A 288,358-nucleotide genomic window follows, 5' to 3' on the forward strand; every position below is an offset into this window, starting at 1 on the left:
CTAATGCATAATGGGAATCCATAAACGATGCCACACTATTTCCTTTAGCTAAATGCTCTTGTTAAACACAGCAACCAGGGGGAAAACACATCAGGATTGTATTCACTTAAAAACGTATGTGCAATGCATACCCAGATTTCAAAACCACTTTGCATTTGTCAAACAGGACCTTCCACCCACATAATATTCCACTTTGGGACCCGGCAATGGATTTCAAACAGATCTTTTTCTGATTGTGTAACAGCAGCAGTCACTGGAATGAAATAGTGGGGTTAGCACTGAACCAGTTAAATCTGCAGCAGTCAACAAAACAGATTCTCTATTTTGTAAGATGTGAAGCAGAGAGATGCGTTTTTGTTTTCAACAATGCTGTTACTGCATGGGCACTACTACAATCGGGGTGATCCAAACACCACATTTTCCGACGACTGTACAGTGTGATGAATCAGTGATGATTCCCAGAAAACCTGGCCTGGGACCCTTCTAATGTGGCCAGGGAAGGGTAGACGCTTTCTGATCCCCGACCCTGAGGGTGGTGTTCTGTGGGAGGATCACATGAAGGGGTGGCTTGGGGGGGGGCAACAGGTCAGGTAGAATGGGAAACACCTTGTTCAACTTCTCCTGGGTCCACAACCCTCTAATGGCAAAACAGAAGTTAGGAAACCAAATATTTTCATTAGCAACTTCAAATCCCATAATCCCTGAAGTACTGGGATGAAGAGGGCTAAAGAGGAACACAAATGCAAACTGCAGCTTGTTAATGGGAATGTCCCACACCAGAGGGAGACTGGGAGGCTTAAAAGGGCCATTAGTGAGCAGGGAGGGCAGTGTGAGCAGCAGTGGCAGAAACTATTGGGAGAAGACGCTGGGACCACTGATGAGCTGAGAGCAGTAGCCAATCCTGATAGGGCCTTTGCCTCCTGAAGCCTTAATTGCAGAGGTTGCGCTGCGGGGAAGCGGGAGAGAAGGAAGCTTGCCCTCTGAAGACCCATTTTGCAGAGGCTGGGCAGCAGGAAGCGAAAGTGTGGAAAGCTTTCTTCCCCCACAAGGCTGTCTCGGGTGGCTGGCGAGCACCAGAGAGCCTCCGGAGTAAAGGCAGCTCTGTGTACAAGTGGCGCAGCCTGCGGCAGACCAAAATGAGCAGATTTCCGGGTTGCGAGGAGCCACTGAAGCAAAGTACTTGCGGGCAGTGAGGGAATCGGACACGCATGCATTACCCAGTGAATTCTCCAGCGGATAGTGACACCGGAGCACTCAAAGACCGCTCGCATGCTCAAAACAGGTGTTTTCAAAATAGAAAACTATTGCGTGTGCATGAAAATACTGAAGGCAGTTTTGAATACCAAACTATCAGAAACCAGAGAAAGCATTATTTTGCACAACCAAATAACTGTTTAAGCAAGAGAGTTTATTTAGAACCCAGCAACAAGATGGGGCAATACTATTAGAACCTAACACAGACAACCATTAACCAAGCCAAAAGAAAGCCACAGCAATTTAAAGCCAACAGATATTGCCAAAGTCAAGAGGGGACTAATGAAAGTTTCAAAAGGTTGTAAAGCTTATTGCCCGTATTTGAAGCAGATAACAAAAGCTGGTATAAACCCACATTGCCAAATCCACAGAATAAGCAGAATGAAACCATATCCTTGTCAGTGTTTGGGTGATAATGCAGTGGGGAAACAAGAGCGGCAAATGGTTGTTCCAAAGGAGAGGAGCATAACTTGCAGAGGTTTTGGAAAATACAAAAGTGTACTAAAGAGCACCAATGTGAATCTTGCCTTCCCTGAAGAATTGCTTAAAGTCTGATGCTATAGAATAACAAACACGGCAAAGCTGTTAGCTGATCTTAACCACAGAAGCCTGATTTTTAAATTACTTGAAGTAGTAGGCCACGCATGGGAGTAAACCAGGTGTGATTGAAGTAGTAAGCTTGGAAGTAAGCCAGGTAAATGTTGATGAAGTGCTGTGAAGTAGTGTTAAAAAATTATCCTGACAAACTTACATTGCTGAGGAAAGAACCATATAAAACCGCTGCAGAAGTGTTATATTTGTATTTATATGCATTTATTATGTTTATATAGCGCTTTACTCCAAAACGCTGTACATTTTAACAACTGGATACATATAACAGTAGAAGCAATTTACAATTATGAATCAAACCAATAAAACAGTAAGTAGAGCAATTAAACTGAGAGGGAAGAGGGAGAGTAGAGCAATTAAACAGAGGGAAGAGGGAGGGGTGAGGAGGGGACAGAGGAGGGAAAACAGAAGGGGGTATTAGGGCGAGAATGGGGTGGGTGGGGGCAAAGGGGAGGGAGAGGATCATGGGGAATAGACAAAGGAAGGAGGGAGAGCAAGAAGCGGGGAGGGTTTCATTGCGGGGGATGGAGAAGGAGAGATTTTAGGGAAGTGTGGAAGGAGGAGGAGGTAGGTATAGAGCGGATTGAGAGAGGTAAGGAGTTCCAGTGCAGGGGGGCTAGGAGCTGGAAGGAGCGGAAACGGGAGGGGGCACACAGGGATGGAGGAACAGTAAGAAGGAAGTGATCAGCTGAACGAAGGGAGCGGGAGGGAGTGTAGAAAGAGAGGAGGGAGGAGAGATAAGGGGGAGCAAGACCATGGAGAGATTTAAAGACTAAACAGAGGAAATGAAATTTTAAGTTGGGAGTGAAAGGGAAGCCAGCCAAGGGATGAGAGGGAAGCAGAAATGGAGTCCCGGGAGGTAAGGAGACAGAGGGTATGGACGCCAAATGGTAGATAGATTTGAGGGGGGCGAGATGAGAAGTAGGTAGTCCAAAGAGTAAGGAGGAGCAGTAGAAGAGGCGAGAGAAGATAAGGGAGGAGATTAAAAGTTTAGTAGCATGGAAAGTGAGAGGGGCGGACTTTGCGAATATTAAAGAGGTGATAGCGACAGGCACGAAAGGTGAGAGAAATATGATGGGAAAAGGAGAGGGAGGATTCAAAGTGAATGCCTAAGTTGCGAGCATGGGCAGAGATAGGGAGATTAGAAGAAGGAAAGTGAATGAAGGGTGGAGGAGAGGGAGGGGGAAGAGTTGGAGGGGAAGAATAAGACTTCAGTCTCATCAGTATTGAGGGAAAGAAAGTGGGATGACATCCAGTTTTTAAATGGCAGTAAGACAGGAAGAGAGTTTAAGGTGGAGGTCGGTATAGAAGGAAAGGAAGAGCCGAGTGTCATTGGCATAGAAATGGTGAGAAATACCGAATGAGGAGCTAACAGGGGCAAGGAGGGAGGTGTAGAGTGAGAATAGGAAAGGGCCAACAACCGAGACTTGGGGTATGCCGTATTCCAAAGGCTGGGTTGGTGAGGAACGGCTGCCCCAGGATACAGTGAATGAGCGGGAGGAGAGGTAAGAGGATAGCCAGTTAAGTACAGAGCCTTTGAATCCAAAGGAAGAAAGTGTTGAGAAGAAGGGGGTGATAAACAGTGTTGAAAGCAGCCGAGAGGTCAAGAAGAATAAGGACAGAGGATTGCTTAGAGTGTCGAGCGCAGAGGAGGGAGTTAAGGATGTAGGCGAGGGCCGTTTCAGGAGTGTGTTTAGGTCAGAAGCCAGATTGAGAGGGGGATAGGAGAGATAGATTGGTGACAAAGGTTGAGGAGTAGGCAAGGAGTTCGAGTAATTTAGAGAGGAATGGGAGACGAGAGATCAGACGGAAGTTAGAGGTAAGAAGGGGATCAGCCGAAGTATTCTTCAGAATCGGTATGATAGTGGCATGCTTGAATGCAGAGGGAAAGGTAGCTGTGGAAAGGCAGGTGTTGAAGGAACTTAAGTAGGGAATAAGAAGAGGTTAGATCTTAGGGATAAGAAGGGTAAGAAATATATAGAAGATATGTATATCTTCAGAAATAATAAGTTGTTGCAAGGCATCCTGACAAAGACTATTGATAAACTAAGGGAATATTCTTTGTTTATGTGAAGATTTTTAGTCTTACTACCACAAGAGGAAGACAAAGCACCACTAGAGTGTTGGAACTTTTGTTGTCAAGGGGGAATCACAAAGAACTGGAACTTTTGTTACAAACCAGGATTTCCTTAGTTGTTTTTGGAACTGTGGAGCAGAATCCTGCTTGAATCTGGGGAAGGGGGAACTCACACAGATTATAAGGAGAGACGGTTATATTGTGAACTAAACTGTTATATTTGTTACCTTTGAACTGCCATGCATTACCATGTTGAGTTTATGTATGTATAAGCGTGAGGGACAGATATCCTTTGTTAGAGTGTTTCCTTTAGTTTATTTTAGGCAAGGAAATCCTCGTCAGGGTAGGGATAGTGAGGCATTTATTAAACATATTGAGTGAATGAAGGAACAAGTTACTTACCTGTAACTGTTCTCCAGCATGGGTCTGGCAGATATGGTTCCCGGACCTTCTGGACTTGTCAGCGTCCCCGTCAATCAAACTGCCAGTGGACGCGGATCTTCTCTCCAGGGAAGGAGGCGCCATCCTCCATCACGACCCGAAGTCGCTGGACTTGCAGGCCTGGCTCCTGCAGCGTTAGAGTTTGGAGGTTACGACATACCGGTCGACTGCAGAGAGGTTCTTGCAAAGGCCAGGGCGTCCTCGACTCGTAAATGCTACAGACACAAATGGAAGAGTTTCTCTGTCTGGTGCCACGCACAGAAGATTAACCCTCTACGGATTACGGCTCCTCAAGTACTGCCGTACCTACTGACGCTGGCCAAGGCTGGACTGGCGCACGCTTCCATCAAGATTCATCTTGCTGCGATCTCCCGATACACCAGAACCACGGGACGGACGTCTTTGTGGTCTCATCGTCTGGTGAAAGAATTCATGAAGGGACTGTTCAGATCGTTCCTGCCGGTGAAGGCCCTGGCCCCGGCGTGGGAGCTCAACGTGGTGCTGACCAAGCTCATGGGACCTCCGTTCGAGCCTCTGCACTCAGCTCCGTTGAAGTTCTTGTCGTGGAAAACAGCGTGTCTTGTGGCCATCACCTCCGCACGACGGGTGGGAGAGATCCAGGCCCTTTCCTGCAAGCCCCCGTACTTGACTTTTCACGACATGAGGGTAGTGCTCAGGACGCACCCCTCCTTCATGCCCAAGGTGCCGTCGGACTTCCACCTCAACGAACCCTTGGTGTTGCCCGTTTTCTTCCCGTCGCCTTCGTCGCCGGCTGAAAGGACTTTGCACTCGCTGGATGTGTCTAGAGCGCTGAAGTTCTACGTGGACCGCACGAAGAGTTTTCGGAAGACGTCACAACAGGCTCTCTCGAAGGCTTCCATTTCCAGATGGCTCTCCGGCTGTATCATGTACTGTCATCGGTTGGCAAACCGATCGCTGCCTGGCCGTCCGAGAGCCCATTCCACCAGAGCGATCGCAGCTACCACGGCGTTCCTATCTGGTGTGCCCTTGCTGGACATCTGCAGGGCTGCTGCGTCGATCGGGATTCCAGGGAGGAGTCCAGGGTCGGCCAAGCAGTGCTGCGCAACCTGTTCGCCTAAGGTGAGCTTGGTGAGGAGGTAAGATTTGCTTAATGTTGAGTTTTGGATGTAATGCTTAATGTTGAGCCTTTGCCACCTCCCGTGGTTGTGCATGTGTGTGCATGTGTGTACTGCTATGTATTCTTTTATTCATGAGCATGTGAATCCATGCCAGACCCCATGCCGGAGAAGGAACAAGTTACTTACCTGTAACTGTTGTTCTCCAGCATGGGTCTGGCATGGATTCACATGCGAACCCTCCCGCCTACCCCTCTGCGGGTCTTCACTTGGTCATACTGCCACTTCACGTGCTACCAAATCTGAAGATGGCTGCCAGAGGCGGGGCTTGGGGAGATGGCAGTCATTGGCTGTGGTCAGTATGACGCAGAGATCAGTGATTGGTTACTACTACGAAAGACAGATCAGAAACGAAACTGATACTGATTTTTCTTTACCGAGGATTCCCAGCCTGACGACGGGGAATATTCATGAGCATGTGAATCCATGCCAGACCCCATGCTGGAGAAATAGCATCTTTTGAAAACGTTCTCAAAGTTGTCCACCTCACATTTCTGACCCCCTCACAAAAGCTAAGGGAAACGCCAATACCAACCACAAGCAAGGCAGTAGTCCTGCTGTCTCCAATGCAAAGCTATAATAGGCAGCAGCACAATGCTTGTCACAGTGTTTCTATGTTAACACCACTTGGGCGTAAGCCCTTCTAGTTAAAATGTAAAACCAAATTGTCTTTTTGTAATAGAGCAAATCAAGGGTTTGGGCTCCCGCCAAGTGCCTGTTTTACCACTCACAATGTTTCCTCTGCCACTGGTGTCCATTCCAAGTGCTCGGGTGTATGCAAACACATCATTAGTTTCAGGTTTTAAAACAGAATGTGCAACATGGCCAAGGGATTTACTCCTAGATCTAAAAGTACAACCTTTCCATCTTTCAAACTCAAAGGGTTTCATTCATCTACCAGTGTTAATGTTTTAATAAAGTTGCTTTTCCCCTTGGTATCCCGACCATCGGGATTTTACCAGATGTTCAAAATTCTGTGTTCACACATTTGGAAAGGCAAGGGCAGTGGGGGCTACAGCAGCTTGAAGCTGCAATTTATTGGGGCACTCGACCTTCCAAAGCCCCTCGTGCTTCCAGTAACAGAATGCTGTGGTGCTCATCACAAACCTCATTTTGTGAGCCCTGTGCACAAGTGTTGGGGGGGTAGTATGTTTTAGTCTGGGTATTTCGGGATACCTAGATGTGAAACACAAGAGGGCACAATATACATCAATGCACTTTAATGTTAACGATGCCCATTTGTGCACACACAAGAGAATATGTAGTACAGATGCTGCATGTTCTCCCAGCTGTGGCAGAGAGGAGTGTAAAGCAATGCAAAGCCTTGTGTTAGGGGTAACTAGTTGTGGGCAGGAAGGAGCACAGAGTGTGGCGAGATCCTCTCACAATAGTAAACATAACGGAAAACCCCAATGCGCACCTACAGGATACCTAGAAGCAAGTACAATGTAACGCGTTGTCACAACACCCCCCAGATATGAAACACCATAGTATACAAAAGGAATTAAATGCACCTCCCCATAGTGCAATGTGCTTTGTTAGTGAGGCCTATTTGTGAGCGCAACAATAAAGATTTAGGAACAATGCAATGCACGTTTAGGAATAGTTAGATGTGAGCCGGTATGTAAGAGAATGTAAAGCTTTAGTTAAGGATATCTAGGAGCGAGAAACATTAAGCATAAAAGTGGCAATGCATGTTCACAATGCCCAGGTGCGAGTACAATGCAATTCACTTTCACAGAACCACAAATATGACATGTAATCGCGTATAGAAGAGTCAATTCAATGCATTGCGTAAGGGATACCTAGTAGAGTGCAGTGCAATGCCCTTTCACAAGAATACCAAGATATGAGAGACAATATGTTGAATAAAGCAAATCAGTGCGTTATCCAAGGGATACCTGGATGTGAGTACAATACATTGTCAGGGAGACGTACATATAAATCACAGAGGCATAAAAAAGTATAACTCACTGCACCATCCTAATGACGGGCCAGGTATGAAACAGAATTGTCAATTTTATATGCGCATTGATTAGTAATCTCAGGGACACCCAGATGTGGGACACAACATATAGCTATGCTAAGGGTAGAAAGTTGCAAGCTACTAGCCAACAATAGAAAAGTCACTTGCCACTTCAATTGTATACATGCACAACACAATTCTTTACTCAACAAGAGTAAATGATCACTAGCCAATGGCTGGGGGCAAGTGCAAATTTTGCTCCGTAGCTATGCAATGTGATTTTTAAGGGATGCCTATATGAGAGTGTAAGGAAGTACACATTTAGAATGCTTTCTTTGACTAGTTCAAAGACGATCGCAGGAAGCAGAAAGTGTGGAATATTCGGTTGAGGTCAGAAGGAGGGGGTGGATGACCAAGAGATAAGCAGGAGGGAGGAAAGAGCAGCGTAGCGTGGAAGCGATTTCTGAATGTGGCAAGGTATTGGCTAGTAAGTGAAAGTGGTACTGCAGTGTGCACGTTAGTGTGTCGAGTGTGGTTAGGCGACTTAGTGTAAAGAGTAATTGTGAAGTGTATGGCTCTGAAAATAGCGTGTCTGAGCAGTAGTTGGAGGGAGTAGAAGCAACAGGTGGGAGGAGCGAGTAGTAGTGCAGAGGAGGGAGCAGTGGCGTACAGATGGGGGTATAACAAAGTGGTGGAGAGACCTAGAAAAAGTGAGACTGGAGGGAATAGAAGATTGGAGGGAGGAATGAGGAGAAGTGGGAGTAGTAGAAAGCGTGAGCATGGTAGAAGGAGAAATGAATCAAACAGTGTCTGTAAGGCACAATTCCCAAATCTCTGTAGAACACAAAGAGTAGGGAAAGTTAGGAAGTCCTTCAGGGAGTTTGGTGAAAAAAACATTCCGCCTTTAGGTCCTGTGACTAATCTGGCCCATTCGTCCTTCTCCCCAGAGGGAAGCCACCACCTGTGGGCTATGGAGACAAGCCTGCTCCAAGTCCCTCCCTAGTGGTCTGGGCAAGTGGAACCTCGCTGGGAGTGACTCCTTTGCAGGGACAAGGACACCTAGCCAGAGTGGGACCTCCCTGACCGGACTACAACTGGAAAGACTACGATTATTTCAGTTTTAAAACCACCGGACATTGACAGTATTTCTACTTCTTTTGGTTCAGAACCGCAAGAAAACCTTCATGATATCACTTTGGTATTTCCTCAAACCCCTTGGCCTTGGGTAATGATGGGTTCCCAACTGAGCACCACAGTCAAAGAGGAAGGTCACACCACTTTTGATCGTGATAACGTATATACACCTAGGAAGAACTGTGCATGGAGGGGAATCTCCTATGCAGGGAGAACCTCTGTGGAGGAGATGTCCTAGAGAGGCGGAGCCACGCTAGATCATGGAGCCAGCAGGGGCGTAGAGAGCAAGCCTAATGCTAGCCACAAGCTGAAAGGCTGCCATTCTGTTCGACTGAGAAGCCAGGGTCGGTGGGAGAGAGAGACTGGGAAGTAGACATTTCCTCTGTTGGTGCGACTACAAAGAAGCTGTGGTAGACCTGGAGCCTGGCAACCGACACCAAGACTAGATCGCTGGAGAGAACCCGAATCCCAGAGCTCCATGCCCAAAGGACATTAGCTGCTGACAGGAGCAGCACCAGGGAAGCGAATGCTCCCACCAACAGAGTACTGCTAAGAAGTACAGACACTGTAGACAAAGGCTGAAAGAGCCTACAAGGTTTCCAGAACCTGGAGAAACACGAGAGGGTAAGAGGGCCGTGCGAGTCAGAACAAGAGAAGTACGAACCCTTTGTGCCAAGGCTGAAGAGCCTACAAGATTACGGGAGCCCGAGAAACAGGCAAGTGCACTTGTGAATCTGATCGAAAGAGTTATGAACTCTTGTATCCAAGCTGGGAAAGTCAACAAGGTTACAGGAACCTGAGAAAGTGGGCCAACGCCCTATGTGACGTATGAGATTGAGAATGAACAAGTATGCTAGGGAGCCGAGGGCCCTTGGGGAGTCCAAGAGCCACGGATTTGATGTTGAGACTTGTTTTAAGAGAAACATATTGAAGACCTTTTTCTTTTGAACATCAACATCAACAAGGAGGATCTGAACTGTTGTACGCTGCTTTTGAACTCTTTTGACACTATCCAAGTTTTGGGCCAGGTAGAAGTCCAAGGCAGAAGCCTGGTCCTGGACCTTTTGTCTAAAGTGGTAGGGCCAGTTAGTTGCTTAGAATTCGGACCGAGAACGTTTTACTTTTGGACTTTTGACAATCACCCTTAAGTTTTAGTTTTGATAGGTAGGAAACTACCCGAATAGAAAAAGGGCAAGTTAGGAGTTTCCTTTTATTTTGAATGACACACTTTGAACATGGCCATAAGTCATTCAAGGACTCCTGGCTCACCAGAGTCCTCCTAACTAGATGAAGGCAGAATTAGACAGGGTGTCAACCTTCTGTATCTACTAACTTGGCGTCAGGGACACCTGGGTTAGGGTGGAGGTGCAAACCAAGCTGAGAGAGAGAGGGGGGGGGTGGTGGGGGGAGATGAGCCATTGGCCCACAAATACTTAAATAAAACCCTTGAATTGACTCAGATTTGGAGCGATTCTTGTGCAATTTTTGTACAAGATCGGAGGTTAGAATGTGCCAATGAACCTTCGAAGAAACGCCCATATGTGAAACAGTACAATGCAATGTCCCTTCATGGAACAACCAGAAATGAAACGCATGAATGTGGTATTAGGAAATCCAATGTGTTAACTTATGATATCTGGATGTGTGCTCTGCAAAGCCCTTTCACAAGTATATTTGGAACGAAATAGAATGGTGTACAATGTAAAACAGCCAACTCAGTGGGCCATCCGAGCGATGTCTCGTGCAAGTACAATGCAATCCATTTTCCAGGTATACCCAGAATACGAGAACAGAATATAAAATGCATCGCTCTATGTACCTTCCTAAAGGCACCCAGACGAGGTGCACTACAGAACACAATCTGCAGCAACGCAAAGTGCCTTTTTTGGGGGTGGAGGGGCAGGGGGTTATATTTAAACGTGAAATATTTGAAAGAATGTCAAATGCTTTCTAGGGACAGTTGGATGTAATAGTATAAAACAGTGCAAGGTTTTTGTTAGGGATACCTAGGTGTTAGCAATATGGGGTACGAAACGTGGCAGAGAACTCACATAGGGCACACATTGGCGAGAATTCTCAGAAATTTGCTATTTCCCTTCTACCTTAGAGACCCCCAGCACTTTTGCTGGACTTTAGGACTTTTCATTTTTAACCTGGAGAGAGTGAGGCCTTCTTCCCACTCATGTGTTTTTCTGTGATTTGGACTCTTTCTTTTGACTTTGGAGTCTGAAACTCCATAGGCATCATCCTTACATTGTGGCACACCACCTTCAGTGCAGTGTCACAGGAAAGTCTTCCAGATTTCCCAAAAGGTTTAAATACCTTCTCCCGGATAACTACTGTTTCTAAGAGCAGTGAAGTGAAATTGACTTTACTTACATTTGTAACTTTCTAGACCCAGTACACACACTATCTTACAATAGGGTGCTGGAGGGGTTACTTAGTATCCCCTATGTCTAGTTTCTCATGTTCCATTTTTATGTTACCCTTTCTACAATTAATGGCTGGTGGCAGTGGTTTAATTTTTACTATCGTGTGTTTTTACTTCGGGCTGTGTTCGCAGCTGTAGTATTGCACCCATGGGTGCCCATTTTGTCAAAATTGCCCTGGTCTTTTTTCACCATTTCTTGATGGAAAGGTCCTTCTTGAGATTTACTCTGCGTGCCAAACCAGGTCCTTTTGTTAGTTTGGTCTGTGGCAGGATTCACTGGTGAAGCCCGCCTCTGGCTCCAGCATGTCTGGCAGGGGCAGGAAGTGAGGGAGGTGCCTGAAACTCCCTGTGCTTAATCCCCTTGGTTACAGGAATGCAACCAAAGGCGATTGGCCGGCTGGCTGTCCTTGGACGACAGCCACCCTGCTGTGTGATTGACAGCTAGGCTGCAAATGAATGGGAGAGACCGGCATAAAGAGGGAGGTATTTTGGCTTGGAAGGCTGAGACGACCACTGGACGAAGGAATCTGAAAAACAACTTGGAAGAGACGCCTGCTGCAGCTCCTGGACCATTGGTTTGCCCGGTGAAGTCCTGCTGCAGTGTTGAAGCTCCGAATTCGCCTCGACTAGAGAAGCCCTGAAAAGGATGACTTCTCCCCTTGGGTTGGTGGGACCAAATTGACCCCAAGACAAGCTCATCTGGACATCCTCTCGGAGCTGGCTGTACTTCCATTGCTGCTGCAGGAACCGATTGCCACGGAGAGGAACACCAGAATCAAGTGAGTGTCTTTAAGTGGGACCCAAGCTCCAGGAAGATCCAGGAAGCAGGACTGACCGAGACTTCAACAGAGTGCTGGACCCCAGATGCGAACAAAGTCTAGAGTGGTATCCGAGAGACCGCAGTGGTGCTATTTGCAATAGGCACGAGAAGCTGAAACCGCGAAGTGCTGCTGATCTAAAGTTTTCCCATTGCTGCTGCTGACCTTCAATTCATAGTGCAGGAGTCCACAGACGTCCTCCCTCTTATCCCCACGACTGAGGCCCAGGAACACAGGATCTGCAGACCTACAACTGAAACACACATGCTGCTGGAACCAATTTCTTCTAACCAAAGGTACTGTCAAACTAAGGGGACTTGCCTCTTCTTGTTGTAACCTTGCTAGCTCTCAGTTGAGACTTAACTTGGTTGCTTTGCAAAGTTGGTTGCAGTTTTGCCCCTCACAAGCCTCCCAGCTTGTGGCCCTACAGTGATTTTATTTTTCTACAAAGACTTTCAAAACATTGTGCAAGAATTTTCATCTACCGGCAAGAAGTGCTACAGCTCACCTAGACTTGTGTTAACATTGGCTGTCCTGGCACCCTGAGAGACTCTTCTTACCTCTGACTTTGTGTTTTACCTTTTCCCCCCCAGGAAAGGGTTAATTTACTTTGCATTGGAGGGTTCAAAAGTACTTACCTGCTTAAGAATATTTGTTAACCTTTGTTTTATTCCCTTTTGACACCAAACTCAGTATTGTTCTAAATGTACCAGTAATATATCAATGGCCACAGTGTCCTAGTTATTTAAGTCACCCGAGGGTTTAGGAAGTGTCTGTGTGCCATCCCCAATGGGTATCGACTGATTTACTGAAACGGAGTGTGTATTTTGAAGTGTATTCTGGGGTTACATATATTTACTCCCTTCCGAAGAAGGCTTATTCAACTGACTTAACTTAATAAATAATTGATTAAGAAATCTTGTGTAACAGTTTATTTGGATAATTGTCACTGTACATCTCTACGTTATAACCATACAGCTCACATTGACCCATCTTGGGATAAACTTGGCTGCTCACCCAAACTACCAATCTGTGTAGTACAGACTTGTACCAAAGGTTAACTTCCTATTGCCAGGAGGACAAGGCTGGTGCAGTCTCCCACAGGGTACTGCATACAATCTTGCCTAACACACAATAATATGAAAAATAACTCAATGTGTGATTTTAGGGATACCCAGATGGGTGCCAATCTAGTGCATTTTTCGCATAGTGTCCAAATGGGAGATGATCATAGAGTACAAATCACATCAGAAGTATGGATGCCTAGGTGGGAGGTAACAATCAAGAGGATGACATTCAGCGAGACTTTACGGTGTACTATTCTATAGGTTCACCCACCTTATTCCCCATGCATTCATGGACATGAGGTTTCTTGGTCTCCAGCATTCTCAATGTGGTCAAGTGAATGCACATAATGGGGATTCAAGCTGCATTTTAAACTGGCATTAGTGAACTCATTTGCAAGTATCGTTTCCCTGGTTTGTACGAGTAATACGAGAGGGATCACACACAAGGAAGACCAACATATCAGCAATGTTTGATGGGTCTTTTCATGTTCCCTCCACTTCAATTTTGCTACCAGACTATTGGTCAACATTGTGAAGCGGACCTCATCTCACATATATTTCTCGTTAAACCTTGAGACGAAGGAGAACTGCTCCCTGCATCCCGCTGCTATGCACTAGATGTTAATGTAAAATCAGTGGTTATTCAAACTAGCAGAGACATAGCCTGGATTTTTCACGTCCAAACTCCCCTTAAGGTAGGACAAAGCACTTGCTATACCACCATAAATCACATTATTGCCATAGGTGAAAAGGAGCCAGAAAATATCTTGTCACCTAGAGATTGGGGTACACTATGCTATCAAACAGAGGTGTTAGCAGTCCAAATAATTGAGACAGAAGAAATGGCGATGAAAACTACCTATAGTTCTCTTTTTCCCCTCTCCTGTTGCATGCACTGGCTTGGGAGGCAGCGAAGTAGGAAGGAAGCCATTTGGAAGAGGAGTGTAAATCTCCTTTCGACACACTTCAGCCCTCCGTCTCGACTCTAGTCACTCTTTCTGGCTTCTTTCCATCCAAATATGGAGTGGGAGCGGGCAGAAGCAGAGTCCACGCCTACGACCACCCCCACAGCACATCAAAATGACAGCCACTGAGTGTGCACTGTGCATCATTTGCTGGCAGGTTTAGGAGTCAGAGGCCCTCCCTACTTCTGTTGGGTAGTAAGGAACGTATCTGCGCCACCATTTTCGCCCATGGGGCACTACGCAATGATGATTTGTAACATGAAGTTGGCAAACAAATGAAAACTATGGGCCATTCAGCACATGATACGGCTAGTCCCCACTGAGATGAGGGATCACAAACTGAATGTAATGTACGCAGCCCCACCCTATGAAGGCTGCACTGATCTCCCCATATTCCTCTTCCTGCTCTTCTCACTGACTCCATGTCGCTGCACCCTTCTCGGCTAATTAGATCAAAACAATTGGTAATTAACATATTTCCTACCACATCCTGCCCCCCAAAGTTGAGCAATACATTCAAGTAATTTCTTCCTCCCTCATCCTGTGCCTTATACATAAACTAGGTCTATAAAAAAGGTTATACCTAATACTGTTGAAGTTTGGAGCCTGATGTTCGATAAAGGTGTTCGTTATTCCATCAATGATCAACCTTAAGATTGTAGGGTATGCCACATTGTAGTGGATTTTCTTTGCTCTTGCCTTTTATTTAGCTTCATTAACTTCCCTCGTTTGTTAAACTGCTTTCCAATGAAGGACAATCTCAGGATTATCGCCCCCATATGGCATTTTGAATTTCTTTTAGTGGGAATCACAAAAGAATCTTTACTTAACAAGCATTGGCAAAGCCAACAGTTTGGGCTTTTGTGTGGGCATTGGAAATACACTTTCCATGAAATAGGACTTCAGTGATGAACAAAGAGTGCTTATGAAGCAGGTGGTGAAGTCGGACCTGGTTAAGACATTATTACACCAGTAGCCGGTTTACAGCTCCAATTAAGTAATTAACTCTCAAAAGACTGCTTTGAAAAAACACTGGTAGGCACTTCGAGTGGAAAGATCGATGGCAAGGCTTAGTTAAAGAAAGCTCAAGAGTTCCCAGGGGAGGCGTTTTTGGGCAGGAATTGGATGGGAATGGCCATAGGGATTAGCATGGCCATAGACAGTCCATTGGTGGGCAAATAACCAAAGCACTATTGCTAAACTACATCTGTCCCTTGAGAAGAACTCTCCTGTCTCTTGGCCCAGCTTTCCCTAGGTATCATTAGTGGGCCACCTATCTAATAGGGATAGCAAGAAGAGACTTCCCTACTCCTAAACTCAACATTACAAGAAGTAAAAACTATATCATATGCTTGATTATACTACAAGAGGTCTTCCTGATGTCTCTTATCACTAAAATGACATAACAGGTCTCCTCTCATAAAACCGGATGTCTCCAGAAGGGTTATATTATTACTTTATTCTGCCCCTATTCTCAAAGCCATATCCCACATCTACTAATAAAAACACCACCCAGGTATGTCCAGTGAACAAACTGGTGGTCTGCCAATTCTTAGTGATGCATCCCTAATTATTCAAAAGTATATCACTGGTCATGGTCGGGCGGCCGGTTTCGGTGTGCCACCCTACTTAGGCCACCTTCTTCAGGACCTAGAAAAAGGAAATCTTCTGTCCGTCGTCCCCGTTGACAGCCGACAAATACAGCGAGCACACCAACTCAGTTGTTTGGTAATGGCGTGGATTTCCACGGTATGAAAAATACAGAGACATGATGCATCCTGAAAAAAAGATGAAAGGTCCATGAATCAATTCCGAGGGGCAGTGAGACATACATCTGCAGCACTCCAAAAGAACATAGGGACAATGGACAGTCGATCTCCTTTTTCTAGGTCCTGAAGAAGGTGGCACAAGTAAGGTGCCACACCGAAACCGAAAGTGCTGTGGTTTTGATGAAGATTTTGTTTGTCCACCCCTTTTTGTGATAAACGGATACCCCGCAAGTGGAGGAACCTCAAATTGAAGTGGGGCCAATATAACAATCATTGACCTTTTGTATTATAGCAGTGGGCAAATAACCAAACACCTACACGCTTTGGGTCCCCCATCATATGCCATTACTCACTATCTGTAACCTAACGCAATAGTTTTGGCTTAAAGGTGGCACAAACGACACCTAATAGTCCAAACAACAAAAAAGAAATTGGCCTGTGGCTGATTTGGCAGCTAGAGTATAACGGGCTTGCTCAATTTCTAATGTTTTTTAAGTCAGGATATCAAGTAATCTATGCAGTGCTTTTTGCAAGAACTCCATTGGTCGCCCCTTGTCCACATCTTCTGGAAAGCCTGTCTTAATATTAGATCTCCTCGAGTAGTCGTCTTGTCCAGCAATCCTCTTGTATTGTATTTTTATTTGTTAGCCACTATTACATTTTATGGTTATGGCCAATATCTTCCTCTTTAATACCCTGTCATCAGAACTAGACCTCCAGATTAGACCGTTCTACAGCCCTAGAGTTAAGGAAAAGGTTCAGTGTTGCCCCAGAGCCTTTCTCCTCCTTAACCCTTTTAAAAAGGTTGTGCCTCACCAGTGGGGTCTTCCACAGTCTTCGGCTCTTCATTTGGGCTCTCCCTTGTCCTTCCTGCAGGATGCCCCCTCCCATAAGCCCCACACCATCCGATTTGTCCAAATATTTTACAAAGGGGATGGTTGTTCACCAAGGCTTGGTGGGTCTTCGAAAGCAATGAAACCTTACCAAGGGCTGCAGTAAGGGCTGATTAAATGTGCCCGTTCCCAATAGTTTGCAACGCCAATCAAACAGTTTACAAAAATAAAAAAAGCCTTTCCCCTTTTCGCAAAGCAGTCTTTATTGATAAATAAAACCTATTTGAATGTATCCATTCAGTACATTAATAGAATTGCTATGTGCAAGTTCTTTTTGAGTGTTTGTCTTAGTGATGTCCATGGTCCTCTTCTTTCATTGGTGGAATTTCTTCTCCCGTTTCAAGCACTACATCACCCTAGAGAAACAAAAAATACGCATTAGAGCAATGGAGCAGCACATAAACAGATACTGTTTAAAATTCTACATTATGCTACAAATCACACGTTTTATCAAATCCACTGACCAGCAGAAAAAACATCTTTTTGACATGTCACACTGACAGTTTTTGTGCATGCCCAATAGTGTGGCAATTATTTAGCTCTCCGGAGGAATCAGGCAAAATGGTATCCATGCGTCGGATAAAACATTTGCTCATGCATAGCAAGAGAATGACCAACACCAGCTCACACCAAATTGTACAAGAACATAGGTCGTCCAGACCAGAAGTGCTTTTCGTGATAGTCTGTAAAAGTTGACCATTTGGGAAAAGTGGTTTGAAAGCGATGTATCTGAAGTAAAGGATTGTGTTTGGGTTATTTCAACTCTGCAAAATGTCTGCTTTGTCATGGTGCGGGGTTCAGAAGGGGAACCTGCTTCATTTCAAAGTTATTAAAACACCAAATACACAGCGTTTGATACTAAAATTGAAAAATGTATTTTCATTGCGTCATTTGAGCTTATGTTAATATGCTTTAATCAATACATTTTTAATCTTTCAGTCCATTCTCGATAAATGGACACTTTACATTAGAGGTCGCCACAGACGTCAGTGAACATTGCAATGAAATCCTAGGGCCCTTTTGTTTGATCAAGTAAATAAAGATAAATAAATTAAAGATCGATGCTAATTACATAACATCTTTGTTTTACATTAATTACAGTCTGCATCCTACTCCATCTGGAATTTAATTAAACAGTACAAGTTAAGCCAGCATGAAAATAAAACAATCCGAATCAAAATCAAGATAAAAACGTAGACTTCCCACCATATCTTCTGCAAAACATCCTCTGAATAATTACACACCCAACAGCTTCTGAAATCTTCACAATCCGGCTCCGCTATGGAGGATGCCTTTCTCTGGATAGAATTTGGCTAACAACTCCTGGTGCCAGAGTGCATTTTGCCAGATTAGCTCTCAACCCCACATTCCATGTCAACAGGGACAAATGTCTCATATGTTAATGAGGTGTTATATTTAATTTACATGCAATATCACCCAACCAGAGTTGGTACTCATTTATTGACATCGGAAGGATGAAAGGCTGAGCCGGCCTTGCCAGGCATCAAACCTACACTCTGCAGATCACACAGATTGCGCTCAACATGCTGAGCTATCTTACCGGCTTTCATCTTTACTTAAGGTGTTGCTATTGACCAGTGCATACAGGTAGGCCCCAGCAAAGGCCCAATGTCGGTTGTCAGCTTTGAACGATTAACCGTTGGAAAGCATCTTGTGTGTCGTGTAAGCCAAAATACTGTAAATTGGAGATACCCGCCTGGGTGAAAAAGGATCTTCCAGAGCCAGGGAAATTTGCAGCACTCCCCTCGGGAGTTCAGGGTTACTATTTAGGTAGAGGCACCTGATGTTTCAATCGTTGCAGCAATCTGGGATCTTCGACATGCGTTGGATTGTGAAATCTCATTAAACTTTTGAAAGGCAATGCAGCAGCACCAGCATCTGCTGTCTCGCTATCCAACATGAAGAAACCCCAGTAACATCAGGAGGGCTCTATAGCTTTTTGTTTCAACTTCTTTTAGATCTCTTCTTTGGCCATCTGTTATCATGCCCGCGAAGAAGATAGGCTGGAGCGAAATCAATTTTACAGCTGGGATTTATATGTGGTGGAAGAAATCTTTCACTCGTCTTTTCCAATAAGCACAGACATCCCAAGAATGGTTCACAAAATCTGAAAGTTGACATGTTTGGGAGACATGCAGCCATTATGGTCATTAATTTGAACAGGGAACAGAACGGTCCCACACCCACAAGACCTTCACATTTGGCGATGGCAACCAAAGTTGTGTTGCAGGTCTTTGCACTCCTCCAACCAGCTCAAATTGTATACTGACAAAGCCTTCAGTTTGATGACTTTAGTGATGAGACAAGGTCTCTGCTGTTCCCCAGCTCCCTCGAGGGGTTCTTCAAGCTTTAATTGAAAGTTAACGTTAATGTTACGCTCACCTGATTTCCCCGGGGGTGTCTGGAAGGCTCAGATCTGGAACCCTGGATGCGTAGTTGCCCAGTGCTGAATAATGATTTGTAGTGTGAGCTCTCCGTCCTACGTTTCTTGTGCAGGGGCGCTTGACATTTGTTGGCGAGCTGCCAGAGTTGCTTCACTGGTGCAGTACGCCTTCCTTGGGCCCAGGCCTGCTCTGACCCCGAATCTGCTCGTAGGCAGGTAGGTTTGTTAATTGTAAGTCTTTGTTCTGTTCTGTTTATGGTGGGAATTCGTTAATGTCTTTATTTCCTTTTCGGGTGCGAAGGTCTTGATGCTGGCGTGCCGGATGGAGAAGCACGTTTCTAGTTAAGAGAAAGCACGAAGCGCAGCGCCTTCATTGTCTTTTGAAGCTAACCTGCGTTGTTTTCTTCTCCTCACAGGCCGCTGTGGTGCTGCGAGTGGATGAGAGCGCGATGAAAAACAGGCCCCCGGAATCAGTTAAGGCAGTACAGCGCTGTGCGGTTGTTTAATACTGAAAGCGAACCTGAATATGTCTCTTTTTCTTTGCAGATGTTGCTGTGGTGCTCCGGATTGAAGCGTGGCGTAGCACGATGGAATTCAGGTTAAGACTGATTAATTTGATGTTTTGGAAGCGTGCATTCTAATATTGTTTTTCCCTTTCTCATTATTGCATGGCGCAATGCGGTTCGCCGGAAGTCCTTAAGCTAGAATGTTTCTTCTTCTCTCGGTTTCCACAGATTGCAGCCCAGTTGAGATGCCGAGTGCTGGATGGTGTTCTCAGGTAAAACAGAATAATCTTGTTCTTGCAGGATTACAGGAAAATGCTGAAGACCAGGAGCTGGACACGGTGAGCGTCACGCTGTTGGTTGCAGAATAACACGAAACATGTTCTGCAGTCAGGGTGTGGTTTATATAGCCCAGGTAAAGTAGTACCAGGGAAAGTAGTTCCAGGCCTGCCACACCCAAAACACTAGACTGCATGTCTTGGTTCTTAGAACTAGACTGTGTGGGTGCTTCCATGTTGGATTTAAAGGCCCATGTACATAAATGGGACCTATTTTGAACAGCCCTTCCTTCCTACATATGAGCCTGGAGCACTTTTGCAGTGGGTTTAAGGCCCTCAGGTTCTGGTGAGAGCCTGCTTGTGGCACAACTTGTGCCCCCTCACAGTAGTCATGACAGTTAAAGGATATTTGTACCGCGCATGATTCCCCTGGCGGCTCTGAAAAGAAAAAGGGAATGGGGGTGAGTTAGTGGGAATGAGCTGGAAAAGTGCAAGAGAGCAGTAATGTGCTGTTGGCGGCCTCAGCCCGGTGGGTCAGTTGGCTGGGCTTGAGGCGTTTTATGGTTGGTAGTCCTGTGCTGCTGTGCAAGTCTATGTGTGGTTTGCTTTGTTGTTGCAGTGTAGTGAAGTTTGTGCGGATTGTTGTGTTGTAGGCATCTGGTTGTGTTTGGATAGAGTTTGAGAGGTGTATGCAGAAGGGTGAAATTGTTAGTGGATTGGTTAATTGGCACTGCTGTTCGGAAGTGGGGCGCTGAATTTCCGTATTCTCTCCAGGTGGGGTCGGGGGTATTTCTGCGTCTCTGTCCTGATCTGGGCCGTCCGATACTCGCAGCCCCTTTCACACATGGCATCCACTCACATTCATAACCTTACCTGATTTCGGCCTCGGCCACCTATGTGACACCGGTCTGTATGAGGGGCAGGCAGGCGTTTGTGCGTCCCTTCAAATCTGGCCCAGAGAGCAATCCCAAAACCAGCCAATGCTACTCCATCCTTATGTGGCAGGTGGTGGCATTCATCATCTTATCCAGTTTATGCAGTCTATCGCTCCCAGACCCTTCGAAACGCGGAACATGCCAACGCTTGCAATTACATACAGGGGCGGCACCTTCATTCACAACTCCATATGGTCAATGCCAATGTCATTGTCCACAATTTAGTTCAAGTGTGTGAAGTGCTAACATTGACACAACTCTATACAAGTATGATACCTGGTAGCAATTATGGGGCGGGTGAGGATGTTGGCTGGAGTTCGCTCGGGTTGCTGGATGTCGCTTGTGTCCTTTTTTACTTAGCATCGTCTCTTTTATTGTAGAAAGAGTCTCTCTGGTCAGTTCTGGGTGTTGTCAGTGTCATCTTAAATTTAGTCATCCTTTTCTTTTCGTTTCCCGTTTGGTTGTTTTGGTTTTTCAGTTTGAATCTGTGGTGTTGAAGAGCCAGGTTTTTTGTAATTTTCTGAATTGTAGGTGGTCTCTGGTGTTTCTTATTTCTTTTGGGAAGTTGTTCCAGGCTTTTGTGACTAAGTGGGAGAAGGAGGAGCCCCCAAATTTTTTCTTAAGGAATGGTTTTTGTTCCAGGCGGATTTTGTTGCTTCATCTGAGGAGTCTCGTTGGCTTGTAGATTATTATTTTCTTTTATAGGAATTCAGCTCCTTGTCCACCGATTGCTCTGTGTGTTATGCACATTGCTTTGAAGGTGATGCAATGTTTGACTGGGAGCCAGTGCAGTGTTTAGGGCTGGAGTGATGTGGTCTCTTCTGGATAGTTTGTGGAGCAGTCTGGTTGCTGTATTTTGTATCGTTGTAGTTTCTTCAGGAGGTATTCTGGTATCCCAAGATAGAGGCTGTTTGCATTGTCGATTCTTGACATGAGGGTGACTATTGTGAGTGTTTTGTGGGTGAAGGAGAGGAAAGGTAGGATTCTTGCCGTGTGGAGGAGGAAGAAGCATTTCTTGATGATTGCATTTATTTGTGGTTCTAAGGTTAGGGTGTTGTCCATCAGGACTCCCAGATCTTTTACGACCTTAGATGGTGTTGGTGCGGTTCCCATTTTCGTTGGCCATGGAATGTAGGTGGTGTTCTCTTGGTTTTTGGCTATAATCATGAGTGTCTTCAATTTTGTAGATGATTCGAGTGTCATCTGCGTAGTTGTAGCATGTAACTTTGTATTTTTGGAAGATTCCGATTACTGGAGTCTGGTAGAGGTTGAAGTACAGTGGTGATAGTGAGGACCCTTGTGGTACTCCACAGTCGTTAACTCGTGGGGTGGATTTGAAGAGTTTTATCCAGACAGTTTCTGTTCGGTCTGCTAGGAATGATTTAATCCAGAATAGTTCCATGTCTGTTATGCCTAGGTCTTTTAGTCTTTTGGATAGGGTGTCATGGCTAACTGTGTCGAAGGCTGCAGGGAGGTCGAGCAGAATCAGGGCTGAGATTGTGTTGGGAACCGCGTTAGTTTTTAGGTCGTCCCAGATGGATAATAGTGCTGTTTGTTCCTCTTGCGGGTCTGAAACCGACTTGAGCTTGGTCTAGCAGGTGGTGTTTTTCTACGTGTTCTTGGGTTAGTTTGTATATGTAGGTTTCAGGGAGTTTTGCTGGGTAGGGAACGTTTGATATCGGCCTGTAGTTGGAGGTCTTCTACGTCGCCACTTGCGTTTTTTATAAGCGGTTTGATATATGCAGATTTGAAGGCTCTTGGTACAGTTCCTGTTGCTAGTGAGATTTAGGAGGTTTCTGTAATATTCTGATGGCGTTCCTTGTGCGAGGATTGATTTGTAGATGTCAGGGATCCATTGGTGATCCTGCTTTCTTGCTGTGTTTTACAAACAAGACAAATGCCTATGCCGATATTTCAGGAAAGTTTGGAGTTTGTGATGTGGCTCTGTGTTAGGTCCGGTTGGTTGAATGTTGTGGTTGGCTAGTCTGTTTTGTATGATTTGTCAGATGTTAATTTTGTTCTTGAAGCGGTCTGCCAGGTCATTACAAAGTTTCTCTGAGGGGGTTGGGGTGATGTTGCAGCCTGGTGGGTTTCTCATTTCTTTAATGATGTTGAACATTTCTTTGTGTGTATTGGCGATTCTGTCATTGTAATGCCTTCCCTTCGTCTTTTGCATTTCCTTCTTGTATGCACGGATTTGTTTCTGGAACAGCATTTGTCTTGGTTGTATTCTTTCCTCCATTCTAGTTCCATCTTCTTGTTGTCCTTTTTCATGGGGCTTAGTAATGGGGTGAACCATTTTGCCATTGCTCTTTTTTTGATGGGGTGAATGGTTTTTCCGGGGCTGATCTTATCAATTGTATCAGCAATCCATTTGTGTAGTAGCTCTGCTTTCCAGTCTAGGTCACCCAGCTCTAGTTCTATAGTTGAGGGTTTGGCCATCTCCAGTTGTTCGAATTGGTTGCTTGCTTTTACGCTTTTCCAGTTTCTTTTTGTGGTGGTTGTGAGTTTGGGGGGGGGTTGGATGCAGACTTGAGTTGGTAGTCTGATCATGAATGGGATGATGAGATGGTCGCTCCATAGTATTTGTATGGGCGGTGCCGTTTTCCTTGGTGAAGATTGCTTTGAGGGTTTGTCCTGCCGAGTGTGTTGCCCATTTGACAAGCGGTCGTAGTTTCATGGTTGCAAGTTGTCCAATCACTGAGTTTTGGGAGTTGGTGTAACTTTCTTCAAACCAGATGTTGAAGTCCCCCAGGATGATTAGATGTTCATGCTTGATGGCTAGGTTGGTGATGGCTTCTATGAAGTTATCGGCGAAGGTTGCATCATATGTCGGTCTGTACACCAGGATGAATGTGATGTTGGTTTTTGGGCTTGCTGGTAGGTGTATGACCATGGTTTCACAGTTGATGTTGAGAGGTTTGTCTGTTTTTATTTTCAGGTGTCCTTTGAATGCTATTGCAATGTCTCCTTTATTTTTCCTGTTTACTTGAATGCATTTCAAGTTGAAGGTGGTTGGGAGGCAGCTTTGGAGTGTGATTTTGTAGTTGTCGTCCAGCCATTCTTTGTGATGAATAGGATGTCAATGCTGTTGTCATTGAGTAGGTCAAAGGTCTCTGTTGAGTGTTTTGACATGGATCTTGAGTTTATTAGATTGCAGTTGAGTGAAGTGTAGTTTGGTTTGGGGTTTATTGTTGGGGTGGTCTTCTGATCAGTGTTGAGGTTTCCTTTCTGTTCCGATCTCTAGTTGAGGTGTTGGGTCCAGGTTTAAGTTGTCGAAAAGTTCTTCCAGCTTCTGTCTTCGGTTTTTGTTTTCATCAGGTTCTTCCTCCAAGAAATCTGGGTGTCGAGTGAAGTTCCTCTTGATTTGGTGATGTAAGGTGTTATTGCATGGATTATGTTAACGTTGTTTCTAGTGTTGTCCATCCTTCTGTGTGGTTGTGTTTGGTTGTTTGCTGTTGCCAATTCTAGTGATGGGTTGGTTCCTTCTGGTGACCAGTTGTTTGTGAGGGATGGAGTTAAGTAGAGGGATTTGTCTCTTCTTTCAGCGTTGGCTCGGATTTCGTTCCTATCTGTGGGAGTGTGTTCTGCAGTTGTGAGTTTTTGTTGCTGTGCTGGTGTGTTTGTTATTCCTTTCCTTCGGTATAGGTCGTTTGCGCAGAATTCTAAGCTTGAGTGCTTTTTTGGTCTTTGTTTGTTGATGCCGAGTTTATTGTAATGCTCACCTGATTCCCGCAGAGGCGCCGGTCTTGACTGGGTGAATGCCGTATCTTCAAAGGTGATGTGTAACACACGGTTGGCTCTTTGGGCTGGACCTCTGTGCACTGTATGTCTGACTCGAAGAGTAAGATGTCTGCAGATAGAAAATATGGGATTAATGAACTGGGTTTATTGGGTGCCTCTCTCCTCTTCCCTTTCTCTTCTCCTGTAGAACCCCAAAGGTTAACGCCCTCACCTTAGGTAAGTGAACGCCGAGCTCTCCATCTGCCTCGGGGCAGGGTGCCGTAACCAGTTTCTTCACTGGATAAGGGTGCAGGCCTCTTGAGCTCAGAGGACTGCTGTCCGTCGTTAACTGCACGAACGGTAAGTTCTGGGCACTTCAAATGTCTTAAAAGTCTTTTGTAATGATATCTCTTGTTTTGCAGGGTTCCGGCGATGGCGGATGGCGGGCTGATGCGAGTTGAGGATCGAACCCGCGTGAGGAATAGAAGCGCCTGGAAGCACGTAAGTAAGCGCTTGTAGCCTGCTTCACGATGCGCACTAACTGTCCCTTTTATCTTGCAGGTACAAGTTCGGAGCTTTAGAGAAGCTGAAGGGTGCTGGAATACCCACTGGATTCGGCGTGGGAAGGAGTAATGGCACGTGAGTAATAAAGTTGCCCAATGTCTTTAAACGCACCTTCTTTTGTCTTTCAGATGCGGGATGCAGCGCCGAAGGCCTCCGGAGCGTGCGAAGAGCTGGTAAGCTTTTGTCTTTCAGATGCCGGAATGCAGTGCGAAGACCTCCGGAGCATGCGAAGAGTAGGTAAGCCTTTGTCTTTCAGATGCCGGAATGCAGCGCGAGGCGTTGGTGACAGCCGATGAACCAGGTAAGAGATGCGCTGCCACTGAAGACCGTAGTGCTAACCTGTTCTTTCTTTGTCTTTACAGGTGCTGCTGAAGACTGGATTCCAGGATGGTAAGCCTTTGTTCCCTTAGGCCCAGGATCAGAAGCAGAAGACACGATGAGCGTTCTGCTGCAGAGAATGCAGAATAACGCAAAGCAAGATTCATCCATTGGGTGTGGTTTAAATAGCCTCCTGTAGTGCTTAGGTGTCTCCTTCCACAGCCACGCCTAGGTAAGAAAAGAGTTCCTGCTTTCCAGAAGAGTTCCAGTGTTCTGAACCTAGGGAGTGGCTCCTGCCCCACCCAACAGGAAAAGTAGTCCCAAACAGAAGAGGATCAGGGGTTCAACTGGCAGGTAAGTAAGCAGCATGGTCTGCTGCAGGTAAGTCCACCCAAGCATTATGAGCCCGGCGCTTCCAGCGCTGGGACTGGGCATCTTTATGAGCCTGGTGCCACTGGCGCCAGGACAGGGTCCAAAAGGTCCCAATTGGGACTGGCTGGCACCCGGAACCGGGGTTATGGGTCTGCTTCCAAGGGAGTCGGGCAAGTCCTGATTTTTTGGAAGCAGAGATCATGACATTTATTTTTTTGCTTTCGTCTGGCTGTCTTGTGGTGTAGTACTGGGTGTAGAGAGTTGTATGCTACAGTTTGGGCTCTGTCTGTAGGTGGTCTTGTCAGCTGATGTTGCCAACTTTTTCAGTCGCTGTCTTGAGTGAGGTAGGGGAGGTAGTTAGGGGTTATATCGTTGGGGTCATCGGTGGCTGTCCTTAATGTCTGTCTCCCTGGACGAGGTTCACTACGGTGAGCTAGCTAGGTGGGTGGGTTTAAGAAAGATAGCTACCAACTACAGACTTGTCCTGACGGGCATAACTAAGACTCACTGTGTAATCTTATGAGGCGTGAGCACCTAATCACAGTTCACTCCACAGTAATCAGCCAGCGATTGCTGTCTCACTCTACAGTAAGGCTCTCTAGGTGAGAGTTGGTCAGTCACATATGAGCATCCTCTATAGTGGGACAGAGGCCCACAAGCAACAATGCAATCTGAAGTAGGGCACCGCCAGATTTGAGCGTCCCGTATAGTGGGGGGAAGAGGCTTATACCTGACCGATCAAATGGGTGCAGTGCTAAACACATTTAGGTTTGAGAAACGGGTGATCTAAAGATTACAATACTAAACACAGCAATATTTGAGAGAGTCCTGTATAGTGTGAGCGAGGCCTACGCCCAACAGGTCAGATGGGTGTTGTATTAAACAGCCATGTTTGAGATACAGGAGAACAAAAGATTACTATACGAAACACAGCGATGTTTGAGACACAGGTGACCAAAAGATTGCAATACTAAACACAGCAAGATTTGAGAGTTCTGTATACTGGGAGAGAGGCCTACGCCTAACATGTCAAATAGGTTGTACTAAGTACTTGAAGTGTTGTACTAAACCTTATGGGTGAGGGCGATAGACAGCAGTGCCAAGGGTGTGAATACGCAGGCGCTTCTGTTTGGACCGCTTTTGGAAAACACATCCATGTCAAATTGCTCTTTAGCAGTAAAGCAGCAGGATATAGAGTGGTGAAATGGATAAGAATCAGTATGTAACAGTTCCTAGCCTTGGAAGGGGATAAGGGACTCAGGATATCCCACCCAAAGAAAAATGGACAATCATCAGGGGCTGGAGAGTGGCTCAACCCAGATATACTGAAGAGGTTTTTGCCATATCCTCAAGGGGTTACAAAAGCTTTTTAACATTTGGAAAATCTCTGGTTAGAAAAACTAGTGTGGACATGCTCTTGAGACTTGGCTATACCTTGATGGCCATCCATCAGATGGTAATGTGCTAGTTCTAATGTAGCCTGACGAAAAGGGGTGGGAACTAAACTGGTAATGGTTCCCGTCACCACTGCATTATTTTCTCCACTGAAAAGTAGCACTTCTCTCAACAAAAAGAGGCCCCAGTTTCCAGACCCCTAATTCCAGGGGCATTACTTTATCAAAGTCATTCCATAAGGAGCAGTCGCTCCATTTGGCTGCAGCAAAGTTAGGGGAAAGGGAGTGGTCAGTCTCAGATGTGTTGACAGGTGGGTGATCAAAAGCATTTTCCACCCGTCTTGGTCTAGGAGAGCCCCTCCACTTAAACGCTGGGATAAAAAGGACCTTGCATACCAGTTGGGCTATGGTAGGAGGTCAAAAGCCTTTCTTTTTTTTAAAACCAGAAAAAAAAGGGAAAAAACAAGTTAGAAAGACTGCTCTGACTGCACAGAGCAGTCTTTCTAAATTGAACGGTCAGCCCCTACGACACACACGAGTGCACGCAGGGGTGATGGGCACGCCAGACCTGGAAGCGGCCATGAGGGAGACTGGTAAATTCATGTTTGCGTGTGTGCGGTGCACCAGATAAGATTTTGAGATGCAAGTATGTTCCTCCCTATTTTTAAACTTTGAGAGTAAATGTGATTTTAAGAGAGTAAAATGTATTTGACATCCAGCCGATGTGTGCAAAAACTGTATGGAAATCATTACTATGCGGCAGCTTTCTGCATTGTGACAGAATACACATTTCATTATTTCTCTAAGGTCTGGCCATTGTACATCTCCTGTATATATTTAAATGTTGAAATCACAAAAACCTAGCCAATTACATAGTAAAGCAAAAATTAATTGTATTGTGCGTTTTGAGGCTCAATAGCAGAATTGTCTTTATGTTTAGTGAAAGTCCTCATTTCCTGGAGCTATTACTACCGAATGGTATGCCAATGTTATGATACAACAGTGCAGGGAGGAAAGGACTCCATGCTAAATTCTATATCTAATCTAATGGTCAAATGGTTATTTATTTAGTGCTTTTGGCAAAGCGCTGTACATACAACATATTTCTCACAATTATCACCAAACCAAAGTCGGTACTCCTTTATCGACCTCAAAAGGATGAAAGGCTGAGTTGGCATTGCCTGGATTCCAACCTACAGATCACGCACAGATTGCAGCAACGAGTGTTCAACCGGATGAGCTTTTTTTTTTTTAATTGGCTAACATCCTTCAGAGGTTGGTTATCCGAGTATCGACTGAGGTATAATAATCAGAGTACCTAGATGTTGGACGAACCATTATGTAGCGTTACATAAAGTTAAATACCTATCCGGATTATAACAGGGACACATTTTGCTGCGTTTCAATTTAAATTACCAATGTAACTTTCATTTGTTTGTTTTTGAACAGCTCTTGCACTTCCTGGAGAGTCAGGTTTTGGATGTTTTAATTGTAGGCTTGAAGATTTGAGAGGCTATAACACCTGTGATTGCTATAATGACAATCACTGTCTTGAGCAAAGACTCTGCTGCCACTGACCATTTGTAGCAATGTACCCCATTGACTGCAAGGTTGAAAGGATGTAAACTAGACTGCATACTCATCATTTTAATTAGAGTGTAAATTAAATGTAAAAATGATGTGCGTCCGCATGATTATATGCACACAGCACCGGAACTCAGAAATACAATTGTGCAATACTGGTTTGCTTTCACTGGAAAAAAAAAAACTGAATTTGTTACTAAATATTAAAATTGCAACTAAGTTTTCCATCTTATTAATTATGCAATCCTAAAATTCTAGGAAAATAAAATATGCACAGTGGTTCAGTTTGATCCAAGTAGCAGGGCCTTGCTGAGGGCTCCGGTCAGTTACCGGCCCTGTATACCCACCTAAACAGGGGTGAGGACTATTCACACCCCGGAGTTAGACTTACTGGAGACTGGTTCTGTGCACATTTTGGGAGCCCAGTCTCCAAAGTCCCATGTCTATTTCTAGGCCATCCCGTGAAGGAGCGGCGATCCCGGAAGGGCAAGAAGGTAAGTGGGGGAGGGTGTGGTGGCAGGGACCCGGGTGTTTGGCAGAGGGGGCATGAGTAAGAAAAAAATACCAGGCACCCTGGGATGAGTCTCTCAATGCTGGAGAAACACGGGCAATGTTTTTTCACCTGCCTTTCCAACCACCCGATTGACTCAGTGATCTTCCCCGAAAGCAAATGAGGTTTCATCAACATTCATTTTCTACTACATGATTCATATTCCCAAAACCACTCAATTAAAGACAAGCAAACATTATATATAAAAATATGTATTAGAATGGTTCAGGTTACGGAGGACTCAAAGATGGCCGCCGGGTGAGGCCACAGTGTTCAAACGTGCTTGTGCTCCGTATCCCCACTGCCTAAGATAATAGGACTAAATCCCACTTCCCAGGCAAGATTTAGCATAGAAGAAGGTTGTGGTGGAAAACCCGAAGTGGTGCGGCACCCTCAGACGAAGAGGTGCTGGAAGCGGCGTCCAAAGACACGCAGTCCCAGAGCAGGGAGGCCGCTGCAAAGAGTCGTGTGTGGACGGGCAGCAGCCTTAGGACATCCAGAGCAGAGGGGAGAGGCTCTTTGAGAAAGGAGACTGTCTTGACTACTGAACAGCCTGCGCAGAGAAGAGGAGAGGACCCGGAGTGAGGTTGGTGTGAGAATCAGGTGAAGAGTGGCCCCCAGCTGTTGGGCACAGGCACAAGTGGCCTATCACTCAGAGGAAGATCGGAGCCCGCCGAGAACCGGACAGCGAAAATCAGCGAAATTCAAGGGAGACGGCAGACCAGGAAAAGAATCAGCATGTCGGGGAGAAGACGGCGAGGAGACCTGGAGGAAGAGACGGGGGCCATACATGCGGCAAGGGGAGAGGCAGGAGCCCGAATCTGGCTCCCTCATCAGGCTCTGGTAAGCATCCAGGGGGCGGGGATACAAGCTCACAAGACCCCCAAACCCAGTCCGAGTGGGGCAGAAGAAGGCACTGCAGACCCAAGAGCCCCCGACCCCAGGTATAAAGGGCAAGAAAGAGCATGGGGGGGGTAGCATCAAAGTAACATAAGTGGAGGATAATGATGAGGCATACGCCCTCCCCAAAGCGTCTTGGCCAACAGAGAAGTCTGGACCTCTCCAGAACCCAAGGCCTCAACGGATCATTCTTCAAGAGGCAGCAGAAGCCCCAGGGGGTCAAGTGTGGGCACCCACGTAAGTGGGAATCAGTAGGCTGGGGTCCTGGCCTGAGCCTAGAGGGCAGGTGAGACGCTGATAAGAGCTCGACCAAGGGAAAGGCAACAGATCGGCAAACCCCCCCGTTTAGACATGCCAACACCATTTATGATGTCGAAAACCAGGGGGAAAGGGTCCCAGACCCCGGCAAAAGGACACAAACTGAAGAGGCAATTTAGAAATTGGAGGAAAAAGGGGGAAGCAACCCCGGACAGTGAAATAGGAGCAGACAGGAATGAGGAAGAATACCCACACGAAGAACCCCAGGAAGAAAAGAGGGGTAACACAGATTCATGGAACAATGTTTCCAAAATTTTGGAGATAGAATGGCAAGCATGATGCAAACGCAACTGGACAAAATGAAGGAGGACCTGACTGGGGCAATAAAGGAGATCAAGAGTGAACTTCACTCACTTGAGGCTAGAGTGGATACCAACGAAAGAGCCCTGCAAGAGCTGGTGGATGAAAACCATAAAGTGGATGAAATGGAGCACCTTGCTAGGGTCTCACACACACAATCTGGAGATCCACACAGAGGAGCTCGAAAACAGGTCTAGAAGAGCAAATAGTTCTGAGACAGTGGGGGACGCCAACCTGCAACAAACAGCGAAACAACCATTTGCGTCACTGATGGACTCTGTTAGGCAAGATTGTATGCAGCACCCTGTGGGAGACTGCACCAGCCTTGTCCACCTGGCAATATGAACCCAACCTTTGGAATAAGTCTGTACAACACAGGTTGTTAGTGTAACTGAGCAGCCAGGCTTATCCCAAGAGGGGTCAATGTGAGCTGTAGGGTTATGACAGATTCACAGTGACAGTGATTTTTTTTTTTTTTTAAAAAGAAAATGTATTTGCTGGCCCAAAATGGTTTGCAAGACCGAAAACCTTTAGCCCGTTCTTTCTCATACAATAAAACCAGATTACATTTTCATAAAAGCAAAAACTGGGACGGTTCACATCCTACTAGGTTCCACAGTACGAGCCCGAGGCCATCATCAGACCCTAGACAATTCACTTGCTCATCTGCCACCTTTTCAGACTGGGGTAATTTGTCAATTTTCTTGAAGATTGCTATTACAAGTATTACGAGAGTTAAATTAATGTTAATTTTATCCCCTTCAATCAGGATTCGCCACCAGTCGGCGTCTCTAGCATGAGTTTTCCTCAAGCTGTCACCCAGTGTTCTTGTTCTTTTCTCGTTCCCAAGCACATTAGAATCAAATGTTTCAAAGATTCCATTGAATCCGGCTCTCGAGACAATCTGCAGTTGGAGGCTCCATGTTGCTTCTTTCTCCTGTGTGTTATTTCCCTTGTGGGTAAAATGTTCAAGTGAAACCGCATATATAGTGATCGGAAATACCAGTTTGGAATCAATCTCAGGTAGCTTGGCAGTTTGCTCAATTTTTGAGACCCTGACCAGAAATTGGCAGTTTTTATGCTTCCAGATTTCATCCTGTGTCTTTATCCAATTTCTTGTATATAGTTTTTTTGTTTTGCCTGGGTTAAAAGTCCTCTTTTGTCTCATTTAGATCCTCTAGAACGGCTTGACAGATTGCCATTCCCTTAATGTTTGGTCTGACTGATCTTCCATCGCTTTAGTAACGACACAGAACCCTGCGGTAGGATTCTCCTCCAAGCATTTACAATACAATCTTTTCTAACTGCTTCTCCATTGACTATCCTGCTCTCCTCACTAAATCTGGTAGGAAACAGTTTAAAAAGGACACCCTGGTCTCCAACCCAGGCCTCCCTATCGCTGACACCTACACTAGTGCCTCCTCCAAGGAAACTCTCACTGACATCCTCTTTTTCGTGCCTTCTCCTGACCTATGGACCCTTCATATGATCTCTGTGCTCTCTCCTTTCTCCTCTTCTCCCATTAATGGTGGCACCCGTTGGGATGTCCTCTTGGCTTCCTTCCACTCCTCTAAGGCCATCATTAATGTCTATGCTAATGGGACCGTCTTGGTCCAAGGCCCTCAGGCCAACCTTCACCTCTTCGATAGACGCTTCCCACGCCTCATCAACTTCCTTTCCTCTCCTGCTGTGCCCCCTCCTCTGTCCTCGACTAACTTGCCTCTTCCCTCCCTCCCCACTCCTTCTCGTGCTCCTTCTTCACCTCTGCAGGGCGTACCTCTGATCTGTACCCCTCCCCGGAAGTCCTTCAAAGATGGCAAACTTCTCCACATTGCCACTCTTAACTCTCGCTCTGCCGTCAAACATTCCTCTGATATCTGCCGCCTTCTTGAGGAACTTGACCTTGACGTACTCGGTCTCACTGAGACATGGTTCACGGCCAGCTCTGTCACCAGCTTTGACACACTCCTACCCGACGGTTACAAGATCCTCTCTGTGCCCAGGCCCAACCGTGCGGGGGGAGGTGTGGCCCTTATCTTCCCGGAGTGGATTCCTGCCACCGTTACTCCCATGCAGACCTACTCTTTTGAATGTCTTGTCTGCCGACTCTCTCTCTCTCTCTCCTAGCCATTCCCTTACCGTGGCTACTATCTATCGGCCACCTGGTCAAATGTCCTCCTTCCTCTCCGAGTGGGCGGACCTCTCCTCCTCACTCCTTTCCTCAACCACTCAACTCCTCTTTCTTGGAGACTTCAACATCCACCTGGATGCCTCCTGTCCCCCATCTGGACTCTTTCGCAACCTCTGCGACTCTCTCTCACTCTCTATTCTCCCGTCTGGGCCGACTCATTCTGCAGGGCACACTCTTGATGCCCTGATCTCCTCTGACCTTCCCCTCTCTGTCCCTCTCTTCACTCCTCTCTCCTGGAGTGATCACTTTCTCCTCTCCTCCCACCTCACCCTCCCTACCCCACAGGCAAAGCCACCCCCATCACTGCCACCTTCCTTCTCGGTCATCCGGCCCATGAAGCGCGTGTCAGTTGAGGCTTTCGCTGCCACCTTCTTGCCCCCTCCTCCCCCTTCGGCTGACTCCCACCCTGACACAGCCCTCTCCACTCTGCTATATCTGATACTCTTGATATCCTTGCCCCTGTCATGAGAATCCGCCTGAAGCCCAAAGCCAAATGTAACTCCTGGTTTGACTCGGATCTCGTCACCCTTTAACGCAAGTGCAGGGTGGCAGAGAGGAAATGGCGTGCTTCATGTTCATCCTCTGACAAACTGGCCTGTCGCCTGCTCCAAAGGCAATACCGGCTCTCCGTTCTCACCAAGAAGAGAGCCCTTATCCAAGCCCGCATCTCTGCGGCATCTAACAATTCGGCCGAACTCTTTAAAATCTGCAAGGAGCTGGCCAACCCTGCTGCAGTCTCTACCTCTCCTGTCCCCTCCCAGGCCCTCTGCAGGGCACTGGCCTCTCACTTCATTTCAAAAACTCAGGACATCCTGTCCTCACTCTCCTCCTATAACCTCCCCCCCTCTATTTCCTGCCCTTCCTCTGGCTCTTCTGCAGCCACCCCTCCTCTCTCCTTCTCTTCCTTTCCCCTTTTTTCTGCTGACGAGGTTTCAAGACAAGTCCGATCTATGAAAGTCTCGTCAAAACAGGTCCACCCCTGTTCCTCCAAAACTATCAAGGACCACATTGACTCCTTGGCTCCTGCCCTTGCTGACTTCTGCAATCACTCCTTCGCCTCTGGAGTCTTCCCATCCCCTCTCAAGCACTCCCTTGTGCACCCCCTTCTTAAGAAACCCTCTTCCGACCCTTCGTGCCCAGCTAACTATCGCCCAATCTCTATCACTCCCTTCCTGGGCAAGCTCCTGGAGAAACTGGCCATCTCCCAGCTTAATCTTTATGCTGAATGTGTTGGTAGTCTTCATGACCATCAGTCAGGCTTCAGAGCTGCCAGAAGCACAGAAACTGCTCTCCTGAACATCCGTGAGGACCTGCTCTCGAACCTTTACTCTAACATTCCATGTGTTCTCATTTTGCTTGATCTCTCTTCTGCCTTTGATACTCCTGGTAAGGCTCTGACGTGGCTGACCTCTTTCCTCTCAAATCGACCCTCCCAGGTCCAACTGGGGTCTTTCCTCTCCGACATCTTCTCTACCTGTGGTGTCCCCCAGGGATCTAACCTCTCTCCCTGGCTGTTCAACCAGTATCTGGCACTTCTCGCCCACCACATCGCCGCTCTCTGCCCCTACTTTCAGTGCTATGCGGATGATACCCAACTCATTTTCAGGCTACCCTCGGCCTCCTCTTCTCCTTCCCTCATCTCTGATGTCTTTCTGCTATCCAGGAATGGTGTGCCGCCAACAACCTCTGCCTTAATGCCAGTAAGACCGAGATTCTACTCATCGGCACTCCCACTTCCTCCTTCCCTGCTGCTCTCTGGCCGGCCTCTCTGGGCCCTCTTCCTGCTCCTACCTGCAAGGCAAAAAACCTTGGGGTCATCTTCGACTCCACACTCTCCTTCTCTCCTCACATATCCGACGTATCTAAGAAGTCACACTACCAGCTACACCTCCTCAGAGGTATCCTTCCTTTCCTCTCCTTCCCCCAGAAGCTCACCGTCTCTAGAGCCCTGGTTCTCTCTAAGCTGGACTACTGTAACAGCCTCTATCTTAATCTGCCCGCTTCTACTCTCCGCCCTTTGCAACTCATCCAGAACAGGACTGCAAGACTTGTCCTTGGCCTCAAGCCCAGGGACCGTATCTCTCCAGGACTGAAATCACTACACTGGCTCCCAGTGACTACGAGGATCAAGTTCAAAACCCTCTGCATTGTCCACAAGGCCGTCTGGGGCCTTGGGCCAAAATACCTTCAACTCTCTCTTCCTAAATATCTTCCTTCTCGAGCTCTTCGCTCATCCGCCTCCAACTCCCTCAGGGTCAGCCGCATCTCCAAACAACGAGTTGGGGGCAGATCTCTTTCCACTGCAGGGGCCTCCCTCTGGAACAGCCTTCCTACCTCCCTGAAACTTGAGGAGAACCACCTCCGGTTCCGGAAAAACCTCAAAACCTTCCTCTTTGCCTCTGCTTTCTCTCCCCCTCTCCCCTGCTAATACTACTGAAACTGCACTGAATCTGCAACTGGGCCATTCACCGTTCTCGGCCCAGCCACTCTCCCCTGCACTGCCCCCACGGCAACCCCTGCACTACGGGACTGTGTCTGTATCCATACAGCCCCCCTTCACAGCACTTGTCTGCACTCACCTCGCACTTGCCACCAGCTGCCCCTTGTTATTTATCCTGTATGCTGTATGCTAATAACCCTGTACTGCACTTTCCCCTCTCCCTTTCCCCTTCCCCTCTACCCCTGCACTTGCGGGATCTGAATGACACCTGGCCTAGTAAGATCGTTGTCTGTCTCCCTTTGTTCCCCCCCCTGCCTCGTCGCGCCTTGAAACACTTAGGCGCGTTACAAATGCCTTATCATATCTTATCATATCATACAATAGGATCACTTTCCATTCAGCTATTAAAGAAGTCAAAGCCAGTTCTCTCATTATCTGGACTGGTAGAAATTTCGGTAGCTGTAGCACGGACCACCAGAATAGCCCATCTAAAATGGGCCATATTTGTGTTGGTAAGAAAAATTATTTTTCGGCTCATTAGAAAAAAATAAAATAAAAAAATAATTAAATAAATGAAAAATCGGAACCACTTCATCCTGCAGAAAGTCACCAGCGGAATAAGAGTGAATCTAGAATACCTTTGTAGTAAGATCTTTCCTCGCGACGGCAGATTGATTGCCTTTCTTCTCAACACATCTATTCTTGGAGCTTCACACTTACTGTTGTTGATACAGACTCTGATATAGTTAAAGGATTTGACCTCATTTGTTTCCCTTTTAGGAATTACCCAAACCTGTTTTTTTCGACTTATTTGTTGCGCTCAGCCTTGAAATTTGCAATTTGTCTAGATTGATTGTTAAGTTGTTGGTACCTACATATTCCTGGAGGGCAACCAGCTGCAGCTGTAATTTAATTGGGGTGTGATCCATCAACACTATATCGTCAGTGTATAGCAGCCTCCCAATCAATATCCCTGCCACTTTTGGCGGGTGCAGGGGGAATGAGTGCATTTGCTGAAATGCTTCACCTACATCGGAAACAAAAAGATAAAACGATTCAGGTGGCAAAGTGCAACCTTGTTTCAGGTCCGTCTTGATGGGTATTTGATCCGACAGCAAACCAGTTTTGTCCAACCTTACCCTGATGACGTATAGATTGATGTTTTCCACAATCACTTGAGGGCAATTCCATCTTTCCAATTTGTTACACAATGTTGCTCTTCTGACAGTGTCAAACGCCTTTGACAAAATCGATTGACGGCTACGAATATTTTCTGGGCCTCATTTCTAACCGTTCTGGCTTTTAGTAAGTTAATCAGGAAAAAATCCTGATAACCAGGGGTCTCTATGTCCTGAAGATATACTCCATGGAGTTAGGGCTTTCGGCAGTGTTGCTGCAAAATCCTTGCCTGCCACGTCCAGTAGGGCTATACGAGGATAATTAACCATGTTTGTCCTTAGCCCTTTTTTAAATATTGGCACGACCACTGCCGCCTTCCATTTATTTATTTGCATTTGTGAAGCGCACTTGCAGCCAAAAGGCATCGAGGCGCTGTTATAGAATGCGAGAGGAACTTGTGATTAGAAAAGCGGGTGACCATAGGTCTCATAGTTACACATAGATATACAGTGGTATGCAGGTACAGAATAATGCATAAGGAGAATCACATTGGGAGGCCTTTTTAGACAAAGAGCCTAGTTTTGATAGCCTTACGAAAGGCTAGGTGTGACTCAAATCAGTCTGGACTGAGGTGGCAGTGCGTGCCAGTGCGTGGCTGCTTGGGTGGGAAAGCTGGAGCCACCAGCGCGTACCTTTCGCGTGGTGGGCGTAACAATTGTGTTGACATAGCAGGACCTTAAGGGTCTTGAGGCAGTGTGCTTGGTGATTCTGTGTGTTAGGTGGGGGCGGGGGGGCAAGTTCATGCAGGCATTTGTGGGTGATGGTGAGGGTCTTAAAGATAATGCTCTGTTTGACTGGGAGTCAGTGCGCCTGCCTCCTGATTTCAGAGTATGGTCTCTTCTGGCGGTACCTGTGGCTGCCCTCAGAACATTATTCTGGACTAGCTGCAATTTGGCAATGTTTTTGTTGGAGGTCCCAACGAGGAGGGCATTACAATAGTCTAGCCTTGTCCCGATAATTGCCCTGGCAATGGTGAGGCAGTTATGGGGGGACAGGAAGGGCCTAGCAGCGTTGAGGACTTGAATAGTAGTCTGAGGAGGCGGCAATAGCATTTACCTGCCTGTCCATGGATAGGTTGGAATCCAGGTAGACTGAGCGTCTTCACATAGTTGGAGACCTTAATGGGGATGTTATCGATGGTGAAAAAGGTGTATTGATCTGCGAGGTTGCTCAGCGTGAATGGGGAGCCTATGAGGAGGAGTTCAGTTTTATCACTGTTAAGGCAGAGCCAGTTCTCTGCCATCCAGGATTGGATGGTGGAGTAGATGGAGGTGAGGGTTTTGGTGTCAGCTAGGTAATCCCCAGTAAGTGGAATAAGGACCTGTGTGTCATCCGCGTAGTTGGTATATGAGATGCCAAGGGAGTCGAGGATGTTAAACAGGGGCCTTGTGAAGAGGTTGTAAAGCGTGGGTGCGATACAAGAGCCCCGAGGGACACTGCATGTGATAAGGCTGGGAGAGGCGGATGCTGAGTCAGAGAAGACCTTCATGGTTCTTTCTTGGAGAAAGGTGGTGATCCATTGACACGCCTTGGTGGAGAAATTGGCTTGGGTGGCTAGATGATGGCACAGGGTGTTGTGGTCCACCAAATCAAAGGCAGCGGAGAGATCCAGGAGCAATAAGAGAGCAGGTTTGCTTTTGTCTCGGAGATCGTCCATTTGGTTCTTTAGGTCAAGGAGGGCCGTCTCGGTGCCATGGCGTGGGCGGAACCCGGATTGCCGCAGGCCGAGGAGACTGTTGTCTTCCAGGAATTTTTGGACTTGCAGATAGGCTGCTTTGTCCAGTATTTTGAGCAGGAACAGAACAGTGGTGATGGGCCTGTAGTTCCCAGGGACCATTGGGTCGAGTGAGGGTTCTTTAAGGAGTGGGTGTACCCAGGCTTCCTTAAGTCCAGACGGGACATAGCCTGACTGGAAGGAGGAGTTGATAAAAGCAGTAAGGAATGGGGCTAGGGTGCGTGCTGAGTATTTGATGAGACTAGCTGGGCAGGCATTGCCCTTACAGTTGGAGGGTTTAATGGAGTTGAGCAGGGCAATGACTTCTAGCTCAGAGACATCTTTGAAGTCAAATAGCGGGAAGGGGGTGGTTTCGTGTGGTGGTTTAGCGTGCAGAGTGGCTATAAGGTTAGAGAGGGCTTTTTGGTGTCCGCAAATTTTGGTTTGGAGAGTGTTGAGCTTCTCTAACATGGCAGATTGGATACTATTACACAACCGGATGTCCTTAAGGACCGAAGACGGGGGAGCAGGTGGTTTTTCCAATTTCCTGAAGATGGTGAATAGCTCTTTAGATCCCGACTTGGCATCAGTGATCCTGGCGTTGAAGGAGGCAGCTTTGGCTGTGGTGATGTTTGTTTTATAGGATTTGGAGAGGTCTTTGAACTTTTGTTTGGTGGCTTCGGAGGGGTTGGCTTTCCAAGCGGAGAGGGCAGTCCTCTTTAGGGCACGTTGGTCAAGGAGTTCTTTAGTGAACCATGCATTGGCATGTTTGGCCTTTTTTGCTTTTTTGAGGGTCAGTGGGGCGATGGCGTCCACGGCTGACGTGATGACTTCCCTGAAAGTGTTGGCTAAGGTTTTGGGGTTATTGGAGGACGGGGCCTGAAGGCCAGAGTGGAGAAGGTGTTGAAACTTTTTCGGACGATACCGTCAGAGCCTGGGGCAATAGAGTTTTAAATGTTTATGATGTTCGATTGTCTCCATTTCTATGTCCAGTTCTTCTTCATCATTTAAAGTGAGCGCCATTCGCTATGTCAGAGTGTCTTGCATCCGAGTGTAAAACTCACACCACGCCAACGCAGTAATTGGGTTTGCCATCAGTGCCTCGCGTGGGGCGCCTATTTCGTTGATTGAGGGCCACATTTTTCTGTGCAAATAGCCAGTTATGATGTTTTTGTTTAAGTTTGTGAATCTCCTTTGAATATCCTGCCAAGGAGTTCTTTTTCAGCCGGGTAATACTCATCTTTAATATTTTCTTCTTCTTCTCAACTATCAATGAGTTGTAAGCATGACGGCGAGTCATTTTCGGTTTATTACCTCCTGTTTTGCAGTCTGCCCTATATTCCTTTAATAAGGGAACATAGTCAATACCAGGACTATCCGCTTGGGTTTGGAGATGCAATATCAAGTTTGCGTTAAGTACTGGGATTTTGTGCGGTCGTATTCTCAATTTATTTCTTTACGGGTTTATCATCACCGTTTTCCCGTATATGGCTCTAACCTTGTTACCGATTCTCTTACACGTTAATTTCAGTATGTTGTGTCCACTAGCCGCTGTAGTTAACACTTCCAGAGTTTGAATAATACAAGTTGGATGAGGTACATATATAGTCCCAATATTTCTGCTGAGTGGGCCCTGTTCCAGGTTGGTTTACCCGGGATATCGCCTTGAGTTATTCCATTCAATATTATGCAGTCTCTCGATGGAAACATTTTTCTCCACGTTTACCTTGTTTTTGTTTTTCGTAGCAGATGCTAGATCAGGTTCAATAGCCTGATTACCAGAATCCAGGCATGTACAATTTAGGTCACCAACGATTTTCAAGAATGCATCTTGCCATCTCTCCCTCTGTTCATCTAGTAAGTCGCGTATATAGTCTGGTAAAGAGTTGTTCGTAGAAGATGCAGCGTTCCAGTAGACGTTTAGCAGTATCAGAACTCTGTTTACCAACTGGAGGTTTTTCTAGCCTTAAGACCACCATCTGTATATATGCGATGGGTTCAAGTCATTTTTGATGGCAAGCAACAGCCCCCACATGGGTCTCCCTTTCAGAGTCGGATTTAGCAGAACCCAATATCCTAGTATGGGGGTTTCCGTTAGCCACGTTTCTTGCAGGCAAATGACTTTGAATTCATCCTTTTGTATTTCACTTTTTATTTATTTATTTATTTATTTATTTTTAACACGTGTCCAAATCCTGTAGTATTCCAGCTAGCCAAGGACCATGTCCCTCCTGGGTCTGCCTTTAGGCATTATTGATTTTGCATTCTTTCTGCCAGCAAGTTAGCCAGACCATTTCCACTTTGGAGTTGTCACCATCTTTTTCTTTGGTTCGATTTTCTCACGTCAGCTGTAGTTCTGTGTCTCATGGTGTTTCCCCTGGTGTTTCCCCTTGAGGGTGTCACGTTTTTAGTCTGTTTGTGTTCCTCTTGCTTACGGGCACCAATTGACAGTCTCCCATGTTTTTCATCCTTCTATTTCAGTATCTCATAACTTTTTGCACATAAATCAAAGCCCACCGGCCTTGGATGATGTGCATCTAGTAAAAGTAGTTTTCCTACATACGGTCTCGAGACTAGTAAAACAATCTGTGCGGGCCCCCTCAGGGAACTCAACTATGGCAAGGTCTTTTGAAGTGATCAATCTCAACACTGGAATGTGATGTAGCAATCTCACCACAATAGACCTATTTAGGGGCCATCGTCAAAATGAAGCATCCTTTCCAGACTAAGTCCTTGTTGATGGGCGGGTGACTCTCACTCATCATTTGTGGACTGTCTTCCCTTGTTCCCCTTTTCAGAGGACCGAGGGCTTTCCTCTGTTCCCTGATGAGTCTTAAAAGATCTCTTCTTCCTTTGTCCTTTCATGTGCTCTCCTGCGTCGGTTTTCTTCCCTCAAATATGTCTCTAGTCAAGGACTCAGTATTTAGCTTATCCATGTTCAGCATTGTCATGGGATTCTCTCTGTTTGCTTATTTGTGCACTTGCGCTTTAGTATTTGTTGATTTTAAGATTCGGCCCAGATCTTCTTTGTTGAGATTGAAAACAGTTTTCCTTGTTACGTTCTACTGGGGAGTCAGCCGTATCCGTGTTAGACATGCTTGTTTTACTCTCCTCAAGGTGTACCACTTCCTCTTGGTTGTTTTCTGTATCATTTTCAGATTGTTCACCCTATGACTCCCTCTCTTCCTCTTCTGATATAGGATAGGTCGAAAGGTGCATTAGGTCCGGTTCTGACATCTCATCGCCAGTTACCGCCAATATCTTTTTTTTGGGACAATGTCCTTTCTTTCCTTACCCATTGTATCCAAAGGCAAGTTTTTTTTTATATTGTTATGATCTTTTGGAAGGGTCAGATTTTTAATGGAGATATGCTTTTATTAGATTTTTGTTTAGATGGTATGGTTCGATTCTTCGATTTCTTGGGTACTCTGCTCTTGATTGTATCTCCTTTTTTTGCCTTTTCCTCCGGCTCATTACCTTTCGTTGGGATCTCCGACTGTTTTCTCACTCCTTTTTTGTAAAGATTTCGCAGAGGTGTATGCCCGACTCATTTTTAAAAATGTTAATCGACTTCTTTTTGGGTTTCTATGTCCGTGTTGTCTGAGTGAATCCTATCTGACAATGCTTCTTTTTGCTTAGCTGCTTGTCTCGTTTATTTTCCTCTCCGGATTTAGGGGCAGACTTATTGATCAATCTGGACTCTATGACCAACTGGGTACTACTCGGGACAATCAATTGATTGTTCTTTTTGCAGGGTCCTTTCTTCATGTACTTGAATGATGTGTGGTTTTGTTTTTCTCCACTCACTAGAACTGCGAACTGGGGTTGGTTGACCCTCAGTTTCTCAATGTTGTTCCAGTTAGATATGGTGTCCCAGGGTAGTAACAGAGAGCGAACAATTGGTTGTGGCCCACATCCTTTGTCCATATCACCGTTTGTTCCATTTCCTTGGTTTATTTCATCATTCAGGCCATTTGTTATTCCAACTGAAGGTGAAATGTCCAAATTGCCACTTTGTGCACCCGCTGTCCACTCTCCCATTGCTACTTGTCTTTCTCTTCTTTCCTTTCATGATGGGCTCGACTATGTGGCCGGTCAAGTGGCACAGCGTGTAGATCGCTTGCTTTGACATCCGTGCAGAGCTTGCTAACGCAGGTTCGAATCCCGGCAGGGCCAATCTCAGCCTTTTATCCTTCCGAGGTCGATAAATGAGCACCACACACCGTGGGTAATAATAAGCGGCGCTCAGATACCTGAGGGTTCGTAGCGCTATATAAATTCCAAATTATTATTATTATTATTGTCGTGTAAAAGTTGTGACACCCTTACAGTACTATTATCCATGCTATTCTATAGGGACGATATGAAGCCTTCTACAAAGATCATTTTGGCATGCACCATCGCGAGTAAGGTTGAGTGATCTTTAAGGGTCTCTGTAATGTCTTCATATAACTTCATAAACAGCGCTGCAATCGCCGTCATTGTTGATACCAGAAGAAAATCATTGTCCTGTTGGCCCCTGTTCTAAGCAATTCATCTATGCTTGCTCTCTGGTCATTACAACCCACTGTTATCATTGTTGAAGTGTCCTTCAACGTCCTTGGCCTTCTCGTTTTCTCTGACTTCTTTTCTCGAGTTTGTTGTCTGGGTGGTTTGCTCCCTTAATATCACTTTTACGTGGTTTGCTGTATTTTGGATATGAGGGCCAAAACCATACGACTGCCCCGAGTCGAAATTCGCATTGGATCTTTCAATGTCCCTCGAGGTTTCTCGAAGGATCTCATCCAATATTTCTTGGTCCATCCCCCACCACCTAGCCCCCCCCCCCCTCAACTTTGGTTGCACTTTCTTCGAGCCATTCACCATTTGCCTATCTATGGTTCCTAACGGACATGTTCCATTGAAAATAAATCGGTGTGATGTCATAGTTTCAGTCAGTGCCTGGGGTTTCCATATGTTTTTTCCCCTGCAGAGGGCATGCATAAATCCGACCTTTCTATTTTACCGGTGGCCCCCTCTTGCATGGAAGCCACATTCCTATTTGTTGACCACCTCCACCCATGTCATAACTTTGTTTGCGTTTGACGATGTATCTTGTTGGTGGGCTTGCCAAAGGATCTATCACCTCTTTTAGTTGCAGTTCATTAGCTGATGGGGTCTCTGCTGACCTTCCTGCCAATATCCTGGGAATCTTTCCTTTTCGTGGAGAGGCTTGCATTTTTTGCCGGCTCGTTTAGTCCCTCTGGAGTTATTTTCCGTGCAAGGGTCACTCGTTTTATACTTGTCGAGGCCTTGTATCTCGCATCTACCTCGACGTTTTCCCAGATGGACTTCAGAGTCCCTGGCTCCAGCAGTTTGCTTAAATCGTCATTGTTGCTTTCTACCTCGGACACTAGTACTTGCAAACTTGGCGCCCGCAGTAATTCATTTCCTGTTGAGGGGGCGTGCCCAGTCAAAGGCTCTACTGATTTCATCCAGTCTCTTTGAATCTCTGAATATAGTCAGAGCAAAATTATCGATATATTGGGCAGTGCTCGCACTAATATTTACTTCAAATGGTAAACGGGCAAGCAATCGTAGGATCTTTGGCTGTTTGCTCTTCTAGGTACCCGAGCGGGTCTGTGCTTCTGCCACCCATGCTGGCATTGAGCATTGTTCCCCCCGCCCACCTTCTCGTAACAGTTCATCTCAGTCCTCCGTATCTATTTTGGTGGGCTTGGACTGTTATATTAATCTTTCTGGGCTGGTTAGCCAGGAGATGGTAATGAAGACGTAAACATGTTCGTAACTGCCATGGGGCGCCTCTCCCTCTTCCCACTTACCTTCACTTTCAGTGGACTAAGTTCCTCTGACCTCTGCCACTGGACACTCAGCAGACACTCCCGCTATGCTTCGATCAAAGCCCAGGTTTTGTGTGAAGGCGAGCGTATGCAGAGGCAGAGCGTTCCGTTGCCACTAGTAGAGTAAAGAGACACTGATTCTCTCAATGTCGTTAGAATTCTTGGTTTCCAGGAGCTCGTAAATGTTCACAAGAAAATCCACTGGTTAATCCAAACAAAAGCTAGAGTCTGCGGCACACTGGACAATCAGCAGACCTCTAGTCAGTGAGTTATCCAAATAAACTCTTACAATCAAGGTTTCTTGATGAAACAATGTTTTAATGAAATAGTCAGTTGAATAAGCCTTCTTCAGAAGGGAGAAAATATTTCTAACACAAAAATACACTTCAAAATACACACCGAGTTTCAGTAAATCAGTAGATACCCATTGGGGATGGCACACAGACAATTCCTACACCCTCATGTGACTTAAATAACTAGGACACTGGACATTAATCTATCACTGGTACATTTAGAGCAATACCGAGTTTGGTGTAAAAGAAGGTTTTAGGGAATAAAACCGAGGTTAACAAATATTCTTAAGCAGGTAAGTACTTTTTGAACCCTCCAATGCAAAGTAAATCAACCCTTTCCTGGGGGAAAGGTAAGCCACAAAGTCAGAGGTAAGAAGAGTCTTCCAGGGAGCAAGGACAGCCAATGTTAAGTTAGCAAAAGACTGTGAGCTGAATCACTTCTTGCAGGTAGGTAAAAAGTCACGCACAATGTTTTAGAAGTCTTTGTAGAAAATAGAAATCACTGTAGGGCTGGGAGGCTTGTGAGGGGCAAAGCTGCAAACAACTCTGCAAAGCAACCAAGTCAAGTCTCACCCGAGAGCTAGCAAGGTTACACCAATAAGAGGTAAGTCCCCTTAGTTTTACAGTACCTTTGGTTAGAAGAAATTGGTTCCATCTGAACTTCTGTTCCAGTTGTAGGTCTGCAGATCCTGTTTTCTTGGGCCTCAGTCGTGGGGACAAGAAGGAAGACGTCTGGGGACTCCTGCACTACGAATTGAAGGTCGGCGGCAGCAAAGGGCAAACTTCAGACGAGCAGCACTTCACGGTATCAGCTTCTCATGCCTCTTGCAAATCGCACCTCTGCGGTCTCCCTGATATCACTCTAGACTTTCCTCGCATCTGGGGGTCCAGCACTCTGTTCAGTTGGCTCAGGCTCAGTCAGCCCTGCTTCCTGGGAGTCTGGAGGATCTTCGTGGAGCTCAGGTCAGACTTGCACTCACTCAATTCTTGTGTTCCTCTCCCTGGCAATTGGTTCCTGCAGCAGCAATGGAAATACAGCCAGCTCCTAGAGGATGTCCAGATGAGCTTGTCTTTGGGTCGATTAGTCCCACCAACCTAACGTGAGAAGTCGTCCTTTGCAGGGCTTCTCTAGTAGAGACTAATTCGGAGCTTCAGCACTGCAGCAGGGCATCACCGGGCAAATCAACGATCCAGGAGTTGCAGCAGGCGTCTCTTCCAAGTTCTTCTTCGGATTCCTTCGTCCAGTGGTCCGACTCTGCCTTCCAAGCCAAAAGACCCCGCCTTTTATGCAGATTTCTCCCATTCATTTGCAACCTAGCTGTCAATCGCACAGCAGGGTGGCTGTCCTTCAAGGACAGCCGGTCGGCCAAATCACCTTTTGGTGCATTCCTGTAACCAAGGGGATTAAGCTCAGGGAGTTTTGGGAACCTCCTTCACTTCCTGCCCCTGCTAGACATGCTGGAGCCAGAGGCGGGCTTTGTTAGGAAAGATTTCCAGTAGTGTAACCCCCCCCAACTTTTTGCTGATGTAAACACCATAGTCTGACGTTACCAGAGGAGCCCAATCTTCTGCTGCACGCCACTGGGCTTCTCGCTCACTTTTTATGGGGAAACTGACATGCCCTTAAAACAGTCAGTACTGGGAGACTGTTTCCCTTAGTCCTTTCCAATGTTGCAACTTTTCTGCAACATGTAACAAGTGTACAATGCACCTTCCAGTACAGTGCACTTGGGTCTATTAGTCATTTCCTAAGGCCCTAGATACTCTTGAAGGATTTTTCTTAGGAGAAGTGCAAATGTGCCTCGGACAGGGCTGGTGGCAGTTTATCATTTCGCATATTTGTAACCCTTTCCTGCAGGTAAACCGCGATTACTGCGTTTGGCACGAACAGGTGGCCTGGCTCCAAAATGGCCATGCCACGAGGTTTTTCGTCCTGTCCTTTGGCCATCTTGTCCCTTCACCTTCCCGAGGTCGAGCCGACCCGGGTCAGTCCTTATTTGGGCATGCATTTTCCCGTGAAGCGCCAAGCTTTCGCGGGCTTCTGCATGCCTTGTGTGTGCCTCCAGGATGTGGGCTGGAACATCTGGTTCTAATATACATCCTGGGTGCCAGAGAGTCTGGAGTGCTGTGAATGCCTGGGACCACCGTGGTCTGCGATTGGTCCATGTATGGTATGCCTGTATGTGAACAGATCTCCCATTGGGTCCTCTTCGTTTTGGCACGAAGGAGAGTCTGGATAAGATTAGGCACCAAACACCCATACCATGTCGATCTCTGGAGTGCTCACTGAACTAAGGATAGGATCCAAGTATCCTGAAACTAAGAAGCCAAGTGGAGGAATCGCTGGTGACCCGCTGGAAGGTTTGGCACCCTGAGCCCACTGTCGTCCCGTGGGATCCATCTGCATCTGGTCGTCCTAGAAGGTCTGGGACGACGCTTTGACCCTTTGGAATAGTGGGACCAACTATTCTCGGCACCTTCATCAAACCCTACACGTAAGCACTCTCGGAAGTGCCCCTGGGCCAACCATTGGGCTGACCAGTTTACGCAGAATCTTTGGCCTGAAGTGGACTCGACTGCCGAAGTTTGGTCCATAGTGCGCTGGGGGGGGGTGTCATGGAGTAATCGCAACCCTAACCAGTGGCCACTAGCGCCTGCATCCATTTTTACGCACGAGTGGCCCCTGAGGGCCCCTCTCTTTTCCATTGCTAGTGCAAACTAGCAAACTATTCCCAACTCTTGTAATCGACTCTGCCCTCAAGTGGAGGCCCTCCTCAAATAGTGGGAACCTATTCTTCATCACCTCACCCACCTTCCTGGGCTCCTACAGACCCTTGAAGACACCCTGTTTTGCCCATTTGAACTACCGTGTGCACCAGCAGTACAAGTACATTTGAGCAATAGGCTCCACTCTTTTTAGGGATTGGACTGCCTTTTAGTTAGGAGTGTGTTGGATGCAGAAGGGACTAAAGTCTATTTGCACTGCACATTTCGTTCCCCTTTTAGTTTGTGGACCCATTTCGTGCATTAACCCTTTAGACCCCATTGGTCTTGTATATATGTATTTAGATAGGATTGTGTTGGCTTAAAAGTATTACTGTAATTTGATTTGTGTGTTGAAACCCAAAGGCCTTGAAATAAATGTATTTGTAAATTATATACACCTGACAGAGTGATTTGTAAGTGTCTTTTGCTCTGTGTGCTCATTTAGGTCTTTGTAACCCTCACCCCTCCTGAGACCTAGTCTTCACCGCCGCCAAGCTACCTTGATTGGTCTGGCTTGTCCAGAAGGTTACCCTGTTCCAAGAAACTAGGCTGGCCTCCTGAACCACTGCCCACCAGGTCAGAGTTCAGAAATCCATCTTAACAGGTTTCACCAGTGAATCCCACGAAAGACAAAATGAACAAAGGGACCAAACGTGGTTTGGCGCAAATCTCAAGAAGGACCTTTCCGACAAGAAAGTGAAAAAAAAAAAAAAGACCGGGGCCATTTTTACAGAATGGGCACCCATGGGTGCCTTACTGCAGCTGCAAACGCAGCCCGCAGTAAAAACACACAATGGTAGTAAAAACTAAAACACTGCCAACAGCCATTAATTGTAGAAAGGCTAACAAAAACGTTACATGAGAAACTAGACGAAGGGGATACTAAGTAACCCCTCCAGCACCAGATTGTAAGATGGTGTGTGCGGGGTCTAGAAAGTTACAAATATAAGTAAAGTCAATTTCATTTCACTGCTCTTGGAAACAGTAGTGCTCCAAGAGAAGGTATTTAAACATTTTGGGAAATGTAAAAAGACTTCCCTGTGCCACTACACTGAAGGTGTGTGTCACAATGTAAAGATGCCGCCTATGGAGTTTGTCAGACTCCAAAGTCAAAAGAAAGTCCAAATCACAGACAAACAGATGAGTGGGAAAAAGGTCTCACGTTCGCCAGGTTAAAAATTAAAAGTCCTGAAGTCCAGCACAAATGCTGGGGGTACCTAAGGTAGAAGGGAATTTGCACATTTCTGAGAATTGTACCCAACAGACTCAAACCCAGAGGAAATACTAAGACTACACAGGGTAGGGCTGAAGAGGAATGAACCGGAGCCTAGGGATGTCCTAGTATCAATGCATGAATTCACACAGATAGAAAATCATAGTGGCAGCTAGAAGATTGGATGACATCAAAGTCAATGGAGCTACAGTTCAGACCCATCTCAGACCACACTCACCAAAAGTGTGGTCTGAGATACTAGAGACCTACATTGCATCAGGGAGGGCAGGAGCCCTTCCCATCCAGCCCGCACGCCTGTGACGAGGCCTGACGGGATCCACAAATCCCTTCTACTAGGGTAAGCAGATCTGTATCTGCATTTCACCTCAAATCCGATCGTCATCCCCCAGTCACCCCTTTGCCTTCTCAACTCAATTTTGCCTCATCAACCTCCAGGGCAAACACGAGGAGCCTGGAAATGGCGGCCACCCCCAACGTTTACCAGGTTGCCCATCAACTCTCCCAGTTGGTGCTCGCCCCTCATTGTCTGGGCCTTCCTTATCCTGCCGCACTCAGTACCCGGAAGGCGAGAGCCGCACTTCCTCAAAGGCACATACTACAAGGCACCCATCTGTCTGTCCTGTCCGTGGCTGGACGTCGGCCGTCACCTGGACTCGCGGCCTACATCTGTAAGTACTTTTCACCACCTACAAGCTTTGCCTCCCTGCTACTTCCTGACAATTCATTCACCGGAGCAGCTGCCTATTACAATGAGACTAATACCGCCACCTTTTGAACCCAGCTTCCTATGCACATGTGCCCTTAGCTCCAGCACACACGTCCTTTAGATTTATGTGCTGTTACCTTAGCTAACCCAGATTCAGCCAAATGCTATTTCTTATCTCTTGTGCCTGCAACCACCAAGCATACCTTGATTCTCTGAAACTACATCCTATACCATATATGCCTAGACTGAACTGGTCACTATAATAACGACTAGCCCCGTATGGTGTAGCCTACCATTTCATTGTGCCCCAATCTTAATAGGACCACCGTATTTCGCTGATTTTACCTGACTGCTTATTACTTAGCCCAGTACTGGTCTACTATGCCTCTGTTGGACTAGCATATTCCATTGATTGTACCTGCCTACGCTAATGTCGGACTAGCCTACTCTGTTGTCTATCACTAGCCCAGGCCCATTCCACTGATTGTACCGGTCTATGCTAATGTCGGACTAGCCTATCCCGCCGATTCAGCACATGACTATTCCACTGAGCGAAACAGACTATTTCCAGTCCATTTAGATCATCAAACTGTTTCTGCTGTATCAGCCCACATTGCGACTAGTCTACTAGCTTGATTACACCTGCTCTCCTGCCTCACTAAAAAAGCTGCCCTTGTCAACCAGCTAACTACACAGTCTCCACAGCTGCCAGTGCTGAATTATGTACACCTGAAAGACGCAGTTGAACCCTCTACTGCTGATCCTATCTTGTATCTACATAACAATGCCCCAAATTAAGCCCTCACCCTGTCCCCTTCCAGACAAACAGACTCCGAGCCACACTACCCCGTCTCTACGAGCCTAGAAACAACAGTAACATGAATCTAAATCCCCACCTTAACTACAATACCATTGCCCCAGGTCATGAATCGAGATCAGACCAGGAGGCCTTGCCTAAAATACTGAACCTTGCCCACCCTCCTTTGAAATACCACACCAGAACTAATCAATCCAGATCGGGTACCACCAGACCGCAAGAGCCCAAAAACACGACCACTATCACTGGAGCTCTTATCAATGCAAGATGTCTTGTGGCACATGCCACTAAAAATAGCAGACCTCTTATCCTCCGATAACTCGGACATCCTAGTGGTCACTGAATCATGGCTGCATGATGCAGCAGGCCCTGCCCTTATGCTAGCAATACCAGACAACTATCAGATACTCAGAGTGGACAGACCCAATGCCAGAGGGGGCGGTTTGGCTATTATAGCAAAAAAACAACCTTGCCACAAGACTCCCGACTCCACCACCACTTAAGTCCTGTGAAATGCTCACAGCCAAACTACCCATATCTAGCAGCCGCATGTTAACTTTCCACCTGCTATATAGACCTCCAGGACCTATCGGCACCTTTGAGGAGGACCTATCCAATCTCCTGGCCAACAATACTAAAGATTCCTCGCAGATATTAATGCTGGGCGACTTCAACCTGGGATTTAATGACCCAGAGGACAAACATGCTCAGACAATAGCGACTAGCCTTTCAGATCACAGACTCACCCAAAAGGTCCTCGCCACAACACATGTCAAAAGAAGATAGATTTTTCCTTAGCAATAGACAAATCACTAAAGTCATAGTTATGGCACCACCCCTTCCTACCAGTTGCAAAAAAAAACATCATGCCAGACAAACTACTACCTCATCTCCACCCATCCCTTAACTCCATACCAAGCAATTCTGACCCAAACCACCTCGTGGGGGTCTTCAACAACACTATGACCAAGGCTCTAGATATCATTGCACCAGTTAAACTTCGCAAAAATAAACAGAAGGCTCACCTTAATGTCTGGTTCACACCCCACCTCAAAGAACTAAGACTTCAAAAAAGAAAATTACAATCCCTTTGCCGACACACCCCTTTGGATGAAAACAAACTATAACTAACTCACTTCGCAAACAATTACAAAAAATAAATAATTTGCACCAAAAAAGACCTATTCAATGAAAGAAAATCCAAGGCCAGCTCCAACATCAATGAGCTTTTTGTGATTCTCCGGGAATTGGAATCTTCCCCCCCCCCCCCATTTCCCCTCTAGACAATGCACCGAAGGTCAAACAATGGTGCACTAGCATTCAGAATGCCCTGACCAGAAAAATAACATCACTCCAAACCAGAATTGCCAATAAAAAAGCCTCCTTGCTCTCCTCTGAAACTCAACCCACCACCCATACTGAAGCCACCAGCACTTCAGCACCATTCAGATTCACTAAAGTCTCCACCCAGGAAACTGAGAAAAGATCTTATTGCTAAAGCCATCGAACTGTCAGGGCGACAATTGCCCTGCCCAAATAATCAAAAATGCCGCGAGAGACCTAGCGCCTTTCATCTCAAAACAAATAAATGCCTCCTTCAAGACCAACTCTGTCCCAAGCAACCTAAAAGAGTCCTGGGTTCTACCTCTGCTCAAGAAACAGACCGTAGACCCGTCCATCCCTACAAATTACAGACCCATCACCACAGTACCTTTTCTCCTTAAAATAATTGACAGTAGCGTATTTGCAAATTCAGAAATACCTTGAAGCAAACAACCTTCTAGGCTCCCGCCAATCCGGATTCAGGCCAACATGGCATGGAAATGACATTAATTGAACTAAAAACACAAATTGATGAGCTTAAGGACAAAGGCAAAATGGCCATGCTACTCCTACTCGACCCGTCGGCGGCCATCGACTTGGTGGACCACGCAGTCTTGTGTAAACACTTAGCGTCGGCAGCCCATCTCGAGTGATGCAATAGCCTGGGCCCAGTCCTTCTTAGAAAACAGAACTATGAGTCTATTCACCTTCGGCAGACCCGATCCAGACTACTTGTGGTGCTCCAAAAGGATCATGTGTCTCCCCCACTATGTATAACATTTACCAAGCCCCTATTCGACAAATTGGACAGACTGGGTGTCACCTACACTCATTATGCGGATGACACCCAGATCCTCATTCCCCTTTCGGGCAATTCTGACAAAGACACAGCTTTGGTAAATAAAATAAACATCCGCATTCAGGTATGGATGGCATCCCATGGCCTCTGCCTGAATGACTATAAAACAGATCTTGATCCTCAGCTCGGATGCCAACCTAAAAAATAAAAAAAATTGAGCAACTATGCCGCATTCAACATAGACGGCAACACAATCAAAGTAGTGAATGAGGTAAAAATGCTAGGTTTCTACCTCGATTCCACCCGAACGTAAGGAAGCAGGTTAACTCTATGGCTTCTTCTACCGCCTACACCTGCAAACTCATCCGGGCCTGCAGACCATGTTTAACTAAAACCAGCAGCATCACCCTCGCCAATGCCTTAATAGTGTAAAAACTGGACTACTGTTACGCCCTATACCTACGAGCTAACAAATTATCTTCGACAAAATACAAATGTTACGCCTTTAGAACTACCCTAAACATACCAAACAGAGCACATCTCCAACATTAGAAGAGATGACCACTGGCTAAAGATAAGCAACAGAACCCTACTCAAAACAGTCTCACTCACCTTTAAATAGCTTAATGCAGCACCCCATACCTTACAGAGAATGGTTAGGAGAACCTCGACCTGCCCCTCCAGAGCAGCCAACTCCCACTGCCTAGAGATACCCAGATTTAAATTAACAAAATCGGGAGGAAGTCGTTTCCTGGTGAAAGCCGCGCAATCTTGGAACGCATTACCTCCAGCCCTCAGATCTGACAAGTCCTATTTTAGCTTCAGAGGCAATACTAAATGGCTGCGCTCCAGTGACATATGATCCCTTGGATACTCAGCTATATATACCTATGCACCCGCTTTATGTATGTAACGCACATCATCATCTCACTGCACTTTTGCTGTATTCACTGTATTTCTTCCATGTTGTAACTAAGCTTTAAGTACCGTTGTATCTGTTGCGCTCAGCTTCATAAGGGTTCGGTGTGCATTACCAAATTAACAAACAAAGGATGATGCACCCGGTAGTTCAAGAACTGGTGAGGCGAAACATAAGCTATAAATGGACCTTCCGGTTTGGGCTGGTGTTTGAATTGGACAACCGACAAATCGCCACAAGGGAGTAGGGCACAGACATGCTGGGAATAGAGGTGGGCCAGGCATATGGCAAACCTCAAGATCCAGAAAGGGACCTGCCGAAAAGGAAGGCCTGGGAATGGTCAACCCAGGAATCTAAGAAGAAAGCAAAGAAAAAAAAAAGGATCCCACAAGGTCCTAGCCCTCTAGCGAACGAAGCAACACACGAGCTGGGGCACCACTGAAAGGGGTCAAATAGTAAAGTTCTTCACAACTTTAAGGTACAAAACAGAAGGCCTGGCGAGGGGCAAAGATGCTGGTTGTATACGAATTGTTCGTTTTACAACTGTTCGAATTACAATTGACCTTTTCACAATTGACCGAATTGTGAAGGTCAATTGTAACATATATGTGGGGGGAAACCCCCCACCTAACGCCAAACCCCCCCAAACACACATATATATATATATATATATATATATATATACACACACATTGACCTTGTCACAATTGACATATATATATATATATATATATATATATTAGTCAATTGTGAAAAGGTCAATTGTGACCCTTTAAATTCGGTCAATTGTTCATTCGAACAATTGTAAACAAACAATTTGGGTAATACCAAGATGCTATGAGCGGCGGGTGGCGAGGGGAAGGGGGTCATCTTGGTAGAGCCACATGGGTCAGGGTAGACCCGTCAGGGGGAGTGCTGGGGAAATGGGCTCAACACCCGAGAAGGAGTCTCGGGGGGGCTAGAGGCCTGTCGAAGGGAGGGAACCCGGTCCGGAAGATACAAATAATTCAAACGAAGAAGGGGAGGGTGCAGAAAATTCATAAGCAATGGCTAAGGAAAGGGTAATAAAAGCAATCTCTCTGAATATAAGGGGGCTTAACTCGCCAATCAAGAGGAAAAACACTGGACCACTTCCTGGCTAGAAACTCACATACAAGAGAAAGACAAACTCAGAATTCGAGTACGAGATTATGAAGGGAAGAAAGGGGGCACTCTTATAGCACTGAACAACATTATGGAACTCAATATAAAGGGAGGGAGTAAGGACATAAATGGGCGGTTCATAGCAATAGCAATAACCCTTCAGGGAGGGAGGGTGACACTCACTATAGCCTCACTGTAAGCCCCAAACACGGGACAGGACCACTTTATACAGACAATGGCGCTTAAGCTAGAAAGGTTAGCTAAGGGAAATGTAATACTGGTAGAAGACTTCAATATTGCGTACGACCCAGCGAGGGATAGGAGCACGAGAATTTTCCACAACAAAATCAAGCCCTCGAGGGAGCTGCAGGAGAAAATACAGTGCCTGTCGCTAGTGGACACCTGGAGGGAAATGAAAGGACTCCAGGGGGGGTACACGTTCTATTCTCATACCCACAGATCTGCATCAAGAATAGACTATATATGGGTCTCACGCCTACTGTTGGGGAGAGTGAAGAAGACAGAAGTGGGAGCCATCGCCCTGTTGGATTATACCTCCATTGCATGGTCACTCGCAATTTCAATACAGTCAGCGGGGCTCTGGAAATGGAGGTATCCGGCCCACATGTTTAAAGATGAAATCCTGAGGAAGTAACTGAGGGAGGGAATAGACCAGTACTCTCAAATAAATGGGAACCAGGAATTAGATCCCTGGGTGGTCTGGGATGCGTTCAATGCTAATATCAGAGGGAACATAATAGTGATTAAAGCAAGACGAGAGAGGGATTAGGCAGATAGAATTGGTCCTGGGGGACAAACTGAAGGCACCCACCCTTAAAATGGCAGCCAAACCCTCAGGGAAAGTAAGGAAGGAATTCAGGCTGAGAGGCCAATTAGAAACACTGCAACAAGCAGGGCAGAGGTCTCTAATGCACCTCAGACGTATTATATCAAAAGCAAATAAAACGGACAGACTGCTGGCTAGAATGCTCCGAAAGGAGGAAAAAGAGAACCATACTGAAAATTAAGACAGCAGAGCTGGACGAATGTACCGACATTAGGACCATACCGAGGGAATGTACGCACTTCCATGGGAAAGTCTATAAATCGGATTCCAAATGTGGGGTGCCAGCGGGAATAATTGGAGAAGTGTAATCTATCAAAGATAACGCCCCAGGAAAGGGAGGATTTAGAGAAGGAGATAACGAGAGAAGGTGATTCGAGCAAACGCTGCTCCCACCTCCCCCAATAATGCTCCGGGACGGGACAGCTTTACGGCTGAATTTTATAAAACATACAAAGAGGTACTGGCCCCACGGCTGACCAAGTTCTTCAATAGATTAATGGGAGTTAGGGGGGGAAAAAAAAAAAACCACTCTCAATGGAGGAGGCAAAAGTGATATTGTTGCCAAAACCGGGGAAAGATCATACAATGTGTGGATCATATAGGCCAATTGCGCTCATTGATTTGGACGCCAAAATATACATTAAGATCCTGGCATCCTGAATAGACCCCCTTCTCCCCAGCCTGATAGACCCCGATCAATTGGGCTTCATAAGCGGGAAACGCATGATAACAAGAATAACTGCCAATACCAGAGATGGTCAATAAATCACATACCCCGGCCCTAATGATAGCGTTGGACGCAGAAAAACCTTTTGATAGGGTGGAGTGGGGGTTTCTATTTCTCACCATGTGCAAAATGGGGTTCGGGGAGTCTTTATAGCAAAGGTAGCAGCCAACTACCAAAACTCATTTCTGCGTCTACTTATACATGGGGAACTCTCAGAACTGGTGGCGGTAACTAGGGGAATGAAGCAGGGCTGCCCCAGCCCACACTATTATATGCGATAAACCTAGAACCTCTCCCGAGTACGATTAGAGACACCCAAGAAATAGAAGGGGTATCATTTGGGGGGAGAATGCTTAAAATCACAGCTGTCGCAGACGATATGCTGCTGACAACCAACCCAGATGATTCCCAAGGGCGGTGGATGGTGTACTCGCCCACTTCGGGAAGGTAGCAGGGCTGAAAACAAACAAGGGAAAATCAGACGTATTGAGTTTGCAGTTGTCACAAGAAAGCGAAAGGGAGATGAGATCTGGAATACCCTACAATTGGGCCTCTAACAAGCTAATATTTAGGAATATAGATTACAAAAACTACATGAAGCGAACTAACCAGCCATATTGGAAACTATTAAACACATGCTGCAAAGATGGGGTGCCCTATCCATATACTGGCTGGGTAGGATAAATGCCATAAAAATGGCAGTGCTGCCGAAAATGCTATCTATTTTCATGGCAATCCCAGCAAGGGTCCCAATGGCATTCTTCCGAGCTATAGGCAAAAACACATAAGCATTTAGGGACACAGTAGAACTGGAACTGTCACTTTTGACCTTCAACCTTGTGATGACCCAGAGCAGCGTCTACCTATAGTCAGAAAACTGTGAAAGATACTAGATTGCAAAGTTCTTTGATCCGGATTGCTTTTGGAAAAACAAAACTACCACATAGACCAGTCGCCAAGGGAAAAATCCAGTCGGCAGAGAACACGTAGGGGGGCGGCGATAAAAGCAGTGACTAACTCCAATTCAATAATCACACTATAGAAGTAATTTATATTCAAATGTTTAATCTGGTGAGCATTCATTCGACCTTGTATAAAAAATATTATCTAAATCTAAAAACCTTGATAAAGAGAAAGGTACAAAAAGTGAAAAAAGACTTACACAGCTGCTTGGGCACGAGACACGCCAATTAACAGCTAACAAATAAAATAAGTTAATCATGCTCGAATTAATCAGTAGAGCTTGAGAAACACAACATTACAAATACACAACAAAAATACAATCACACAATTTAACATTTAAACAGGTGCAAAGAGCAGTTTAAGAAGTGCAGTATCACTAGTGCTCTTTTATAACCTAACATGTTTCTTTCCTGTGTTACAGAAGGATTACAAGTTGTTCGGGAGAAATTCTTCAGGGGTGTTGGTACTGGATGGCAGTGTCTCTGCAATACATACTCCGCACAAAATAATTATTGTCAGTTGTTCCAACTTACGTGAAGCTCAGTAGTATATAATCTAACTCAGGCAATGTGGTTGTAGGGGTCTCAATCCACTGTGCCAGCTGTACCGTGAAAAAGACGGTATCTTGTAAGATAGAAAGCCGTCAGCCAGGCGGGGGAATGCGGTCAGTCCCAGTACTCGCGTTTGGTAGATGCTATTTGCAGATTAAGACTTGTAAATAATTCTTAATCCTTCAACGGCTGCCTGGGCATGGATCAATCAGTGCTGCAGAATTCATCTAGCATGGATAAAGGGTCGCTGTAGAACATTCCTTACGCAAATCTTAACTAAGCCCTCCATCAAGCGCTGCCCTTCATCAGGGAACCCAGCGTTGTGTACTTGTAAACAGTCCGCAATCACATTCTTCCTGGTACACCGTCTTTGGAAAAACACCTGACTGTTCCAAAGTCTGGCCCCATCTTTATCACTGGATCCTATATGTGAAGTGGGTGGTGGGTGGGCACTGCAGCATCACGACTTGTATCCCACTGGGCCAATCAAAAGCCAGTCTCTTTTACTCTTGATTCATACGACAGGCTGACCTTTGGCTAAATGAATACAGGTTCCAAGGGTCACCGTTGAAGTACAGCTTGACCCACCATCCCGAGTGGCAGCAACCATTAAAACCAGCTAACAGTCCCACACATTTTGGGAACGTTTCAACCTCCTTTAACATGCAAGCATGGGGGCGCTCGAGAGCCGGCAACCAGGATGGCTGCCATCTGACCTCAGTAGACAAACCGGATGAAGGCCAGGCTGTGAAGTGGCCAGGCTGTGAAGCTCCTGATTTTTTTTTAAACTTTGTTTTATTGGCATTTTCATAATATAACAAAAAGGCGCAAGACATTTTCACGAATTATGCAAATAACTGGCCCAAACCCCCCCCCCCTCAAACGAACCCACCCCCCCAAAAAACTTAGTCCCCATAGAAACATCTTGCTGGGGAGCCGCTATGAAAGCTCTGAAGGTCTGGAGCTCGATAAAGAGCGAGAGCATGGACTATGTGAATGGCTGATTAACTACCATCGTCCCCTGGGCCGTGGGCCCTGTCCACTCCTTGTTCCCCCCCTGAGGATCAATGCACATCCCAACCCCATGTCTGCTGTACCCCGTACCAGTTTGCTTGGAAAGAGCCCAAGTCATTGTTCATCATTGCCGTCAATTTATCCATCAGGAACATGTTTACCTTTTTTAGCCAGTCCTCCTTCAAAGGGTCTCCGGGCTCTTCCATTTCTGGGCCAGTGCAACCCTTCCCGCCCTCAACATTGTTTCCCACATTCTAGGGTATCGGGGTATGTCCGTGTCCTCCGGGGGGAGGCCCAGCAGCATTGTCGGGGGGGTTCTGGGGAAGAAGCTCTTCAGAAACTTCAGCGATCCAGCCCCTCACCTTCTCCAAGTATGCCTGAGCTTTCGGACAGTGCCACCACATGTGCCCTCTCGTACCGACCTGGTCACATCCCCTTGGGCATGCGGGGGACACTCCCGTGTACATTTTAGACAACTTCACAGGGTCTCTGTGCCACCCCTGTAGGATCTTGAAGTTGTGTTCCATGTCCGCTGTGAATAAGTTCCCATGGAAAGCTATTTTAAATATCCTCGACCAGGCATCCTCCGAGATATCATCCCCTGCTAAGTCATTCCAGAAAGTGCGTAACCCCCTTCTCTCCCCCAGGTTAACCATGTTCAGTAGCCTATACATCCCTGATACCGCACCCTTCCTGGAGGTTGGCGAGTCCAGGAGTTTCTCGAAGGGGGTCAGCTGTCTTTTCAGGTTCTGGCCCCAGGCCTGGTCACATAGGATTCCCTTCAAGCGGATGTATTCAAATTTGGAGAGGGACCCCTGACCGAGGGCGTATCTCAGTTCCTCATATGGTCGGAATTCCCCCTCCCTAAACATTTGCCCCGCCCACTGCGGAACCCCCTGCTTCCCAGTTTGAGGGGGGTGACCCCAGAGCGATGACATCGGTGACGGCCATGATGTTAGGTGTGCCGTCTAGGGGCTTTCCCTCCAGATTGTCCAGAGAACTCCCAAGGTTGGATGAGATTTAAGTCTGTTCGGGATGAACTTGCTAGGGGCCCACAGGAGGTCCCGAATCTTTAGTGGGTGAGCGTCCATGTCCTCCAAATAGGACCAGTAAGTGTCCATCCCCTCTTTTATGTGTTCCAGGAGGACGCGCAGCTGGGCGGCCCGGAAGTAAAGTTGAAAGTCTGGCAACCCGAACCCTCCCTCCTCCCTCGGTAAGGTCAAGACCTTATTTGCGGTCCTCGGGGTCTTGCCCTGCCATATGAACTCCCGCACCGCATTCTGGAGGACCCTGAAGGTCCGGTCGGGGACTACAGTTGAGAGGGCGGTGAAAAGATATAATAATCGCGGGAGAATGTTCATCTTCACTGCCGTCATGCGGCCGTACCAGGACAGGATCATTGACCTCCACCTCCTTAAATCTGCAGTAACTCCTGACACAACGGGGTCGTAGTTGGCAGGGGCAAGATTGGATAAGTCCCGGGTGAGGACTCCCCCCAGGTATCGAATGGAGGCCTTCCCCACTGTTATTCCTTCCAGGCTGGCAAGAGGGTTCAAGCCCGGGTCCCGGGTTCTCATGGGGAGCAGGACTGATTTGGACGCATTGATCTTGAGACCTGAGAAGCGCCCAAAAGCAGTCATCAGGGACAGGAGTGGGGGGAGCGAGGATCTCGGGTCAACCAAATAAGCCAGAATATCGTCTGCGAACAGGGAGAGCTTAAATTCCACCTCCCCCTCCTAATCCCCTTAATCTTTGAGTGAGCTCTGACTGCTATGGCCAGGGGTTCCATGGAGAGGACATAGATTAAAGGGGAGAGTGGGCATCCCTGCCTTGTCCCCCGTGAAAGGGGGAAGGGCTCCGACAACCCGCCATTCACTTGGACTCTGGCCTTAGGGGCCCTGTATAAAGCCCCCACCCAATCCCTGATGTGTGGCCCAAAGCCCATTTTCTGGAGGGTAAGTTCCATGAATCTCCACTCCACCCTGTCGAACGCCTTTTCCGAATCTAGGGACAGGACGCTCGTGTCCAAATCCGACCCCTGGGCATAGTGCAACAAGTTTATAGTTTTCCGGATGTTGTCTGAGCCCTGTCTTCCCCTAATGAACCCCACCTGGTCTCCGTGGACCAGCTTCAGCAAGACCCCCTCCAAACGCCCCCCAAGCCCCTTGGCCAGAATCTTTACATCGACATTCAATAGGGAGATGGGTCGGTAGGAGGAGCATTCCCTGGGGTCCCTGCCGTCCTTGGGGAGCACCACAATAATTGCCTCCATCATGGAGTCCGGGAGGGACCCCCCCCTTCCAGCACCGCGTTAAACACTTTTACCAGGTAGGGGGAAAGGGTCGAGCGAAACCTTTTGTAGAAGTAGACCGAATAACCGTCTTCGCCCGGGGAAGTGCCCACCTTCATCCCACTAATCGCGCGCTCCACCTCGTCCTCGGTCACAGGGCCCTCCAACCCCTCCGCCATCTCCCTGGTCAGGGCCGGGATCTGGATCGAGTTCAGGAACCCCTCCATCTCCGTCTCCTCCCCATTATATTCCGATGAATATAGTTTCTCATAATTTCGGCGGAAGGCCTCGCCAATGTGGGGTGTGTCGTAGCCTACCTTTCCCGCCTCGTTCTTTACCGCTTTCACTAATCGGTTTCTCTGCACCTCCCTCAGTTTCCAAGCCAGAATCCTATCCGCCCTGTCCCCTTTTTCGTAGTACTTCCGTTTGACCAGTTGAAGACTCCTCTCTGTCTTGTGGAGGAGGAGATCCTTCAATTGGAGTCTATAATCATCCAGGACGGTCACCTGATCGCGGTCTAGGGGAACGGTGGGAAGACCCCCAGGTTGGAGTGGGGCGATTTTCTCCCTAAGATACCTTTCCTGGGCCTCGCTTTCCCTTTTTTTCTGGGCTCCCATTTTGATCAAGATTGCCCGTAGGGTCGCCTTAAAGGCGTCCCACAGGGTATGTAAACCCACCTCCCCGTTGTCATTGAGTTCAACGAATTCCGTGATGGCCTCGAGGACCTCCTGGGCTAGGGCTTCGTCCTTTAACAGGGAGTCGTTGCACTTCCATCTCCCTCTGCGTTCGCATAGTCCTCCCCTTGCTATAGTGACTCGGACCAAATCGTGGTCAGACCAGGGGACAGGGTCGACCCTGTGGCCTGAAATAAATGGGTGTAGGGTCTCGTCCACCAAGATGTAGTCTATCCTGGAGAACGACGTGTGGATGGCTGAGTAATATGTAAAAGAGGGGGGGGTCTGTTCTGGGGACGGGGATCGTGTCCAGCAGACCCAGTTCTAAGTTGACTCTTTGGAAATTGCGCGCCATGATCTCGTCTGCTGCCCTAGAGGACTGCGGATCTGCACGTTTCCTGTCCAGGGCGGGGTCCAGAACCATGTTGAAGTCCCCCCCCCCCACAACCACTGTGCCATGGACGAAGTACTTGAGTTTGTACCCCACCTCCTCCCAGAATTGGCCTTGGCCTTCGTTTGGGCCATAAATGACGGCTAGGGTCAGTGGGGCCCCCTGCAGGGACCCCCACACCAGCAGGTAGCGGCCCCCTGGGTCTTTCAGCGTGGCTTCATTCTCGAAGCCCACATGCTTCGCTACTAGGATGGCAACCCCTCTCTTTTTGCACGTGAGATGCACTGTAAACCTCGCCAATTCCCCCTCCCCGCAGTTTGGGCTCCTTCCCCCGAGGTCAGTGAGTCTCTTGCACGAAGAGAAAATCCAGGTGTGCCCTACAGACCAGGGACCTCTTAGTGGGGGTATTTAAGCCACGTACATTAAGTGAGCCCACACCCAGGGCGGGCAGACTGTCAGCCATGGTCTCTATGTTCCTCTCTCTCGGTCAACGTCTTCCCAGAGCTCTTCCCCGCATGCTCCGTTATTTCAGCTCTGTGTTCCCCTTCTCCTCCCAACCCCTCCCCCCGGGTGGGCCTGAAACAAAACCCCAACTGCCCCCCTCCCTCTCCCCGAACCGTAACTGAACTTCCCCAACTCCTGTGTCCCCCCCCACGCCCCTGTGTCCAGCCAAGTAGTTCTGCCATCGCTGGCTTTTGGCCGAACCACCAGCCTGCCCACCTCGGCCAGGCAATCTGCATAAGAAGCTCATCTCCTTGAGCCCCCTAAGATCCCCCCGCGGCTGTGACCCCTCTGTAGACTCCACAGTGAGTCCTCCGAGTCTGCGTCCCTCCGACCAGGGCACACCAGGGTGCCCCCGTGCTCAGTTCTCAGTCGTTACGTTCTCTGCCCTTTGATGGTTAAGGGGGGGGGGGGTGTTCATTTTCCTGAATTTCCTCGCACCGGTGCGCTTTCTCCTCTCACCGGACGGACCAGAGCCACTGGGTCTGCCATGCTCTGGCCCCGACGGGCCCCTCCGGGGGTTCATATCCACTGTATACTCTTGTATGGTTCCCCTTATTGTCCTCTTCCGTGATCAGGGTCGATCTTTGGCCCATGTATTCAAAAGTCAGGGAGAAAGGGTAGCCCCATCTGTAGCGCACTCCCTTTTCCTTAAGCACCTGTGTAAGAGGGCGGCACATCCTACGCCTAGCCAGCGTATAGGCGGAGAGGTCTTGGTATATGGAGACCTGGGCGTTGTTATAGGTGATTTCCCTAGCCTTTCTGGCCTCCTCAGAATAGTGGAACCGGACCAGAATCGACCGGGGGGCCCCGGCCCTGCCCCCCGCCCTGTGCACCCTGTCGAATGTTAGCTCAGTTGTCATCTCCTCCGCGAACAGGAGGGTGATGAGGTCTCGTACTGCTCGGGTGACGTCCCTCTCCGTTTCCCCTTCCGTTTCGGGCACCCCAAAGATTCTGAGGTTGTTCCTCCTCTCCCTGTTTTCGAAATCATCCATCTGCCGGGCCCTTTCCTCGTCCCTCTTCTCCAGGGCCTCCAGCCTCATGCTGTATTGTACATCTTGTACTGCTGTAGAGGATTGGTTGGATTCGACCTGTAGCAGTCTGTCCTCAATCTTATCCACCCTTTGGTCCATTTTCTCAAATTTCCGGGCAATGTTGGAGCGAGTGTCCCTGATTTCCTGTAAGATCGAGGCGAAGGAGGAGGGGGCTGCGTCCCCGGATTGGGCCATGGTCCCTTCGCGGTTTAAGCCTTTGTCACTTCTTACAACCTCCTGGAAGCGGTATCTCTGTAAGGCTTCCCTCCAGCTCATGTGGTTCTTTCCTGTGTCCTGTCGTCCGGATCCCCGTGTCCTGTCGTCCGGATCCCCGCGGCCCCGGCGGGGGGTCCCCTGCTGGCCAGTCCCTCCTTGCTTGGGTTGTACGCTCCTCAGATGCCCCGAATGGGGTGTCAAAGTCTGGAGGGGCGGGCACACACCCCACCTGTTCCCAGGCGGGGCCTCACACCCTTTTCAAACGCCTCGTGGTAGTCTGGGGCCTCCTCTGGTCTCCCTGAGGAGGGGAGGTGGTGATTCAAGGGGGGGCCCCACCTTCCAAGCCAAAAGGGCCCTCCCCGCAGAGCTAGGGGGGGGGAAGGGGCGCCGTGGCTCACGCCGCAGGTCTTGGGGGGGGGCACCTCTGGGCAGGCACACGCCCCACCAGCGGCTGGCGGGGGCCTCGCACCCGGGTCACCCCTGCTTCAGGCTGTGCTGTCTCTGTGTCCCAAGGGGGGGGGGTCCCCACCCCGTTGTCCGCTCACCCGTGGGGGGCGAATCCCAGGCCCTCCGGGGCTCCGCCAACTCTGCTTCTACAGGCTCCAGCGGGCCGCGAACACCCGCGATGATGCCTCCCGGGGCGGGAGGGGGGGGGCGTTGGGGAGACCGCCCGCTCCTTCCTCTCACTCCCAGGGGGGTGGGTGCCGAGTCCAGACCCCCGGATGCCGCCTCCTGGCCGCGCGGGTGATCCCGGCGCGGTATGCTCTGGCTCGGGTTGTGGGGGGGAGGGGCGGAGGGAGACCCGACCGGGTCGCTCCCCGCACCCTGAGAGGGGGGTGGCAGTCATAGGGGGAGTGAGGGCTGGTCGGGCGGGGAGGCCGTGCGTGCCCGGGGAGGGACCGCCTCACTTGCGGCACCGAGGCCGTTCTGGTCCTGCTGCGTCACCCGGCCAGGCCAGGCGCCGCGGGTTACGAACTCCGGCTCCCCGGGGAGCTCAAGCTCCGCTCTTTCGCTCGTTGGGGGCTCAATCCCCTCGGATTCCCGGGCTTTGGCGGGAGCTGTGCACTCAGGCAGCCATTGCATGTGCGCCCCCTGGTGGCCTCCTGAAGTTCCTGATTAGCTGTGGTGGTTCCTGGGGCGCTGATGACCCCTGCAGCTCTTTTGCTGATCTGAAAAATAGTGGCGCAGCTCAAAAGCGCCAGGCATAGAGCCCTCGCCCCCACCCCCTCCACATCCACATCTACGGGCGTGCAAAGCCCAGATTGAAGGACAGAGTGTGTGATGCTGGTGGCCGATGGAGCTGTGGAAGGCTGGGCGATCCCTCTGAGCTAAGGGAGAGGGGCCGACTAAGGAGAGAGCGTGTTGATAAGCCCAACAGCACTGAGTCAAGGCATCGAGCCAGGTGGCGTATTCCATAATTCTATGCGTTCTACACTGCCAAGTGTGAGGAGCAGGCACTAGTTTCCTACGGAGCTGAGAATCTAGCACCCGGCTGCTTGAAGGGACCGGGCCTTGCTTTCTGCTACAGCCCAGGGACTAACTCCTTTACAGACCAAATATGCAGGTGTAGCCTGCTGGAGGAGGGCCCCTGATAAAGACTGGAAATTCCTGTACTCCCAGCTGAGGGACTAATGCAGAGCTACCAAGAAAGGGACAGGAGAGCGGAGTTGGCAAGGTTTAGCCACACACACTGGAACGGGCAAGAACCAGTGCACAGGTGGGTGAGAGGGGGTGTGTGACGGGGTGTACACGGACACTCCCCAGTGTGACTGTAGGCACATATGAAAAGCTTGCTGCAACTCCTGCAGGGTAAGCGACTAATGTGACCGTAGGTAGCTGTCCAGTCTGGATCCGTCCTGGACTGGGTTGCTTCTTTCTTGAGAATCGAAGTCAGTTACTCTCATTGCCTCCCTTTCGGCCCTTTCCTCACACGTTGTTTTGTGGTGTTCCTCAGGGGTCGACCTTGTCCCCGATGCTTTTTAACATCTACTTTCAGCTGCTAATTCACGGCATTCGTACCCATGACACTCATATCCTGGTCTGTTTCGATCAGGACCAGGGATACGTTTCTGCTCAGCTACAGGAGTGTCTGTCAGCAGTGGGTAACTGGATGAGTGCAAATTGGCTGAAGCTGAACGGGGACCAGACCAAAATTCTGGTGGTGGGTTCTTCTTTCATGTCTGCAGCATGGTCAGATTCCTTTTGGCCTCCCACACTAGGTGAACTTCCAACTCCGGTGAAGGGGGTCAAGAATTTGGGGATCCTGCGATTTCTCCATGTTGTCTCAAATCAGCACAGTGTGTAAGACTAGTCACTTTTTGCTGAGTGCGCTGTGTAAAATCTTGCCCTTCCTGCCGAAGTCTGTGACCTCGGGTGGTGACCTTTGTGACCAGTCTGATTGACTATTGGAATGCTCTTTATCTGGCACAGCCCCTTGGCCTGATACACTGGCTGCAGCTGCTGCAAAATATGGCAGCTAGGAAGGCTACCACACTTTGCATTGGCTCCCTGTGGCACAGAGGGTTAAGTTCAAGGCTCTGTGCCTGGTGCATCATGCTCTCTCTAGGCAGGGTCCAGAATTCTTACAGGACAAATTTGCACCTTTCATTCCGGACAGGACTCTTCGCTCCTATGAGGCCAACTTAGTGGTCATCCGCAAAATTCGCCTGGCCCGCGTTGGTGGGCACGCCTTTTCTTATGCAGCGAGTAGACTTTGGAATGGGCCCCCCACATCTCTCAGACGTTTGGATAATCACCTACAATTTAGAAGGGTGCCAAGACCTTCCTGTTTCAGGGTCATGGCCAGGGTCTGTACGTCTTTTCTTCCTCACGCCAAGATGCCTTTGGGCGATAGTGGGTGCTATAAGTTTGCATAACATAACGCAGCTGGCTCATTGTTGATTCACATTGCGTGCTGTGGCTGGAGGATGAATACATAGGGGCCTTCCCCATCGCAGTTTTGTGTTGTTTAGGCACTAGGGTTTGAGGATCGCAACTCAAACTACCCTCAGCAGTCCCTCTGTGGGGGATACAATGCGTTTTGCGGTCTGTGGAGCGAAGCTGGTGGACGAGTGACTAGCTGGGACCCCGTTATGGTGTGTCAGCTTCCTGAGGCGGTACGCTGCAAGTTGAAGTGAGAGCCTAAGTTGAGACAAAAATAGGACTGTAAATAGTGCCCATGAGTGGTGCTACTGCCGGATGGCAAAGGGAGGTAACAAGCAGGATTGCCTGCAATTTACTCAAAAAGAGGGTCTTGCGCTACTAAGGGCACAACGTCCTCGCCCAGGATGGCTGTGACTGAAGCTGAAACAGCCCCCAACTCACATAAAGCCTGGCCGAGCATGTGGCATACCGCCCCTCGGAGCACAGTCTGGTACCAGCCGAAATGAAGAATGGATTTTCAGCGGTCAACACCAAATTAGACGGTACGGAATACAAGATGGACCGAATGCAGGAGAGAATAGAAAAGGAAAGCGGCCGCCTCAGGGAGGCCAAGCATAGGGTCAGCGTGCTGGAGGATACAAGTGGCAAGGTCACGGCTGCGATTCGAAGTCTGCAGAAGGAGGTGAAGGAAATAAAGTAAAATTAGAGACGAGATCCAAAACGTAATAATGTTCAGGTTACGGGGATCCCGGAAATTCCATCATGCAGCAGTTTATGGAAACCTTTTTTAAACAGATGCTTCAAGACCCTGTGCGGTCTCCCCAGTTCTGTCCTTCTTGGCAGCAAAGATACTACTAAGGGATAAACAAATACAGTATGCAATGCTATATCCTTCTGAATTGAGTCGTACATGGCAATAAGACCCTTTTCTTTACTGACCCAGTTGAGGTTGCAGCTTTTGTGGAGACATTGCCCAAGCCTTGAGAGACTTTGTTACTCCACGGTGGTTGATTATTGTATGGTATGCCTGTATTTGTCCTATGAGATGGCTTGTATTTCTATCCAGATGAATTGGGAATACCTGACCCTGCAGCAGGGCGTAATACTATAAAGTAACGAATAAGGCCATTGGTTGCATATCTTTATGAAGGTCCTCCTCCTCCCTGAAAGGGGGGGGGGTTGATGTGGGTGGAGTGGATGAGGTTGCTGTGTCCAGCGCCCCCGGGTAGGCGCACTGGTTGAAACTGTCCAGTGGGGTAGTTGGGGGAGGCGGTCACTGCCTGTTGGGGTTCGGCAGGGGGGGGGGTCCGCTGCAGGGAGGGAGCTGATTAGAGCTATGGGAGTTATGGGGAGGTTTAATAAGGTTCATGGAAAAAAGGTTAATTCGTTTGGCGTTGTAAACATTGAGTGCACCAGAGGTTTATGTCGATGTGGGTTATTTGTGAAGGAAGGAGAACCAACTTGTCAGCAATACGAATGGCGAGGAACATGGGCTCCGATTGCTGTACCCTCCTTAGCTGGAAAGTCAGGGGCCTTAATAAACACGTCAAAATGTGCAAAGTGCAGGTTTATAGCGAGCAACATGGTGCTAAAATATTGTTCCTCCAGGACACTGGCTAAGCAGCCTGAAGACATCAGATACTACACATCTTTTTCAATAATTATCCATAAATCATTGGGTTAAAACCTCTAGAGCAAGACTGTGACCCTGAGGGGAGGCATGTGATAATTTCTGGGGAACTAATGGGGTGTCCGATCACACTGGTGAATGTGTATGGACCGAATGGAAGATCCTCGATTCTATACAGCCTTGTGTAAAATGTAGGAGGTATGCGCACACACTGAATTGTGGCTGGGGACCCAAATGCAGTGTTGCAGGCAAGGCTGGATAGATCCTGCGGGGGTGCGCAGCCAGACTCTTCAGTCGCTAAAGCTATTGAAGGGGTAATGTCGGAGCTGGGCTTGGTTGCCGTATTGAGGGCCTTACATCCGGATTAGAGGGGCTATACTTACCTACTCTTCTGTGCACGACACACGCTTGCGCGTTGATTAGGTCTTGGCCAGATCACAGCCGATTCGAGGCAGTATATCTTGTAGAATGCTGTCGGATCACTCACCTTTGGTACGGCAGTTTGGGCTAGCTGGACTGATCGATCAACCACACTGGTGTTTCAAGGATCATGCTCTACTGTATGTGGTTTATCGTAGTGAAGTACAAGAAATGCGGAGGCAGACAGGGAATTGAAGTTCTTAGCCACGCCATAGCTGGTACATAGATAAGGGGAAGAAGGCAGACCGGGCAGGTACTTCGCAAGAATGCCGAGTGGTGCCAGAGGTCAGACTGACATACCTGCTATACATGGCCTGGACGGATCACTGGTAACGGACCCGGGCGGCATACTGGTGGAATTCCATGTTTTTTACAAAAATGTATATGCCGTAAGTGCTAGAGGGCACCCGGCCAATTTACGAAATTTTGCAGGGGACGCCACCCTGAAGTCACTTAGTGAGCAGGCGGTGGAGCTCTGAGCGTGGAAATTACGGTGGAGGATATCCTTCAAGCAATTAGAGATCTGTTCACTAAGGAGCTGGGATCGGATGGGCTGACCCCTGAATTTAAGGAATTTGGGGCTGGGGTTGCACAATACCTATAAGAAGTATGGGGTGAAGGATTAGAGTTGGGTCTCTTGCCACCTACGATGCAAGAAGGGATAATATATGATATGGCATTTATAACGCGCCTATACACAAGTGTTTCAAGGCGCAACAAGGAAGGGGAGGGGGAACAAAGGGAAGACAGACAACGATCATACTAGGCCGGGTGTCATTCAGATCGCTCAAGTGCATGGGAAGGGGGGAAAAGAAAAAGTGCATGGGGGAAGGGAGAGGTGAAAGTGCAGTACATACGATATTAGAATAAATAAGAAATAAAAACGGCCAGTTGGTGGCAAGTGCAAGGTAAGTGCAAACATAAGTGCTGGTAGGGGGAATGTAGGGATCCAGAAAACAGTCCCCATGTGCCGGGGTTGCCAGGGAGGCAGTGCGGGTGTGCAGCTGACGCGGCCTGGGCACAAGATCAGAAAGGGTGGCCAGGTAACCAGTGCAGTTTCAGCCAGGAATTCAGCAGGGGAGAGGGGGAGAGAAAGCAGAAGCAAAGAGAAAGGTTTTGAGGTGCTTCCGGAACCGGAGATGGTTCTTCTCAATCACTCCGCTACTGAAACCAGACAAGGACCCCCCTGGACTGCGCATCTTATAGACCAATTTCCATCATTAATGAAGATACACAAATGTTTTCCAAAATCTTAGCGGACAGACTGTTGCCGTTCCTTCCTGCAATAATACACGTAGATCAGGCGGGTTTCATCCTGGGGAGAGCACGGCCCTTAATTTAAGAAGGCTCTTTGGGGTGCTGGCTCAGGTGAACCCTTCAGTTCAAGCCAATAGGTGCACTTCTGGATATGGAAAAAGCTTTTGATTCGGTTGCATTGGATTACCTGTTTGCAGAGCTTGAAAAGATTGGGCCCCCACCTTATTTCAGGTCTTGTGGTAAGCTAATGTATTCACGGGCAACAGCAAGAATTGAGTTATTTGGGAGACATTCTGGAGGTTTTTGACCTAGGGCAGGGGACGTGACAGGGGTGCCCGCTATCCCACTTTTATTTGCTATAGCGATGGAGTCTTTGGCTGAGAGAGTGAGGAGATTCCATGTGCAAAGGGGGGTTGGTGCTGGGGGGGGGCTGTACGCTGATGATCTTTTGTATATTAGGAACCCCAGTAGTAATCTGAACCACCCCTCTCTCAGGAAATTGAAGTGTTTGGGGACATATCAGGGCTAAGAGTGAACTGGTCCAAGTCAATCTTTTTTCCGCTAAATGAAAATACAAAGCACCCTGTGGGGGTGGGGGGGGGCAGGAAATGGGAGCAAGTGTCTGCAAAATACTTGGGAATATGTATCTGCAGGTCTAGGTCGCAGTTCTATCAGGATAACTATGGGGCCAATACGGAGGAGCTCAGAAGCCAGGTTGATCGCTGGGCATCGCTCCCGACCCATCTCCCTATTTGGGAAAGTAGCGATTATCCTACCGAAATTGCTGCATCCATTTCTAAAATCCCAATATGGCCGGCCTCCCAATTATTTGCTGAATTAAAGTCATTAATGGTGAAGTTGGTGTGGAGCACAAAATCACCTAGAATAAGGTGCGAGTATCTGATCAGACCTTGAGAAAAAGGGTGGAATTGGCTTGCCAGATTTTGAGTTGTACTATTTAGCGGCGCAGGTGTCTCGTCTCCTACTGGATGCTGAACTCCGGGCAGTTTCCACATGTTAAACGTGAAAGGAGGTCAGAGCTTCCGTACTCAAGTTCCCTACTTTCATTAAAGATGAACAGATGCCCTGTTGATCCAGCGGTGTGCTCAGTGCATGCATGGGAGTGGCTATGTGGTAGGTTACAGGTCTCCCTTCCATTTACTCCATAACTTAATGTCTGGAACATTCAAACTCTGGCCCAAACGTGTGATGAGAAACCAAGAGGAGAATTGTCATGGTATGGAGTACAAATTCAAGCGGATGTTTGCACAGGGTGGATCATTTGTTTCTTGGGAGCGAGTGGAGGTCAAGCTTGGGAATTCATTTGGGCTAGCGTTTCAATTTCACAGGCTGAAGGAAGCATTTAGGGTGTGGTCACCGTCATTCCCGGAAGAGACTTGCCCGGTTCTACCAGCCCTACAGATTAGGTGTTTATCGGCCACTTTGACTCTCTAAAAATAGGCAAAAACTCCCCAAAAATAAAATTAGGGAGTACAAAAATGGGAAATTAGCATATCCCCAGGCTTTCATCCACACAGCCACATGGATATGTTTGGACCATCTGTAACAGGAAGAAGCTCTATTATTATTACTCCCTAATCTGAAGTAGAGGTAAACATGTACCTTTTCATGCGCATGAATAACCTGATGCAAAAAAGAAATGTCTTACAAATTTGTTTTACAGGTAATACATTTTTACTTGCTTATTAAATACTCCCACTGCCAATTAACTTACTTTTTTACTCCCTAAAAAATAATTTTACTCTCAACTTTAAAAAATAGGGGGTAAAATACTCCAACGGGCGCACTGGATCCCACTTTTGAAATGTTTAGTCAACTATGTGAACTGGAGACGAATAGTAGCTACAATCTATGACATGGCCCTGAATAACATCCCCAGGGAAGAAACGCAGATCAAAATGGGAGACTGATATAGGCGAGGAGCTGGGGGATGCAAGTTGGAAATCCATGTGTGTAGATTCTAAGAAAGTGGCAATTAACTCTCGCTTTAAACTGATCCAGCTCGGGCATCTAGCACCAGTGGTCCAGGCAAAGTTTCACAGTAAGTGTGATGGAAAATGTCCTAGGTGCAAGAGTAATAATACTAATTTCATACATGTTCTGTGGAGCTGTCCGCATTTGATCACTTTCTGGACACAGGTTGTAGAATCGCTGGAGTATGATAGACTGCGGGGTTCATTTGATTATTTTATGTTGCATGTTTGGGTGGGTACTGGGTATCTCTAAGAGCAGGAAGAAGCTGTCGTCTATTTGTATGTGGTTGGCAAAACGTTGTACATTAATGCTTTGGACAAGCCCCACAGCCCCAATGTTGTCTAAATAGTTAAGAGACCTGGCATGATGCTGCGATATGGAGCAGGTGTATTGTAGGACAATACCTTTGGGTTTTTGACCCCCAGAACCTGGTGCGTGCTATGCTTTTTAGCATAGACAATGCTGTCTGAAACGGAAGGTTCAAGATGGGGGTGCAATGTTCAGAGACGTAAATTAAATTAATGTTGTCATCCTGGTGCTGCAGGGGAAGCGTTTTGTTATTCGTTGGGGAGGGCGGGGGGCAGGAGAGCCTTCATTTTTTTGTCTAAAAGCGATATGATTTGTTAGGTTATGTTACATTTATATAGCGCCTTATATACCATTGGTATGGTCTGAAGGCACTGGTAGGTTGAACGCCCTTGGGAACCGAAGTTCAGATCAGTAGAGAGTGTCAAAGGTGCGTGTGAGCACCGGGTATGTGTGCAGCTGGTGCGGTATTCGTGTAATAGCTGCTTCTTAGCGGTAGGTGCGGTGGTTGAGAGATCAGGAGTATGTGTTAGTTCTGGCAGGATTTATCCAGACCGAGTGTGGCTGCGTTAGGCCCGAGGAAAACGCCTGGCTGGGGGGTGTGTTACCAGCAGTGTTTTACTCAGAATGATGTGGAGTATGCGGCGGATGTTGGTATGAGAACAGTTATACCGAATGGTGTCATAGTATCTCTTTGTTCTAGTTGAGTGGTGGTGTAGAGGGGAGAGTAAGCGTGGTGGTGTGATATGGTGGGTTATATGCTCTTTCAAAACGTTCTCTGCATTCCAAACCATACTATATACGTCACGCAATTCTATGTGCTCCAGTCCCTTCCATGCACTCCTATCGACTCCATGCATCCCAATCTGCTCCACACACTCCGGTTCGCTCGACGCACTCATGCGCTCCAGTCTGCTCTGCGTGCTCCAGTCTGCCCCACGCATGTATTCTTGACTGCCCCACGCGCTCCACTTCACTCGTTCCATCCGCTTTGCGAATTCAGCATCTCTACGCAACTCGTCTGCTCTACCCGATATGTCAGTTCCACTCTAGGCACTCGTTCGCTCCAGACACTCGGCCTCTTTATGCTCTCACACGCACTATGCATTCACCCGTTTTGCTCACTCATCGGCTCTATGCACTCGCCCCCTCTACGCACCCCTTTTTTCATATGCACACTTCGCTCATATGCTCTATATACTTGTCGGCCCTACACACTAGTCTGTTCTATGCAGCCCTCCACTTTATACGTTCTTCTGCCCAATTCATCCATCACGCTTTGCTCATCCATCAGTTCCCCGCACTCATCCGTTCTACGCACTCATCAGCTCTACATGCATTCCGCACTCATCCGTTCTACATGCTCATCTGTTCTGCGCACTCACCCGGTCTATGTAACTCCTCAACTCTAGGCATTTGTCTGCTTTATCCCCTCGTATGCACCATACCTTCAACTGCTCTACGCATTCATGTGCTCCCCAAACTCACCACCTCCGCCCTCATCGCTCATCCGGTCCCCGCACATTCAACAGCAATATGCACCCATCAGCCTTATAAAGTCATTCGCTAATACGCAGTAAGCCTGTTCTATCTATTCGTCTGCTCTATACACCCAGACGCTCAACCTGATCATCCATTCTATACACTCATCCAATTTACAAATTAATTCGATTTATACACTCATTCAAATTATATAGTCATCTGTTCTTCCACTCGTGCATTCTTCCACTCAGCGCATTCATCTGGTCCACAAGCTTCATCTATTCTAACTATTTCACCCACGCCATTCATTTCGTTCACTCCTCATGCATTATGTCCATTTCAGGAGTTTAAGTCCCTTTACTGTTTCCGTATGATTTATTCTTATTAACCACTTCATTGCTTTGATCTATTTATTCGGTTAATTCGGATTGTCCTTTTAGTTTATATTAGGGGTTTACCAGCTGTCAATTTCTTGCATCGGGTAGTTTGTTGGATTGGTGTCATTGATTTTAGGGGAAGAGCCAGGTTTTCAGCAGTTTGCGGAAAGATGTTAAATCCTCAGTTAGGCGGATGTGGGGTGGGAGTGAGTTCCATAGCGTGGGGGCCAAGGCTGAGAATGATGATCCGCCTAACCTGTCTGAGTTTGTCTTGGGTATGACTAGGAGGCCAGCTGAGCTTGATCAGGGTGCGGGGGGGAGGGGTAGGGTTTTAGCTTCTCTGGAAGATATTGAGGTCCGGTTTTATGCAGTGCTCGATGGGAGATGCATAAGGTTTTGAAAGTCACCCTTCGTGCTACAGGAAGCCAGTGCAGCGTCTTAAGGGCTGGGGAGATGTGCCAAGCGCAAGTAGCATTTTGTCTGCCGCGTTTTGTGCCCTTTGGAGTTTATTCAGTTGGTAGGCGTGGATTCCGAGGTATAGGGGGTTTGCGTAGTCCAGTTAAGATATAATGATTGATTGGACCGCGGAGAGTCTGTTGGGAAAGGAGAGATATGGAAAGATGCGCCTAAGGGTTTTAAGGTGGTAGTGGCAGGACTTTGAGACGTTGAGTTGGCGCGAGAGTGTTAGGTCAGAGTCAAGGGTGCATCCAAGATTTTTCACTGAGTTGGAGGGGGTCGGTGAGTTGCCCATGGCGGGTGGTCAGGGTAGTGGGTGCGGAAGAAGATCGGAGTTGCCACAAACCATGATTTCCGTTTTGGAGGGGTTTAACAAGAGGTGGCTTTGGGTCATCCAGAGTTCTATGTCAAGGAGGCCGGAGGTCAGGTCAGGTAGGGAGTTGGGTTTTGAGTTCAGGAGTTTTAGAATTCGTTGAGTGTCGTCGGCGTAGTTGTAACACAGGATGTTGTGTGAACGAATTATTGGTGGGAAGGTGATCAAGTAGAGATTGAACAGGAGGGCGGATAGGCATGCTCCTTGTGGGACTCCCGTGTTGACCGGTCGGGCTTGGGAGGTATAGGTGGAGTGTATCGTTATTTGGTACCTGTCTTTGAGGAATAAAGCTATCCATTTAAGAGCGGTTCCACGAATTCCGAGGGAGTGGATGCGGCCTAGGAGGATTGAGTGATTGTGTCACAGGCGGCGGATATGTCAAGAAGGATTAGTGCGGCGCATCCCGCGGAGTCTGCTGTCATTTTAAGGTCATCCCAGATTGAGGTTAGGGTAGTTTCAGTTCCGTGACAGGCTCTGAAACATGATTGTGCGGGGTCTAGGAGATTGTTGGCTTCGACAAAGGCATTTAGTTGGGAGTAGGCGGTTCGGTCAATGATTTTGGCAAGGAACCTGGTGTTTGAGATGGGGCGGTAGTTTTTGGGCTCAAGAGGGTCGAGGGAAGGTTTTTTTAATCAGAGGTTTGACATGGACTGTTTTGAATGCGTCGGGAAAGATACCAGAGGAAAGGGAGGCATTTATGATGGATCTTGCGTGTTCTCCTGCGCAGGTGGAAGCGAACATTTCTTTAAGGGTTGTTGCTGGGCAAGGGTCTAGCGGAGAGCCAGATGGTTTGCCGGCAGATAGAAGTTTGAGAAATTGCTCTGGTGATATTGGACTAAAGGATTTGAACGTTGGTTGCGTAGTGGTTGCAGCTGGTGGGCAGGTCGGTATAGGGGGTAGGGGGTGGGGGTGGGGTGGGGAGTATTGCCTGGTGGATGTAAGAGTGCCAGTTTGGTGGCTAGAGTATTTGTTCTTTCGAGAGCTGTGGTGTAAAAGTTGAGGGAGAGCGAGTCGCACAGCAAATGTGAGGGGGTCGGGACGGTCGTGGTGCAAGCCGGTTTGGTGAATTCAGAGATGATTTTGTAGAGTTCTTTGCTCAGATTTTTGCAGTTTAGGATTCGGGAGTTGTAGTGGGCTTTTTTTGCTATCCGGATTTCGGCCTTATACTGATAAAGGCGTCGGGCCAAGGGGGCCCTGCTCTCCTGGGTTTTGTCTTTCTGCCATTTGCGTTCTAGGTATTTATATAGTTGTTTAGTGGTCTTCAACTCAGGAGTGAACCATTTGGGGAAGAGGCCACGGTGGGCTGATGGTTTGCAAGGGGGTGTGAGCTGCATCAGAGATGCGTTGAGCCATGTGTCAAAGGAGTCAGGGGTTAGTTGTTCACTGAGTTGGCAAGTAGGTGGTGGAGACTGGAGGAGCGCGTTAGCTAGGTCCAGGACGATAATTAGTTTTTTCCAGCATTTGCATAGATTCAGAGGTTCAGATTCGAGTACAGGTAGGGGGAGGGCGGGGGGGGGAGGGAGGAAGGTCGGGTGAGCAAATGGCGAACAAGAGAATGAAGTGATCAGACCAGATGATAGGGGTGGGGGCGTGGGGGGGGTTTAGATGTATCCGGGTGTTGGAGCTAAAGATGGCATCAAGAGTGTGTCCTTTATAGTGAGTTGGGCCATTTATGTGGTGTTGGAGGTTAATTGCGTCTAAACCGTCAACCAGAGAATGTGTCATAGGGTTGGTGGGGATGTCGAGCCATATATTGTAGTCTCCAAGAAGGGTGAGGTTGGGATGGTATAGTTGAAGGGTGGCAATAGAGTCGCAGAGGTTGTTTGCAAATTGTCTATCGTAGCCAGGGGGCCTGTAGATTATTAGGAAGCTGTGCGAGAGCGAGGCAGAGAGGGATAGTTTAACGAGGAGAGATTCGCAGGAAGGAATGGAAGGTTGGTTGTCGATGATTGAGGCATGGAAGAGAGACTTGAAGACGAATGCTACTCCCGCTCCTCTGGAGGGACGGTTCAGTGGGATGAGGGAGTAGTCAGGGGGGGAAGGCTTCATTAGCGATAGGGGCGAAGTCGTCAGAGAACCAAGTTTCGGTGATGAAAACCAGGTCTGGTTTGTCAGAGGTGAGGAGGTCAAAGATGCAATGTCTGTTTTTTGCTACGGATCGGGCATCAAATAGGATGCAGTTCACATCGGCAGGCGAGGTTGGTCTCGGAGCTGGAGCGGAAGGGGGTGGTGGCGGAGAGAGTGGAAGCTGGAGCGGGGTAGGGTGGGTGATGATGATTGTTGGGAATAGTGGGCGAGTAGAAGTATTGGCGGGCTTCGGGCGGGATTGGGTGGCTGCGTGTGTTAGGATGATCCGGTCTGGCTCGGGGGATTTGAAGGTGGGGTGTGGGCGGTTAGGAGTTTCAGTTGCAGTTGATGAGAAATCGAGGGAGAGGGGTTTCAGGAAGGGTGAAGCCACGGGGGGGGTGGGTGTTAAGGAGGTGAGTGGGGGGGAAATGAGGTGGTGGGTCGAGACAGAGGAGGCGAAGAGTGCTGAGAGATTGTGGGGGACCAGGTAAGTTTCCTCTTTAGTTTCTTTGTTGCGATTGGAGTGTGAGAGAAGGTAGGGAGGCCAGAGGGGGAGAGGGATGCGGCTTCGGTTCTTGCTAGGGCTAGGTGTGCAGTTTTTAGGGAGGGGAAAGGGTGCGGTCGTGGGGGGAAGGTGGCGGGGGTTTGAGGGCAAGGCGGCGGGTGGATGCTTGCAGGGCAGGGTGTGCCAGGTATGATAGTGAGGGGAGCAGGCATGGTTAACGTTGGCTGGTCGGTGGTGGGATTCAGGGGAGGAGTGGTCTTAGGGTGGTTGGCTCGCCATCGTGCCCCTCTGGCTTGGTGTTTGGAGAGAGGAATGGCAGGGAGTGCGAAGGAGGGTGGGGTGATTTGGGAAGGGGGGGGGGACGGGAGGAAAGGCAGATCAGGGAGTGGGGGCGGTCCATGGTGGTCATTTCTGACAAACTGTGGGTTTGTGGGTGCACTCATGCTTGGTACGAGCTTTTAGGTGGATTTAGGAGGGCTTTCTAATTGTATTTCTAAGTTCAGGCACACTTCCAAGTTCAATTTGCACAAAGATGATATTAGGCTATTAGGTACTAAAAGTACACTTCTAGGTTCAACTGTACACAGAGATGATATTAGGTCCATCTCTAGATAGAATTTTGTATAGAGGGGATATTAGATTATTAGGCACAGTTCTAGATTCTACATGACACAGATATACTATTAGGTATACTAATAGGATTAATTAGGATATTTAGGCACGCTTCTTAACCTCAATGGCGTCGTGTACACTTCTAAATTGAACTAAGCGCAGAGAGACTATTCTCGACACTAGTCAGTTTAATTAAGGCACGCTAATAGGCACACTTCTCTCAATTCAACTTTATACAGGGAGGGTATTAGGCATGAATCCAACTCAACTTTGCACTGAGAGGTTATTAGGGAGATTAGTCGGTTCAACCCGGCACGGTATTGGACTATTAGGATATTGGGCCTACTTCTAAATTCCACTTTCGCAGAGAGGCTATTGGGCACCTTCTACATTTAACTTTCCCTCAGAAGTTATTGGGCACACTTCTAAATTCAACTTTCACAGAGAGTCTATTGGGCACACATTTAAATTAAATGTTCACACAGAGGCTATTGGGTACACTTCTAAGTTCAGCTTTCACAGAGATGCTATTGGGTACACTTCTAAATTCGACTTTCGATGAGCGACTATTGGGCACACTCCTAGGTCCAACTTTGACACGGAGCCTGTTAGGCACGTTTCTAAATACAACTTCTAAATTCAACTTTTCACAACGTGTCTATTGGGCATACTTCTACATTCAGCTTTCCACAGAGAGGCTATTGTGCCCTTTACTAGAATTAACTTTTCACAGAGAGGCTATTGCGCACACTTCTAAATTCAACCTTTAAATGTACTTCTAAATTCAACTTTCAGTGAGCGGCTATTGGGCACACTTCTAAATTCAACTCTCACATGTATAGAACAGAGTTTCCAAATGCAAATATATTACAGATATAACGAGTTTAGAGTGGCGATGCTTTGTTAGATGAGTGGTTGGGTAGTATGGCATGAAGTGATTGCTTCTGGCCCTGCCCTTCCCACACTTACTTATTGTTGCCTTCTTGCTTCTCCTGCGGATACCTGCAGATACGATCTGGAGCCGTCTCTGTAGGAGCCGTCCTTTGCCTCGGGTCCTTAGCCGATGGGCTGCCGGGCAGAGGGCTGCCCTGGGAGGACTGGCAATGAGTGCAGATCTTCTTGTCGGGACCAATCAGGGTGAGAGGCGGGAGGGCGAGGGAAGACCCGGAAGGGGAGGCCAGGGAGTAGGTGCAACACGGGGCCTAGAGGCACTTTGCTTACCAAAAATACACAGAAAGGGGGGGGCGGTTGCCTACGGGTGGCACAACTCACCTGCTCCTCGGATGGGAAAGGGGAGCAGGTGCAACGAGCTGGGTCACTAGACCCAGGCACACAATTGGGAACAGCCAATCAGGGGTGGGCTGGGAGAGCGAGGGAAGACCAAAAAAGATCTGGGAATTCCTTTCATCCAATCCGTTGAGTGAAGAGCTTAATCATGCAGGCGTAGCAGGTAATATTGACGAAACAAAGAAAGTATCATCTATGTACGCTGCCAGCAGTTTACATGGAGGAAAGGGTGGGTGCCTGCCAGTCAGGGGAGGCTCCTTTACAAGATTCCTCATCAAACACCCCAGAACTTGTTGATACCCCAATTGGGCCAATTGATTCTGGTGCAAAGCCCTCTTAATCCTTGTTCTATAGAATATTCCAATCCCCAGAGAACAGAGTTGGGGCTGCACACACTAAATTAATTGAATTTTGTTTTATCCTTGTTGGTAAAGGTGTTTTAAAAACGGAAGTGAGGAGAAACTGAGCAATTGCACAATATAGGATCCCAGTTGAAAATAGATTCCCAAAAAGGAGGTAAAATGTTTTTTTTTTTTTTTTAAAGTTAGGTACTGGTATTGTAGCCAAGCTAGTCAATATCCAACAAGAATTAATATCTTTAAAGTTTCATGAAAAAGTCCTTGATTCTGTAGATAAAATAGAATTTATTCAGAGTCAAATAAATGTAATGACAAAATTAAGAGAAATCAGGTTGAATTCTTTTGAACAAAGGAACTTCTCCTGCACCTGTAATTAACTTGGACAATTCAGTAAAAAGTACTTTGGAAGAACGGAACACAACGGCCTAAAAAGGGGGGGTTCCTATTCTCCCGTGGCAGGTTGGTCATGTCCTCTTTCCTGGATAAGGAGAAATAGACAAATTCCACAGGCGGGGAGGTGTTGAGGAGGGCTTCGACCAGTCTGATTTTGTGGGTCCCTTTGGCGGCTTGAGTTAGAGTTGGAAGTGTTACAAAAGATAACAGACTGAACAAGAAACAATTTAAGCAGAGTGCAGGGAAACAAGAACAAAAAAACTAAAAATCTAACGTGCAAGAAAGCAAATAGTAATGCGACTCAGGTTTTTTTTTTAAAATCGTTAAAATCTCACTTGCCGCAGGATCTAATTGACAAGTCTTTAGTAGTAAATAAGGCCAAGAAGATTGCCCCAAAATGTGTACAACAAGGTGGCGGATTGAAATCCACGGGTAGGACGGAAACAGCATCTTAATACTCCCTGATGGACATTGAAAAGCAGAAACGTTTTTTTAACGATGGGGAAGAAACATCAGAGAGTAGCAAGAATTCTGTGTGTGTTCCCCTGTTCCCTTTTACTGCCAGGGCTCCTGATCAGATTGAAGACCTGGGAATAGATACAGACTGTGAAATAGAGAACGTTTCAGAGAAAAATGGGGGATGGGGTGTTGGGCAGCTCGTGATACTGTCTACTCCGATCTTCCAAGTGAAACATGCAGACCAATTGATCAGGGAGTTTCACCTCTAACGGGGATGCATACTTGTTTGTTGAAGGGGTTGGCTGTACAAGCACAGCGGGTTGATGCTGGTTGTGGTACAGCCAGAGTGCCTAATGGTTGAAAGTGCCACTGGGGTGCAGAAGGCTGTCCAGTTGTGTCCTAGAGGTCCATATAACATTTCACTGAGCAGTAATAAGAAAGTTTGGCAGACTTAATAGCTGCATCCGCGTTTGATAAAGTCTTTGCTAATGAGCCAGTCCAATTGGAATACCATCTCATTTAGCGGAAATGTCTTTAAAGTATAAAGACTCTGCTGAAACCCAGGAGGGTTCTTCAGAAAGTTTTATTTTGGAAGCCATCTTACCATACGTTTCTAAACAGATCTATAATTTTGGCAATCCTACATGAAATGCCCGATTTAAAAAGGATTGGATCTAGGGACATTGACAGAATAGAGTTCTGTGACTGGGAAAGGTGGGATGTTGCAAGAGTACAGTAACTTCTTGCATTATAAGGGAATTGATATCATCAACGGTTGACAAGATTCGCCAGAGGGGCTTTGACATGCATAGTACATTGGAAGCATTTGGCGAAACCCCTCAAGAAAGGTACCACATGGAAGACAATGAAGCTTTTTATCAGAAGGATGGAAGGAATACAGGCTTTGAACACAGGGAGGTCCGGAGGAATGGGACACTGGAGACCTATACAAGCATGAACAGTGGTTTTGCCCAAGATTGGCTTTGGTTAGCCAAGCCCTAGGAAATTCATCTGAGGGAGGATAAGGGTGATAGGCAATGTTTTTAGCCTTTGTTCGTGGAATACTCAGGGCTTCCAGCATTTGTTTAACTCTGTAGACCCTTGTGTAAATTTAAGTAGGTATTCACTTGTGATGTTACAGGAAACATTTCTAACCACGAGGCTAATAATGGATGGTTATTCTGTTGCTCATCAAGTAGCAATTAAGGGTGGCCCGGGGGGGGGGGGGGGTCAGGTCACCCAAAAGTTGGCCTCCTGACGGGGATCAGAAATGAGGTCATTTTAAGTTCAAATATACTAAATGACTCAATGTATGGTGTTTTAACAAAGAAGGGAGCTCCGACCAACATGCTCATTATAAATGTATATTGTACTTACGCTGACGTGTCAGAAAAAGTGCTCATAGATCACATATATGGTATATTGATGAGCTGGAGGGAAAAGCAACCATCTGGCTGGATTGTTGTTGCTGGCGACTTGAATGTAAATGGTCTTAAGCCATCTAAGGACAATGATTTTTGGCCCATCAGTAAAAAAATACTTCAGGATGCAAAAGATGGCCGATAGCCTACTGCCTACAATGCCTGCCTTCGAATCCATGCCCTTGCTGTGAGCCGATTGGTCCCCGGGCCCATATCCTTTCCCATTGGTCACCGGCAGGCGAAGCCGGCCCACTCCCTCCAAGGCCCACGGAGGCAAGGCTAGCTCCTGTTTTGAGCCGGTTTTGCTGTGGTTGCCGTTTGCAATCCCCCCTGGCTCCTGCACAGCTGATCACCAAGGTAACACCACATCCTTCTATGTAAGGCACTCATGTTTACCTACCATTCACTGCTGCCATGATCTGCACCTAGGTGCAAGCATTTTCGCAAAAACCTGTGACTACTTCAGTTAAGTTAACTGTCTTTGCCATATTAACTGTATGCGAGCCCCCTGCCACAGTGCACACTGTGCTTCTGCCTCATCTTGTCGGCACCTGGCTTAAAGAACATCACAATGAAGTCAGCCGCAGGCACGTTCCCTTCCACCCCACAATTCTGACACCAACTGCCATAATTACTCACCTTTGTTTGATTAATATGTCATAGCACCTCTCGAGGTATCTCTACTGCCATATGGGGGAAGATAACTGCCTAACTGGTCATATTGTAACGCTTGTCTATATTGTACTCCTTTCTATTCTGTTATGCTTATCATGCAATGCTATTTTGACTGCACTGCTTTCTTTACATTTAAAACCTGCCATTGAATGGCCTCATCGTAACCCTTGATTTAAGGTCGCTGCTGCCTTGCTAGTACTCGTTGGTGAGCCTGTAACTCTCAAATTCTGCCCATTGTTGCATTTTACCTAGCTTCGCCTATCTAGATTGTGTTACATTACCAGCAAAATTGAATTTACCCATTGTTGCATTTTACCTAGCTTTGCCTATCTAGATTGTGTTACATTATCAGCAAAATTGAATTTACCCATTGTTGCATTTTACCTAGCTTTGCCCATCTAGATTGTGTTACATTACCAGCTAAATTGAATTTACCCATTGTTGCATTTTACCTAGCTTCGCCCATCTACCCAGGCAGATTAGCCGAATTTGCATCTGCGTTAACGATTGCATCTTGCACATGTACCTACCCAGTCAGATTAGCTGAATCTGCGTCTGAGTTATTGACTGCACTCTGCACATGTACCCACCCAGCAAACCATACCCGGACTGCCACTTCCTGGCCGATCCCCACCTGTGCCCAGGGCAGAACTCCTTTACGTACCTGCCAGTGCACGCCCACCTCAGCGCATACACGGTTAGGACACCTGGATCACGCTATGCGGCCATTGCCACCTGCTAGCCACCTCATTCTTGCTACCTTCGTAGGATTCTTCGTGGGCACATTGCCTTATCCCCCCACTCCCAGTACCACCAAGACCGTCACTCTACCCTACACTCTCCCATAATGCCCACTAGTAACCCATACCTCAATGACCCTGCCCTATGGCTCCAACATTTCGCTACCAAACCTACACCCAATCAACCGTGCACGCTCCAAGTCAGGAATCTTAGACTTCGATCCAGAATGCCCCGACATTTCCGACCTCATCACCACTCAAAACCTCGATTTCATAGCCATTACTGAAACCTGGTTACACGCAGCCTCTGGCCCACTCCTTGCCCTTGCCATCCCTAATGGCTACTCTATCATTAGAGCGGACCGTCAACTTCCAAAGGAGGTGGAGTCGCATTCATACACAGAAATAACATTACACTCAGAATCATCCCCAACACTGAGCTCTGCTCCGCAGAATCCCTCTCGGTGAAACTCACCCTATCCCCAACAAACACTGCTACTCTCCACCTTATCTATAGACCTCCTGGACCACTAGGCTCCTTCGTAGACGACATCACGGCCATCTTGACTGCCAATACCAAACCCAACTCTCAGGTATTGCTTCTAGGTGACCTTAACTTGGGCCTGTTCGACACCAAGGATCACTTGGCCTCTGAGGTCGCTACCACATTAGTTAACTTAGGCTTCCAACAACGCATTGACAAACCTACCCATACTAAGGGCAGGATGCTCGATTGGATCACTGACCTTAATTGCAACACATCCATAACTTCTAACTATGCTTGTGCCTGGTCTGACCATCACATCATCATATTCCACCTACCAGCGACCAACCCTCTCACTACTCCCACGATAGCTCCAGCCATTCCCACAAGGAATAAAAAAGACATCACCAAGGATAAACTTCTCCCACTCATCCTTCCCATCTTGAATAAATGCGTGTCCCGACATAATAACCCCACAGTCTTAGTAGATATCTTCAACCAAACACTGCTTAAAGCCATTGACAAAATAGCACCACTAAAACTAGGGAAAGCCAAACAGCAAACCCACTTGAACTCTTGGTTCACCCTGCAGTTAAGAACTTTACGCAAAGAAAAACGTAAGGCTGAATCACTCTGGAAGAGCCACCCTTGTCACTAACAAAGATCGCCTTATCATCACTACCCACAATTATAAAGAAGCGATTCTACAAGCTAAAAAGGAGACATACAACCAACGTATTTTACAAGCGGAATCTAATACTAAGGAATTATTTAAAATCCTTAAAGAATTGGAATCCCCATCCCCTGCAGCTGACACCTGCATTAAAGACAGTAAATGGTGTAACAACATCCAAAACGCTCTCAACAAAATCACTACCCTGCAATTGAAAATTAACGCCAAACAAACTACCTTACTCACCAACCCCACCACTAAACCCTCTAATAGTCCGACGGCCTCTTTCACTCACACCCCCTTTAGCTTCACCACACTCACCATCCTTGAGGTCGAAAACATCATTCGCAACTTAAAACCCTCCAACTGCCAAGGTGACTCTTGCCCAGCATCTGTCATTAAGGAAGCAGCACATGACCTCGCTCCTTTTATAACCACCTTCATTAACTCTTCATTCCTAACTGGAACGGTACCCAACAACTTAAAGGACGCTTGGGTTATCCCCCTCCTAAAAGAAAACGACTCTAGACCCTGAAATACCAACTAACTACAGAGCGATTACCACCGTACCGTTCCTACTCAAAATACTGGATAGAGCAGCCTACCTGCAGATTCAGAACTACTTAGAGACCAATAACCTCCTCGGCTCAAGACAATCTGGCTTCAGAGCTAAGCACGGGACTGAGACAGCATTACTTGATCTCAAAACCCAAATTGAGGACCTTAAAGACAACGGTAAACTAGCCCTTCTACTACTTCTGGACCTATCAGCTGCTTTTGATTTGGTCAATCACCAAATACTTTGTCGGCACTTGAAGTCAGCGGCCCATTTCTCCGACAACGCTTCCAACTGGATTAGGTCATTCCTTGACAACAGGCACATGAGAGTTTTCTCCCCTACTGCATCGGCCGATCCCACATCAGTCCCGTGTGGAGTCCCGCAAGGATCTTGTGTCTCCCCAACCCTCTACAATGTCTTCACCAAACCTCTATTTGATGTGCTTGACTATCTGGGTTGCACCTACACGAACTACGCTGATGACACCCAGATACTCATAGCCATCACTGGTGACTATATTGCTGACTCTAAAGCCCTTAATGACATTTACCTTGTTATACAAGCCTGGATGGCCCAGCACGAATTGTGCCTCAACAATGACAAGACTGAGCTTCTCATCTTAGGCACGCAACAGAGACTTAACAAACTGAGTCCCCTGTTCGGCTCCTTTAACATTGACGGTAATCTGATTAAAGTATCTAAAGACACCAAAACTTTGGGTATATACCTCGACGCCTCCTTGACACTCACCAGACAAACTAATGCAGTTGCTGCTGCGTCTGCATACACCTGCAAACTGATCTCGGCCTGCCGCCCTTTCCTTACTGCCCAGAATTGCATCACCCTGGCTAGGACCCTGGTTACGTCCAAACTGGACTACTGCAATGCACTGTACCAAGGCACTAACCAGGGTAATCTCAACAAACTGCAGACGACCCAAAACAATGCCATTAGAGCAGCCCTTAACATCCCCCGATCAGCCCACATCTCAGATACCAGGAAGAACCTTAACTGGCTCTCAGTTACTCAAAGGATCTCTCTGAAAACACTGGCTCTCACATACAAATGTGTTAACCACCAGGCCCCCTCCTACCTAGCCTCGCGATTCACTCAATATACTCCAGCACGTGCACTCAGATCTGCACAAAACCAAGGTCTTGCGATCCCTAGATTCAAGCTTCATTCTGCTGGGGGCTCTAGCTTCCCTGTCCTGGCAACCAAGCTTTGGAACACCGTACCACTCTTGATTAGAATGCTACCTTCCTTTAACCAATTCAAACACAAAGACAAGCTTTGGTTAGCAACATCCCATTAACAACCGCTCTCCTATCTGGACGGGCCTTCTGAATATTGCCTTGATTCGTAACGTCATCTGTAGACTCTGTGTACCTGTTGTGACTTTTATGATGATATGACTACTATTGTAATGTAATGTTCCACTACCTGCAATGTAATGTTCTACTAAGATATGCGCCCGGTTGCCCTTGGGCCTGGTCTGCGCTATACAAATAAAACGGGAAGGGATGGTAGGACTTCCTGGACAGTTGGTATCCATGTGTATTGACTGGTAAGCAGGAGATCGGGAATTACCACTGACACTTTGAATAGTGTAACTAAATCATCCATGATTGACAGACTTCATTTTTGTATCCGAGGATTTATGTAGGGTTGAAAATCTCCTTACGATAAATAAAAATGGCTTTCCATGTGACCATTTTAAATTAACAGTGGAATAGGTTTCCCTTAATTACCCGAGACCAAAAGAGAAAATGCAGGATGATGTTGTAAAAGTAGGAGCAAATACAGACTAATACGTTAAGACCAAGGAAAGCAAAAGAATATTCAAGGACAAATTATTACCTTGCTGTTCAGTCCATTAAAAGGGAATATAGGAGAGAGGTTAAGAATATATCCCGGTTAGGACTAATTCACCCTTGTATGTTGGCGAGCTGAGAAAACTAAAGCAAGGCTAAAGGACTGAAAGCATAGGCTTATCAAGGGATGGGGGTACAAATGTTGGCTTGTATAATTGCGAAGGGTGATTATTGTAAATTAATTAAATTCAAAGAGGTTCTTAGGAGTATAGCCCTAGCAAGTCCTATCCCTGAACATAAATGGACATCCCACTTTCTGAAATTATATAATCAACCTGTAGATTGTTTAACAAATTGGGAGAGTTTGAAAGCAGAAAATTGGACCCTAGAATTCTCAATCGTTCAAATTGAATCCACCATACAACATAGTCATTTCAGGGCTCCTGGTCCTAATGGGCGCTGTAATCATGTTCTCAAAGCTGATCTGATATTGTAGTCTAGGATCCTGATCAACCTCTTCCAATCGGTTGCTCATCTAAAATAAACTCTGAAGACCTGGAACGAGGCCCATATTGTTCCTATTTTTAAGAAAAGGAGTGCGAGGTGCTCCCGAAAATTATAGTAAGATTGCGCTACTTGACGCAGATTCTAAAATATTTGCATCAGTTTTGCTCTCTTCCCTTAAGGAATGGGCTAGTCTGCATGGTTTCCTTAAGTAAAATCAATTGGGTTCAGGGCATGTATGGGTACTAATGTGGCAGGTTGGGTCCTTAATTATGTTGAACGTTTAGCTTGGGAAGGAGTACATACAGAGGTGTAGGTCGTATCAGTAAGACTTATCCCTGGCCTTTGATGGTGTAAATAGGAACAAATTGTGTACGTAATTAATAGCCTGGGGTCTTCCGGCACCTATTCACCTGCATGAACACACTCAGTTAAAGATTAGTTAGAATTTAGAGGGATTTTTTTTTTTAGCATTCCGACAAATAGTGGTCTCCGCCAAGGATGTATATTGGCGTCATTTCTATTTAATGCATATATGGCGGATTTGGGGAGCATCTTAAATCTGCATCCTTCATTGCCACAAATGTTTTAGGAACTCCAATTTGCTGGATATTGTATGCAGATGATATCCTTTTGCAAGGACTTAACTCTCTATGTTAATATTACTGTGCACCCGTTTTCTGTTTTAAACATGAACCTATCTAAAGGATTTTTCTTTAAAAAAAAACGTACAAAAATATTACTTAACTTTTACAAAATAAAAAGTGCATTTCCTTAATCTCTACCTGAACATCACTTAATTCAACATAATACTGTGTAGTGGTTGCACCGCAGAGTCCACTAATTAATCAGCTACATGAAGCAGGTGGTCTAAAATAGATTATTTTAAAAAAATCCTGCACAAAAGCAACTGTGGTTAAAAATCAATTTTCTATTCCCAAAATGCAAAACTGAAACTACCAGTTGGGATGCACAGTCTCCACTATGCACAGCAACACCATACATACATGTTTTTGGGTACTTCTGGGACGACCCACTTACATTCAGTGGAGTTTTGTGGGCAATTTCAGCAGTGGCAAAAAAGAAGAAAAAAAAAAACGGTTCCACATTGAGGATGACCTACTATGAGAATGATCATTTGTAGCGTACTCACTTTAAGATCTGCATTTTCAAGGAGCCTTGGCATGTTAAAAATCATTATTCGTTTTCCAAGAGAAGCAACAGGGCCGATTACAATTTGCTATGGTTAATGCCAGGGAACCATTTATAATTTTAAAGTGATAGTATTTGATTTCGTATTTTTGGAATCAAATGATTTATTACAAAAAAGGTAGTAAAAAAGTATACTTATTCCCAATTTAACAGCTCTTTTAGTAATCCATGCATCTTTGCGCTCATTAATTCACGCAAATTAAATCGATGAATATTTACCTCAGGCAGACAATAAGTGTCAGCTGTTTCTTATTTTTTGTTGGGAGCATTCCTAGTCTCCTTTTGATTGGTTGACAGCATTAGCCCAGCTTTCGGGAAATAAATGTGGTTGGTATGCCACTTCTCTGTAGAGAGGTTTATTTCCAACCCCGAGAAGAATCCAGCTTGGTACACAAGCCTGTCAATTTTAAAATCAAGAGATATTGGGGTCAGTTTATTTCTACGACCATCCTTACTTCTCAAAAATAACTGATAATGTGTAAATGTATTTCAAAAGGTGAAAGATGTTAGCCAACCAAATAAGGAAGATTGTTGAAAGGTTTTTTTAAAAAATTTTTTAAGTCAGACGTTGCATGAACAGAAAAATAGTAGCCCTTAAACAACTAAAGAGTGGGCTTTACGGATGCTGGATTTTGCCATTTGAACATCCAATGTACTGTAGGAAATCCATTACATTTGGAAAGATGTGTATTTGTGTTATTAGTACCCGGCGAGAGGGTTGCGTCGGCCTCCCAGTCAATGAGCGTAAACAGGGACATTACCACATGGTAATCCTGCCACCCGAGCCTCCTCATAGCAGAAGGCCGCCGTCTTCCCCCGGTGGGTGCTCCGGTAAATGCTACCCACGTCACCCCCCAAGCCCCTCTGACCCCACCCGGATACCAATAGCAATATAATACTCGCAGGTGGGGAGGGGGCATTGGCAATGCCCGGCCTAAAGGTAAAACTATTGCTTTGCTCGGGCAGCTACCTGGCCCGTTAATGCACCCTCTGCTCAGACAATCAGATAATATTGCTTAATTGCCATTTCCCTGTAAGGTGGTTAGGGAAGTTTACAATTTCCCCTCACTTTCCCTTCTGTTGCCTACATTTTACCACCCTCTACCCTTTACTGATTTTTAAGAGTTTTACAGGCATTTGATATTTAGGCTCAACAGATTGCACAAAAATGTCACTACACAAGAAAAAGATATACACTATTAGAATACAAATGACAAGCAACATGATGTTAAAGTAGGCACCAGGCAAAACGTAAGAAATACCTTCAAAAGAGTAAAGCCAGCATCAGAGAAATAACCTGCTGGCACAACACTCTTTGCTTTAGAATGCTAAAGGAAAGGAAAAAGGGATTCCTAGATATATTTCACACATACATGAAACCATAGTGAAAAACATTAGATGAACAACGTTCTTTTCCTGACCCAAACCTATCAGAACAATCTTAATAAGGAAGTATTACCACTCAAAATCGTAGACCTGAGAGGAAAGAGGGACAAACACTTAAATGGACAATAATTGGTCAGCGAGTTTATTAGAAAAACAGTAACAGATCTATGACAAAACGGGTCCCAGTGTACTCAGAAACCCATAAAGAAAATAAGGTATACTGAAGTGGAAGATCTGAATGTGGCCCTCCTAAACCCCACCGACTTGCAGTCAAAAAAGGCATAGAATTGAGATCTGGACATCACTCCGGGGCTCTTCATCGCCAACAGTGATATATCGCAGCTGTGAGAGACGTTATTTGCTCAGACAACCATTCAAACCACACCCGAATGACAATATGCGAGAGATACAGTTGCCATCGATCAAACAAGTTGACTAACTAGAAACTCGAAAAACCGAGGACTTCACTACTGACATCACGACGTAGCTACAAAGACATTCTAGTCTATTGCTCCCACACACAAACAAATGCATATGATTCATAGTAGTAAGAGGACCAACTATTGCACCAGTAAATCCTTAACTAAGCAGAAACAGCAGATGCCAAAGAATACGTACAATCAGCTTGCACACGCTTAATTGTTAATGTTAAAGGATCTTTGTACAGCACACTACCACCACCGGAATGGTCCCCTGCCACTCTAGCGGCTCTGAAAAAGAGAGGTGGTAGGGGGGGCGAGTTAGTGGGAATGAGCTGGAAAAGTGCAAGATTGCAGTAGTCATTGTGTGCTGTTGTGCAAGACTATGTGCGGTTTGTTTTGTTGTTGCAGTGTAGTGAGGTTTGCTGCATTTAAGGCTTGTGGTTGTGTTTGGTTCGAGTTTGAGGGGTGTATGCAGAGGAGTGAAGTTGTTAGTGGGTTGGTTATTGATTCATGATTGGCAGGAGAGTCGTATATCGATCATTGAATTACATTTCTACCTAGATGCGACGCAGGCTAGGTTGAGGAATCCATCTAAGTGTGGCACATGCTAAGATTTACAATTCTATCTACATGCGACACAGGCTAAACTTGAGGATGCCATCTAAGTGTGGCATATACCGACAATCACCTTTCTATCTAGATGCAACACGGGCTAGTCTTCATAGTTCTCTCTAGGTATGGTACTAGTTAACATTGTAACACAGGCAATATTTGCTGTCCAGCCATGAATAGGTTTAGGCTGGTGCAAACATATCTTTCTAAGAATGCATGGTGTAAGTGTAAGTCTATGGCAGTCTAGAGTGGCAGCGGATTTCTGGAGTAGAGCAGTTGCTCTACAACCCACCCATGCCACACACAGTTTTGTCGGTGTCTGTCGACTGCTGGCTTCATTGGCTTCCCCTGCAGACACATCTTGGAGCAGTCAAAGTAGGAGCCGCTTTTGCCTTGGGGCACTTCACCGAAGGGGCTGCCGGGCAGGAGGGCTGCCCAGGTCTGGTCCAAGATAAGACAGGAACTGGCCAATAAGGGCCTGGGGGAGGGTTCGGGAGGCGGGACAAGAAAGCAGGAAGCCTCGCTGCTTCCAGGGAGCCCATGAGGGTCCCCTCGCTGATAAACAGCGCCATGACGGAAATGGTGGGGGGGGGGGGGGGAATAATCGGGGGGCATGCACACATGCTCACCTGCCTGCCTGGATGGGTGGGAAATGGCACAGGGAGCGTGCAAGCTGGGGGATGAGTCTGGCAAAGGCAGACTAGTTCAAATGACCAATAAGGGCCTGGGGGAGGGCTCGGGATGCGGGACAAGACCAGGAAGCCTCGCTGCTTCGAGGGAGCCCATGAGGGTCCCCACGCTGATAAATGGCGCCATGATGGAAATGGGGGCTGGGGGGCCATGCACACACGCTCACCTGCCTGCCTGGGTGGGAAAATCTTTTTGTTGACTTTTTTGTTGAATTGTGACTAACAAAGATGGAAGCCATAGGTGCATTGAAGTGAATGGGGAAAGCAAGACGGGCTTTGAATAAATGGAGATGCCGACAGCCTGATTCACCTAAAGGCAGACAGACCGAGCTTCCAGCACAGACAGGGTGCACATCCTAGCCAAGGACAAACGGACGGAAAGTTTCCAGTTTACAGAGGCAATAAGACGCAAGGAACATAGCTTAAAATCCTCATAATTACAAGCAGGAGAGCTTCATTTTGTGGTCCACACACACTCACACGACCTGGAAGACTAGGACAGTACCTATTCATTCAAGGCAGGTGGAGAAAGCTGTTCTCATTGAACCAAAGGCAGAAAGGTAGTACACAGGTTCAAAGCTTGATGTACGCTCTCAGTGCTTAAGCGATCAGAGATGGCAACTTATTGGAACAAACAGCAACTTCGTAATCGTTCCTATTGCCTTGAACAGTTTCCCCCAGCCTGGTAGCTGTCCAAGGTCTCAAGACTGAGAAGACACGTTCTGTCTAATCCTTAGCTACCTTTCACGTTAAGCACACTGTTGAAGTGGCCAATAAATTCCTGGTTAATCTGCAACTTTGTAATTTTAACATTTAGAGGTGGACATAGGTGGAGCCAACAGGTATGGCGATCCAGAGTAACCTCCATGTATTACATAATATAGTTTTCCTAAACTGACCAACTCCCTGCCCCGGTAGGTTTTTTTGGGGCGTCATTTGTTTTATGAGGTCACTAGCCTTTAAAACAGTCTAACCCACATTTGGAGGACGAGAGCTTCTGGAACGAGATGCTGTTCTAGTGCGATTCCTATCATTTTGACTGATAATAAAGACAGTAAACTTTGCCCTATGGTTGAGTCTTCCGTTCTTGCAGCAGGGATTTTGTTTGGGCCCAAGTACCCTCTTGCTGGTAATCGGGGTAGCTGCTAAGAGTGCCCCTGCAGCTCCTTCACAATACAAAGGTTATAATATCCATAAGGTTACTCAATGGAAAAAAGGTGGGCTTTAGAGATTTAATATTCAGAAATTAACATACAATCAATGCGAGATCTAAAAATCCAAAACAGGCATGCCGCGGTTATGGAGAAAAATAAGACATCCTCCTCTTACTCCACAGGTGCATTGGGCGAGGGAGGGGCAAGAAGAATTCAATCCCATGTTTGAGAATAAGCAAGACAGAAAGAGCTGACCGAAGTGGGCTTTTGCACTCCCTATACAATAAACAGAAATCCACTGTGGAAAGCTCAAAACCCTGCTACACCTGGAATTAAGTGACCGCCTGCCGAAGCAACAGAGGACTTTAATAGGACTCCAAGATTCAGGACAAGTACTTGGGAGCTGGACGTAGTATATTCAGCCCAACAAATGTTGGAAAACAGCGAGTATGGAAGTCAAATTCAGGTTTGGCTAGTCACAGATGCAACCTCTGAAATAAAGGAACTGAACAAATGACTCAGCAAGGGATCCAGACGACCTCAAGGAGCAACAGACTGTACACATTACCGCATGGCCAACAAGCAGAAGTACTAGCACCGACAGACGGTGACAGCAATACAGAGAACTTGACCATGGCTCAAGGACAGCAAATGGGAGTAGAAAAGGGCAGCCAAACAGTAGATTAACAGTCCTATAAAGGGGCAGCTTGCAGAAATCTCCTCTCCCATTCACATAATCAAGGAGATTTTATGAATGCTGAGTACCATTTGTATGGTATGCGACCTTCCTGTCGAATATAGGGATGTTTGAACTTTTATTTGCTATTTACTGCAAACAAATCTAGTGTGCAGTAAATAGCAAATAAGTGTCACTGAGTGGCTTGCAGCAATGCACCAAATATGAAGCAGGCTTATGGTCAAGTATCATTTTACAGAAAGCACTATATTAGGAACAATGTTCTTTTTGCCACTTTCCTCGCATAGACCTCCAAGGGACACCCTTTCTTTTTGTTCTGTTTTGCTTGCTGTCCTGACATGGAGTGCACATATCACTTGTGTGAAAAAAGTTGAGCTGCATTGTGGAATAATCCCATGAATATTTTCTATAACATTTTTGGAAGAAAGTAAAAGTTTCAAGGAACTTAAAAGTTTGGGAGAGGGCAGGACGGACTGCCAGCGTACATGAAAAAGTCAAACTCAGTAACTACGTCTACGCTCTAACCATAGTCTAGTCACTCAACTATCTCCATTTAACCTTTTGAAATGCATCCAGTGTACAAATTGAACACGATTTACAGGAAGGAAGCAGCATTGTCTAATACAAATAACCAGGCTTTGCAGGTAATCAAATGATGCAAGGAGGGTGTTGGGGGGGTGGAGGGGAGGTTGGCAAACTAGCGGCCATCAAGTAGAAGCATCAGGATTCTCTTTAGTGGCAAATAATGAAGCATTGGCAATAGGTCTGACTTACGTACAGGGTAAATCATTTTATCCTGTTGGGACAGTTTTCTTTGTACATACAAACACATACATATATTAGCTTTGAAAAGTTTTCCTCTTCCTTATTATATTTTGTTGGTAGGGGAATGTGGCAGTTTTAGGGAATAAAAAAAAGTGGCTTGTATTGTGCTTCTTGTAGGGCTGATGGTGGCTTCTTAGCCAGAAATTGTAGTCAATCATCTACCCATGAATGGCAATGATATATTGTGAAAAATATAGTTTACAAAAATAATTTGAAAAATATTCACCGATCCACACAAGCCAGTCGAAATGTGGGTCATGTGATGTTGGAATGCTAAGTGCACTCCAAAAGGAGAGACAAGTTGCCCTATGCGGTTTGAGGGCAGATCACTCAATGGCCATCACTGAAAGAATCTCCCCTTGCATTGCCTTATTCCAGGCCCACTCAACAGGCTGTCACGGAAGATGGCATTACTTTGGCTTAAAAAGGAACATTGAAAACTATACAAAAGATTCTACAACATACATGCTTTTAAAACTTCAATAGAAATTCTAGTTCCTACCACGGTGTAATCCTGCATTTCCACACAAGACCTTCAAAACCTCTGTTCAAAACCAAAGCTAGATATGTTTGCATTCAATTATCAAAGGCAGGTGAATGCAGCAGGCAGTAAAAGCAACATTATGTTTGGTGCTTGTTATTGTTTAGTATCTTGCAGTACAGCTAACGTGGAGGAAGAAAAATGATGTGCACTCAGTGAACCGAAAACACAAGGTTAATTAGCTTTTTTCTCTCCAAATTTAAGAACAAACTCATAATGTAACACTTTGGCAAATAAATGTTTTTCACTTACTGGGTATAGTCTGGGCTTCAGGCTAACAATGCCATACGGTTTATCCTAAAATAAAGTGATAAATATATCAGAATAAAATATCTGGATTATCAGTTACAGACAATAAGCAAGGATAACAATCGCACGCGCCATCACGACGACGAAGTAAAGCAAACAGAAAACAGAGCTACACATTTTTCAATTCTATGGAGCTCTTCTTGGACATTAATTATCTGTACGAGCACACTTAACCTCTGGGCATCAATGCGCTAGTTGCATGCAATGCTAGTTACAGGCATTCTGTGCACTAGTCCTTTAACGTGTAAAAGCCACTATCAATCAAATCTGAAAATCATCACCCAATGCAAATGAAATGGCAACCCCACACCTTGCCCAGTTAGCATTGAAAATCCCCTACCCAAAAAGGGTTTTTGGGAAGCTTTGCAAAATAAACATGCTGAATAGAAGAACATTTATTTATTTCAGGCACGAAGACCCTTAAGAAATGATAACCAATCAAATACAAATGTTACATACAAAACATTACAGTGTAAAATACAAATACAGAAACATTGAAACATCCACAAATTCACAGTGAATACATATTGTTACCCAGTTAATAATTAGATTCTAAGTTCCAGCGGCCGTTCAATAAAGATAAATCTTTATGCACAATTTACACAAGGAAGGGATAAAATCATGATAAAAGCTAAGTGCCTAATCTCCAAATTTCTATGCAGTGGCCGAAGATACTTGCGTCTCAAACTAGCATTTATGGGGCTCAGGTCATCTACATCATGCCAGCCACGAAAACCCGGAATAGGTTCTTTGCTGCTTTTGCTCACAGAGAGGAAAGTACCCTTTGTAAAGAGCGTGTTCATTCTCAGAAGTAACAAAATTGCCCTCTTTCTGGGATCGGTGAACCAGAAAATATAGTTGGGTTAACCCATAATAGGCCCGATTGCAAAAGAACCCTGAATACTAGATTTATGGGACTCTAAAACCTCTGTTTGGTTATCCTTAAAGGCTAAAAAGGACTTCACCACTGACATGGACTCTTCTTTACTCCTGCCAGTTCTAATGCTGAAGCACTCGGGTAAGTCAAGAAGATAAATGGGACATGCACAAAATGGAGCCAAAGTGGAGTACAAATGTACGTCTGAAACCAGGATATCGTTGACAATCAACCTGGTTCAAGTTAGATTAGGATTGCCCCATAAAAGTAACCAATAGATCAGAGGCTGTAATTGAATACGATCTGAAATATGCAGAAAGCTGCATTCTTGATGTACCAAGTAGCCCAGAAAGCCCCAATTCACTCACGATTGTTCAGAGAAAACAATTCTCTTTTCTTTCAAGAAGAACGGAATGCAGGTGCCCCCAAATTGCTGGACCATACGTGGCCAGCAGCGATATTGTTCTATACATTTATGCAATATGATCCATAGTGAAGCACCCCACTTTATTACCATACCAAATTATAGTCCCATTTATGTGAGCGAATTTAGTCGCTTGGGTGTGAATGTGGTGATGCCATTTTAGTCCTTTTGTCAATTTGACCACCAAATACGAGAATGAATCAACCCATTCCAATCTACAACTGTCAATACCTAAGTTTTATTAGTGGGACCAAAACAGATCACTTTGGATTTATTTGGTTGATTTTTAGGACTCTTATCAGCATGAACTCCTGAAACGATAAAACCAGTGTTTGGTGAGCCCATTTGGTTCTAGCAATAAGGACTGTCATCTGCATACATTAGAACCGCGATGCACCTGCAACCTATTTTAGGGACGTCTCTGGTTGAACCAGACAACATGGAGGATAAAGAGTTTATATATAAATTAAAAAGTAAAGGAGCTAGCACACAGCCTTGTCTCACAACCCATGTTGCAGTGATTGGATCTGAAATTTGCCCTGGTGTTAAGACACATTCTAACTGATAAATTACTAAACATTCCAATCAAGCACTCCTGCGGATGGCATGTTAAGAGCCCGCAATTAGGCCCACAGTTTTTCATGGTTAGCGCAATCAAATGCAGTGCTTAGGTCCATAAAAACGACAAAGAGTTAAACCATACCTCTGCACATATTTCTCTAAAATTAGAGACATTTTAAATTTGGTCTACGGCTCCCCTGCCCTTTTAAAACCATATTGAATGTTAACCAGAATGGCATTACTCTAAGCCCACTCCATAATTTTACCATATACAGCTTTGCCAAAGCTCTTCGGCGTAGTGTTAATCAATGAAATCTGGCGGTAACAGGACGAATCCGCTAAGTTACCTTTCTTAAAAATGGGAAGGATAACAGCCTGCTTCCAACTATGAGGAATTAATTTGTGGGATGGTAAAATATTTAAAACTCTCGTAAAAATTGGCAACCACAATGCGCTCTCATGCTTGAAATACTCCATCAGGAACATGCCAAATAGTCCTAACAACTATAGGAACAATTCTGCCTGGAAACTAGCTTGTTGTAATGAAAATGTAAATAAAGGCAGCACAGCATAAGAAAGGCACCTTACAGGTTACTAATACTTTTGTTATTGATACAGCGCGTTCATCAAGGCACTAAGATTTTACTACAACAAGGGAACATCAATCACAAAGCCAATACAAAGCAAAAGTGGCGAATCACAACACAAGAAACAGCATGTAGAAAAGAAGAAAGAAAAGAAAAAAAACCCTCCATCCCTGCAAAATATCCATTCCATTTGCCAATACAGGGTTACATACAGTTATTTCATCAATCCAGCCATCTGCAGTTGGCGGAAACCGGGATTTCCAGCTTCTCAAAATTAGCTTCTTGGACACCGACGCTCCTCTGAACAAACATTTTTTCTTAGACACAGAACGATCTTCAAGCAACTCACCAGAGCCCAGAATCATCGTTTTAAAATCCAAATCAATGTTGCAGTCCAGGACCCGCAAACACACATTGCAAACCTCATTCCAAAAGCCCCATACCCTGACACAATCCCAGAGCATATGTTCAAGAGTTCCAACATTCAAACCACAACACCAACACATCTGAATCAGACAAGCCCCTCCTTCTGAGCCTCTCCGGACACCAAAACACTGTTAAGAACCTTAATTTGCTTAGATCGCTCACACAAATTAACCGAACAAAGTTGCACATTCGCACAGATCTCATTCCACACATCAATGGTGATCTCACTACCCGATCTCCTACTCCACTCATCCACCAATCCAGTATCATCTTTGTAGCTTGCAACCATCCGGCGATAAATCTTGCTTGCCACAGACTGACAATCCACGGCCATATTTTCCAAGACCTCAAAGTCACTCACCACAATTTCACCAATGCATCTTTTCAATTTCCTGTAGTCCACAACAGACACATTCTCAATATTAAACTCTGTACGTAGCATATCAAAATCAATCCATTTCCCACCTCTAAAAATATCCTTAATCCAGTGGACACCGCCAATAAACCACTCCGGCCAAAAAACAGGCTTGCCAGCCTCAGTAATTGATTTATTAAACCAAATCGAAGCAGAAGGTGACGTCTGAGCAAATGAACCACACATGTCATGAACGCCCTTCCATACTTCCTGCAGAAAACCAGACAAAGGAGGTGTCCCACCGCGTCTGCTAACTGACGTAAGTATCGCACGAGGTGCAAGAGGACCCAAAGTACTCGCTTCCGCCACAGCCCAAGCACCCGGAGACACATCCAAAAAAGGAAGCAAAAACTGACACGAGAAGGCAAGATGATATGCCCTGAAATTAGGGACCCCAAGTCCTCCTCTGTCAGCAGGAAGCTGCAACTTCCACAACTTAAGCACAGGAGGTTTCCCATCCCAAAGGAAGGTTTGCATAGATACATCAATCCTTGCCCCACAATGACAAACGTAAAACCGACCATCTCAGCGTAGATGATTTCAGTTCACGACAGGCCTCCCCCAAATTCGCTTCCACCATATCATTCACTATCTGAGTCAACCAAATTCCCAGATATTTCATTTTGTGAGCGCACCATTGAAAGCCAAATCCAGTCACCACGGATTTAATACAACTCCTAGTGATAGGCAAAGCCTCTGACTTCGACCAGTTAATCAGATAGCCAGACGAGACATGGAACCTGTCCAAAACAGCCATCAATGAAGGTAAAGAGATTTCCAAATTCCTTAAAATCAATAGAAGGTCATCCGCATAAAACCAAGTTTTTTGTTCAACTCCATTAAAAAGGTACACCCTCAACATTCAAACATTTTATAATCAATTCTTATTACCCAAATGATGTTGGTACTCCTTGACCTTGCTTGCATGAATAATAAAAGGCTAAATTGGCCTCATATCGAACTTGAGACCTGCAGATCACAAACAGACCTCAAGGATTGCTAAACTCGGTCAACAAGCTTACTGGCCATTTACTGTTCTTAGATGCGAACATCAATGGAGTAGCTATGTAGCCCAAATGTTCAAGGTGGTAAAACAATGGTCAAAATTCCAAAGTGGGTTTCTGGCAGAACCACACAAATCTTCACCTGCCTGCAGTATGGTACATCCCCCATCTCACCTTTACAATTCCCTCTTCTCAAAAGGTTTGAGGGAATGGAAACATGGGTAACTGTGGCTGGAGAATGGTCTGAACATGCCAAGATTAAGGGTATCTTGCTGAAATACACAGACAGGAGGTTATTGGCTGTGAATGGATTGGAGCCCCGGGAACATAAAGGGCAATAAACTGTTAGCTAAAAGTGATGAGGCAGTAGGTTAGATATTACCAAGTAAGACAAGGTCTTTTTTCCTTTGTTTTTTTGTAATCGTTAAAAAATAACCTTTATATATTTTACTGTGAACTCTTGCGTTCCACAGTTTGTAAAATGTTATATACTCACACTGTACAGGTGAGCCTTCTCTTATTGGTAAGGCACAATCTGCTGCAGCGGCATCAGTAGTTAAAACGTGTATTTTAACGGTATATTTATAATGTGTAAAGGTTTTATTTTGTAAACCATATGCATAATTTAAAAAAAAGTAAAAATTGCTCGAAGCAGGGAACTATGTTGTCCTCAAAGCTTGCAAAATAACAGTTTTATACAACCATCTTCTATTTAAGATAGTTTCAATAATAAAGCAATAGCAAACTGCACTGTTGGATAAATGAGATTTAAGAACTGCCTATTCACCAGCACTGTGTCCGTTGATGCAAACACGCCAGTGTTTTGAAGAAGCAAGACAGTTGACGAATCAACGACTGTTTTAACAGTCCCCAGCACCAACAATCGTTAATGTGCTTGGAATTTAGCATTAAGGACCATTTCAAAAGGCTAGTGCCACTGAGAAATCAGTCTGAGCTCACTGAACTTTTTGGCATGTTTAACAGTAAAATTGTAAAAAGGACTCTTTAGGGGAGAGTTCACTTGAAAGTGATTACATCTCTTTTGTCCAGGAGGTATCCACCCGTTTCCCACCTCAGTCGCTAATGCCCTTTCATTAATCCAATTGTAGAGGTGGGCCCAAATAGCTGCACTAGCAGAACAAACAATACTCCATAATAGAGTACTAAATGTGCATGGTAAAACCCAGCTTTATTCAAAACCCAGTAATGGCGGGATAGCATACAGGTAGTTCTAAAAATTAAAGACTAAGAGCGGTTTCTGTACTCAAAATACGTAGACCGTGATGTCATAATACAATATCAGTTACAACACTCATGAGTAATTAGTATCCGGCGAGGGTGTAATCAGAATGAAACAACCATTCCGATTGGCCCTCGCCGAGGAATTACCTGGCCGGCGTTTCATGGCCATTGTACCAGGTGGGGGGCGTTGAAGCGGGGCCATCCCCACTCCGAGCCTCTGCACAGCTGAGAGGCTGCCTTCACGCCCCACTGGGGACTCAGGTAAGGCACCCCCGTTCCCTCCCCACTCCACTTACCTTACCTTCTTGCTCCTTTGTCCCCGGTGGGGGACGATGGAAGCCTCCAGCCATGTGGAGGCTTCCACCGTCCCCTGCCGGGGACACAGGTACGTTTTTTTGTTCTGTTTTTTTTCCTTGCCCTCCCTCCCAAATCCCTCCCTCCCTTCCTCCCAACCCCACGTACCTTCTCCTCAAGAGCGGACGCGCTTGGAACAGAATTGTTCCCAGCGCGTCCGCTCCCGATGGCCAACATGGAAAGGGAAAACGGACTCAGTTTTCCCTTTCCCGGCAGCCATTTTCTTGGTCTTTTTTTTCTCCCGAAATGTTTCGGGACAGTAATAAAAATGCTTTTAGTGCCCCGGTCACGCAAATCTTGCAGGCCGGAGTACTAAAAGCAATATGACCCGAGCGGCAGGGGAATTACTGACTCAGGTAATGCCCGGGGCCTTCGTTAAGGCCCTCGCTTCGTTCGGGCCTATAACTATGGGTACCAGGGCATTACCCAAGTCAGTAATGCCCCCGACGCTTGGGTCATATTGCTTAATTATGCATGTGTTAGTGTACTCATTGGTCCATAACTATCTGAGCCCATCCCAACCTAAATGTCTCACTACATTACTATTTTAGCCATTAATTGGCGTGCTATCCATCATAGGCAGTACGACAAGAGGTATTGTATTGGCTGGTACATTACTCACCAACCTTGGATGTTATGATGAAATGTCTAAATGCGAAAGACACATTGGGTAGGGGGAGACAGAAGCACCAATTCCAATTTAAAAAAGTACTAATTCCCAGGCCATGGAGTCCATCTATTCCTTTGTATTTGCCCTTGTGTATAGTCTTGTGTCTGCGTGCATACTAGGGATTCAACAGGTGTCTTATCTGTACTTGGCTTATAATAGCTAGTGTTCTTCATGTCTTGCATGTTAGGGGACCGTGATGGAGAATGAATTTCTTCCCATTTACTGGGAATTTAGCTAATTCTAATGTGCATGTTGTGCTCTTCATGGCCACTGAAGACACACTTCAGCTATCCGTGACAAAGCCTTTTGACATTCTGATATCATGCACCTGGACATCAATGGCTGGTTATTTCTTTACAAATCTTAATTAGCCTGGAAGTCTACTGCTGCTCGTCCTGGGAACTATTATCTTGTTTTTTTTAGTTCCGCATGTCCACTACTCCCTTTTGTGCATCTGGCCTTGGCGCTTGCTGCAAACTACTGTCTGGGCGAGCTTCAAGGCTTCTAAAATAGCTGTTTTTATGAATTCAGCACCTTGTCTTGAGGCCTTGCTAACTTATAGGCCCTGCTGCGCCCTCTGAGCTAGGAAAATGGCTGTACTTCTGCGCTTCTCGCATTAATGTTGGCAACCTATATTCGCGTTTGTTCACGTTACATTCATCTTGTGCATTTGCCATACGTTGGTTTCCCTGCCAGCGTATGCTGCATCTACCTCTGACCATTATTCCATCTGGCCCATCAGTGTAGGAGTCCCTCTCTTGGTATCCTGGAATCCTCCTCCCTTCCATGTTCTACACAGTATGTTACATGTGCATTTTACTTCTTTAACTATAATCCCTACTAGTGTCGCACAGCCTAACTCACTCTTTATGGCAGAAGCGTTTAAATTGACTTATTTGAAATATTGTTTCTTAGTACCAGTCTTCGTCAAACCTGTCTTCGCTTGTCTTGTCTCTAACCCTTAGACTCATGAGGCAGCAGGGCTGCCTCGGCTAATATTGTTTCTCATCTGTACAGTACTGGTGAAGGGTCAGGGCAGCAATTGGTACTTGCAGATTTATCTGAGATGGGACAGTTGGTGGTACCTGCCTATTTATCGGCCCCATTACACAATTTTATAAGCAGATTTTTCTTTGGAGTTGATACGTCGAGGATAGGCACCGAAAATGTTGGTGTTGCAAAGAGTTAGGAAGAAGGAATTTGGGTGGAGGGGTGAGTAGTTGGGACACCTTCCTAGACACGTTATATTTGCCTGTTCAGATTTGAGAACATTCACCAGGACATAAGATTAGTGTTTGATAGGTGATCTGCTGCTGCTTCTCGGGGAGAGATGGTGTCGAAGCATTGAAAGTATAGCTGGATCATGGAACTCTCCTGACTGTAGGAAATACTACTATGCCAATGTGTGTGTTGGGAAGAAACCAGGGTCCTTCCGCAGCCCCAAGAGCTTTAGAATAGGCAAAACCTCTTTTAGGTGCTATAAGGGACCAGGGAGGAGGCGGGGCCCTGGGAAAGCCCTCATGCAGATATAAAATCAATACAGACATGGGCAGGCACTGAAGAAGGCAGTTATAGTTTAAATAAGGTGCAATTGACTATTAGCTGAATAGATTTGTTAAGTCAGAGCCTATGTAAACATTTTGGTACTGTCGAACTCTCCCCCTCCATCCCAGAAGGAATGTGGCCTGCGCTAAAAATGGATCACAGGGCTCATGCAGAGTTGCGTAACTAAGGCTAGCACTGGCAGAGTACACAAAGTGACTCACCAGCTGACTACTGTCGGTCAAGAGCCCATGCAAGCTAAGAATAGGGATTTGCATGCTCGGTGCAACAAAATGCAGAAATAAGGACACATTAAGTTTAGGGTGTAAAGGAGATTACAGGACCAGCTAAAAACATGAGTAGAATGAGTGAAATACGGAGAGAATGACTGGAAAATGTTTATCTATAAAATGATCACAGGTAGCAAAATGAAGAAAAGCATGAACTACAGTGTATTCATGCATTAGCTGTAGAGCAGCATGTTCCGACAGAAACTGCTGACTATGAAGAAAGGAAGGCTCTGGAGCATCCCTTGTATGGAAGCAGGACGGTTTAGGATGAAGCCATAGCCCTATCCAGTGACGCTACTACAGCAAGACCGGACTATATAAATTCCTGCCTGTGACAACTGCGGCAGGAGAAAGGAATGGATGAGGGACAGGGGAAGACCATTCAGGCAGCAGAGTCCTTTGCTACCATCCACATTTTTGTAAGATTAAACGTGTTATCCTTACAAGATAGACTTTTGGCCTATTTCCCTAGTGGGGTGTTTTCTTATTCTGATGTGAGCGTAATTGGGGACACCCTTACAAGTGTTGGATCTCAAACATGTGCATTGTGCTATTCTTCACCATGAAGTGTTTGATTTGCATGGTTAAAAGAAAACATTTGACATTTAAATGTCAAAAATATATTTGTATTGTAGCTGTGTGTTCTTTTTAAACGCAGCACAACATCCTTGTGCTTCTGAAAAGACTGCTTGAGGTCAATGGGAGTGAAAAGAAATATTGCTTCCCTGCATCAAACTACTAAGTTATACAAAAATAAAAGTGCTCTGCACACACAGCAAGGGGCAACATGGATGGGAAACAAAACTTGCTATGATATGATAGGTTATTTATAACACGCTTAATACCCAGAGGTTTCTAAGTGCGGACCTGGGGATTGAACCTGTGTTGGTTTGTGTGGTCTTGCTTCCAAGGTGAGCATGTTACCCCTGAGCTATCCTCCTGAGACTGACAGAACTGCTCAAATAGACACTCACAAAAAAAGAGAAGAATCTGAATGTTCAATAAAACTGAAAAAATTATATATATATATATATATATTTTTAAGAACATCTATATATATATGGATGTTCTTAAACCAATGCTTCGTGCTTTTTGAGCATGCTAGCAACATACTCGCAAAGCAAAACACGATTTGCTGTCGCTATTAAGAAACCACCTTGCCCAAAACAGTAGCTGGCACAGGCAACTATCCAAAACAGTAACAAATCACACATGAGCAAAATGATAAAAGTTTGGCTATCAAGATATAATTGGCCTTGGCCTTTGCCCGCAGTTCTGAAGCTCCGAACAACCAAGACCTTCAGATGTAATTGCACAGGCGAGATATCAACTTTACATTCGGATTTTTATTTTAATTGGCACAAGTTATTTTAACGTCGTTGCCAAAAATCTATAAAAAAATGACTCCTCACAAGCCAAACCCCAAAGAACACAGCCTTACTTACATTAATATGGTACTTCACGCAGTAGTGCACAACCCAGGCAGGTATCAGAAATCGGGTTAGAGTAAACACGCCAGCACTGTAGACCTTAAACATCTGAAAATAAAAATATATATGGATTACATAGAATTTGATAAAACCATTAAGAGAAATGATCCAATAAAAAGTATGCTGGATCAATGAAACTGACAGCGAGTATGTTCTTTCAATTTACATAGGAATGCAGAATAGCTCAGCAGTTAAAGGGTTCCTAGCACGAGACAAAATCTATCTTGTGTGTAAAGTAAAATTGTGTTGCTAAATGCAATTTACTTTTTGACGTAGCCTTTGGCTGCGTATAAGGTTACAAATGCAAAGTAGAACAAAGCAAAAGGGACAGTACATCCTATGTCAGTTTTCATCTTGGGAATACATGCCACAATATATTTGCTTGAAAGAATGCTGTAATGTTATGGTTTGGGACACAGAACAGGTTCTTCGAGCTTTACAACACTTCAGGTAACGCATCTAGTCTCTCCCTCTACTCACATTAACTTCCACTTTCTTACTGAACTTTGCGCCAAGTGACCACGAAAATTACAAATGTTGGGCTATGCAAGACCACCTTACATATCCCACCGTATCAATATAACCATGGAGGGCCTTTGTCCTCAACTTTTCGGCTGATCATGCGTCCAATCTTAAGAGTGTACACGTGTGTTCAGTATGTCTAAAATGGTACCTGTGATACTCAAATAAAACGGTGCTGCCTGGAAGCAGATACGGACGAGAAAATGCCTGCAGCGTGGCAACGCGTAGTACAGTGGAAAGGACTACAGATACTGCAAATGATAATGCTTCATCTCGAGCTATGCCCGTATCATCTTTATCACACCACTAACTCCTAGATTACCATTAGATTACCATTTTTGCGGCAAGCAAGAGTGCTGCGACCAGCTCCTTCCTCCTTGACAGACATGTAGCAGTACTTTCCCACTTGACCGAGTCATCTCTGTCCCCCATATTTTTTCCAAGGACCTACATGGAACAGCACCCTACAACATCTATTAGAACCTGTCTTGGTATGTACCAACACGCACTGTGCTCTGAAAACCTTCACTGCATGCCCGTCTCTAATCCAACCAGTTCATATCCTCAGTTGTGGTTAATGCAATCACTTGTGCTTGGGAGCGCACTGCTCGGGGCTCTTAAAACTTCCACCGAGGTCAAATCTAATTGATGCACGTCTGTTACAACGAACAGTATTTCTAGCAGAACATTTTCATCTTTAAATAAAAGAAGAAAGCTACCCATCAGTCTTCACTCCCCAAAGTGGCTAGACATAGTGGTAGCTAGTAAAATGTTCTAAATGTCTGTCACCTGTGAAAGGCCAGGGTGAACTAGGTAAGATATTTACCTTGGTGGGCGAGAATTTGCCTCCTCTATGGAGTTTCAGTGTCTGCCAGCGAGACATCTCACAGGGAGAATGGCCTGCGTTGGGAGGGGTCACATGGGAGACAGCCAGTGCCTAGGTATATAATAGCAGGCCTGGAAAATGCCTATTCAAGTGTAAACTGTTGGCTTTGCCAATGCTTGGCTGTGAAGCACACACATGCTGCTTTTATACAAGTTTATTCACAGCTTCAATTAAGCCATACGTCTCAGAAGACTGCTTTTAAATAACACTGATAGGCACACAAAAAAAGGTTTATGTTCCTTCTGTTGGTAAAGCTAGCTCAAAGAGATCCGAGGAGAATTAGTTTTGGGAGAGAAGGGGCAGAACATTGGTGCCAATGGGTATAGGTATTGGCATGCCCATGGGCAGTCAGTGGGCGGGTACAAAACTAAACCAACAAAGTGTGTCCCTCCTCATATATCATCTCCTGCCTAGTTGTGCGTGAATGTCATAATTCAGCTTATATGTGGCACGCCACACAATAGCCCAAACTAAAAAACATGTTGACTGTGCATCAAGTTAGGGGGACGGCACAATGACTTCTGCATTGGTTTAGAAATGTGAAAGGGAGGTGGGCACCTGCTTAGTAGAAAAATATGCTGTATGTATCAGTGATGATCAGTTGCCACAAGCTGCTAGGCGAAGGCCATAGGAAAAGGCCTGGATCCCGCTCTGCAGCTCCGCTGCGAGGGACACTGCTGCTGGAAGAATCTGCACAGCACGGAGAAAAGAAGGTTCTCCTGCAATGCCCCCGTCCGCCCAATCCACATTGCTTCCCGTCTCCGCTGGAGTTGCCATGCCTACCCGACACAGCAACCCAGAGAGCGGGAAAATGCCAGCGAAATCATCCGCACTTCCAAAGTGCGCTCATTGGCCCCTGCACTCTGCCAGCCCGTCCCCACCTGGCATAAATGGAGGTGGAGGAGACCGGCAGACAAAGCCGCTAGGGGAAGGCCGTAGGAAAAGGCCTGGATCCCTCTCTGCAGCTCTCCGCTGCTAGACGGCGTGGGAGGCGCCGGCAAACACACTGTCAGAAGGTAAGACACCTAGCCGCCGCACGAAAGCTACAGTGTCAGATATGTACGTCCAACTAGGGAGACACACCCAACAAGCCCAACCCCCCCCCGTATGCATCAGAAAAGCACTGTTGCGGTCGGGCACCCACCCCCATATGCCCGCCCACTTCATCCCCAGCATGACCCATCGTAACCTAAGGCTAGGTCTCAGATGCACCCTGTTCTCACCACGCCCACTTAAACAATATCGCAGCGAGGCTCGGCTTGTCACACCGCATTACTCAGAGACCCAAGCACACGGGAACACGAGGAACAAAAACACTGGGACATCTATGCAGACACCTGAGCCCTCTGTGGCCCCTATGCCCATTAGTTATAATGTATTGCATACTATGCCCAAACCCTTTGTGGCCCCTATGCCTGTTGAAGTGTTGCCTAATAGTGATGTTGCGCTGTTTACTATGCCCAAGCCCTCTGTGGCCCCTATGCCTGATGAAGTGATGCCTGATGATAATTATGTGATGCCTAATAGTGATGATGCACTGTTTACTATGCCCAAGCCCTCTGCTGCCCCTATGCCTGATGCATCTGCACTCAATGACTAACAGGACCCTCAGGTGCGCTTTAGTCAATGCCCGCTCAGTACCTGCCCATGCCCTAGACATTAATGACAACCTCGACCTCCTAATAATTACAGAAACCCGGCTTAGTGAAAGCTAAGGCCAGCACTATCTCTCGCCCTTCCGGCAGGGTACACCACTTTCAGAAAAGATTGTGCCCTCCAGAGAGGCGGGGGTGTGGCCCTCATTGCCCAGGAAACTTTGGCCATCAGAAAAGTGGAAGGGAAACTGGTCCACAACTCGGACTACCTCCCATTAAAAATCAAGTCTCCCACAATTGCACCATTAACATGCATAGTGTTTACAGACCTCCTGGTCCAATCATAGACTTTCAGGACACCCTCATCCACTCACTCTCCGACAATATTAAAAAGACATCCCAAGTCATCCTCCTGGGTGATCTAAACCTAAGGCTCAACGACCCAAAGGACTCCCACGCCAGATCCCTCAAGAAAGCCCTCTCTACCCTGGGCTTCACACAATCTATCGCAGACCCTACACATGTCCAAGGACGTACTCCCGACTGGATTAGCCAACATAACTGCTCCATCCAAATCATTGCTAATAGCCCAATTCCCTGGTCTGACCACCACTATCTTCAATTCAACATCAATACAAAAAAAAGGGCCCCCTGGACCCATCACCCCCTTCCCTGCAGCACTCGCAAGGAGCTCCTGCCAACTTACTGCCGAAAACCTAGCACCATTCTTACAGGTGCCAGACTTTCAAGCCCCATTCTCCAAAGATCAAGAAACCCTAGCCAAAACCTTTAAAGAAATCGTCACCCAAGCAGTCAACGCAATAGTGCCACTCACCCCAAAAAAAAGTAAAGAAAGTTAACATTCTAATACATGGTTCTCAAAAGACCTGCTTTACCAACGCTCACGGAAGAGAGCTGCACTCTACGCCTGGAAAGCGAACCCCTCTGAAGTCACAAGAAACGCCTTCAAAGCCATCTCCATTTCCTACAAAGCCAACATCACTCTAACCAAATCCTCATCATTCAACTCTAGGATAAATGACGCCAAATCAGGGCCCAGAGAATTATTCACTATCTTTAGGAAACTGGAAAAGCCCTCCACGCCACCTCCCTCTCCTTAGAGATGAGAAATGGTGCAACAGCATTCAGACAGCCATGCTAGATAAACTTGACTCACTCCAAACCAAAATCTGCAGCCACCAAAAAGCCCTTAACAGCCTCATAGCTAACTTACATAAGGACACGCCTAAATCCTCCATGACCAAATCCTCCCCACCCTTCCATTTTAGAGATATGACCGAGTTGGAAGTGATCACTCTGCTCAAATCTATCAAACCCTCAAACTGAAAAGGAGACGCCTGTCCTGCCCAATTCATCAAAGACTCGGCACAAATCCTAGCACCCTTCCTTACTGCATTCATTAATTCATCCTTCCAGTCTGGACTTGTTCCATCTGGTCTCAAGGAAGCATGGGTTCGCCCACTCCTCAAGAAACCATCCCTTGACCCAACGGTTCCAGAGAACTATAGGCCCATTGCTACCATCCCATTTTTACTTAAAATTCTCGACAAAGCAGCCTACCTGCAAGTCCAAGAATTTCTGGAAGAGTATCGTCTCCTTGGCCTACGGCAATCTGGTTTCAGCCCACGTCATGGCACCGAGACTGCCCTCTTGGACTTAAAGAACCAAATGGATGATATCAGCGACACAGGCAAACCTGCGCTCCTTCGGCTCTTAGACCCGTCAGCAGCCTTTGATTTGGTCGATCACAACACTCTGTCGCCATTTAGCTACTGAGGCCAACTTCTCCCCAAAGACATGTGACAGGATCACCTCTTTTCTTCAGCAGAGAGTCATGAAAGTATTCTCCGACTCTGCCTGTGCCACCCCTAGCCACATTAAATGTGGTGTTCCACTGGGATTGTGCATCGTACCTACCCTCTACAACCTTTTTACAAGGCCTTTGTTCAGCATCCTTGACGCCATGCACATCTCATACTAATTATGCGGACGGCACGCAGGTGCTCATCCCGCTCACAGGGGACTATGATGCAGATATGAACACACTCACCACCATTTACTCCACTATCCAATCCTGGGTGGCAGACAATTGGCTCTGCCTCAATAGTGAAAAAACTGAGCTCCTGCTCATAGGGTCACCCACCACCCTGGGCAACCTTTTACCATTGATAACATTCCTATCAAGGTTTCTAACAATGTCAAGACACTAGGAGTCTACTTGGACACCGACTTGACAATGGATAGACCGGTCAATGCCATTGCCTTATCATCCGAGTACTACTCTAAAGTGCTTAACGCAGCCAAACCTTTACTTGCCAGGGCTATAATCGGCTCAAGGCTCGATTATTGCAATGCTCTCCTCATAGGAACGTCTCAAAAAAATCTCACAAACTTCAGCTGGTGCAAAACAACGCACTCAGGGCAGCCACAGGAACTTCTAGAAGAGACCACATCTCTGAAGTGAGAAGACAGGTTCATTGGCTCCCAGTCAAAGAAAGAATTGTCTTTAAAACCCTTGCCCTCACCCACAAATGTCTCCAGGAGCTCGCACCCCCATACCTATCCCAGAGAATCACGAGGCACAAGGCCTCTTAGGGAAGGCTACTCCAACACGATTCTCACACCAAAATTTGAAAAGCCCGAGCAGGCCGCTCCAGCTTTGCTACACTGGCCGCCACTCACTGGAACGCACTCCCATCTCACCTAAGACAGATTGAATCACACCAATTATTCCGCAAAGCCATCAAAACTAAGCTCTTTAAATGAAAGCTTAATACCTAGTACATCCAACCCTTCACAGATATAATTGCCATACTGTCACTCTCTCTATGCCTGCAACATTGATCATTTTGCATTTCATCTAATTTGTAACCATAAGGAAGAAGCCCAAGGGCGCATGAACCTGTATTTCAAAACTTCTTACATATTCTTGTAACAGCGCCTCGATGCCTCCGGGCTGCAATTTGCGCGATAGAAATGCAAATAAATAAAATAAAAAAATAAAAACTCTGGGAAACTAATACAGGAGTTAAGCTGAGAACACTGCCTCGGAACCAAATGCACACTGAAGCGCAAAGAAGTTGCTGAAATACACTCCTATTGTAAAAAGGACAATGCACAATAATTTCCTTTACACTATACATTTTATAAACACCATATATTTAAAAAAGGTCCTTCTTGGAAAGGCACTCCGAGACAGATGAATAGGTGGTCAAAGCTTTTTGAACCAAGGGTCCTTCCATCAGGGCGGACTCTAAATATGTAATCAATAACATGTGTGAACATGCTACACAACTACTAAATGGAGGACCATTGCCTTAATCATGTAATGTATCAGTTTCTACCCAAGCTACTATTGCATCCTGGCGCCTGTACAGGAGGTGGCAAAAATCGCTGACAGGAAGTCTTAATTTTTAAAAAGACAATACGAGTTTTTCATTTTCAACAACTTCTATGTGCTCTGCATTGGTTTAGTCATCCGGCAGAAGGAAGCAATGGACATGGCACTTCTGCCACTGAGACATTTGTGTGCACGCCAGACACCAGACATTGTAATGCAATTGGACTTCCCAAATTGCTATGGCAGATATCACACACTTAATCACTATGGTGGTGCGATTGCAAAGTTTGCTCGGACTATGGCAATCGGGTGGTAAAAGTATCCTTGGCAGCATATGCTTCCAGGCTAGATAAGCAGCACTTTACGGGGCAGAGTTATGGGTAGGAACGAATTGCAGTAGACTTACCATACGTGAAAATAAATGTATAAAAAAACTTGCTAGGGCACCCTAGTAGTACTCCTAATTAGGGATGTAACGGTATAACAGTATACCATAAAGATACCGTGAACAACTTAATTGAACAATAATAACCGCCAAGTTGTTTATAACGGTATCCCGTTGTGTGCTTTTCAATCTGATTTGAAAAGGCTGCAGTAAGCAACTGCTGCATAGTCTTGGTCTTGCACTGCAGCCTTTTCAAACCACTCAGCCAGCAGGAGCAGAAATGTATCAATTCAACCTGGCCCGGCATCATGTGCCATTAGTTCAGTAAGTTAAGGTCCTACAGCACTAAGCAAACACACATTGGAGCAGTTCTTGCTCTGGCTGTGCAAATTGTAAAACAAAAATGGACGGCCAGTGAAGTCATGCATATCTAATTACTCTCCCCAAGGTTTAGATTCAAGGTACTTAAGTTTCTCATGGTAATGGATCGGATAGCCATCCAGTTCTGTTTTAGCTTAGAATTCTGGGATTTGTAGTTTTCCCACCAATTTCATGGATGGGGAACTACACATCCCAGAAATTCAAAGGTGGAAATTAACTGGATGTCCTGATGCATGTCCACAAACAACTTTAGCTCTGTAGACCCAGGCATTGACTGGCCTTTAGGGCAATATGCCCATGGCCGAACCAAATAAGCAAAATGCTTGTGTGGGCCCGTTTTTTGGGTCAAAGTGGGGCACTTTTTAGGCCAAAGTGGGCCAGTTTGATGAGTGACTTCACTATGTGGCTAATAGTTTTGACCACTGTTGCTTTATAAATATTCTTTTAAATGTACAATTTGCATCACATTTTATCAAAAAATCTCCCCCTTGGTTACTATTCAAACAGTGTTCAAAAGGAATGAATTCCCATTTGCAACTGTGTGCCACTTTTATGTTTGTGCCAGAGACAATTTTATGCCCCAGTCCGACCCTGCTGTAGACTGTGTGAACAGTGGGCCTATCAGTGCTTTCTGCTAGTAAATAAACTGCCCCCTCACTGTCCTCTGAAGATTTGCACATTGGCACTAGAGTTGTTGCTTTGCTTGATCCTTCAGCTACCTGCCTTCTGCATATGGCACTGGACTCAAGCAGGCAGGACAGATTCTACATTCAATTTGAAGTATCTAGAGCAATGGGGGTGAAATATTCTTTAGGTCTATTCTCAATTTGTGACACCACCCATGAAAGCATTCCTCCCTCTGAACTCGCATTACAAGGGTCCTGATGCATTCAGACCTTGGGAAAACAGTAATGATGGGGCTGTGGTGAGGTGGTGGTCTAGGCCATATTTGTGCCGATATGCATTTGAACTTTGTCATTTTCAAAGTTTGTTGTTTTTTTGCCACTATCTCTAAGAAGGTAAATGAACATGTATTGCAAGAATCATGAAAGAAATCAACAGCGCCCACTGAACACTGTCCCTTTAGGATTACCTGGCGAGTGGTGACTCCGACATCAGACCTTCATAATACACCGGGCAGATGGTAAACAAGCTATAGTGATTAGATCACTATGCAACCTTTCGTTGTGTCTGTGTTGGCTTTGACATTTTAACAAAAGAAACACAATGACATGGGCTTTCAGACCGCATACGAGCCCCTTTAATGGGATAAAGGTTGCCAAAACAAACTTTGTCGCAGCGAGGGGCATGATGGTCATGCCATGTGGTTCCAAAAAAAAAATGCAAGTCAATGCCAATTTTCAAACTGATGACCTGTGACTGAGCAGCAAGCTCAATGCTCAATATGTGCATTATAACACTTCCACTAGTCGCTCTTTCATTCAAGGCAATCAACGAGTGAGCGCCATGAAAGACCAATTCTGCAGCCGCCTTAGATTCCTGGAGGATCAGCTAAATATGTGCAGAGACAAGTTTCAAAATGCTACCTTGCTACAGCTGGCAAATCCTGCCTGCGTATTCGTAAGTTAACTAAAAAAGCATTAACTTAAATTAAAGAACTTCAAATGCAAAAAAGCAATATAAAAAAGGTTTTTTTTGGTACAAGTAGTTTCAGTTGGAGTAGTTTTTAATGCCATTCCGTAACCACACGTGCCCGACACAAAATCATTGTTAGCAATAGGAAGAATAAATACAGTGCCAAGAAGTAAAAGGATTTACTTTGGGTTGGGCGGCTTTTGGGTTTATAAATTTATAATGGATAATGCTTTCTAAACATGACAATGGGGGAATTTCGCTGGTTCTATCATTGAATTTACATATAATAAGTCACACCATGAAATTCACTCATCTCTGCGTGTATTCCCTGCTGCCATACCAAAGGGTAAAATGTCCGTGATTACTGAACACCTTTTGGCCCGCAAGTAAACTAAAGGCTGTAACGTAAATAGAGCGAGTGAGTGTGAGTGTGCACAAGCGCATACTACCATCAGCCTCCATTGACCTGTGGCATGCAAATTATCAAGATGGCAACATGTTCATCTTCACCAGTAGCCAGTGGGGGAACTAAAAGCCTAAATGACCACTTAAGAAAAGCTATTAAGTTTGCTTTGCCAGTTGCAGCAGCCCCCCCCCCTCCTCCTCCTCCTCTCCACACATGTTTGTGTCTGGTGGAAGCAAAGGGTGGCATTTCAGTGGAAAGTATGTTGCAAAAATCCCAATTCTGGCCCTGGGTGCCTGGTTTTTTGTGATGATAAATCCGACAATTTATGACCTTTTAAGGAAATATTTGTTAAGATTAGTTAACTCCACCTGCTACAATGCGATAACCATGATATACCGTCATTTGGCAACAAGGTTATCGTACCGCCATAAAACGAATACTGTGACACCCCTACTCCTAATATACCTGTCTTTATATAGGTTGATGTGTGGAGAATTAGCTCCTTATGCAAGTGATTTATTGGGCCAGGCTATGGTCTTCTCCAGTGCTCGCTGCATATAGATTGGCATTTGAAGACATTTCATCTTGGGAGGAAAGGCACCCTCGGCATGAATGAGTTATCCTAGGGATGTTTTAATTCAATAGGTTTTAGTGAGTTGGCAAGCACCCCAACTGAAAAAAAAGCCACGGCATAAAATGTAAAATGAAGGAAGCGGACCCTTGGCCGTTAACTTGAGTAGTGAAAGAGGAAGGAAATACTGGGACTTAATTATCTGGACACTGTGTACCCAAAATGTTCAAGGGCACTCTATCTTAAGTTGCGGTTGGGTGCGTTACCCCCTAGCCGAACTGCGGAACAGATGGAACTGTGAACACTCAAAAAAAAAAAGAAAAAGTTTCCTGTTTGCGTCAATGAAAGAATTTTACGCACTTTTTAATTCTGTCCCTTAAATTATTATTCTAGGAAGAAATACCTTGTGCCAGTATTCAGGCGTAGATCAGTTCGAACCGTGAAAGAAGCCCCAGCATTGTGTGTTAATTGAAAAGATGATTTTGCTGTGCATTCAGTGGTAAGTGTATGGAGGACAAGGTCACGTTGCACTGCTTAAATCACGTGATCCCGTTAGGAAATATTTGGTGTTTTGAATTCGCTAGTTCTTCTATAGATAAGAGTCCATAAGTATATGTGTTGGGTACACCGATCTAATAATAATAATAATAATAATAATAGTACCTATTTTTAAAATGTGTGTTTCAGAGGGTTTATAGGAATTCAATGGAATATTAAGGTGTTCTTAATGTTGCTTTGAAAATTGTAAATTTGTGAAATGTATTCTGTAAACTGCCTCTGATAATCTATTATGAATTTTGTTTGTCTAGTATTTGCATTTAATACTTATATGGTCTGTTGACCGAAATAAACTGGCTGTATGCACATTGCAAGTACTGGCAATGAAATACTGCTAAATTCATTTTACCATGAAAATTGTTAGCTATGGGTTTTGTTTGTATTCATTGGTTTTATATTGTTTTGTTATTTTCTGAATTAACTCGTTAAACCCTGCAAAAGCAAACAAGCACAACTTTACAGAATAACCATGCAATAACATTCAGATCTCACATATAGAAGCACATTCTAGTGACCATCTACTAGCGTGTAAATATGCAAGTACAAGGTGTGCGCAAGTTCAAGATAAACTCTTTTAGGACAGGCATCAGACCCTTGGTAGTGACATAGGTGTCTCCTAGGACAATCCTGGGAGCTTGGCTGGCACCAACATGGGGTCCTTCAACTCCAATGAACGGGATCATGGATCCAACGTAGCCAGAAGAGAAGCACTGGTCCTCAGGGTTCACCGTTACTGTGCTATCAAGATGGCTGGAGGACAGAGCTTGACTCTGCCTTGGTCGCCTCCTATATTCAACTCATTGGCAGAGGACACCAGAGTAGAGTTTACCCTCAACAGAGGTCCAGTGACTCCTTGTAAGAGTCCAATGATGAATCAAAGAATAAGGGGGTGGCCTCCTTATTAAGGCAAAATGTGACAGGGGGTTGGTCCAAAGAAAGCCTTCTGTAAGGGGTCCAATCCATTTAGTTATCACAAGTGCCCTTCAGCTAGTGACATCACACCTAGAGTGCCTTGCCTCCATGAAGTGGGGGAGGGGACAGGAAGTGATATAGAGGCCCAAAAGAAACCAAGAGGGTAGGAGCACCCCACAGTGATCGAGTACTACTGTGTTCCTTTGACAGTGGAAAGTTTGGAGTGGAAGCAGAGCACTACCATGCCCCAGTGCAGACACCAACACTAAAGGAGGTTCTTTCGAAGCATCAGCATAGAGGCAGTTCCACTCAAACTGCATGGGCCTCCTGTTACACCTTGCAGCCTGTCGGTTGCTCTGCAGCAGTGCACTCTGCTCTGGAGCCACTGTGGCTTATTTCCTGCTTCTACTGGTGCTGGAATATTTTGAGTCAGTGCTTGCCGGTGTGTCGTCCAGTTCAGCCCCTCTGAGGGAAAGTCCATCCTGGATTTTATATTGTATTGGATTGACTGTAATGCTCAAGAAAGTAAGCCTTTTATACTCTGGGTTCGCTGGTAAGATAGACAACCGTTGGATATCAACCAGAATATTGTCAGAGTTTACTTTGGAGTGAATCTCTTTTTCTGAAACTGTGTGCATCAACTAGCGAACAGGTCGGCAGGCAAGTAGTGTATACTTACACACTCTTTGTTGAAGATAAAGTGATTTAATTAGCTGGCCCCAACTATTGCAGGCAGAATGAATGAAAGGGCCAAAAGATGGTGTAACTTAGACAGCAAAGAGGTGAAGTCTCCAGAAAAAGCAATTTGGACTCAGTCTGGAGAATTTCCAATGATAAAGAGCATGTTAGCTGAGGCCCAAGCTAAAATAACTTCATTCTTTCCCCCCCAAAGAGGTCCTGCTGTATAGTCAAGTGGTGGTGGGAGCCAGCTAAGGTTTGGATTTGGTAGTTGGGGAAATGTTGTGAAGGGCTGCAAACAGCATTAGGTCTCCACAATGGGACTATAGGTGTCTTGCAAAATACCTCCTTGCTTGAAGCCTGACAAAGTCTGGAAGATGAAATTTCAGCAATGGAAGTTCCAGCTACCAACTTAAGTGCATCTGTTGGTTATTCATACCGGTGACTTTTTGGGGCATATGGAGACTAAGCTTAGAACTAATTCTCTGGCACATTCCAACATTTATTTTGATAACTCAGTTTCCTGAACTTTTAGATGCCTCAACATTGGGGGGCTAGCTCAATCTCAGTCCTAAATCGGGTTCTTAAATACATAGTACAGACATACAATTACATAAGAGATTTTGAGAACCCTTAATTGTCCAAGACAGTCCAAGCCCCCTTTATTATTGGGGGTTGGGGAGCTACCTTCCACCCATAATTAAGAGACCATCTGGGTGGCATGACAATCTCAATGATTGCTTTTCACCATTTAAGAATTTGGATATGCACGGGCCAGCGGTTGTAGTCGAAGGGGATGGTGAAAATAGAGTTTATCATGATATACAGGAGTTGGAAACGAAAAAAGCCGAAGAATTTAAAAAGCAATAGCAGATCCAGACAAGTTGGCTCGAGGAAATTCTTCAGGAAAATATCCATGGCATCTCAGCCTTCTTCTAACTTAGTCTCAGGTAGCACTGTCCCTGGAAATGCAGAGACAAAAAAGCAACAACAAGAAAATAAATAAATATTCAATAAAAAAAAAATATCAAAACTACCGGAAGGCATAACAATTTTTGTCTCCACCACCTTTCAGGCTGAAGGTTTGAAGGGGGCGGTGGATGGCCCAGATATTTGTGCTCAGGACGGTTCCAGGAGTAAAGCAACTGACTGGAATAAGTGAGTCAGAGGGTCATGAATGTATGTCGAATGCAACACCGTTCAGTTGCGATTCCCCCAACTCAGCGACGGGTCTAGGAAAGCCGGGTGGTTATACTCACACCGAGCATAATAGTTTGGATACCTTGCAGGAGGTGGGTAGCGAGCTTAATTTGAACATAAAGCTAGAATCTAATTTTAAAGGTGGATTTTGAAAATACTACTGAAGAATCCAGTTAATTTTCAGAGGTATTACGACGGTCTGTTCTTTCATCCACTGATGATATGCTTGTGGAGTTCCATGAAGGTCAGATGCTCAATAAGGTAACACTTTTATTCTAAAATTGAATTTATTCTAATGAGGGATTCTCAAGCAGTCTTACTATAACAGGGCTATGACTCATTCATACCACTATTAAAATGTTTTCTTAGAATCATAAAATAATTTAAACTGCATGGCACCAAGTGGAAGATCTGCCAGTGACTAAGGATTTGAATATAAAATGCCAAATTGATAAGTCTGGTCGCAGGCAGGTCTTCAGCGACTTTGAATGGTCCGTTAAAGAGACTGGCCGTGGCTACCCTCGGTTTTGGATGCTCAAACAGGCCTTTGGCCTGGCTGCGTAGAATGAAATGTTAACGTTGTTAAGCTGGAACAATAGAAGTTTCAATAGTTTTGTGAACGAGTAGCAAGAAGTACCAGTACCCCACACAGGTTCTGTAGACAGACATGATAACGCTCATCAATTGTTCAAAATCAATGATACTGTAGGTCGCTGTTCCGAGTCGGTTATCGCTTGATGTGCTTTGCACTCTGAAGTAAACTGCACTGAGAATGGGCATGTGTGGATGGCTGACATACCCTGGAGCAGGTGTGGAGGGGACAGTTGGCGTGCTGCAGTGTACTGGGACCTTTTTTGCGTTTGCCCCACCCGTCACTTCACCCTGGCGCATTGCGGTGCAAATATCTCAGAAACGGTGCGTCCCAGGGCCTTGAAACGTGGTTGTTGAGCCTTTGAATTCTGTTCTTTGTGTCGAGACGCTTAAAATTAGCTTTGTCCGTCCTCTGACCACATTGACTTTTTGCTGATTTCAGGCAACTGTCTCCTGTGTGAAGGGGCTGAAATCCGGGGAAGTGGGTAGGGTGTCCAAATGTCATGTAGCCAGTAATGTCTGGTGAGTTCTCGAGGTTAACTATGCAAAATATGGTGCAGATTGGTGGAACTCTGTGGAGTTGTAAACGGAATAAATTAACAGATTTTATGAAAGAGGGATGGCAGGGGGTGCTACTCTGGGTCCCAGCTGCAGTGAGCTCAAACAGTCCAAAGATGTTCTCCTCGGTTTATAGCGATTTTTTTCGAATGGCATTTTTTCGAATGCCATTATGTCGAAAACATTTCAGCGAAAAAAATTCAAATGTTTTTTTTATAAAATGGGGGGCGTTCCCCCCTACCCCTCCCCATTTTTTTAACACTTTTTTTTACTTTCAAAACCAAAAATAAAACCTATTAAATAAAAAAATACATCTGAAAAAAAACATTGACAAAATGTTTGAGATAATTGCATTTCGAAAAAATGCATTCGAAAAAAAGACCGGATACCGTTCTCCTCCTATAACGCTTTCATGCCTCTGCAATCTTCAGGGAGGCTGGTTGAATGAATGAAGGTGTACAAGGTTGAATCCCTCTGGTATGTACCAGGCAGTGGCAGCAGGGAATTCTGGTAAGTAGTGTAGAGCCAGCCAGGATCTAACTATCCCCCATTTTCAATGTTAGCCATCAGTGGGGAGAGTGGCGGAAGTTACAATTAGTATCTCAAGTGTAGCTCAGGGGCAGCCCCTCTGGAGCCCCAATCTCCACTTAGATGTGCAAACAAAACAAGAGGGGTGGCAGGGGCCTAATGTGTAACTATACAAAATGTGGTGCAGATTGTTGGAACGGTGTGGAATTGTAAGTGAAATAAACTAACAGATTATATAACATTTTTTTTGTTTGTAAGAAATTTGGTTATCAGGAGGTACAAGTAATGGATGGGTTTAAACCTATTTGATGTACTTTTCTCAGTTCACATTGTTGTAAATCATCATGTTCTTATTTAAAATGAAAACAAATTATTAAACAAAAACAAACAAAAAAACGATTTTAAAGAAAGCTAAAAAGGGGAAGAGGTGCAGGGCTGTTCTGTAAGTGACTTCAATCCAGCATTCCAACTAAGTCAATGCCTAGTATGGGATGCCCAATGGAAACCCTTATTTATATATTTTTATGCCAAAGGTTCTTTAAATCTGGATGATGAACCCTTATATAACGCCCCTCTCTTTGGATCTCCAAGAAGTAGGTTTGTTGTGCAAATTAAAAGGTTTATTTGAAGAATTGAACTATATATATCATATATAATCACACTTTCATGAATAGAATAATATCTGAATAGCACACTTATGAATATGAACAATGATCAGCAATGGGTAATATTACACTATCAACAATCTCTTTAATCACTTAGGAGTAGGAAGGATAGGGTAGCAGAGAATACTTTGTATGGTTCAAGGAAATGCAAGATAGGAAAGACGCAACACATAAATAAACGTGATATGACTTCAATCAAAATACAATGTAATCACTTGTTCCCCCTGTTACTACTCACTCCCCCCACTGTGCAATATGAAGAGATGGAAATGAGGGCACACAGGTTTCAGGAATATTAATCAACAATGCAGTTCAATCCTAGTTCCCCCAGCAAGCTTAGAGAGAATAGGTACGATTTTAAAAACAGGCCAAAATGCTTTTAAATGTGATTGCAATGAATGGAAAAATATGCTAACATGATTTTAATTCACTAAAGGAGACTCAGGATAAGTGCGAGTTACTTTGGATTGGTTCAGGTCAACACTAGCAATGATTCATAAATGATTGTCAGATTGAAAACGAAATTCAGCAGTTGAAAACAAGAAACAGCTATTTTGACATGTGGTGAAATTAAGCTAAACTGCAATTCGCGGCTACTTTTCCACGTGCGGGAAACGCGATTACAGCAAAACTATAAGGAATTGGAATGTCTTTAGGTTTGTTAGAAAGCTTACGATCTTAGCTTCAAAATGACAGTTAAAAAAATTGCGGTTCAAAAGTTAGAGGTTTTAAACAAGGTAGATTTTTCAGAAACAAAGTCAAGATTTCAAAAATGACAGACGCGCTTTAAATATTTACCAACAAGGATAGGCTTATACTAAGGAGCTATGAAGAAGCAAGACACTCAACGTCCAGCCACCAGAACAGCGGCGCCTCCGCTTTGACTTCTGTCCGTCAAAACACTTGTCCCTCTTCTGAAAAATATCAGCGCAAAGATGATCATTGCTATAATTATCACAGACAATATAATGAGAAGAATTCAGGATGGACACAAGATTCTATAATGTAGTTCTGGATAGGTTAGAGTGGTTGGATTAGGTTACTTTAAATTAAGAGGTGACTATGGACAGTTCTAGACTAGATACTCACTCCTATGGCTTTGGAATGGAGTGGGCCCCGTCAAAGATCTGGTCAAGGGTTTGGCTGGGAGTCTCTCGCCACCGGACAGATCTAAGGCACGGGGTCTCAGCACGGCAATGCGGTCTGCGCGGCCTCTTGGACTGGATCTGATGGGTTCTGGATACAGCTCTGCTCTCTGGGTTCTAGCACAGGGTTCTTAGCTAGAACAGCAAAACAGCTCAGTCAGGCTGTTGGATTTTGAGATGCCCCTTGGAAGTTTAGGGGTTAGGATCAGGTTGCAAAAGGTTCTGAAGGCCAGCTGAAAAAGGTTCAGCTTGTGGGTTAGGCCTCTCTGCTTCAAGGTTCTAGAGTTTGGTTCTGGAGTCTGGATCAATGTCTGGATCTTCCTGCAAGTGCTTCGCCAAGAAATCAGTTGAGAAGTGGAAAGTGTGTGCCTTGCCTGTCCTCAGCAGTCTCTATTTATGTATTTCCAAAGTGGGTGGGGAGGCTGATTCTCTATGCCCAACCCTCTAAGGATCCGATAGGACAGAGGATTCTGATTTGAGAAAGGAGCAGTGTGTCATTCTGTGTCATCTTTATGGCTTAGGGGAAAACCCCTCCCCCTTTCTCTGTAAAGTATATCTTATTTTTCATAAAAAACATTTACAATAGGCACAAATTGTTAATACTACATGACAGATTGCCTAAGGTACATTTCTGTTCAACTCTCATCTTCCTAAGAGCTTTGGTTCAGAAATGACAACGTTTTCGCGCTTTTGGTGGGTTTCTCAATATTAGTTCTGCACCAATTTTTATATATGCATGCACACCCCATCTGGGCACATTTCTGTAATTTTTCACGTTCCTAGCATAAACACAGTAGCTACAATATGAATAAATTCCAGGGTTTAGTCTCAGAGCAGCATACGGATTCCAGCTTAGTCTTAAACTGTGAGTGACTTTTTCATTTTAACAATCTCACATTTTTGTCAGTTCAGTGCAATTTGTTATAAGCATTTTTCTAAAACATATTTAACCCAATGTTAAATCCACATTTCAGTCTGGGCCGCCTCCAGAGCTGGGGTGACTCAGAGGTCACATATCCTCCTTCCTGCCAGCAGTTTGTTGTCAGTCACACCTGAATTAGCATTTCTATTCATCTCAAGGGCTCCATTGTTTTCACTCAGAGCAGCAGGCCAGGGTGCCACTCCCAGTACCTTTTGACACCAGCCTCTCAATCTCTTAGCCAAGGGCAGGGGGAAGTTTCCTTTGTTCAGGGAGAGATGTGGAATTTGTTTGAAGCACAGTGTGGGAAACTTAACTCCGAAACCCAATGTCTAAAAACTGTCTTATCTTATAATATACTCACATTTTTCACAAATACATCAAACCATTTCTTACTTCAAGCCTTTTCAGAATATAGTTTTGAATTGTATCCACCTCTTAGGCTTCTGATAGCAAGTCTTTCTTTGGCATAGTTGGGGTTCAACTTTACACAAAATGGTTTTAAATCGCCGGCTTCTGATAGAGCCGAGTAACGGTATTACACCCATTTTTGACCGATTTCTTCCAGCAAGTAATCCTTAAAAGTGGACTTTGTTCAGATAACATACTTCTGTGGACCTTATAATTATGTAGATTCTTGAGGGAGAATGATGTTGACCCAACAAGAAGGTTGGATCTTTTTGGGTGGTTTTTGAGCCATGATTTTTGCAAATTTGACACCAAATAAAAACGGATTTTCGAAACAGCTCTGTTTCTTTTGTAATGATTTTGCTCTGTGGGCAGCCAAATGATGGGTTTTGTCAGTGGTCTCCTGTGTTACCACTGACATAGGCAAAAGTAGATGGTGGCCTATTTTTCAGATTTTCGCTTCACACTTTCTGGTGATTTCTAGCGAGCAGCATGTTTTCCAGTGGCCATTTCTGAGGTTTCTGCTGCCAGCAATGCACAGTGATGTTGCAGGGCTTGGATTAGTGGGTTGAGACATCCCACAGATATTGAAATGCTCGCCATTGAACTTTAATGATACGGGAGGTTATATTACTCTCCTCAATTAAGAGTGTGGAATCAATAACCTATTGGAGAAACACAAGCACCCTTTTGACATTGTAAGAATTGTAAAAAAAAAAGAGAAGACATGCAAAACTTGAATTAGGCCATAACCACAAGTGTATTATTCTCACCAGTAAGCACATTAAATAAAAACACAAAGTGGCTGAAAAGTGCAAGTACATCAATATACAAACTCTAGCGAGCAAATGATTACATCATTTTTTCAGAAGGATGATGGACGACTTGGGGCATCTTTAACAATAAAGATGAATCACAGCTCTTTTTGCAAGAAAATTGTATTCCAAATGTTTTTGGGGTATTTATTTTCAGAATCTTTATTCTTGTTCTACAGAGGAAATCCCCCCTTATCACCAGATATTGTTCAACTTTGGGCCCTAAATTTTGATAGTGGAGACATACAGACTGCACTCAGAAGTCGGAAAACCTCATGGGCTTGCGATCGGATGGCATACCCAGCACAGTGCTATAAAAGGACATTAAACTTTTGAGTGACGCGTTCCCATCTACTAAAAATAGGAAAAGCACTGTTGAATTACAGACCCAACTCTTTAAATCATACAACTAGTAAGTTAATTGCATCAACAGATTTGACACTACGGGCTGAAAACACAGAAAGGCTAGCCTTGATAGGACTACAACTTTTGGCAAGAGTGACAGAAATGAAGGTGTCCCAGTGGGCCGGTTAAATATGCCAATATTATTCCATACTAAAAAGAGTTTACACATTTGATTAGATGTTGAAGGTTCACTATCTGAAGAAATCATTGTCTATTCAGGGACGAGAGAGGGGTGCACTATAGCCCCGTCTATTAAATCTGTACATGTCAGATATTCAGGAAGTCTTTATATAGTCAAACTTGTGCCCTCTGAGAATAGGTTCCGGGTGCATAGGCTGGTTAGCCTATGCAGATGACGCATGCTATTAGATGAATCTAATAGGTCTGCAATGAAGTGTAGACTATTTTGGTGAGTTCAAACAATTTGGAGATAAATTCCCTAAAAGCTAAGACCATCAATATTTAAAAGAGATGGCATGCTAATAAAGATTGAGGCGGTGGATCACCTCTCATATTTAGTGTTTGTATTGTGTAATAGGAATCAATTGGGCTTTGTTAGGAAAGATTTCGTAATTGTAGGTAATTTTCCTTCCATGTGGCAACCCCTAAACTTTTTGCTGTTGTTTTTCACCTTGTTCTCGACTTTGCCAGAGAAGTGCAGCCTTCTGCCGCACTCCTCTGGGCTTTTGCTCCTTTCTTACGGGGAAACTGACATGCCCTTAAGACAGTCAGTACCGGGAAACGCCGTTTTCCGTAGTTTCTTTTATCATGTTGCTGCTTTCGTGCAACATGACACAAGAGGGCACTGTAAGCTAAGTTACTGCTCTCTTGGGTCTCTAGCCTTCTACAGGCCCTAGATACTCTTTTAGGATTGTAACTGATCGGTGCAAGTGATTCACGGACGGGAATGGTGGCAGCGATCGTTTGTGTTTTGAGCTCCTTTTGGCGTTTTAAGCGCGTTTCTCGCGCTTAACCCAAAATGGTGGCCGGGCTCCCAAAATGGCCAGACCACAAGGCTCCTTTGTCCTGTCCGCTGACTGTCTTGCTCCCTTCACCTTCCCCAGGTCGAGCCGACCCGGGGCCTTCCTTATTTGGGCATGTACTTTCCCGCGAAACACGGATGCTTTCGCGGGCTTCTATATGCCTGGTGTGTGCCTCCAGGATGTGGGCTGGGATGTCTGGTCCCAATACACATCCTGGGTGCCAGAGAGTCTAGGGTGGTGTGAATGCCTGGGACCACCGTGGTCCGTGATAGGTCCACGTATGGTGTGAGTGTTGATGAGCGAATCTCCCATTGGGTCCCCTCTGTTTTGGCGCGAAGGGAACCGTGGATAAGAGGGGGCTGGAAACACCACTACCATGTCGATCTCCTGAGTTCTCACGAACGAAGGAATACAGGAGCCAAGTATCCTGCAACCAAGAGGCTGAACTGAGGAATCGCTGGTGACCCGCTGAAGGACTGCTCCTCTGCACTGCTGTCGCCTTGTGAAACCCTTTTCACCTTTGATCGAACCAGAAGGCCTGTACTGGTACTTCGACCCTTGGAATAGCGGGAACAGCTATTCTCGGCATCTTCACCATCTCCTGCTAGTAAGCCTTCGGAAGCGTCTCTGGACCATCCAGCAGACTGACCAGCCTACACAGGAGTCTTGCTCTGTAACCGCCGCCAGGTTGTGTAGTATTTCGAGTCCTTGTCACTCTCACACGATTCGTACACTTGGCGTTCCCAGGTCTGAAGTGAGTAGTGTACATTTGGCTCAGATACACACGGCCGCTCCTCCGTTGCCCTGCTGTGGTAACAAACTGTGCGGGTTCCTTCGTTTGGGACATCTTTTACTCAACTCTGCTGCTGCAGACTCAACACGACGACGAGACGTCCCCTGCTCTTCTGAACCTGCCAGCGACTGAAACTGACGCGGAGAAGCCTGGGTCTGCTTGCATCGGGGACCGGTGAGTAGCATAGCTAGGAACTGGTTGCCCTCCTGCAGGAGCCCATAGCTTTTCCCCGCTGTGTCAAAACAGCACGCCTTTCCGTACTCGCGCTCTGCTTCTGCCCACAGTGGAGGCTGCGCTTGAGTCGCGGAACACTGTTCTTCATTTGTGCACTAAACTGAACGGCCTGATTTCCCTCGAAGAGACTCCCCTTTTGCCCGTTGGCACCAGCGTGTGCAGGTACTTTTGAGCACAAGGCTCCACTCTTCGTAGGGCTCGGACTTCCTTTTAGTTAGGTGCCCCTGAAGGCGAACTGGGTCTAAGCATTATTTTGCACTGCCTGTTTTCCTTCCCTTTTATGTGGACTACACATTTCGTGCATCTAACGCTTGAGACTTGTTTGTATTTGTATATATATTGTATTGGTATGGTATGTGTTGGTTTACTAGAGTTGTATTGTGATTTCTCGCTACGGTCATTGTTTTAAAGGCCTTGGAATAAATGTGTATATATTTTTAATATAACACCTGTTTGGAGTAGTTTGTAAGTGTCCTTGCTTTGTGTGCTCATTGCGGGCTTTCAGTCACCCTCACCCCTCTTGAGACCTAGCCTCGACCGCCGCGATCGCTACCTTGATTGGTCTGGCTCGTCCAGGGGTTACCCTGTTCCAAGTAATTAGGTTGGCCTTCTGAACTTCTAGGCTTCATTAAAGTTAAACCATCTGTAAAAATGAGCACATGTACAGTACACATAAAAATTCTATTAGGTAAATATCCCTCCAACCTTTGCTCAAATTTTATGAAAAACAAAAGTTTTGCCAAGTATTTACAGGTTGGAATTATTAGATTAGAATTTAATAACTGGAACGGGTTAACCATACTGAAAGGGAAGATCTGGCACTCAGTATCTGTATTCCACTTGTGATCACTATGGTAAAACTAGAGATAGGGTTAAGATCCTGGTCGTCGATGGTAAAATGGAAGAAGGTGAACGTGTAGTGCAACCTGTGTGAGGGAGAAGGAAATAATCTGTTTACAGCCTTGGGTTTGTTAGCACATCACGGTTTAGACCAATCACTGCAAAAAAAGTTTATATTAAGATGTGAAGGATACCTTGCAGAAGGCAACACAAAGTTAAGTCTCGCAAGAGATAACCTGGCCCCAGTTAAAAAGAAATGTATGACAATATAAAAATACTGAACCATTATCAAAGCAGAAATTATATATAGAGTATGCAACTTGCCTTCCAGTATTAAGGTCACTTGTGGCCTTTATTCAGAAATGTCCATCTTCTTAAACGTCATGGTTTTTAAGGTTCAGATTTATTATCCTACACACACGAAATTATTGGCCCAAGTCTAAAATTCCCTCTGGAATTATACATCTGTCGGATTTTAAATAAAAATTATCAGGAGATCTCGTGCAATCTGGTACTGGACATTATTGGTCTAACCCAGAGAGGAATGTTTCTCTTGAGAGATTCATTCACTTTGGAGATAAGTGTCCCATCGGATGCCCTCTGGTTCAGATTAATGAATGGAAGGTTACTTTTCCTTAAGGATACCATTAGTATCTTTTTTTGAAAGAAATATTTCTTCCATTGGGTGAAGAGCCAACGGTTACGAGTCTAGAAAAACAGGGTTGTTCGGTCTGTTAGGAAAGAACTGTTAGATGCATAATTAATTTACACTACTTTGAAAAAGTCTGAACATTTTGCCTTGTATAACAATTTTTAGTCCAAATATTCCTGCAGAATTTAACATTTTGTGAAGACAGCCTCTTCAAACTTTCTAAGTCACTTTAAAGGGTTGTTACCCAGATTTAAGGGGTCAGAGTTAGTGTGTTGTGAATTTATGAAATGGTTAGCCACAGATTTAAGAGTAAATTTTACCCTACTCATTTTAAGTATGGAGGAGTGTTCAAATGTCCTCCCCCCATTTTTTAAGAGCTTTAATCATTGCACTTGCAACTTTGAATCTTTGTAAAATTGAGTTAATCTGTTATGTTTTAAATGAAATAAGTGAAAGCTTTACTTTGTAAAACCATATTACAAGTAAATAGAAAATTGTGAAACCCTCTGCTCAGCTCCCTCCCTCCCGTCTGGTTACACTAACCCCACCCCTTCCCATGCCCGATAACTTCAAAGGGACTCCAGTGGTCAAAACCTTGGTGTGAGACATGCTTTGTTATACAAGTGCTGCCTTTGTTGCAGCAGTTCCCAGGAAATCTCCCGGGGAGGATCCCTGTTCCCTGAGAGGAAGGTGTTGCACTTCCTGCAGGAGGATCAAAAGGCAGCATCCTGGCAATTGTTTCACCTGGAAGCTTTGAAGATAGCCAGACCTGATGCCAATATAAATCAGTCCTGTCATAGCTGGGCCATGCGCACAAAGTTGACACTAGTTTTTTTAACATACCCCAACCAGGCATGGCTTATATTTAAAGATTTACTTTCCACCAGACTGACTTCAGAATGCAATTTTTAAGCTTGGAAATAGGGATGCCGAAAGATTAAAAAGCCACCTCTGCCTGCAGTAACTGTGTTTCAGCAGCTGTCGAGAATGCATATGTGACCTTTAAACATGTGCAGTGCAGAGCTCTCAAGCTATCCTTGGCCATTGGTGAAAAAGTCATCCAGACCCATTTTTGCTGGGAATTCTGGGACTTGTCATTTTGCTATATTTCAAATGTGAAAGAAAAAACAAAAAAGTCCCAGAATCCACATGGAAAAAACAAGACTGGATGGCCTTCTCATGCATGGCCACAGTAAGCTTAAGAGCTCTGCATATGCAAGCCTGGTGGCGAGGTCTCCGAAAATACTGGTACGCAATAATTATAGTATAGCGCATGTATAAAGAGGGGTTCTGATACAAAAGAAATTAAAAAAAAGGCTATAACCTTTATATTTTTGCACATGGCAATCTGTCACAGCGAGTTAAAATCAACATGTGTGCTTCTGCAAGTACCTGCCATTTCAACTGTACAAGGCCAGCCCACTTCCCTACTGGCTGCAACATAGCACAGAAAAGCACACCCAACAGGTAGTCAGCCACTAAATTAAGGTGGGGGGTGCGGGTCTTGTGTCATCACGCAGCAGTAAAGTCATTGGGAGCCCACCACCACACTAACAACCCTTGATACTATTTGAAGAAGCAGCCCCCATTGACCATGTTCTTCTCAGCGCTAATTTGCTATTAACATCCCCACTCAGTATGCTCCACACTCCCCCTCTTCTGATCCTCATCACTCATTTAGCTCTACCACTTATCGGTCATTATCCCACAATCCACGAATTGACTTTGTATGGCTTTCTCGTGCATGGCAAGGGATAACTTGCGAGCTCTGCAGCGATCACTCGCATTTCCTGCAAATACATTTTGCGTAGGCTGTTTAGATGTGACAGTGTGTTTAAATGGAACCTCGTAAAACGACTGCCATGATGTACAATGTAATACGCTGCGAAAATTCGACATTACTTACAGAAAGCCTCCAAAGGCTTCGGGGTTCAAGGAAACGTTTCCAGAATCCATCAACAGGACCGAGCTTCTCAGGGGGCAGCACTGGTTCCCGAGGGCTAAGCTCCTGGTCCTTGAGCCAGCGGCGCCGCAGCACTCGCAGCTGCTCTTGCCGCAGCCTCTCATCTGGGGTGTACAGCGGCATGTTGCCTGCCGTGCTAACACAATCTTCCCGTAGGTGAGTATGATTTGACGGTCGCCCCTTAGGACAGTGGACGGCAACAGCGAAAACGTCCGCATTATTCACAGCACAAAGCCACCCCCATCTTGGAAGGGATACAGTGTATTTCACTGAACGCGGTGTTCCATCTCCAACGTCAGTGCTCACAGCAAGGTTTTAAATATAATAATTTCGTTTGACGAGAATAACAGCTAATAAGTAGCACACTCTAATTATTATTTGAATATAGTATTTATATTATAAAAATAATAACTAACCTACTGTATTTATAATACATTTTGATATGGCATGATTTGTTTTAAATGAGAAAATTGGTTAAACCGACGTCTCAGATTTAAAAATGTTAAATCTACCTTAAAAGTATTACAAGGGAAATGGTTTGAAGATGGCTATTTCAGTTAGTTCTTAAATGCATTCTGAAACGATGGTTTCTAAAATAGTCCCTCTTCTAGGTCTATACAAATAGTTGGTTGTTTCACCTTACAGTCGGCCCATCGAGGCGTGCGACCTTGTGTGTTAGCGTTTGACATAAAAGAAGGACTATGCTAAAAGTTAGTAGAAGTCTAAGCTTGAGGCATATTTTAAAAGTGCACGCCTTTTTTTCTCAATCTATTTAGCATGTTTATAGAGTCTGTGAGGCATAGAAGATGCCAAGTGCTTTGGTTCTGTTCAACGTTTCCATACATCCGACATATTTATTATAAATCCAAATAAATAAAATATTCTTTGACCAATAAGGGCTTGGATTATTTAGGAGTTTTTAAGTTTCAAAAATAGGAATTCACATAATGACATTAGGAAGACATCTGTCTGGTGACCTTTTTGATCCAATGAAATGCCATTTTTATAGCTCTCAACCTTTTGTGTCGCCAAGGCGGGTGAACACAACAGTTTTTGTTTTGTTGGCCGTTGATAGGTGTATAAGGGAGCTTGGCGCCAAAAGCATGTGAGTTGAGAACTATGCATTTTGTTCAGAGAAAATGCTTTCTATCTTGACTGTTCATGCAGGATAGTTTGCTATAGCTCCCAACCTTTTTTGTCACCAAGGTGAATGAAAACACCGATTTTCTTTTTGGCGGGTGAGAGGCCCATAGAAGTGAATGGGCGTATGAGGGACTTGGCGGGTGATTCACCTGCTTTCAAGGCGGGTGAGTCGAGAGCTATGGTTTGCATACATGCCAACCCTCCCGATTTAGGCGGGAGACTCACGATTTTTATGTGAAAAATGTTGCTATTTTTCACGTTCTCCCGCCAAAAATAATTCCAGCCCCAATTCATTCCAATGGGAAACTTTATGTCTCCCGATTTCGCGGACGAAATCTCCCTCCCAGGTGCCTCAGAATGTTGACATGTATGGGTTTGCTGCTCTGCAGGAGCATAAGATGAGTAGTGGCATCTTGTAGTGGCTGCCTTCTCCACACCTCTTTACCTTTCAATTCCTCAGGGGGGGTGAAAAAAGAATTTAGTTTTGGGCGTGTCAGGGCCTATTGAAATGAATGGAGGGGTAGAAGGACTGGAAGGTAAATTCATTAATTCCAAGGCGGGTGACACCTGCATAGCTCTCAACCGTCTGTGCCCCCTCAGCAGGTGAAAACACTTGATTTTTATTTTTGGTCGGAACGAGCCAATTTAATTGTATGGGTGTGTAAGGAGCTTGGCCGGTGAGTAAACTGATAACAGAGCGGGTGACACATGCCAAAAGCGTGTGAGTTGAGAGATATCGTGCTCAGACCCACACTACTTCTACATAGCTCTCAACCATTTCTGTCGCAAAGGTGGGTGAAAACACCTGATTTTGTTTTTGGCGGGTGAGAGCCCATTGAAATGAATGGGCGTGCAGGGGGCTTGGCGGGCGAGTCAGCTCTTTACAAGGTGGGTGACACCCGCCAAAAGCGTGTGAGTTGAGAGCTATGCTACTAATACAGCAGTGATCCCAATCATACAGGTCAAACAGGCAAAGCCAGACAGGTATACTCCATGAGCCTCTTTTAGTAGCACAGGGTTACGGCAGGCTATCTACAGGAGGGGTGTGAGCAGATCCAGTTGCAACACAACAACAAATAACAATGGTATGATTTTACTAAAATAAAAGGCGGTCCAATCAAATTTCTGTAAAAATTGTGACTTCAATAAAAACAAATCAATTCAAACAATTAGAAAACACTAAAAAGTCATCCCTGTATTAGAAAAACAGAGAATGCTGACTCCAACTTTTCAACTCACACGCTTATTTATTTTTATTTATTATTTGTTTGTTAGGTGCTTATACAGGAAGTAAATACCCCATTTAAAGCACCCACAGGGCAACAGGGAGGGGACAGGGGATGAGAAACAATGAAAAGCATAACAAATATTTAATACAGTGGGGGGGTGATGCTCCTACTCTGCCTTGTGAGTGTTCAGAACGTGCAGGAGGGAGGGGGAATGGAGTAGGTGCTGTGGTGCTCATGGGCGAGCAACATGTAAGTGCAATGAAGGTTAGTGCGAGCCTCCAGGGTGGAGGGTGAGTCGAGGCAAGTGCGTAGGATAGACAAGAGCTAGGGGCGATTTGGTGTGGGAGATCAGGGCCCTGAGGATGCATAAGGGCCCTGAACACCAAACAAGCAACTGTGGGGACGTGGCCAGCAGCCAGAGCGTGAGCACGTAGCTCTCTGTAGTTCCCAGGCCACCCGTCAAGATCCAGACTGAAATCTTGCTTACGACTTGGTGAAACGGTCCCCCGGACCAATTCTTGGCTGGGGGAATTGTGGAGGCACAATCAGTGAAACTCTGGGGGTGAAACACGTGAATCAATGCCCGGATGCAAGAGGAGTACGGCCAAGGTGATCCGAAAACCAAGATGGCCGCCGGTGCCGATGGTAGGCACCCAATCTGAAAGTGACAGATCCCTGGCAGGGGAATCAAGGCAGATTACAGGAGCGGAGAGCCCCGACTGCAAAGAGGAGCGTCAACAAGAGCCCGGCGGACGGTGAACAGTAGGGAGGTGCACCGGAGGGGTGTGAAGGCACCGCCTGGCCCGAAGTTGCCGGAGAGGAAAGGCGCCACTGGACTGAGAACGGAGAAGCACCCTGGCAATGTAAATCTCGGACCCTCCGGACGAAAGGTGTGGAGTGCCAATAAGAGCTGCGAAGGATAGTGAACAGCAGAGGTGAGCACCGGTGGGGGTGAAGATACACTGCTGAAGATAGTGGATGAGAGAGGCGCTGCCAGACAGCGAAAGGAGAAACAGACACCCAGAGCACCCTGGCAAAGTGAGTCTCCAAACCCCTGGTGAACCGCGATTAACATCGGTACGGGGCAAACCACAGGATGGCACAGCGTCGCAGGGGAGAATGGAGGAGATCCACACAATGACATCAACTTGAACAAGCAGCGGAGTGCAGGACTAATGGTGAGTCCTCTCCTCCCCTGTTTTCTTTTTGCACTATAGTGAACATCGAGGAGCAGGAGCTCTCCCCTCACATGTAATCAAGAGACTATGAGCCCATGGAGGTGGATATTTGGCACCACATCAGTGCCAAGTCCTGGTCATAGAGGTACCCAGCTTTTGACCCGGGCAGTTACTCACTAACACGACAGGGACAAGAGGTTACCACGGAAGGCGGCGCAGAGGCACGACAACCAGATACCCAGTGGCCCGACCAGCAGAGTGAATTCTTCTCCAAGTCATATACTACAGTGGCTGGCGGTTGAGTGGTGGTAGAGAGCACAGCGGGATCATTGGGGGTGGAGCATCCTGGACCCCCCCACTCAAGATCATAATTGAGGATCAGAGAGATCTCCATGACTACAAAGGGTGTTAATCCCTGACCGGCAAGCTCCAGGTGGAAGCTGAGCAGCAAGGACTCATCAGAACTTGATCTACATCTGGTCGGACACAGGGGGGAGAGGCGGAATAACTGAGGGGGCAAATTCAGAAAGCCCCAGTGTAGGAGTGACCCCGCACCCCCAGGTCAGGTGCTTCAAGAGAGGGGAACGCAAAGGACACAAAGACGTGTGCTCAGGGCTGAGCTGCATGAGAACAGAGACAATGGTAAAGGGTCAACAAAAGATGGACAAGTATATTATTATTATTATTATTATTATTATTATTATTATTATTATTATTATACAGACCCAAAAAACAAACATCAGAAGAATGAGGAGGCAGGCCAGGAAGCAGAAGGTACCGGTGGAGGTGGATCTGGAGGGATGCCTTGGTCCAAGCCACAAGAACCTCCCTTGAGGGAGCATTAAGGAAGTAGGGGTAGATGTGTCACTAGTGTTATGTGTCTCCCCTTTAACTGGGGGCGTGTTATCCCTTTATGGAAACGAGTCATGACTTTGTCAGGCTTCATGTTAATAAAAGAGGCCTCTGCAGGCACGTGGGGACACTGCAGTGGAGATCCTGTTAGTGGCAACTCCTGTCTACGTGTCGTTCTTGGTGTGCCTGTCTGCCGTGTGACCACGGCCTGTGTTTCAGCCCTGGCCTGTGTGCCCACAGGGCCGAGGCTGAGGTCTGCTGGGTGCCCCCAGCACTTGCGTGCAGCCTGGTGCAGCCTGGTGAGCCAGACTCTGCATGGTTCCCCTTATGGCCCGCTTTACTTCGTGATCACGGTTTGGTACCTTGACTGGGCAATATACTGGTAACTGTGTCCCATTCCGGTGATCCGGGAGTGGGACATTACAACTAGTGAGGGCGGTCCTCCGGAAGATGTGTGAGAGGTTCACGGTAGTAGAGCAGAGCGAGACCATCTGCAACTTCTCAAGAATCAGGTGGTAGGTTTGGTAGGAGCGACCAGGACATTGGAATCCAGAGCGGAGAATGCAGAGGAGCGATAACGACTGTGCAACATCCGGTTGGTGGGGGTCCAGGAGAGAGAGGAGACCGAGTGCGGAATTCTTCATGGAGCATCTCACCTTGAATACCCTGGGAGTGAAGGGATTGTCAAAACATTTCACGGTGGAGTGTGCACATAGTGTGCTGGGCAGAGCCCCACCCCATGGAGGACTGCAGAGATTCATAGTGGTGAAAATCTTAAACTTCAGAGACAGAGATGCCATCCTGCAGGAGTCCTGGAGGATGAGCTATTATGAAGTAGGAAACACAAAGTTACGTATTTTCCCGGATTTCACATTGGAAGTGCAACGCCAACATAAGACTTATGATGCAGTGAGGCAGTGCCTCAGAGAACTAAACATTAAATACATCATGTTTTTCCAGACTTATTTGAAGGTTATTGCGGGTGGGAAATCAAGGTTTTTTGGATCGCCGTAGGAGGTATGGACCTGGCAGGACACGCAGTTGCAGGGGTTGAGTGTTCAGGGAGAGGGGATGAATGAGGCACAACAGTCGGGTGACTGAGGGGGACAAGGGAGGGCTGGAAACTGAGAATGGTAAGAGAGGGCCTGCAAGGAGGTGAGGCACCAGCTTAAAGAATAAGGGTGAGAAAGTGAGACATGCTTTCAATGACGGGTGGAACGGAGGCGACAGGGGGGAACCCCTAGACTGGCAATCATTCATCCACTGGGGAAAGGGGAGGGTGGGGGGAACGGTTCAAGGTCAAGAGTTATGGGGGAAGATGATAAGGACCACAGTTGGGGGAGGTCCGTGGGAGGGAAGGGGGAACTGAGGGGGTAGCATTTGAGGGATCAGAGGGGAGAGGGGATGGGTTGGGGGGCTAGTTGGGGAAGATAAGGGGTTTAAATGGGAGATTAAAGAGGGGGGATGGCAATGGGAGTGGAAAGGGGATTGGGGGAGAGAGGGGGCAACAAGTTGGACATGGGGGAGGGAAGTTGGGGGTGCAAACATGTTGGACACGGTTGCCTAGTTGGTTGAAGTTTGAAGTTTGAAGCGAGGCTGATGGAACGGATTGGAGCAACACAAACACGACGGGGGGACAAGGCGGTGTGGAAAGTATGGGAGGGTACAGACAACTGCATCCAGAACAGGGGGTGGTTGCTTGAAAATCGGGACCTGGAATGTCTGAGGTCTAGGTAAAAAGTTGAAATGTCAACAGGTAGGGGGCTTTTTGAAATAACAAGGGATGCAGTTATCTCTGATACAAGAAACCCATATTGTACACAAAAATTTGGATCTACTTTGGAGATGGTGGGGGGACAGTAGTGGGAACATCTTATTCTAAATATGCAAGAGGGTTGTTGATTTGGTTAGCGGCCGGGATGCCCTGCAGGTCGGTAGGGTGGTAACTGATGAGATTGGGAGAACGGTAGTGCTTCAGGGTGTGTTGGAAGGTAGAGACATTTGTGGAGTTAACTCTTACCTTCCTAATGTGGATGACAAGGAATACTTCCCCCAGTGGTGCAACTGGTGGGAGGGTATCATGAGGGGGTGTTTATATGGGGAGGGGACTTTAATTGCCTTTTATACCCTGACTTGGACAGTACGGGGAGCTCAGGCTTACTGAAACAGCATGCAGCGTTTTCACTGCGGAAGATAGTAGGGGACTGAGACCTGGTAGAGTTGTAGAGGGGATTTCATGGGCAAGATCAGGGTTACTCCTACTTCTCTGGGGTGCATGGAACTTACTCACGACTGGACTACATGTTTGTCGGGGCAGAACATTTCTGCAGATTTAGTGGTACGGAGTACCTAGGACGGATCCTTTTGGATCACTCTCCCTTGGTAACAAACATGGGGGGATATGGCGGAGGTCAACACTGTATACCAGGAGACTCTCAGTCACGGCTCTGGAAGATGGGGCATTTAAAGAATCGCTGAGAGAAGAGATGACAGTCTTCTTTGCGTTCAAGGTCACGGTTAGGGGGATTTGTATAGCTAAGACAATTGGGGTCAGAAAAACTCTACAGGAGAAGCTATAGAAATTGGAAGGGGAGTTAGTCATCTTGGAACAGGGAACAGCGGCAGGGCAGGACAAGGGCAAGGAATTAACTATCACCTTGGCATTCCATCAGGAGACACAGTATTCACTTTCAAAATTTGACGGGCGTCAGAGGGACATACAAATGAACAGGAAGGGACATAAGGCAGGGCGTCTACTGTCCTGGTTGATCTGGCGGGAGCAGCCCCGGCACACCATAACTCAGATTAGACGAGACTCTGGGGACTTAACCGTCACCCAGGCAGGAATCAATGAAGCCTTTCAAGACTTCTATTAATCTTTGTATGCGAGCGAAGAGCCTTATTCAGACGTGTATGCACAGGAACTCCTAAATATGGCGGAATTGCCGGTCCTCACGGGTGATATCTGGGAGAAGCTAGATGGACCAATTGAAGAATCTGAAATATGTGTGGTGTTGCGGCTAATGGGAAATGGGAAATCTCTGGGAGGGGATGGAGTCCCGGTGGAGTTCTACTGTAGGTTTGAGAAGCTATTGGTCCCCTGACTTAAGAAAGTCTATGATGAGGCCTTCGAGACAGGGATTCTCCCAGAATCAATATAGGAAGCAATAATAACAGTCCTATTAAAGGAACGTAACGACCCCCTTGAATACTCATCCCATCGCCCGATTTCCTTATTGAATCTCGATGTGAAAATTCTGGGAAAGGTATTTGCTGCCAGATTGTCCATTGTGGCCTCAGGTCTGGTGCACCCAGACCTGTGTGGGTTTGTCGGGGGGCGGAGCACCACAATGAATTTCCATCTGTTGCACCATGTGATGGACCAGGTTAGGGACTCTCGGGAGGACATGGCGGTGGCCTCTTTCAATGCCATGAAGGCCTTCAACTCTGTGGAATGTGAATGGCTGTTTCGAGTGCTGGGCGCATATGGGTTTGGAGACAACATATGTCGGTGGTTGCAACTTCTATACAATAAACCAATGGCTCAAGTGAAAACTAATAACTGGGTGTCACAGCGATGGACGCTAAGTAGAGGGACGAGACAAGGGTGCCTGGTCCCCCCAATACTGTTTGCAATGGTGTTGGAACCATTGGCGAGGTACCTCAGGAAAGAAATGGGAGATTCAGGCATTCTGGTGGGAGGGGTACACGCATGTGATCTCTCTTTACGCCAATGACTTGTTGCTATACGTGGGGAACCCGCTAAACAACCTTCCAATCCTACTAGAAGTGCTAGTCAGCTTTCGGAAATTATCAGGGTATCGCATCAATATTGAAAAATCCTAATTGCTTCCGTTAGGGGTCTCCGCAGTCGTGACCTGACGACCCTCCCAGACTGGGGAGTCATGTGGGTGGGGGAATCGTTTCGGTATCTAGACATCTGGATTTTTCACAGTATCGAAGAGATATACGTATACAATACAGGCAGAGCACTCTCAGGGATAGGGGACTCAGTCTATTTCTGGAAGAAGTTGCCGTTATCGTTGATGGGTAGAGTAGCTTTGTGCAAACTGGTTATTCTCCAGAGGCTCATTTACTACTTCACCAACATCCCATATGCAATCAAAAAAGGTCTTCTTTCAGATGCTAGATGAATAAGTGGGGGAACTATTGTGGAATTCAGGGAGGACAAGGGTCTCGCTGGCAACGCTACAACGTCCATGTCAGGTAGGGGGTCTCAATTTACCAAATTACGAGCTGTATGTTATGGCAGCCCGGCTACAAACAGTGTTAATGTGGACAGATCCTGGAGAGGAGCTGCTGAAGGGTCTATTGGGGAGTCTACTGACTCATTGAAGTGGAGTGGAATTACTGTGGGAAGCTGTCAGGGGGAAGGGGACCACAAATGTTTTCCAGGTGGTATGGGAGATCTGGAAGAAATGTTTGAAAAGTAAACAGGTACTGTGACTCTATAGTGTAAACTTACCGTGGAGTGCGGATCTGGGGCTTTGGTCGGCAGTACGGAGAATGGGGTTCTCGGGGTTGATGGAGAAGGGGTGCGCCTAAGTAAGGGCCCTGTTTTAAGGAGGTAAGGTGATGCCATTTGAGGAATGGAGGCAACGATATAGGATCCCTAGAGGGCAGTTTCTAGCCTATGGGACAATGGTTAAACACTTAGCAAGAATGTGGGTGGACATCTCGGAGTAACCAGCTACGAATCCATGAATGCAAGTGCTGCTGACACAGCGAGAGGGTAGAGCCAGGATTTCTCGTATTTATCAGTCAACGATTGCCCAGGGAGGAACTAGCAATTAAGGCCAAGTGGGAAAGAGATGTGGGGGAACAGATCCCGGAAGCGGACTGGGAGAGGATGTGGGAGCAGATCCAGAAGACCTTGAGAAATGCTAGACTTCAATTGATACAATTTAATGTCCTACATAGGGTATATGTAACACCCGTGAAACTACACGCGATGAACAACACCTTAAGTGCAGACTGTCTGAGATGTGGGAGTAGGCAGGCAGGAATTTGACACATTATGTGGGGATGCTCAGTGATCATGGACTACTGGTAAGCAGTAGTAGCAAATGTCAATGGGCTACTTGGTTCCAGTTTTGAGTGTGTGCCAAGAGTATGCTTATGGGGATTATTGGCAAGTGGGAAACACCATAAAACCCAGAGAAGGCTTGCCCAATTTAAGCTAGTACTGGCTGAAAGGAGAGTGGCCATAGCATGGAAAAAAATCAGAGGGTCTGTCCGTGAAGCAGTGGATGGAGGATATCCGCAGGTGGGGGATGGCGGAAATTGGAGGTCCTGAAGAAGACAGAGAACCAATGTTGGAAGACGGGGTGGAGGTGGATTGGAGTCAGCTGTTAAATGAGCTGTACTCCTCAGCACACTTGAAGCCCCCATGAAGATGGAAGGGTATGTTTGCTGAATTGGAGAGGGGAAATATCTGATGGGAGGGAGATAGAAGACACAGGAGTAGTCAAAAGAGATGAATGGGAAGGTGAAGGAATCAGGAATGGAATACGCATGGTTGTGCCCCCGCTGGACTTGTGCACCCTTGAACACACACAACAATGTTATGTAACTGTCAACCTCAAACTATGATCTATCTCAGACTTTACCTGGTAATTATATGCATGCTGCTCTGCTAGGAGAAGGGTACGGAAATAATAAGGAAGTATTGCTTTCTATGTTATGTGATGTAATTGCTCAGATCCATGCTACGCTAGTTTGCTTCATGTTATAAAAAACATTTTTTTGATTAAAAGATTTACAATAAAACAAAATAAGCAACTGTGAGATTAGCAGAGGAGAGAGGTGGGGAAGGAGGAGGTAAAGATGAAAGTCTTGAGGAGCTTTTGGAGTTTATGAAAGTCCTGCTCAAGACGAAGAGGGATGGGGAGGCTGTTCCAAAGAAGGGAGCCAGCTGAGGAAAGCAAACAGCCTCCTGCCCTCTGTTTGGAGAAACACTTTACACCCAAAGAGTTGGTGCCAGAGGAGCACAGAGGTCTAGAGGGGCGAATATTTAGTAAGAGAGAGTTGCGGAGCATGTGGTCCCCGGCCGCAGACAGCCTTGTGGATGATACAGATGGATTTGAATTTAATCCGTGAAGCAACCAGGAACCAGTGAAGACTTTTTAGGGCAGGAGAGATGCGGTCTCTGTTCTTGAGTCCAAGGATTAGCCTTGCTGCCCTATTCTGGATTAGCTGGAGGGGACGCAAAGTGTAATAGTCAAGCCTGGAGAGAACCAGGACTTGGGTAACATTGAGCTTCTGGGGGAAGGTGAGAAAAGGTAGAATTCCTTTGAGAAGGAAGAGCTAAAAGTGGGACTTCTTGGCAATGCCCTGGGTGTGAGCAAGGAAGGAGAGATAGGAGTCGAAGCGGCAGATGTCACCTGCCCTGTAATCAGTTTATTCACCAGTCAAGTCCCTTACACGGCCATACATTTCAACAGGCTCTTACTGCCAAAAACAAAATCTGATGTTGTTTTACTGCACCGAGTACACAAAAGGTTGAGAGCTATGGCAGATTTTGATGGGAAAGGGTACCCTGGTTTGATAGGTAGGAGTGTTCAGGCAAAATATTTCACCAACAATTTATCATGGAGCGCCATCTACAGTTCCCAAAGATTAAGTGCAATTCTGCAGCGGTTTCGGCATGCTGGTCAAAGACAATGGGAATGGCAGGCGGTGCCACAGTGGTGGCGCATGGCAGACTTGGTGAACTCAGGGACAGAGAAGCAGCAATTTGCCTTTGGCGGCGAGTGAGCTCTGCTGCCTTAGGACAGCGTGTGGACATTGCAGCGGCTTATGCTTGGAGCTTGAAGAAGCTGGTGACTAAGAGTCAAGTTGAGGACTCTAGAAGTCTTAATGGATCTCAGATCCGAAGACGGTGGAGCTTCACCTCTGAGTGTAACAAATCTGACAATATTACCCCTTTTGCAAACTTTAGAGACTCTTCCTATATGGTGAAAATGGGGTGTTGTCATAAAGCTCTCACAACTTCTACCCATTCAATTTGAGATTAATTAATAATACACTGGGGTCAACTTGAGCCTGTTACCCATATTTGCAAGACTGCGATGAGAAAGAACAAGCACAGTCTTACAGGGAGTAATGATAGAAGAACTGAGATGAGGAGGCCCCGTGAGGATGTTAGGAATAATCATGAAAACCACCTTCCACGTTCTAGTTCTCTAGTTTTTTAAAGCAGTCGAGGGATTAAAAGGGAAAGAGGACAAAGGAAAAAAAAATTAGAAGTAGTAGCAGCAGCCGTAGTAGTGGATTCAACTGGAGAAGCAGTAGAGGCAGATCAAAGGAAAGAGATTGTGGGCAAGTGAATTTTCTAAAACGAACAAGAAATCCTCATGCCTGTTCGAGAACAGACGAGCAGAAAGCAGGTGTACAGACGAATGCCGAAAACGTACTCGGCGAACAGTTGGTCAGTGCATCTTCCCAAACACAAGTAGGAGTATGGAGGAGTCCCACAGAGAAAGCTGGACTGAAAAACGCCAGAGACCCAGCTGGGAAACAGGTGTTCAGTCTGCATCCTCTGAGTCGAGCAGGAGGACAGAGGAGGAATTCTGTTGACACACGTTTTCTTCAGTAGTTTCGCAGTTGAGGCAGGAGAAGCACGGCAGAGTCCTAGCAGACCCGCGCCAGCGAATCCAAGCCACACACCGACGCGTCCTTCTTTCAAACCAAGTCACAGGTACAGAGTGAGGAAAATGTGCTGTGTCTGATATCTAGTAAAGGGGGATATCAGGCACACAGGAGAACGGGTTTTGCTAACCATGAAGCTTCCCGTCAAAATAACCAACTTACTAGCAAAGCTTAACTGGGAAACCAACAAGCATAAAAAGAACAAAAGAAAACAACGTGTCAAATACTCATAGCATTCTTCCTCATCCCAGTGTTTTGGGAAAATACTGCATATACTTGGCAGATAAGTATATTTGACAGACAAATACGATACACAGACCTTGGCAGGGGAGTAAACCATGGCTGTTAGATGGTCTAGGGTTAGAAAAAGGAACTGGTGTCAATATAAAGATTGAACACTTGATTGGACACCATAATAGTAAGAAAAGGAAAAAAGAAGTGAAGCCACCCTTTTGAATTGTTAGAACTTTATTTATTTTGAACACCTTGATGGAACTTTATCATTTAGATGAGCAAAGCAAGGATGCAAGTGACCAGCCAAAAGGACATTTTCCCTCTTTTTCATATCATTTTGATTTTAGAGTGTGAGGGTCAGATTAGGGGTTGGACACAGGACAGTGTATCTTATTTTGGACATTCTGACTCAGACAGTTTCTTAAATTAGTTTTGCTGAGGCAGGGAAGCCCCTCTTAGTATTAGGGAAAGACAGCATTTTTCCAACCCCAATTTTCCATAAATATAAATGTATGATGACAATTACAAGGCCGCTGTGTCTGAGTCTCATCTCCGCACCCTTATAACTCTAAGATGCGGTGGCGGTAGAGCGAAGAAGTCAAGGATGAATCTGGGTGTTCCGTTGAAGCAGGTTGGATGTCAGTGAAGGTGCATAAGCCAGCGTTGAGGCAGTTGGGATGCAGGGCTATCCAGGGGACTTCTCTTTGTTTGCTAGGAGACCCAAGTCCAGGATTTCCAGGGACAAAATGAGTCCTTAGTTCTACACATCAACTCTAGGGCATTGTCTGGCACCTGCAGGGGGCTCTTCACCTCTAATAAGAAAGATCCTGGTTCAAGTGCACATGCAGCAGAGAGGCCTTGGTCCACTGCAGTGTCGCCCCCACTTTTCTCTGGCAATGATTAGGGAGCAGAACTATCCTCTGCCTTGGAAGACTTCTGTCTTCAGCTCTCTGTGAGAGGACCTTGGAATCAGTGTATTTCCAACAGAGGTCCAGTGAATCCTTCTTGTCTTGAGAGTCCAAAGATGACTCATATAAGGAAACGATTTCCTCTCCTTATAACAGCAAATTCCTACAGTGGATTGAACCAAAGCAAGCTTGCTGCTGGGGGTCTAATCGAGACTGCTGTAACCAGTCCCCTTCTCCTTCTGACATATTTCCCAGAATGCTTTGGTCTACAAGAAGTGGTAAAAGGATAGAAAGGACAGAGACCCTAGCAGAGCCCAAGATGGTGGAATCCCTCGACTGGCCTACCCTTTTATCTGGGCTACTCTAACTCTGGCCCCTATTCACGTCTTCTGACTTCAAAGGAACTCCAGTGGTCAGCATGCTGATGTGAGAGTGTCTTTGTTATGTCAGTGCTGTCTTTAAAGGACAGACCCCCATGAGACATCTTAGGGGAGGGTTTTTATTCCCCAGGAGCAAGGTGTTGCCTTTCTCCACGATGATCAAAAGACTGTTTTCTGGCCACTGATCCACATTGCTCTATTGGTGACACTCTGCTCTGACAGCTAATACACATCAACCATGTCATAGCAGAGCACTGCTCACTAAACTGACACTAGTATGATACAACATTGCTGTGGTGATATAATTATGTGACCCTCGCAGCCACCATGCCTCTACCTGGGATAGCTTATATTTACAGTTCAATGGGCCCTGTGAGATTGGCATGGTGTTAAAGGGTATACCCAGACACAAGGATAACAGTTTTCAAAACCTTTATTATGTAAATGTAAGGTGTTTCTCCCTATGGTATCTAAAAAGGTGGTGAACAGCAACCTGTAGGATTCCTGAGCATGGGATATTTACACCTTACCACACATATGTGCGAATTGACAACCCAGGGGGTGATGAGTGGTCTCTTCAATGATGACCTTGTCTGCCCTAGCACAGACAGATTACTCTGTGTGAGGGAAGACCCTCTTCTGTGATTAGTGGGCACAATGGATAAAATAAACAGTCACAGGCCATTATCATTTGACCAGCTTGACAGCCGTGTTTTTATAAGACAGAAATTAGTGCAGTTAGAAACTTGGTATAAAATCCTTACATAACATCAATGGTCATACATGAGAAAGTAAGTTCACATTTGGTACATAAATAAAGGGATCAGATAGATTGGGTCACCTGGGGGTACGTTAATTCACCTCTGGTAAAAGAATAATTAAATGTTAATAGTTAGCGCACTGGTAAACCAGTTAGTTCACATTTGGTAGATACATAAGTGCACCTCATAGATTAAGTCACTTGGGAGCACATTAATCCACCTCTGGTAAACAAATAACTAAATGCTAACAGTTAGAGCATTGGTAAACCAGTCAGTTCACATTTGGTACATACATAAGTTCATCTCAGAGCTTGGGTCACCTGGGAGCACATTAATTCAACTTGGGTATATGAATAATGAAATGCTAACAGTTAGAGCATTGGTAAACCAGCCAGTTCATATTTTGTACATAAATAAGTGCTCTGATCTACCCTCGTTCTCTGTGAACGTTTGCACCCCACCCTTTTCCTTGATGGGGGAAAGCATACACTGCACCATAATGGTTGGACCACCAAAACTACCAGATGCGTGTCAGCCTCTAGGGGACGGGTCTGTGACCACTCCGCTCACTGTTCCCCGGCTTGTGGGTGTGATGCTGGAAATGCATTGGAGGGACAGGGCCTCCCTGTCCTTGTCCTGTAGTCCTTTTTCACATGTGTTCTGTATTGTCTTCTGCCCAGGAGTCCATGTGGGACTCCTGGCAGTGCAGATTGTCCTATTTTATGTTTGGTGTACAGACCCATGGGATACCCTTATGGCACCCATGGTTGGCGCTACAGCCCTGTGCCCCTAGTCTATGTTTTTCGGCACCTGTGTGTGGCCCCACAGTGCAGGCTATGGGCTGGTGGCAGCTCCATGCTGAATTTGACAGGTGCTCTGAGTATCCTCCATTTTGGGGATACCCAGGCCCTGCAATTGGAATCAGTTGATTCCTGATAGAAAACAAGATGGCCCCTGTGGCCTCCTGCTTTCTATTGCCTGTTACCTTGTTTTTCGCAAAGTCCTGGGAATCCCTGCCTCTGTCCCTTCCCCCTGACTGGTGATGGGTGGAAGTTCCATATATGGTGATTTGGGGACATCCAGGCCAGAGTGGCAGAGCCTTACCAGTGGCTGTATGTTGTGGGTACACACTGTGGGTGGGACCTGGTTGAATGGAGTGTGTGACCAATATGCACTTCTTGTTATGGGTGTCTAGTTTCTAGTATGTGACACAAAGACTGAGACAGCCCTGCCCGAAACTGGTATGAATGCAGTGTGTACTGCTGAATGGCTGGGTACTTGTCCCCATACACATTCATTGTTGTGAGTGTCTGAGAGGGAGGAAAATGGCCTGAATGCACTGCATGCCTGATTGGCTGCCTGACTGCCGAATGCCTTTCTGAGTGATTGGTTGCCTGAGTGTGACCCAGCAGAATGAATGAGAGTCCAAACAGTATATCTGGGGGTCTCTCACTGCTAGAAATTGTTCAGAAGCTGAAGTCAAAAGTGATGCTTGATCTCAACTGCCGAGCCTGAAGAAGAAGGTTAACTGCTGTTACCTTCACCGCAATCTGAATGCCACCCGGACGCCGAGACTGATCCCAGAGAGTACCTGGCTAGGAGACCTCTCCCCGAGCTATGAGGGACCATCCTGCACCGCTAACCTTCGCCAAAGCTCCCTGGAAGTCAGACCCTCGACAGGCTGCCGACCGGAGACGGGGTCCGCCGAGGAGAACGAAGAGAAGCACCGGACATTCCGTCCACTGTCGTCAAAGAGGGTTTGCAGGTTTGCTGTAACCGCTGGCGGCCCGTTGAAGCTGTGTTGCCCAGAAGCGGGGACCACTTGACCCTGAGCCGCAATGCTCCACCTGATTAAGACACTTTGAATCCAAGGACGCTCTCGCCTGCACTGCCGAAAGCTTTTGTCTCGCCAGAGAAAGTCAAGGCCATCGACGTGCCGAGGAGCATCCACCCGTGGGTTTTCCCGCCATCCGAAGACCGCAGAGACGCCAGACAACTCAACACCCTTGCTGGGCCAAAGTTCTTCACAGACTCTTTGCAGTAACAAACTATCAACGCTGAGGTGCCCTGCACACCTCATCTTCGCAGGACGTCCACGACCGATCGTCGACGAGCACCGCCAGACCGAAGCTGCTGCCTCAACGCCGTTGTTCACTAATTCTTCGAGGGATCACGACGATCCGTGGCTCCTGCCTTAAAGGGAGCCGCTCAAGAAGGATCCATCGACCACCCGATGTCAAACTCTGCTATTCCAGGTACATTGGTGTGGTAGGACTATTTTAAAAGGAAATAAGACTCATAGAAACAATATATGGACTGGGCTTGTATTATATCTTTATTTACAGGTTGCCCAGGTGGGGGTATCCTCATACTGAACTGTGCCTGGTGGTAGGGGCCCAGTATTCGTGTTGGTTCCCTTTATTCATCGATTTGTGTGACATTTCACCAAAGTACAGTTGATGCACTTTAATGAAATCTGATAGTAATTGTGGTACCACGTAGAACTCGGTATATATTTGCCATTGTATATTAACTGAGTATAAAGGGAGTTATTGTGATTGTGTATATAACCTTGAACCTTAATAATGTAAAGACTGTGTTTTCACTAATACAGTGTGTGGACATTCTTTTGTGGGTGCTTGGGGACTACACCTGTACTTTAGAACCAGCCTGCATCACCTCCTGAGAGCTAGACCTTGATTGCTCGCCCACGTTTACTAAATAGAGAATCTTGGCTAGGGTCCTCTGTGCCGCTCCTCTGCCATATAGAGAGCAGGAGTACATACACCCCCCTCCAGTCTTTACAGTGGGTTTCTCTATTTTAAAATCTTCTTTTTCTATTTTGAAATCCTCTTTTCTTATTTATCAGACTAACATAACTAATAGGTCTCTTCTCCTTCACCTTTGACAGGAATGGCACACTTTACCAAGTACGTCTGTGCAAAGCAGGCGAAAAGTATTCTGCCACACAGTTGTAAATATACATTTCTCCCCCTCACTTTTGACAGGAATTTCACACTTTACCAAGTACGTCTGTGCAAAGCAGGCAAAATGTATTATGCCACACAGTTGTAATTATATGTTTCTTCCCCTCTCTTTTGACAGGAATTTCCCACTGTACCAAGTACGTCTGTGCAAAGCAGGCAGAGTATTCTGCCACACAGTTGTAAATATACGTTTCTCCCCTGCACTGTTGCCAGGAATTTCACACGTTACCAAGTACGTCTGTGCAAAGCAGGCAACAAGTATTCTGCCACACAGTTGTAAATATACATTTCTCCCCCTCACTTTTGACAGGAATTTCACACTTTACAAAGTACGGCTGTGCAAAGCCGGCGAAATGTATTATGCCACACAGTTGTAGTTATATGTTTCTCCCCCTCTCTTTTGACAGGAATTTCCCACTTTACCAAGTACGTCTGTGCAAAGCAGGCAAAGAGTATTCTGCCACACAGTCAGTTCTCTCCCTCACTGTTTCCCTCTACCTCGAAGCCAGTACCCGAGGCTTAGTGGGAGAATGCCCCGGCTCTGTCTTAGAAAAACAGCACCGGCAGCACAGAATACACTGTCTGACCTTACTCTCCCAACTCCGGGCAGACGCACTCTTGACCCAGGGTTGGGGAGAGCCACGAGCCAGCCAGAAACAAAGACGGCCTCAGGGGGCGTCCCTCAGTACAGAGAGAGCCTCGGTGCCCTCTCTGTTTCTCCGGGCGATTCTTTCTGTGCGCCACACAGTGGCACCATATATCAACATCCGCCCTGCCCACCAGGTGCAGATCTGTGGGGGCCTTCTGACAGTGCTAGAGCTTGAAACAACTCAGCCACACTCTCCCTCCCCGTCTTGCTGGACCATAACAAGTCCCCTGGGACGTCTCACATGCCATACGCTACGAAAAGTGGGAGAGCCCCTTTTTAAACAAAACACAAACCCAGGGCCCATTTACACAACAAACCCACATGAAATGCAGGTTTAAATAAAGACAGGGGTTTGGAATAGCTCCTATATTGCCCTACGCTATATGGGAGTAATCTCAATCATAAAAGAAAACAAATACAAGTCCTTAGTTTGTGCGTAAAAATAAAAAAGGATGTCTGTGTCTAACTAACATTGTCCTCACCTCTTGACAGATAGTGTGAAGCGGTTTTGGCTAACATAAAAAAGGTGTATCAAAGAAATGTTTGAATATTGCTGCAGCAACTCTGCAGTTATCCTCTTCAGTGTTTCCTCAGCAATTCTGGAGTTGTCCCACAACTCCCTTCCCCAAGCCTGTCTCTTCTTGGGATCATCACAGTTACAAAACTACAGTTCTATTAAGAAAAATTCCATAACAAATGTTCCATAGAATTAATTATCTTAAGTTGCTTTCAGGCTTTTCTGGGGTTTTCTTTTCTCCCCAGATTCAGCCGTCATCTTGACTTTGCCACTTAGCTTTCACCATGCTCTCTCGTCTGAGAGCAGATTTTCATACAGTTCGTTCTTGGTTCTTTTCAACAGGGATTTCTTCTCCCCTTTCAGCTTCACAGCCTTTCAGTTGACCACTCTTCGTGTCAGGGACTTTCGAGTGCGCATAAACCACATTGTTCTATGCGTGACCACTCTGACACTTTTGGCTCTAATATGGTCAGGCCCCCCGCACTCGGTTTCTCAATTCTACAATCCTTTCCATCAAGAACTTTCGAATGCACACTTTCTTTACACCTCATGTCTGACCACTCCAATACAGTAACTTCAACCGTGGCGTGCCCCAGGCACTTTGTCTATCTTGTTTTGCTTTGACTCCTACTTTGGACGTCGCACTGCTCCGCTGTGTTCTCTCGCAAAGCATTTTCACTTTCACCTTGCTTGGATGTGTAGACGTACACGTTATTCACACATCACATATTCTGTTTCAAAAATGGACAATTGAAGCTTTCTTTTCAATGTTGCTTTCATTCCCTTGCCTGTCCTTCTACTTATTGAGTCTTTATCTTTAGCCCTTTGCGTCTTTCACTAACTGTGATCCCCTCTGGCTTTGAACTCACTAGTTGTTATCAGCTTGGCTTTATCTGTCGAGGTCAGGGACTCCTCGCTCGCTCCTCTGACGCTCTGATACTCCTGGGCGGCCTCTCTGGCCCAGCAAAGCGAAAACCTCCAAAGCCTCGGTTTTCGGAGAGCAGCTTCCATGCCAACCTCTTCTGGCTCCCTGGAGACACGGCTCCCTCACCACGCTCTCTCAGGCCCTTTTGTACGACGGCCTCTTAGCACCTCAGCGCTCCGTTCTCCACCACCCTCTCTCGGGGTGCTCAGGCTCTCACAACAGACTCTCAGCTCGGTCTCCAACTCGGGTTCCTTCACCGGCTTCAACTCGCCCACTAACTCTCATGTGGTTGCTTCTTTTTTACACCTGAGGAGCATTAACAGGCCACAGGTGGTTACCTTGTTCATTCAGTGTCTGACTTCGCCTGGCCTTATTACTGGGTCATTCATGGAAAGAGTAAAAGTTGTTCCATAGGGATGACATTATGACAGCAGTAGCAAGAAGAGTTCAGGGAAAACCAGTGGTCTGGTTTACAGTAGACTGAGGGGATGTCAGGTAGGGGTTTCTTTGGAAAGGGGGGATAGACAAGTTGTCGGGCATTTTCGGATGATATATTAAACTTGTATTGTCTCATCCCATTTTTGCAATGATGGTGGGAGGGACAACGATATAAGAGCGGGATCTTTTCTTGCACTCTATTTGTCCTAAATGGAAATTTTATAGGATTACCTAAACGGCCTTAACAGCAACTTGAAATAGCTAAGGGAGGGGAGGACTGATTGAAATCAGTATCCAGGGAAACCGGTTTCCTGACTCTACCGGGAGAGGGCTTTAATCTTTAGCTGAGTTCTAGCGGACAGGTATTGGCATTACCAATGATAGTCTTCGGGTGAGCCTTTTCCCTTTTCCCTGGTATTATGGAGTACTGCGTCTCGCTGAAGGGTGCCCCACATGCACTCCCCAATGATCCTCTATCCAGGTGATCCTCTCTCGCCCGAGGCTTAGGATCCAAGAGTGATGATCCTTCCCTGGCCACCTGGAACAAGGATCCCCAGGGACTACATGTGAGAGAACCCTTAGGTTTCTCACAGCCCCAAGGCAGAGTAGGTTACCCAATTATTGTAAATTGAATCAGAGGTGTAGACAACTGAAACACCACCTTTGCCTAATGAAACTTTGTGCTCAAGCAACTGTCGGGAATACGCATGTGACCTTTGAACCTGCCTTCTTGCTACTGCAGGACTAATCAAAGGAGGGTGTCTCAGCAAAGGCACATGTTTGCACTATCATTTTGCCATGGATCATTTATGAATGGGGGTTCTGATTAGCAGACCTCCCTTTCAGAAAACAGAATTACCTGCTTCTCATCTTTTTGTTTTACTAAAAATCAAAAAAGATAAGGCTTTTACATCCTCACAGATGGCATTCCAAAACACAAAGCTATCAAATGATAGCTTGAGCCAGTGCTGGGGTTTTCCACTGCATGCTGGGACTTAGTTTTCCCATTGTATATATGGACTGACCAGTCCCAGCATGCAAAGTCAAAAGCTAGGACATGCTCAAGGTATCACACATGACATGGGGCCACTTGGCAGCTATGTAGTGTGAGAAACCAGAAGGTGTCTCACCTGCAAGTCCCCGGGGGTCTCTCTCTCAGGTGGCCAGGGCACGGCCATCGTCTTCAGATCCAGACCCTGAGGGTGGACCAGTGTGGGAGGATCACCTGGGTGAGGACTCTTTTGGGAGTGGGAGTGGGACACCTGATGGTGAGACACGTTATCCCCCTCCCTGTAACACCTTTACCCGATCCTACCCGGTAGGATATTCGGGAACTTTAACCCCCACTCCCCCTTTCCCTTCAGGAACACTTTCACATGGATAGCCACCTCTGGTAGAAAACAGACTTACACTCGCGCATTGTACCTGACATGTCCCACTACTATGTTCAGGCAAGGTCAGGCATTTACTGGAACCACTCACACTTGACTTCCATTAAGCCTCCCTACAAGGATAAAAGGCGGAGCACGAGAGCTCACTCTGAGCGAGGCAAAGCACACGAAGGAACAGCATTTTCCAGATGGCAGCTGAACGAGGGAAGAAAGACGGCAAACCAAGAAGGGTGCGCAAGGAGGGAGATACCTGTAACGCTCACCTGATTCTCGCAGAGGCGCCGGTCTTGACTGGGCGACTACCGTATCTTCAAAGGTGATGTGTAGCACCCGGTTGGCTCTTTGGGCTGGACCTCTGTGCACTGTATGCCTGACTTCAAGAGTAAGATGTCTGCAGACAGAAAATATGGAATTAATGAACTGGGGTTATTGGGGTGTCCCTATCTCTTCCCTTTTTTGCTCTCCTGTAGACCCCCAAAGGTTAACGCTCTCACCTTAGGTAAGTGAATGCCGAGCTCTCCATCTGCCTCGGGGCAGGGTGCTGTAACCAGTTTCTTCACTGGATCGGTAGCGCAGGCCTCTTGACTTCAGAGGACTGCTGTCCGTCGTTTACTGCACGAACGGTAAGTTTCGAGTAATTCTATTGTCTTTAAAGTCTTTAGCAATGATGTCTCTTGTTTTGCAGGTTCCGGCGATGGCGGATGACGGGCTGAAGTGAGTTGAAGATGGAGTCCGTATGATGAATAGAAGCGCTTGGAAGCACGTAAGTAAGCGCTTGTTGCCTGCTTCACGATGCCCTGTAACTGTCTTTTATTTTGCAGGTACGAGTTCGGAGCGGCTGCAGGGTGCCGGAATACCCACTGGGGTTGATGTGGAAAGGAGTAATGGCACGTGAGTATCAAAGTTCCCCAATGTCTTTAAACGCACCTTGTTTTGTCTTTCAGATGCAGGATGCAGCGCCGAAGGCCTCCGGAGCGTGCGAAGAGTCGGTAAGCTTTTGTCTTTCAGATGCCGGAATGCAGTGTGAAGACCTCCGGAGCGCACGAAGAGTAGGTAAGCCTTTGTCTTTCAGATGCCGGAATGCTAACCTGTTCTTTCTTGTCTTTATAGGTGTTGCTGAAGACTGGATTCAGGATGGTAAGCCTTTTTCCTTAGGCCCAGGATCCAATGCAGAAGACACGATGAGCGTTCTGCTGCAGAGGATGCAGAATAACGCAAAGCAAGATTCATCCACCGGGTGTGGTTTAAATAGCCTCCTGTAGTGCTTAGGTGTCTCCTTCCACAGCCACGCCTAGGTAAGAAAAGAGTTCCTGCTTTCCAGAAGAGTTCCAGTGTTCTGAATCTAGGGAGTGGCTCCTGCCCCACCCAACAGGAAAAGTAGTTCCAAACAGAAGAGGATCAGAGGCTCAGCTGGCAGGCAAGTAAGCAGCATGGTCTGCTGCAGGTAAGTCCACCCAAGCATCATGAGCCCGGCGCTTCCAGCGCTGGGACTGGGCACATTTATGAGCCTGGTGCCACTGGCGCCAGGACTGGGTCCAAAAGGTCCCAATTGGGACTGGTTGGCCCTCGGAACCTGGGTTATGGATCTGCTTCCAAGGGAGTTGGGAAAACCCTGACCTTTTGGAAGCAGAGATCATGACAATACCCTTGAATTTTCAGAATCCTTCAGATTAAAAAGTGTAAGGCCAGGAAACCAGACTGAAGAATCCTGCATTTTCTGTCAGAGATGCCCAGGGTCCTCCTGCATGGCTGACCGATTCAGGGAAGAACAGCAGCCGCTGTGGTACTGTTCTTGGCCCCAGGATCAAAGCAGCACAAGAGACATCAACACAGCTGGTGCGTTGGGGAGATCGATGCAAGACCGGTCTGTATTGAAGTCAAGGTTGCAAGCGGCAACACTGTATAAAGAGCGCAAGAAAGAAGATTGGTAAAGCGTGTGATGAAAGACGCGAAGAAAGCTTAATTGCTGATGGATGTTTGAACTTTGGCAGCTTTACCAAACATGATCATACCTTGATCATGAATACACACAAAGGATAAGAACCTTTGACAAAAGACAGTTTGAATAATACTGTGCAAATAAAAAATACTAAGTCTAATTTTGCAATTTGTATGCTTAATGTGATTTCTTTTGTTTATACTTTGAATTGATCTCTGTTTGAACATGGTTTAATCATTTATTTAATTATTTCTGTTTTCATTGTTTATGTTCTCTGAACAATTTATGCGAAAAATCTTTACTGCATTGTCCAGAATTATTATTTTTCATTTTTTTCTGGTTGTACATTGGACATTTTAACCAATTTCTCCCTCTTTTTCATTAAAAAATGCATGGTCAATTATTTTGCTCCATTTGTTCTCCTTGGTACTTTCCTATTTTTCTGACTGTTTAGGAGCAGAATATTCATTTGTTTGGAAAACTAAATATAAAACTGGACCTTAACTTTATGGTCATTTTACAGTGAGAGTTACAACTTTTTTTGTTTACCGGATGTTTGAACTTTAACAGAGAAAGATACAACACCAATGACAGAGTGGTCCGCACCGTGAGTGTGCTCAATCGAAGGTCTCTGTGAGGTATCAGTCCAAGAAATTGCAGAAGTGAAAGTAAAAGATGAGAATGAGATATGAACTGAATCAAAGTGGTCCTGCAACGGTTTAAGCAAAATCCATCACACAATTGAAAGTCTTAGATTTTTGATACAAAGAGGATAGCTTTGACGGTGAGATTACATGGTTCAAGCCCGAATGAGGTAGACCAATTGTGAACATTGTGCTTAAGGGGTCCGAGCCTGAACGAGGGAGACCAATTGTGAACATTGTGCTAAAGGGGTCCGAGCCCAATCGAGGGAGATCCATGGTCCTAGCCCGATTGAGGGAGGCCAGTTGTGAACATTGTGTTAAAAGGGGTCTGAGCCTGAAGGAGGAAGACCCATAGTGAACAGTGGACCCGAGAACTTGTGAATGTGAAAATCCTGATAAGAAAGGAACTTTAGTGCTTGTGTGCTTGTTTGTTACGTCAAGCCCTCTGCAATAAGAGACTGTTATTGGGAAAGAGACTTTGGCAGAAGGCCCTGATACCTATGCTTTGAATTGTATCCTTGTGGCAGAGAAGCCAGAGTGTGTGCGAAGCTCGAGCATGCCGCCTTGTCCCGTGCTGAAAACATGGGGAAGGGAAACCAACTGCTCAACTATTCTGACATATCATTTCTTGAACACTTTTCTTTTTATGATATGATATGATAGGATATGGCATTAATAACATACCTATACACAAGTGTTTCATACATGGTTGCCCCACACCATTTGTATTTAGAAGTAAGCATTGGCAATATGTTTATTGGTGTAGGCCCTTTAATTTTGACAGAGACTCCACTAGGACTGCGTTATTATTATTTGATGGTCGTAGCTTGCTCCCATCCTTAGATTTAGGGTTAGATAGGCGTTTAACCAACCCATTGAAGTTCAATAAGCACGCTTGAACTGTGATCACTTTGTGTCTGTTTTCACTGTTTGATACCATGCCTTCCTTACAGCATTTTCTGACCAGAAGTAAACCAGTCATCAGGAGAAAATGACACCATATACCTGCCTGTATTTTACACGTCAAGCAAAATATATACTTTTAAGTATTCATTCTTAATGCAGGTGACTCAAACACAAGCTCTGTTTTAAACCTGAGAAATAGACTAACGGACTCTGACAAACAAGATTTCTGTCTCTGATTCATTTGTCTACAACTCAGTATTTTAAACATACACTCAACAGACCTGTTTAAAGAAGAGTTTGGACTACGAATGTAACCACTTCTGAGTTATACTGCAAATGTTGCTTACCATAGTCACTACTGTAAGTCTTAATCCATAGTCCTCCTTCCTCCATGCTTACGGGAGTTCTTGCACGAGGGTATGGAGGTGAAGCCATATTTCAGCATGAAGAGAAATCCCTCAATTTGATTCGCTATCGTAGACACATGCACACACAGCCATGATCTTCGAGGTGCCACCCCAGCCCCGCCAGTCCTTTTTCATTGTGTAGGCTATACCTGACTGGTGTCTAGTTTAGCGAGAGACATGAAAGGGCATGTGGATGAAGGGGGACAATGGACTACAAGTACAGTTTTCACTGTGGTTAGTGATCTTTACTTACTGCAGCCTTCCGTTAACCTTCCTCCACACTTATGGAAGATTTCAAAGCAGAGACACCAAGAGTGGTGAGGTGGACCTAAACTGACTGACTAAATAAGTTCTGTAGTACTGCTTATTCAAATCTGGCGTTGGCTTGAGAACTAGAATTCAAGCAATAGTGCCTGCAAAATGTAAATGGCAAGGCACACATGGTGGCTCTGACAATGAACTTCCAAGAAATATGCCTGTGGAAGTCCACAGACCCTGCCTTTGCTTTCCCCACATGCATGTGGATGTTTTTAGGAGAAGTCAACCCCTGGCACCCGCAGCCTTCACTATTACGGTCTTGGCAGTGCTTAATTTGTAAAGAAATAAGTGCCAGGGCCCAAAAAATATTGGCCTATAATGCCAGGAGAGGCGCCGCCCGCAGTGCGGGCGCGCAGCACAGGCCAGTTCAGTGCTAGACCTAGATTGGCCAACCACCAGACCATTACACTGCTCCATGTCACATGTTTGGCGCTGCAGCAACTGCTGGCACAGGCTAGTAGTGGGATGGATGGGGAAGGGCACACATGGGTTGAGGAAGTATAATGCGTTAAAGTTGGAAAACACTTGTTATGGTAGGAGGTGCAGTGGTTCCAGCATTCTGGAAACCCCAAAGGCAAGAGAGTGCATTTGAACACACTTCTAAGTTCTAGACAACACTTGTTAGACGTCTGGACCATACTTGCTGTCCTCGAAGTGATAATGCATTTGATAAAATTGTTGCAAACCTATGGATGTTATCTTTTTTGGCAATTTTGTAAAATGACCCCCCACCCCCTCCCACAGCCATGTTTCCCAAATGGCCCTGAGTGGAGCTGGGGTCTCTTGTGAGAGTATCTTTTTGTTTTGACGTACACTAGGAAAAATATTAGACTGTATTTAAAACATTTGGTTTGTTTGAATGAAAGTTAACAGATGTTGCAGTAATTACAAATCTGAGACATCCACAAAAACACTTTTTTATTTAACCTCACACTGATTAAATAACAAATAAACACACTAAGAATAAATAAACACATTGGATATAGAACAGAACCAAACAAGAAACTACAAGGTGCCATGTTTGGCTTTCATTTTAAACTTAGAAAAGGAGCTAGAGAAGGCATTGAATCTATATCAATTAAATAGACTGCCAGATGCTATTTAAATGTTGTGTTTGTTTGAAGTAATTTACATTCTGCCAGCCACAGTATTTAGCCTAACATGGCAAAATATTCTGTATAACATTTCACAAAATGTCATGGTAACGCTAGATTCTATTACAACTTTGGCAAAAGCTGGTTGGGATCACCATGGCTAAGCTGCTATAGTCAAGTGCAAATTGTAATATATGAACAAAACAAACAAATGCAAATAGCTGTTACTAAATGAAGTAAAAATTAATAATATATTAAATAATTACAAGTTCAATAGTGTGCATAGTTGTCTCTATTCGCTCATAAAAGCCCATAACATGTCTAAGTCGGACCTGGCCATGTCCTCTTTTTGTTCCTTACTCCTAGGTTCATCAGCAGCTCTTTGTACTTTTGCAATCCATGAATTGACATAGGGGATGGGGTTGAACTTCTTCAATGGTGGGCTAACGAGATTAATAAATAATAAGGATGAAATGGTGTCAGTATGCAGGGATGCTCTTGTTGATGTGCAGACAAGATTTATTTGTGAAAACCCTCGTTCACACTCAGCAGTGGAGATAGCAATAGTGTTCACAGCTGTCAAAAGTTCTGTCTATTAGCTTCTTTTCCATCCATCTCCCTTTGTTCCCTGTAAGCACGAATGGGTCCATATGTTAATATCCCCGCAAAAATATCGCCATATTTTTGCGGCGATATTAAGCTATGGAACCTGTGGGGGACACTCCGCAAACCCTTGTCCCATTTAGCCCATAAATTATCCCCAGCAATAATATCGCCTATGGCCTTACCCCACGACCATATATATGGCAATATTATTGGTGGGGATAATATTACCTGATACCGCCCGAATGGTTTGGCGAGTGTCACCAATGTCAAATCTTTCACACAGAGACTCTACCTCACTTTCTCCATATGTAGGTGGTAACTCATCTGGCCAGTACTGCTTGTACAAAACGCTGAGTTTGCTTATTAGTTTATCGTACGCAACTTGTCAGCAGCAGCAGAACCTCCTGTAGACAAAAAACGACTCCGTACATTTTTTTGCAAGACTGTGAGAAAACTGTCCATGTTCAATTATTTTGTTGCATGCCTTTCCTTCATGCAGGGTCACTCCTTGGAAACTATTTTCTTCTATGGCCTTCTCGCACTGGGAAGAATGTTTTCCTCGCCTTTCTACCATTGCCTCAAACACTGATATTTGTCGGCAAACAGCACGATGTGCATTAATGATCATGTAATCACGCTTTTGTAAGTCAAGAGACAATTCTGATAACGCTTGAAGTGCATCAAACATAATGCCAAGTTTAGCAACAAACTGCACAGACGAAAGGCGCCTACATAGTCCAGTGAACAAGTTTCGTGTTGTGCCATCACAAGAGCCATTACTAGATGTCAATGTAAAGTGTTTGTAAAGAGCAGGATAAGAGTATAAGCATTTCAGACAGCATCTACTGTTCTGTAGCTTGAGGCAACCCAGCCAGTATCTAACACTCTTCCTATTTTACAAAGCTGAATGTCAAGAGAATCTGCACATTCTTTTAGCTGCAAACGATTTTTCACAGATGTGCTAAAAAGAGAATACAGTTTGTCTAGCAATGCTTTGAAATTATTTGTAGCTCCAATGTCTTTTATGACATCATTGACTGCAAGTTCTAACAGGGGCGCCACCAAGGGGTGGCCAAGGGGGGCCACGGCCCCCCCTATGAACACGCCTGCCCCCCCCACCAGCCCATTCACTTATGTGTGTCTGTTTTGGTGGGCCACCCCAGGATTTCCAGTGTGGCCACCCCTATGAAAAATGTCTAGGGGCGCCACTGAGTTCTAAGTGGTGTGCAGAGCAGTGCCAGGCTACAATATTGGGAGAAATTCTTTCTTGTAACCTTTTCACAACCCTGCTATTGCGGCCAAACATTACTGATGCTCCATCACAAGCGACTGACACCAGACATTTGGTGGGAAAGTCCTCATTAATGTTAATTGGGTCCTTTTGGAGCGAAGACAGCAATTTGTTCACTATACCTTCAGCAGACACATCACTGAGCTCGATAAGGTCAACAAAGATATTAGCTGGAGACTCCATATCCTGTAGCTGAGTACGTAGGTACACAATTAAAGCACTTTTTTAAAAGAAATTTAAGGGAGTTGCCTCATCCGGCAAAAGGCTCACTTTAGGAGAAAAGGCAACTATTTTGGCAAATGTCTTGCGTTTAATTTCCAATGAAATGTGATGCTGTACACTTGAGCAAGCCACATTGGATTGTAAAATGCGTCCCATATCTAGCCCATTCAATTACTGGCAGTCTATCTCAGATTCAAAACCATAGGCTGGCCTGTTCCGCTTTGCTTCTTTACAAGCCGTTTGGAATATTCTGGCAGTTGTTGTTATTTTCCCTGCCTGGGCTCTAGAAGTTACTTTAAGCAATGTATCTTTTTTTGCCTGCTCTAATATTTTTGATGCTGTGATGTGTGCCTTTGTTAGTCCATGTTCGGTAATCTTTTTTTCGTAAGGATCTTTGTTTCTTGTCTTTGTTGGTACCATATGAGCTAACAGTACACTCTGTCTATTCTTTAGACAATTCCATCCCATGAGTTTTCGCTGCACCAAAGCTATTGACTTGACGGAAAATGGTGCATCCAAGAGTGTGTCATCTACCAATCAACCATGGATACTTGCTTTGAAAATATTGTTTCTGGTCCAGCTTCCAGCCTTTAGGGTGTCAGCCTTTCGTTAAGGGAGTTGAACATTGCAGAAGTGATAATTGACCAGATTGCGGCGTGCTAGTACTTCGAATTTCCGTGTCACTGTCGTTCGGCTGTTCACAATCTTCATCAGTGATACCAGTGCCGCCCAGTCCCTCTCCGAGTGAAATGCTTGCTGTCTGGATTTCTGTATGGATGTTGACAGTAGTAGTGCTGGTGGTCTCATCTAGTGTTTTTTCTGGTTCTTCACAAACACTATCGGACTTAGAACCTGATTCCTCTTTACTTCGCTTGCTTGTCGGCTCATCTGTGCTGCATTTTTTACCAGGTTTTGAAAAGTATGAAGACATTTTCTTCTGGGCTCCAGGCATTCTAGGGAAGGAAATGAGAAGTATGGATAATCGATATCATGGGATTCCTTCCAAGTTTCACTACACACAATGATCAGGCCAGGGGTCAGGACAGGACAGCAGACCTCTTAAGTGCTTCAAACGTAATCAAGGACTGGTGAACAGCAAATGTATAAGAACAAACACATATAATGGTGCACACATGGAATGCACTTTCCATTAGAGCCGGGCTAATAAATACAAATGTGCACATGTTTGACTTGTCCTGGCTGAAGAGAACATTGCAAAAAGAAATCTAACAACAAATACCATGTGGGTGGTTTGTAAATGGCTGCAAAGTGGCAGTTGCCTCCTTTTATCCCCCAACACACCACACTGAACCATACAATTTTGCGACTTTTGAAATGTCACTCTGTAGTGTAGTACCCATGCCCGTCTCCATTTTTAAAAAACACCCACTTTCCTTGAGTCAGTAAAACAACTACACCCCCCTTATGCTTGGTAACGTACGTCTTTCTTACCTTTTTTTCAGGACGAGGATGCAGCGTACCACACAGCAGCCTGCAACTCTCAGACTTTGACTGCCACCACGATCAACGAACCTCTGGTGAAGTCGCTCAATGCAAACCTAAAGGGGGGCAAAGGCACTAAGTCAATTAAATTGCAAACCGCTGGCGTGATACCTCGTATGCGCAATAGGAAATTCAACTGCTGGAGGCAGAATTGGGATATTCGGGTTCACACAAAAGGCACAACCATTGCCCCCTGAACTGTATAGGGGTAGGAAAATGAAAGCCTCATAGGACACAGTGGGCCAAATCTGTAGGCATTGCAGTTGAGACATTTTACTAACAGGGCAAACTCTCTATGGCAGGTTGGACTTAACATGACAGGACGTTACACTGCAGAATATTTTACTGACCTCTATCACAGCACCCGCAGACATATGTTTGACTTGCCTCCAACAATGCAGAGGGGAAAAAGGGGGTAGAGTGACCTTTTGCAGTTGAAGTCAGGTGAGATTACATTATTTGCCCAGGATCACACACTTATGCTGAACAGCAGGTACCTCCCAGCGTGCTGTTAATGCTTCATAAACATACCTAAAAGCTTTGCACATAATAATGCAGTCAATTGAGAAAACTAGAGCAAGTTAGGGAATTGCCCTAAACAAATTATGAATGTTTGTTTCATACTTTGTAATATAGCACACACAGGATCAAAGCGCTGGTCTTGGAAGCAAGACCACGCAGAGCAACAGAGGTTTGAATCCCAGATCTGCGCTTAGAAACCAAACACTGGTGGTATTAGGTGCGTTATAAAAAACAATTAAATAAAATAAAAACACAACCCACGTTTTCCTATGGAAAGTGAAAGGGGAATGCAATGCTTGATTAGCCTTGTAATTGCACTTGGTTGGGAGCATCCATTCACACATACTACGCCCTAAGTGGGGAAAAAAAGAGACCCCCCCAACTGACAATCGATGCCCACCCCCCCTGCCATGCTCTGGCCAATGAGGCGCTGAGTGCCCATATTTAGGCCACATGTTGGGTGTCAGCCACACTTTACCCACTTTGTTCTCCTCCAATTGGAGCAGTGAAGACATGCGACAAACTGGTTTATATAGCCTGCAGATTGCTATGCTACCTCCAGATGTGCCCCATTCCAGGGTGTGCCAGCTTGCAGGGAACTGAATCCTGGAATGTTCCTGGTAGCGGAGATGAGCACCTGTAGGTCTTTATTCATTACACTCTATGAAGGCAGCAGCTGAGCAGCTTTTCTTTTTAACAGAGCGCTTGTCCTTGAGTTTACTCTGGATCGCAAGCAACAAAAGCCCATCTCCTAAAAGTATTTTTTCGAAAAGAGATTCAGATTCTCAAAAATTATTTATAAAATAATAGGGACACCCCAAAAATGAAAATATAAGCAGTCGTTCGTGTCCTCTGCAGGTCCAGGAGTGCAAGATGCCTCCTGGATGCTCCTGCAGGCTGTTGACAGTGAAGGCCAACTGGGCTGGGACGGTACAACCACCCCCTTTACTTCAGCCAGAAAATGTTGTCTACACTTACCTCTTCTACATTCTCTTGGTCGGCCATTTACTTCTGTGTGCCTTTACTTCTTACCTTTACTCCGTCTGCGTCTTCACATTGTCAAGGTGGCAATGGATGTGGTTAAGGTTCGCTGTAAGGTTAGGATTGGGCCCAGAAAGAGGGGATTAGGGGGAAGCATATGGATTAGAAAAGAGGGGAGCTACAAAGGGTCTCTCTGTAATGATGAAATGAACGCAGAAGAACTGGAGGCATCCGGCTGAGACTGTGCCCGCTGCATCGTCTTTCTTGGAGTTCACTGCAGGCTCGGGTAGCTGCAGGAGGTTTCAGTGCTGAATGGGCTTAGGCCACTCTGTTTTCTGCATCACGAGAGGGACTCACTTGCACATGCTGGACGGCCTGGGGCGGCTTCTTTCATGCTCTCTGAGAAGCAGATGCTGTGTTTCTTTTGATTACTTCTATATGGTACCTGTCGCACCGAAACGTGACTGCATTGCAGCAGCAAGAGAGGGGACCCTGATCTCCTGGCACGGAAATGCTGCCGTCACTCTGGGTCCTGGGTACCGCAGGGAAGCTCCTTTTAGTTTGGGTTATTCGGTGTCTCTTGCGACACCTATAAGACAGAACTATTACATTGGAGTACAAATAGGGAGGAATGACATATGAGGCAGGACACACAGTTTTGAGGTGTTATTTGGTTATGTGCCCACCCATTGCCTGCCTGTGGCCATGCTAATCCCTATGGCCATTCCCACCCATTCCTGCCTCTGCCTGCCTAATACACCTCCTCATGGGAACTGTTTGAGCTCATTACCATTAAACTTTGCACTGGAATTGCCTGCAAGTGTTTGTTTAAAGCAGTCTTCTGAGCGTTAATGACTTAAAATTGGAGTTGTAAACACGCTACTGGTATAGTAAAAATGTCTTACCATGCGGTTCCTTCAGCCATTCGATTTATAAACACTCTGGATGTCTTTCACTGAAGTCCTGTTTAAAACAAACATTGGCAAAGTCAACATTTCTGGCTTGTGCATAAGTTTTAAGTTTTTGCAAGTCAGTGCTATTAGATACCAACGTACCATTTTGCACCTGGCTGCTACCAACAAACGGCTGTGCCTGGCAGGTGCCTTTCCCATGCCTACACAAAAGGCCAAACTGTTGGCATTACCAATGCTTGTTTTTGTTAGGTGCAGGAGCACTGTGCTCCCTTCTTTGTGTCAGCGACATTTGTGTACTCTTGCACACCTAGCACCCCACCCACCCCTTATGGGCTTTTCTCTCGTCACTCAGTGTTTGCAGGCAGGCAACAGGGAGTTCTTTTTATTGTTGATGGTTGGGGTGCAATGCTGCACAAAGTGCTGCTATGGCGGCAGTGTGTGTGAGAGCTTGTTGGCCTGAGGAGCACAGGACTCATACTTTAGGCTCACTTGCCTACCCTGAGGATGTGTCAAGACGTGTGTTTCTTTACTTCATACAGGAATTCGGATTGCTTGGATTTGGCATCCGCTCTAATGTTGTGCTCCGCTAGACTTTCTGGGGCACCGCAAGGAAAGACCCTTGTGGACCGACCATGTCAGGATGTAGATGTTTCTGCATCCTTCCGACCCGTAGGTGGGAGGGATCATTTTGTGTGTTATGAAAGCACCTGAAATGCTTGAGGAGTTGGGCCTGGAGAAGAGCAGGTCTTTACTTCACCCGGTGCCCATATTGTAAGAGGACCAGGCTTTTGAAAAGATTGGTTCCTCCAACTTGGGATTACAGGGGCGGGCAAGTCTGGAGCTGGCTAAACGACCTCTTTTCTTCCCGAAAAGCAGACTAGGCAGAAGGGCTTGGTCACCCTGGACAATGTGTCTACTGGGCACACACCACCCACCCATGGCGTCCACCCATGGCGTCATCTGACCTTAGTTAAATTATTATTGCGGCCACCGTGGCGGTCGCAATAATAATGCATGGCAACAGTGGGCACACACTATCCACACCCATGGCGTCATCCGAACTTACATTATTATTGCGGCCGGCGGCGCCGCAGCGGCCGCAATAATAATGTAAGGCAACTTAGCCTTAGGCTGCCTGCAAGGGCCTTACCTTAGGCAGCCTAAGGCTAAGTTGCCTTACATTATTATTGGGCCTAACGTGGCGCCGCCGGCGGTAGCCGCAATAATAATGTAAGGTAAGTGTAGCCTTGGTCGGACGACCTAGGCTGCCTAGGTAGTTCGACCAAGGCTGCCGCAGGGCGCTTACTGTTATTGCAGGCGGCCGCACTGGCTAGGATCAGATGGGATCACACAGCCGCTCGCATCGCCTCGCGGCCTGCGGCCTGCCAGCTCGGGCCAAATCCTGCCATGTGGTGGCCGCTGGCAAACGAGAAGCAGCACGCACGCCACACCGGCCGCGGTCAAAGATGGTGGGGGAGCGAGGGGGGGAGCTCTAGAGTACGGCAGTACTTCGATACACCTTACATTATTATGGCGCCACCCGCCGCTGTGGATGTCACAACTCACATATTCATTTCACGGCGGCGGCGGACGCAATAATAATGTAAGCCTAGCCAAATCCGGACAGAAAGTTTAAGTTACAGTGATTTACCGCATTGTTGAGCAAGCAGTGGCCTGCCCCTGAGGAACTTAAGCTGCAACTAGGCCGCACACGGAACCACACGTGCAGGGCAGGCTCTCTCACGAGTCGCCACGCCTAAATAAGTCAAGTGTGCTTGTGAAGTGAAGGTAGCCTGCCTCTGCAACAACAGACCCACATGACTCACCCACCCCCACACACACTTCATCATGTCATTTCACTGGCTGGAGTCGAACAGCCAATGAAAACTGTACATTCTGTGTTACTATACAGAATGTATCAAATACTGCATAGTAACAACAGAATGTTGGTTTTCATTGGCTGTTGTTGTTGTGCTGTAGGCCCAGCCAGCCAGCCATGGCCTGCAACTGCAAGGAGAGCAGCAGAGCAGACTCAGAATGATTTATGATCATGGAAACTAGTCAAAGATGGAACAAACAAAGGAATTACACATGCGCCAGCTGCCAAATGATGTTCCGGTCCCCAAAAAAAGAGTGCCAGTGTTGCCCACCTGCAAACACCGGCACAAATTAAGCACTGTTTATTCTGCATACACTCTCTGCCTTCCCCTTTGCATCCCCTCCCCTTCCCTTTCCCTCCCCAGCTCCCTCCCCCGTTTCTTTGTTCCCTCCCCTTTAAGGGGATAGTTTTCAGTCCATCCACAACATCACCATGAGTCGGTTTCTCTACATTAGCTCCTTGGTGGCAAAAAATGATTAGTAGCTTTTCAATGGACATTAGTGTTGAGGCTCCCTGCTGGCTGGCCGTCTCCTGATAATTGGGGGCTACTAAACCCCTGGCTGTATTTCTTTGTCTCTGTTTTAATGTATCGATCCCACGGTGTCTCAGAATGTTGTACTCTGCTCCCATTAAAGGGGATGGGGCTGAAACATCATGTTGAAATGAGCCCTCATGAGTCGTGACACATATTCAGGCGGCCCTGGCATGCCATGTGTTTTGCATAGCCGCCCAGACACTGAGGTGAGGCAATCATATAATATAAGGGACCTCCTTATGGGAATCTCTTTTATGTGATTCCCCCACCTCTGTGTCCAGACGACTGTGCAAAACATCACTGAGTGCATGCAGTAGAGTGGGCAGAACCCACTGCATGCCGCCAGTCATGCCCTCTCACTGCGCGAAGGCGAGGGTCTCTAATAATCACAATCTCTCTCGGCAGGAGATCATCCCACAAACACACGCCAAGTTGGGGGAATCGTGGAATGTAAGGGACCGCTCTTTTATTATGTGAATTCCTCCCCTGCATGTGCATGTTGGAACGGCTGTGCAGGGCACCGCGGATTGCATGCGGTGGAGGGGCAGCCATAACATATATGAATAGAGATTCCGGTACCAAATCAAGGCTTCATGGCGGGAGAACCGGAAGGACAGATGATGAACATGCGATGCAATATGCACTGTCAATCAGTGGTTACGTAAACGTACGAACACATTATGAACATTCTCAGAACAAAAACAAACATGACCAAACTCAGCCTTTCATCCTTCCCGAGGTCGATAAATGAGCCCCAAACACTGTGGGTAATAATAAGCTGTGCTCAGATTCCTGAGGGTTCATAGCTCTATATAAATGCTAAATTATTATTATTATTATTATTATTATGATAACCAGCGAGATTTAGTAGAATACACGTAGCGGCAACAGCACAACTTCCCTTGGGGCAATCCTGTGGTGCACAATCAGCAGAGAATGGCAGCTATACAGACCATCCAGGATTTCTTGGGGCATATGCATTCACTTGTGTATGTTTTGCTGTAGGTTTTGGAATACATTTTTGTTTTCAATCTTTTGGCTGCATTTATTTAATAATAAAAGGATATGCTCTGATGTATGTATCACTTTAACAGAACTGCTTTCGAAAATAGCCCTTAATAGCGCCCCCCAACCCCACACCAGCACATGGTCATAATTTTCGAGCAGTCGAATTGTGCTGGAAACAGACAAATCTGGTAACACTTCTTACCATGCCAACAAAAATGCACAGTGCCAATAATGTGTGCCACAAGCTTTCACTGCACAACCTGAAGACCTCAGCCACTGTTGGAACTCTACACTGCAAATGGTGGACAGGCTGCGTGAGCATTGCACAGCCATCACGATTACTGCAACACTCACAGCAGAGCTCCAGATAGGGCTTTCTGACACATCAGCTGCTGCCTAATGTTTTCTCTGTGCTGCGACATTCAAGGAGGCCACCAAGAGGGTCAGGGTTATATGTGATTATAGCGACCTAAATTTCAGTGTGGTACATTTCATTGCAGCCATAATACCGAAAAACACCAATTAGATTTTTGTAATTTGGGGGGGTCCCCTCCCCAAGCCCCCCATTTTTCTACCCTTATCACGCCACCCCAACCCCATGTTTTACGGTGTTATGTACTTCGGTGAAATGTGCCACTCTGTTTTGTATTCGGTAAAACGACTGGGTACCGAGGGTCAGTGATCTCTCAGTGAGGCTCCCTCTGTGTGCCTTCCTGAATGGAACCTGTCCAACATGGAGAGAGAACACGGATTAGTAGCTGATTAAGATGCACACAGCTGTCGAGGGCCTGTTTTCAACATCCACGGTTATCCACTTTTAGTTGGATTGAACAGTAACATTCAGGACCTGCTAACTTCCTTTATCGACCCAAATTTCAAGATAAGAATGGCCGATTTTCATCTGCATGTGTCGTTGTCAGGGGAGGAGGACTTGCATCAAACATCACAAGGAGGAGACAATCTGCAACTATGCAAGCACATTTGGCTGCAGCGGTTGCAACTTCTATTGGAGAAAGAACGCAGGCAGCAAATCAACGGGCTCAAACGTTGCCGACTACACCAAGAATGTCAAGCTCAAGACTGATGCTACCAACGACCACTGCTACCTGTAGAAAACTTTGTAAGCAGTGTGGGTGTGGGAGGAGGAGATTGTGGACACACCTCTCAGTGACTGAGGCATATTAACTGAAGATGGGTCTGAAAGAATCAGACAGTGGACCATCATCTGCCCATCTGATTGATGCCTATCTACTGGACACTTCACCTGAGGCAAGAGACGATGACCCAAGACAGTATTGGTACAGCAAGGAGCCCGTCTAGTCAGTGACACTTGTGCGCACTACACTGCCTCTGCCGGGGCAAGGGTGCAGTCCAAGAGAGATTTTGGAGTCTTGGAGGCATTGTCTCTAACCACAGGAAAAGAATCTAAGTGCTGAAATGTCAAACAATTACTTTTATAAACACAAACAGTTCCTTCATTGAGGAAAACGATGGAATGACATCTACCCATAGCCAAAAAAACTGCTAGGAGAATGACCAGGGGCCTCATGACAAGTTTGCCGGTCCGGAAATAAGGGTGCCGGTAAGCTCACCGGCCCCCTTATTTACAGACTGGCAAACTACGTGTTTGCTTGCTGGAGCCGCTGTGCCTGACAGGTCAGACCCTGCCGGGCGCAGCGGTCACGGTAAGCAAACCCATCACAGAAGCACCGGCAGGGTTACCACCAGACCCGTCATGAGGAGCAATGATTTGTGACCTGGTAATTGTCAGACACTGAGAAGTGGAATCTGGTTATTTAATGATGGATGTTGTTGAAAAACTGAAGCTGTAGCAGTGACCAACCTTTCCTCTCTAATTAGAAATAACACGTAATAACAAAAAAGGAAATCCAGGATCCTGGTAGGTAGTGAAAAGCATTCAGACACCAAGCAGTTGTTCTACCTGAAAGTAATACATCTTCAAGGAGCTCAGAAGTTGCTGAACTTGGGAGCCCCCTCACCCCACTGGTACTTTGATAAGCTGGTTTATTTAGCTACGGCAAGGGACCATTTAATTCAGACCAATCCATTCGGTATCCTGGCCTCCCGAGTAGTGTTTATTAGATAATAACTTATGAGCGCCTGGGCAGAAGAGTCTTGCAAGACGGATCGAGCTCTGCATGGTAGATGGCCATGATTTTGATTGAAAAGTGCAAACATTTTGTGGGCCAAAATCGTACACAGCTATTTCATTTACGACATCGTCCCTAGAGATGGCTAAAAACTGTGTAAGTGCGAAGTTAAAGTTCTCGGGTATCAGTGATCTTTTCTGGCATCGCCAGAACTTGCTCCACTGTAAATAACATGTTCTGCGGTTGTGTTGGTTGGGTCACTGTGTAGACACTGCGAGGAGTTACTTATCTTTTATGGGATTTTCTGATCCTCAGGAGGTCCTTTAACATGACCTCAGGCATTGCCTTATTTTACACATTCCATCATATATTTGAGGTCTGGTGGCATCAATGTTGGGTAAACAAGATGGCAAAGGAGAAATATTCTTAGTCACAATCATCATGTAAATGGAGCATTTTTAAGTCCCTGTGATCCTACCCACCTACTGCTCAGTCACATTTCGCATAACATTTTACACCTCACTTTTTAAGGGGGCCGAAAATGTTTGGGGAGGCAATAGGGTGCCTCTCCCTGTTGTCTCCCCACACCCCCACCATCCTCCTCACCCCAAAACATGCACCTTCCTCACCTCTCCCTTGTTCCCTCCCCACTTGCCTGTGGACCGGAGCTTTATGCTCTGATCCTGGCACTCCTCCCACCAGCGGCTGCCATAGAAATGTCAGTGGGCATTTTTATTTTGCAGGAGAGTGGCGTTGCACAATACTCACAGGCAATCTTCCGGAAAAAAATAACCATTTGCACCCCAGAATAACCCTGAAGTGTGAATGGCTATCAACCCTGTGTCGGGGGGGGGGGTTACATGGCCGGTAATGGCCCACAGCCCTCGTCGGGGCCCTCCCTTCACTTGTGCCTGCCTAGGCTCGGGTTGGCGGGCCATTACCGGCCCTGTCCACTCCCCGATGCGGGGGTGATTGCCGTATTTACATTACCGGTAGTAGTAACAATACTGCTCATAGAAGCACTGATGCTGCTATCAGTAGGAGCAGCAGTAATAGAGGTGGTAGTCCGAGTAGTAATAGGATTAATATTGGTAGTGGTATTAGTAGTAGTTGTAGTAGTAGTAGTATTAGTGGTTGTGGTGTTAGTGGAAGTAGTAGTAGTGTTGGTAGTGGTAGTTGTAGTGGTGGCACTGGTAGTAGTAGTAGTTGTAATAGTAGTGTTAGTATTAGTTGTGGTGGTAGTAATAGTAGTAGTGGTAGTGATGGTAGTAGTGGTGGTAGTGGTAGAATTAGTTGTGATAGTGGTAATAGTAGTAGTAGTAGCAATGCCAGTGGTAATGGTAGTAGTAATAGTAGTTGTAGTAGTGGTAGTAGTAATATTAGTATCAGTTGTGGTGGTGGTAGTGGTAGTAGCAATTGTGGTAGTGGTGTCAATGCCAGTACTGCAAGCTTACTGGAGTAAAGGGAAAGACAGTGCAAGCTTTTACTATATATATTGAATTCTGCAATGAATCTGTAGACCCTGCTCTGCTTTTGGTGTCACTTAACAGAATGAGGGGCAGCCTAACAATAAAGGTTACGAAATCACATTAATTAAATACGTGCTATTTATCTAAAACTGTATAACTTCCAGGGACGTCATTTGGTGGTCGCCAGGGGTCGCAACTTTGACCCTTGATGTCTCCCTTGTTACCCCCTAAAAGAAATACATATATACAAATTCCAATTGTCTTGATGGGATAGGTATTTTTAACTTTAACTTTAATTTCAAAATATTTGCACATTGCACTTTATACACAGCCCATCCACTGGAGGGTGGGGATATGTATATCAATCAATGAGACACATCTTCCCAATGCACAATAATGCCAAATGTCATACATGCAAAACGCCATTGTATTTAAAATGAGAGAGTCGCTTTGCATTCTGAAACACACGATGTAATAACAAACTGGGCACGAAATGTTTCTGCTTTTATGTTTGTAATATTCCTCCTAGGCTGTTTTAGTACTAACGTGATGGTAAATTTTAAATCTAAATATCTAATTGTATGCAATATATGTATTTTGATCATGTCGCAAAACCCACATTGAAATATTACATGCATTTTCTAGTATGGCGGCACTTTTAAACACAGAATTTTCTATATAATGTAGAAGTAGCCCTTCACTATGAACAGCAATGATGGACTAGCGAATAAATGGCTTTCTATAAGTGGTTAGTCCTCTTTCTCTCACTCATACCAGACGAAGTCTGTGTAGGGTGAAAGACGTCGTTCCTGTGTGTTTCCTTTTGCTGCTGCCCTCCATGTCCAACCTTTGAATTAATAAAGGACTACTTTGTCTGCACAGCAAGAATGCCTTGGATATGGACTGTTTGTTCATTATAACCACTTATCTGCCGGAGTGCCGCTTCACCATAGACTGAGTATCATTCTATTTTTCGTTTTTCATATATATATATATATATATATATATATATATATATATATATATATATATATATATATATATATATATATATATATATATTCACTAACAAAAAACATTGTTAACGGGACATTATGGGTAAGTTGCGCTACTAAAAACATATCCCCTTACCTGAAAAAACTATGCTACAGGAAGGTTCTGCTCACAGTGCCCTACTAAAAACCTATCAAAACCACTGGAAAAACGTTGGTACATGACAATGAGTGGCGGCTATTTAAGTGAGGGCCACCCAACATTTCCTTCTCTCTGCACGTCCCTTATGGTATCCCTGTAGGTGCTGGCGCTTCCGTACCAGCCCTTGCCTTTTGTTCCTTCGGTGGCGTGTGTTACAAGACCAAAAGAAATAGAAATGAATGAACTGGAAAAGGAAAAAAGTTAAGTAAAGAAAGCTCCTTTCAGAGTTCAACAATGGAAGTGGCACTGAAGGGAGGCAGGGCGTCACACATCGTATACCCTTCACAGATTGTGCACTAAATAAAAGGAGCCGTGGTACTGTGGAAAACACTGCAGTCGAACTGGGTACAAATGGCTCGCTGTTGAAAGAGATTTTTTTACGTGCTGCAGTGCGCTTTCAAAAGCTCAAGTGCGCAACACCTACCACAAACATTCTTCATACACTTCCAAAAAGGGCAGGAAGGCAATTTGTATAGGGCGTGCAGAAATCGGAAATGCAGTAATATTAAGAGGAACACTATTTGTGGGGAAACTTCATTCTGTGAAATGTCAGATTCCCATTTGTAAAGTACGACATTGGCACAAGTCGAAAAAGGCACAAATAGACTTCTTCACAATGTACAGCGCTTTCTCCATTTCAGGACCAAAGGAAAAAAAACACGGCGACATGCGTGTCTGCGTATTCGGGTAAAAAATGATGCAGGAGATTGGAAACAGACACATGACCTGGCAAGTGCCTCCTTCAGTGCAAACAGCACTGAAAATCGTGTTACATGTTGTGCAATTTTCCCTCCACAATGAAGAACAATAATATCTTTGTGATCGCTGGTCACCAAAGTCTCACACAGCCAAACCAAAATCAATTACTTAATTGTAGGTACTCCATAGGAGTTCAAATCCACATGATTCAATCCACAATGAGCTCACACTGCACACTGTTTTCCATTCACTGTCAATCAATGTATTTAGAACTCCACCACAAAGCATACGCTGTGGCTCGTGCAACACACGGCCATAAGCGTACCCTATGCATTTCGCTCGTCAAATACACTGTGTACCACAGTCTGTGTGCAATCCGCACCTAGAAACCTTATTGACCAATCCTGTGTCCTCCACAGGCCCAATTCTATGGCCGCCATATGCAAAAGGGGCATATGTCAAACGTGCAACCCTGCAACTCTTGCGATGTCCGCAGACCTTTCGAGCTTTGCTCACACGGGAGTGGGGGAATACATTTCAACAAGGGTTTGAGACCTCATCAGTAGTGGCGGCTCTGAAAAGAGCCGTTTAAAAAAAAATATTAAAGTTGCTTCGTTTTTATAAGTATTTTTGTGTTTTGTAGTTGAGCTCAAATGCTTACAGTAGGGTCTTCAGTGTAGCCTGTATATTGGAAAACAAAATATCATTGCCACTGGTCGACAAGAGGAAGCAACCTTTCCACACCATCCTCTTCGGATTTTGAAACATCCTGTGAAAAATGTTGGCACATTTGAGTTAGCCATTCCCAATTATATTTTTCATTTTTCTATTGCGAATCTGTGTAACAGTCACACAGCGATTGGGTAATTACTGATGCTGACAACAACAGACATCGAGCACAACAACTATCATAGTAGAAACCTTTAACTATGAAAGCAGTCGCCAAGGGAGTGTTTTTTCTCAAAGGCTGAACATTGTTTCTTTTGAAATTATTGGAATAGTCCCATATTATTCGTGGTGGTATACATGAGAACAGCACTTTGGCAGTGGGAAAAATGTGCTTCACTGCTTTCATCAACTTCTTGAGTTGACGGTACACAAGGGAACAAGCCATGGAACCCAAATGCAACGCTTCATAGTGCACGACCACAGCATGCACAGTTGCGAAAGTGGCCACTTGTCGACATTCAGCAAGCAGACTGCCGAAATTGCACACATCGCCACAGCACCACAAAGCGTCCACTGCCTCCAAATCCAAATCACAATCAAACCCTTTTTCGACGGCATACTGGAACAGATCTTCCACAAAGTCATCACCAACTACCAAAACAGTGCGTCTGTCCATCTCTGGCTGCCACCGTCACTGCATAGAGTAATGGAAAAAAATGTTGCCGCCCTTTCCTGTGACGCACACCCCGAAAACCTGATTGGACAATCCCCACAGTCCCATTTCCATTGGACAGCATGGTGAGAAGATTAGAATGTGGCACGTGCGCTTTCCCAAATTCTGTGAGTGCTGCGCCCCAGCAAAGCAGGAGTACTCCTTCTTCCCTTTCCACTACTGTTGCTCCACCACTACCTCATTGGCTACTATTGAATAGTGACACACGCATCCACCAATCGCATCCAAGCCGCCATGATCCAACACTGTCACTTCTGTACAACACTTTAAATGTACCGTTACTCATTCACACTGCAAGTGTCTTGTCATTTCAAAGCACGTCCACTACAAAGTTCAGTAAAAGTATGCACGATTTCTCCATGCACATACATCCACATGGCCACCCAGGATGTGGTACGTGTAATCCTGAAAGTACAGCGGAATCAGCTACCTTTTTGTGATAGTGATGGGCGGAAGAGGGTGGTGCGGGGGGAAAGGGGAAGCAATTTCAAGCAGGGTAGGCGATTGGGTCTTCCATTGTGGCTGTGAAAAGGTTTTTTTGTGTTTTTTTTACGTGCTTGCAAGCAACTTTTTTGTGTTTTCTCTTTATATGCGTTTCTGTTTGCCTCTCCTCACATTTTTACCAAATTCTGGTCAACGCTTCTTGCACAGTGTGAAAGAAAATGGCATTGCCAATGGTGCTCAAATAAATGCCATTTCTACGAAACCACTGCATATTTTGCAACCTCATGATCTCATAGTGGGTGGAGAACATCTCAGCAGTCTGCATGAATTCACACATGCTGCTGCTTATAACACACCTTCCGACCTCTGGCTGGGGACAAATCACCCCAACATGGTCCCATACTCCTGTTTGTGTTATGCATGAGAAAACGACTTTGGCAGTAGGAAAAACCTGCATCACTGCGTTCAGCAAGCACTTGAGGTGACGGATTAAACGTCCACATGACATGTAACCCTAATGTAGACTTCCATAGTGCACCAAGACAAGATCAACGTTCGTGATGGAGGCCACATATATGCAAAAGTGAACCATCCCGCCGAAACTGCAGTAATACCGACAATCACAGAAAGCATCCACTCCTTCCAACCCAAATTTACCAGCAACACCTCTTTGCACGCAACACATGTGCACATGGTGCACGAAGGTATCACCGACGATAAGCACTGTACGTCCCTCCATATCTACCAACCTCACGACACAGTATTGGGAAAAAATTCTACAGCCCCTTCCTGTCAACCACACCCTAAACACCTGATTGCCTAATTCCCACAGCTCCATTTCCATGCCCACCAGGCTCATAATGGCAGGATGTGGCATGTGCACTTTCCCAGCTACAGCGAAGGCTACACACCAGTAAATCAGAGACATTACTTCTTCCCTTTACACTGGCATTTTTCCAGCACTCCCTCTTTGGGTGCTGTGAAATTATCACACACACATGTACCAATCACATACTAAATCTCTGCATTGCACATTATCATTTCTGTACACCACTCCATATTTACTGTTAAACACTCTCAGTGCACGTGGTGTTTGCTTTCAAAGCACCTCCACCATAAACCTCTGCTAAAGAATCCACAGTTTCAGCATTCACAAAGATCCTGAGTGGCAACCAGCACACTGTGGGCTACATTGACCCACTTAACAGAATTTCTCCATAACCAAGCTGCGCTTCAGCAGAAACAGCAAAATTGCTGCGCTGGCTCCAGTAAGCACCATTGCACCAAAACAGTGTTTTGCAGCAGCAAAAAGATGGCTGCACCATCTTGCCAAGTACATATTGGGCAGGATGGAACAAGGGGGCACACTGAGGGAGCTTGCCAGTGTGTTCTTACATATACAAAAGAAATAGAGTGAAAAAGCAGCGCTATTTTGCTGCCAGCCCAAAGTACCCATTGAAAAGGGGGTATTTTACCTTCTACTCTGATGCTATTTTTATCTGTTCTTCCTCAGACTACTGTTAGTAATAAGGCCCTGCCATGCCCATTCATATCCTCATTGTGCTTCAGCAAAACCAAGCATGACCCCTGAATGACAGGCTCTGTCAAACCAAATCTGAGAAAAATCAACAGAGAAACTTTTTTGCCGCACAGTAAAAAGCTTCACTTTTAAGTTACAAAGTGTCAAGGATCAGTAATTCAAAGAAACTCCAGCTCTGGGCTATGTCAATTTCAGTGATTAGGTGGTTCAAATAAACTACCGCCTAAAAGAAAATAACTATAGCTGCAAAACAGTGTGGGAATCCAGATGGAAAGTAAAAAACCGAATTTGAAAGCAAAGTGCTAGCAGCTTGGACTTTGCAAACTAAAGAAAAAAAATGCTTGTTTGAGAGTACTATGTTGAACAAAAAAGTCTTCTTAGCAATGTGAAATGCGATTGTGCTGTGAAAATACCAGGTATGAAATGGTTCTATTCTGCAGGTTTTCTTCCAATTCAGAGCAAAAATAAATGGAATTAAATCAAACTTAAGTGGCTGCATTGGGGGAGGAATCAGCCCAAGACAGGTTTCTGCTGAGAGGATGACAGAAACAAAAGGGGCCCTCTCAGTAGATACTAACACCCCAGTGATAATTACTAGGTTGGACAGAATCTGGTCTGAACCCTCTGACAATGGAACTTCCAGGACACGGATGTGCGAAGTGGAGAAGGGGCAATAAACCTTCTATCAAGCTGGGAAAACCCCATCCTCCCTCTGGGGAAGTGATAGTTGGTGGTAGCTGAAAAAAACTGGGCCAGTGTAGGACAAAGGATGCCCATTTGTTTCAAAAGACTATTTTATTAAGAAACTTTGAAGATGGTTATCTTTGCAACAGGACTTTGCAAAAAATGTAAAATTGTTGTAGTTTAAATGTGATTTTTGTAGCTTTCAAATAAGAGGTCTTGGCTGTCAATAGCATGTATGGGACACGAACGCCAGAAGAATGTGAATCACGGGGAAAGGACAAATGATGGAATGTTAAAAATTAACAGAAATAGGCTCCATGGTAGTATGTACGCACATGTAAAGTCACAGGATTTCAGGCCGAACATTTCACACTGAAAATGACCAAAGATTATTAAACGTATAAAACAATGTCGCACAGATTGCAGAGTTGGACTGCAATGGTCTGCATAAAATATGTAACCTGTTTATGTAATTCGCTAAGAGACTTCAACTGTATAAATGTACCATTTGTGGCAAAATCGGATTTTAGCTAAAGTAACTGTGAGAGGTTTTTTAACATTGTAAAACTCACATCATAAATCTGACATCCTGCCCTAGAAATCCAACCAGTTGAGAGTGAGGCGGGGACTATCACCCCTGACCAATCCAGTGGGTTAGAGGTGTGTTTAGCTAAGCCTGCCCAGCCATATACTTCTATGATGTCACTATGTATTATAAATAAGAGTCCATGACAGGACTCTAGACACACACTCTTCCTGAAGTTCCTGCGCTGCATTCCTAATCTGCTCCATTCATCTTGCAGATTCCAACCACAAGGCCAAAGCATTGCTGACCCTACTCCAGAGCCCACTGCAAAACCCAAGCATAGCTGATTCCTATCCCAGCAAGGCCAGTGATCCAGAATCAACCCACTAATCTCCCATTAAAAAAGGGAAAGCTGTGGTACCTTTTGCATCCTGAAATCAGACCGGCTTGCTGCCCACTAACTGCTTGCCCACTGACTGCATCCAGCGGTACCTGTGCCATCCAGTGACCCGAATTGCCTAGCTGTTCGCTACCCGGTGACCAGAACTTGCCCAGCTGAATTTTGCCAGGTGCGCCGCCATGTGGTGACCAGACCCTGTTGACTGTCCAAAAATCCCAAAACTAAAAAGTGGACTGTGAGTATAATCCCCACTCCATAGAGACACATAGCCTATCTTGTCTTGCCTTTGTCCTTATCCCACTCTATGAGTAGTCATATTTATACCCTGGTAACTTGTTGAAACTGTTAGAATTATCTGTGTATCCTGTCCTGAATGTCTAAGTGCTAGCGCCATCTCTTTTCAATTTTGTCTGGTGTAAATTATAAGCCCTTAGTTATACTTAAAGTAATCAAACTAATTTCCAGATATTTTATTGTTGGGGTTGAGCACTGGGGTGAAATGGTTGACCTCGCAAATCCACCTTGGAGCTTACTGTGTTCCTCTTTAACAATATAGCCTAGAAAATTTAGTGTAAGTAACATCTTCCTTTCTTTCAAAACCGATTGATTTTCTCACTTTTAACTGCTCTATTTTCCTAAAAATGAACCTCACTCTACCTTCCAAATCTCTCTCAATTCACCAGCTAGAGACCTATTTTCACCTCTATATCGCCCCCGTGATATATACCTATTTCCTGCACTCCAAATCAGAGTATTTCACCCGTTTTTATAAAAAAAACGTTTGGGTAATTTAAAGCGGGAATTGAGAAAATTGCAAGTTTTCCAACCTGTCATTTGGTTGCAGCATGCTCTAAACTTTCCACTCATTTTCGAATTGTATGCCTTTTGCTGATCCATTGCCTTGTGAGTGCCAGGGATATAACATACCTGCTATTGTGATAAAACATATGTATATTATAATTTAACCACACATTAATTAATTATTTGTAAAATTCGAGTGTTATTTTAGGCATTTGCTAATGGTTCTTATTCTGTGAGGGAAGGTCGGATTGTGATTCTGTTTTCTCCCTCTTATTCCTGACTACCTGCTGCTTCTTTCTATCCACTCCGAATTCGATTATTTATGGGTTGAGGGAACGTTGCAGGGGGAAACCTTAACTTGGTTGCAATCTTTCCTTAAATCAAAAAGTGCTCCTATTCAATTATGCAGTGTATATGTTCTGGGGAAGGTTAATAAAGTGCATTGCTTCCATTTTCACTGTAAATATCACCCATTGGTGATTTCTGCCCCATATTAAAAATGTTATGATTTCCTTTGAATTTTAAAAATAAATAAATATAGTATTTTTTCATGGTCTATTGTGACCCGGGGTATTTGAAAAAGGGGGCGTGATACGTATTATGTACCATCTCAAATTGAATTCGCATAAAATAAAGAGAAAGGCATATCAATTGAGCGCTACATACTAGGCTGAGACCAAGGTGTGTGTCGTCTGATTGAAATCCTTAACAACACCTTTGGCCATGCACACAACAGTCTAGCCCTTGTCCACACCCAGCACAACACTATGGATCCATGCATGCGACCATGGGGGCAGCTAACATTATCCACAAATGTAACATACGTAGCGGCACTTCTACGCAACTCCCCCACACTATAACACAGCCATCCACGAAAAATGTCACAATTAGCAAAATCGACAAACATACCACAGCCTCCGCCACCCCTACCCACTGCCATTGACAAAGTATTGTGTCACTGCCAACCTAGCCACAACATTGGGCCTACTTCAACAATCTACAAACAGCAGAGTATCCAATCACATATAAGTTCCACTTCAACCATACCCTCTTCCATACTCACAGTACACAAACACTGCACCCTGTTGCCACACTGCACAACTTCGCACAGCATCATCTCCAGACGTACACCAAATACTGTAGCATATTCCAACTATCACCACACCCATGGAATGAACAATACACACTTTTTAACTCACTTCTGCTGCTGTAACACGTCTAAAATGTGCTCCACAACCATTCTCCAAAGATCACCACCCTGTGACTGATGCACTGTCAAAACTGCATTGCTGCTGTGGGTGTGTGGGTGTGTTTTTTGCACACATTCACCGCAACGTAATGCAAACATGCATGTCAGCATGTCACCAACTACCACAATTCACATATGCACCACTGCCACCAGCACTCCTACCCAACCTCTGCACCGCAATGGAGCTATGCAATGAAAAATGCAACAGTTACCATAATCTACAAACATAACACTGTCTCGAGCACCCCTATGCACTTTAATTCACATACTATGGTCTTACCCACTTCCATTCACAAAGTATTGTGTCACTGCCAACCTAACCACAAAATGTTCACAACATTGCCCCTACTCGAACCAATCTGCACACAGCATACTATCCAAGCACATATAAGCTGCACTCCATACTGACAGTATGCAAACACTGCACCCAGTGCGTGCACTGCATGACTTTTCACTGCACCATCTCCAACCACACATCAAAAACTGTACCATGTTCTAACAATGACCACACCTATGAAACCAAATATACACGCATGGCAGCTGCTCTATGGCATCTGAAATGTGCTCCACAACCATTCTTTACAGGCCACCACTCTCTAACTGATGCAGAGTCAAAACTGCATTACTGCCGTGGGTGTGCTCAAGCCCTAGGGTCTTCAGTGCATGGCCTACGGCCTATGGCCGGCCATGCACCCAATAGTCTAGGCCTTGAACACACCCACCGCAACGTAATGCAACCATGCATGTCGCCATGTCACCAACTACCACAATTCACATAGACACCAGTGCCACCAGCACTCCTCCCAAACCTGCACACCGCAATCGAGCTAAGCAGCGAAAAATGCAACAGTTACTATAATCTACAAACGAAACACTGTCTCCGGCACCCCTATGCACTTTCATTCACATACTATGGTCTTACCCACTTCCATTCACAAAGTATTGTGTCACTGCCAACCTAACCACAAAATATTCACAACATTGCCCCTACTCCAACCAATCTGCACACAGCACACTATCCAAGCACATATAAGCTGCACTCCATACTTACAGTATGCAAACACTGCACCCAGTGCCCACACTGCATGACTTTTCACTGTACCATCTCCAAACACAAATCAAAAACTGTACCATGTTCTAACAATGACCACACCTACAAAACCAAATATACACGCATGGCAGCTCACTTCTGCTGCTCTATGGCATCTGAAATGTGCTCCACAACCATTCTTACAGGCCACCAACCTCTAACTGATGCAGAGTCAAAAATGTATTACTGCTGTGGGTGTGCTCAAGCCCCATGCTCTTCAGTGCATGGCCTACGGCCTTTGGCCATGCACCCAATAGTCTAGGCCTTGAACACACCTCCCGCAACGTAATGCAACCATGCATGTCACCATGTCACCAACTACCAGAATCCACATACACACCACTGCCACCAGCACCCCTACCCAACATGCACACCAGAATCCAGCTATGCAGCGAAAAATGCAACAGTTACCATAATCTACAAACAAAACACTGTCTCTGGCACCCCTATGCACTTTTATTCACATACTATGGTCTTACCCACTTCCATTCACAAAGTATTGTGTCACTGCCAACCTAACCACATAATGTTCACAACATTGGCCCTACTCCAACCAATTTGCACACAGCACATTATGCAAGCACCACCCTCTAACTGATGCAGAGTCAAACATGTATTGCTCCGGTGGGTGTGCTCAAGCCCTAGGCTCGTGAGTGCATGGCCTACGGCCTATGGCCTTTGGCCATGCACCCAATAGTCTAGTCCTTCAACACACCCACTGCAATGTAATGCAACCATGCATTCCACCATGTGCCCAACTACTGGATCCACCCACATAGCACAGCCACCTACGCTCCCACCCAACCTATGTCATGTGCAATTCACTCCCCTTCTGAAATTCGCCTGCCAACGATCACCATGGAAAGAGGATGCCGCAAAGAGGTCACCGCACAAACTATCGGGCTGTTACGATAGCCGCCTGCATTCATCACACAAGGTAGTCACCTGTCGAGGTACCTGAGAATTGGCGCAATACGCACGGATGCTGCAGGTACACCTCTGTCTTCTTCCACTTAATTACATATGTCACATGAACCATTTCTCATTCCCCCACCCTTTCCATCCTTTCTTGCCGCCAACACATGGCATACAGTATATTTTTCAGACCCTTCCGCCACTGTACTGTCCTCCAATACACCATGGCAGCGTTTGGCACAAAATGTTGACGCACAGCACGCTTCCCTGCAGCCAACCACCGGCCGCGTCCAAAGTTCTCCGACAGCATGCCGTACCGCAAGCCAATGACACTTCTGTCCGCAGAGCGAACAAGGAAATGGGTCAGCGGAGCCGAGCCAGATATCACTAATTTGTTGAGACATACATTTTAGTAATTTACAGCAAAAGTACTGGTCGGATTTCCACCAAACACACAAAAGCATGCTTTCTGAACCTAGCCCCCGGCTCCTGCTGCAATTTCGGTGCAAATCCGTCGAGCCGTTTGGGCTGTAGCCGTGCGCAAAGATTTTGCACATTCAGTCTATGGACCAAAACATTTTTGGGGGACCCCCTCTAGATCTTTTCCACCCCTGCACGAAACTTCACCAAACTTGCCAAAAAATTCAGAGCGGGCCATATACTTTTATTTGCAAAGTGTTGTGAGGATTCCTCCAGCAGGAGCAAATTTATAAGCTGCCAAAAAAGTGGTCTTCCTATGGGTTCAGCAACTTAACCATAACCACACGGCCGCTACCGCGGGCTGTGTTTTATATATATATATATATATATATATATATATATATATATATATTTTTATTATTATTATTTTTTTAATGGAAGCTCCTGTGCTGTGGCCAGCGCTGTGTAGCTCTTTGTTTCTGGGGTGGCTGGCTTTCTTGTTCAGCAAATAAACAGGGGTTCCACAAGTGTAACACTTTGAGCAGTGACCCTAAATAAGAAATAATAGGAATAACAAATAGTCTTTCTGGAATTCTATACAATATTTGCTAGACTCACTAAAGGTTTATTTTAGGCACACTTCAGGGGCTGAGTCACTGATTTTGTCTGATTTAGTTTGTTCTTAAACACCTCAAAATTCACAATGCAGACAAAAACTATATGTATTTTGCTTTTCGCAAGTGGCAGTTATAGCATGTTTTTTTCTGCCGATCATCACAAGACATTTCATCTCGGTGTCCTCGGTCACTTGACAAAATCCTTGTGCCTAAAAGCTTGTGTATAGTGTAGAAATATTTGACCATAGCACACAAAGTGGCCCTTGATTTCATCATGCCACAATGAATGCTATGTTCTAATGTGTCTATCTTTCCTATCTCCATGGCATGCTGTTCAGGATGTTTGATTGCATGTATGAGGTAACGAGTGCCCAGAGTACGGGATGCTGTGTGAGTGCGCTGCTTTCCCTGCACTACTCTAAATTCTTTAATACACAGTTATGAACCCTCCCAATGGTATGTATTTTGCCAACCTCTGAAGCCTGAAAAGTAGATCCACGCAGGCTTGGCATGTGGCCAATTTAGCACAAGACCTGCAGATGAACTGGCCTGCTGTTAAATCTCATTTACCAGTTCAATGGTATCCACTGCAGAGTGCAATTTACTTTCTGACTTTGAGACCATTCGGACATGTAATTGCTCATTTTACTATAGCTGGTAAAATAGCCCAGTGGATTGAGCGCCCCCTGCTGCGATGTGTGCATGATCTGCAGGTTCGAATCCCGTTAAGGCCAACTCAGCCTTTCATCCTTCTCACGTAGATAAATGAGTACCAACACAGGTTGGATGATATTGTATGTATAGTTGTTCTATGTAAAGTGCTTAAGCGTAAGTGCTGTATAATAACACATCATTTGGCCTTGAACTTCTGCTTGCATTCACAGTAATGTGGTAATATGGGCCTATACACACTGATATTAACCATACATATGGTGATTCATTCCTGTATGAAATGTATATCACATTAAAGTGATATAACCATATTTATGATAGTGTACTTAGGAACAATGCTATATGATGCCACTTTCTGTTTTGTCAAGGGGTGAAAGATTGTGCTCCATCGCTTCCCGTGATGTCACTTCCGGGTGGGGGTCAAATGACATCACAGGTCGTGTGATGTCACTTCTGCTAGCACTGGCATTTTGGTGGAAGGAAATCGCTGATAACTTCTTCACATTGGATCGGTCCGTTTCTGGCTAGTCTAGAGCTTCATGGAGTCCATAACGTGGTGTTTGTATAAGATGATTGGCAGTTCCACAAAGCTGGATTGGAATGTCTTGCCCCAGGTACCTGTGCCAGAAGAGTAACACTCGGATCTACGGACTGTCAATACCAGCGCGAAAGCTTGATAGACATCTGCCAATACCGAACAAGGAATTGCCCTCAGTCCATTTCTCTCCATGAGACAGGAAGGGATTACCTTTGTGTCTGTGACTGGCCAAACTACGCAGGTTTCCGATTTATGGAGCATGGATTTCTTACTGTAGTTTTATACATTTGTGATTTTCTTTATAACGGCCATCTGGTGACCAAGCGGGTCATTCCGAGGTGGGCGGTAGGGGATACCGGGAACCGATAAGGAGACCGGTGCCGGTAATCCCGTACCGCCCAATCCCGAGGTCCCTTAGCGGGAACCGTAAGGGACTTGTGGTCGGATCACACGTGCCTTACGTTTCCCGCTAAGGGACCAGGGCGCAAATAACGGGCTTGCTATTCGCGAGCCCCTATGGGGGCTCATGTGGGAATGGGGAATGGTTGGTGCAATGGGGACTTATCGGTCCCGCTAGGGTCGGACCAGACCGGTAAGTACCCATTGCACCACACCGGACTCTGTCCCGTTATTGGAGGCAGTCATGGCGCTACTACCTCCAATCTCGGAATGACCCCCCTCAGGTCTTGTAAACATTGTGACTCAAAGCATCTTTGGAAGGGGCCCTCTGTAATACAGGCTGCACATTGAAAAATGCAAGTTCTGTGAGGTGGCGTGCGTGCCAGGACCTACTCTATGATCTTCTTCGCCCGACATCGCCTGTGCCCTCTGACCCTAAAATGCATATGCATTGAAATCACTGCAAATGAACCCACAGACAGTGATATCAGTCTTTTATAGTCGTGGGCATCATGGGAAGTTACTTTACTAGAAGTTGCCAGAAATAAGCCATGCGCCAAATATCTGCGAAATATATACAGTCACTGTGATTATTATATAAGGAGCGGAAGTATTGCCTATTTAAACATGATTGAGCTTTATTTTATCAGTATATACTTCGAAAATGATAAATGTTTCGGGTCTCTATTTTGGCAGGTAAGAGACAGTGAGCCTCATTACACGGTAGGCGCTAAGGGATTACTGGCACCGGTAAGGGCACCGGTGCCGGTAATCCCTTAGCGCCCTACTACGTGGTCCCTCAGCGGGTCCCGTCCTTAACGCCTGGTCTGACCAGGTGTTAAGGACGGGACCCGCTAAGGGACTTCAGAGCTAATAATGGTACCGCAAATTGCGGTACCGTTATTAGCTCCTTCCCCATTCCCATTGAGCCCTAGGGGGGCTCGAATGGGAATGGGGAATGGTATTTGGCATGGGGACTTACCGGGTCCTCCAGGGTCGGAATGACCTGCTAAGTCCCCATACCCCTACCCGGACCCGGTATGCGTTAAGGGAGTAGCCATGCCGCTAATAGCGGCATGGTTACCTCCTACCGTGTAATGAGGCCCAGTGATATAGAACAGTTGCCGAGGGTCACACACTTTACGTAAATAGTGAAGCCACGGTTTGAATCCTGTCAGAGATGTTGGCACTTGATTACATATTTTCTCATGCAATGGCATCCATGTTTGGCTTCTAAGTACTAAAAATAAGGCATTACAGAGGTGACTTAAAGAGCACAGTAATCCAATACTAAACCAAACAGACACTTATGAAAATCTTTATTGAATCACGCAAGCAAAGAGTATGATTTTACTTCAAGTTTTCCGGTCAGGATGTTGAAATTTATATGAGTTTAAGAATCTCCTTTGTTTTACAATCGTAACCCTAACATTTCAAAGCCACCCCTGAAAACAAGCAATGTGGTATGTTTACTGCCTGTAGTTACTATGAGGCCCAGATATGCACATTGTTACTATAACTATAACAATGTTAAGAAATCCTTTTTGTGCTTGGCAACAAGCAGACAACATTAAAATAGGTGGTCTAAAAAGCAGGTTATAGTTGCTCCTGTGTTGGTGCTTTCACATACAAAATGTACCATTGCTGTTCTTATCAGAGCTACTTGGGGGAAATGGACTCCCGTGCGCAGCCACAGAGGCACTTCAGGGTCACGTTTGTTTTTTTAAAGAAGAGTATTTATATGTAGCTCCAGGACATAGTAGGAGTCTGATCAGGGCTGGCCTTGGCGGTGGGAGCACCCCGGGCAGCAAAACATACATTCGGCTCCTCGTCCTCCCGTGCACCCCTGGTCCTGCGGGCAGCGGTAACATTTTCAATAGTCACTGATGCGAAAGCATCAGTGCCCTATTTATAAAATGACCCTGCTCCCGAGAGCGGGGCACATTTACTTTCAATAGGGAGCCTGCCACGCCTTCTTTTATTTATTTATTTTTATTTATTGTTCGGCTGTATAAAACAACCTTTCAATAATTACAACAACAAAAAAAAATGAATAAAAACATATCATAAACATATTACAAATCAATTCATCAGTCTATAACAACATCTCACAATTGATAAAAACCAAAGTATATACAACTTAATAGCAGCATTTTTTTTTTTTAACACCTTCCCCTCATAAGACCATTCACAATTACTTTGGTTATAATTCATTTAAAAAACCTGTTGTTGCTAATCTAATTGACATTCTCTTTGCACCAAAGATCAGTAGCCATAATTCTTCCATATCGGTTATCATTTGCGCTTTAAAACAATGAAAATAATATTTACGACGTATAGCATATAATGCAGGACAGTAAGCGATGACATGTTTCAAGGTTTCTATGGTATCAGGCTCCTTACAAAATCGACAGATATTCTCATTGACGTCTATTAGTTTACGCCTAAATAGTATATCCTTTGTATGCCACAGATTTAAACGAAAACGAATATAATCATCTCTAAATTTTGGAGACGGATATTTTAGGATATAAGATTCTGTAACTCTAAATTTTTTGTGACCAAACTGGGCGATGTTCCAGTCTTTAGAGTAGGAGCATTTTTCCAAAGTATATATCCAATCTTGCCGATACAGTTTAATTTTGGCTTGAGTTGGATTGTGGATTAAAGTATCTAAGGAGATGTCCGCATCAGAAAGAATATTTATAGCTGTATTTAAACAGCGTTTGGGGTATTGATCATCTGAATATAGTAAATATTTGCCTAAGATACAAGATATGTCTACACATTGCAGTGACATAATACATTTCCTCAATAGAGCTATCAATTTCCATGCAATAGCACTGTATAGCGATAGCAGCCCTAATTCAAAACGAATCATTGCAATGGGGACACAGGTAGGCAAGTTAAAAATTGAGCGCCAGTATTTACCCTCCAATCGATCCCATACTAAGCGGGGCAACATCGACGCAGCTTCAGACCCATATGAAATAATGGGTTTGACTTTCATGGAATAAAATGATATTATATGATTGCATGTAAACTTTCCAAACTTATATAATATAACCTTAGATTGGGAGATTAGGGTTTGCAGTTTCAATTCAAGTTCTTTTTGAAACACTTTATCATTGTTACCCTGGCTAATCATAATACCTAAGTATCTATATATTGAGGTTGAGAGAATTTGCTCCTTTTTTATATACCACTTGAATTGAGAGTATTTTGTCATTTTACGATTTTGGCACATCATAATTTGTGTTTTCGTTAAGTTTATGGTCATAGCATTTTCTACGGTATACTCCGATAACCCGTTAATCAAGCGTTGCAAACCTGCTGGAGTTTTTGACAATAAAACAAGATCGTCTGCATAAAGGATCCATGGTATCTGTTCTTGGTCTAGTTTGGGGGCGTCAGAGTTAACATTCTGAAATTTTTCACCCATATCAAGGATAAATAGGTTAAATATGGTAGCCGCCAGGATGCATCCTTGCTTCACTCCTCGATATGTTAAGATGGGAGGAGTTAACATCCCATCGCGAGTAAGGCGGATATGAACTGATGTGTTTTCATGAAAGATAGAAATCAGCTTAACCAGTGAATAAGGGCAACCCAATAACAGCAGTTTATGCAGCATTAGATTGCGGTCTATAGAATGAAATGCTTCCTTGAAGTCTACAAAGGCAACGAATAACGGTTGCCTTTGCTGACAGCAGAGAGCCTTGATTGCAGTCAAAGAGACGATATTTATGGCCGTTCCCTTACCAGCCACAAACCTGTCTGAAACCTATCTCTCATGTTCGATGAGTTAATCCATTGTTGGAGATCTCTTAAAATTAATGAAGCAAAGATTTTCCCTGGAACGTCTAATAAGGCGATTGGCCTATAATTTGCAGGATTTTGTCTATCGCCTTTTTTATAAATGGGTACAATCAATGAGGTACACCACGATTTAGGGATCTTTTGAGTAATTACAACTTGAGAGAAGATTTCAAACAGGATAGGAGCCCATAAATCCGAAAATTCTTTCAGCATGGCATTAGAAAGCCCATCAGGGCCTGGAGCACGGGATCTACTAGCTTTGTGAATAAAATAAAGAATATCATCTATTGTGAACGCTATTGAGAAAGGTCCTTCAAGTTTTACAGAAGGTATGCAGTTGGTAGGAGGGTGAAGAGCATAAAGACCAGAAAAATGAGAGAGCCATGCGGAGGAAGCAACATCATTAATCTGCATTTGACATTGGGTGGTGTTATATGTGTCTGTTATTAATGACCAACATCCTGCAGAATTTTTTGTTAAGACTTTAACCAACATTGCCTCACCATCTTTTTGATATAATAGCGAACGATAAGATCTTCTCCAATTCCTATGTTTAGTCTTAATTGCTTTAAGAGCAGCCCAGCGCTGATCAACTGGTAGAGATTGGACCGATTTCTTATTTTTTCGAAAAAAAGCTTTCACTTTCTGCATATTTTGATTGTAAGAATGTGAGACAGCTGAGGATCTTGTTATCTTATTAAGACCAGCAAATTGATACATTAGTTTTGTGTAATCAAAATCGGAATTCCAATCATTTAGCGAGCTTTTACATGATATTTTAAGGCGATCCGTAAAATGCAATAGTTTGGTACTGGACCATCGTAAACGGTTTCGACCAGGATTTACAGCAAAAGTACCCTCCATTGTTATAGAAGACACAAGCGGAGTAATTCCTTGGTTACCAGAGTTCAGTGACCATTGGAGATGCAACATATTATGATCACTAGCCGAAGATGGCAAAACCTGAAACCCCTTCAAAAGATGGAACAATGAACGCCTAACATAAATGAAGTCAATGGTAGCCACAGATCTACCCCTTTTCCATGTCGGGTGAGGAGGAGAATCCTCAGGAAATGAACCATTCACCATAAACATATCTTTCGACTGTATAAACGCATTCCAACTTCGCAGTCGATCGTCAGATAATGCTTTACTATTATTTAAACAATGGAGATTTAAATCTCCCGCTAAGATTATATGCGATTGTTTCTTATATTGATATATATTTTCCCATAAACGCTCGAAAGAGCGCAAATAGGAATCAGTAGAGAGAGCAGCTGGGTTCCAATATATATTAATAAGGAAACACTGACAATCGTCAATAGATAATTGGACTAACTGATTATACGGGGTCAGGGTTTCATGTGAAATAACACTCATGGTTGGAGTTATTTTCAACATCATCAGCAGACCAGACATTGGGCGACCCTTAATAGCAGAAATAGCAGGATTTAGAATGGGGTAATAACCACCCCAAGACGGGCAATTTGATAGCCATGTTTCCTGTAGCAGTAAACAATCATACTCTCTTAGTTTAATAGCAGCATCAGAGAAAAGATGTTTGAAGCCTCTAGTATTCCAGCTTAATAATGAGAGTTGCTTACCAAGGAGAGCGTTAAGCTTAGGAGGCAGAGCACCGACATTTACATTGTTGTTTGCATTGTTGACCGCTAGGATCCGCTTTAATAGAGTCGCCCAATGTTACTTGCTCATCTTTACATGAGACTGAAGTAGCAGAGCTTCTTTGATGGTCAATTGTCAGATCGAAACCCAAATCCCACAAGTCTGAGCGGGCGGCCCAAAGAATATTTAAAACCACTCTTGAGCGGAGCCAAAGCCGCACTGAAGACAGGTCATTATTATTTAGAAATTCAACTTGTTCAATGTCACCCGAATTAATATCCTCCAAAGCATATATGTCACCAAAAATAGCTAAAAGGCTAGCTCGATTCAAATCATAAGAATGAAACGGCAAGGGCCTACATTTAATAATTAGTGAATGGAGATTTTTTTTTACATCAGGTTTTTTCTGTCTATTTTGAGTACTCTCCAAATTCATAATGGGTATAGCATGAGAGCTCACCTGTTCAGTGAGTCCAGACGGGGGAGCAGATATAGTTTGTTTTAGGTTAGAAGTAGCAATAGATGAAGGTAGTTTCTGCCAACCTTCATTGCACGTAACAGCACTATTACCATAAGTCTGAAGATATTTTAACATGTATTGTTCAATAGCTGACGCTATGACACAATCTACAGTTGGAGGCACGGAGGATAAGTTACGTTGATCCATTTTATTCGCAACCGCCAAAGAAGGGAGGGATGGCAGCTGCGGTGTAGGATTTAGGCTAGAAGGTAATCTAGGTTGAGATAAATTATTTGCTTCAATTTGAGAAAGAGAACTATCTTTAAGTTTAGATCCAACAGTGACGTTAGTTTCAGCCAGAGGAAGTTTCATACTTTTAACGTCTAGATAAAAGTCTATTTCTTTGCGCAACTCTGCACGTTTTAAACATAATTCAGCATCCGATAGATCTTTCACTCTTGGAACCGTGATTGATTTCGGGTGATTATCCAATAAAACAGATTCATTGTCAATCAGAGCCACAATATTATTTAAGGGCGAGTGTTCGACTGAAAGTTGTTCATTTACAAGCCCTTTTAGGCTTTTCTCAGCAGCGATTTTTGCATATTTATCCCGTACTACTTTAGCAGCCATGGTTATTTTATTTTTGGCAGGTAGCTTTAGTCCTTTCAAAAATGATTTAGCAATAGAGGGGGGAATATGCTGCTTTGTATGAATCTGTTTAGAAGGGGCAGCACCCGAAAAAATTGCAAATAGTTCTTTAGAAGATTGTAATTCATTCACTGATGCTGAAGGCAACACAGTATTAGATAATGGGCCTACAGGAGCGCAATTCTGAACAGGGGAATGAAGTTCTCGAATAATTTGTGGAAATAAAGGCAGAGCAAACAAGGCAGGTGCAGCCACGTTTTCTATGATCAATTTAGGTTTCTCCAATTGATTAAAAGGAGAGTCCTTGGTTGTTTTCTGCTGTAGTAATGTAACAGGAGATAACTTTGGTTTTTTAGGAGAAATGAGAGTAATTCCATTTAATGGTTTCAACTGTTGTAAGCGTAACTGTGATTGCCATCTAAGTAATTTAGTAAGTTGTTTATCCTGGATTTTAAGTTTTTCATCCAAGGTCTCGAATAATTTAAACAGCGATGATATAGCCAAATTCATAGCATGCAGGGTGGTTTCGACTAGTATTGTGGAAGACAGACATGCAGCAGGTGGAAGTGGCAAAGGAAGAAGGGGCATGGAAGGAAGAGGGATGGGTTTCGGTGTAATATAAGACCGTCTGGGAGTAGGCCCTATATACGAGGATACTGACATAGGTTTCTCATCATCAGAATAGATGTGAGAAATTTCAGGTAGCTCATAGTTTGTCTCAGGCGCCACATCATTATCAATAAAAGATGAGTTAGAACAGTGATCAAGTTCACCTTGATCCTTTATAGACTCATCAACCAAAGCTATAGCCGAAGGATTAAAAGATGTACTAAACACAGATGCAACACACAAAGCAGCAGGAGTTACTAAGCAATTTGACCCAGATATGACAGAAGGCTTGCTAGTAGACATAAGATTATCTGTCCGCGGCAGCGGTGTAACCACTTCTTTTATAGCCTGTGTATCTTTATCACATGGTAATTTTCTCAGATCAATATTGGAATCCGGCAAAAGAACCGGTTGTATTGGAATTGGAATTTCGCTATCCTTCAGCATTGTTATATCTGAGATGGAACACATGGATTTGGGCGGAATTATGACAGATGGAATATCAGTAGCAGCAGAATTACAGGGCAGGTCATTATTACATACCCTTTTGTCTTTACCCATAGTGGAGATCATATCTTGTATATCGCGCGATGCTACCGTTGCTTTAAATCTTGCAATTTTAGGGACTCGGGAAGCTGAAGCCGTATGCGGACGCGGCGTGCTACCCATTACTTTCCTTTTCTGAGGGGCAAGAGGTGGGGAGGATGGAACTGTCGCCAGCTTACTTGATCTCAGATAATAAAATTTGATTTCACTTAAAAAGGGTAAATTTGATAATGGTTTTAAAAAAGATAAAAAACCACCAAAGAGGGGGACTTTTGCGCCGCACGCAGGTTGCTGCACAGACTAATAACAAATATATTAAAAACTTGAATTGATAGTATTCTTGATCAATACACAATTAAATAAATCATTTTTTTAGAAGTGATCACATTCATCAAAAGGCAACTGTTCTGTTCTCAGGGACGGGAACGCCCAACAGCTTGTGGAGCTGCCAGAGTCCGACTCTCCACCCCAATCCCTGAGAACTAGTAAAATACCTGCGAGTACAGTTAGCAGCTGCAGGCCTCGATTCAGGTTACTCACAGGTCACAGCCAAACAGCATAACAGCGGCTCCAGCCCTTCTGCCTACAGGGCTTACGCCGCGAGGGTGTTCGTGGCCGGAAGAAATACTTCCTTTCAAGTCACGTGCTCCGTCCCGTGACAGTGTGTAGCTCCTCCCTGCTCACGACGCTCTGTAAGGGGCTGTGGCTGTGGCAGCAAGAGCAGATGCTCGCAGTGCAGCCTTTCCAAAAAACGATTTGCCGTGTAGAAAGATCCTCGAGGCTATATGCTTCCAAGTTAAAGCAGCACACTTGTAGAAGCAAAGTTAAACGCCACTCGAGCGTTCGTGGCCGGAAGAAATACTTCCTTTCAAGTCACGTGCTCCGTCCCGTGACAGTGTGTAGCTCCTCCCCGCTCACGACGCTCTGTAAGGGGCTGTGGCTGTGGCAGCAAGAGCAGATGCTCGCAGTGCAGCCTTTCCAAAAAACGATTTGCCGTGTAGAAAGATCCTCGAGGCTATATGCTTCCAAGTTAAAGCAGCACACTTGTAGAAGCAAAGTTAAACGCCACTCGAGCGTTCGTGGCCGGAAGAAATACTTCCTTTCAAGTCACGTGCTCCGTCCCGTGACAGTGTGTAGCTCCTCCCCGCTCACGACGCTCTGTAAGGGGCTGTGGCTGTGGCAGCAAGAGCAGATGCTCGCAGTGCAGCCTTTCCAAAAAACGATTTGCCGTGTAGAAAGATCCTCGAGGCTATATGCTTCCAAGTTAAAGCAGCACACTTGTAGAAGCAAAGTTAAACGCCACTCGAGCGTTCGTGGCCAGAAGAAATACTTCCTTTCAAGTCACGTGCTCCGTCCCGTGACAGTGTGTAGCTCCTCCCCGCTCACGACGCTCTGTAAGGGGCTGTGGCTGTGGCAGCAAGAGCAGATGCTCGCAGTGCAGCCTTTCCAAAAAACGATTTGCCGTGTAGAAAGATCCTCGAGGCTATATGCTTCCAAGTTAAAGCAGCACACTTGTAGAAGCAAAGTTAAACCTGCCACGCCTTCTTCCACCACACTGGCTCGGAGGAGACCTTCAAAGACTCCTCCTGAGCTGGAGTGGCGGGGGGCTAAAGGCCCCCCCCCCAGGCGGGTGGCACTACCCTAAGGCCGGCCCTGGGTCTGATGGGGAGTCAAAAGTGCCTGGCAGGGTGGTGGGGGAATGATGAAAGGCATTACGACGAAAGCACTTCCTACATACTCTGCTGATGAGGCCAATGAAAGCAGCTATAGAGGGGCAGCTGCTGCTTCTGTGGCCGCCATCGGCACAGGACTTTGGGAGACTGCAAAGCCTGCCCATTCCTGGTACCGGGGCTTTGTGTGTCACCGAGCAGACATAACTACAAATGTGGATTACGGCACTTCCGGTTGCAAAGTATCTAGCGGTCAACATGTTCAGCAAGTCCCAAAGCAAGACAGTAGGTACTTAGACATAGCCCAATCTGGTGGGGTCGGTGAAGTCTGCATTGTGGTTCTGCAGCTCGGTATTGATATTGATATTGATATTTTATTTGTATCACGCTCATACACATGTGTTTCAGAGCGCAAAGAGGCAGGGGAGGGGAGCAAGGGACAACAAAAACAATGATCTTACTAGTCCCAGTGACATTGAGAACGTGCAAGTGCAGGGGAGAGAGAAGGGGGAAGTGCAGGAGGGAGGGGGAAAAGTGGAAAGTGCTAAGCAAGGGAAAGTAATAACAGCAAAGTGGTAGTGCAGCCAGCAGGTGGCAAGTGCTAGGTTTAAGATGCAGATATAGGGTGTCTGATAAGTGCAGAAAAAAAGGGGGGACTGTAGGGTTACAGATACAGACCCAAGTGCAAGGGATGCCAGGAGGCAGTGCAGGTTCGTGGCAGGGTGAGCAAGCACCTGGGCACGAAATCAGAGGGTAACCAGGTGCACAATGCCAAAGCAGAACAGATCAGCAGGGGAGAAGAGAAGCAAAGGCAGACGCAAAGAGGAAGGTCTTGAGGTGCTTCTGGAACTGGAGATGGTTCTCCTCAAGTTTGAGAGTGGCAGGGAGGCCGTTCCAGAGGGAGGACCCAGCCGAAGACAGAGATCTACCCCCAGCTCGTTTCTTTGAGAAGTGACTGACCCTGAGGGAGTTGGAGGTGGAGGAGCAAAGAGCTTGAGAGGGAAGGTGTTTACGGAGGGAAAGTTGAAAGTATTTTGGACCCAGGCCCCAGAAGGCCTTGTGGACAATGCAAAGGGTCTTGAATTTAATCCTTGCAGCCACTGGGAGCCAATGAAGAGATTTCAGGACTGGAGAGATACGATCCCAGGGCTTGTGGCCAAGGACAATTCTTGCAGTCTTGTTCTGAATGATTTGCAGAGGGCGGAGAGTAGAAGCAGGAAGATTTAGAAAGAGACTGTTGCATTAATACAACCTATAGTGAACCAGGGCTCGAGAGACAGTGAGCTTCTGGGGGAAGGAGAGTAAAGGAAGAATACCTCTGAGAAGGTGCAGTTGGAAGTTTGACTTTTTTGAGCAATCAGAGATGTGGGCAGAAAAGGAAAGTGTGGAGTTGAAGATGACCCTGAGGCTCTTAGCCTCACAGGTGGTGGGAGGGGAGGGCCAAACGAGGCCGGCCAGAGGGTGACAGGAAAGGAGGATGCGGGTGTGCTGATGAGGAGTATCTCAGTCTTGCTGGCATTCAGGCAGAGATCATTAGCGGCACACCACTCTTGAATGGCAGACAGGCAATCAGAGATGAGAGAAGGAGAAGAGGTGGCCGAGGGAAGCCTGAAAATGAGTTGAGTGTCATCCACATAGCCCTGAAAACTGGAGCAAAAAACGGCAATGCAATGTGCTAGAGTTTCCAGGTATTGGTTGAAAAGCCAGGGTGAAAAATTAGATCCCTGGGGAACACCACAGGTAGAGAGGGAGATAGAGGAAAGGAAGGACCCAAGTTGGATCTGGGAGGGTCGATCAGAGAGAAAAGAAGTCAGCCAAACCAGAGTTTGATCAGTGATACCCCGGTTGTCACAGAGACGGTTGAGCAGAATGGTATGGTTGACCGCGTCGAAGGCAGAAGTGAGATTGAGTAGAATGAGGAGAGAGGGGATGTTAGAGTCAAGGTTAGAGAGCAGATCTTCACGGATGTTCAGGAGAGCAGTTTCTGTGCTTCTGGCAGCTCTAAAGTGAGACTGAAGGTTGTGGAGACAGCCAACAGATTCAGTGTGAAGACTAAACTGGGAGATGGCCAACTTTTCCAGGAGTTTTCCCAGGAAGGGAATGATGGAGATCGGGTGATAATTTGCCGGGCAAGAAGGGTCGGCTGTGGGTTTTTTGAGAAGAGAGTGCACAAGAGAGTGCTTCAGAGGGGAGGGGAAGGCTCTGGTGGGAAAGGAGAGGATGCAGAAATCGGCCAGGGCAGGAGCAAGGGTATCAATGTGGTCCTTGATGGCTTTGGAGGAACAGGGAAGAACCTGTTTTGACGAGACCTTCATAGATCGGACTTGTCTAGAGAGCTCATCAGGGGAGAAAAGGAGAAAGGAAGACAAGGAGGGTGAGGGCGGCCGCAGGAGGGCCAGCGTCCGCAGAAGGAGAAAGGAGAGCAGGGGAGGGGAAGAGAGGGTGGACAGGATGTCCAGGTTTTTGAGATGAAGTGAGAAGCAAGGGCCATGCAAAGGGCCTGGGAGGTGACAGGAGAGGTAGAGACTGCAGCAGGGTTGGCTAGCTCCTTGCAGATTTTGAAGAGTTTGGCCCAGTTGTTAGATGCTGCAGAGACACGGGCTTGGACGTGTGCTCTCTTTTTTGTATGGACAGAGAGTCAGTGTTGCCTTTGGAGCAGGCGGCAGGCCAGGTTCTCAGAGGATAAACAAGAAGCCCTCCATTTCTTCTCAGCCAGCCTGCACATACGTTTGAGGTTAGCTAGGTCAGAAAGCATCAGTGCCCTATTTATAAAATGACACTGCTCCCGAGAGCGGGGCACATTTACTTTCAATAGGGAGCCTGCCACGCCTTCTTCCACCACACTGGTTCGGGGGAGACCTTCAAATACTCCTCCTGAGCTGGCGTGGCGGGGGGCTAAAGGCCCCCCCCCCAGGCGGGTGGCACTGCCCTAAGGCCGGCCATGGATCTGATGGGGAGTCAAAAGTGCCTGGCAGGGTGGTGGGGGAATGATGAAAGGCATTACGACGAAAGCACCTCCTACATACTCTGCTGATGAGGCCAATGAAAGCAGCTATAGAGGGGCAGCTGCTGCTTCTGTGGCCGCCATCGGCACAGGACTTTGGGAGACTGCAAAGCCTGCCCATTCCTGGTACCGGGGCTTTGTGTGTCACCCAGCAGACATAACTACAAATGTGGATTACGGCACTTCCGGTTGCAAAGTATCTAGCGGTCAACATGTTCAGCAAGTCCCAAAGCAAGACAGTAAGTACTTAGACATAGCCCCATCTGGTGGAGTCGGTGGAGTCTGCATTGTGGTTCTGCAGCTCGATATTGATATTGATATTGATATTTTATTTGTATCACGCTCATACACATGTGTTTCAGAGCGCAAAGAGGCAGGGGAGGGGAGCAAGGGACAACAAAAACAATGATCTTACTAGTCCCAGTGACATTGAGAACGTGCAAGTGCAGGGGAGAGAGAAGGGGAAAGTGCAGGAGGGAGGGGGAAAAGGGGAAAGTTCTAAGCAAGGGAAAGTAATAACAGCAAAGTGGTAGTGCAGCCAGCAGGTGGCAAGTGCTAGGTTTAAGATGCAGATATAGGGTGTCTGATAAGTGCAGAAAAAAAGGGGGGACTGTAGGGTTACAGATACAGACCCAAGTGCAAGGGATGCCAGGAGGCAGTGCAGGTGCGTGGCAGGGTGAGCAAGCACCTGGGCACGAAATCAGAGGGTAACCAGGTGCACAATGCCAAAGCAGAACAGATCAGCGGGGGAGAAGAGAAGCAAAGGCGGACGCAAAGAGGAAGGTCTTGAGGTGCTTCTGGAACTGGAGATGGTTCTCCTCAAGTTTGAGAGTGGCAGGGAGGCCGTTCCAGAGGGAGGACCCAGCCGAAGACAGAGATCTACCCCCAGCTCGTTTCTTTGAGAAGTGACTGACCCTGAGGGAGTTGGAGGTGGAGGAGCAAAGAGCTTGAGAGGGAAGGTGTTTACGGAGGGAAAGTTGAAAGTATTTTGGACCGAGGCCCCAAAAGGCCTTGTGGACAATGCAAAGGGTCTTGAATTTAATCCTTGCAGTCACTGGGAGCCAATGAAGAGATTTCAGGACTGGAGAGATACGATCCCAGGGCTTGTGGCCAAGGACAATTCTTGCAGTCTTGACCTGAATGATTTGCAGAGGGCAGAGAGTAGAAGCAGGAAGATTTAGAAAGAGACTGTTGCAGTAATACAACCCATAGAGAACCAGGGCTCGAGAGACAGTGAGCTTCTGGAGGAAGGAGAGTAAAGAAAGAATACCTCTGAGAAGGTGCAGTTGGAAGTTTGACTTTTTTGAGCAATCAGAGATGTGGGCAGAAAAGGAAAGTGTGGAGTCGAAGAACCCTGAGGCTCTTAGCCTCACAGGTGGGGGTAGGGGAGGGCCAAACGAGGCCGGCCAGAGGGTGACAGGAAAGGAGGATGCGGGTGTGCCGATGAGGAGTACCTCAGTCTTGCTGGCATGCAGGCAGAGATCATTAGCGGCACACCACTCTTGAATGGCAGACAGGCAATCAGAGATGAGAGAAGGAGAAGAGGTGGCCGAGGGAAGCCTGAAAATGAGTTGAGTGTCATCCACATAGCCCTGAAAACTGGAGCAAAAAACGGCAATGCAATGTGCTAGAGTTGCCAGGTATTGGTTGAAAAGCCAGGGTGAAAAATTAGATCCCTGGGGAACACCACAGGTAGAGAGGGAGATAGAGGAAAGGAAGGACCCAAGTTGGATCTGGGAGGGTCGATCAGAGTGAAACGAGGTCAGCCAAACCAGAGTTTGATCAGTGATACCCCGGTTGTCACAGGGACGGTTGAGCAGGATGGTATGGTTGACCGTGTCGAAGGCAGAAGTGAGATCGAGTAGAATGAGGAGAGAGGGGATGTTAGAGTCAAGGTTAGAGAGCAGATCTTCACGGATGTTCAGGAGAGCAGTTTCTGTGCTTCTGGCAGCTCTAAAGTGAGACTGAAGGTTGTGGAGACAGCCAACAGATTCAGTGTGAAGACTAAACTGGGAGATGGCCAACTTTTCCAGGAGTTTTCCCAGGAAGGGAATGATGGAGATCGGGCGATAATTTGCCGGGCAAGAAGGGTCGGCTGTGGGATTTTTGAGAAGAGGGTGCACAAGAGAGTGCTTCAGAGGGGAGGGCAAGGCTCTGGAGGTAAAGGGGAGGATGCAGAAATCGGCCTGGGCAGGAGCAAGGGTATCAATGTGGTCCTTGATGGCTTTGGAGGAACAGGGAAGAACCTGTTTTGACGAGACCTTCATAGATCGGACTTGTCTAGAGAGCTCATCAGGGGAGAAAAGGAGAAAGGAAGACAAGGAGGGTGAGGGCGGCCGCAGGAGGGCCAGCGTCCGCAGAGGAGAAAGGAGAGCAGGGGAGGGGAAGAGAGGGTGGACAGGATGTCCAGGTTTTTGAGATGAAGTGAGAAGCAAGGGACATGCAAAGGGCCTGGGAGGTGACAGGAGAGGTAGAGACTGCAGCAGGGTTGGCCAGCTCCTTGCAGATTTTGAAGAGTTTGGCCGAGTTGTTAGATGCTGCAGAGACACGGGCTTGGACGTGTGCTCTCTTTTTTGTATGGACAGAGAGTCAGTGTTGCCTTTGAAGCAGGCGGCAGGCCAGGTTCTCAGAGGATAAACAAGAAGCCCTCCATTTCTTCTCAGCCAGCCTGCACTTACGTTTACGTTTGAGGTTAGCTAGGTCAGAGTCGTACCAAGAATTGCACTTGGCTTTGGGCTTCAAGCAGATTCTCATGACAGGGGCAAGAGCATCAAGAGTCTCAGAGATAGAAGAGTAGGGAATGGAAAGGGAATGGAAAGGGCTGTGTCAGGGTGTGAGTCAGCCAGAGGCAGAGGTGGGGGGAGAAGGTTGCGGTGAAAGCCTAAACTGACACACGCTTCAGGGAGAGTCCAGATGGATATTGACGTCACCAAGAAGAAGGAGTTGAGTGGTTGAGGCCAGGAGGGAGGAGGAGAGGTCCGCTCACTCAGAGAGAAAGGAAGTGATCTGACCATGGGGCCGATAGATAGTAGCCACGGTAAGAGAGTGGCCAGGAGAGAGAGAAAGCCTGCAGACAATGCATTGGAAAGAGGATTATGTCTGTGTGGGAATGTTAGAGGCAGGAATCCACTCAGGGAAGATCAGGGCTACACCCCCTCCAGACCAGCTGGATCTGGATGCAGAGAGGATTTTGTAGCCGTCAGAGAGGAGAGTGTCAAAGCTCATGACAGAGCTGGCTGTGATCCATGTTTCGGTGAGACCGAGGACATTGAGGTCAAGTTCTTCCAGGGATTGCCAGATGTCAGCAGAGTTTTTGATAGCAGAGCGAGAGTTGAGAGTGGCAAGATGAAGAAGGTTGCTAGACTTAAATGCCTTCCGGGGAGGGGTACAAATCAGAGTTAAGCCCTGTGGAGGTTAAAAAGAAGAAAGAGCCTGAGGGGGAATGTAGGGGGGGAGGCAGAAGAGGGGGGAAGAGAGGGCAAGGAAGCCAAGGGGGGCAGAGGGGACAGCAGGAGATGAAAGGAAATTGATGAGGCAAGGGAAGTGCCTATCAAAGAGGAGGAGATTGGCTTGAGGGCCTTGGACCATGACGGTGCCATTTAGGTAGACATTAATGATGACCTTGGAGGAGTCGAAGGGGGCCATAAGGGCTTCCCAGTGGGTGCCACCATCAATAGGAGAGGAGGAGAGAGGACAGAGCACAGAGATCATATGAATAGTCCATAGATCTGGTGAAGGAATGACAAAGGGGAGGTCTGTGAGGGTCTGTGTGGAGGAAGCGCTGGAATAGGTATCAGCGATAGGGAGACCAGGGTTGGCGGTCAAGATATCCTTTTTAAACTTCTTCCTACTAGACTTAGTGAGAAGGGAAGGATAGTTGATGGAGAAGCAGTTGGAGAAGATAGGAGAAACAGAAAGCGCCATGGCTGAGTAAAGAGAGGGAAAGCGGGAAGAGTAGAACAAGTATTGCGGTACGGAGCAGTCACTGGACCATCAGGTTTACAGAGAAGCATTCAATTCAGGCAAAGGGCACAGCAAGTCTGCACAAGAACACAGCTAGTTTAAACCTAAAGCAAAAATGCAAAAAAGCACAGCAAAATTTGACTTTCAAATAAAATGCAAAGGGCTGGAGATGAAAGAACTGGGGGTTTGGAACTGGGTCGGTGCAAGCAAGGACATATTTTATGCCTAAGCCGTAGCGCCATTCTGAAGCCACCAACCCTCCCATGCACAGACCAAATTTGCATTTCAGAAGGCCAATCTGCTACTTATTGTTGCCCAGTGTTGGTTGCGCTCTAGGCAGAGGTTTAGCAGTGCAGGAACACACAACCCACATATCTCTGACCACAAGGAAGTTATGTTATCTGTTTTTTTTATAAAGAACACGATCCTCCCTGCAAAGTCATCATGGCACTAAAACACAGAAGTGGTGGAAAGAAGGAGGTGAGTAGCTAATTAGGTGGAGCTATTTAGCGAAGAGGTGTGTCTTGAGGAGCTTCCTGAAATTCCGATGATCTCAGTAGTCTGGGGGGATAATGGGCAAAGGTTCCACAGGAAAGGTGGGTCAAGGAGTTTTTAGGGATGACAAGTCCTTCGGTAGCTGCATGCAAAAGGCATTACATATGTTATCTGACTATTTTTAGATCTAAAAAGTGGTATCTGTCAGCTGAAAAGCTTGGTGGGCCACGCACAAAATCCTAAAGCCTATACGTGTGGCCACCAGAATCTAGTCCAGTGAGATCAGAGAGGGCACAATGGGCCTCATCATAAGATTGTCGGTCTGGAAAGAAAGTGCTGGTACTAACGTTTGCCAGCACTTTTCCGGACAGACAAACAAAAAATGTGCGTTTGAGAGTTACATGTCTTACCTCCAGCCAAGAGCTGGAGGTAACTCATGCCCCCACCGGCATTAAACAGCCTGTATTTCCTGCACTGGAATCACCGGTGCCGGCAATACCAGCAATTCCCCCATGGAGTCCTATGGAATGGGGAATTACCGGTATTTACACGACTTGTAATAACCCGGTAATACTGGGATATCAGTCGGTAGAAACGGTAATACCGTTTTGTGGTTGCCGCCGAAATTACCATTGCGATACCACCAAACCTGGAATGTCCCCCATTATGTGCTCTACTGGGAAGTTTCAGCTGGTTTTGTGTAGACAATTTTGTACATGCTGGAGCCCAAAAGGCGACTTGCTGGGAAGATGGAAAGAAACTCAGAAGCTTTTCAGGGATTTTTATTGTGGGGAAAAAGATTGTAAACTTCAGAAATTTGAGAAGTTATGATACTTTAGTTGCTCAGGCTACACCAATGTTTCTCACTTCATTGGCTTTTGTGGGACACTCTCACCAATCTGGAGGCCAACAATCAGTATTCTGGCATGCATTCGCTGCCCTGCACATCAGGGGTGTTGCTGGGTCTGGAAAAGATCTTGGGCTACGCTGATGTCGGGACTGTCAGGACTAGGAGCTAGCTAGCAGTTTTGTTGTAGCCCCCAAGCTTCTATCTGGGGCTACAAAAAAAGACCCAGGGCTATAGCCCCCACAGCAACCACTCTTCTGCACACCCAGATCTCATTTTTTGGATGTATTGAATTGAAGGAAAATCTACTTCATCAAAGCCCTCCCCTCGGTCATGCGTGTTGCAAAAGTCCGCTTTTTCACTGTAGTCAAAATCGCTGTTAATTCGCAAAAGTATCTGTGTGTCATCTGTGTTAGTGTAGAGTAACATGCCAATTTTGTGCAGCCACTTTGAAAGTGAGTGGAGATAGAAAATTAACAAAATCAGTAACAGTGCAGTACAGTGTGGGACACCCCATTCCAGGGGCTCCATTTTAGAGTTATATGAGACCCAGGCCACTAATTGTTTTCAGTTACTCTAGAAGGATTTGATACAGTCAAGGATTTGACCTGCATATCCCATCTTGGTAATGTTGGACAATGAGGATAGCACGGTTGATGGTTTTCAAGGTCGCTGACAGATCCAAACGAATCAATAGTCCGACACGGCTTCGGTCTACCCATCTCTGAATGTCCTCCTTACCGTTGCCATGACGAAATCCAGCCGGATAGTGATCGAGGAGATGACATGCTTGTTTTCAATGTGCTGCTGAATCTGTGAAGTGACCTCCGTTTACAAAACCTTCCCCAATAAGGAAGATTAGAGATATCCAGAAAACTGGATGGAACTATGGGGGGTCTTCTGGGAAGGTTTTTTGGGGCAGAGTGGAGACTACTGCAGTTTCCTTTCTGCAAGCACTGTACCTTCCAGGAGAGAGGCATTGGAAATGGAGAAGGTAGGAGGTATCAACAGTGGGCAGAGGCCTTTAAATATTTCTGTGGGCCAGGTGTCTGGGGTGAGCCTGAAGGGTTTGGTTTGAGCAGTTGGGCCTAATGTGAGACCGGATTGGCTAACAATCGCTCTGATGCTCACACAATCTCTGAATTCCCCTGAAACATATATGATAACTTAACTCTTCCATGACGATGTAATAATTGGCAAAATACTCCCTAAAATAGATGCAAAAACCATGAGAAAGGAATTCTGGGACACACTCCAGAAACCTGCTTAAACGGGACAAGAACCCTTCATCTACAACTTCTCTGACATATTTTCTTCCAATTTCTCCAGCCGGCGTCGCAAAACATTTCCGCTCCAGCGCAAACTTCCCCCCTGCCGATTGTCTTGGGCCATGGTCTGTGATTATTAACTGGCCCTTGAGAAAGCTCTTTGTTTGTTTGTTTGTTTGTTTATTTATTTGTATAGCGCTCCAAACCCAGAGGTAGAAGGGCGCTTAAGAAGACGGTTCCATAATTGAGAAGTATTTTGTGTTACATACTAGATACATACTTATACTACATACATATATTAAATAGGTATACAATTTCACTGTTATAAATTTACAGAATATACAGTTTGCAATATACAGTCATTTACGGTGTGTGGAGCAATATGCCGAACATGGGAGGTGAGGTCAGGTGTTGGTAATGCTACTCTTTGTTCAGGAGCCAGCTGATAACCTGCTTCCTAAAGACCTGGAAGGACTCGATAGTTTTGATGTTGAGAGGTAGAGCGTTCCAGAGTTGGGAGGCAGTACTGTGAAGTTGGTTCCTCCAGCTCTTTTTAGGTGGAATCTGAGCACTGTTAGGCATAGAATGTTGGAGGATCTAGTAGTTCTGGTGGCTGGTTTCATGGTGAATTTATTAGATAGAAATGGTGGTGCTAGTTGATTGAGGGATTTGTACGGCAGATAGTTTTCAAATCAATTTTCTGGCGTATGGAGAGCCATTTGCACGATTTCCTAGCAGTCGAGATATGTTCTCGCCTCTTAGAAGCAGCTCAAGATATTTCATGTTTGCTTTCATTAACTGTATTTTTCTGAATATTGCATTTTTGTCATCTCATTTCTGCGGCCTTATTATCGCTGTTTTAATGGGAAAGCAAACACACAAGCAAAGCCTACTGACACATGCCTTTACGCCACAATATGCATCCCCATATTCACAGTCATCAGGTGGAGGACTTTACTTTTCCTCTGCTCTCTACGCCATGCCATCCTTATACCAGTCTGCTCACTTCCTCCTTTTGAGTCTTGGCAATCCACAGGTGTACTGGATAGCTGTGGTTAGTACAGGGAGAAAGGGGGATCGACTTGAAAGGGTCCTCTATGCCTGCCATGGACAAAGTGATGTTGAAGGTGTGTGTCTTTGCTCACTGGCCTGTAAATTTGTGGAGGATCCTTGCCTGAATGTGTAGTTGCTAAAGGGACTTTGTGACTCACGTCCCCACTGAGTTTAGCCGGCTGTGCAGCCCTGCTGTGACGACCTCCTGCAAAAAACATGGAGCTGCCGATCATTTCTATGTGATCTTTTTTTTTTTACAATCTTTATTCAATTTTTCTATAATTACAACATGTCAAATTTCTATGTGATCTTAAGTTCAACAGATCTCTAAAGAAAGCACGTCAAGTCTAGCTTGGTAACAACGAGCACTCATCCCTGATTGGCTACTGACCTCCTTTTGTTAGAGACCTTATGCCGTCCTGATAATTATGTTTTTTTCAGTGCATTTCAGTACTTGTACTTGTAGTCCTGCAATTGTAACAGGAAAAACAAAGTGCCAATCAACAGAAAGCAAAGAGAAATCTAGGGATGAGTTTACTGCTGTCACAGTTTAGACAAACTTTATAAAGGATACAGTCGTGTAAAGGATACAGTCAGCATCCACTCTCGGGAAGCCCTTCCGCTCTGGGGTAGCTTGAACGTGCAGTGAACCAGATTCTTCCGGGACACCTTGCGCGTGATGCTAAACAAGACTTCCCCCCCAAGAGCATAGCCTGTAGGAATTTAATAATAACTAACAGGCCAGGGGCTTGAGCGAAAAGGCAGGAGCAGCGACAACAGAGCTAAGGGAGCAAACAAAACAATGGGCCTCATTACACGGACGGCGGTAAGGGATAACGGTCACCGTTAATGGCAACGGTGACCGTTAACCCTTACCGCCGTACTACGAGGTCCCTTTGCGGGTTGGAGGATTTAACGCCTGCTTCTTGCAGGCGTTAATATCCAACCCGCTAAGGGACCTCGGAGCTAATTACGGCACCGCAAAATTGCGGTGCCGTAATTAGCGCCTTCCCCATTTCCATAGAGCCCTATGGGGCAGAAATGGGAATGGGGAAGGGCAATGGCGGAAAGGGGATTTACCGCCCCTCCAACCTTGGAATGGGGCGGTAAATCCCCTTTCCGCCAAGGCGGTGCCGGTATTTTACCGGCATGAGCCATGGCGCTAATAGCGCCATGGCTCACCGCCCACCGTGTAATGAGGCCCAATGATTCAATAGGATGAACTAGGGTTATCCAAAATGCAGCGACCAGCCACCCACAATTACCCTCTCTTACCTGCTTAGCCAGAAAGATATCCCACAACCTTATGTGAGTCCAAACACACCACGAAAACCAGGTGATGCAGGAAGAAGGTCCCAGTTGGTCTAAGTTAGTGCAGAGGTTCACCTAACCCAAACGGCACGAGGGCGCCGCTAATGTCCAAAAAGAAATCCCTTGTTCAATTTCAGCAAAGCGTCCCTGAAGTGATGGTAAGCAATCCAGGTAGCGACCAGTAGAATCAGGAAAGCGTCCATATAGTCACGTTGATGCGTAGAGTGATGTGTCTTGTGACAAAATGAAAAGTACCATTAAACAATCCAGAATGCGTAGAATATTGAAGGGGAATTAGGAAGTCCGTGGAGATAGCAGCCAGAGATAAACAAAGCTTAATTGGAAGTTCAGTGATGAGGAAGCAAATCCGAAAACGTCACAACAAACAGGAGCAGGAGAGAGCAATCCGTATACAAAGCCAGGGGTCCGATTACCAAAGGGAAAACAGTCGAGGGTTTTAGCGCCAGAAATGGTAAGGGAGGAGACGTATGGAATAGTCCGTAAAGCAAGAGCCGGGTCCAGGAGATTCAGAAAACAGGATAACGAGAATCGGGCACTTCAACTAACTGCTTAGTTTTAGGAGCACCCGTGGCATGGACAATCTGAGTTAAATACGAGTTTCTTTCCCAGGACGTGAGACGCGTTGTTGGCGTGCCATGTGACCGCAAAAAGGGGGAATGCTGGGAAATGTAGTGCGGCGTGTCCCGCGGCTTGGAAATAGTCGCCAAGGCAACTTCCACATGGAAACGGATGACCCCAGTCGTCCGTGTGCAGGAACGCGGGTCATGACAGTACCCCTCCGCAAAGAGCGACTACCCCTGCGGGCACGCAATCTTTCCAAAAAGAAGGCACGCAAAAGCCGGGGTGCATGCACATTTGAGGCCGGTTCCCAAGTTCTATCTTCGGGGCCGTAACCTTTCCAATCGATCAGGTAAGATCGCACTCCGTGACGCAGACGAGTGTCCAGTATAGCATGCACTTCGTATTCGTCTTCCCCCTGCACGTCGATGGGAGCGGGAGCAACAGAAAGACGGGTACCAGGTACAAAGGGGCGGAGGAGGGAAACATGGAAAACAGGGTGAATCCGCCAATGAGATGGAATGTCCAAACGGATTGCCGCAGGATTGAGACAATGCAGTACCTTATAAGGACCTACATAGCGAGGCAAAAGCTTTCGTTTACCCCGAATGTTGAGATGCTTGGTCGAGAGCCAGGCACGATCACCCGGTGCATAAGAGGGGGCAGGTGAACGATGCCTATCCGCTTGTTCTTTTGTCCGAGACTGCGCAGCCAGGAGATGAGACATAATCGAATCGCGGATAGCAACCAATGTGTCTCTTGTAGATTTTGCAGCAGGGATCTGGTCCAATGAAGGTAGGACATGCGGAAGAATCCTTGGGTGTAGACCATACAAAGCGTAAAACGGGGAACAACCTGTTGAAGAGTGCCGAGAGTTATTATAAGCAAATTCTGCGGTTCCCAGAACAGACAACCAGTCGGTCTGATGTTGCAAGCACAGACAGCGAAGGTACTGCTCCATGGTGCCATTGGTGCGTTCGGTTTGTCCGTCCGTTTGAGGGTGGTAGGATGATGAAAGCCGTGCATCTATGCCCAAGGAATGGGTAAGGGCTCTCCAGAACCGTGAGGTAAACTGGGTGCCCCGATCGGAAATCATGATTGTAGGAAGACCGAAGAAACGTACCACATGATCGAAGAATAGTTTAGCCAACAATGGAGCAGTAGGTAGACCAGAACATGGTATAAACCGTGCCATCTTTGTGAAAACATCCACTACTACAAGCACAGTTGACATCCCCCTGACCAAGGGGAGTTCCACCACGAAATCTAGAGTAACCGTATGCCACGGATGTGGTGGGAGAGGCATCTTCATCAATAGACCGAAAGGTTTCCCAGGTTGTCTCTTGCATTGAATACACACCGCACACTTGGATACGTATGAATCAGAATCTTTCCTCATGCCCGGCCACCAGCACCATCGATGTAACAGGTCATAGGTTTTAAGCTGACCCGGGTGCGCAGCCAACGGGGTATCATGTGCCCATTCCAAGGCCTTCCGTCTGGTTTGGTCATCAGGTAAATACAAAAGCCCATGAACATAAGGAAGACCCGTAACGATTCGGGCATCCAAAGTATTGAGAAAAGAAGCATGATCTTTGGTCCACTGTCGTACTCGGTCAAGGAGTGAGGCGGAGACCGAACAGACACATACTACAGAACCCGAGGGCAATATAGGCGACACCGAGTCCTGGGTAATAAAATCGGTACCGACACGGGATAGGGCATCCGCCTTCCCATGTAGAAGGCCAGGGCGATATGTAACCGTCAAATCGAATAGTGTGAAGAACAAATGCCAACGTATTTGGCGGGCATTAGTACATTTTGCATGTGAAAGAGCTTGGAGGTTCCGATGGTCAGAGTACACCGTTATGGTGTGTCGAGCACCCAGGAGATGGTGCCTCCACTCCTTGAAAGCCGCTCGAATTGCCAGAAACTCTCTCTCCATAACGGTATAGTTGCGTTCAGCCGGGGACAGTTTTCGGGAGAAATAGGCCACCGGGTGCAACCGCTGCGTAGCAGGGCAGGTCTGAGACAGGATGGCCCCCACCGCTATTGCGGAGGCATCAGCCTCCACTATAAAAGGGAGAGAGGAGTTTGGGTGTTGTAGAACAGGAGCTGTGGTGAAGGCCTTCTTTAATGCCTCAAAGGCCGACTGGGCTTCATTGTCCCAAACAAAGGGGACTTTGGGACTAGTGAGACGAGTAAGAGGAGCCACTATTTCAGAGAAGGAGGCAATAAAGCGTCTGTAGAAATTTGAAAAACCCAGAAAAGACTGGAGCGCTTTTACAGAGTCCGGAACCGGCCAGTCCATCACAGCTTTGACTTTGGAAGTGCACATGAGCACCCCTTTTGCTGATATTTGGAACCCTAAGAACTCAACTGAGGCGGCGTGGAACACACATTTCTCCAGCTTAGCATAGAGGGAGTGAGTACGTAAACGCCGCAGCACGGAGCGGACATGCTGGATGTGTTGAGTGAGTGAATCCGAGAATATCAGGATGTCGTCTAAGTAGATCACTACATAACAATCCAGCATGTCTCCAAAGATGTCGTTAACGAAGTGCTGAAAAGTGGCGGGGGCGTTACAAAGCCCAAAGGGCATGACACAGTATTCGTAGAGCCCAAACTTCGTCTTAAAAGCTGTTTTCCATTCATCACCACTTCGCATTCTAACCAAATTATATGCCCCTCTGAGATCTAATTTGGTATAAATGGTGGAAGATGTCATCTTGTCAAGTAGTTCCGTTATGAGGGGTAGTGGGTACTGCTTTTTTATTGTTATCTTGTTCAAGGCCCTATAATCTATGCAAGGGCGTAGGTCTCCCTCCTTTTTTGGCACAAAAAATATGGGAGAGGCAGCAGGGGACCGGGAAGGTCGAATATGTCCCAGACGCAATGCTTTATCCACATACTCCTTTAGATGTTCCTCTTCTTGGACGGTTAAGGAGTAGACACGACCGTGAGGCACCACTGCCCCAGGCACTAAGTCGATGGGGCAGTCGTAACAACGGTGTGGAGGGAGTTTCTCTGATAGTCCCTTGTCAAAGACATCAGAAAAGTCCTTGTATACCGTCGGCAGTTCGGACGTTGGATCACTCCGCGTGGCATTAATGGAGGGGACATTAGCCACCAAAGCCAAACAAGGAGAAACAGACGTCGTATCTGGGTTTTGAAGACAATGTTGGGTACAAAACACAGAAGAAAAACGCACCGTCTGTTGGATCCAGTCGATTTCAGGGTTGTGAGTCCGAAGCCAGGGGAGACCAAGAATGATCCCAAACTGAGGGGCCGAAATAAGGTCAAATACTATATATTCAGTGTGGCCTTCTGTGGTGGACATGCAAAGCGGGGTTGTCTGTTCCGTTACCCATCCGGATACCAGACGAGAACCGTCTACAGCATGCACCTCCTCAGGTCTAACCTTAGGAACTACCATTAAACCATGGCACCGAGCCAACTGTATATCCATAAAGTTACCGTTAGCCCCCGAATCAATCATGACTGGATTGGTGAAAGGCTCCACACCAGGGATCACAAAATACATAGCCAGGTAGATGTGTGATGAGGGGGAACGTTGTTTCGAGCCATCCGTTTGGTGACTCATCCTTAGGGCTCGGCTTAAGGACGAGTCTTGGCGTTTCCCGCCATCTTGACAGGTCGCCTAGGGCATACACGGATATAGTGGCCTGACTGGCCGCAATAGAAACATAGATTGTTAACCATACGCCGTTCCCGTTCGGCTTTGGTTAATGGACCTCTGACAGCTCCTATTTGCATCGGTTCGACCTCTCCTGGAGAGGCAGAAGAGGAGGTTTCTGGCTTGGCTGGAAGACGAAGATCAGGGATACGTCGTTCGCCACGTCTCTGTCGTAGCCTAGCATCGACCTGTAAAACCAGGTCTACCAGTTCCGGAAAACTGGGCGGTAGAGCCGGTACCACTGATAGAGCGTCTTTTAACTCTTCCGAAAGTCCCTTATAGAAGACGGCTGCTTTCTTCTGTTCGGGCCATGTAGTTTCCGCTGCTAACTGATTAAAGCGGGCAAGGTAAGATAAGAGGTCCGTTTTGCCCTGACTGATAGCAAGGAACTCGAGGTCGGAAGTTTGTGCCTTGTAACGCATGTCGAATACTCTATTCATGGATTGAATAAGGGTATCAAAATCATACAAGGCTGGGTCGTTGGCTTCGAGTAACGGGTTAGCCCAAGCCGCTGCTGTTCCTCCCAAATGGGAAAGAAGGAACGCTGCTTTAGTAACAGCATCAGGAAATGCCAGTGGCCGACACAGAAAATGCAGACGGCACTGATTTATGAAGGTCCGATATGTTTTTGGATCTCCAAAAAAGCGTTCCGGAGGGGCCAAGGGAAAAGGTCCAGGAAGTACAATGGGGGCTGAAGCAGGAGGTTGAACTTGGGGTGTAGGAGGAGCTGCCGCTGCAACAGCATCATCAAACTCCTCATCGGGTGGTAGTGGCTGCACGAAACTCTGTAGTACATCCATGCGCTGATGGAGGGTCGCATGTGCTGATGCCATGTCGGTACGCAAAGCCGCAAAGGCTTGCATCAAAGTAGCCATTTGATCAGCTCCGGTGTCCATGACCGACAGGCAAAAATAGAATAGGCTCCTAAATCTGTCACAGTTTAGACGAACTTTATAAAGGATACAGTCGTGTAAAGGATACAGTCAGCATCCACTCTCGGGAAGCCCTTCCGCTCTGGGGTAGCTTGAACGTGCAGTGAACCAGATTCTTCCGGGACACCTTGCGCGTGATGCTAAACAAGACTTCCCCCCCAAGAGCATAGCCTGTAGGAATTTAATAATAACTAACAGGCCAGGGGCTTGAGCGAAAAGGCAGGAGCAGCGACAACAGAGCTAAGGGAGCAAACAAAACAATGATTCAATAGGATGAACTAGGGTTATCCAAAATGCAGCGACCAGCCACCCACAATTACCCTCTCTTACCTGCTTAGCCAGAAAGATATCCCACAACCTTATGTGAGTCCAAACACACCACGAAAACCAGGTGATGCAGGAAGAAGGTCCCAGTTGGTCGAAGTTAGTGCAGAGGTTCACCTAACCCAAACGGCACGAGGGCGCCGCTAATGTCCAAAAAGAAATCCCTTGTTCAATTTCAGCAAAGCGTCCCTGAAGTGATGGTAAGCAATCCAGGTAGCGACCAGTAGAATCAGGAAAGCGTCCATATAGTCACGTTGATGCGTAGAGTGATGTGTCTTGTGACAAAATGAAAAGTACCATTAAACAATCCAGAATGCGTAGAATATTGAAGGGGAATTAGGAAGTCCGTGGAGATAGCAGCCAGAGATAAACAAAGCTTAATTGGAAGTTCAGTGATGAGGAAGCAAATCCGAAAACGTCACAACAAACAGGAGCAGGAGAGAGCAATCCGTATACAAAGCCAGGGATCCGATTACCAAAGGGAAAACAGTCGAGGGTTTTAGCGCCAGAAATGGTAAGGGAGGAGACGTATGGAATAGTCCGTAAAGCAAGAGCCGGGTCCAGGAGATTCAGAAAACAGGATAACGAGAATCGGGCACTTCAACTAACTGCTTAGTTTTAGGAGCACCCGTGGCATGGACAATCTGAGTTAAATACGAGTTTCTTTCCCAGGACGTGAGACGCGTTGTTGGCGTGTCATGTGACCGCAAAAAGGGGGAATGCTGGGAAATGTAGTGCGGCGTGTCCCGCGGCTTGGAAATAGTCGCCAAGGCAACTTCCACATGGAAACGGATGACCCCAGTCGTCCGTGTGCAGGAACGCGGGGCATGACAACTGCTCACACCTGACACCAGATATCTTGAGAACTTTGCCTAAAATGCAAATGTCCTGCTTTTTTATAGCCCTTCCCAGGACTGGGCTCATATATAAGTGCTGCTGATTTCTGCAGTTAATGCAAGGATTTCTTCGGGTCATACAGTGTAGTCTGTTGGGAAGCCAGGATTTTAAACTAGGTTTCCTAGTTCCACAGACTCCAATAGCCGAAAAAGTAATATACATTCATAAAAGCCACTGGCAGTTCTCCTAGCCACCCACTACATCCACATTCACAATTACGCAAACGACACAGAGCTATACCTCAAGATCGACTCAATCAAAGACATTCCTAGGCTCAAAACCGGCCTCTCACTGATCCAGTCTTGGATGTCCAGCTCATACTTGAAGCTCAACCTCTCCAAGACCAAATTCCTACTCATCACTAACAACACCGTACACCCAGTCATACAGACCTGACTGTCAACCATGAACCGTGAGGGCTTCACATCCGAGCCCACCTCCTGCGCCAAGTCCCTTGGGTTCCTCATTGACAAACACCTCTCCTTCAAGACACACAAAGCTAAGAAAACTCAGACAGCTTGGTATCAGCTCTCCCTCCTGTGGAAAGTCAAGCCCCTCCTCTCTCCGGACAGCTTTAGATACACCGTTCAAACACTGGTCCTATGCCTCCTGGATGGGGGCAATGCCCTCCTCAAAGGTCTCCCATCGTCCTCCCTTGTGCCCCTGAGACCTGTCCTATACGCGGCTGCATGCCTCACCAAGGGTGTATGCAGAGACGACCACATCACCCCAGCCCTCAGCGAACTTCACTGGATTCAACTGCACGCACAAATCACCTTCAAGTCTTGCTGCATCATCTATAAGGCAGTTGCCCTCAAGTAACCCAGCTACCTCGCAGAGAACCACAGCATCTCTGGTGGACAGTGCGCACCAGAAGCCAGGACACGTGGAGACTTGAAATCCATTACTAGAAAAAGGAAAGGACCAAAAAACAAGCCTTCTCCGCCTATATCCCAAGACTATGGAACCTCCTCCCCGACAGCATCAGACTCACCCCCATGCTCCTACAATTCAGAAAAGAACTCAAGACCCACTCTTCAAGGAATCTCTCCTCCTCAAACCTAGGCCATCACATCGCCCCCTACGCCAACTGACTAACTAGACACGGCCCGTCCCTCTTTTCCCCGCCACCCTGTAGAGCTGTACCCCTCCTCTGTGCCCCTCTGTATCCTAACCCCACTGTATATCTATTCTATTGTTACCTCTGAAAAGCGTCCATTATGCCTCTGTACTGTTGTTTACCTCTGTAAAGTGCTCCATTGTGTATCTGTATTGTTGTATACCTGTGTAAAGCGCTTGGTTGCTTCTCGTAGCTAGGTCTAGGTCAGCGCCCAATAAACACTATAATAATAATAATAATAATAATAATAATAATAATAATAATAATAATAAAAAAACAATAGTTTTGCCTATTGCAGTTGTTCATTGCTTTTTATATTCACATGCATGAATTTTGTTGGCCCTATAAAAACCTTGCAAGGGCCAGTGATCATGTGACTAATATTGCATGAGCTGTTAGCCTATGCTGGATAATTAATACTTCAAACATTTTACATTGGCAGCTGAGGCCCCGACCCTGCAGCTTATATAACCTGCAATGGAGGCCCATAAAGTGCTTTTGCTCCTTGTACCATCACGCAGGCCATCATCCATAATGTTAAAATACGTCTTGAAGCCTCAATTAACCAGGGACATGAACAATGACCAACAGAAGTGTGTTACCCCTCACAATCCATTTACTACATGTCTAACAAGTGGGACTGTACCATTTCAAATTAGAATACAGACATACATGATATATGAGGCAATGTGTAGGAGGGAATGTAGGATATATGTGATTTTAACGAATTCCAATACAGAGAATGTTTTTTTACCGAACACAAAACAATGAAAATAATACCGATTTTTTTTTGGGTCCCTACTCTCCCCCAAACCCCATGTTTTTTTATAAGCCTAAACCCACCCCAACCCCATCCCCACATGTTTTACCCCCTTCCCCCATCACCCACATACATTTTTACCAAATGTTGTTATTTTTTTCATTGTTCATGTTTTCGCTAAAAGCATTCTCTGTAATGTATTCAGTAAAATCACTGGGTACGGGAAAGTAATGCTTGATAGCTATCATTTGCAGCAAGATCTGACTACTTGTGCTGTACCCAGACCCAACACAAGTTTTCTAGCAATGGCCATGGAAAGTGGGCATCAACATGAATGGATACAAAATAGTTTTAGGTAATAAGGATTAAGTAAGGAGGATCTGATAGCATGAATGCTGCATGTCCATTTCTGGCAGAAATACAGTTGAGCAGCTTTCATGCCTTACTATTTACCTCCGGGTCAACGAAAGCAACTGCTCTACTCAATCCTCAAATGGAAAGTGGTGAGAAATCCGGATAAGGAATTCGAAATGATGGAGAGGGATACATCAAAATGGAAGAAACTGCAGCTCAGGATTTTGGCCAGGATTCATGCCATCAAAATGGCCTGCCTTCTGAAGGCCCTGTATATCTTTTAATCCTTTCCCTTAGAATGTAGTAGGCGTCGATTGAAGAACGCAAAGTTTTCCAGAAAATTCCTATGTGCGTAGGGAGAAAACCAAAGATTCCACGCTATAGCCAAACTCACAGAGTCATGGGTGGGTCCTGGTATTTGGATCTTTTAAAATACCATAAGGGAATATGGCCGTGGATGAGTAAAGTCGCGGTCTGGTGTGCTGTGGCCCTATATCATCCCCCCGACACAGCAGCAGCACGGATCCCTCCAAAACGGGGGATTCTCGAGGAGCAGCGCATAGGGGCACCTCCGCTGAGACGGAATAGAAGATATCCGCTGCACCGGGATGGCCAGCGAGCCGACAAGAGGTGGGTGCGCACCTTGCTTTCCCCAGCGGAATCAGTGGCAAATCAGGCCAGGCGGCACCACAGCAGGTGCAGGCTAGTCTCGCCACGCCCAGCGGACTGTCTGTCCCGTCCATCACGGGACATCAGCAGCGTGCCCCCCTGCTCCTACCCTCCTCCCACACAGACCAGGACATAGCGGGCCCCACATGGCAGTACCCGGAAGAGGACCGATTGTAAGGGGTGCAGGCTTAAGAATGTAGCACCGGGGCAACAAGGACTCTCAACCCCCGCAACGGAGAGTGCATCTAGAATGGCGTGCATATCACAGCCCGGTGCAGCCACTACGGGAAGAGCCCAATACCATAAGACCACACGCAGGCGGTGGGCAACATTTCAGCTATCTGCAGTAGGTGGACCACAGAGAGACACAGCAAGATCCCCAGCAAAATGGAAAAGTAGCCATTCTCTCCCTCCAGCAGGCCTTCACAGCCCAAGCACCACCACTCAGCCCATATTACGTTTCTATATGGCCTACTCAGCGCAAACAAGGAAGTGGGCGCAGTGGCCTCCCTGCCACCACAGACAGGGACATGGACATCCAGTGCGCACTTATTGTAGACCCTATTGAGGGGACCCCGCAAACCGTCGAGTAGTCCATATCAGTGCCCTCAAGTTAATGAACTACCGTGGAACTCGATATACACCACGCCCGGGAAGACAGCACGGACCGGCAGAGACTCCTCCCATGCTAGTATCGGTAAATGCCTGGCACCAAAGGAAGGACAGCAGCACGGAAGCCGGAACCGCAACCGCAACCTACAATCAGGCAATACCCCCTACAGGTCCAGAGCGGAATGGAACCCGGTGATTCTGACAACACCCGGGGCGCAAAGAGCACAGCGGGGAGCGACATGGCTGCTTCAAAGGAAGATATGTAATGCTGTCTCCAGACATTCCAGGACAAATTCACGGCATCCCTGCAAATGCAATTTCACATGCTTACCACAGAAATCGAAGCAGAGCTGGCAGATATGCGCAAAGACATAGCGTCCCTAGGGGAGAGAGTCAAAACCAACGAAATGGCATTGCAGGACATGGTGCAGGACTCTTCGAGATCGGAGGAACTTCTAGACCATCTGGCCAGGACAACCCACAATATTCAACTTCAATGCAATGATCTCAAGAACAGATCATGGCGGGCCAATATCCGCATTTGGAACCTTCCCAAAGCAGTAAGAGACGCGGACCTCAAAGAGCAGGTGTCAAACATATTCAAGGACCTGTTGGGCACCGAGGGAGAAACAGAAGGCCCAATAAACAGGATCCACCAAGTAGGACTGCTACGGAAGGACCCCGGCACCTGCCTGAGGGACACCCTGGCCGCACTGACCTCTTACCCGCAAAAATAACTGATCCTTGGGGGCGAGTAAAGCAGCTCGATTCTCATACTGCGGGAATGAGATCCAACTCTACCAGGACATTTCACAGCTAACCCTGCAGAAGAGAAGGGACATGAGAAGTCTGCTGGAACACCTGCAAGCCAAAAAGATTACGTACAGGTGTACCTTCCCTTTTGGCCTTCTCTTTAGCTGGAATGGCACAACCCATAGGATAACCGCCAAGGAGGAAGGAGCCAGGATAAGGCAAATCGAACTGGAAGATCAGCCAGGCCCTGCGGTCCTAAACAGATACACTCCCAAGGGTCCCAGGCACTGGGAGTGGATGATGAAGGAACACACCAAACCGAAGCTTCAAAACCAATCCCTACAAAACAAGCCTAACGCCATGCCACCGGCCGGAGAACCATCAACAACATAAGGGGCAGATGTTCGACGAAGTGCCCGGTCAGGATGTGAACACTATCTATAGCAACATTGGGGCCGTTAGGAGCTCACCTTGGAATCCAATTAGGAGGAAGGGAAGGGGTTTTAGGATACCCTGCACATAAGTTTCCCACATTGGTTTAGTGGGTTGCCTCCAAGGTATCGTCCATGGCTGGTTTAAGATGGCAACTGTTACCAGGGAGGGTGGGAGGGGGGAGGATCACAGGGGGCGACAGGGAGGGGTGAGGGAGGGGAATGCACACAGGTTAGAACATAGGGGTTGTGACAAGGGGGTAGGGTGGGTACACAGGGACAGGTTGACGACCATAATGCAGACTAGCAAAAGGCAGACTCCTAGCGGTGGGCATACTTTGAATAGCCTGGACATTCCAGTGATTGACACTCAACGTTAGGGGGTTGAATACCCTTGTAAAAAGGCGGAAACTAGAACGCCTCCTCTCCACGCACCAGCCCGATATACTCACCCTGCAGGAGACGCACATTAGACTACAGGATCGACATAGGCTAAAGCTACACCACTACCCCCACATTAACAAGGCTAATGCCAAGAAGAAAACAGTAGGGGTGCTCCTAGCATTCAAATCAGCTGTCCAAGCGTTTATACTAAACACACAAGTTGATCATGAAGGCTGATATATCTTTGTTCTTGTCAAGCTGGGTCAGATCAACCTGAGGGTGGCCTCAATATACGCCCCAAACACAGGCCAGGAGTGCTTTCCAAAAACAGTTCTCACGCGGCTGGATCGCTTTGGGGAGGGTGAGACCAACCTGCTGGGGGACCTCAATGTTGCATACAACCCCGCTCGGGATAGGAGCACGAGTACCAAATATGCCCAGTCTCTAGCGTCCAAAGCCCTTAACACTACATTTGAGCAACTGGCACTTAGGGACGTGTGGACAGCGGTGAGAGGGAATGACGAGCATATACACACTACTCCCATGTACATATGTTGTTCTCTAGGATCGATTACATTTGGGCCTCAACAACATGAATAGGTCATGTCTCTGACATTTCTATACATGCAATTACCATTTCCGAACAGCCCCGATAACACTCACACTCACTCTTCCCAATAGGATAAATACGCTATGGACATGGACATTCCCAGTTGGACTGTTGGCAAATCAGGTCATCTGTGAGGAGCTTGGTTGGAAAATGCAAGCAAACTTCTCCTCAAACCTCAGCGGGGTGACCAGCCAGGCCACTCGTAGGGACGCCTTTAAGGCAACGATAAGGGGTGAACTCATAGCAGCAGCAGCCCCCAGAGGAAAACAAAGGAACATATTAGAAGCTGATATGGAAAAAGAGCTGAGAACCATAATTAAGCAAATGGAGACAGACTCCAGTGTGTGGCTCCACAGGGCACATGGGGATGCAAAGGGTAGACTGAACCTTATACACACAAAACACATGGAAAAAAGCCTGCTCTTCCTTAGGCAAAAATATGACATTAAGGCAAACAAAGCGGATACACTCTTAGCGAGACAACTGAGAAAGGAAAATGCTGCCGCATCTTGGGGGTGGAGGGCCTGTTGGGGATCGTGGTGACGACAACTGACCAAATCACGGCACAATTCCACACTTTCTACTCAACCCTGTATAAATCAGAACACCCAGACTTGCAGCTCTAGCGTAAATATTTACAGGCTAGCCCACTGAAAACAATCCCAACCGTAAAGAGGGACCAATTAGAAACGGACATCACCCGAGAGGCAGTCCAGAAGGCCATTGCGAACCTCCCCAAAACAAAGCACCGGACCCAGACGGCTATCCCGCATCCTTCTATAAAAGATTTAGCTCCATCCTGGTCCCCAAGCTTGCTGATCTCTTCAACGCATTTGCTCCCCCTGGGACAGTTACGCCCACTATGGAGGAGGCAGAGATAATTTTATTCCCCAAGCCGGGCAAGGACCCGGCCAAATGTGGAACTTACAGGCCAATCATGAATATGGAATGAAAAATATACACTAAGGTCCTGGCTAACTGCATCGAACATCTGATGCCGACCCTAATCCACCCCGACTAAACAGGATTTATTAAAAACCGACAAACCCACGATAACTTGCAGAGGATCTGTCACTTGCTAGAAAAAGTAGACAAAAAAGGAGATCCGGCAGTGCTGGTCTTACTGGATACACGGCCCAAATATATTGCGATGGTGCAAGCCAACTACGCTAATCCCAAAGCTAGACTGCTGATAAATGGCCAGTTGGTCCCTCTCCAGAGGGGCACGAGGCTGGGTTGCCCCCTCTTCCCCTTTCTCTACGCAATTCACTTAGAGCCCCTTTTAGCACAGATCCGTTTATTGGCAGCGATCAAGGGTATCCGCTTCAGCGCAGATGTGCACACACTGATGGCCTACGCGGACGATACGGTCCTGGCCATCATTGACCCGGATAGCTCACTCCCCACAGCACTGTCGGAATTAGGAAGATTTGGCCAGCTAGCCGGATTCAAAATTAATGTCCCGTAATCGGGAATTCTAAACCTATCAGTTAACCGAGACGAACTATCCAAAGCCAAAGAAGCAACGCAACTGAAGTGGGTCCCCAAAAATATCCATATCCTAGGGGTTTCCATCACGCGCACACTGGGGGAATTGTACAAGGCACATTTCCAACCCCTTCTCGGCCAAATCCGAACTCAGGTTCAAATATTCAAATATCACAAGGGATTTTTGCTTAAGAAAGCTTCCTATTAGGTTAATCGAGCGGCTATCAATAAACCTTGCTTGGTAAATATAGAAGCTCACTCAGTTCTCCTATTCAGCCTGGTGTATACTCGCCAGGTAGGCTCCCGCGTACCAGGCAGACCCTACCGACGGCTACACTTACATGCAACACACTGATCTCATGGTTGTGCCAAACGGTTTCCCGCTTCAGAGCTGGCAGCCCGCCAGATGAAGCGGTCGCACCACAGCGCTGCTCCTGATGAGGAGCCAAGAAAGAGAGAGCTTACAGCAGCCGTACAGCACAGCTTCTAGGGTGTAACACCACGGCCACAGGAGGCTACCTGGGGGCCCTAGAAGCTTACAGCGTGCCGTCATAGTGCACACATTTCCCACAGTGATTCAACTGGGGAAGTCCTGAACTTAACTGAACTGTAAGTACGTGTTTGATTCGAACTTGGACACCTAAGAGTCCACACCAGTTGTCATTTAATAAAGTAGGGTAGACTCACTACAGCGTCCTGTCGTCCTTAAGGCCACAACATAATTGGCGACGAGGATACTAAAAACCCCACAGCCCCACCATGCAAGGTGCCACACCGCCCCCAGCCTTTCTCCCGTCACCAGGGACACCAGCAATTCCATGGATGCAGTGGGAGCCCCTGTTCTCCACCTATCTGGAAGCGATAGGCGGCATGCGGTATGCCCCCGTGTCCTCACTCAGGCGATGCTGTTAAGTGCGTTGAGGGTTGAAGGACAGCGCATTTTTGCTGGTTTGAAGGAAATACCTGCGGCCGATGATGACGACGATGACGACGTCTACAAGGAAGCGACCCGTGGCATTGTGAAGAGGTTCACCAATAAGGAGAACGTTGTACTGCACAGGCTGAGGTTCTACACCCGCAAACAAGAAGGGAGCGAACCCGTGGACGACTACATCACCAGGATGAGGGAGCTGGCTTCTCTTTGCGCCTTTGGCGAAAACGCAGAACAAGTCATCTGCGACATGCTCGTCGTTCACACTAACTCTAGGAAAGTGCAGGACAAGTTCATACAAGAAAAGGAGGTCACCCTTGACAAGGCCATCCAAATTGCCAGGGCAGAGGAGGAAACCTCCAGCAGACGCAAAGAGGCGGGAAGTCACCTGCCCGTGCCCGAACTTGCGGCGCTACAATGGAGAGGGCGCAGAGACAAGCAGTCCCGCGACGGCCCCAGAGACAAAGGTCCCAGGCAAAAGGAGGCACCCAAATGCTATAGATGCGCCAGCACCAAGCACATGGTGAATGATCGCGACTGCCCCGCCAGGAACAAAGAGTGCTCTAAGTGCGGACGCATCGGCCACGTGGCTGGCGCATGCACATGGCGGGAGAAGACGGTTTCCCGTGTCGATGGTGACTGCGTTTCAAGCGATGATGACGATCAGCAGGACAGACCCATGATTGTCATGGTCAACGCCCCCCATGCCAGGAGGGAAAAGCCCCACTGCACCATTAAGGTTGACGGAATGGAAACGCGTGTCATGGCAGACTCGGGATCCGACCTCACAATCCTCCCCATCAACACGTATAAGGAGATGATGGGACAAGCAAAAGTAGAGATCAGAACGACCAGGCAAAAGCCGACGGTGTTCGGTGGGGCAACTGTCGACCTTTTAGGCTACATCAAAGCCTGGATCAATTTCAAGGGGAGGTCCACCACCACCAAAGTGTATTTCTCACCCAAAGGCCCAGCTGTAGTGGGATGGGACGATCAACACAAACTCAGCATGAAACTAGATCCCAGCACTCCGGAACAGGTTCTCATGGTCTCCTCAGGAGCAGCGCTGAACTTCAAGGAGATGTTCCCGGACCTGTTCTCCGAGAACCCAGGGAAGATGAGAAACTTTGTCCACAAGATTCGCCTGAAACCCAACGCGATACCGGTGAAACACAAAGTCAGGGCAGTACCTGCCACAGCGAGAGCAGCATTGGATGCCCTCCTTCGGAAGATGGTCGAAGAAGGAACCATCGAGACCGTGGAATCCTCAGAGTGGTTGAGTCCAGTAGTTTTGGTCAAAAAGAAATCCAGCAACGACCTTAGGGTCTGCATCGACCTAAGAAGCCTCAATCTAGAGGTAATCACAGATAGCTTTCCACTCCCCAGTATCAATGAAATCGTCCTCATGATGAAAGAGGCGGCAATCTTCTCTAAGCTGGACATGCGTGATGCTTATCACCAGATTCCCCTGCACAAAGCCTCTTGCCCCCTTACAGCGTTCATAACGCCCTTCGGCACCTTTCAATATACCCGCATGCCATTTGGGTTGTCGTCGGCGGCATCCGCATTTCAGAGGATGATGAACTCCTTACTCAAAGGACTCACAAATGTTTCTTTCTTTCAAGATGATATCCTTGTGTATGCCAAAGACAACGAGACCCATGACAAGGCACTCAGGGCAGTTTTGAGCAGGCTTCAAGAGGAGGGCATTCACTACGCCATGAAAAATGCATCTTCGGAGTGAACAAGGTAGAATACCTTGGGTACTGCATCTCAAGTGACGGCGTCAGTCCCAAGAAGGACCTCATGCAGGCCATAACAGAAGCCCCGGCTCCGATGTCCAAAGAGGAGCTACGCTCATTCCTGGGCCTAGCGGAGTACTATGCCAAATTCGTCCCCAGATTCTCCGAGACCACGTCTCCCATGAGGGAGCTTCTGAAGAAGGGGGCAGCCTACTCTTGGGGTCCGGAACAGAACGAAGCGTTCTGTGAAATCAAAAAGAGAATCCTACACGCGCCGTGCCTGAAACCATACAACCCTGAATGGGACACCTGCATTACCACAGACACCAGCGCATATGGCCTGGGGGCCACCCTGACTCAGAAGAAGGGAGACACTGAGAATATTGTGGCGTTTGCATCCAAAGCGCTATCATCATCTGAGAAGAATTACTCCGCGGTTGAGAAGGAAATGTTGGCATGCGCATGGGCCGTCGACTACTTCAGATCGTACGTATGGGGGACGAGATTCAAGCTGATCACCGACCACAAGCCCCTCATCCACATGTTAAGCCCGGGCGGCACCAAGACGGCCACCCCGAGGCTGGCCAGGATCGCCGCAAAGCTTCAAGAACACACATACGAAATAGCACACATTGCGGGTTGGAAAAACGCACAAGTGGACTGCATGTCCAGACTCCTGAGCCAGAGCGCCCCCGGTAGCACATTCTTGGAAGATGAGTGTGTCGTGGCCTCCGTCAGTGACTTAAGGAACGGCGAGTACATGAACCTGAGTGAGCGCCACTGGCAGGAGGAGTTCGAACAGGACGATGCCCTACGGCACGTCAGTACCTGGGTTTACGAAGGATGGCCCAACGAGAGAGCGATCCCCAAAGGCCTTCGTCCCTACTGGAAAGTGAACGAGGAAATCACCACCATGAACGGTCTCATCCTCAGAGGCGATCAAATCATCCCGCCCAGCGGCATCCGTAAAGTGATAATGTGCAGGGCACACTCGGGCCACCTGGGATGCAACATGACCAGACGCAGGATACGCGACGCCTACTGGTGGCCAGGCATGGACCAGGACATAAGACAAATGGTCGAAAGGTGCCATGAGTGCACCAACAGTGACAAGCGCCTAACCGTGAGGCAAGCCCCCATGCTGCCCACCGAAGTCCCCAAAGGGGTGTGGCGAAAACTAGGTTTGGATTTCATTGGGCCCCTGGACAACATGCCCCCAGAGCACAAATATGGGATAGTCATGGTTGACTACTTCTCCAAATGGGTGGAAGCTGACTTCACTTCAGACATCACCACAAGCACAGTCATTGAAGCACTCACCGCCGTATTCCAGCGGGAAGGTCTACCAGAAGAAATCGTCACAGACAACGGAGTCCAGCTAGTCTACCGAGAAATGGAGAAGTTTCTCAAGCTCAACAACATTCCACAACCGAGAGCAAGCCTATACCACCCACAGGCCAATGGCCTGGTTGAGCGAGCAAACCGCTTCATCAAAGGGACACTACAACTGGCTCATGCCTCGGGCTCAGACCCGTACAAGACAGTCAAGGAAGCAGTAGCGGCCCACCGCCTCACCCCCAATGCCGTCACTGGTGTCTCCCCATTCCATCTGCTGAGGGGGAGAAGGGCAGCATCCTCACTGGTACCACCCTGGCTCCATCAAGTGAGGGCTGACGAAGACGTGAACATGGACGACGTAGCGTTTTGCATGCGGCGCAACAAAGAAGCCATGAAGGCCCAAGGGGACTTGCGTCGAGCCGCTCGACACACAGCAGTCAACAGAGGTGACCTGGTGAAAATACGCCTTCCCCACAAAGACACTTCGACCGGCTCCAAGTACAGCAGTCCTATAGAAGTCATGGAGAGAGGGTCAAACCACATTTGCACCAGCGACGGAAGGAAATGGAATTTAGAGAGAGTGGCCATGTACCGCAGGAAGGAAGACATGGAACAACCACACTAGGACACCGGAGAAGATCAAGACCGCCAAGGGTCATCCGTTAACCCTCGCCGCTCAGAAAGAGGTGTCTTGGAGCCACACCACGGCAACGAGTTCTCAAGCCCCAACTCTCCAACTACACCCGTGTAAATCAAAATGTCACCAAGGAAAAAGCGTCACACACATTATTTGGTCGCTGGCTACATATAACAGTATTAAGTTACCTATAAAAAGGTAGAGACTATACCTTGTGGGAATACCACCATTAGGGTGCAAACACTTGCTCCCAAGGTAAGGGAATGCAATGTCTACAAACATTGGGAATTCCAATATCAATGCACAAATACTCAGCCCGAGCGAACTATGTCCCTAATATAAAAACCATCACACTACACACTGGAACCTAACTCACCTTCACTACTACTTTACAACACTCGCTTTAAACCAGGCCACTTATTCGTTTGTTGATTCTTTCGCAATAAACAATAACATGTGGTATACATATATTGACTACCACTCTAAATATCCTTCCATGCATATAGAGAGAGTACCCCATGCACATTGACCCTCTGTCTCCTGTTTGTTTTTATTGACCCCACTTCATGTTCCATTCTCCCCTCACCTACCCCCAATCTCAAATGGTACATTTTCATATAGTTATCTTGTTTAAAGTATCCACTGGTGAGACTGCTCCGATCTTTGTTATGTTTTCTTATGCGCATGATTCTTGGCGGAACACCATGTCTCTGCATTAAACAATAATAATACAAATCCTAAAAAATGAAGAGTAAGTGGAAATGCATTATTTTGCGAGAATGCTGTTTTAAGTATGTCCAGTAGATGGCAATATTGTATAGATCCATTATCAAGCGAGATGTTCGAAAGCAGTGTAATGTTAATAATCTCAAAACTATAATTTTACTGTATTAATCAGTGCAGTGGAGTGAGGATTGTAGACGTAAATGAATATCCTACTACATATAAATCATACTTTCGGTGTTCCTAGACAGTTCATTTTAGCACCGACTGAGGGAAAGTAATTATTTGGATAGCTATAAGGGTATTTATGGTAAGACAACATTAACACAGGCCTTTTCACGGCGACTTTTTGACATGGCGACTTTATGTCAGGGACATTATTACATGGAACCGTGAAAACAAGCACAATATCTGCTTGCATGAGGAAGTATCATTGTGGTACTACCTGGCCCTGCAGATTGCTAACAAAATGCTGTACTGGAAAAGTTGGATTGCCAAAGGGGGTTTTAAGTATCGGAGATGTGGTAGTGAGAGGCCATACAATACCCCTGAAGTGCTGCAGGAAAGGTTCTATCTAGACAGGCAAGTACTGCCTAGTTTCACTTCTCTATGGGATCTGCTGTCACACAGTTTTGTGATGATGAATGAAAGGCCCCTCAAAGGGCAAGCCCAGCTCTGTCGGGTGTTTGATTTCCCACCTCAGATAGTGGTGTCATTCATCAATATTATGTCTGAGGGCTAAAGTGCAGGGGTGTGAAAGAGATTTTGAGTCGGAAGCGGCTGTGTGAGAACGTTTGTTTCACACAGTGCGACGTGACTCAGTGGCGTTTCGTTCTGTTTCGAGTCAGATCTGTTAGGTCCAGTCCTCTAATTGTTCGAGAAGAAGGTGAGGACGTGGAGAGGAGTCGAGGAGGTGCCAGTGGTGCTGGAGCCGCCTTGGAAGTGTGGGAGCTGCCCCAGTGAGCTTCCAGGGGTCGCGTGTTTGGGGGCTTAGGAGCACTACACGCAGGAACCTCTACGCAAAAAACTCTGATTCCGCGTTTGGGCCTGCGGTGTACGCAATGAGTCATTGAAAAATCTTGCTTCCCTGCCGCATAGCTCTCAACCATTTGTTTCGCAAAGGCGGGTGAAAACACTGCCGTCAACTTGAGAGGGGAGGGGAGGCCAGTACAACGGTCCCCGCACCTGAGTACTAAGTTTGTCCTCTTTCGTTTCCTTTCAGCACGTTTTGCTGCGTTTTTACTGCGGCCCACCTGTTGCTTTTAACAAGGTCTGCTGACAATTTGATAAAGGTTTTCAGGCAGAGAATGTGGGGCTTTGCTTTGCCCTTTGATCCTGTGGGTAGGCTGGTTAGGAAAGTCGTGGTTAATCTCGACGTTCCGTATTGGACTTGCTGCAGAAATCAAGCTGCTGTATAAGTGTGTTTTTTTGGCGTAAGTGTCCTCTCAGGAGACTGTGGGGTTTTACGCTTTGATTCTGGTGCTGAGGTGACTTTGGAACAGCGTTGGTATAGCTATAAACCCCTGCAAAATTAGGCTTGGAAGACACTTACATATTTGAGTCCCTTGTATAGAAATCCAGTGAAATCCGTCTGTGGAAAAGAGGTATTTAAGAATCTGTTTCTCATAACCACTAGTAAACAATCTATACCTTTGTTTAGCATAAATGTGCAATCATTTAAGAAGTGGTATAGGTGGCTGTAGTGGGATTTGGAAGAATGATTTAAGGAAAAATATGCAAGGGTTTGAAGCCCAAGAGGCTAGTACGTCCATACATTACCCTCAAATCCATAATACTCACAAGGAGGGGCCAGTCGATCTCAATACTGATTTGTCTGACAATCATGTAACATCTAGTCCCTGCTCCCGCCCACACATGACTTTAATGTCTAATATTTTGAGAAACAATTTGGTCTACACATTTTCAACATCATCAATTAAAAACAACATCTTGAATGGGAACATTTCAAAAAGAACTTTAAGTGATAGTCCTATGTGTGAGGGCTCGGAAGTGGGCTCAATGGCAGAGACGACGAAGACGAAGTCGTGATTCCAATGGATAACTCTGAGGCGCAGACAAAAGAACGGGAGGTTTTGGTCGAAGCACCCACATTCACTGAATTTCAGGATATTATTCCTACAAGTAGGGAAATGAAAGACACAGAAGAAAGGCATCAAAGCGAAAAAACGACCTTAAATTCGACGGAAAAAAACCTTCTCCCTTCAGAATCTACGCTCTCGGCATTGAGTTTTGTATTAAACTCCTTGGTTAGTGTGTTCGAAATGCTAAAACTAGAAGTTCCATCCAGTTCTGGTACTCTCCTGGAATTATCAAAGGAGGTGGGAGCGTGTGAGTCTGCAATGATAGGCCTAAATATGATCCAAGCCTCAGTTGAAAAAAAGATATTGCTCCTGAGCGAAGAAGCAAAGCAGAATATAACAATGGGCAAGGAAATCAAGGCTCACTTGATTAAACTTAAGACCATGATCACTGTATATATTGTATATACTATTCAATTGTTTCAAATGTATGCCCTAATTTCTGCTGATTGTATATATTGTATATCACTTCTACATAATGTATAACTGTAAATTCTATATATATTGTACCTTCTGTAACCTGTCTTTAAGCGCCCTTTTACTCCAGGGTCTGGTGCGCTATACAAATAAATATACAAACAAACAAACTTGACTCGGATTTTGTACTCTTAAAATCAGATGTCATATATATGAGGACCGATTTGGTGGAATTGAGAGAAGCCAATCGGGAGGTACCAAAGCAACCCTTTACATTAGATGACACAACTCTTTCACAATCGACTTTGGAAGAATTTATAAGATTAGCCCAATTGGGTGATGACGTTGCGCCTATTTCTCCTCGGATGGTCAATCCAAGGGCTGAAGCAAGGAAGTTCCATAAGGAGTTTAAGGAACAACAAGATGCAATTAAGAACTCAACAGAAGAACAACTGCAGGAGAAAGAGAAGGGGATGGAAATCTCCAATGAAACTTCAGATGTACCTGCACAAAATGAGGCGGCACTGGAGAGGGATAATCTGAAGAAACAGCAAAGGGAAAAAAAAAAAAAAAACAAAGAATGACATAAAAGGTAGCGTTGAAGATGGGGAAGCACAGTTTATTTCATCTCAACCGCAGAAACCCAAAGACAAGAAACAGGGAAGACAAAAAGTAGCTGCAAAACTGAATTTCTTCAAGGCCTTAAATAAAATCTCAGAAAATTCCTCTTCAGAATTAAATAAACATTCCCCAGGCATAGCAAAAGCAAATAATCCCAAAAGAGACTTGAAGAAAAGTCCAGGAAGTTCGAGGTCAGAGCTGGGAGTCTCTAAGAGCCCTCTAAAGGTCAACAAGGTCAGCGTGGGTTTACAAACAAAAGATGTAGCTGGCCCCACTAAGAAACCTCTCAGAACAGCTCCAATATTTTTTAAAAAGGAAACAACACAGCCAGAGGAATCGAAAGCAAAGCAACCAAAGCAAGATGGTAACTCCAAAAAAGAAGTAATTATCATAGGTGAATTAGAGGTCCAAACAGACCCCAGTCATATTAGGCAATCGAGTCAAGGTTTTCAACTGTTGGAGGTAGTTGCACAGCCCCTGACGTCAAATCAAGGGGTAGTGCCAATGAGGAAATGGTGATGGGTAAAGGTGGTCAGGACACTGTGGATAAACCTCTGAATCCTTTTGCAATCCCAAAACTATGGCTCAAAAGGTCTAACTCTACCAAAGACAAGGGAAGCCTAAATAGAAGCAGTATCTTGTCATTGGCTAGACAAATACCTGAACTTTATTTACTCTCAACGCAAGACATTGACAGCGTCAGTTTTCCATACAATCAGGCTCCATGGATAGCAGAGGTGGTGATGAAATCTCACTTGGGAGCTACAGCTATAAAGAATGCAGAGGCCGACCTGAGTAAAGTGGGCCTTGAAGTTTTTCCTTCCTTGCTGATACGTGAGGGCGACCAAGACCGACAGCAATGTCCAACCGCCACTTGGTTGATGGGGCCTATTAAATCAAGTCAAGAATCGAGGGAAGATGGTCTAACGGAGAATAACAAGAGGAACAGGAGTCAAACCCAACCAATAAGATCTGCGATCTCCTCCCAGGGATCACAACAGAAGTTCTTCAGAAGTTAACCGTGGCTGACGACTTTCTATAGTGAAGTAATGTTTGTGGATGGTCAGTTGGAATACACAGGGCTCTGTTTCATTTAGGGAAAAAAGTATGAAGTTACATATCTTCGAGACACAAGATGTAGTCCTTTTACAGGAGACATGGCTCATGGAAAAATGGTATCTCAACGGTTTTACGACAATTCATTAAGGGGCTCAAAAAGATCCCATGGGAAGCCTGTCCGGGGGTATGTTGATTATGATAAGGAACGGTGTCATATTCCGGCTTGGACAGCTGGCAATCATTAGGAAAGAAATACTTGCGGTGGGGGTATCATTTTCCTGTCTCGATAATTCACTTCTAAAAATGTAATGGACCATAATCAGTCTATATTGGAGCCCTGCCCATTACAATCTGCCTGACTTCTTGGATGATCTATCAGATTTCTTGTCACTAGTGTCAATAAAATATCCTCATGACAACATTTTGTTGGTGGGGTATTAAGGGAGAGTGCCTTTGCTGGTGAACTTGGTCCTTCTATTAGTTATGGTTGTCGGTGGTCTAATTTCTTTGGAGATTGGAACCTTCGAATAGCTAATACGTCAATAGAGGGTGACATTCCAGCTGCCAAAACATGGAGAAGTGGTGGGAAGACATCTACTACAGATTAATTTGTAATGTCAGACTAGCTTTTTGCGAATTGTAGGGAGTGTAAAGCAGCGGAGAAGGGGTCTAGTGATCATATCTCTCTTTCCGTATTTTTTGATTTTCCAAACATATCACAAGTAAGGGACACTTACAATACTGTTCTTTCAGTAAATCAGAGGGGAAATAGTGTCCGCAGGTATAAGTATCAGGGTGACTGGCTAAATAATAAACTGGACAAACAAATTAATAGTATTAGGAGTAATACCACCCACCCTTTAATATCTCCTGCCACATTTGTGGATGCCCTTTGAGAAATTGATAAACCCATAACTAAAAAGGTAGGGAATCTAGTAAAACATCCTCATAGATTTTATCAAGAAACCACAGCCTGTAAAAGAGAATTAAACCGCGACATACGTAAGCTTAAACGGGAAGGAAGCAATTACATCAGGATATGCAGGGAAATAAAATCTCTGCAAAATAAACATCGAAATTGGTCTCATTCCCGTAGGACAAGTAGATTGGTTTTAGACGGAAAGAAATGTTGGGGGCCGTAATGGAGTCCAATTCTAGAAACCTTTGGAATTTAATCAATGGCTCATCCTCAATGAATTCCAGCTCCCAGACAAATTGTATTAGCGAGCTGGCTTGGATAACACATTTTCAATCTAAATTTGGGGAATCTAATCCAATCAACTGCAAGTTGGAAAATGGTCAGAAGTGGCTATTAGCCAAGGATAAAAATCAGATAGAGGATTTTATTTGCAGCTCAAAGATATCAAGAGCATCTGTCCCCAACGGTCTCACTAATGGGATCTTACGTAAGTCAGCTGGATTGTGGTCTTTTATTCTATTAGCCCTGTTTAATAACATCTTGAGTTCTTGCAAAACATCATCATCCTGGAATAATGCAATAATTATTCCAATCTTTAAAAAGGGGAGAGTAGCAATCCAACCAATTGCAGACAAATAGCTTTAATGGATCTGGACAGTAAAATCTTTGCCAGATTGATTATCAATGACTTGGAAGACTGGGCAGACCAAGCCAATATAATATCTAAACATCAAAATGGCTTCCGCAAGGGTCTTTCTACCTCACTAAATGGAAACAATATGGAAAATCTTGTCTACAAACAATATAAGACAGACAGGTCTGTATGTGGTGTGGATGGATCTCTCTTGTGCATTTGACACCATCAACAGAGGTAAGCTATGGTGCAAGTTGACGAAACAGAGCATACCTCATGGGCTCTTAGCCATAGTCATCCATCTGCACAAAGCCACCTCAATTCAGGTCCGCCTGAACTTGGGGGGAGATTTGTCCTCAAAAATAGCAACAACTAAAGGCGTAAGACAGGGGTACATAGTGGTGCCTTGTTTGTTCATCTTGTTTTTGGCAGACCTGTGGAACTATCTCATGGGCTTGGCATTTGCTCATCCATGGATGGGAGATCAAAATATCTCTGCTCTAGGTTATGCGGACGACATAATGCTGTTGGATTGCACGGAGATTGGATTGCAAAGGCTTATTTTAGCCTTTTCAAACTGCACTAAAGAAAATGATCTAATAAATCCTGCAAAAAGTGTTGTCATGGCTTTAAAATCCAATAAGGGAGGCGTGATCAAAAACAAATTTGGTTGGTATCTTGATAATATTAAAGTGCCTGTAGTAAAAGAAACAAAGTACTTAGGCTACCAAATCAGAGCACACTCCACGATTGTAGCGATCGAGACTCATCTTAATAATAAAATCAGACAGTTTGTAAGTCAGATGAAATCGATCCTACATAAATACTGTAAATTCACTTTGGCTGCCCTTCTGAAAGTTTATCAAGGTAAAATAGCCCCAGGTCTGATGTATTGGATGAAACTGGAATCCTTGATTACAAAAATCAACTGGACTTGATTGGAGGGTGGATTGTGGAAACATTTCTAAACCTGCCACCCTCCGTATCGATGCCACGGTTGAGGTACGAGATGGGTATTCAATTGCTAGCTTCTCAAGCGGAATGGAAAATAATTGCCCTATTTAGGCTCATCATAGTTCCCAAAAAGAAATTCTTTATATGATGACATTTAGCATCTTTGGGATCTAAATACTAACAGTTTCTTAAATGATCTAAAAAAGGACGTTATGCAACAGCTCCCACTTTGTAATTCGAAAGAAAGAGAGTTAATTGAAAATCCAGTAAAAGTGAAGAAAAAGCTGGTGGAAACTGATTGGATCGTAAAAAAATCTTTGTTTGTAGAGATGAAAAGTTTTGGTGACATCTTACCTCTCGATAGACCTTTAGGTGAGTTACCAAAGTATTTTATAACATTTCTGAATTACTATTGGAGAACTAACTTTCTGAGGTTCAGAATGAATTTGGTAATAACAAGAGAAACCCTCAGGATAAGAAAGCTGTGGAGAGTAAGGGTATATGTGACCTATGTGACTCAGGGCGAAAACAAATAGTGAAACATCTGTTGATGGAATGTCGAGTCACTCTTAGTCTGCGAATCAAATTGTTCGGGTGATTTGTCCATGATTCTAGTTGGTTGATATCTGAGGAATTTTGAAAAAGATTATGAGAAGGGAATGAGGTCTTCTTAGCACTGGAATTATTGAGACTCTTAAAGGAGATCAAATCTTTGGTTAAGACCTGAAGGCTGGCAGTAATAGACACCCTAATGAATTTGTTGCGTTATTAATCCGATGTAGTGGGGTTGTATACTGATAATTATGTTGAAATTTACATAGTTCCATCCCTCGTGCTCTTTTATGAAATTCAATTTTTTTAAATTAGATAATTAATGTTATTTATTTTAGTGTTGCATTTTATGATTGATTGGTTGTTAGATTCTTTTCTTATTTGTTTTTTGTTTCTTCTTTTTCTTTTTTAGCTTCTTTTTGTATGTATTGTAAATTGATGTTTTTCTTGTTTTTTGTTGTCTGTGAAAAAAGTCTAATTTAGACTGTGTCACAATAAAATAATAATTAAAAAAATATATTATGTCCAAGAAAAAGGCACAGGCTGACATGTGGGACCAACTGAGGCAGAGGCGGGTGGAGGATGTGAATGGTGAGATACCAATGGAACAATGGGGGGAATGGGCAAAAGCCTCATCTAAATCCAAACTAGACCTCAACCTACACCTCTTGAAAGAAAAAACAACAACTCTGCCACTCATATTGCATCCCTCTGTAGATGCAGAAACTCGGCTTACTTGACAGTGATTGTGGCTGCGGTGTGGGAGCGAGAAGGGGGACCTACGACATAAGAATAGGAAGAACTTGGTAGTTAATGGCCTTGTGGGCAGGCATCTGGCTCTGGCTATCCTTCTATCCTTCATTTGCAAATGTGCAACCCGAAGGCTGACAAGGGCCAGTTTAATTGGATTAGTAGGGCACTAGTTACCAAATATTGAAGGATTGCAAATCTAGGAAATTATATGAGTCGAGGGCTGGATTCCTGACCTTCAACCCCAATCTAAATATGAGAGGGTGATGACTGCAAAGAGGGATAGGGAACATATGCACCCTGGCATGTGGGCATTGTTAAATGACTTGTATGAGAGAACAGTGAAACGTTGGAGATCTGCCTTCACCAATGGACTTCAGTACCCTTAACCCTCATTGCTTTTTCTACTTTTAATGATGCAATGGGTTACTCTGACTACGCTGTGCTGTGTGGCTTCCTTGTGTCTTGTCTTTTGTGTTGTGTATGAAATCTAAATGATAGAACGAAAGGGGTATCAGTGTTTATTTATTTTTATTTTTTTCATTTATAAAGCGCACACAAATCCAAAGGTGTCAAGGCGCTGTTACAGGCACCAGTTCCATTTATAGGTAAGCATACATATGGATCCTACATACATAGATAAATCATCCTCTAATCAGAGGTCATGCTGGGCTTTGCTAAAGCAGGCCAGGACTGGAGCAGTATAGACGGAAAGGGTAGAAGGCGTCGGTGGGGGGTAGGTTGGGGATAGGGACGATGAATGGTTAAATAGCTGCAGTTTAAGGGCCTTCCAGAAGGCCCAGTAGTATTGTTCAGCTCTCAGTAAATGAGGGAGGGAGTTCCAATGTCTGGCTGCAATCGAGGGGACGCTCGAGCCTCCGGCTTTGTTGTCACTGCACATAACGGGTAATATTTGGAAGATATGACCTTGCTGTTAAATATTAATTACTTAAACCTGCAGCCAAGGGCAATGATAATAACTGTATTTTATTTGGCATGTGGTGCAGACTGACCTCCCTATTTTGCCCCTCCTGCTTGTCGCTGTTCTTTTTAATATACTTTGCGTGATGCAGGACTATGATAAAGGGGAAGGATTAAAAAGATGGACTATGTTAATGGAGGAGGACACAAACACAGCACTATGATGAAGGAGAAGGAATGTGACAAAAGATTATGATGCAAGACCATTCATTCATCATTCATTTTGCTATTTGTTGTAGCACCTTTCACCATAATTATGGTCCCAATGCACTTTTGATTGAATGCCCTCAGAGGGACCAGAGTGCTAACATTTGGGAGAATTTGGGAGGTGCTATTATGAGTGTCTGCATTTCAGCCATCAAAGTTATGCGAGTGTGGCCAAGAGCCTGCTAGTCACCCATGTCTAAATGGAGTGTGTATGGGTGCAGCAGAGGTATATTTTGGACTAAAGGGAGGGTTGTGTTTAAGGAGATAGAGAGTTATGTGGGAAGCGACTATTAAAATTTTTGTTGTTAAAATTTGCTTCCTACTTATGGCAGAGGTGATGGTAGAGGTGGTGTGCAATAGTGTTTTGTGTTCTATGTGAGTGCAGGGTGTGTGAAAGGATCCTGTGCGGGCGGGTGCAGTGTGCGAGAGGAGAACATGTTTAGCTGCACAAACAACGTCTACTTCCCGGGTTCCATCTATATAGATTGAGCAGTGCTACGTATCACAGGCAATCTGAGTGCTACATGAACGCATAATACCTTACACAATTAGGCTAAATGCGAAAAATGGCTGACTAACCCAAATGGACTAACAGCAAGGTTAAGCTACCTTACACAATTAGGATAAATGTGGGATATGACTCACTAACACAAATGGGCTAAAAGCAAGGTATGGCTACCATACAAAATTAGGCTAAATGCACAATATGGTTGACTCACATCAATGGGTTTACGACAAGGTAAGGCTACCTTGCACAGTTAGGCTAAATGCGAGATATGGCTACCTTAAACAAAAGAGCTAAAAGCAAGGTAAGGCTACCTTACACAGTTAGGCTAAATGTGAGATATGGCTGACTAACACAAATGGGCTAAAAGCCAGGGAAGGCTACTGTAAAGAAGCTGCTCACACAGTTGAGTTTCCACAGAATAAAGACTTTAGTCTTTTAGGCACAATCCTTAAGACCCCCAGCACATCCCTCACCAACACCCTGGTAGCCAACTGATTTCTCCTCTGAGGGAAAACATTCCAATGCTACTCAAACATTCTGTATGACATGGTGGTGATGACATTCTAACTCACCATTCCACATTCTATCATTAACACTATACAACACATCCCCTTCCATTGGCAACTGTTCAAAATGTAACATCCAATAACTCAATGAAAGAAATAATAACTATTTACTTGTCATATATTGGCAATTATGCTAATAACAAAATAGTTTATTGTAACAAATAACTATATACACAGGTGGACAAACCATGGGTTAATTTCCTAGGCAAATCATAATACTTATAACTAAGAAACCCCACATGTTGCAGTTAGGACACATACAATGCTATCTTGTATGATCCTCCTGCCTCCGCACAGAATTCATCACAGCTACCCTCCTCATATTCCATACTTTGCCCCCATCCACACGTACAGCTCCCTTCACCACTTGCCTCACTTGAACTGGGGTCCCATATGATATGATAGGTTATTTTTAACGCGCAAAATACACAGATGTTTCTAAGCGCGGACCCGGGGATCAAACATGTGTTGTTCTGTGTCGTCTTGCTTTCAAGGCGTGCACGTTGCCGCTGAGCTATCCACCCAAGAAAACAAATCCCCTTTTCTTTCCACAATTCCTTTCTTTACTCTGACCCAATCCCCTACCTTCACTACCACCGCTCTCCTTCCAGATTTTGCATTTACTCTTTTCACATACTCTTCGATCCTGGTATCCACCATGAGCTTTCACATCTCGTACCACATGATCAACATCAACATCACAAGTCCTTCCCATCCACGGAGGCACCACCTTGGTATTGGGTTTCCTTCCTCTCATGAGTTCAAACAGACTTATTCCAGGGCTGGCATGGGGGCTAAACGTAACGCATACAGCCTATCCCTAGCAGCAGTTTTCCTGTCCCTTCCACAAGCTTTAGCCATCCTCACTCCCTCTATTATTGATCTATTCAATCACTCAACCATACCATTAGTTTGTGGGTGGTATAAAGCAGTTTTCTTATGTTTTACCCTACTCAAACTCAAATATTCCTCCCCTCTCTCGAATATCCCTTGCAGAAAACCAATCACACTCTGAGATGAAACATCTGTCACAACCTTAAATTCTGTCCATCTGGAAAACGGAATAGCACCAACATACAACTCTCATGTCCTTGCCCCATGTCCACAGGGCCCAGACTATCCAAACCCAATTCACTCCACACTCTTTACGTGTTGCTGACTTTCACCATGGGCTGTTCCTTTGCAATCACATTCTTTCCTGATGTCTCACACTCAATACATCCACCTATCATTCTCTCCATATCTCAATCCAATCCCATTGACCAATAATCTTTTCTTAACACACACTTGGCCTTCAATATACCTATGTGACCCTCAGGGGCCGCCTCCACCAATCTCCTCCCCAGGACCCTTTGACACTACTGCCCTATCATACTTATATAGAAGATCCCCTTCAATTCTCAATTCCATTCTTACCGCCCACAAAGCTCTCTCCTCTCCAATTTAAAACCTCTTCTCAGGGCACCATCATTGGACAAATTGTATTGTCCTCACAAATATCTCATCTTCTCTCGGTGCACTTAACCATGCCTCCTTGGTAATTATTCCTTCATGATTAACAAATACGTTATCGATGATGACCTCATCTCTCTTCTCATCATCCTCATGTTCATTTACAACTAATCTGGAAGCATGGTCAGCGAAAACATTATTTCACCCGGATACAACCTCCAAACAAAACTTGTGTCCTTGCATTCTTGCAACCCAGCATGCAACCCTTCTCAGAACCTTTTCCAAACCTTTCCTCTCAAATATATCTTTCAGGGGCTTATGATCGTTTCTGATTACAAACTCAGATCCCCACACAAATGTTTTGAATTTTTCTACTGCCCAGTGGCAGGCCAGCGCCTCCTTCTCCACCACCGAATAGTTTCTTTCAGACCCTCTCAACATTTTTGATGCATGGCTGACCATCAACTCTTCATCGCTTTCTCCTATCTGTGACAACACCACCCTAATACCAAAATCACTGGCATCCACCGATATCACACTTTTTCTCAGTGTGTCAAACATAGCAAGGGGTTTTGCCTTATCTATCTCTTGCTTTATCATCTGGAACTCTTCCTCACATTCCATACTCCAGTTGAATTCCACTCCTTTCACAACAAACCTCTCATCTTCACCACCTTATCACCAAATCCACCATCACATTTCTGGTAAAATTCTATCATACCGAGAAATGACCTTAAATCCACCTTTCTTCTTGGAGACTTGACTCTCTTAATTCCATCCACCATATCTTTCTTAGGTTTTAGACCTTCACCCGACACTTCATGACCCAGATATTCTATAGTTACCTTTCTGAACACACACTTTTCTGCCCTCAGGGTCTCTCTGCTCTCAGCCAAAATTCTCACTCCTCTCCTGAGATTTACATCATGACTTTCTTGATCATTACCGCACACCAGTATGTTGTCCTGAAAACAACATACACCAGGGAGACCTCTCAGCATTCTTAGGAAAACTGAAGAGGCCGACACTAGCCCAACTGGCATCCTACAATACTGAAACACCCCTTCATGGGTAACAAATGCGGTAAGCATCTTGGAATCATCATCTAATCTGATGAACATTTTTGCTTTTCTCACCGTGGACAACTTTTCTGCCATATTTGGCGAAGGGTGTCTTTCTGCAACCACACATTCGTTCAATGCCCTCAAATCAACGCATAGCCTGAACTCCCCACTGGGTCTTTTAGCCACCACAATGGGCGACACCCATTCCGTACTTCTCGCTTATTCAATCACACCTGCTCCCCTTAACTTTCGAAGTTCTTCCTTCAGTCCATCTCTCAGAACCATGGGTACCAGCTGCAGCTTCGCCACAACAGGTTTGCTTCCTTCCTTCAAAACGAATCTGCGGAGCATGCCTTTTACACACCCAATCTTCTTTGAGAATACCTTGGGATTCTCCTGAAGAATTTGTAAATCATCACCCCCATGAGCAACATGTAATACTTGATCAGATGTATTGGGATACAATCTTATGTGCAAACCCTTTTGTTCCCTCCATCCAAGTAACGTCTCCCCACTTTTGGTGATGTATACTTTCCCTTCGGTCTCCCTCCCTTTGAATTTTAGAGAGGCAATGAAGTATCCCATGACATCTATTTTGCCCAAATTGTACCCACCTGGCCTCTTATCAGATGGCAGTAATTTCTTGACATTTCCACCAACAACCTCCTCATACATTTCTCGAGGCATAAGGGATAACTTGGCACCCGAATCTGCCATCATCTTCACTTTTCTGTCATTTACTCATATATCTGCATATGGACTATCACATTTGTCCTCCTCTCCACATGCCACCATGATCACCATAACAATTTCAACAGTTTCTTCCTCCCCTGATGATTGGTGGGTTTCATCTGACACATAAAAGATTCTAAGTGATCTGGCAGCGGCTGATTTTGCCGCGTCCAGAATGTTCGCATGAGAAAGGTGCAAACTACCAAAAGTTTGCATCTTTCTAATGCGAACACACTTACATACTACGGGGGCTGCAGGGGTTTCCCCAGCAACCCCCGCTCACTATACTATAAACTATAGTGAGCGGGGGTTGCGGGAGACACCCCTGCAGCCCCCGTTTTTTTAATTTAATTTTTGCGGGTGTGCTGCGGGGGTGTCCCCCGCAACACCCCGCTCACTATGCCACACAGTATAGTGAGCGGGGCGTTGCGGTCGACACCCCTGCAGTCTTTTTTTTCAGTCGTTTTGTACAGTCTGACCTTATTTTTTGGTCCGATCGTACAAAACCACATAAAATACCCTCTTCTGCTTGGACATGGGATAATTTTTGCAACAACTTGCAAAATGCCCCACCTCTTGCATTTGTTGCAGATCACCTTCCTTCCTGGACATGCTGTGACCCTGAAAAATGTGCAGCACTCCCACATCTAAAACACAACCTCTCTTCACCCTTAAAATTTCTCATTCTTTCAACCTTCCCTACCATACCCTCAAATCCCTTCTGATTGTGGACCTTCCCATTCTTCTTTTCAACGTCCTATCATCTCTATTCCCATCATTCACTCTCAGCACTTCAGTCGGTAACATCTTCTTATCTTTTATACCCAGCTTGGCAACACACGGCATTGTGTGTTCAACTCTTTTGGATATTAACAATACCTCGTCTAGCTATGGATCATCTTTTAACCAGATCTCTTTTCTAATTTTGTCATTGCACCCATACATCATAAACTTATCTCTTATATGTTCCTCCAATTTCTCCCCAAATTTACAGTTAACAACCAACTGGCATAAAGCCGTCACATACTATTCAACTTATTCCCCTTCCCATTGGTGCCTGGTCCCAAAATTGTACCTTTCCAACACTGTACTTGTTCTCACTTCAAAATGGCGATCTAATTTTAAGAGGGCCACTTCAAATTCATTTGCACCGCTTTCCAAATCCATTTCAGAAATTTCGGGTAATGTCTCATATATTCGCTGCCGCTCAAATCCTAAAAAGTGCATTAATAACGATACCCTTCTTTCAGAGGAAATCGAATTACCACAGGCAGCCTTTATGTAATGCAGAAATACTTTCTTTCATGCTGCACACCTGCTACATCCATCTGCCCACACTTGCCCCTGGTGTTGCACTTACCACTGAACTGTTACTGTTTTGGACAAACTCTGTGTATTTCTTACTCCAGATACGTGGTGACAGATTTGTAGAAGTTTTAACCTAATAAAAGCAGCAGTACTGTTGCAACACATGTGTCCCTCCCGTGGGCCCTGGAAACAGATGGTGTTTCCTCGAATGTTTTCAAAAACCAATAAATGGAGGTCCAAATATCCCTATCCCTCAGCACATATATGATGTGTGACAATTAAGGTTCACTTGCCCAATGAATTCACAGGTGCGCAATAAACTTCCTCAAGTAATTCATTTACATCCATTTCCTCACCTCCTCTGTTTTCCACGGTATTTGCCTAGTAACGTAGGGATGCTTCCTTTCTGATTGGATGCCTTGCGTACCTCGCATTGCCAAGCTGCCTCGCGAGCCGCGTTTATTTTCGTTTCCTCACATACATTGTATCCCACTGGTGTCGCCTAGCAACACAGGAACACTTCTTAGTTGCTTTGTGAACCTCGCTTTGCCACGCTTTTCTGTTTATTTTTGCTTCCTCACATTCGCCGTATCCTGCTGGCGTCGCTTAGCACCACAGGGACGCTTCCTTCTTGATTGGCTCCCCTATGTGCATCGCGTTGCCACGTGTCCCTCATGTTGTGCAATGGTCAACCAATGGATGTTACCTTGCCTCTGTACGCTGACGCCTGTACCGCGGCAGGGTTTCTATCCTCACCCTGAGTATCTGCATAAAGCTGGATGCCGCCAGCACTTCACTTGCAGCACTACCACAACAGTCACTCTGAAAGGTCCTGGTAGGACGCTCACTACATTGCCAGGCCGGCCTTAGCCTAAACAAAAGTATGCGATAAGTTGGCGGCTGCCGCACTTACTCCAAATTCTGTTAACGTCCGCCGACGGCAATTCAGGCATGTTTTCCCAAAGTGCAGATACCACGGCCATCACTTTCAGGCCATACGAGCTGGTCATTCACTGCCTTCTGCAGCCAATTGGCTGGCCACAACTCCACTGGCCCCAAGTTAGCACGGTCCTCCATTTCTGTTATGCAATCCTAGGTTATAAGTAAATTGGAGACCAGAGCTGATAATCTACTGGCAATACACGGCAGTCCAGCTATTAAGTTCCTTCTGGTGGATGGTGGGGGTCAATCTTCGTCGCCAATTTAAAGAAGCTGCTCACACAGTTGAATTTCCACAGAATAAAGACTTTATTCTTTTAAGCATAATCCTTAAGACCCCCAGCACATCCCTCACCAACACCCTGGAGCCAGCTGATTTCTCTTCTGAGGGAAAACTTTCCAATGCTACTCAAACATTCTGTATGACATGGTGGTGATGGCATTCTAACTCACCATTCCACATTCTATCATTATCACTATACAACAGCTACCTCACACAGTTAGGCTAAATGAGAGAAATGGCTACCTTAAATAAACGGGCTAAAAGCAAGGTAAGGCTACCTTACACAATTAGGCTAACTGCGAGAAATGGCTACCTTAACCAAAAGGCCTAAAAGCAAGGTAAGGCTACCTCACACAATTAGACTAAATGCAGAAAATGGCTACCTTAAACAAAATGCCTAAAACAAGGTAAGGCTACCTTACCCAATTTGTCTAAATGCGGGATATGGTTACCTTACACAATTAGGCTAAATGCAAAATATGGCTACTTTACACAATTAAGCTAAATGCAAAATATGGCTGACTAATTCAGTTAGGCAAAATGCCTGTAGGTATATGATATTAGGTAATAAGAGTGGTGGGGTTTTACTGGAGTACAGTAATGGCTGTACTTCCCGCCCACACCACACTTACCTTATCTGTTGCAGTAGGTTGTCTGTGCCATGCGACCCAGGTGAACGGCCAAACATGGAGTGGAGCTGCTCAGTGGGGAGCTGCCCTTTGCCTCTGGCCCTTAGCCAATGGATGCACAGGCAAGACTACCCTGGAAGGGACTCTGAAATGTAGCTATTCCAGTCACGTGGGGCGGGGGGACACAGACCAATGAGAACCAAATAGATGGGAAGGGGAGGAGTGGGGAGGTAGGGTCAGAGGATGGATGAAGAAGATGAACTATAAGGAAGGATTATAATGAAGAAGGAAAAGGTTAATGACAAAAGTCTATTATGTAGGAGAACTATGATGAAGGACTTTGACAAACGAGAACAGATAGGATGAAGGACTATGATGAACGGGAAGGACTAGGATGAAAGACTCAGAAGAATGAGAATAACTTTGATGAATGCCTATGATGAAGAGCTATGATGAAGGACTAGGATGAAGAAAAAGCACTATGATGACAAAAGACTACGAGAAAGGACTATAATGAAGAACTATGAAAAACAAAAATGACTATGATGAAGCGGATGGAGCAACACAAAGAGGAAGGATTATGTCGGAGACGCAGAGGAAGGAGAAGGATTCTGACCAAGAACTACTATGAAGACTATGAATTTTGACAAGGACTATCATGAAGGCCTATGATAAAGAAGAAGGACTAGGACTGAGGTCTATGTTGAAATGGAAGGGCTATAAAGAAGGGCTTTGATAAAGGAGGACTAGGATAAAGGTCTCTGCGGAGGAAGAATGATTATGCTGAAGGGCTATGATAAAGAACAATAATGAAAGGGAAAGACTAGGATGAAGCACTATGATGAAGGAAAAGGAAATGGTAACTGACAATGTCAAAGGAGAAAGAAACAAGAATTATGATGAAGGACCAGGATAAAGCAGAATGACTAGGGTCAAGGACTAGTGTTAAGGCAGGCATAAAAGTCCCTGGTATGTGGGAGGAACTGGAGTCTATCCGAACAAGACTCAATGATGAGATGGACAATGTGCAAGGCAAAACCCACCTTTATTATCATCCAAATAAAGCAGGAACAGCACACAAGCATTCACATCTTGAGGATCTCAGAGAGTAAATAGAAAACAGACGGTTAAATACTATGTGGCTTCGTAACATAAACACAAGCTACAAAATCTTTGAGTATCAGGGATTGGTTAATAGGTATGGTTACATATAGATCCCATAGGGATTAAGCATTTAATTGGGCCAGACCTATCTGATGGTCCCACCCAAGAGCACCCAAATTGTGATGAAGGTAAAACTACATCATCACTTTGCTACAGCATTGGTTGGCCTATGATTCCAAGGGGGGCATGACATAACAGAGTTTGAAAGGTTGGCATCGTACTAACCAACCTTGGACACTTCACAGGTCATCAAGATATGAGCCAGACAGGGTGTAGCGGGAGAGAGGCCCATGGACTGTCCTTTTTTTCATTTCAAGAAGATACCATCCCTCATCCTCAGGCCATGAGACTGGGCAATTACTTTGTACTTGACCTTGCAAGGTGGCTTATGTCTGTGTGTACTTTTAGGGAGTCTTGCCGGTGTCCTAGCCTATGCTGGCTGCTAATGAATAGCCAGTGTTCTCCAATTATAAGTCATGTGTTAGAGGACAATGAATGAAATGACCCTAGCTTCTATTTATTGGGATTTTATCTAATTTTAACATGTGTGTCGTGTTTTCTGCTTCCACCAGGGACACTCTTGAGTTATTCTTCATGGAGCTTGTTGGCTTGCTATTTTTGTACACCTGGTATACAAAGGATGGTTGTATTCGTAAGAACCTTTAATAATTTGGGAGTATCCTGTTTGCGTCTTGGGAAATGCTATTTTGTGCCTTTGTTCTGCCGGTCCCATCCTCCTTATCTCATTCTAACCTTGGCCCTAATTGTCAGCTATCGTCTGTGCTCTGCACAGCTCTGTATGTTTGTGGATTCAGCTCTTTGAGTTCTTGGTCTATTTAAAAGAATCCTGTGGTTTCCATTTTTAAGAAGATGGCTGCCCTAATACACTCTGGTTTCTATGTTAGTGAGCGATATTCGCATGTTGTTCATGTTGCATTCAGTTTATACATCGGTCCAGTTAGTGTTCTTCATATCTTGTGGTTGCTGTTTTAAAAATGTTCAAGTTTAAATGCATATTTGACCTAGTGTATGTGTTCTTCATGTGGAATGCAAATTTGCGTTGTGTCTAATGCATGCACTTGGTACTGGTGCAACATTGGCTAGACTGCATTTGCCATCTTCAGTTTAGATAGCCTCTATGGGCCTCATTACGACCCTGGCAGTAGCGCCGGCGGTAATGATTTTTTACCGGGTCCAAGAAAAGGGCAATAACCGGGTTATGCCGCCATGGTGGACCCGGTAATTGCCCTTTTCTTGGACCCGGTACAAATCAATCCCCATTCCCATTGAGCCCGATCGGGCTCAATGGGAATGGGGAGGATGCTAACAACGGGACCATTAATGACGGGCCCATTGTTAGCATCCTGGCCTGCTAGCGGGTCCCGCTTTTCATGTCTGGTCAGACCAGACGTGAAAAGCGGGACCCACTAGCAGGCCTCGTAATAGGGCATCCCGTAATGAACGGTGCCGGTCCCGTACCGGCACCGTTCATCACGGGACAGTCAGGGTCCTAATGAGGCCCTATATCTTGTTGTAGATGCCTGGGATAAGGGTGGTATGGTTGTCTTAGTGAGTAATGTTTCTGACCCATGCAGTAATGGATCGGGGCAGGGCAGAAGCTATATATGACGTATACATCGGCCTCCCAACATTATTACAAAGTTGAAGGACTATGACCAAGGACTATGGTGAAGGACTATGACAGTGAACTGTGATGAAGGGCTATTACAAAGGAGGAGACTAATTAAGGACTGTGATGATGGATTATGGCAAAGGACTATGATGTAGGAGAAAGACTAGAAGATGTACTATGCCAAATGAAATGGATTATGATGTAGATGTAGAACTCTGAGAAAGGATTATAATGAAGGACTATGACAAAGGAGAAGGACTTTGATGAAGGACTATGCTAAAGGATAAGGACTATGATGAAGGACTAGTAAAAAACAGAAGCAATAAGACAATGGCCTATGTTGAAGGAATATGATAAAGGACAAAGAGGAGGAAGCCTTTGACAAAGGATTATGACATAATCCTCTGACAAAGGATTATGATGAAAGACTCTGACTAAGGACTATGGTGAAGGGCTTTCAGGACAAAGAAGAAGGAAAATATCAAAGTATTCTGATAGACTATTACTAAATATTATGATGAGGCTAAAGACTGATTAAAGAGAAGGTCTACGATGAATGATTTTGATGTAGGACTATCACAAAGGAATATGATAAGAAGAAGGACTATGAAGGTGGAGGAGGGGGACTAAGACAAAGGACTATGATGGAGAAGAAGAACTATGGTGAAGACCAAGGACTATGATAGAGGGTTATGATAAATGGCTATGACAAAGGAGAGCGACTAGTCCAAAGGACAATGTCAAATGAGAAGGGCTATGATGGAGCACTACAATGAAGGACTATGATGAAGGAGAAGACTAGAACGAATGACTGTGATGAAGGAAATGATGAAGGACTATAATGAAGAAGAAAGACTAGAATGATGGACTTAATGAAGAGTAGCATGTAGATCTATGGTAAAGATCTATGATGAAGGAGAAATATGATGAAGTAGAAGGACTTATATGAAGTCCTATGATGAATCAGAAGTACCTGGAAAAGGAACGGCTATGATGAAGGATTTTGAGCAAGAGGAAGATCTATGATTATGGACTATGATAACAGTGAAGGACTATGACTAAGGACTATGATGAAGGACTGAGATGAAGGAAGGGCTATGATGAAGGACATTGATGAAGGAGAAGGCCTATGATGAAGGAATTTGATCAAGGAGAAGGCCTAGGACAAAGTACAATGATGAAGGATAAGGACTATGATGAATGGCTGTTATGAAGGGGGGGACTATAATGAAGTATTATAATTAAGGAGAATGACTAAGACAAAAGTCTATGAAGAAGGACTCTGATAATGTACTATGATGGCAAACTATGACGAAGGACTAGGATGAAGGAGAAATTATAGGATGAACGTTTGTGATGAACGAGAAGGACTACGGAATAAATTATGATGAAGGAAAAAGATTTTGTCAAAGTGTTAAAATTAAGGAGAAGGTCTACGATGAAGGACTATCATGCATTATGATGAAGGTCTAGAATGAAGGACTATGATGAGGAAATGGACTAAGATGAATGTCTATGATGAAGAAGTAGTATGATGAAGGGATAGGCTGAAAGAAAAGGAATATGATGAAGGGTTATTATCAATGACAATGACTCTATAGGACTATAATGAAGAAGGACTAGGACAAAAGGCTATAATTAAGGGGAAGGAAAATTAAAAGCACTATGGCTAAGCAGAGGTTCTATGCTGGAGCACTGTAATGAAAGACTATGATGAATGACTAGGGCAAAGCATATGATGAAGGAGATGTACTAGGATGATGGATTATGTAAACAGGAAGGACTAGGTCATAGGGCCATGACGGAGGAGATGACCTTTGTTGAAGAATTTTGATGTAGGACTATAGTGAAGGACAAAACTTGCATAAAGGACTATGATGAAGGAGAATGAGCATGGCAAAGGACTATTACTAAGGAGGAAGACTGTGGTGAATGAGTATGACAAAGGAGATGGGCTTGGATAAAGCACTATGATTAAGAAGATGATCTATGACAAATTACTCTGAAGAAGGAGAATGACTGTGGAAAAGGGCAGTGTTGAAAGACTTAGATGAAGTTTTTTGATGATGTACTTTGTTGAAGAAGGACAAGGGTGATGGCCTATGATGAAGGAGAACTAGGAGGAAGGATTTTGACAAAGGAAAGGGACTAGAACAAAGGACTGAGATAGATCCGAAGGACTATGAGGATAGACTTAGGTAAAAGACTATGTAAAAAGGCTATGATAAAGGATTATGATACAGGAAAAGGGCTATGATGAAGGGGAAGGAGCATGTCAAAGTTGAAAGACTGTAATGAAGAACTGTGGTACTGCAGAAGGTCTGTGATGAAGGACTTAGATGAAGGAGAAAGGCTAGGATGAAGGAATCCAATGTAGGAGACGGACTAGCATTAAGGACTTAGATGAAATATGAAGGACTAGTATGTAGTACCATAATGAAGAAAACAAACTATTATGCAGAATAATTTCTATGGCTAAGGACTATAATGAAGGAGAAGGGCTAGGACAAAACACTTTAATGCCGGAGAAGGACTATGATGAAGGAGTATGATGAAGGACTATGATGGAGGCTATGATGAAGGCCTTTTAAAAAGGAAAATTACTAGGTTGAAGGATTATAATGAAGAAAATTACTAGGTGGAAGGACTGTGATGAAGGAAAATGACTCTGACAAAGGGTTATAATGAAAGAAAAGAACTAAGACAAAGGACCATGATGATGAATCACAAAGGAGAAAAGACCAAGACAAAGGAGATGGAATATGATGAAGGACTATGATGATGAAGAACTACTAGACAGATACAGAGGATAAATGGCTAGAAGATACAATGGTCAGTGCAAGGACACTAGAAATGGCCATCTGTGGTGCAACCAATACACATCCTTCCGTTGAGTCTGAAAATGTTAAGCGACTTGCTCAGGAGAAGTGGCTTCAAGCTGAATACCTCCAAAATACAGGTCTTTCTCCTTGGTCCATCTTCCCCTTCCTCTTGAAATCTTTGGTCTCCCCCCTCTTTTGCTTACTAAGCTAAAAACCTTAGAGTTTATTGAGATGCCAACCTAAAACTCCACACTGAGTTCAGCACACTGGTCAGGGATGCCCTTTTAAATGACAAAAGACTATAATAAAAGACTATGAGGGAGGAGAGGGACTAGAATGATGGAGTGTGTCAAAGGAACATGATTAACCCTCCCGTTTTACACTCACAGAGCTACATTGCATAGTAGCTGGGCCACATATAAATTGAACGTTAGACTATGCTGTTTGTATGTGGGGCCACCAGCGTCTAAGATCATGTGCCTAAGGAGCTTGCAAAATGCATAATTCTGACTTATGTAGGGCTTACAAAGGGACTCATTACACTGTGTGTCCCTTCACAAGCAGCTGGTGCAGCAATGCTGTGTCTTCAAGAGACGTATTCTGGTGTTGTGGTGCTTCTGTGGCCAAGATTCTCTCTGTCTAGTGACATAAATTCGCGTGTATCAATTTGTAGCCTACTTTGGTATATGGTTAAGTGCCTATTGGATGCACACCTGGCCAAATTTCAAGCCACAGGTGCGAGAAAATGTGCAGCTAAAGCAGTAGCGGAGGCAGCTTCTGGTGCCAGGATGGGGCAGATAATTGGGCATCAGTAGGAGGCAGGTGGTCGCACACTTCCTCCGCCCCTCCCCCAGGCTTCGCCACTGCGCTAAGGCTCCAAGAATATGGAACTCATCGTCACTTAAAATGTACCAGATTACTTGATTTCATGATTTTAAGGAAAGTGGTGAAAACCTCACTATTTGGATAAATGTGTGACAAATAGATACATCGACTGATGGATAAATAAAAATTATTTTCTTTCTAGAATTTAATGGTTAATATTCTTTTGGTAAAGTGAATATATATATATATATATATGTATCTTTCTTTCATATATATATTCACTTTACCAAAAGAATATTAACTATTAAATTCTAGAAAGAAAACAATTTGTATTCATCCATCAGTCGATGGAATACTGATAGTGTGCAGGGGACGGGAGGGCTCCTACCTTTGGATCCTCTTTCTTTTCTCTACGTATATGTAATAGTGATCCTGTGCCAGGGTCACGTTTCCTCCCCCGCACCTTAAAACAATATATCATACTTTTGCACACCTCACTAACATCACATAAGACTAGGCAAGTGCATCTACAACCCTCCGCACTGACAGATAGATACAGACAGTCTTCAACTGGCTACACATTGAAGCAATTGACTGTAGTGTTGAGCAATACACACAAATCTAATCCAATCTAATCAACTCAAATCAATAGCATTGACAGCTGCCAAGCATACCAAATACTCGGATTCTCAGCACCGCTTCTCTTCTCTAGTATTTCTGTAGAATTGTTTTGGCCACACAGGTGTTCAAAACCAAAAATGGAGCCAATCTGCCTACATGATATAAGAACACACCTAATCTCCCTGGAATGCAAGGGTTTCAGCAGTCCATAATAGCAGTCAGATGTTGACATGGTTGCCATTAGAACTTCATTCCCCAACATGTGTTTGTTAGACAAGGGTTTCGAGGGTGGGAAAAGATCACCTGCCATGCACTATTCTATTGTGCATTCATGTGCATGTATGTGCGCACGTGTGACTGGGAGTGAATCGGTGATTAGTATGTATGTTGGCTGTGCGCGTCTTTACGTATATGTGCTTGCCTGGATGGATGTGTCAGTCTACATGGTTTTGTCTGTGAACGGGTTAATTTTCCTGGTGCAATGAAGTTGAATAGCTTTCGTTTGAATGTAGAACCTGCAATTTTAAGGGGGTTCCTGTGCATGTCAGGTGAATGCCTGGCCTATACCCAGGGGGCAGGGGCCCATAGTGGTATTACTTGGCACACTCGCTGGCAATAGCTAACATGGTGTATTAACGCCTGGGCCTTTCACAGAACTATACGGGCAATTGTTGCCACTATCTGTATAATATGATATAATGTAAATTATAACACGGGTATCACTCTTACACCAGAACTACCTGGCACAGTTAGTGAAAGGACCGCGCATGATGTGGGCGTACCTGAGCATTTGATTAAAGTATGTCCGTATTAGGAGACATCTAACCTGTTATTGTGGTAGCCGCACATTTGACTGCACCTCTTGTCCCTTTGTGTGACTGACTGACCAGTGATGCCAATGCCTGGTTTGTTGTGGGAGTAGTTATCAATGTATGTACTACCAGGCCATTTGATGACAGTATCTTGGCCCACAAAGGAAGAACATGCACACATGAAGACATATCAAGAGGTATGATGTCTGCAGCTTGGTGTGACGCCTCGCGTAGGTGTATTATGGTAGTGAATTGGCCGGCCCCACTTCTACCCCCTATGAAGGCGTCTTTATCCCCAACTCATAGCCTGTGCCCCATCTCCTCTGATTCTCCCTCTGCCCCTTCGCTCCTGGCCATATCTCGACTCAACACATGTGCACCGAGTGAGTATTAGGGCATATGATGCCAATAGATGGCACGCTGTATAAGTACCAGAACATTTGACAGCAGTGCGTGGGCATAACGGTGCAGATCTAGTGCTTTGATGCGTGTTGCAGCGCTTGAGGACCCGGTTGGTTATTATGATGACAGTACATGGCTGGATGACGTCACTCCTAGCGCTATGAATCCCCTCCTTCCTCTCATCCTCCCCTGTGACACTTACTGTTATTGATCGGAAATTGTAGTCACTCCCCGGCTCCTACCCTCCTGCTTGGAGTCAGCAGCTGGTCATTTCATGGTAGTGCCTGCATACTCCGGCAATACTTTACTTATCGTATTGTGCTTGTATTGTAGTTGTCATTTATATAGCTTTTTTTACCATTATTCTAGTCTCAATGCGCTAGAATATAATGGCAGTATGTTGGCATATGATATCAATATCTGGAATGCTGAGAAATACATTGGCATAAATATCTTCCTTCCCGAGCTCTTCGCTCATCCGTCTCCTACTCCCTCAGGGTCAGTCGCTTCTCCAAGCAGCAAGTTGGTGGTAGATCTCTTTCTTCGGCTGGGGCCTCCCTCTGGTACTGCCTCCCTGCCTCTCTGAACTTGAGGAGAACCATCTCCGGTTCCAGAAGCATCTCAAGACCTTCCTCTTTGCTTCTGCTTTCTCTCTTCCTCCCCCCTGCTGATCTCCTGGCTGAATCTGAAACTGCACTGGTTACCTGGCTAACCTCTGATCTTGGGCCCATATCCCCTCCCCGCCAGTTGCACACCTGCACTGCCCCCCTGGCAACCCTTGCACTCAGGGACTGTTTCTGAATCCCTACAGCCCTTACTAGCACTTGACCCCTGTTGTCTGCACTTACCCTTGCACTTGCCACTAGCTGGCTGCACTTTTATTTATTGTCTTTATTTCACTGTAATTCTATGTACTGCACTGTCTCCACCCCTCCCCCCCACACTTTTCCCCTTCTCTTGTACTTGTGCGATCTCAATGTCACCTGGCCTAGTAGGATCGCTGTCTGTGTTCCCTCTGTTTCCCCTCTCTTGCCTCCTCCCGCCTTGAAACACACTTGTGTATAGGTGTGTTATAAATGCCATATCATATCATCATTTGATGCAGTAACCTTAATATTTGCTGGCAGCATATGGGCGCATAGTCGCAATATAGAGCCATAGGGGCAACTCCTAGGTTTAGGACGGCTGGATAAGTGAGAGTCACCTAGGTTTATGATAACAGTACATGGCCATATGGGACTGCTGCTTACTCTACGAGCCCTGCACTTCTCCCCTGTACACCTCTCCAACGCCTACACTGCTCTTGTCCCTCTACCGGCAACCTTCCGCTACACCTTCCACTGCCAGCTCCTTGCCATGTGCTCCCCCACCATACTTCCACCGACTAACTTTGCCCTGTGTGTTGTTGCCTCTGCACCCCGTTTCCTTACCCAGATGTGGATTGAACAGCAGCCCCCTGCTTGCTTTGTCAATGCCTCCTTATAAAGGGCATTTATGTCTCTGGGCGAAGTCTAGCCTCCCCACTCAACGACAGCAAGCTACAGCACAACGTATAACAAAACAGGACATGATGTTGTTACCTTGAATTCGTTGATCGAGCCTGCAGGCTGTGCAATTGCACCACACATGTTTACGGCCACATTAAATACGTGCTTTCAATAGACACAGATGCCGGCCTCTGTGTTTTAATCAACCCCCTCGCGTCTCTGTTGTGGTGCAGGTGGGCCTCCTTTTGCCTCATTCCTGTCAGATCCACGCGCTGCTCGTCCCTATTAGCCTTTGTTGTTGTAACGGCTGCTGTTAAGGGGCGGCGGATGTATGCATTCTGGTAATGAGATGAGTGATTGGATGAGCTCAGTTGCCCTCTCTGCTGTGCTTATGCATTTAATTTGCATCAGGATGAGGGGTTGAGAAGAATAATGTTTATAAATCAGACACAGGTAGTGTTTTCTGCTCCTTTCCTACCTCTCATCCTTTTTGGAAATATACAACTCCATGTGAACAGATTAACACTCCCACCTCCTTCTACCACTCCACACGCAAAAGACACACGCGCGCACACACACTGTATGTTATTTTATGTTGAGTTACACTGCGCACTGCTACCACCCAGGGGCAGTCCAGGCGCTCGCCCTCTGGAAGAAAAGGGGTGTGGGGAGGTTAGTGAGGATAGGATGAGAGCATAGGTTCAGAACCAGGAGGAGTGCTGTTTTGAATGTGGGAGTTGGTGTGGAAGGCCCTGTGCACTGTAATTGTATGGGAAAGACCCAATGGGCCTCATTACGAGTTTGGGGGTAGCCATGCCGTTTTTAGCGGCATGACTACCCCCAAAAGCGGGTCCGGGTCCCGCAAAAAGGGTCTTACCAGCCCATTCCGACCTTGGAGGGCCCGGTAATTCCCTTTCGCGGGACCCGGACCCGGTACGTCCCCATTCCTATTTGCGCCCCCATAGGGCTCAATGGGAACGGGGAGGATACTAACAACAGGCCCGTTAATGACGGGCCCGTTGTTGGCATCCTGTACTGCTAGCGGATCCCTCTCTGCACGTTTGGTCTGGCAAGGCATCCAGAGCGGTCCCTTACTGGCACAGTTCATTCCAGGGCCGCCAGCCTCGTAATAAGGCCCATTAATGCCTCCCTATGAGCTAGTGATTATGTTGGTTTTAGTTTGTTGTGTGGGTTGTGGTTGTGCGCATTGGTAAGATAGTGTCCAAAAGGGATCCATCCAGAGTCGCGGGTGGCCGTAGCTGTAAAACTATCTGGTGTCTTGGTGTGTACTTGCGTGTTGATGATTTATGGACTATGTGGGGTGGGTCACTCTAGGCGTGCTTCCAGCATCTCAGAGATGGTGGGTGTGAACATAAATTGGATTCTTGGTTTGTTTATGTGTAGCGTGGCTAGCCCAAGATCTGGAGTAGTGGTTTTGGTTATGTCGAAGGAGCAGCAAGGGGAAGTGGGTTAGTAATTCTGTTGGTTTGTTGGAGCTTCTGGTGTGACCTTTTGTTTGCCGCCTGATGCTATCTACCCAGGCTCTTGGTTGTCGTTCATCGACCCATCACACCTCCTCTCTAGTTGTTTATCTGTGTTGTAATTGCTGCCGGTGTCCTTTTGCAGCTGTCATTGTCTGTTGAATAACCAGGTTTTGAGTCCTTTCCTGAAGGTGATGTGGTGTTCTGTGGTTCTAATGTCTTTGGGCATGGTGTTCCAGAGGTTATCAATTACACGCAAGAACGCTGTTCTGCCGAATTTCCTTTTTCCGGAATGTTTTGCTTTTATTTGTAGGTAGTTGCTGGAAATTTGGTCCCTTATTGGGCAGTACAGACTAATCTTGTATTGGATGAATTCAGCTCCTTGGCTGTGCAAGGCTTTGTGGGCAATGCAGAGTGCTTTGGATTTGATGCGTTTATTTACGGGTAACCAGTGTAGGCTTTTCAGTGCTGGCGTGATGTGATCTCTTCTGTTTAGTATTAATAGGATCCTAGCTGCTGTAATTTTCACCCTTTGGAGTTTATTGGTGAGTCTTTCCGGCATTCCTAGGTAGAGGCTGTTTGCGTAGTCAATTCTTGTGAGTATCAGGGATAGGATTGTGAGGGTTCTGTGAGGGAAGCAAAGGTAGGGGAGTAATCCTCTGAAAAGTCGTAGGATGAAGAAGCATTTTTTGGTGATTGCATTGACTTGTGGTTCCAGGGATAGTCTGTTGTCCACAAGTATTCCCAGTTATTTACTACATTGGTAGTCTCCGGTCGTGTTCCAATGCTGGCCGGCCAGTCCAGCTGTGGGTTCCCTCCGTCGAATCCTGCGGGTGAGAGCATTATTTTGGTTTTTGCCAGGTTCAGTTTAAGGTTGCTCATTGTCATCCAATTGTAGATGTCTGTGAGGCAGTTGTTGAGGCGGTTATTTTGTTCCTGGGTTCTGTTTGTTTTCACAATCAGTTGTGTGCCGTCTGCACACGTAGGCAGTAAGTCAGTGGGTTCAAATGTTCTTCATCAGTGGGCACATGTAGATGTTGAATTTTCTGTGTTTGAGGTGAATTGTGGTAGGTAGGTTCTTTTGTTTTGGTTTGCTAGGAATAAGGTAAGCCACTTCAGTGCAGATTCCTGTATGCCACATCCCATTAATCGTTTTATTTATTTATTTATTTGCATTTGTATAGCGTGCAACCGCCCCAGGGCATCGTGGCGCTTTATAAGGATACTTGCTTAGACAAAGAGCATAGCTTATAGGGTTACAAGAGCATACAGCAGTTTAGACATACATTTGAGTTACGGATTGGGCAATTAACATGGATGAACCCACAGGTCAGGTAAGGTATGTCTGAAGTGTCTAAGATGGCTGGCCTAGTGGAATAGTTGAGGTTTCAGAAACTTGCGGAATGCTGAGCGTGAGGCCTCTTTCCTGAGTGTTGGTGGTAGTGCATTCCAATTTTTTGGTGCTAAGACTGCAAAGCTGGCGCCTCCAGCTGTGGCTCTTTTAAAGCAGGTTGCAGTGTTGGGTGCGTGTAGGTCTTTCTGAAGTGGCGCGGTGAATGGTTTCTGAGAGGTATGGAGGTGCTGTGCTTGCTAGGCAGGAGTGTGTAATGGAAAGGGCTTTGAGTAGGATGTGCTCTCTGACTGGGAGCCAATGGGCGTTTTTCTGGGCTTGGGAGATGTGCTCCCTTTAGGGAATGCTGAGGGCTGCCCTGAGGGCGTTGTTTTGAGTGGTTTGGAGTTTCTTGAAGTTCTTGGCTGAGGTGCCTAAGAAGAGGACATTGCAGTAGTCCAATCTAGCCCCTACTGTGGCTCTGGCTATGGACAGGCAGTTTTATTAGTTTTATTAGTTTTATTAGTGTTGCGTGGCTGATTGTGTCAAATGTTGCTGATATGTGCAGTAGAATGAGGGCCGATTGGGCGTCGTCTGCATTTATTTTCAGGTCATCCCATATTGATTAGAGTGCTGATTCTGTTCCAACGTTTGACCAGTCGAGTATTCCGTTCGTTTCGACGTATTTAAGTAGGATCTTGTATACATGGCTCTCCAGGCTCTTTGCCGGCAAGGGCAATTTATTTATTTTATTTTATTACATTTGTTATACGCCCAGACCCTGAGGTATCACAGTGTAGTTGCAGACAGTGGTCCAATACAATCTTAGTGTAGAACACAGTAATACAAAACAAGACTACAGTTACATTTATAAACAGTTATATACAGTAGTCAGGTGGGTTAGGTCTGCGCTGGTCGGGTTCTAAGTTCATGTTACGATTGATAAAATAACCAGGTTTTTAGGAATTTTTTAAATAGTGGATATGGTTTTTCATTCTTGATATTAGTGGGAAGGGCGTTCCAGTGCCTGGGAGCGAGTACTTTGAAGCTGCTCCCGCCTGCTTTTTCTGTTTTGTATCGTGGGATTTCGAGATTTTCGCTGTTGTTTGATCTGAGGAGTCTAGTGTTGTTTTTCTTGGTAACTGTGTTAAGAAGATATTTTGGTGGTTTGTTGGTGATGCATTTGTGGGTGATACTGAGGGTTTTGAGCAGTATTCTTGCTTTAATGGGGAGCCAGTCGTTAGTTCTCCTGATATTGGATATGTGGTCAGATTTCTGTATGCCTAATGCTGCTCGTAGAGCTTTATTCTGCATAAGTTGGAGTTTGGCTAGATTGGTGTTGGATGTGCCTAGGAAGAGGATGTTGCAGTAGTCAAGCTTCGAGAGTATGAGTACTCTTGCTAGAGTGACGCAGTTTATGGCAGTGAGGAATTTGGAGGCAAGTTGGATATTGGTCTTTAGTTGCTCAGGTTTTCTGCGCTTTCTGATTCCTTTTTTATCAGTGGTTTGATGTATGCTGAATTGAAGGTGGATGATACTATTACACCTTTGTGTGATAGATTCATTAGGTTCCAGAAGTGAGTTGCCAGGGGTTTGTGGTTGAGGATTCCTTTGAAGAAACCCGGGGGTAGGGGTCCCATGGGGATCCTGCAAGGGTGGTGTCCTTGATCAGTGTGGCAAAGGTTTCTTCTGTGATTGGTTCTAGGCAGGTAGGTTTTGCTGTAGTCTGCTTTTGGCCCAGTGTTTGTGGTCCGGCAGTTGTGGTTGCATTTTCCCAGGCCGTGTTGATGGTCTCCTGGATTGTGCCTATTTTTGATTTTAGGTGGTTGGTGATGTTGTCACAAAGTGCTTGTGTCAGGATGGTGGAATTCCTGCATAATGAGATTTTTATTATTTCTTTGACGATTTTGAAGGGTACTTTCTGTGGATTGTTTGCTGATTCTATTCTTGTGGCATAATAGTATTTTTTTGCTTTGAGGACTATTCATTTCTATAGTTTGAGCTGTGTTTGGTATTTTATTTTATGTTGTCAATTGTATTGTTCTCTCTTTTATCCATTTTGCATTTTTTGTATTTCATTCAGTTCTTCTGTGAACTATTTTGCGGGCAGTTTTTTTGGTGTTGCCTTGAATGTTTCTGATGGTGCCACCTGTTCTGGGGCCTTGGTGATCCACCTTTAGAGTGTGTTTTTTTCTGCGTCTATGATTGTTTCGGTGGGTTCTGTTCTGCTTGGGGGCGGGTAGAGTCTAGGCAGTTTGTTAGGGCTTCTAGGTCTACGTTTTTCCAGTTTTTTTTCTTGCTATCATAGAGTATAGTCTTTCTGGCTGGTGGGTGGGTTTGGGATGTGATGTAGAATGGTATCAAGTTGTGGTTGCTGTGTCTATGGTTGTTTCTGTGGGTTCTGTTCTGCTTGGGGGCGGGTAGAGTCTAGAAGGTTTGTTAGGGCTTCTAGGTCTACGTTCTTCCAGTTTCTTTTCTTGCTAGCATGGAGTACATTCTTTCCGGCTGGTGGGTGGGTTTGGGATGTGTTGTAGAATGGTATCAACTAGTGGTTGCTCCATACCTTCAGTGTTGGTGGCGCAGATGCACATAGTTCTTAATTGCAGAAAATTGCATCCAGGGTGTGTCCGGTGTTGTCGGGGGATCAATTTACTATTTGCTTGAAATGCAAAGTTTCTAGGATTGTGCAGAGTGAGTTTGATGTGGATTTTATTTCTTTTTCGAACCCGATGTTGAAGTCTCCCAGTATGACTAAGTTGTCGTGGTAGGTTGATAAAATGGCAGCCGCGTCTGCTAATTTTGTTGAAAAGTTGCAGTTGTAAGATGGTGGTCTGTAGATCAGGAGGAATACTATTTAGGTTTAGTTGTTGAGTTCTATCTTGATGAGGACGGATTCACAGTCTTCTATGTCGGTTGTGATGAGTTGAGATGCTCGGATGTGTTCTTTGTGTATGATTGCGATTTCACCTTCTCTTCAGTTTTCTCTGTTGGCGTGTATTAGTTTAAAGTGGGCCGGTATGGCTTCATTCGCGATGACTTTGTAGTTGCCCGATAACCTGGTTTCTGTAAGAAAAAACATGTCTGTGCCTCTTTCAATTAGAAGGTCATGGATTTCTACAGAGTTTTGCCATCGATCTAACTTTGAGAAGTAGCAATGTCGTTTGTTTGATTTTCCTTTTGGGTTGTTGTTTCTATTGTTGGTTCGCATCCGTGAGTTGTCGGATGGGTTTCCATTGCTTGTGGTTCTCTCCGGGTTGTGCCTAATGATAAGGATCTATAAATCCAACTCCCCACAAGAGCATTATTCTGATGATGCCATGTCACGCACTGGTGTGGAAAATTGAGAGTTTACTTATGCTAATGAATAAAGCCCTCAATCCTGCAGGAACTACTTTCTGTGATTTATTCCATTGAACAAGCAGGCATACTTTCAAAACGAGGCTGCACACACACTGTCAAAACAAAAAAAAGGTTTGAATGCAGGTATGCCAGGGGTCACAAGGGTAGTGCCGGAGGTACTAAGGGGATTGCCACGGGTAGCAGCTGCTACCCAAGGCAACTCCTAAATGACTCCCATGCAGTGCATGTTGGGAAGGAAGACCATAGGACTTGCCCTGTGTGGGTCTCTGGAAGAGTTCAGAAGCATTACTTCAGGAATATGCTTTTGCTCAGCAAAACCACAAAGACATTGAGCCAGTTGTGGGGCATCAATCTGCCATTCAACTGCTATCAAATAGTGAAATGAAGTGATGTGTTTGATTACTGGGTATCCTCGGTGCCTCGACCACCTGGCATTACCCAGGGACCTAAAGGCTAGGCAGGGCCCCATAATATAACCTGGCCAAAGAGACCCTACAACCATTTTTATTTGTTTACTTTTTAGACCAGTAGTCTACTTTTTCCCTCTGCAGTGCCCCATTTACCGTCTTATCTCTAAGTATATATTTATGTAACCTGTTCTTCCTTTGTTTTTTTCCCTTGCAGGGGTAGGTTATTAGTGTTTTAGTTATAATGTTATGGGCTTCATTACAAGTTTGGGGGTATCTCAGTGGAAAAACCGCTTAGATACCACCAAACGGAAATACCGTTACTGTCACTTGGGCCGGCAGAATTCCCGCTGGATTACTTGTGGTGGTAGGTGGTGTTCGTCCCCATTAATTCGAGTCCCTAGGCCTCCATGGTGATTTTGCCAGAATTACTGGCACCAGTAATTCTACCAATTTTGCCTTTTTTGGGTGGACAGGTGGCGGATTTACCTCCAGCTTTCAGCTGGAGGTAAATCCTCCTTTCTGCCAACTCATAGTTTGGCATTGCGGTAATGTGGCAGTAATGGAGTTACTGCTGCATTTTTACCACACCACCCAACTTTGTATTGAGGCCCTATATTCTTTGCTATGAGATTTCTTTTATTTCGTTACTTAACATACTGTGGTTGTTTGAAAGCTTCTGTTGCTAACCTACTTCTTGGAGAAGATAGCCTTCCATTGGCCCACCATGGCAAAGGTGTCATACTACCTACTGGTGTCTTTATGACCATGAATGCCGTCAGGGCATTTGAACTCTTTCAGCTAAAATGGGCCTGGGCTCTGGGTGTTAGGGGGGTCGAGCAGCTGTCCTGTGCTGGCAGTCTTATGACACAGAAACATACTTTTGTAATTTGGAACGTTACAACAGGCTGTCCGTCACAATTTCATGGTGGGAATAAGACAACACACAGGGCCTCATTACACGGTAGGCGGTGGACCAAGGTGCTAATAGCACCTTGGTCCATGCCGGTAAAATACCGGCACCGCTGTGAAAACATAAAAATTGATATGAGGCTGGGAAGCCCAAAAGAAACACACCAACACAGGTTACAAAGGACATACAAGTGCTTTATTTAAAAGCTACAACAGTTACCAAAAGTCAATTGACAAACGGATAGCTATTCGGCTCTCAGAGTAACGTAACGAACTTCAACGAAGGTTCGATGCATTAGTAGAGAGACCGTACATTGGAATACATGGGCTTTTATATCCTTTATCCAGCCCTTGGCCAACCCCCCTCGCGGTTTAACCATTCTTGGGACCAGGCCTAGGGTTCCTTGCCAGGTCAATCCCATAATGTATGCATTTTGATCAGTTCCGCTGATACAGTTGTTCATTTACACATAGGTCAGGGATAGGACAAGGTCTCAGTTCGCGACCCCGACAAGTGGCCTGCAGGCATATTAATTATTTTGTGTGTGTGGAGGTCACAACGGCCAGAGTCTCATTCAGAATGTTATTCGGCCTCCATTTTGACGTTCAGGGTGACTTCCACTTTACAAGAGAACCTAAAATGGCGGCTAAATCCAAGATAGCGATTTACATAACTTTTCATTAAGGTCAAGACCTTACTTTTGTTAGACCTTGCCGCGGAATCTATTTACATGATATTTTAGACAACTTGGCGTAGGCCAATACACATTCAAAGACTGCGATAGGAGGCATAATATCATTTCAATTCCAACACCGCCTTGGAGGAAAGGGGAATTACCACCCTATTCCAAGGTTGGCGGGGCGATAATTCCCCCTTCCCCCATTGCCCTTCCCATTCACATTTTTTCCCCATAGGGCATAATGGGAATGGGGAAGGTGCTAATTACGGTACCGCAAATTGCGGTACCGTAATTAGCACCCTGGTCCCTTTGCGGGTTGGTTTTTAACATCTGCTAAAAAGCAGGCATTAAAGTACCAACCCGCAAAGGGACCTCGTAGTAAGGCGGTAAGGGTTAACGGTCACTGGTACCATTACCAGTGACCGTTAACCCTTACCACCTTCCGTGTAATGAGGCCCACAGTCACCAGAATTTCAAACAGTAACTTTTGTTAGTTAGGTAACGTAGAAAAAAGGATATGTGTTGTTGTTTTTTCTTTCTTATTCTTCACCACATGTGGATTTCTTGGTTCTGGAAGACAGTGTGTGAAACAGAGGCTACTGTCCCTTGGTTTTTTGTGTGACGCTCACGATACACATTCCAAATGCACCAGTCCTTTAGCCTTTCAAGGATCTCTCTCGAGTTTTATCAGAGTTCATCAAAGTCAGTTTCTCAAGTTCCCCAGTGTATGTGGTGAGCTGATTTCCCTTACAGTATTTTGTATCCCTCCCTATTCTTGTGGATAAGAGTTTTCCAATTTTGTAGGCAAGGCTACCTGAACGTCAATACCACAAAGTAAATTCCCTGCTTGCTTGACCTGAGAACGTTCTCCGTTAATTCTCTCTTTATGTCTTTGTTTAATGCTATCATACGGCGGTGCGTTGTAACTTCTCTTTCCCTTCCAGGGACAGCGATCGTAATTCCGCTCCCACTAAAAGATTACACACACTGTTCTTTGGTCCGGCCACAGCGTCCGTTACCTCGTTTTCTGGATCAGCTGCTTCTGCGGCAGCCAGGCGCACAGCTCCTTCAACTGTCAGCTTCAGTCTTGCAGCTTCGTCTCTCTCTGCCTCCGCTCAGCTGTTCGAGCCGCATAGCTCAGTGAACAGCCCTGCCTCCTCAGGAAAACTCTGAGCGAACCAACGAAGACGTCGGGTCTCATTAACTTTTGAGCTGGGCCATAACAGCACAAACAAACGATTCTTCTTAACTTCAAACAAAAAGAACAGGCGCTTTGGCGCAACCGACTTCAGAGTCTTAACCATATAAACTCAGCACAACCTTTTTGATGTTCACAGGTCTCGGAAAACTCTCCCCTTCGTTCATAGCGGGCATTCCTCAATATGCCCACTCATGACAGACATTTTCCTCTTCATTCCTCTCAGCTGTTTCCTGTCAACCAACGAACACAGCACATTAAAGAAAAGTGCGCAGCCAGAGAGTGATACCTATTCTATTGTAGCAATGACTTGTCCATCAGCACTCTAAGCACCTCCCACTTGATGTCATCCCTTCACCTTCTCCCTGCCGTGAAGCCTGATATTGCTGGAGCCATTCTTATGATTTGACCCCTTGTTATTAACCCCTTCACACTGTCTTTGCTGGAGCCCTCGGGCTCTCGCTGCCATCTTGCAGTCCCCTTCAATGTTCTTAGCACCTCCTCACCCTTTTGTTCAGCTTTCTCAGACATTAGAACCTGCTGTCAAAGAACGATTAATAGCTTTTCTTTACAACTTTATTTAAACACTTGGTATCCTATAAATCTTGAACATCTCTGGGTTGATGAGACCTCCCTCGCCTGCCTGGGTGCTTGGCACACAGGCATTCCTCCTTGTGAGTAACCAACACATATGGTATTGCATCACCGTGACTCTGACTTCTGCAGCCACTGTTGACCCATGTGTTTCATTGTCCTGTGCTTGAAAATCGAATTTAGGCGTTTTACATCTGCAGCCTTGTTCTATGCCTGAATGTGTTGAGTGTGACTCTCCCTCTCTCCCCCTCTCTTCTCTATGACCCTTGCACTTATTTGTGTTGTGCGTCATACCCCACGCCCCCCTCCCCTCTCTCCTTTCTCCATGTTTAGCTCTTGCAATATTCCTGTTTTATGTTGTTACAGTATTGTATTTCCCCTGTATTATGTTGTACCTCTAAACGCATTGCACGTGAACATTCTGAACATCCCTTAGTAAGAATGTTAATCCATGTAATCCTTGTAACCTTTTAACCTCCCTCCGTTGGAGCGCTTTGAAACAGTTTATCAAGTGTATAGGCGCTTTATAAATGACCAATGAATAAATATATAAACCAATCTGCGGATACAAATTTGACATTTCATGATATGACAGCATTATAGACATGCTTTTGATGCCTGGAGCTATTACAATTACACACCCAACGTGTCAGACCACTCTTATCCATGATATTTACTCAAGATCTTCTGCCCCAAGCCTCCTATCACTTTGTTGCAAAATATAGTCTTGAAAATACGCCCATTTATCCCTAGGGTGGCTCCCAGCAGGCTGGAGCGAGACTTGCACATCCTCATTATTGTTTGCCCATGCTATAGCCGTCAAACAATTTCCAGCGTGGGCGGTGCCCCTTGCTTCCATTGCAGCAGAAGGGCCCTATTTGCTTGCAAAAATGCCATATGCAGGAACCTCTGCATCACATCCCTCATTTTTCTATAGCAACCTTGAAGGGCGCCAGGGATCTGTAGGAACCTCCATACCCACCATTACGGTTAACTTTGCTCATATATCAGACCAGAACTCCTGTAATCATGGACATAACCAAAACATATGCATTTGTGTCCGCCTCTACCATCTTACACTGTGGGCAGCCCACTGGGTACTTTAAGAAACTCATGGTGGCAACAGTAAAGACAGAAACAAGTTATCACAGTTCAACACTGTTTATTATAAGCCTAACCTAAACCTAAATCTAAGATGGGAGCAAGCTTCGACCATCAAATGAAAAATAAGCCAGTCCTTGTGGCGTCTTGTCAAAGTGAAAAGGCCTATACTAAAAAAAAAACTATTGCCAATTTCTTACAATTAATTACAAAAAGAGTGTGGGATAGGGTTTTCAGTAAAGAAAGAAGTGTTCACAAATAATAAATCAGGATGTGACTGCCAGAGGGTCCCCGTCATGCTCTGAAACACTTGTGTATGAGCGCGATATAAATAAAATATCATATCATATCATAACCCTTCCCTACATTCTGAGCACGGGACAAGGTGGATCTCCTGAGCACAGCACAAACTTGAGCTTTTTCCAGCACGAGCCGACAGATCTATTCCAGCTATCAGGTTCTTTGATGGTTAAGTCTCTTTTTCAATAAAAAGTCTCTTGGCTTCGAGGGCCTGGTGTCTTTGATAGAACAAACAAACAAACACAAAGTTCTGCTCTACCCATGGCTTTGGGTGATGGTTTGGGTGATGGCTTCACGCTAGGGTCCCCCTCTTCCAGGCGCAGACCCCTCAAAAGTCATATTCAACAAATCAATTAAACAGTTCCTTTCTCAATGAACTTTGGGTGATGACTTTCCACCCCTGGATCCCCCTCCTTCCGGCTTAGACCCCTTTTTGTCGTTAGCCTCCCTCTTTCGGGTTCACTATGGCTTTTCTTACTTTAACAAGTCTTAATGTGTTTTCAAACAATTCACTTGTTAACATCCATGTGCCGGGTTCACTCTTGCCAACTTTGACCAAACATAGTTCATGTGCTAGTTTAACCAAGAGGGATTGATTTCCCTTTATTTTGCAATCATTTGTGGGTCAAAGAAGTTCAACGGTACTGAGGATTTTAGAAAACCGCTGTATGACCACTTTGACCTCTCTTCGCCTCTTCCCAAGGCCTTCTGGTTACGATAGTTTCTACCCTTTGGGTAATCACCCAGAGTTTCCTGCGTGAGCACCCATGTGGTGCCGGATGCCTCTAATGCTGTGGTTTTCCCCTATTTCATCTATTGTTACTTTAAACCTTTCAAAGTTCAAATGAGCCATTTGCTACTTTTTGTTCAGCACAGTTCGGCTTCTTATCGGCTCTCCCCTCGACGCATCGGGTGTGATGAACGGCTTGGTTTTCTTTCTCTCTGTAGTCAAGGTTGGTATCTCCAAGACTAGCGTCTCTCCCCCGGCAGCAGAGGAGGGTCTTGTGTATCGTAGACATCTGCTGCAATACAGGCTGGCTATTGTTTGCGGTCTTAAGTTTCCATCGGAGGAGGTTTCACAGTTCTTGGTCGGAAAGGGCAAGGTTGCTTCTATCCTTGACACCCCCTCGATATGCGCCGTTTTTCTCCTCCTCTTGAACTGCTATCCTCAGTTAGCTTTTAAGTCCTGCGGTCTGCCTTGCTCGTCCTGTGATCTCATACTCCACCTTTTATCCCTGTGGGGAAGGTGAAGGGCCGTCAGGTGTGTGTGATTCTGGTCAATTGCCTGACTTTGCCTGAGCCTTGTATTGGGACATGTCAGGTAAATGGCTCTGGTGTTAGTCCGTTGTCTTTCGTGTTGTGCGAAAGTGTTTGTGTCAGAAAAGGTGTGCGGGAGGGGGAGTGTTTTGGAATATCCTACGTGGTAGGATGGGAAAAAGGTGTTGAAAGAAGGGGGATACTGTGTCTCACCCGTCCCAGACCTACTGAAGATAGAGTTGTACAAGACCTGCTTGGTTAACATGCCTGATCTATGCCACATTTGATCAGTTATTCCTACACCCAGACCTTCCGCCCAGCTGTGCTGTGCCTTTCCAGAATTGCTCTTTGACTCTACTTGAACCAAGTTATAGTACACAGTGATGAACTACCTACACGACTGAAATGTGAAGCAGGTTCTTTTGGAAATTGGTGCCACTTTGCACGCAAAGCCCCTCACATGCGCATGTACTGCAGCATCCTAAGTGCATCCCCTCCCATCTCCTCTTGAAATTGCTGCAGTGTGAGAAACAGCTCTTCCATGAACAAGTCCCCCAGTCTCACCACCCCTGCCTTGGTGTCTTGTCCAATGTGGGCTTAGCATACAGTATTCCCCACACTCCCACCTGCTGCATTATAGGACCAACGGAACATTAAGAAAATAATAGAGCAGTTTCTGCAGCACTACCATTTTGAGCAAGGCGATTCCCCATCAGCAATATAGGCATCTTCACCCAGCGATCCAATTTAGACTGCAGCACCCTCATGTATGCTCCCACATTTCCCTCATATAGCTGTCCCTAATCTCTGGAACCATTCTCCCCAAATACTTTACCTCTTGGCGTGCCCATCTGAGGCCCAGCTCCACCCCTAAGAGCACTGTGGTAGCTGTGAGCGGAATACCTCAGACTTGTCCCAGTTTACCAGCAGCCCAGAGTGTTCCCCAAATTGGCACATGTCTCCATAATCAGCAGTAAGTTAGTTTCTGGGTCCCTTACGTGAATCAGGGCTTCATCTGCGTACAATGACACTATTTCTGGTATGCCCCCCAGCCTAAGCCCCCTCTTCCTATGTTTGTGTCTCAGCAGGTCCACCAACAGCTCTACGACGAGCGCAAAAATAAGCAGGGGCAACCTTTCCTCGTGCCTCTGCCCAACTTGAACCACAGCACATCCCATGCCCAACATGGACTCTGGATAGATGCTGCGTATACATTGATCATGTACGTGCCAAAGCCCTATCATTTTCCCATTACGTTAAACAGGAAGCTCCACAACAGAGAGTCAAACGCTTTCTCTGCATCTAATGACACAGCCGCTGCCCGCGCCTCCGGGCTGACTTGACACATGATACTGAAAAGCAGCTGTAAATTTAACACTGTGGGTCTGCCCGGGCTGAATTAGAAAAGGCAGTATCGGCATGCAGGACCCATGCGTATATCTTGGTGTCGACAATAAGCAGAGAAAGGGGACGCTACGACCGCCTCTCGACGGTAGGACCGGCTCTCCTCTGTTGGCTTTCCCGGCTTCAATAAAAGCGTTATTACTGCTTCCCTTATAGTCAGCGGCAACTCCCCACGCTTTATTACTGCTTCCCTTATAGTCAGCGGCAACTCCCCACGCTTCATTGATTCTTCCCACACCTGTAACAAATGGGAGGCCAAAGTTTGCTCTTAACGTTTATAGAATTCTGGACAAGGTCATCGGCACCTGATGGCTTGCCAGTCGGCAACAGATATATGGCTGCCAGCATTTCTTCCAGTGCAATAGGCTCTTCTAGCTTCTGTGCTGCCTCAAGCGATATCTGGGACGTTGGAAGTCCATCCAACAGCGCAAGGTTCTCATCCCTAGTCTTGCCCCGGTGACCCATGTACAGCTTCTCATAGAATTGCAGACACCCTTCCAATATCATCCCTTGCGCCGTACATAGCTCTCCACTGTCGTCCCTCACTGCCTCACTTTGTGTCTCCGCCAGCCCCAGCCTTGCCAAGGGCCTCCCATGTATGTCTGCCTCCTCATACTATCTGGCCATAGCCGGCACCACAAAATACCTGGAGGATTAATAGCTTTTCAGCAGGCATTTAGTGGTTGAGACCCCTGCTGGCTGCTGGTCCCGTGATAATATGCAGTCATTCAGTGCTTTCTTTTGACTTTATCTTAATTTAAACACCCCACTGTTTTCCCAGCGGCAAGGCAAGGAGGACCCCCAAACAGGTTGAAATGTACCTGCACCACCCCTGGCACATCTCCTGCCAGCCCTGTTTATGAAGGAAATATCTCTGAGTAAGGTGTGTTGCAAGTTTGGGCGCAGCACGTAGAAGACTTTGCCCCCCCCCCCACCCCTTCTACGTCTTCTGGCCGGAATACGATTTCATCACATTTGTTCATTAAATTTTGTGCTTCAGATTCTTTAGGCTGGGCAGACGGTGCTGAGTTTGCCCCCAGAAATGGCGACTGCCAGGGAGTGGGACGCACACCTGGTGATAGATGACTGGGAAGATGATGCATGCATGAGGGGCACCCAGTAAAGTTCCATGAGTGAGGGTCTTATGTGATCGTATTTGTGGAGACCTTTAATAAGGCGGCCATCTTTGTGGATGATGCTTCTCGTTGACGTCATGGGGAAGAGATCGAGATGAGAGACATTTGGAAAGGGACATTTAGTGGATTTGTTACTTACAAACTGAGTCCTCATTGGAATGAAATAAACAGATTGTATGGCTAAATGTAAATGTATTGTAAGATGAAGTTTGTTTTCTGGGAAAATTAGCGTTTTCATTTTTTTAATGTGTTATTTCTTTTATATTAAAGCTGTTACTAGTCCATTTTCACTTTCCTATAGTATCAACGTTTGTTATGTCAAATAGAGGAGTATTTCTTTGATGTTCATGGTGTAACAGGAAGAGATGCTATACCTTAACGCCATTTGAAGGGGAACACATTCTTCGAAGTGTAACTTAGTAAGACTTAGCAATAGACCTACAGACTAAAGTGTTTCTAAGTACTTTTAAAGATTTTATTTGCCAGCCTGAGGTAAGCTCCATGTAAATAAGAAGTAGTAGACTGTTGGCTCGAGTTTGTTTTTCTAAAATATTAAAAGTGAATGAAACATATTATTATTTGTTTTCAGTATGTTATAAAGGATTTGTTTAACCAGAATCATAAAGTGCAATTGATAAAGGGCTAATGTCACAGGAAACAAAAAGTTTTGGAAATGAAAAAAAAATAAATACAAAAATTAACAAGAAAATCAGAAGACTGTGAATGTATCTCATGTTAAAGAGTGCATAAGCCACCACAGACAGAAAGCTGAAGGGAATATTCATAATTTGTTATGCCCTTCACACCAGAAATAGGCCATGGGCTTCAGATGTCAAAAGGCCCCAGTTCCTCAGGTCGTACCTCAGATTTATCCACAGTTGAGAGGCTCGCTGTCCCAGTGTCTTCAGGCTTTGGCCCTTCTCCCGCCTGTATGTCGACATTTATATCGAGTTTGAATAGTAGACGGGTTGACGTGAAATCGCTCAAGTCAGGACACAGATCCTATGATGGAGGGGGTTTCTGCAGCATCCCCATACACTGCCTGCAGGAAGCACGAGGCTCTGCCTTTGAAACTCTGGTAGCCGGCCTAGCTGTCAGCAAATCTTCAGAGACCTGCCCTGGTCTTGTGACAAAGATGATGCTCTGACTTTGTCACAACTTGGACTTTGCACTCCAAGAAGAAGATGCTGTTGGCATTTGTGAGGGACATGTTGACAAGGTCGGTGAAATCATCAAGGTGAATTTGTTGGGCTCAGGGTCTGTAGATGAGATTGACGATGACAGTGTTTGTGAGGGAGCTGGGGAAGTGTCTGGCGAATGCTCCAAAGTAGCTGATGGTTGCTACTTCCAGTGCTGTTCAGGGCATGGATGACTTGTGGATGATGGCTGATCGTCTGCCGGTTCTGTGAGGCCAATCTCTGTGGTGAATACTATTTCCCTTGGGGTTTAGGGTGTCCAGCGTTTGGGTAGAGGTGGTTGTCAGACAGATTTCAGTGATGAAGCATGTTTCCAAATCGGAGGTGGGGACGGGGTTTGCGATGCTGGCTAGTGTGAGATTGCTGAGCATGCTTTCATAGTAAGGGATGTTGTGTGAGGTCGTTTCAAATTTAAAGCCTTGCATATCAAATACAAACACCTCAGAGGCACAACACCAGGATATCTCCAGGAAACGTTTGCAAGATACCATCCTAGAGACACCCACTTTGATCTTTAGTGGGTTGAGAAAGTTGGGGAAGGGAAACTAACTGCCTGTACAGACTATTTTGAAGTTGATACAACCTGTAGTGCCAAAGACTGTAGAAGCCAGAGAGAAGTTAGTCTTAAAGGCAACCCAAAATTGTTATTGTGGCAGAGAGGAAAGAGAGGCAAAGTGCTGCCCCTTTTGAAGAGAGATATTCAGAGAAAGAGTGCTGTGTCTATTTGTAGTTGTTGAAGTAGTTTAAAGTGTATCTTGTCGAACCCTGCCTAAAAGTACAAAAACTGAAGTTGTAGAAGCAGTCCAAAGTACTGAAGCTGTGGTGGTATATATGGCTGTCAGTGGATGCAATGTTGTAGCAGCCTAAACCAAGTGGGGTACTATGAGCCAAAGGTGACTGCTGTCATGGTGAATCAAGTAGAAGTGAAGTTGTTGAAATGGAAGCAGCGGCACTGAGAAGCCATCCTGACAAATATACCATTGTGAAGTCTAAAACTGAAACTAATGAAATACTAACTGTTAACCAAGGACTGTGTATCACCGACAGTTGTGGATATTGCATTTCTTTTGAACTGTGGCAAGTCTTCTTTAGGAGGTGACAATTCATTGTGGTTTGGATTTCCATTGGTGCTATGTGGTGGAAGTTGAGAGTGGATATTTCACCAAGGAGAAGAGTCTTCCTAACAGTGGAACATTAGTTAACAATTCATACTTTGACTTTGAAATATAAAGAACTGATTGAGATATTTCTTTCATTGGCTGAACATTAACAGAGTTGACCTTGAATCCTGGGTAAGAGAACGGACCCAAGACATCAGAAGGTTATTCAGAACATATGAATGTTGTTTATGTTATCTTGCATTTGCCATATATTTTCTTTTGTGTATGTGTTGCTTAGTGTGAGGGCCAGTTACCCTGTTTTAGAGTGTATTTCCTTTCCTCTGGTACAGCAGGGACATCCTCACCAGAGTAGGGACAGTGAGATGCTTTGCTATATTCTTTTGAGAATAAAATGGCTCGTCTTGACAGAGCATCAAAGAGTTGTCCAACTCACATTACTGACTCCTCACAGCATTCTCACTGATTTTAGGAGGGGCTGGCTTAGGAGACACTTTATCTTTTATAACCTTAGGGTTACCAAGGAGGCTAAGTCCTTCCTAAGGAATTGCCACAATACTAATTTTACATCAGATGCATGTAATTATATGAGATCAGCTTTTAAATGGTATGGTAAACCGTTTTAGATGTTATTAAATTCTTTTATTTAAATGTCTTTTAAATTAGTATAACACAGTCATAAAAAACGACTTTTCATAAAATACATAGTCTCAAAAATTTAAATGCATAAAATACAAAATCCTAAACGGCCCTAATCAATTATTTAAATTTCTAGATTAAAAGCCAATTAGAGCTTATTTTGGCAACGTTCAACAACCTTCTGTTCAACTTCCCCTTAAACAACTCATATTGATAGGGTAGATTCAAATAACCATGTCCTATTTATCTATTCCACAGAATGCCCTAATTCATCAAATCATGCAATACTTCCTTTATGGCAAACCAACATTTCCCCTAAATATATATGAAAAGAAAAAATGCCCTCGAAAGGGGGCAAGTCCAGCAGGTTGGACTCCCGAGAGCAGCTGGGAGATGGACGTCCAGTCTCAGCAAGGAAAAGGCATGATAGCAGGTCCAGGCAGCACAAAAATATCTTTATTGTTAAAGTGCAACAGAAGGGAAAACCTGGATGGCAGACAACACGTTTCGCGGTATTCTGACCACTTGTTCGCATAGGTAGGGAATAATACAGAAGAAGGACTCCTTAAAATGCTTAACAACAATATATATATATTTCTTTCCTATATGTGTTCCTATAATTGAGGGATAGTAAGGGTGTGTTTCATTTTTTGGCAGTTATAGTGTATGTTTTTGCTGTTTTATATGCTCATGGCTAAGGATCAATAAAAACGATTTACTTTTAGGTTTGCCAGTTTGAGTATGGGTGTTCATGTGAAGGGTGATTGAACATGAGTAACGGCCACATTGATGGATGCACCGTCTTTGTGTCGTGCTTAGCACACATTCACACAACTAGGCATGCACAGGGACCTCTACAAAGTCACACACTCATTCAAACACTCACTTTACTTACATTGACTCATTAGTGAGAGAATGTGAGTGTGTGTGTGAGCAAATGATCACTGAGGCGGGCAAGCGCTGAGCAGGCAGCCCTTGCTTGCCAACAGTCTAACTTTCCCGATCAAGTGACATTCAGGTTAACAATTCTTCAATCAAACACTGCACCCAGTCAGGAGCTTTGCATCTACAATAGCTCGTGAGCACATCGCCTACCTTACACCCCTTGTTTCCTCCACATTGATGACCATATCAGTGGTGTGCTGACATGTATGCTCATGGAAGCCTGACTGCGATTTACAGTGCCATAGTTTGTTGTGGATCCTAAAGGCTCAACAGTGGTTTGCCTGATCATGTGACATCAAGATCTTAAAACTGTAACGCTTCCACTTCCAACTCTAGACTACCAATGCCGTTTTCACAGCGGGCTTTATAAGTCGACTAGACCCAACTGAGGGAATGCCCAAGTCCAGCTCTTCAGTCGGCATGGCCGACCACATATTTTTTTTTAATACTCTGTGCACCTGGTAACCATCACAAAGATTTAGCTTTTCTAATGCCTTGTAGATCACATTCTTCCAGAAAAGAATATACTATGCAAAAATAGAAGTGGAGAGGTGGCAGTAATTGTAATTAATGCCATCACTGTCAAAGTACTAACAGGGCATATTTATAATTCCTTGAGTACCTACTTGGGAGCTGTTCCAAGAGCATTTCCCTTTCACTGTGATTGCTAACATCAACTTCCCTCCTAAGCGCCTGGAAACATTTCTCTCTGATTTGTATTGATAAAGCACATCATTCTCTCCTCATGCATCCTAGTTATGTTATGTAATGTTAATGCATTTGTAACGCGCCAAAGCCCGAGGGCATCCAGGCGCCATAACAGAAGAAAAGTGGTGGCAACAGTGTACTGTTGTTAAACAAACAAAACGGTTCCATGTGTTAATATCCCAGCAAAGATATTGCCATACAAAGATATCGCCATATTTTGGCAGCAATATTAAGGCATGGAACCTGCGGGGGACACCGCCGCAACCCCTGCATATCTTTAAAGGAGTGGGGGATACCACCGCAACCCCTGCTCCCAAAAACCCCCAAAATTACCCCCCAAAAATATTGCCTATGGCCGCTCCAAATGACCATATATACGGCAATATTTTTGGTGGAGATAATATTACCTGATACCACAAAACGGTCTTCAACTGTTTTCTGAAAGCCTAGGCGACTTTAACGTATGAGGGAATGACCCCACCAACAAGTTAGTGCATGGGATGACTGTGGATTTATTCTTCCTGAGTTTCTCTCACTTTTTTCAACAGACCACCAATGAGGCTTCCCACAGCTTAGATCTACATAGTGTCCAGGAAACCATAGTCAACATCGCCTACTTCATGGTACTCCTATGATATCCTCAATGCCTTCAAATGATCTGTCATTCAGGCCCTGGAATTTGTGGCACCCTCAAAGTCCAATACATAGGAACGAAAGTAATAAGTGATTCTTTGACAAGCACAGACTATGGGGTCATGCCTTGGGAGGGCAATAAAGGAAATGCACATTTCAATTGGGTCGCTTCATGCATGATAGAAGGAATCTGTTCACAGAACTAATAAAGCCTATTTCCTGGGTGGTCTTGCCAATGGTGGCAAGTAATACAAGGTCCTATTCCATGCTCCACCATTACTGACCCTTTAACCCAAGTCAGGAGACTTACTGGTTTCTTCGCAACAACTCCGTGACGACCTAATGCTTTTTTTCCAGGCAAAACTCATCAACCTTAGATCCAGTACAAGCATTCCTATCCCTTCTCCATCCGGACAAATGTATGATACGATATGATAAGGCAATTATAACACCCCTATACACATGTTTTTCAAGGCGCGACGAGGCAAGGGAGGGGGAACAGAGGGAAGACAAAGACAACGATCTTTCTAGGCCAGGTGACATTGAGATTGCGCAAGTGCAGGGGAGGGGGGAAAGTGAAAGTGCCGGGGTGGGGTAAGAGGGCAGTGCAATACATAGGATCAACAGTAAAGAATAAATAAAATAAATAAAAACAGTAGGTAAATGTGCGGCCAGCTAGTGGCAAGTACAGGGGTAAGTGAAGACATCAAATGTCAAGAGCTGGGGGACTATACGGATACAGAAAACAGCCCCTAGGTGCAGGGATTTCCCGGGAGGCAGTGCAGGTTTGCAGCTGGCGGGGGAGGGGACCTGGGTAGAGGGTAGCCAGGTGACCAGTGCAGTTTCAGTCAGGAGTTCAGCAGGGGAGAAGAGGAGAGAAAGCAGAAGCAAAGAAGAAGGTCTTGAGGTGCTTCCGGAACCGGAGATGGTTCTCCTCCAGGATGCTGCCTCCACGTCAATGACATTTTCTATCATAAAGAATCGCAGAAGTGGGGCCTTATTGTGGAAAGAGTGGTAATACTACCGCTGGCGGCAAGTGATAACTATCTATTTACAGCTGGCAGTGATAAGGAGATGACATCTCATACACCGAGTGTTGAATTTAACATGCCTTATTTGTAGTTGAAGGGTATGTCTGGCAGCGCAGTATTTGACCCCTGCTGGCGGTATGTGCAGAATGAGGACCTCAGTAATCAAAACGCTAAAGTCAGTGAAATCATGGTCTCCAAATTGTGGCATCTGAAATATGTGAATTGCCAGGCTGGGCATTGCCCCCTCATCCTTGACTTTGATAAAGTGTCTTTGAGCCTTTGAGCCCACATCATTCTCCTGGCAATCTTAACCATCCAGTGACCACCACTCTACTAAATGAACGGATGCCGGTTATGGGGTCCTTGTGACCGCAACCCCATTTCAGTTCTTCCTTGTAGGGCCAGTCCTCTAGAAACAGATGCTGCAGTAAAACCCTCTGCCCGGCCAGAATCACATGATTCAACCAGTGTCTATCCTGGATCCTTTAAGGGCCGCCCTAGTGGTGGCAATAGTTATGTCTTAGTTTGTATACTTTAAAGGAATCTATTCTGGGCTTTGTGGTAAAATGCTGCATAGATTGCAGAGAGCCCAGAAATAAACTGTCTTATATTGGCCTGAAAAAAACAATCACATCATTATAGCCTAGAAATCCCTTTATTGGGTGACAGCAAAACAATCAATCAACTCCAAGATACGAAGCCTAGTTCACTCAACCAGCTAGCTACACCCAGGCCCCCTATAACCAGTTCCAGGCTGTTCTGTGCACGTTTTGCTGTTTAGAACAGATTTTGGGAAGGAATGTGCCAATGATTGCATCCCATTCCTCCTTTTATTATTCCAAAATAGTGGATACCTACCCGCCTAGATCCGAATGCATGACATGGAACTGTCATGGCATTCTGGACTCCAGAAATGTGTGTTCTCTGTAGTGGGCTCTGGATAGCATCTTTCCTTGGAAATTAGCACGTGGAAATCATTATTGACCTAATTTCAGCTAATCAGGATGTTTGGAATGCAGTCAATAACTATTGCTATTGATTGCATTCTGTCTCCAGAAGCAGGCAGGGAAACAAAAAGGCAATTTTCATGCAAGATTTTGTTTCAACAAGACACTTCCTCTCTGGGCGGACCATTTTTTGGTGCAACATACTAATTAGCATATGAAAAAGAAAGATAAAAACATTGGAAAATGCTTTCACTTTCTTATAGAGGACCATTTACTTTTAATTGGCACATCATGCATCACTGCAGGCAGCCGACGCGAGGTGAGGAAGCCCATCCGGGCACGCCGCATATTCTTTGGGAGCCAACTAGGCCCCCAGGCCCTCCGAGCGTCCCTCTCCCACCCCGCACCCTCTTCCTGATTCCCGCTCCCCTCCCGCCTCCCAACCCGCCCATCCCCGCTCTGATTGGGCCGTGAGCCCAGGTTGAAAGGGTCTAGCGACCCTCCTCGCACCGGCCCCTGCATTCACTGCAGGCAACCGACGCGAGGTGAGGAAGTCCATCCGGGCACGCCGCATATTCTTTGGGAGCCAACTAGGCCCCCAGGCCCTCCGAGCGTCCCTCTCCCACCCCGCACCCTCTTCCTGATTCCCGCTCCCCTCCCGCCTCCCAACCCGCCCATCCCCGCTCTGATTGGGCCGTGAGCCCAGGTTGAAAGGGTCTAGCGACCCTCCTCGCACCGGCCCCTGCTTTCACTGCAGGCAGCCGACGCGAGGTGAGGAAGCCCATCCGGGCACGCCGCATATTCTTTGGGAGCCAACTAGGCCCCCAGGCCCTCCGAGCGTCCCTCTCCCACCCCGCACCCTCTTCCTGATTCCCGCTCCCCTCCCGCCTCCCAACCCGCCCATCCCCGCTCTGATTGGACCGTGAGCCCTTCATCACTGGTCCTCCCAGGGCAGCCCTCTGCCCGGCAGCCCCAGCGGCTAAGGGCCCCAAGGCCAAGGGCGGCTCCAGGAAGTGTCAGCAGGTGTCCGCAGGGGAAGCCAAGGAAGCCACCAGACTCCGACAAAACTGTAAGTGCTGGCTTGGGTAGGGGGTAGAGCAATTACTCTACACCAGAAAGCTCCTGCCACTCTCACTTACCTTTCAATGGCCTGCAGTCTAATGTTAACCAGCACCATAGCCCGAGAGAACCACACAGATTAGCCTGCGCCACATCTAGGCAGAAATGTGATTGTTAGCATATGCCACACTTAGATGGAATCTCTAATAGCCTCTATGTGGAAAGTAGAATTTAGAAGTACATTTAGTAAGTTGCATTTAGAAGTGTACCCAATAGCCTCTCTGTGAAAAGTTGCATTTAGAAGTGTGCCCAAAAGCCTCTCTGTGGAAAGTAGAATTTAGATGCGTGCCCAATAGCCTCTCTGTGGAAAGTAGAATTTAGAAGTACATTTAGAAAGTTGCATTTAGAAGTGTGCCCAAAAGCCTCTCTGTGGAAAGTAGAATTTAGATGCGTGCCCAATAGCCTCTCTGTGGAAAGTAGAATTTAGAAGTACATTTAGAAAGTTGCATTTAGAAGTGTGCCCAAAAGCCTCTCTGTGGAAAGTAGAATTTAGATGCGTGCCCAATAGCCTCTCTGTGGAAAGTAGAATTTAGATGCGTGCCCAATAGCCTCTCTGTGAAAAGTAGAATTTGGAAGTACATTTAGAAAGTTGCATTTAGAAGTGTGCCCAATAGCCTCTCTGTGAAAAGTTGAATTTAGAAGTGTGCCCAAAAGCCTCTCTGTGAAAAGTAGAATTTAGAAGCGTGCCCAATAGCCTCTCTGTGAAAAGTAGAATTTAGAAGTACATTTAGAAAGTTGCATTTAGAAGTGTAGCCAATAGCTTCTCTGTGAAAAGTTGAATTCAGAAGTGTACCCAATAGCCTCTCTGTGAAAAGTTACATTTAGAAGTGTGCTCAATAGCCTCTCTGTGGAAAGTTGAATTTAGAAATGTGCCCAATAGCCTCTCTATGAAACTTGAATTTAGAAGTACATTTAGAAAGTTGCATTTAGAAGTGTACCCAATAGCTTCTCTGTGAAAAGTTGAATTTAGAAGTGTGCCCAATAGCCTCTCTGTGAAAAGTTGAATTTAGAAGTGCGCCCAATAGCCTCTCTGTGAAAAGTTGAATTTAGAAGTGTGCCAAATAGCCTCTCTGTGAAAAGTTGAATTTAGAAGTGTGCCCAATAGCCTCTCCGTGAATTAGAAGTCTCTGAAAGGGCATGTAACCCATCATATCTCACCAACACGCTTACTCTCTCCTTACACCACCACTCAACTAGAACACAGAGATACTATGACACCATTCGGTATAACTGTTCTCATATCAACATTCGCCGCTCACTCCACATCATTCTAAATAATCACTGCTGGTTACACACCCCCCAGCGAAGCGTTCTCCTCAGGCCTAACGCAGCCATATCCGATCTGGATAAATCCTGCCAGAACGAACACATACTCCTGACCTCTCAACCACCACACCTACCGCTAGAAAGCAGCTATTACACTGATACCGCACGAGCTGTACACATACCCAGTGCTCACACGCACCTTTTGACTCTCTCTACTCTCTCTACTGATATGAACTTCGGTTCCCAAGGGCGTTCAACCTACCAGCGCCTTCAGACCATACCAATGGTATATAAGGCGCTATATAAATGCAAAATAACAATAACAAATAACAATAACAATGCATTCTAATGTTGAACCCATTGCATTTCAACAAGTTGCAATTAAAATGCTTAACTTGAAGACAACCATGTTATTTAAATACCACAAAATAAACCACATTTAATTTACTAGCTCAGTTTGTCTATTTACTTTACTCACTCCAAAACACATATTGCTTCTACCAAGATGTGCTAATAGCCTTATAGATTTCAAGAGGGGTCATTATCGCTTGGGTAATGACCCTTCCCAAACGTATGACCCTCAAACCCCCCGATAACGACCCCTTCTTCAGTCTACATGGCTATATTGTTCCAGACTAGTATATTATTCTCAAGTATGGATACCTATGTCACCTATATCTACAGTAATTATCACAATGTTGTTTTGGGCTTTCCTGGTGTCTTCTTGATGTCTATATTGCATTCTGGGCAGGAACAGTTTAATGAGATCAACCCATTTTACCTTGTTCTATCAAAAAATATTCTTCTGCATTCTTTATATTTACAATGTGTAGATCTGAATTCATCAGTTGCAATGGCGAACTGTTGCAGCCTGTTCTGGCGACTTTGTCATGTCTAGAATGGGATTTGGCTGATATCGATTAATGAGATCATTCCATCTCATAGTTCTGACTTGCAAAATGTTATTTTTAACACTAGATATCGAATTAATCTAAATTACAATGCTTAAATTGGAAGGACTATGCAGTGGCGGAGGCAGGTTTTGGTGCCGTGGGGCACAAAGCACCACAGGGGATGCCAGTCAATTCATGTTCTTCTTTGCAATATTTCCTGTCTATATTAGGAACCCTTTTGTATGAAGGGTAGGATTTCTATGCATTGGGCCTCATTATGAGAATGGCGCTAAAAATCTCTCCTTACAGGCATTCCGGTAATAACATGTCCGTGTAGGCTTGATCCCGCAGTTGATCATGAGTGTGCAAGAACGTGCACCCCTGCATGCCGTTAACGACCCTCAAACCCCCAGATAGCGGCATCATCAAATGCGCACATAACACTTCTTCCATCGGCTACCCCCAAATAATGGTACCGGTATTAACATAGTGGTATGAACGGGCCCGTCATTACCGGACCCGGAAGTAACGTCATCGCACCGGAACGGGAAATGCATTGGCGGCCATCTTTAAAAACACAATCCATTGCCATCCTTCACAGACTGGACCTTCACAGGCAAAACTCCAAGCACACCACGGACAAAATGTCAAAGGCTACCCAGAAAGGCACTGCCCGCCTGCGGAAACCACGATTTAAGGATGAGGAGCTGAACATGCTAACCGATACCCTTGTAGAGAATGCAGATGTGGTTTTCTGCAGCGACCTCAAGTGTCCAGCACAGCTCAGAAAGAATGCTATCTGGGAGGAAGTGGCAAGGAAAGTAAGTGCAGTCGGCACCACCGCACGCACAGTGCACGATTGCAAAAAGCGCTGGGATGACCTGAGGCTGGGAGTGAGGAATATCTTGTCGGCCAATCAGAGCCAGGGGCTCGCAACAGGTGGTGGACCTCACTTACCTATCAAATTGGCTAGATGGGAGGAAACTTGCAGCACATTGATAGATGTGGAGTCTGTAATAACGGAAGAATCGGGTAAGTTGTGCAACTCTTTTTATTCTTCAACCGGTACACCGTGACCATCAATCCCCGCGTGCCACTTACAACAGAGTCCATTGAAGGAGTCGGTGGAGCGGAGTTTGGAGTGCCATCATCGGCAGATGAAGGTGAGTGTCCCTACAAACACCTCACAACCAATCATCACAGTTGACCACTAAATGTGACAGCGATGAAACCCAGGACATGGCCCATCATACACACATACACATATCCCTGTCCACATGCTAGCCCCACCACTATCACATCCAAATGCATGCTGCATGCTGCTCCCAAACACAAATACACACACGACACACAGATGACCTGCATGTGTCAAACAGCACGCAAGACACAACACACCTGTAGGCCCCACAGCAGACACCATGGTGAACATGTGAACACCTGAGGGATTGCAATACTTACCCCCCAACCTTGCACGTATCCAGCCCGCCCCAAAACCAGACATGCAACTGATCACATGGCGCCAACTGCACAAAGACCAATGCATGCATGATGCAAGCACCACCATCACTGATGCTCTGCCACTCTCTGTCCTGCACAGGTACGGATGCAGGCACCGAAGAACCAGATGAAAGTGCACAAGCCACGACACCAACCAAGATGATGGCACCAGGCCATCTACGTTGAAGGGAGCAAGGATGGTCCAATCGGCACACAAGACAGAACCAGTGCCCAACCAGCCATGCAGCCACCTACACAGGACCAGCAGACACCTGCCCCTGCGCCCCTGGAGACACAACCCACACAGGGTGAGGCCACATATGCTGATATAGAGAATGAGTGCACACAGTCCGCTGCCACAAGCTCAATAGGGGAGACGGCTGCATCGGCACAGCATACTGGCGACGAGGAAGGGGTCCCTGACGAAAACACAAATGCAGGAGTCCTCCACTCAGAGGTTGTAGGTCGAACCCCAAGCCCGCAGGTCACCCCACAGGGAATCCCTCACCAGGATTAAGTAGGACAGGGCAGACATGGAGAGTGGTCTCCAACATTGCACAGCCTCGTATTGGCTGCAGACACACCACCAAATCCACCAACCACCACCACCACTGCAGGAGGACGTCTGTCCAGGATGGAGTGCCGGCAGGAGGAGATGCATGGCATGTAAAACAGTACCTTGCAGAAGGCGAGGCAACACGCCGTATAATCCATGACAGCACTGCAGCTGTTATCAAGGCCATCAACCGTTATGCTAACCGGGTGGTGGCAGCTCCATGTCAGGTGGCAGGGGTACGTTCCGCTGGATGCACATGTTATGCAGCATAGCACGTACCATGATGATCTTGCCCACCTTCTCAGGCCTGTAAATGAGGGCGCCACCCGAGCTGCTGAGGCAGCAAAACCGTGCCTTCAACAGGCCAAATGTCTGCTTAATGACCACACGCGTGCGTGTATGTGCACGATTAAAGTCCTCTTCTTGTCTGTTCTGCGGATTCCTGACAGGGGTGAGGAGCCAAGTTTTCAGGGGATAGCCAGCATCACCTGCATGGGAGCAGAAGGAGGTATGTGTAAGGATACTGCTCAGTTACCATATGTGCTCAGCCTGTACATCGTTCATGTTCACATGCACTATTCCGTCGATGGCAGCCACATCTACACAACTATCTGCCCTGTACAGTACTTGCCAATCCATGGTGCTAGCCTTGGGTGAAGTACATGACTTAGGGGCCTTGACATTGGAATCACCAGCCACCCCGAAGCATTGACAAGGTCAATGATGTACGCACATGTGAGGGCTGTGGGGCAGGGGATTACTCCAGATGCATGTGGCCCCCCCAACCCTCTCCTCCCATGGCCCAGAGGGCATTTCCCTTGCGTATACATGTAGGCCCCCCCAACCCTCTCCTCCCATGGCCCAGAGGGCATTCCCCTTGCGTATGCATGTAGGCCCCCCCAACCCTCTCCTCCCATGGCCCAGAGGGCATTCCCCTTGCGTATGCAGGTAGGCCCCCCCACAACCCTCTCCTCCCATGGCCCAGAGGGCAGACTCACCCAACAGCCAGCCACATCGTACAACGTCTCCTTCCATGTAGCGAGGTAGTGAGGAGTTCTGCAGCACCATGGCATCATGCGTGGATCCTGGGTATCTGGCACAGCAATGTGTTATAATCTGGCTGGCATCACACACCATCTGCACATTGATGGAGTGGTATAGCTTGCGATTGTGGTACACCACCTCCACGGCATGTGGGACTACCAACTCTACGTGGGTGCAGTCAAGGGCACCAATTACATTGGGCATGCCTGCCAGTGCATGAAATGCTATTTTGGTGGAATTCGCCTCCTGTGGTGTCCGTGGTAGGGATATGTAGGCCCTTGCGTGCTTTAGTAGTGCATCCAGCACTTGGTTTACCACAACAGAGAAGCATGGTTGTGACATGCCATGCATTTGGCCCACTATGTGCTGGTAAGTGCCTGTGGCCAGGAAGTGGAGCACAGATGCCACCTTCAGCAGAGGGCGGATGGCTGTGCGGATGTTGATCAGGCTGACCAAGTCTTCCTGTATTAATTCCAGTATGGGTGTGATGGTGTCCCTGTTCAGGCGATACAGGTTGTGGATGTGTGCTGGGGTTAAGTCGAATGGATTGGCCCTTTTATGTGGAATTGATGACTGTCTGCGGGGAACAACTGCCTGCACTGGTGGGATTTGCTGGGCTGGTCTCACCCTCCTTCTCCTCCTGCGTCTCCTCTGTGTTGCCTGTTATACTGCCTGCTCAAGGAGTAGCAGTGCAGGCATGTCCTCCAGCTCCAGTATGGCAAGTGAAAGTGGTATCGTTTTGGTCTTGGAAGGCGTGTGGTGTGTGGGTGTGCTCCTTTTGTGCAGGGCCTGGCTCGATTGCCTCCACCTGTGCTGATTGTGTGCACCTGTGGCAGTTGGGTGCACATCAGTTTCCTATCAACGGGTGATCCGCGATGGCGGTATTGACGGCATCATGGTGACCCTTCTTACCGGCATCTGGATTCCGGTATGTGCATGTCCGTGCGAAACGTGGTGTCATCTTTCTTTCGGCATGGCGGTATTATGGGCACGGCGCGCACACGCGCACGCGTGCACATTCCGGTATGGTGGTGCACAGCCACAGCCGGTCCTTGTTGATGCCGGTAGGACTGGCATCTAGGGTCGCAATACTATGGCCCGGTAATGGATGCCGGTATTGCCTTACCGGCTCCGTTATTACCGGACCGCCAACCTCATAATAAGGCCCATTGTGTCTGTTTGTTGCAGGATGGTATTTGGTGATCAATTAAATAGGAACCCCAACCCCTATCCCCTCATTGTAATACAGAAAATCAACAAAAGAAATGTAACTAAAGTGGCCATGAAAAATGTATCATCACATGTCATGAGAATGAATGTAGAGCAAAGTAGTGAAACAGAGGTTCCTACTGCCGTCTCCAGTCGCATTTAACCATCCACTAGTGACTTGATACTTGCCGTACCAAGACATCTGCACCTTTGAACCAAAACCCTAATAGTTATGATATATGGTCACCTGGTGGCAGGGTTATCTGGAAATATAAGCCATACCTGAGTTTTGATATGATGGCTGACATTTCAAATAATTATTTAAACACACCATTTGTAGCATACTCAAGTCATGACTGTGAGCCCAGGCCAGCCAGGGTTAGGCTGTGTGTATTCTCCCCAAACTGTCTATGTTGCAGCCAGCAGGACAATAGGCAGGGGGAGCTGTCTCTCTTAAATCCTTTGTGAGTATCACAAAGAATTACACCTCACTCCAGGGCAGGAAGCTCCCAGAAGGATCCTCCTGTGAATCACGCTTCAAAGTTGCACACCCTAAATAAAGGGCCAACCTTACACCAGGATGTTGCATACAAAAGGACTTTTGAAGTGGCAGGCTTGGGAAGAGAGCTGGATTAGACAGTCAAACAGAGCAGAATAGAAGGGAAGAAAGATTCTTCCATCTTGGTTTATTGTGGGCTTCCTTTTCCTTTCTGTCTCCTCCACTTCCTGCACAGCAAACGCTATGGGTATGATGCCAAAATGCCAAAGACACTTCTTATTGTAAGAGTGATTGGGCCTACTAAAACTGGCTTGCTTTTACCCAGTTCTGGTTGTCCTTTTGCTGTATAAGGATGAGGTGTCTCACTCCTTCTTTGATTCCTTTTGGACCAACAAGAAGAATTCCTCTGGGCCCGGTTGGGAGAACAGTTCTTTCCCAAGCCTTCCACTCGAGATCAAAATAGGTGTTCTACGGCAAAGGCCAGCTCTTCTCCTTTACCATCCTCAGGGAACATTGGCTGCGAACTGCTGTAGGACCATGACTTGCCTCTCTGCCAGATGTACAGGTAACCAAGCCCATCACTGGAGGTGCAGGACTCCTGAAGTTGATAGCTAGAACCATCTTTATGAACAAGTCAACCGCATGTGGATGCACTCGAGCCACCAGAACCTGCAGTGCTGCATTCATCGAACCAGCTTAACGCTGCATTATACCAAGCAAAGCACATCACCTGTTCGACTCCAACAACAAGCTCAATGCTGCAAATTTCAATGAAGCAGCACCTCTTCAAACATCGCATCAGAGCATCAGGTTCACAACTTCGAACTGCTTGGACCTCGACTCGAACCTCTCGAAGCATTGTGTCACTTGCCATCCCAACCCAGCAGTTACCAATGCCTCAAACCAGCTTAACCCTTAAACCCACCTTGCTGAGCCCTCCAACCTGCATCACTTGAATGCCGCCTTAAAACTACACCAAACTACACCAAGCAAGAACCGACTTGACACTAGCTCACTGCTTGACTAAGCATGGCTCGCTCTATCCAAACCTGTTTGTACTAGCAATGACAGTATCCCGAAAGCCTGCATCAATGCTGTTAAACTGCAAAGACCTGAAAAAGGTACTGTTGAGAGGCCCCAGGTCACTTGGGAGTGTAGTGACTGCTAACCCATGGGTCGCACAAGAACAAATGAGTGCAAGCTGCTCCCTAGAGACATAGTCGCTCAAACTAAAAGGAGAACTGGAAGCAGTTCCAATGGTCCAAGAAGGAATGGGAGGTGGAGTGCAAGGCCAGGTCACGAAACAGTCCAGAATGGTACACAGTAAGGGCAGGTCAGTGCTAGGGAAGCTCAGAGGCAGAGTGAACGGACAAGCCAAGTCTGGTACACTGAAAAGCAACAGGTAACAAAACCAAGGGAATCCTTAGACAGAGTCGGGACAGGCCGAGGTCAAAAGCACCCGATATAGTAAGAGAAAATATCAGGCTAAACAAATGATAGACTCACTCAAGATGCTTCACCCAGTGGGCGCCATGAATCTGCAGCACTCTAGAACCTCACATATATACCGTACCTACCATCATCACCTTCCACAAATGTCTTAGAATGTACCTCTTTCCCTGTGCCTTACCCAGCCAGACCACCTCCCCTGTTGTCCTTTGTCTATCCGTAGTCAGCTTCTTTACCATCCTAATCTTCCGGTGACTGACGTCACGATGTGGTGTTCTGTTCACTGATACGCGACATTGGGTACGCACCGTTGCTCAGCAACTCATCTGTCATGGCAACTTCCAGTGCACTCTGAAATTAGAGTACATAGATGCAGAAACGACATGCAGGTGGCCATATTCCCTGACACAACCCTTGAAGAAGATTTAATTTGGATCTTGTTGGGAGAGCAGTCCTTTCCAAAGTCCTTCAGTTGTGAGGTGAACACAGATAGTCCAAGGCAGAGGCACGTTCTGTCCCCTAACCATACTGAGAATTACCTGTTGCTGAAACAAGATCTGCACTTCTGCCAGCCACACTGCTACCCATGACCTTACTGTGGTGGAGGACCGCTGAAAGAGTGTGCCAACCTTCACTGTCTTTGGGTGCCCAAGATCAACGACTACTCTTGCCCCTTAAGCCCTGGAATAGAACTCACAGATCCTAAGAGCCAAGACAGGCAGATTTCCACCGTTAACCTGCTTCAAGCAATGATTTGAGCGCATTTGACCCAGTTCGAACCAGCAGGATCATCCAAAGCTGTTTTTGGCACTCGCCTACCTTTAAAACACAGAACTGCGTGTTTAAACAGGTTCTCTGCCACATTACGCCAAATGAAGCACATTATTGCTTTGGCTCGGACAAAGAAGCATTGGTGCACCTGCGCTGCTCAAACCGCTGTTAGAATCTCCGGACTCTTCATTGCTGATCGAGCCAGCGATCAAACCGACCCTGGTGTTCTTCCCGAACTATGACCTTTGAGTACAGCATTGAACCAACTCACTTTGCGCAATTTGACATCAGACGTCCACCGTTGAACCTGAACCGTCAACTTAACCTGATGGTCTCCATGATCCACATCACTCGAGCATCACTTCAAACTGCAGAAACCTTCAATTTGAATCTGTCTCAACATCTGCTTGCTGCTTGTCTGCCACAACTGCCACATTTTGAACTGAAATGAACCACCAAACAGTACAGAGAAGCCTGGTTCATACTGCACAGGTATTATTTCCTGATAAGCACCCCCCATGTCCACTTTGGGCCCTAGAGACTGACTTGTCCATTTTAAATCCTTTGCACTTCAAGAAAATATCCTTTACAAGAACATTGTGGTTTTTATTGCTTTTTCACCCCCTGCCGATTCACCCAGAGTGCTGCATCTGTACAGGGGTAGTTTTTTCTGTTTGGTTCTTATTACATATGGTGTGTTTAATTAAAGAATTACACGGCCTGCGGTAACGGCCGTGTTGTTATGGTTAAGTTGCTCAACCCATAGGAAGAGCACTTTTTGGGCGGCTATAACTTTGCCCCCCTGGACAAATCCTCACAAAACTCTGCAGAGAAAGTATATGGCCCCATCAGATTGATTCTGCGAAGTCTGGTGCGGTTATGTTCAGGGGGGCAAAGTTATAGGGGGGTTCCCAAAAGTTGTGCTTTATCCCATAGACACCATGGAAAAAACTTTGCTCACACCTACAGCCTAAACCACTGGACGGAATTTCACAAGATTTGCAGCAGGAGTGGCGGCTTGGTCCCGAAAGCGTGCTTTTGTACATATGGTGTAAATCCATCCAGTAGTTTATTTAAAAATGACCAAAATGTAGGTAAAGAAAATGAGAGATATCTGGGTTCGGTCTGCGGACTCTCTTCCCTGTTCGGTGCGTGGACAGGCTTTAGATTGGCCCAGAAGGCGGCGTGAGGTCCGTGGACAGTGGACGCGCCCGCAGATTGGTCTATAAAAAAACATGAGGTGCGGCATACCTTTTGAAATGCCCACCATGTTGTATCCGCGGACAGTCATGGCTGATCGCGGTGGGGAAAAAGTATGGAAAACACATTTTGGGTTATTTGGTGGTGGAATGAGAGGCTGGGAAGGGTGGGGGAGTGGACAAAAGATGATATGGGGCTATTTTTGTAGGTGGAGAAAGGTCAGGCAGGTGTCGTAGTAGTCCACAGACACTGTGGTAGTTCGCGGATAGTGGTGTGAACGGACAGCTTGGGAAACACATTTAGTGTTATTTGGTGGTTGAACGAGGGTTTTGAAAGGGTAGGGGAGTGGAATAAAGATGAAATGGAGCTGTTTCTATGGGTGGAAAAAAGAGTTTGAAGATGCTGTTGCAGTCAATTTTGGTGTCTGTGGACATCATTTCGATTGCAGGGGGAACAGTGTACGTTTTATTAGTTGACAGTGTATGGTACATACTTGTTATATAGTTAATTGTATTTTGGTGGTTGTGGTCACTGGCCACAGCCACCACAGTAGTAATATGTGTATAGTTAGTTTAGGGAGTTTAGGGAGTTCTTGGTTAGTTTAGGGAGGCTGAAGAACCATTTGTTGTAACAGTTCTAGTTTGTTTTAAAATACGTTTTTATACTGCTTTTAAAATCTTTATTTTGAATACCGTTTTGTGTAAGGAGGGAGTGCTTTGTCTGTTAATGTAATCCATTAGTAGGAACATTATCATTTGAACAATTGTTATAACGTCACGTTTGCTGTGTATTTTTCTTTTAACCAGCCTTTCATCTGTATCCGAGTTGCTGGCTTACTCTGCATTGTCAGTAAGCAGTTAAGTGCAACCGACTTTGCTTGTACGGCCGTGAACTACAACTCCCATCTTTATTGTAGTTCACGGCAGTACAAATCCACACGTCAGGCGCGTAAGCGCTGGTGCGTAGGGGCCGGTTTACTCCGGTTTTGCTCCGGGAGTGCTCTGCTCTGCCCGCCCTCTTTCCTCAGTTTCACCACAGGTAACATTTTGCCTAAGATCCGCAACTAGAACATTCTTTTTTTTAGGATGACAGCTGATGTTGGTGATCGGTTGGAGCTGGGGCAGCTATGTGGTGTTATGGGGGATCTGGGACTCAGGAAGGAGGAGGAGGAGGAGGTCAAACATGCTAAGTCGAAGGAGTCACATCTGAGGCTGAAAGTAGGTTTACTGAATACTTGATCCATGGTCAAACATGCCACTAACATAAACAATCTGATTCAGGAAAAACAATTTGACATATTATGTCTGACGGAAACGTGGTTAAGGACCCGATGGGTCCTACCTGTACTCTAGCTGTGCCAGAATGTTACATTATTTATAATGTGAATAGAGATAGTGGCCAGGGAGGAGGGGTGGCTACTATAGCAAGAGAAGAGTTAAAAATGTTTTAGGCCAGCTTTAGCTGTAGCGGATGTGAATCTGTTCAGATGAAGCTTGCATTTACCCCTAACAATTGTTTTAATCTTATAGTCATATATAGACCACCGTCACTGGTCTCGGAGTTCATCAATGAGTTCGGCTCTCAATTGGCAAACCTTAGATCAACTAATGTATCCGCGCTGGTGGTTGGTGACTTCAATTACTGTCGTGGGAGTTCGAAAGATAAACAAGCCAATTGTCTAGAAAAAACACTAAAAAATATAGACTTCAAGGTAATTAATGATGAGCCTACAACACTGCAAGGGAACCAACTGGATTGGATTATATCACATAATCTCTGGACCCAGATGTGTTTTACCGAGCCGTGTATTTGGAAGGCCCACTAGATAGTCTGTCTGGACATAGTATTGCAAACCACTCTCAAATTACAAAACCCTCACATTAAGATTACTGGTAGACATTTTAGAAACCTGAAAATCGAGCAAATACAACCCTGTCTAGATAAAATACTACAATCTTTTCAGGCACAGGATAACTGCGAGGCACTGCTAGACAAAAACACTACGCATATTCAAGAGCTAGTGGATAAGGTAGTGCCATTAAAAACCAAGATTGCTAGGAAAGATAGTAATAACCAGAAATTGTATAATGAGGAGCTACGCACACTCAAAATGGAAAAAAGGAATCTTGAGAGAAAGTGGCTCCAAGATAAAACCACGGAAAATAGAGATAAATGGAAGATAGCCAATAAGAAGTATAAAGATAACATAAAGATAGCCAAGGCTAACTTCTTCAATGAAGAAATAGACGCCGCAGCCAATACCACTAGAAAACTTTTCGAAATTTTGAAAAGCGTGGAAAAGCCAAAAAATCTCACTCCACCTTTCTCACTCACTAAGGTGGATTGCGATGTACAAAATGCTTTCGCAGCTAAAATTCCTAAAGCTAGGCAAAATATAATAAATGCGAGGAACGCTCAGCATCAGGAACCCCTGATAAAGGAAGATAATACAAATGGTGGACCCGAGCATTTCAACTTTGCTACCATTACCGAGGCACAGTTACTGGAAGTTCTAGGTCAAATGAAACCCACCACCTGTGCAGAAAACGTGTTACCGCCTAAAATTGTCCTCCAATACAAGGAGCATTTTGCTCCTATCTTGGTGAGAATAGTTAATGCCTTGTTTAAGGAAGGCTCAGTACCAAAGGTGATAAAGAAGGTCACTATTACACCGTTGGTAAAGAAAGTCGGTTTGGACCCTAAGATCCAGGTAATCTTCGTCAAATTACCAACTCAAATTTCATACTGAAAATCATGGACAGAATAGCCACTTTACAGCTGCAAGAATATGTTGAAAAATATACTTCTTTACACCAACAGCAATCGGGCTTTAGGGTCGCACACAGCACAGAAACAGCAATGTTGAATCTCCAAAATCACATGCTGGGTCTTATAGACAAAGGTAAAATAGGGTTACTAATGCTGCTTGATCTCAGTGCGGCTTTTGACCTGGTTGATCACAAGCTTCTAGTTAAAGCACTAAGAGACACTCGGAGGTGGCATTGAAATGGTTGGGTTCTTTTCTCACTGACCGCCAAGCTAAAGTGCACTGGGGAAACAATTTTTCCGACCCAATCTCTATTTTATTTGGAGTCCCCCAGGGAGCAAGCCTCTCACCTATGCTTTTTACCATTTACATGCGTAGTCTGTGTAATATATTAGTGGAAACCGGAGTGTTTTTTACTAACTATGCGGATGATACGCAGCTTATTTTAGAACTAGAAGGTTCCCATATTCTGGATGGTAAAAAGATTGCAGAGGTATACGATAAAATCAATAAATGGATGCAGTCAAACTGGATGTGTCTTAATGACACCAAAACTCAACTTATGTTGTTCGGGTCCAGTCGCACATTAGACAAGCTGGGCAAGGAATACGAGACGTTTCAGATAAATGAAGCCAAAATTCAAGTCTCTAACCAGGTCAAAACTCTGGGTATGATGGTGAACTCCTCAGTCAACTCAGAAGCACAGGTAAACTACCTGTTCAAAAACACAGCCTACTACCTTCGCCTTATGATGGCCATTAGCCCTTATCTTAACGAAAGTAACATGGCTACAATTGCTAGGGCTATTGTCTTATCCAGGTTGGACTATGGCAACGCCCTACTCACCGGAGCATCTTCCAAGGAACTGGCCAGATGTCAAGTCATTGAAAATGATGCTGTGAGGTTAGTAAAAAAAACTTAGCAGAGGAGTCCATATAACTTCGGCCAGAAAAGCACTACATTGGCTCAGGGTAAGGGATTACCGGCGCCTGTAAGGGCACCGATGGCGGTAATCCCTTACCTCCGTATTCTGAGTTCCCTTTGCGGGTCCCTCTTTGCCTCCTGCTTTTAGCAGGAGTAAATTACGGGACCCGCAAAGTGACCTTGGAGTAAATTACGGCACCGTAATTTACGGTGCCGTAATTACCTCCTTCCCCATTCCCATTGAGCCCTATGGGGGCAGAAATGGGGATGGGGAAGGGCTATGGTGAATGGGGAATTACCGGTCCATCCAACCTTGGAATGGACCGGTAATTACTCCATTCACCATGCCGGTATTCCATGGAGTAAATAGCTCCATGGTTGCCAACCATGGAGCTATTTACTCCATGGTGTAGTCCTAACTCGGAATGAGGGCCAATATCTTTATTACTCCCTTCAAGCATCCTGCAGATTTCACATGTTCATCAACACTCCAGGTCATAAGACTGCATTGTCCATTCAGACTGCAGTAAATCCATCTTCCCATATACTTCTTGTGGTTCATTGGATACAGGAATTTCATTCCCTCAGGTGCATGAATACTGGATTTAACATAGGGCCTCATTACGACCCAGGCGGTAAGTTACCGCCTGGGCCGTGACTTTACCACCATGGCGTAAACTACGTTTACGCCATGGTGGTTGGCGGATTTACCACCCCATTCCAACCTTGGCGAGGCGGTAAATCCCCATTTACCCATTTACCCTTCCCCATTCCCATTTTGCCCCATAGGGCATAATGGGAGTGGGGAAGGCGTTAATTACGCCACCGTAAATTACGGTGGCGTAATTAACTCCATGGTCCCTTAGTGCCATGGATTTTAACACCTGCTAAAAGCAGGTGTTAAAACCTCCATGGCGCTAAGGGACCTCGTACTCAGGCGGTAAGGGTTGGCGCTGTTTACGCCGCCGTAAAACCCTTACCGCCTGAGTCGTAATGAGGCCCATAGTCTCTGATTTCTTCATCTGTCAGCTCTTTGGGTCCAAACCCAGATTCAACATCAATCATGATTTTCATTCTGGTTTCTTTCTTTGCAGTCTTTTTCACTGAACCATTATTATTTTGACCACACAGAATCCTAACATGATCATCACCAACAGGGCTCCAAGGAACTTGAAGATATTCGCCATCCATTGTGGAACCCATGAGAAGATTGATGCAAATCAGCTACCATGAGCAATGTCTTCCACTTCATCTTTCATCTTGACATGCAAGTTTGTCAACATTGTTATGGCCTCTGTCAAGGTGCCATGCTCATCATCATGAGAAGGTATGAATGTGCAACATAATTCTCTGATTTTGGCACAAACACCTCCATCCATAGCTGTAATCATGTCCAGGACATATCTATTCTGACGAGTCATCAGTCGTATGGCTCTCAATTCTTCCTTGATAGCATTGACTCCCTTTATGGTAGTGTTGATTGTATGCAGGAGCTCCCATCTGGTTATCTGTAACCATTTGGCATTTGTCATCGCCTGG

General features: G+C 45.8%; 1 protein-coding gene across 1 annotated transcript; it reads right to left on the reverse strand.

Moving 5' to 3' along the window:
• Positions 1 to 16,759: 16,759 nt before the first annotated feature.
• NDUFB6 (NADH:ubiquinone oxidoreductase subunit B6) lies at positions 16,760 to 129,588 on the reverse strand. The gene is made up of 4 exons (XM_069626002.1): positions 129,250 to 129,588; positions 104,712 to 104,804; positions 94,818 to 94,862; positions 16,760 to 16,937 (listed from the first exon to the last, which is right to left on the reverse strand). The coding sequence occupies exons 1-4, from the start codon at positions 129,427 to 129,429 to the stop codon at positions 16,869 to 16,871; spliced, it is 387 nt and encodes a 128-aa protein (XP_069482103.1). The 5' UTR covers positions 129,430 to 129,588; the 3' UTR covers positions 16,760 to 16,868.
• Positions 129,589 to 288,358: the final 158,770 nt, after the last annotated feature.

The sequence above is a fragment of the Ambystoma mexicanum genome, chromosome 6p (genome assembly GCF_040938575.1).
Source record: "Ambystoma mexicanum isolate Mex_15411 chromosome 6p, UKY_AmexF1_1, whole genome shotgun sequence".
NCBI lineage: Eukaryota > Metazoa > Chordata > Amphibia > Caudata > Ambystomatidae > Ambystoma > Ambystoma mexicanum.

What these genes read in the sequence shown, in the direction of transcription:
- NDUFB6 (XM_069626002.1), bottom strand. Translation starts at nt 129,429, where the DNA reads ATGCCGCTGTACACCCCAGATGAGAGGCTGCGGCAAGAGCAGCTGCGA. An exon ending in GAAGCCTTTGGAGGCTTTCT is followed by an intron (nt 104,805 to 129,249) that starts GTAAGTAATGTC and finishes TTTTATTTTCAG; the next exon opens with ATGTTTAAGGTCTACAGTGC. An exon ending in TGAAGCCCAGACTATACCCA is followed by an intron (nt 16,938 to 94,817) that starts GTAAGTGAAAAA and finishes TTGTTTCTCTAG; the next exon opens with GGTGATGTAGTGCTTGAAAC.